This window comes from Ambystoma mexicanum, chromosome 3q, assembly GCF_040938575.1.
Source record: "Ambystoma mexicanum isolate Mex_15411 chromosome 3q, UKY_AmexF1_1, whole genome shotgun sequence".
Classification (NCBI taxonomy): Eukaryota; Metazoa; Chordata; class Amphibia; order Caudata; family Ambystomatidae; genus Ambystoma; species Ambystoma mexicanum.
In genome coordinates this window covers 1,037,447,672-1,037,736,029 of record NC_090926.1, presented here as the reverse complement: position 1 = coordinate 1,037,736,029, position 288,358 = coordinate 1,037,447,672, and the positions used below count along the sequence as shown (strand labels likewise).

Here is a 288,358-nt window from a genome sequence, read left to right as displayed (position 1 = left end):
GACTGACAGTTTTTTATTTAGTTTATCCTCATAGATTGTTAAGTCTAGAAAGTTAATGGTACAATCATTCGATTCAACCGTGAATTGGAGACGTCTGTCTTGGCTGTTAAGCCATTCGATGAATTTGGATATATCTTCCATGTTCTTCCCCCTCCATACAATGAGGACATCATCGATGTACCTTTTCCAGAGAGTTATATTCTTCTTGTATGGATTCCGTCAGCCATAGGTTTTAGTTTCTTCCAGCATCTCCACATACAGTTTAGCTACACTAGGTGCTACTGTTGTGCCCATCGCGTTGCCGTGGATCTGTTTATAAAACGTATACAGAAATCTGAAATAGTTTTCTGTCAATGTAATTTCCACACACCACAGAATAAATGAATTAGGAGTGTTGTTAGGGGTCCGTTTCTCGTGTAGAACTTCTTCTAGCATCAGAAGAGCTCTGTCTTGCGGTATCATGGTGTAAAGAGACACAATATCCAAACTGATCAGGGTATCTTTTATAGAGTCAAACTTCATCCCTTCTACCAATTTGATAACTGCAGTGTTGAAACGTGACTCTTGTTTACAAATCCACCCCTTTTCTAGTGCCTTCTCCACTTTTAATTTGATGGTATTTTGTAGTCTTGTCATGGGGGTCTGTGTCCAATTTGACATAACACATTTCGTCTTCCAATTCTCTTACACATTCAGCAATGTATTTGTCGCTGTTCATGACTACAATCCCTCCACCTTTATCAGCCTTCCGTATCGCAATGTTTTTGTTGTTTGCTAGACCTTGAATTGCTTTTCTCTCCAAATTAGCAATGTTCTGAAACTGTTTCTTGTGAATATTTTCCATTGCCTCAAGAACAGCCAAAACTCTTTGTTCAAACACTACTGCTCCTGCATTATGACTGTGAGTCGGTGGTGTGAACTCAGAGGGAGGTCTTAATCACGATTCAGTAGTTGTAGAATGGAACTCTGCATCTTGAAAGAATTGGCGTAGATGTATTTTTCGCATAAATTGTTTGAATTCAAACTGGAATTTGAAATTGTCATGTTTATTGGGGTGACAAAAGCTAGCCCTTTATTGAGTATCTTCCCTTGTACGAGGACAGATTATGGGTAGGAAGATTGACTATGAGGTTTGATGGCTCCTCTTGCTCCTTGGTTCTAGTTCCCATGTTCTTTGGTCCTGTTCTAAAAAAGACCTTTCATCTTGTCCTCTTCTGCCTCTTCCTTTTTGTCCCCTTGGTCTTTGGCTATCGGGCCTCTTGGATTCCTTCCTCTGAACCTGTTTGATTGGTCATGAAATCTTACATCATCTCCTGAGCTGTCATCTGATGAGCTATAGGAAGTGTTTCCAAACCTCACCCGTTTTCGCGACTGAATCTCTTGGAATATTTCACCCTCTTGGTACTTAAAATCTTCTTTTGAGTAAAGGAATGCTTTCTCATGATTGAAATTCATGCAGACCAAACTGCTTTGGAAATACTGCACTATACAGCACGAAGCAGCTCTGACAGTGTGCCTCGGTCCTGACCTGTATTATCTCTTAATGTTCGAGTACTAAGCGCCTTTACACAGATCTGTCAATACATTTCAATATTGACCAGCAGCATTCCATGCTATTCCTGATCCTGAACTGGGACCACTGGGACCACACAGCGCTCTGACAATGCACCTTAATCTTTACTTGCAGCATCTCTTGCTCTTCAAGACCCACACGCTGCTCTGTAAATGGAGCATTCCTTGCTGTACCAGAACTGGGACCAACACACAGCTCTGCCAATGTACCTCTATATTTTGACCTACCCCATTCACAGCAATGCCATCAGGGACACATAAACAACAGCAAATGCACCCCAACCACAACATGCTTTGATTTCTGGGTGTCTCTACTTACATCAATGCGTGTGTGGCTATGGAAAGGAGACGGCAGTTTCGTCTCACCAACTGAGCAAACAGCTGACGTTCGCAGTGTGTTAAGGAGGAGAAATGCACAGCTGGGCCGGAGGGCAGACTTCGTCAATTATCGGAATGTGCGACTGCACGTGATCTCCGGGAACCCTGCCAAGCCTGCAACAGAGAACTGAAACCGGTCCTTTTGAACAGCTTGAAGAAAGGAAACTCGGAGAGAGGCGCAGTTCGCCCTCCCCCAGATCCCAGCGAAAGGGGCCTAATTATTGGATTGCAGCCGACATAGACACAGTGAACGAGAGCAGCCAAGAACGTGCCCAGAAGGCGAGGATGCTCTCGAAAACACCCGTCTTTGAGAGCAATCACGACTGCAGGAGTGCCCAGGATGAGTGGTTCTCTCAAAAAGAAGTGCATGGAAGCTTGCAAGCAGGCGTGGGTGCTTTCACGAAGTGCCCAGTGCACAAGAGCTATCACGAATTCAAGAATGCGCAGAAGATGTGGGTATTTTCACATAGTGCTCAGTGTACGAGAAGAGCCATGGCTGCGACAGTGTTAAGAATGTGGGGGTGCTCTAAAAAAAAGAAGTCAGTGTATGAGAACTACCAAAAGGTAAACGTACCCAGAATGTATGGGAGCTATCAACAAGAGCATGGTGTAGGACAGCTCCCAACAAGTGAGCGAGGCTCATCATTTCACCAAAATGCCAGGGATAACTGAAGTGACGCCCCACGACCCTTGACCTCCAATGACATCACAGGAAGTGATGTCATTTGACCCCTCCACGAAGTGACATCACAGGAAGCAACGGAACACAACCTTTCACCCCTTAACAAAATAGGAAGTGGCATCACATAGCATTATTTCTAAGTACATTAAGAAAAAAATGGTTATATCACTGTAATGTGATATATATTTCATACAAGAATGAATCATCATATGTATTGATAATATCAGTGTCTATAGGCCCATATTACCAAATTACTGTGAAGCCAAGCAGACGTCCAAGGCCAAATGATAATGAGGTGTTATTATATAGCACTTACACTTAAGCACTTTACATAGAACAAATATGCATACAATATCACCCAGCCTGTGTTGGTACTCATTTATCGAACTCAGAAGGATGAAAGGCTGAGTTGGCCTTGCTGGGATTCAAACCTGCTACCTGCAGATCACACATACATTGCAGCAGCAAGCTCAACCCACTGAGCTATTTTACCGGCTATAGCTATCTTACCAGCTATAGTAAAATGAGCAATTACATGTCTGAATGTTCTCAAAGTCAGAAAGCAAATTACACTCTGTAGTGGATACCATTAAATTGTTTATCTGAGATTTAACAGCAGGCCAGTTCATCTGCAGGTCTGGTGTAAAGTTGGCCACATGTCAAGCCTGCATGGATCTACTTTTCAGGCTTCAGAGGTTGGCACAATACATACCATTGGGAGGGTTCATAACTGTGTATTAAAGAATTTAGAGCAGTGCAGGGAAAGCAGCGCACTCACATGGCATACCATACTCTGGGCACTCGTAACCTCATTCATGCAAACAAACATCCTGAACAGCATGCCAGGGAGATAGGAAAGATAGACGCATTACAACAAAGCATTCATTGTGCAACAATTAAATCAAAGGACATTTTATGTGCTATGGTCAAACATTTCTACACTGTACACATGCTGTTAGGGTCAAGAATTTTGTCATGTGACCGAGGACACCGAGATGGAATTTCTTGTGATTATTGTAACAGAGACAACGGCACACAAAAAATGCTAAAATGCTAGGTTATTCCTATTCTTTCTTATTCATGGTCACTGCTCAAAGTGTTTTACTTGTGGAACCCCCTGTTTCTTTGAAGAGGCCTGAACAAGAAATTCAGCCACTCCAGAAACAAAGAACCACATGGCGCTGGGACACAGCCCAGGAGCTTCCATAAAAAATAAAATACAAAACATTAAAAAAATATCTTTTTTAGGGGTAGCAAGGAAGACCACAGGGGTAGCAAGAGATAACTCAGGGGTCACAGCTGCAACCCCTGGCGACCCCAAACTGACATCCCTGAAGGGAGCGTGCCCGGAAAGTGTGAGTGCTCTAACAAAAAGTGCTCAGTGTATGCAAGCAACCCAAAAGGTGTGGGTGCTCTAAAAAATAGCTCAATGCATGGGATACCATGAGTGCAAGATTGCCCAGAAGGTGTGATGCTCTCATAAAGAGCCCAGTGTATAAGATGTACAAAGAAGTTGTTGGGAAGGGGGCAGCCCTGTCCCACCCTCTTAAGCGCTTTAGAATGAGGCGAGATGCATTTGAAGCACTATGATGGGCCAGGGCGATGGGGGATGGTGAAAGAACCACCTCCCAATACAAAGGACACTACTTCAATACAAGGCATAAAATAAGCAGTGTCGCATAGAAATTTGCTATGCAATTCTGTCAGTTTGCTAATCAAATGGACACTTGTGTAGCAAAGATAGCTATTTAAGTTGCCCTCTTCAATGAAAGCACACCTCACCCTGCACTTCCTCTCTTGCCCTCTGTGCTCTCTTCCTCCTCTTTTCTCTGTTCACTTCAAGTCCTAATGGAGATAAAGTGCAGCAGTAATCATCTCCTCCACTCTTAGGAGTGCTAGGCAAGAATTAATTTTTCTGTTTCATATAATTGCAAACCAGAAATAATCGGGATGCTACTTTTATAAGCTTTTTATATGCTGTCTGTCAAAGACCAGTATGTGTCAACTTTATATATTTTTTAAAAGACAGTCAGGAAATTCCTTTCTGAAAATGTAGGTTGTTACATAATGCTTCATTGCATAATTTCCATGCTTTACAGTACAATGTAGGTTAGTGTATCTAAATTTCCTTGTGTCAACTATATTTCATTTTGTTGGAGAAGATGCATCATATTGACAAGTGAACACTTTTGAAAATGTACATGATCACATGATCAAATGCTTTGGATGGCAAACCTAGTTCTGTAACCTGCAGGTTGCATACATCTTGCAACTGGTGCTCAACCCATGAGCGGTTTTACACCAGTTACCCTGTGAGATGGCAGCAAACTAGAATATTCCACCTAGTTTGACCAGTTCTCTGCCTGCTACACCTACTTCTCTGCTTAGTCTCTTTCTTTCCTCTTACATAATGAATACACAAGGCTAACTAGATGTTTACGCAAAAAAATGATCAATAGTCCTGCCCAGACTGTACATCGACACATCTGCTGCAATACAACACACTGTAGTTATCCTCCAGAGCTCACTTTGCTCTATGAATACATTATATATTAGCACCTGCAGGAGCAAGCTGGCCAAAGTGTTTTCAGGGACTTTTTACTCCTTGACATGCTATATTATCACCCAGTTGCTTTATACCAGCTACTCTGAAATTGAGATGACCACAAATTACGATATTCCATCTAGTTTGCCCAGTTCTCCGCCTGCTACGCACTCCACTCTGCTAAGTCCCTTTCTTTCCTCTTATATAATGAATAACAAAGCGAACTAGATGCTTACGCAAAGTAGTAATCAATAGTTCCATCCAATATGTACATCTACAGATCTAGTCAATACCAAACACTGTAGTTAGCCTCCAGAGCTCGCTTTGCTTTATGATTATGACTGCATTATATATTCCCACCTGCAGGAGACAGCTGGCAAACTGTTCACAGAGCCTTTTTAACATATCTATTTATTTGTGTCCATTCATGCAGCTAACCTTTAACATTTTGTAGACACTCCGCTGTGGCTCACAAAGTCTTTTCGCCCACTCGCATAGTCGTTTACATTTTATGACAGGCCAAGCATTTACAAGAGATGTTTGAAACTTTTATGTAACATTTACTTTTTTTGCAGTAAATGTCAAACAAAAGTTTCACTGTGCATGGCTGGCCTATGGGTGGCATCTTTTTACCAAACAAAGCAGGTTTGTTGTCATCCATTGCTATGGGTCGAGTGAATTTGCAAGGCCTGACTCCTCTAACTAATGTCATATTTAAGGGGTATGCAAAACTGCTGTATTGTTGCTCATTTTGTGTCTTGGGTACAAATAACTTCGGATGACATTAACAATATTAGTACAAAATTGCTAATCAAATGGATCTCTTTGCTAATCAAAAAAATGTTCATTAGCAAACTCTGCTAATCAATTTTTGAAAACTAATTTATGCCTTGCAATATAATCAAATATAATCAACCCACATAGTGTAGCGCAGTGCGCGGGCAACATTGCTATTTTGCGTAGATATTAGTAATCATAGGTGGAAGGTAAGGCCTGTGCAGCGAATGCGGCATTGCATGCACTATGCCCAAATTGCGAGACAAGGGAAATCTCCATTCATTCCCGAGCTCCCATGAGCACAGCTCAAACCCCCAACCTCCACAACGCCTATTCATTGTTCTAACAGTGTTGCAAAGATGTGTTTTTTACTCAAGAAGAATGTTCCCTACAAGGCTGTGATTACAGACCGGCACCTGGTGTGCTTGTTATCTCACACTGGCCAAAGCATGACCCTGCCCATCCCCAGGTGACCACGAGTTATAGCCCATATAACTACCGAAACCTTAAGATCCCTGAATTCCATGGCACCAGGTGCCCTTTGACAACCAACCCCAAAGTAACAAGTCCTGAAATGTTCAAAGAGGACAGACAGGACACACCGTTGAGCGACAATCGTATGATTTGTATTGCGAGGTGCTGGGAGGGATACATTATAGTTCAAAATGAGGGTGGAGACCTTGGAGCCCGATAGCGCAGAAGGGACTGAGTGAAATATGTGTGTGAAGGTTAGAGTGCCCCAGAACCTCCTTTGGGCCCGTCTTAAGGCCTGCCAGATGCACAGTATAGCGATAAAGTAGCATTATGTTAGAAGTATAGTTAATTTGTTCTTTGACCTTTGACGTGAGAAGAAGATGATCACCGCAGCACCCACGTGATGGAAGACGGACGGACTGGGCTGGTGTTATGCTCACCTGGCTCCCACAGGGGCGTCGGTCAGACCCGGACGGCTGCGGTCTCCACCAACGTGATGCGTTGTGCAGATATGACTGACTGGACTGGCCCTCCTAATCTTGTCTGCTTGACCCGTAGAAGTATTCTCCTGCAAGTGGAGAGATGGATTTAGCCACCCGTGGATTCAAGTGATGGCACCCCCCACAGTCCTCCCCACTAATCACCTCCGAAGTGCCCTCTCAGCAATCTCACCTTATATTCTTGAAAGATGAGCTCTCCATCCTGCATAGATTGCAGGGGCGCGTTGATGCCAGTTACTTCACTGGTTTGAAGGCGTGGGAGAGTTCCGGAGAGTATTGACTCTGAGGTTCCTGGCGAGGACCAGTAAGAATCAAGTTCCTAGAGTTCAATATGTCCGATGTTCACTCTTGTCCCCTCTTCCTTCCTTGTCTTGCAGCTGAGTTTGTGAGAAGATGCTCTCGTGGTAGCTGGTGGCGCTCAGGTAAGAGTCTGTATTATCCGATGCTGTCCGGTAAATGTTGCACGTGTTTAACGTGTTGTTTTGCTTTCTCTTTGCAGGTGCGGCACATGAAGATGTGGAGAGTTATAGAATAATACCTCTGGTGGTAAATCACGTAAGTCTATCGTGATAAGAGTTATATTTGTTGGTTTTCTCGGCTCACCTTGTTGTTTTCTTTTGTCCCCCAGGTGCCGGAGTTCGGCGAAGAAATGATGGAGGCAGCGCCGAATCGAAAGATGCTGCGAGGACTGGTGAGTGTGACGCGGCACTGCAGCTGAAGATGTGACGCATACTGAAATGATGTTCTTTCCTGGTCCGGAGGCGAGATGGATCCGGAATCAGGTGAGGAATTTGAAAAGTTTGTTTTCTAACCTTTTCCTTTTCTTTCCTCTTTGTTTAGGAGCTCCAGATTCGAGGCGGGCGTGGCAGAAGACTGGATGCTGACTGTAGGCACGGTGAGCGTTACGCTGCTGGATGCAGAATAACGCGAAGTGTGTGCTGCTGTTCGGGCGTGGTTTAAATAGCCTCCAAAGTAGTTCCAGGTAAGAAGTTCCCCAGAACCATGGCCGAGTAAAAAATAGTCTCTGTAATAAAATAGTCCCATCCAGGCCTCACGTTGGCTTGGACTCACTTGCAGCATGGTCTGTATCAGGTAAGTAAAGTCTATGAGCCTGGCGCTTATGGCGCCAGGACTGATTTCTATGATGAGCCTGGCGCCTAAGGCGCCAGGACTGAACCCAAACAGCCCCCAGCCGGGGTTGTTGGGGTTTTAATAAGTATCTGGATGCCTGATCCCGGAGCTGATGGGCTTGGTCCTGATGCCCGGGGGTAGGCATAATGACAGCACTCCCCCCCCAAGGCCCCTCCTAAAGTTGTTCTTCCCCATGGCCCTGGTTTGTCTGGGAAGTCCCGATGGAATCTCTTCACCAACCGATGAGCATGAACGTGGTCACTAGGCTCCCATGACCTTTATTGTGGTCCGTAGCCCTTCCAATCGATTAAATAAAAAAGTTTTGATTTAACCATCTTGGATTCCAGGATATTTTTAACCTCGAATTCAGGTTCTCCATCTATCAAGATGGGGTCGGGTGGTTTGGTTAATCTTGTTCCTGGTTGAACTGGTTTTAAAAGTGAAACATGAAAGACAGGATGAATTTGCATATTAGAGGGTAATTCCAATTTGACAGCCACCGGGTTGATAATGGCCTTAATGGTGTAAGGTCCCAAATATCTAGGGTTAAAAGTCCCAGTTCCCTTCAGAGGTATGTGTTTTGTAGCCAGCCAAACTTGATCCCCAATCTGGTATTGTGGAGTTTCACTTCTATGTTGATCAGCATTTTCTTATATTTGTCTTTTGCTTGTTTCAAATGTTCTGTTGCCTCCTCAAAGGCTTGTGTAATAGTAGAGTGCAAATGACTAACTGCGGGCATTTCTAAGTGCTGAGGTGAATCTAGTTCTGAGGTTCGATGGTGATGTCCATATATGGTATAAAAGGGTCTTTGTCCGGTTCCTGAATGTACAGAGTTATTGTATGCATAATCGGAAATTCATGAGATATCTTTCCAATTACTTTCGGTCTGGTGTAGCATGCAATGTAGGTACTATTCAAGGGTCTGGTTGGTCCTCTCCGTCTGACCATTGGTCTGGGGATGGTGACTGGTTGATAACCTCATGTCGATTTTCACCAATTGACAACATTTCTTCCAAAAATGTGAAATGAATTAACTACCTCGGTCAGAGACCAATACGGAAGGAAATATATGTATTCGAACAATGTTTTCGAGGAACTCCTTTGCCAGAATTGATGCAAAAGGTAATCCCTTTAAAGGAATAAAGTGGGCCATCTTGGAAAAAAGATCCACAATAACTAGAATGGTGTTAAATCCATTACATGGAGGTAGATCTGTAATAAAGTCTAAAGATAAGGTGTGCCATGGTGTAGGTGGAATATCCAAAGGTTGTAAAAGGCCAGCTGGTTTTTTCTTCTGACTTTTGTTTTGGGCGCAAATGCCACAAGACATCACAAATGACTTTACGTCTTTTCGCCAGTTGGGCCACCAGAATTGTCTCTTAATTTTAGCTTCAGTTTTTGCGATACCTGGGTGCCCTTCCATCAGGGTGTCATGATAATTGGAGATGACTAGTTCTTGTAGTTCCTTATGTGGTAGAAATAGTCGCCCTTGATAATAAGGTAGGTCATTGATGACTGAGTAGTCCGGGCCTTTCTTTACCCAGTCCTGCAGGGCTGTTGGATCGAAGAGTTGTTGGATTTTTACATGAATATCCTCTATTGTCTGTAGAGTAGTTATGCCAAGAATTCTTTGTTCTGAAATTATAGGCACCGGTTCCGGGTTCGCATATGCTTCTCCCATCCCTATTCAGGATAAGGTATCTGCCTTGCCATTTTTACAGCCTGGTTGATAAGTGATCACGAAATCCAACTCGGCAAAGAACAATGCCCATCGAAGTTGGTGCGATGATTGGGCTTTGGCTATTTTTAAATACTGCAAGTTCTGGTGATCGGTGATTACAGTTATGGTATTCCTGGCACTGAGAAGATAATGGCGCCAAGCCTTGAAGGCGGATGTGATGGCTAATAACTCTTTATCGGTAACCGCATAGTTTAACTAGGTTGCCGAGAACTTTCTGGACCAAAATGCTACTGGGTGAAGTTGACCGGTTTCAGGATCCTTCTGGGACAGGACAGCTCACAGGGCTAAACTGGATGCATCAGTTTCAACTATGTATGGAAGTTCAGGGTGTGGATGCTTTAAGACAGGTGCAGATGTGAATTTCGCTTTCAGCTCTTGGAAGGCCTTTTCAGCCTCTTCGGTCCACAAGAAGCGTTTGTTTTTTCGCAAAAGTGCTGTGATGGGGTGTACAACATGTGAGAAATCCAGAATTAATCTGCGGCAGAAATTAGCAAATCCAAGCATGCTTTGTACCCCTTTAACTGAACTGGGTGATGGCCACTTGAGAATTGCGTCCACCTTTCGAGAGTCCATTCGGACTCCTTTTGGAGTCAGGATAAATCCAAGGAATTCAACTTCCGTAGCATGAAAAACACATTTTTCCAATTTTGCATATAACTTCTGCTAGCGTAGTTTCTCAAGGACTGCACGCACGTGCTTAACATGGTCTGATTCTGAGGAGGAGTACACTAGAATATCGTCTATGCATACGACAACACAGATGTTAATGAGTTCACAAAGGACATCGTTCATAAAATACTGGAAGGCTGCTGGTGCATTGCACAACCCAAAGGGCATCACCTGATATTCGAATAATCCGTACTTGGTGCGAAAGGCAGTCTTCCATTCGTCGCCTTTCTTTACACGTACCAGATGATAAGCCCCTCGGAGATCCAATTTAGTGTAAATGCAAGCATCCTTTACTTGGTCTAGTAATTCAGGGATCAGAGGCAATGGGTATCGGTTCTTCACCGTAATCTGATTTAATGCGCGGTAGTCTACGCACGTTCTGAGGTCACCTTCCTTTTTAGGCACGAAGAATAAAGCTGAGGATGCAGGGGACTTGGATGGACGAATGAAGCCATTAGCAAGGTATTGGTCCAAGTATTGTCGTAGGTGAAGGTTTTCGGGTTCCGTAAGGGCGTAGATCCTACTGCATGGAGGTTGTGCACTGGGTATGAGGTCGATTTGACAATCGTATGATCAGTGAGGTGGTAAGGTGTTTGCCTGTTCTTTTTGAAAAACATCCTGGAATTCTTGATATTCCTGAGGTAACTGCACGACTGGCTTAGCGACTGTGGCCAGGCCTTTGTTCAAGGTTTTTTCCGGGCAACAGGTGTGTGCACAATCCGGGAAGGTTATTCTCTTCTCTCGCCAATCAGTACTAGGATTATGTGTTTCCAACCAAGGTATCCCCAGTATTATTTGGAACTTTGGGGCTTTGATTAAATCAAACACAATAGTCTCTCGATGCCCATCTTGACCCAACAGTGTCATCTCTGTGGTGGAATGAGTTACAGGCCCAGAGGCAATTTCAGTTCAATCAACTGTGGTGATGACATCCGAAGAGGTTTTTTTGCAGAAAGGTAGATTCATCCTAGAAGCCAATTTGTGGTCCATATAGTTTCCTACGGCCCCGCAATCAATGTATGCCTTTACTGCGTGCATACGTGATGGCTGCCTTGGATCAATAAGGACCATTGGTATGATTAGGTGCGAGGTCTGAGTGTCCTTCTTCAAGCTCGGCAAGCGGACCTCTACGCTTGTCGGGCGTGGTCGTTTCCCGAATTAGGTTCTGTTTGATTTCTATCAGCAACTCTGACTACTTTCTTGGATGGTTTTATAGGGCAATCCCGTAGAAAATGTCCTGAGGCTCCACAGTATAGACACAATTGCATCTGCCGTCTCCTTTCTCTTTCCTTTTGAGTTAAGGGTCCCTTAACCCCCTCAATCTGCATAGGTTCTGCTGCATCTGTTCCTTTGGGGTGACGTTGGGTTTAATCAATACCCGATTCTCGAACTTAGCTCGGTCAGCCTTTCTATTCTGAAGTCGGTGGTCTAACTGGACCACTAAGTCTATATATTCTGCGCAATCCTGGGGTGGGTTCATAACTTGGGCCAAAACATCTTTAAGTTCTCCCCAAAGTCCACGATGAAATAGTGTAATTCGTTTTACCTCTGGCCATCCGGTTTCCACCACCAACCAATTAAAGGTTGCGATATAGGTTAACAGATTCTGGTTACCTTGTCGTAGGGATAAAAGTTTGTTATCCAGGGCCTGTCCCTGGGAATGTCTGGCGAATAGTCTTTCCATGCTCATTGGAAAACCCTGAAAGTCCCGAAGAAGAGGATCATCCTGATTGACTAGTGGAATCGACCAATCAGCTGCACTGCCACTCAAATATGATAATACAAAAGCTACTTTGGCTTGGTCATTTGGAAAAGCTCCAGGTCTGCATAAAAAGTGCAAGCAACATTGGTTCATAAACACGGCAAACCTTTTTGGGTCCCCAGCAAAGCGTTCAGGTGGAGCTAAAGGAATAGCCCCTGGTAAAACCACTTGCACCGGATTGCTCGATGAAACAGGAGTTGGATTCCCCCCGAGTCCTGGTAAAGGTATTTGCCCTGCTTGGTTTTGCAGCAGTTGCCTAGCCAGATCATCAGTGCGCTCCTTCGAGACAATCAGTTCTCTCCTGAGGGCATTAGCCTCTTGGCGAGCGGAGTGCACTTCCGCCCTAAGTTCCCCCAATAATTGGGCCAGTTGGTCGGTTTCTGAGGTTTCCATAACGCCCGGATGGGGATTTATAGAGAGTCTTCGCATTCTGTTACGCTCACCTGGCTCCCACAGGGGCGTTGGTTGGACCCGGACGGCTATGGTCTCCACCAACGTGATGCGTAGTGCAGAGATGACTGACTGAACTGGCCCTACTAATCTTGTCTGCTTGACCCGTAGAAGTAGTCTCCTGCAAGTGGAGGGATGGATTTAGCCACCCGTGGATTCAAGTGATGGCACCCCCCACAGTCCTCCCCACTAATCACCTCCGAAGTGCCCTCTCAGCAATCTCACCTTATATTCTTGAAAGATGAGCTCTCCATCCTGCATGGATTGCAGGGGCGCGTTGATGCCAGTTACTTCACTGGTTTGAAGGTGTGGGAGAGTTCCGGAGAGTATTGACTCTGAGGTTCCTGGCGAGGACCAGTAAGAATCAAGTTCCTAGAGTTCAATATGTCCGATGTTCACTCTTGTCCCCCCTTCCTTCCTTGTCTTGCAGCTGAGTTCGTGAGAAGATGCTCTCGTGGTAGCTGGTGGTGCTCAGGTAAGAGTCTGTACTACCCGACGCTGTCCGGTAAATGTTGCACATGTTTAACGTGTTGTTTTGCTCTCTCTTTGCAGGTGCGGCACATGAAGATGTGGAGAGTTATAGAATAATGCCTCTGGTGGTAAATCAGGTAAGTCTATGGTGATAAGAGTTATATTTGTTGGTTTTCTCGGCTCATCTTGTTGTTTTCTTTTGACCCCCAGGTGCCGGAGTTCGGCGAAGAAATGATGGAGGCAGCTCCGAATCGAAAGGTGCTGCGAGGACTGGTGAGTATGGCGCGGCGCTGCAGCTGGAGATGCAACGCGTAATGAAATGATGTTCTTTCCAGGTCAGGAGGCCAGATGGACCCGGAATCAGGTGAGGAATTCGAAAATAGTTTGTTTTCTAACCTTGTCCTTGTCTTTCCTCTTTGTTTTAGGAGCTCCAGATTCGAGGCGGGCGTGGCAGAAGACTGGATGCTGACTGCAGGCACGGTGAGCATTACGCTGCTGGATGCAGAATAACACGAAGCGTGTGCTGCTGTTCGGGCGTGGTTTAAATAGCCTCCAAAGTAGTTCCAGGTAAGAAGTTCCCCAGAACCACGCCCGAGTAAAAAATAGTCCCTGTAATAAAATAGTCCCATCCATGCCTCACGTTGGCTTGGACTCACGTGCAGCATGGTCTGCATCAGATAAGTAAAGTCTATGAGCCTGGCGCCTATGGCGCCAGGACTGATTTCTATGATGAGCCTGGCGCCTACCTAAGGCGCCAGGACTGACCCCAAACAGCCCCAGCCGGGGATGTTGGGTTTTTAATAAGTATCTGGATGCCTGCTCCCGGAGCTGATGGGCTTGGTCCTGATGCCCGGGGGTAGGCATCATGACAGCTGGAACCAATGACCTGGTATCTCTTATGGAGCAGGTATAGGCGTGTACCAAGAAGCCACGTAGATTTTTACCGTATGTATTGCATCATCTATGGCAAGGTTTTCCTTTATAAGATTCTGCTTGTACTCCTTTTTGGCAGAACGTTCTTAGCAGCAGAGTTCTTTGATGTTGCTCTCGTCTGTGTGTGAGATTAAAACGTATTATCCTTATAAGATTGACTTGGGCCTTTCTTCCCCAGCGGGTTGTATTCTCTCTGGTGTCAGCGTTCAGGGACTTGCCTTCAATTGGTGACCCTGCCGTGATCACAGCGCCACCCATATTTGCAGAGGCTTCCAGGCCGCTTCTCCAGAAGGAGCCATGCCCACCTACAGCGACCGGTCCCAAAAAGACACATGTTCCGAGTGGTTAACCAGGAGCCATTTTAAAGCTTTGAAGCGGGGCGCGGCTCCGAGGAGAGTGCGGAACTCCGAGGAACTCTGTGACGTAGGAGTGAGCATGCACATGTGAGTAGACTCTTGTAAGCGATAACAAGTAGGGGATTGATGCATGGGGAAGTGTGAGAGGTGTGAGCATGTAGAGAGCAAGGTTGTTGATGTGACGTGGGTGTGGTTTGTGTTATTTCATATTGGTGTTTGTGCTGGTGAGATAATATAAGGTAAGGCAAAGGTAAGACAAAGGGAAGGCAAAGGTAAGGCATGGAGCCCCTCCTCAGAAGGGGTGGGAAGGTGGTACCACGATCAACTATATTATTTAAAGGAGGAATACGGAAATAAAAGTAATGGTATAAGGTGTAGACCTGGAACAAGTATTGGTTGTTATTTTAGCTTGCTATTTTGGTGTATTGTATTTGTGTTTTATAGGAAAAAGAACAGGTCCTAGGAGGGGCAGTAATTGTGTGTGTCGCGGTGTGGTGTGACATTAGATGGTTTTGTGGAGTGGTGTGCGCAAGGAAGGGGGACAGAAAAGGGTGGGGGTTGATTTTCTTTTTTTGTCACAAGCAAGCAGCAGAGTGCACAGCGCGTCAGCAGGTCTTTGCAGGGAGAGTAAGAGATAGACATCACTAGCATGGGGGAGGAACACTAAAAGAGTATATGTACAAGGCCCTGCCCCTGTATTGTGACAGGGTGGACAAATACCATAAGCAGTGGATCACAGAGACAGGAGGATGGGGGCTGCCCTGCCCGTGGCCAGAGCAGGGCTCGCACAATAAGAGCGTCTTGGAACACATGTCCACATTGTTAGTAGGTAAGTATAAGGGGAAGCAGCTACAGAAGAGATAAGAAATCTTAGACCTCTGGTGCATGTTTGAAGATGCAGAAGACCAAGGGGACGAAGCTGAGGTAAGGATACATACAGATAGAAGGTGCCAGAGAAGGAGAGGGTGGGGCACACCAGTAACACCACAGGCTACCGCTCCCCTACCTCCATACATACACCCACCTGAAGTATCGGCATCCATACATTTCCGGTCAATGGAGTTCGAAGATAGGTTGGCAGGATTACTAACAGAATTTAACAGGATAAAGACATCGCCAAGAGCAGTGCGGGATGTAGGGTGTCGGGAGAAGTGTCGGGAGAATGGAGCTCAGGGGAGGAACTGCTCAGTATGAATTCTGAAGGAATAAGACATGTATGTGTTGAGAAGGAGAGAAACAAGCGTTGATTCTTGGACAGGAGAATAAGGCGTTGGGAAACAATGTGAGGGAGGAGGACAATGACATGTTTGACGAAGGTCAGGGTGAAGGAGAAGAAAGGGGTGAAGAGGCAGTTCAGAGTACCCCCCCAAGTAGAAGGTTCATGGTGGGGGGGCATGTTATGGAATAGGGCCGGCCGGATAGCGTTGGTAAAGACGAGAGGAGTAATGAAAAAGAGTTTGAGAGGTGGGGCGAAGATGCCCCTCATACATAAGGGGGCCGAGAGGACACATTATGTGCCCTGGCCCCAGATGGATAAAAACAATTTGATTAATGCTCTGCCACAGCTCACAGCAGGGGCGAGCAAGAGGATATATGAGTTTGAAATGCAAATAGGGGACATCAAGAGTTTGATGGTTGCTATATTTGAAGACCAGGCTGGGGAGGTGTGGGTGGAGCATCGTTTTACGGAATTAGAGCACAGGTATGGGACTCATTACAAAGGGCTTTCCCAGATACCCCTGATCTGCAGTCTCTGATGCAGTGTACTGTGGGCGGTTATGAGGACCCAGCTACATTTATTCTTAAATTGCAAGAACTTTGGAGAGCTGAAATGGGAGGGCCGTGAGTTCATTCAATAGCATTTTTCTATTTTATTGTGAAGCAGGACTTGCCAAAGGAAGTGCAGAAGGCGCTAGATAAGATTGTGGGTATTGAAGCAAAGTACAGAGTATAATAGTGCACTATTGTAAAAGGATCAAGGAGCAGGAAAGGGAAACAGCCCAAAGGCATCAGGCTGAGGAAAAGAAATTGGTAGAAAAGACATTGGCAAAGGCTGTTGTTTAGATGCCTGTGTCGACGCCAGTACAGGTGGAGAGGACAGAGAGCACCCGACAGGTCGTGAGCACCACTATTGCTGTGCTCTGGGCTGAAGGAAGACAAGGACAGTGGGGCGGTGGGCAACAGTATCCGGCCCACAGTGGCAACAGGGAGGACTGCAGCGAGGAAGAGGGAGGTTCTGAGGAGCAAGAGGGGGGGCTTTGGACCCAGAGGGGGTGCGTTTGGACCATCACAATGTTGGAATTGATTAAGGTGGGGGCAATTCGCAAGGGAATGCAGGAGCAGATCTGCAGTGGGGTAGAATTACGAGTCACAGCAGCAGGGCCAAGGGCCCCAAGGACTAGGGTATCCACAACTGGGTCAAGGATATGTAAGGAACTCATGGTGGCAACAGTATAGACAGACGCATGGGATCACAGTACAAGGGTGTTTATTGAACAATGTTTGCATGGTGGAAAAACGCCTAAACTAAACCTACAACTAAGATGCAAGCAAGTATCGACCATTAAAAAGAAATAAAGCAGTCCTAGTGGCGTTGTGTCAAAATAAAAATGGCCTATACTAAAGAACCTATTGCCAAAACTTACAACCACTACAAAAAGGGTATGGGGTGGTTTTCAAGAAAAGAAAGAAGTGTTGACAAATAATATGTCAGGATGCGGTAACTTGGGTCTCCCTTCCCCGTGTTTTAAGCACGGGGTAAGGTGGGACCTTGGAGCACAGCACACACTCGAGCTTCCCCAGCACGAGTCAACAGTTCTGTTCCAGTTTATCAGGGGCCTCGGTGGCCAAGTCTCGTTTCACTTGAAAGTCTCTTGCCTTAGAGGGCCTGATGTATTTAAACAACAAAACAAAAGTTTCTTCAACAAATGAAAGATTGTTTCCTGCTTTCACTTAGGGTGAGAATTCTCCACTCATGGGTCTCCCTCTTCCAGTTGCTGAACCATCTTTAATCTCAGCCTCCCTCCACCGGGTTCACTATTCCTTCCTTCACACATCTTAATGTCTTTTTAAACTGTTCCAGTGGCCATCCCTCGGCCGGGTTCACTTTTGTCAAAACACTGTTTCTTGGGACATTAGACTTGCCCCCTTCAAAGGCTCACATCACTCTTGCCAACCTCACATTCACAAATGTTTGCGGGATTCACTTCCCTTGCCTTCTCACAGTTCTTAGGTGAAAGGCTTTGGACTGTACAGGGATTTTGCTTGACCTCCTGTATGACCATGTTGACCTAGTTTGGCAGCTCTACTACGGCCTTCTGGTCTCTGTAGTAACACTCAGATGGGGATCGACCAGAGTTTCTCAGAGCAGCACCCACATGGTGCCGGTCCCCCTCTGCAACTGGTCTCCCCTTTGTAATATCACAGTTCTTTAAGTTTCTCTTTGCCACTTTGCGACTTTCATTCACTACAGCCCAGTTCTTATCGGCTCTCCCCTCAACTCACCGGCTGTGATGAACCGCTTGGATGTCTTCTTTACTGCAGTCAAGGCCGGTACCATGGACGCAGGAGTTTCCCTCGCTCTGGCTTATCGGCGTCTATATGCTCCGTGTACCGTTGACATCTGCTGCAGCACACTTGAGCTATTGTCCTTGGTCTTACGATTCACTCTGTGGAGATTTTCTTGGGTCTGTGTTGAAAAGGGCAAGGTCGTGTCCCTCCTGGTCAGCCTCTCGATATTCGCTGCCTTTCTCCTCCTTTTTAACTAAGGTCTGGATAGCTGGTTCGTTGTGCGGTCTGCCTTTCTCATACTGTGCTCTCTTGCTCCACCTTTATCCCTGTGGGGAAGGGAAAGTGCAGTCAGAAGTGTGTGTTTCTGGTCAATTGCCTAACTTTGCCTGACCCTTGTATTGGGACATGTCAGGTAAATGGCTCTGGTGTTAGTCCGTTCTCTGGTGTGTCGTGCAAAAGTGTTTGTGTCGGAAAAGAGGTGTGGGGGCAGTGGTTTTGAATGTCGTACGTGGTAGGATGGGGAAAAAGGTGTTGAAAAAAGGGGGATACCACGTCTCAACCGTCAGTGTCCCACTTCCACTCTCCTAGGACCCCCCATCCAGGTGATCCTCCCAACCGCAGGAACTGGATCAAATAGCGATGGCCGTGTCCTGGCCACCTGGATGACAGATCCCCGGGGACTAGTTAGGGAGACACCTTCAGGTTTCTCACAGATATCAGAACCAAGGGTATCCGCAGGGGCAACACCAAATATATAATCAGCAGCCTCAAGCAGCTGACATGCAAGTGCAGCATCTGCCACAGCAGCAGCAGGGATGTGCTGCCCCGGTGAGCAATGTACTGAGTGGTGCTACAGCTCCTTTTGGTGGAGCAGCAGTGATGGGGAGTAACCCCTTCTCGTTCCTTGGAATGAACACGTATCCTGATTAGGACAGCCCACAGAGAGCACATGTGTGTCCGTCTGGTCAACGACCATCCACCCTGAAGAGGAATCTCTGGTGGGGGCGGAGATAGGAAAGAAACTGTTCATATTTATGGTGGACTCACGTACTAAACCATGTATCATGAAGGGAAACGTTCCCTTCTCAGGAAAATATCTTGACTCGCTGGGATTCTCTGGGGCTATTTCCAAGGTCCCATACACTGAGGAGCTGGACGTAAAGGTGGGAGGGAAGGTAGTACGGGTGCCCTTACTATATTCCAAAAGTTCCCCTGTTAATTTCCTGGGCAGGGACCTGCTCAGCGAAAGAAACATGAGAATATCATTTACAGATTGCGGTATAGTTTGCGCCACACCTTGGATGTGCGATATAAGAGAGATGTTGATAATACACACAATGACAAGGGAGGTGGTGGTCCACGGGACTACCGTGGACCCAGACATGTTCATTTACGGTATTACTGTGCTCAGATTGCTAAACAGTATTGGCGAGTGCCCACAGATTTAATCTTTCATCCAGCTGTGTCACCTGAGGTGGTGGCGGGAAGGATATTGTCGCTGGATTTACAGGGATTATTGGTCTCTGACAAGAGGGTTGTGAGTGGCGCACAGTGCTCTGTATAGATCTAACAGTACAGCTAAAGGAAGTGACGGATGTTGAGTTGTTTGACAACAATGACAAAAATGGGGAGATAATATTAGAGATTTGTATCCCCTGTGACATAATGATAATATCAAAGGGTAAAGTGCCCCTGATGGCAGTACTAACCTCACCTCTATTTCTTGACGAAGACTTACAACACGTGCCTTCACAGTTGTGGACTACAAATCCACATGATGTAGGACTACTGAAAGACGTGACCCCTGTGCGTATAACACTGAAACCAGGTGCGGTGCTGCCCAGGCTAAAACAATATCCATTATCAAGGGAGGCGGAGGAGGGTATTAGAAAAACAATACAGGCCCCACTGGACCAGGAGATCATTGTACCATCAACATCTACGTGTAACACAGCGATATACCCTGTCAAGAAATCAACAGGGGTCAATTGGTGAATGATCCAGGACTTACGCCCCCACAATGATGTGGTACAGAAAGAATTTCCAGTCCCGAATCAACCTCCCCAGAGTAGCCACATACTTCACTGTAGTGAACTTGAAAAATGAATTCTCGATTCCACTCCATCCTGAGTCGAGGTACTTCACGGCATCTACACAGGGTCAGATGCGGTTTGAACATACTAGGTTACCTTAGGGGTACTGTGAGAGCCCGAGCATATTTAACAGAATACTGCACGCTGATTTAGGGAATATTCAGATGCCCAGCACAATTATTCAGTACCTAGACGATCTGTTAGTGTGCAGTGACAGTGACCAGCACTGCCAAAGGGATTCTATTGCAGTGTTACAATTGCTGGCCTAAAGGGGTAAATAGTTGGCCAGGCTAAGTTGCAATAATGCCAACAGGGGAGTCTCTCTCTCGGACAGTTCATATCAGCAAATGGTAAAAGGATACTACCAGATAGGGCAGCGTCAGTACGCGCCACCCCCAGAACCGCCTCAGTTAAAGAAATGCAGAGGTTTCTGGGCCTATGTCAACTACTGTAGGGCATGGATCTTAAATTACGCTGCATACACAGGACCGCTTCCGCAGGCCCTTAGCGTAGGACAAAAAGCTAAAGATCATAAGTTACAGTGGACTGCGGCTATGATCAAACAGTTCAATGAACTGAGGAAGTCATTAGTTCAACGTCCGTACTAGCCACCCCAGACTATACAAAGGAATTGCACTTGTTCTCACATTCAGATGGCCAGCTCATGACCCCAGTGTTGATGCAGAAAAGCACCATGGGCCATAAGCCATTGGCCTATTACAGTGGCACCCTGGATTCAGTGTTGCAGTGGCCGTTCGCATGCAAACAAGCTTTAGCAGCTGCTGCATTTGCAATAGAAAATAGCTCTACTATTGTGATGGGGTGCTCAGTCACATTGTATGTGGAACATTCTGAATTTGCCATCCTAGAAAGGTCAAAGTCCACCCTGACTACGCAGAGATCTTCGGTGTACAAGATTATTATTTCAAAGCCCCACAGTCATGTGGTTAGATGTAAAAGAGTGAATCCGGCTACCTTTTAACAGTTATGCCCACTGCGGAAGATCTGACAATACATGACTGCGCAACATACGAGGGGGAGGAGGATGATGATATCCCCAAAGCAAAGGATTGCGCATTGACTCTGGGTGAGGTACTCTTTGTTGATGGATCATGCATAATTGATAAGGAGAATGGGAAAAGACATACAGAGGCAGCAGTCGTACGACTTGCGGAAGGGGAATATGAGACAGTGGTCTTGAAAAGATTGCCTATCTACTATTCTGCACAGGTGGCATAACTCGTAGCGTTTATCGATGCATTGAGAGCGTCTAAAGGGTGCCATGTCACAATATATTGAGACTCAGCATACGTCACAAAAACTGTGCACACTGGTCTATCCCGCTGGAAGAGGAGGGGGTTTAGGAGGGCTGATTGATCTCCAGTGCAGCATGCGGCGCTGCTAGAAATATAAATAGAAGCATTATCCCAGCCATCTGTTGTGGCAGTCATCAAGTGTGCCGCCCACACCAATGGAACAGGTGAAATATCGATGGGGAACGCAGCCGTTAACGTGGCAGCCAGAATGGCGGTGCATCTGCCAAACAAAACACCTACTGAGTATGTTGTGACTGCCCCACCAGCAAGCGAACATCCAGCACCTTACACAGCATTGCCCATCTCCCAGTTCAGTTACAAGGAAGGGCACTTGAAAGGGAGAAAGAGTTGTGGTTACAGAGAGGTTGCAAGCAATCCAGACAGATCTGTTTTAGAGACAAGAGAGCTCTGGGAAGACAGTAGTGCCCTGGGAGATCCTCACAGTAGCCTTTGAACAGTTACATTACCTATCCCACAGTTCAAAGCAGCAGATATCAGCAGATATACAGGAAGATTGGTTTATACCAAATATTCAGGAGAGTATCACAGAAATGGTCATACATTGTACCACATGTCAAAGTTTCAGTACATGGATGACACTACAGATGTTACAGGGCACCTTGCCCTGCCCTACTGGGCCGTTCCATGAACTAAATGTAGATTACACCGCTCACCCATTTCAGCGTAATGGCTCTAAGTATCGCATAGTAGTGGTTTGCCCTTTCTCAAGGTGGGTGGAGGTGGGGCTGTGCACACATTCGGATGCCAAATGTGCTGCTAGATTTTTGGTACGTGAGGATTTCCCTTGGTGGGGTGTGTGCGAGGTTTTAAGGTCAGAGAATGACATTTTTTACAATGCACTTTCCAGCACGTCACGGTACTAATCGGCATTAAGCAGTGGATTTGTTCAATTTACCACCCACAGGGGAACAGCGTTGTGGAGAGGATCCATGGGCTCCTCAAAAGTAAATTGCCCAAACTGTGTAACACGTGGAAGAAGAACTGGGTGCACTGTTTGCCCCTGGCCCTCTTCAGTTTATGCACACAGCCCAGCAAACACCACCATTTGTCACCTCACGAAGTGGTCACTGGTCGACATATGCACACCCCCACATCCCCTGTAAGAAGAGCTTCAGACGCACATAGGGCAGCAGCGGTGTTAGGCGATTATTTCAAAGATTATTTGACCACACTAACTAGGGCAATTAAATGTGTCTCCCGACTGATTGCACCTCCCAGGATTGAGACGATAGAGACACCAGATGTAGCAACCACGATGGTGACATGACCACACAACCACTGCTGACTGGTGATTTTGTATACGTTTGTAGTTTTGTGCGCATGTGGAACAACCCTCGGTTCTACGGGCCCTACAAGGTGATGTGTTGCACTCCCCTTGCAGTGAAAGTAAAGGGCTTGCGCTATTGGGTCCACCTCTCTGAGGCCCGCAGGGCACCTCCAGATAGTACATTGGCACATCAATTATCTTAAAAGGAGGGGTAGCAATACCTGTATTGCATTGCTAGTGAGGGACTGTTTGTGATGACACCTGTTGCGGTACCTCCGCGCCCCGTTGAATTAGAAGGATTTGTCCTTGAGAGTTAAGGTGACGTTAGAGATCTTGCGTCGCACCAGGTTTAGCTACTACGGAGACTTAGAGCTCCTCCACTCCGTATGTGACAATATGTATTGGTTGTGTTGAGCTATACCTTCGTAGTGCGCCGAAAAATAATGGAATAGGCAAGTAGTTATGATCAGAGTTATAAATTCCTTTTATTTTTGTGATATTAGAGCCTTTGTGGATGACACGTGTTTCGGCAGAGCTGCCTGTTTCAAATCCAGGCTTGTTAAATGAAAAGGAAATGGAAAGAAAAGGAAAGGGGTAATATCGTAAGGGAATTGAAAACACACAAAAAGAAAAATTCTGTATGTATAGGTATAATCATCAAGCTGAAATATATTATATGCAGAGATATCTAAGGTGCAAAAGTGTAACAGATTTCTGAATTTGTTAGAAAAACACTGTCTTTACAGGTGGTATAATCACCCATTTCACCATTTATAAAATAAAAGAAGAAAATGACAAAGGAAAAATTGGGGTGAGCGGTGAGTCTTGTGCTGAATTATGCATAAAGTTCAGAGCGAAAAAAGAGGGAGTTTAGAATCAGATAATGACAGTGGGAGACAGAAGTCTACCCCTAAATATGAGAGGAATGATCAGGTTGAGGAAAAAATATATAAACATGCACATGGCAGCTAGTTAGTGAAAATGCGGGCACTTTTTCTTACCTATATGGTTAGCTCATAGGTCACTGCATAATGCATGAAGAAGCTGATGTTCACAGGGATGAATCCCTCCTAAATGTGAAACATATGAAAAAGTTGTTGGAATAGGTTCCAGGGTTGTGTTTAGTAACTGGTTTAAACGAGTGTTAGAGTTTAAATAGAAAAAACCCCACTATGTAAGCGCGAGCACGCAGTAAATACTATGAGAAAAGCTGTGTCAGTCATATAACATGTTTCAACAGTATAATTCATATCTAACTGGTAATTCGTAAAAGCAACCAGTGTTAATATATATTGTAGCGGTTTTAGAATAATGGCCAGACCTCATGGTTAAATCATTAATAGTTAAGAGAGACTGGCTAGTTGGCTGGAAAGTGATAAGGTTTCACTTTTAAACGTGAAAATGCAAAAACGAAAATGCATGGTTTTAGTCCACGTGCGTTTCGGTAAAGCACACGTGTGTGGTTTATGAATAGCATCAAGTCTTTAAAGAAGCCCCCGTGCTCAGCACGCACAGCAAGCAGGGTCTTATCTGGACAAAGAAGTCCTCCGTATATTCGGGTGTCCTGTGTTTACCGCATTGGGTGCAGTGAATAAAAGTGAAAAGTCCTATGTCTGTTACCATTACTGGCGGCCATAGTTTGGGAATGAAAAGCGTGTTTTGGTTGTGCATAGTGGTGGGTGTCCCATTCTATGATGGGGTTTCCGCATGTTTAAATTGGAAACACATACTAATACGAGTTTTGAGTATGGGGTTAGGCACAAATTATAAGGAATCATGCAGAAAACACCATAAACAGTTACACACTACGTTTCCCATAATACCCTATTTTCGTTTTGATCAGCCACGAATTCGCCTCATCATGCTATATCCAAATAATTGTACTCGCATTTAAATTCGTGTTCTTTATTTATTTCTTAACACCTATACAGGTAACTACAGCACATCATTCCTTATAATTTGTGCCTAACCCCATACTCAAAACTCGTATTAGTATGTGATTGAGGATATCCGTCATCCCGAGTTTACCAACTCATGGTATTCCGACATGAGTGGTGTGGTAAGAAACGCTGTGAATGAAAGCTGTGATGTGTGTTCACTCATTCCGCACACGTCAGGGGCTCCCAAGGTGTTAGTATCGTAAGCAGTCCCAATTAGAGAGGCACAATGCCTAGTTCATCTTGCGCTATGCAGAATAAAAGGAACGTTCCAGGCACATAGTGTGCAACTGCAAAGGGTGGGTACCGGTTCTTGTACAGTGCAGCAGCAATTCAAAAAACATTGTGTGTGGAGCTGCCCTATATGATGATGAAAGGGCGTAAACATATCAATAACAACTGGCAGGACACCACACTACCTTGCTTGGTGGAAGGACTGGTAACATACAGCAAAGAAAGGATAGCACGGGTGGACAATGTCTGTGCTTAAATCTGGACAGAGCATATCACAAAGCTGAAGTAGATTGCAACAATGGAAAAGCCGGTACAAGCAAGGCTACAGTCTTTGTTGGCTGGAACAAACATTGCAATAAGACTCTCCTGATCACAGACATGAAGAAGGGACAGCAGCAATGATGGATTATTACTGGGTCTGCGGCCAACAAGCTTCCTTGCACCTCCCACCCTCATAGAGGGGCTGTTGTTCACTGGCCACATTGCACTCAGCGCTATTAGTATTAATCCCAGAAGAACACCTGAACGGGGGAACCCGAGGGGTCAACTAGTCTCCCCACTGCCTTCCGAGGGGTCAACTAGTCTCCCCACATTCGAAAAAAGAAGATAAGGGTACTGTTGCCCACACAAGATCTCCATATCCTTCCAGGAAAAGGACTGTTCCAACAACTAAAGAGGACAAGAAGATCAAATTGCATATCCAAAGTCAGTTCCGTATTGCTTGCTGAAATACCAGAAGAATACAGGCTCTTCAGCTCAGCAGAATCAATTTTTGCATCTTTACTTTTTCCGGGAGTGCAGGCCGCAGCGAATGCCAATGGTTGCAGATCGTGAGATGGGAGCTGGTCCAGCTCGCAAACGATACAGAGAACGGGTTCACTGTGATCAAGGTTGAGTTGCGTGCATTGAGACTTATGACGATACAAAATCGATACGTGTTGTACATGTTAACAGAAATGGAAGGAGGGGTTTGCAACAAATTTGGCGATTCCTGGTGCACATTCGTGCCTGCAGAGGATGCATAGAATGCATCATTATCACACATCATTGCAGCTGTCCATGGCCTGGGTGTTCACATGAAGGAGGAGGGAGGAGTACAGGAGAGTGACTGGTTTACTTTGGCATTCAGTTGGGCCCCGTCGTGACTCAGAGGGATCATGAAGATTTTGATGCCCATTATTATGTTCATCCTTGTTATTTTCTGCACCGGACAGCTGGGCCTTCGATGTTGTGCAAATGTGGCACCTAATAACGCAAGAATGATGTTATCAATTGGGGTTTCAAAAGCACCTTGTGAGACAAAAGATATTGAAGTACAGACTGATATCCCACAAAGTGGTCCTAAGTATGAAATGCTCCCATCTTGTATGGAGATAAGTTGACCATCTGTACCACACTATCATTTCTCCAGCCTCTGACACAGAGACTTACACAGAGGTTTGGGTGGACCTGGCAGGGGATGGGATTAGTGCATCTATATGACTTGTTCACCTGAGGAATATGCATGTAGAGGAAAGAGTTTGTGGTCAGTATGCAGGGCGTGGGTACCGATAAAGGGAACGCAGCCATACGTGGAAACAGAAAGGAGACAGCAGGAGCTGAGGGGTATTAAAGAGTTTGTTACTGTAGAAGTAATGAAAGGGGGGAATGTTGGGAAGGGGACAGCCCCGTCCCACCCCCCTATGTGCCTTAGAGTGAGGTGAGATGCATTTGAAGCACTATGATGGGCCAGAGTGGAGAGGGGATGGTGAAAGGACCACCTCCTAATACAAAGGACTCCACTTCAATATAATCAAAAATAATCAAGCCACATAGTGTAGCGCAGGGCACGAGCAACATTGCTATTTTGTGTAGATATTAGTAAACATAGGTAGAACGTAAGGCCTGCGCGGCAAATGCAAAATTGCAAGACACGGGAAATCTCCAGCCATGCCCGAGCTCCCATGCAGATAGCCCACACCCCCAACCGCCACAACACCTATTCATTCTTCTAACAGTGTTGCAAAGTAGTATTTTATACAAAAGAGGAATGTGCCCTACAAGGCCGTGATCACAGACCAGTTCCTGGTGTGCATGTTATCTCACACTGGCCAAAGCATGACCCGGCCCATCCCCAGGCGACCACGAGTTATAGCCCATATAACTGACTAAACCTTAAGATCCCAGAATTCCATGGCACCAGGTGCCCTTTGAACCCCCAACCCCAAAGTAACAAGTCCTGAAATGTTCAAAGAGGACAGACAGGGCACATCGTTGAGCGACATTGTATGATTTATATTGCGAATTGCTCGGGGGGATACATTATAGTTCAAAACGAGGGTGGAGACCTTGGAGCCGGATGGCACGGAAGGGAGTGAGTGAAATGTGTGTGTGAAGGTTAGAGTGGACCAGAACCTCCTTTGTAGCCGTCTTAAGCCATCTTAAGGCCTGCCAGGAGCACAGTATATTGATAAAGTAGCATTATGTTAGGAGTGTAGTTAATTTGTTCTTTTTAATTTAATTTTTTTAAATGTATTTTTTTTTATAGTAATTCAACTTTTACAAACATTAATTTAACATATTCAAATACATTCGCATAATTAAAACAATGGGCATCATTACGGGTTGGGCGGTCCGGAAATAACAGTGGCGGTAAACCCGCCGCCACTGTTAATTCCCGACCGCCCGATCTCGAGTCCTGCAGGCGTGAGGTGGTGTTCCCGCCAGGTCTGACCTGGCGGGTTTAACACCGCCCGCCTGCAGGCAGACGTGGAAACACCAGCCCCATCACAAAATGGTGCCGGTGTTTCCACTTCCCCATTCCCATTGAGTCTGATAGGACTCAATGGGAATGGGACTCAATGGGAATGGGGATTTACCGAATTCCACCTCCGGAATTCCCGGGACACCGGGGTCGTAATGCCCCGGTAATTCCGGGAATCACGGAGGTGGAATGGTAAGACGAGTCCGGCGGTAACCGAGCCGGAAAAACCGGCATGTTACCGCCGGACTCATAATGAGGCCCAATGATCACCCAATGCAAGTACAAATACAAAAAATACATTCAAACGTATGCAATCATTACAGACCCGTATCATAGTAGCAGTGCAGTAGCTCATCTACTTCCATATTATCCTTAACCACAAAATTCATATCAATTAATCTTAAGAACATAAATAATTATAAAAACTGTAAGAACCAGTTTACATATTAAAATCTCCCATATCTCTCCACATGCCAGCCTCGAAAGACCACCCAGCCTGTCAAGCAACTGATATCTAATATAATTTATCATTATAGTTGTATATTCGGCATGATTTTCATAATCAGTTTCCACAATCTGAACAGTGCAAGATGTACCTTACCATTTGAAGTATTCAAACTGTATGTCCAGAATGGATCTGACTTAATAGCCACAGTATCATGTACAAAGCACCCAATAATAGCAATTATAGAGGGTGCCAACCCTACACATTCGGTAAGCAAATGTCTGGCAGATTCCAGCGTACTATTACTTTTACATATCCGACATGTGCGCTCATTACGGGCAATATTATAAATTTGCCCAAGGTTCATCAGATTCAGCAATTGGTTTGTTCTAAGCTTCAGCAGAAACATTATCAGGACAGGGCTTGGACAGCATATAATATGTCTTTGCGCCTTAAGATATATATATGCACAACCTTCGACACTTCAGCGTGGGACCGAAGCCTATACAAGTGGTCATAGGACGCAGTCCAATCCGATAGGCATCTTCTTTTTAAATATATGCTTTAAAGTTTCAAAACCGGTACCACGCTTAAAGTTCGGGTTCCAAGCCATTTTCCCCACACAATTTACAACCCATGTGTCAATGTCCCTGTTTCCACTTTTCTGCATACCATCCGTCGTAGTTGCCAACAATCTGAGTAATTCACATTGCGGCAGGGTATTCTTTCTCAAATAAAGTACCCCCTGACTCATTATAGCCAGACCCTTAAGTGAAGTCAAGCCCAACTCAAGTCTGAGGTATTCCGTAGGCATTGACCTTGGCAGGCCGAGGACTGTTTTCCAGAAGTATCCCTCTTTTCTGTCCAGCCATACCAGATCTGACATAGCAAGGGCATCCAATCCATAAAGTACCATTGGGCTAAAACATTGTTTATACAACATAATAATGCCCTCTAATGAATAACCCGCAGTCTGTGTGGAAAATGTGCACATTAAATTTACTAATTGCTTCGCTTTGAGTCTCTTTGTTTTCTTAATATTAAAATAAGCTCTCGAGGGGCTCATCTCTAGCCCCAAATAGGGGGTATTTAGCGACTCTCTTGATAACTCCCAAACTAGTAGCAAACACTGGACATTTAATCGATTTTCGCTCCCACAATCATTAACTTGTTTTTTTCCAGATTTATAGTCAGATCATTGACATCTTGTATTCCCTTAATTCCACTGAAAGTAAGGTTAAATAACACAAGATCATCTGCATATAACATGCATGGCATCAAGCGGGCCCCTATTTTAGGAAAACACCCCATAGATTGGGTAAATATCAGTGGTAGGTCCGCCGTATAAATGCAGTAAATCAGGGGCGCAAGTGTGCACCCCTGTTTGACCCCTGCACTAGTAAGTACGGGTGCAGATAGTCCACCAGTACTATCCATTCTCACCCGTACCAATGTCTTGTGGTGTAAACCTTTTAACACACTGAGTAACCATCTGGGACATCCCCAACGCTTCATCTTGGCCCACAGTTTTTGTCAAGAGACCCCATCAAAGGCTGCTCTAAAGTCCACAAATATGGACTAAAGGCCCCCCCAAACCCCCACGACAGAAACTTCACTATACAGGGTATCCATTACTATACTATTATGGACAGTACTGCAGTCAGGTCTAAACCCAGTTTGTGCAAAACTCAATATACCCGAGTCGTCTACCCATTTATGTAGGACATCCAGCACAAATATCCCAAAGATTTTTCCTGTGGTATCGAACAAGGAAAGGAGCCTATAATTCGCAGCTAAAGTCTGCTCACCTTTTTCTAATCAGGCACCACAATGCCTGTTGCCATGATCTGGGGATACTCTGTGAAGAGCAGACTTGTTCATAAAGAATATTTAATATTTTTGCCCAAATAGTAGGATTCATTTTAAGAACCGTATTGGCAAGGCCATTAGGGCTGGACGCCCTCAAATTATTTAGTTTCAAGATCTTTGTCTCGAGTATATCCTCACTAATATTCAAGTGCCACCCATTCAAACAGAAGACAGGTGGGGACGTAGGATTACTCACTTAATTTGTTCTTCGACGTGACAAGAAGATGATCACTGCAGCACCCACGTGATGGAAGACAGACGAACTGGGCTCGAACCAATGACCTGGCATCTCTTATTGAGCAGGCGGATCATGTGAAGGCGCACACCAACCAGCCGCGCAGGTTTTTACAGTATGTATTGCGTCATCGATGACAATGTTTTCCTTTATACGATTCTGCTGTACTACTTTTCGGTAGAACGTTCTTAGCAGCAGAGTTCTTTGCTGTTGCTCTCATCTGCGTGTGAGATTAAAATGTGTTATCCGTACAAGATCGACTTGGGCCTTTCTTCCCTAGTGGGTTGTATTCTCTCTGGTGTGAGCATTCAGGTACTTGCATTCAAAAGCGGGAAGGCTGCAGAAAGTGTGAGTGCTCTCAAAAAGATCAGAGTGTATGACAGCTACCAAGAAGTGAGCAGGCCCAGAAGGTGGGGTGCTTTAAAAAAAAGCTCAGTTTTTGAGAGCAACTATGAATGTGAAAATGCCTTGAAGGTGTGGGTGCTCTCAGAAAGAGCACAGTCTATGAAAGCTACCAAGAAAGCTAGAGTGCCCAGAAGTTGTGGGTGCTCTCAACCGTATCAGCCCATTACAGCATGGCCGAAAATACCAAAGCCCCAAATGCTGAATTTAAAATGCCACATTGTGCTGCATATATATAGGGTAATAATAAATGTGGGGAGGGTATGGGGCGGGCTGCAGGGGGTTTCAGCCCACATATATATGCAGCAAAATAGGTTTTAAAAGAAAACAAGGAAACTGCCATTTTTGGCTCACGTAATCCCTCTCAACAAGAGCTCAGTGCATGAGAGCTACCAAGAATGTGGGAGTGCCCAGAAGTTGTGGGTGCTCTAAAAAAAGAGCCCATTGCATGAAAGCTAACAAGAAAGCTCGAGCGCCCAGAATGTGTGGGTGCTCCCCACAAGAGAGCTCAGTTTATGGGGACTACCAACAATGTGAGAGTGCCCAGATGGTGTTCACAACATTTCCCTCATACCCAGAATGACAAAGCTTAACATCTACCCCAGCTGCAGTCTAAATTCACACCTGGGGCTGTGGCAGGTTTTGAGGCAGAGAACAGTGCTTTACCCGACGCAAAACACTGGAGTAAGTTGGATCATAACCAAGGGTTGTGAGGTTGCCATCAGCCACGTTTAGACACTGTGGTTGTTAAGCAAGCGTTCAAGCTCTATAAGAATATGGGGACATTGCGTTTAATAAATGAAGTATAACGAGACATTTGAGAACAAAGAGAACAAGAAACTGAGAACATATAGATTTTATTCGAGAACAGTGATTACAAAAACCAGAAAACAAATAAGATGTTACTGGAAAGGATATAGTAAAATAATTGAAGACCAGATCTAACTAATTGAAATATTCTATGCACACCTTTGGATGCAGAGAAAACAAATAATAGATAGTTATTCTAAGGCCCTGAAGAAGCTTACATATTGTGCCTAATATTGCAGCACAATAATGTGAAACACAGGTTGCCCACTACCATTTTTTGGAATTTCCAAATAAGCTTTTCTTTGGATATATTAGGATTGCTACTAAAGGATGCTACAAATCGTTGGGAGGTGTGGCGGGGTGGCCCACCCCAAATAACCATGCAGACTCTGGTAGTAAGTCCAAGGATGTTTATTGGACTTTACAAATAGCTTGGGCCAAAATATCTCTGGTAGTTCTATGGGCTGAGTGAGTTCTTGGGGAATTGGCGCTAGGGCAGTCCCACTCTCTCTCACCTACCTCGGTCGTTACCCTTCTCACTTACCCAGGAGCCCTGAACTGGTGTTAGCATTATAGATCAGTGCAACCTGTTGTCTTCGCTCTTTTTGTGACTAAGTATGACTTTCCTAAGACGTGGACTAACTATCTTACTTGGATCTTCTAGCTTTCCGTGACCTATCCAGCTTAGTAGTCTTAGGGAGTTAGGAAAGGTGCCTTCTTTCAACCAGTGTCACTCTTCTCTCACGTCCACTCATTCTTGACCCTTCACTTATATTAGTGTCTACAGATGTTATCCTCCCGCTGTACTACAGTCCCTCCGATCTCTCACTCTGCCTTTTCAACATGTACCCTTTGATCTGACTTCTTCTCTTACTGCCAAACTCCTTAACTCTTCACTATCGCTACCTCCACTTTTACCTTCTGCTTTTGTCTCCCTCCTACTCTACCTCCTCACCTCTTGCTATTCTGCTGTTGTAAACTCTGTCTCTCTCTATGCTGATAGTTACTCCTTTTCACCCACTCAGTGTCGCTCTTACTATTATGTTTCTGCTATTTCCACTCCATACTTAACCCTCGCTATCACCCTCTACTACCTACTACCACTCAACTGCTTCTCCTACTCACTAACGCTTTCTACTGCCTACTCCACTTTCAATATTATCTTTAACCCCCAATATCCCTACTACTACTTACGCCCTCTCCCTCACACGCTATTCTGCTACTCCCACTATCACCATCTTCACTCCCAACTAATACTATCTCCACCACTACTACTACCACTCCCAACTACTACTACCTCCATCACTACTACCACTATCATTCTCTTTTCTCACCTACTCCACCTCTATTCCAAACACTCCACAGACACCCTCCTTATAAAAGGCTCTGCACTCCTTTTGCTCTCACCTCCTCTGGTCTCTCAGACGTCCTCCTCCACCTTCTATTCTCACCCAACTAACCCACCATCAAGCACTCACACACACCTACTTAAATACCCTACCCCCTTCTAGGATTGGCCAACATACCTTCGGAAATCACCTTCCAGCATTCATGGGGTGTGATTGGGGATGGCCATGGGAGGGTTTAAGAGGGCTTCTAAGCCCCGCCCCTTTCCTACATGAACCCTGATGGGGTCCAGGGACGTTGGATATGGAAGGCCTTCATGAGGCCTTTTAATATAATCATTATATTCCTGGTGGGCTAGGGGAGTAAGACCTTGAGAGGCCTTGGTTTATAAAAAATATAATGTCCCTGGTAGGTTAGTGGTGTCCGGAGGCTTTTGTTTAATAATTAGAAAGTCCCTGGTGGTTTAGTGGAGGCACAAGTCAGTGTGGGCTCCAGCAGATAATGTCTGCCAGAGCTGCGCCTGTTTTGTAGTTGTCAAGGCCCCCCACGGTGCCGCGTACACCCTTTTCGCATCATGCAGCCAGTGTTGCCATGTTTGCTGGTCCTTGTGGCATTGGTCCTGTAGCTGGCGTCCTGTTACTCCGGCGCTGGGCTGCGGGCAGTGCTGCCGGTCTTTCTGATCATGTTGCACCCTCGAGGCCACCATCGGGCACCGTGGTCTGCTTGGGATGGGCTATCTCCCACTGACAGGGCCACTACACTGGCCCTGTCACATACTCCCACCCTTGCTTTGCAGCTGGTTTCTGGGATCGCCTGTCCCTGCTTTTGATCTACCTTGCTAGGTTTGGGACTTTTGGAAAATGTTTTGCTTAGTAAAGCTAGGGACCCTTGGTGTTGGAGCAATGTAGCTCTTTGGATTCCTTTAAGGATCTCTAATAGTTCCTATATGGATGTTTTCTTAGTTCTGGAAGGGGTGCTCTCATATTGGCAATTCCCAGTCTCTTCCTCGGTTACCATCACTCTTCCTGGTGGGTTCTGAATTGCTGGAACTATGGATTTTCTCAGGCACTGATTAGATATGTGTCCTCTGCTTCCAGAAGTATAACAATTAGTAATCCGATTTACCTGCAGTATTCAAGTTTTAGTGCCTTGATTGGAAAACCTTTGATGGCATAAAACCTTCATCCAGGTGTCAAAACCTGGACATTTTCGTCCAATTATCAGATCTTCCGGGAGGTTGGGATTCACAAAAACCTTGGTTTCCCACAAGGTTTCCCCAAATTGGATGGGTACTTACGTTGAGACATATGACACCCAGTCTACATGGACGCAAAAGGTGGCTTCAGGATTACCACCAAACTGTCCTTTTGCTGGTAAAACCTCAGTGCTGCCAGAGTCTAAGAAGGCCCAGATGGTCTTCCCCTGCACTTTCACCTGCATCCAGAATACATCTTCCAGGAAGGTGTTTTGGAAATGTCTCCAAATGCAACTTTCCCTCTATATTTGTGGACCCGCAAACCTTTTGCTTTTGTTTCAGCATCCTGACCTGACTTTTGCCAGGGGAGCACAGCCCTCAGCTGCGCTCCACTGGGCTTTTGCTCATTGTTACGGGGAAACTGACACATCCTTCAAGCTGTCAGCATTGAGAAACTTTGTTTCTCTTAGTTTTACAACATTGTTGCTACTTTTGGTAACTTTTTATCATTCGCAAAGTACCTTACAGTACAGCGCAATGGGCCACTTGTGTTTTCGCGCCCTAGACATCAACTAAGAAACTTTTGGCGACTGGACAATGTGCATAGTAGTGGACTGGTGGAAACAGAATTTTTTGTTGTGTATTTTAACAGCTTTTTACCGAGCCATACCGCTTACCGTGTTTGGCTCATGACTGTGGCTAGTGTCCATCATGGCCGTGCAATGGCCATTTTGTCCGTTGGCCTTCTCCCTGGTCTTTGTGACCCAGGGCTTCCTTACTTGGCCATGCAGTTGCCCGCAAAAGACGCTTCTTTCAAGGGCTACTGTAGGTCACTTGTTTGGGTACCCAATAAGTGGGTTGGGACTGTCTGGTCCCAATCCACACTACTGGTGCAAGGATGTCTGATGTGCACAAGGGCATGAGAGCTGCAGTGGTCCCAGATTGGATGAGTGGGGCAGATCTTCTCATTGGCTGGCTGAGTACGAGCACTCGCCAGACTTGTGTATATGAGGAGGGGTCGTGAATGCAGATGAGCACATCAGCAACAGATCTGAATTAGCCTGTAGACGGAGCCAAGTATCCAGAAGAGCTGAGCAGATCCAAGGACTATCCAGAACCACGTAGAAGAAGGTGGGCAACCTGAGCCTGCTGCTGACCCGGTAGAGCCCTGCTTTGCACTCGATCTCAGAAAATCTATCAAGATGCTTTGGACATTTTGTAGTGGTGGTAACAATCACGCTCGAAGCCTCCTGATTGCCCTGCAAAAGAGCTTGTTTGGAAGTGCTCCTGGGCCATCCAGTGGACTACCCAGCTCGAACCATGGTATCCGTGCAGGGGACCTGTCATATCGAATTGTGCCTCGAAACCTTGTAGAATCCTAGCTTGCACTGAGAAGCACCTTTTCACTGAATATCATCATTCAAGCTGCTTTGGGCTGCGAGAGAGAAGGTTGCATCAGATCACACGACTTGGGTGCCCCTGCGTCACTGTGCGACAGTGGCGGTTGCTGAAGGCATTTTTCTTGCGCTCCTTCTTGAGACATGGTGCCCCTGCATCACGGTGCGACATTGGCGTTTGCTGAAGGAAGTTTTTTTGCACTCCTTCTTGAGCCATGAGACCAGCCGCATCAGTGCTTTCTTTCTTCTTCAACTGGGACGAGAGATACTGCTCCTGTTGTAAACATGACCTGCATCTGCAGTCGCAGCACATAACATAACATAACAGGCGTATTTACTGTGGGCGGGAAATCAAACCTCTGATGACACTCTCCAGACCTGCCCAGTTTGACCCAAACTGAACAAAGGGTGGCAAGTACTGAAACCACTTACCAGTGGCCCCTTCTTCATCCATTGCATTTTACGAACAGAGGATCCCTTGTGGTCCTCTCTTTGGCTTCGGTAGCCCCTGCTTCCTAAAGTCCTCAGAACGTTTGGAATAGTTTTATTTATCGCAGCAGGTCCTCCCCTGGCTCTTGGAACCTGTTTTCACCCTTCAGAATCCTGTCCCTAACTTGCCAGCTCCTTAGAAACTGTACTTTGTGCCTTTATGCACGACCGAGTGCTTTTACGCGCACATCGAAAATTGAGCATAAGGCTCCAATCATCATACGGCTGGACTTTTAAAGTTAGGGTTGTCCATCTCTGAAGTTTGGCTATGTTATAAAGATTGCCTGCCCTTTTGCCTTACAGGTATTGGCAGAGTTTAACCATTTAACGCCATGACACCAGTGACTATATATATGTGACAAAGTGTGTTGTTTGAGTGGTGTTTTTTACTGTTGCTTTACATTATTCACTTGTGTTTATTTTCGTATACTACTGTCTCAGAGTAATTCTTGGTGTCTTACTGTGTGTGCTCATCAAAGACCTCAGATCACCCCCACTACTCGTGAGACTTAACCTTCACTGTGCTCCAAGCTACAGTGAATTGGTCTTACTATCTTCCCAGAAGTGTTCCCTGTTTCACTAACAAGGCTGGTCCCCTAAACCTCTGTTCATCAGAGCAGAGTCTAGAAATCCATTCTAACAAATTGGTGTACAGCGGTGGGATAAGAACTGAGGTACTTTGGTGTTGCACCCTGGTGTAGTACCTGGATTACAGTTACACAGTAACACAGTGACTTTTGTTAGCTAGTAACTGTAAACCACCTGCTAAACGTATAACACAGAATTAGTCACTGCTATTGCTTTAGGTGAAGGTTGTGTGCTGAGAGATGTAATCTCTACCTCTTGCACAAAAACTGAATTGATCCAAATAATTGTAGATTATGTTTGTGCAGAAGGTGCTGGGGCTGCTCCCAGTAACAGTCATTATATGTCTGTTTCTGCCATCCTAGAGGGAGAGAGAGGATGAGGAGGAGGATGCCCAATCCAATGTGTCATCTGTTTTCTCTGAGGATGAGGTTGTGTTAGAACTCAAGAGACAGAAGCTTAGGCTGAGAGAAAAGGAACTTGAGTTTAACATGGCTAATCTAGATATGGAAAAGGTGGAGAAACAGAAAGATAGGCGACATCCATAAGCGTCAAGCTGCCAACATCTCCTTAAGAGGGTTTGGGAATGGTTCTGGTCCCTCCTCACATCCTAGATTTCATAAAGATTTGCTCAGTGTGTATGATGACAGAAATCGACTGGCTGACTGCGTTTGAGTATGCTTGTGAAGTGCAAGAAGTAGTAGAAGCTGATACGATTGCCTGGTTGCTAAGTAGACTGCCTCACTCTGGCTGCATTGCCATTGTGGTAATGCCAAAGACTGAGAGAAAAGATGCAAAACTGAAGCAAACCCTTCTCTTGAAGTTTGGGAAGACTCCTGACCAATACTTGAAAAGATTCAGGGAGTACAAGAAAGGAGAAGGTAGTACTTTGGTCGAATATGTTACTGAACCTTTGAAAAGCTTGACTGGTTGGGGAGAAGGTTATACGGTCACCTCCTTTGTAGGCACGATCCGTTCGGCTATGCTGGAACACATTTTTGCCTCATGTTCCCCTGAGCTTAAGCATCATTTGGCTGATTCTAAGGAGGTAGATCCTAAAAAGTCGGCCACTGCAGCAGCTTTATGGGTATCCCACAGGGTGTCCCATAAGGACAAGCCCATTTCTGGGAAGCAGGAAGAGGGAAGAAGCAAAAAGAGAAAGAGGTTGGGTCATCTGAAAAACCTTCCTCCCAACATGGCCATAAAAAGTTTAAGAAGGGAAAGGCACGTGAGCATGTTCAGGGCAGTTGGACTAATCATCCCAAGCACAACTCTGTGTTATTCTAAGCCACCCTATGTACCAAGACCCAGTGGATCTTGTGTGGCTTGTGGAGCAAATGACCATGTGAAGAGGTAAGGACAAAACCTTGGGAGTCCACTCTGTGAATCTGCCCTTCTTCCATGATGGGGCGGACTTACTCATAGAGGCATCCTTCTCTTATGATTCCTTACCCTCTGGGATAGGATCAGAAATAGTTTTGATTTCCCTGGGATCCTGGGAACTTAGGCTAGCTGAGGCATATGCCTCTATCCCTGATAACACATAGCATTACTTTAAGGATAGTGTCATTGTAAATGGTATAGAAACCTTTGCCATTCGGGGAACAGGGGTCAGCAGAACTGCCTTGGATTCCACTTTGTTAAACCCAGAGGAGCTAGCCAGAGCTCCTCTGGTGCCCACTAAGTTGGCTGATGGGCCCCCACTCAAGTTCCCAGTTATGCCTGTATCTCTAGCTGTGAATGGTGGAGTAGTTAGGATACCTATAAAGGTTTTGAGGCAAGTCCCTGGGAGTGTTCTGCTGGAAAATTATTTCAGAGACGTAGGTATTGTGGGAGATGCAGCAAAATTACCCTGTACTAGGTCTCAGCTCAAGGCTGCCCTGGAAAAGTTCAGGGCTGAGCTAAAGCCAAAGGGGAACACCAGGGCTAAAGGAGCAAAGAAACAAAAAAGAGGAAAAGAGAATATTTCCCCCAACTCACCTACCACTGAGGTGGATGCAGTTGGCCAAGTCCCTCAACCTGACGAGGAAGAGGGGCTTCATGAAATTCTCAACCCCCATGACCACCCTGAACTGCAAAGCATGCTTGCTGAAGGTGGTCCTGACCGGGCTGAGTTTAGTAAGGGCCAACATGAGTGCCCATCTTTGGCAGGCCTCAGGAGACAGCCCCGTTTCCAGCTTGACGATGAACCTCCTGGAAAACACAGAATGTATTGGAAAGGTGGGCTCCTGTATAGGGAGCCCACAGAGTCCTTTGAAGGAGACCATCGGAGGTTGGTGGCCCCCCTTCAAGAGAGACCCTTCCTCCTGCAGTTGGCACATAAGGTCCCCCTTGCATGTCATAATGGCATCAAGAAGACTAAGGAGAGGTTAGCCATGCACTTCTACTGGCTCATGATGGAGGTCCAGATATAAAGCCACTGCAGGAGTTGTGCTGCTTGCCAGATATCTGGGAAAAGTGATGAAGTAATTCAGGCTCTATTGGTACCACTATATGTAGTGGGTGTACCATTTGTGAGGGTAGGGATTGACATTATTGGTCACCTTGATCCTCCAACATCCTCTGGCAGCAGGTGTATTCTGGTGTTAGTTGCCCCTGCCACCAGATATCCTAAAGCCATCCCACTTAAGAAATTAACTGCCAGGCCCGCTGCTAAAGCCTTACTTGGCATGTTCAACAGGGTTGGCTTCCTTAAGGAGGCTGCGTCTGACAGAGGCAGCAACCTTATGTCCAAATACATGCAAGCCATGTTGAAGGAGTGTGGGGTCGCCTATAGGTTTTCATCAGATTATCATCCACAGACAAATGGCTTTGTTGCGAGATTCAACAGGACTCTCAAAAGCATGATTGGAGCTCTTGAGGAGTGCGAGAGGAGAAAGTGGGATCTCCTTTTACCAAGCTTACTCTTTGCCCATAGAGCCGTCGCTCAGCAATGTGTTGGATATAGTCCCTTTGAGCTTGTCTTTGGTCACCTTGTCAGGGGACCACTGGCTATAATTAAGGAAGGATGAAGCTCCCTGCTCCTCTTGTCACTACAAATGGGGTGGACTATGTGCTGGGTTTGAGTAAGAGGATGACCTTACTGATGGCCCAGGCCAGTGACAAGTTGAAGTTTGGTCAGGCATTGGTCAAACATTTGTATGGCCAGAAAGCTTCACTTCTGCATTTTTCTCCAGGCCAGTAAGTGCTAATCGTGAATCCCATCATTCCTAGCGCCCTCCAGTATAAATGGTCAGGCCCTTACAAAGTTGTGGAGCAGCTTGGTGAGGTAAACATTTCTTGGAGCATGGGAGGTCTGGTCAAGCCCCTAAAGTGTTCCATGTAAATAGGCTGAAGGCATTCATCCATAGGATTGAAATGGCTGCTCTTCTCTTGCCATCAGACAGAGAGGAAGAATAATCTGAACCCTCCCTGATCTGTTCCAAGGCAGTCTTTCAAATGGCTCCATTGAGTGTATAACAATTGGCTCCTCAACTGTCTCCTCAGGAGCAAGGTGAGGTGAGGACTTTGCTGATGCAATTCTCCCCCTTGTTTTCACTTACTCCAGGTTTGACAAACAGGACATTAACACCGGAGATAGTCGGCCTACCAAATGTAGGAGCTATAGGTGGTGAGATAAAGTCAGATCACACATCAAGTCTGAGGTCAACAAGATGTTGGATCTAGTGGTAATTGAACCCTCCAGTAGTCCATGGTCCAGTACTGTGGTTCTGGTGCCAAAGGCAGGTATCTCTGAGTTGAGGTTCTGTGTATATCACAGGGCTCTAAATGCTGTCCTGTCACCAAGACAGATGCTCACCCCCTACCAAGATCATATGTGTTTGTAGACAAGCTGGGTACTTCCAAGTATCTCAGCACTTTTGATTTCACTGCAGGGTATTGGCAAATATCCCTGACAGAAGATGCCAAGGAGAAGACAGCATTCTCAACCACAGAAGGGCTTTATCAGTTCAGGATAATGCCATTTGGATTAAAGAATGCACCTGCCACTTTTCAGAGGTTGGTCAACCATGTTCTGAATGGTTACAAAGGATTGTGGGAGCCCCGCTACTGAGAACGGACATGGGTTAAATACCCTGTTCTATGGAACTTCTTCCACTCAGGAGGGTCTACAGCCATGTTTTAGCTCACTGCACCCTTCACGGAGGATAAATACCCATTTGCATATCAGTCTTTGTCGCACCCACAAGGGCAGTCCAGCACCAAAATGCTAGGCAAATCTCCTCTGAACAAGAGTACCATCAGCAACCTCATACACTTGTTTCAGCCTAGTTGGGCCTCATCAGTTAGGTGAAGCTGAGCCACTCTAAGAGACAGTGAGCAAGCGGTCCACATCTGATTACCCTGGGTTACTGAGGATGAAACCCCAAGATTTACAAAGTTACAAAGGAGTGTGGGAGCCCCTCTACTGAGAATGTACATGGGTTAAAGGAATGGTTCGCCCAAACATTTTTCTTTCAAAAATAGATAGGCAATATAAAAAAAAAACGATTGCCATTTTTTTTTTCGAAGTCCCTATGTAGAATTTGGAGCAATTCAAGCTCAAAAATTGAAAAAGCAAGCACATGGGCGCATCCATTTTGTGAAATGGATGGCCGCCTGTGCTGGCGGCTTTTGCTTTTCCGGCACTAATGAAGGAAAAGCCAGCCAGCTGTAGTAAACAAAAGCTACCACTGGGTGGCTTTTCCTTCATTCCTTCATTGGTGCCGGGACTCGGAGGACGCGGACCGGGGACTACAGGCAGAAAAGCTGCAGCTGCATCTCGGTAAGTGCTATTTTTTTTTTTTTTAAATAAGCACTAGCAGCATTTTTTTTCTACGTTTTTCGCAGCTTTAAAAACGTTGTATTTATGTTTGCGGTAGCTTTTGAAGCGACCGCAAACATAAATACAACGTTATTGTGTTTGAAAACGCTGCGGTTTTTCTTTCTAAGTTTCTCAGGCTCTTCTGAGCCTGAGAAACTTAGAAAGAAAAACCGCAGCGTTTTCAAACACAACCGCATTGTGTTTCTGCCTAAATCTGATTTCCCATTTGGGGCTCTAGGGCTCCCCGTGGGAGAAAGCAGATTTAGGCAGAAACACTGCAGCATGTAAACACAACTGTGTTGTGTTTCTGCATGCCTTTGCTTTCACTTTGGGTCTCCGGTGCTCCCATGGGGGAGCACCGGAGACCCAAAGTGATAGCCACGGCAGGCAGAAACACAACGCGGTTGTGTTTGAAACGCTGCGGTTTTTCTTTCGGAGTTTCTCAGGCTCCTCCGATCCGGAGGAGCCTGAGAAACTTAGACTCCCTGTGCCAGGCCCCTGTCCTCGGGCCCCTGACTATCAGAAATCTTTTATTGTGCAGACAGATGCCTCTGGCACTGGGAAAGGTGCAGTTCTACCACAGGTAGATAAAAAAGGCAGGGAACTCCCTATTGGTTTCATCAGTAGCCAGCTTAAGGACAGAGAGTTCAGGTGTTCCACTGTGTAAAAAGAATGGTTTTTCCATCGTGTAGGAAGCTGAGGCCCTACGTCTATGAGACCCACTTCACTGTGCAGACTGACCATAGGCCCTTAAAGTGGCAGATGAACATGAAGGGGGAGAATCCTAACTTGCTCAGGTGGTCCCTTAGCCTCCAAGGCTTTGACTTTGCTATTGAGCACAGGCCAGGCGTCCAACATAGCAATGCTGATAGGTTGTCCACAATGCTTAACCAACCTGAACATGAGACTCATCCAGGGGTGGATTAGTTACCCCTGTCCTTAGTCTGGGAAGGGCGAGTGTTAGGTAACATTTCTCTAAAGGCAACTTTCCCTCTATATTTGTGGACTCCCCAAACTGTTTGCTTTTGTTTCAGCATCCTGACTTGTCTTTTGCTAGTGGAGCACAGCCTTTAGCTGAGCTCCCCTGGGCTTTCCCTCATTGTTACAGGGAGACTGACACGTCCTTCAGACTGTCAGTACTGAGAAATGTTGCTTCTCTTAGTCTTTCGACTTTGTAGCCACTTTTGGTAACATTTTATCATTGCGCAAAGTACCTTACGGTACAGCGCAATGGTGTCCTTGTGTTTTCGGGCCCTAGACATCCACTAAGGACTTTTTGGTGACTGGACAATGAGCCTAGGAGTGGACTGGTGGCAGCAGAATCTTTTTTGTGTATTTTAGTCACTTTTTACGGAGCCATTCCGTGTTTGGCTCATGATTGTGGCTAGGGTCCATCATGGCCTTGCCACAAGGTCTTTTGTCTACTCCTTTGGCCATTTTTTCCGTTGGCCTTCTCCCTGATCTTTGTGACCTGGGGCTTTCTTAATTGGGCATGCAGTTGCTCATGAAAGCCGCTTCTTTCACGAGCTACGGCAGTTCAGGTGTGTGGGTACCCAGTAAGTGGGTTGGGACGCCGGCTGCAAGCACTTGCTGGACTTGTGGATATAAGGAGGGGTCCAGAATGCAGACAAGCAGATCAGCAATAGGTCCAAATCCACCTGTAGACGGAGCCATGTATCCAGAAGAGCCGAGCAGATCAAAGGACTATCCAGAACCACGCAGAAAAAGGTTTGCACACTGAGCCTGCTGTTGTCCCAGTAGAGCCCTGCTTCACGCTCGATCTCAGAAGACCTGCAAAGGTGCTTCAAACCTTTGGAGTAATGGCAATAATCACTCTCGCTGTCTTCTGGTTGCCCTGCAAAAGAGCTTGTTCAGAAGTCTTTCTGGGCCATCCAGTGGACTGTGCAGCTCGAACTTTGGCATTCGTGCAGGAGCTTCGTCGCATCAAGCTTTGCTTTGAAACGTGCGTAAATCCTAGCTTGCACTGCAAAGTACCTTTTCACTGAATGTTGTCATCCCAGCTGCTTTGAGCTGCTACAGAGAAGGTTGCGCCAGATCACGAGACTTGGGTGCCCCTGTGTCACTGTGTGACCGTGGCGGTCACTGAAGGGGGTTTTCCAGCTTTCCTTCTTGTGCCCTGAGACCAGCTGCATCAGTGCTTTCTTAGTTCTTCAACCGAGACAAGAGATACAGTTATTGTTGTAAAACAGACCCACATTGCCTATGCACTTTAAAGCTGAGGTGAGGGTGGGAACCTCTGATGACCCTCTCCAGACCTGCCAAGTTTGGACCAAAACCAAGCTAAGGGCGGTGAGTACTGAAACCACTTACCAGTGGCCCCTTGTTCATCCATTCCATTTCACGCACAGAGGATTCGTTGGGGACCTCTCTTTGGCCTGGGTAGCCCCTGCGTCTTAAAGGCCTCAGAAAGCAGACAATAGCTTTGTTCATTGATCCTCCCCTGACTCTTGGAACCTGGTTTCACCCTTCAGAATCCTGCACCTAACTTTACCAGCTCCTTAGACACTGTACTTTGTGACTTTGCGCCTGACCTTCATGGATCATTGAGCACAAGGCTCCATTCATCGTAGGGCTGCGCTTATAAAGTTAGGGCTGTCCATCTCTGAGGTTTGTCCATGCTATAAAGAATGCCTGCCCCTATCCCTTACAGGTATTGGTGGAGTTTGACACTTTACAGCATTGACACCAGTGACTGTATATTTTTGACAAAGTGTGTTGTTTGAGTTGTGTTTTTACTGTTGCGTTACATTATTAATTTGTCTTTATTCTTGGGCCTAATAAATTGTATATTTTTGTATACTAATGTGTAGTCTTATAGGTTTTCCTGAAGGATTTTGGTTTGGGGATGTATCCTTGAGGCTCAGGTCCAAGTTGTGGGATGTATTAACACACTTATGCTCTGCCCTGCGGCATCACTGTGTCCTGGTGGTGCCAGAAATATCAAAATGGCCGCAAAACCCTTGTGTGCGCCAAAACCTATGAAAGTTGCACTCTACAAAGCACAAAAAGTTGGCTGCCAAATCTACAAAGCATGTTGTCAGTGGTGAAATTGCAATATCCTGAAAAGCTGAAATTGGCATCAAAACATCCATAGCAAATGTTTGCCTGCCAGTGAAATCTGACAAAATCTGTTCACAGTACCCATGGCCGCCTGTATGACAGCTGTCAGAAACCTGCATGAATTTTAAACTTGTACCACGGAAATCTAATGTTTGAAAACTAAGTGACCTGTTGTTGAGAGTAACCTAGGTTGTACCTATTTAAATCCCATGGTGTAGAATCTGAAATAAGTGTTGTAGCTGCTTGTTTGGAAATTACAAGTTTATTTTAAACCAAGAAAAAAATGCAACAGAATGACATTTGAATTGAATTTAAGCCTGACTCAAAGCCAAACCAGTATAACACCTTCCCCCACAAAGGCTAGGCCTCTCTCTCCACCAGGAATCACACCCAGGTGATGATTAAGGGGTGGGAGGAGAATTTGGGCTGCTGTGGGAAGGGGACAATGGACTTCCTCCAACTCAAGGAGATGCTAATTTGGAAGGATCGTAAATGGCCTCTGTCAGAAGGAAATGGGAGGAGACTGCTTCTGAACTCCAAACAGACAGGAGGAGGCGGAGACAGACAACCATTTGTGGATTCACAAGGACAAAAGCACATTTTTAAAAAGATTGATAATTTACTGTGTAAAATTGTGAAAAATATGTAATCCCCAGACTTGTGAATCTAAATTTTGGCTGCACATTTTAACAGGCGCCAGCACTCTGTGCTATGTTCTGGGAAGTAACAGTGGAAATTATGGTTTTACACCAAATGTATTTATGTCAAAAGTATGAAACTTCACACGCTTATGCCCATATACAATGCGCACATTTGTGGAAATTTGCTCCGAAATTGGACCATGTGTTCCGGACAAAAAGGGCAAAATTATGTCAAAAGCAGACCCAAGATCCTACAGCGACGGGGCTTGGAAGAGTATCTGCTCCACAAAATATGTAATCTATATATGTTATTGTTATAGGGGTTGCACATTTGTAAATATGTATTGTACCAAAGTAGATTTTATGTTCAAGGGGCCAAGGGGAGGATTCTCTGACTCATAAACTCACATCATCATGCTGACACCCGGTTTTCTCCTCCAATCAAGGGAGAGAGGAGACTCTGGCCAATCGCCTACTTAGGGGGCACGTTTAGATAAGCCAGCATACACACCCCTTTATCACAAGCATTAATAGAGACAGCTGAGGACTTAGAAAAACAGACAGATACACCAACTAACCGTTTGCTGGCGGAGCACCTTGAAGCAGAACTACCCACCTTACTTGCTCCAGACTCCAGAAACTTGGCAAGCAGAAAGGCCTATTCTATAGCTGAACCATTCTCAGCTAGGCCTTAAATTCCAGAACTAGAATCCCACCACCAAAGGGGAACATCAAAGAAACAGCCGGGCTGTGCTGTAACTGATTTCCTGCTAAAAGAATTATTACCAGAATCAAAAGATCCAATCCAGTTTTGCCGTGCTGTGACCAGATAGCTGTGACCAGAGCCATTGCAGACCCAGTCCAGTCCGGTGTGCCCAGCACCCTATCCAGTCCGGTGTGCCCAGCAGAATCCCTGACCTTGACAGACCAGAATCCCTGACGGTTCTGTTCAAAACCTATATAGTGAGTATCAATAGTATAGAACTGTGTCACTAGCATATGTACTATCCATAGTCAATCCCGATCTAAATCCATCCTATCTTGTCTTCAAAACCTGATATTGTTAGGAGTATTTTGAATTGTCAGAACTTTCTTGCGTTAAGTCTCTCATTTGTATTTAAATTCATACATCATTAGGGTTGTGAACAAATAATTTGAATCCCAGAAAGAAATTGATTTTCCACCACATGAAGGGTCCCTGGCCAGGATTGATGGAGATTCATGTGAGGCATTCTCTTTTTCTATAGTCATAATCTAGTGTAAAGAAATCCTGTTTGTCTTTTTAAAGTGCATTCCCATTTTCCATTTTTGTGCCTATTTGAGAAAAAACGAGCTCCACTAAACGTCCATAACTTCTTCAGTTTTTATGCTAGAAACAAAATTTAAAATCCCTATGGTTTTCCCGCAATCGCGATTCCCGCGCACGGAAAAGTTTGCCACAAATTTTGCTGTAGGGAATTTCTGTCACGTGTAAAACAGCTTTTGATTGCACCCGACCTCAGTGTTAAGATTTCACATTGCTTATTAATATCAAATCATTGCTAGTGTTTGTCTGCAACTATCTAAAGCAGCTCCCATTAGAATTTAAACAATTTAGCAATTTAAACCTTATTTAGTGTTTTACCCAATCCATTCTCTAGATAGCTTTAAAACCATTTTGACAGCTGGCCAATCAATTCTGTTTCTCTCTTGTGTTGCGGGGGGGAAATTGGGATTGACATTTTGTTTGAATTCTGCATTCCTGAACACCTGCTCTCTCTCCTTCTATCTCTTTACATTGCATATTGGGGGGTTGAGGGGTGTGCAGGGGGAAATAGTAACCACATTGCTATATGATTTGAACACACACACAAAAGTATTATTGCTGTGCTGAATTATTTTTCTCACTATTACTCCTTGTGATTAAAGAGATTGCTTAGTGTTACATCACTTCATTGGTGATCATTGTGTGATTGTATTGTGAATACATAAATAAATATTTTAACTTTGCAAACCAGCCTGATTCCTGGTTCAGTGTGACTGGGGGTGGGGGGGGTTCCAAGAGAGGGGCGTGATATGAGTGGTACATCACTCAGAATAAAAGAACTTTTAGACACAAAAGAATAAGGATTTCAGTTGTGCATTACACGCTAGGCGTTGACTTAGGTGAAGTGCCGGATTGAAATCACTTACAGATTGGGGGCTCGTCACGAGATCTCTGAATTAGACATACCACTTGTGATAGTCTAACACAGCGTGCTAACTGACGGGGTACATAAACCCTGTTGGGCTACCACACTGTGCTATGCTGTAAAAACACCCTTCTATAGAAACACTCTAAGGAGTTGGGCCTGTTTTGCAAAAATAAAATAACTTCTGTAAGTCAGAAGGAAATTAATATTTCCCGAATGGCGACCCCAGTAGAAATTAATATGGCAAAAAAACCACCTACTGCACAAATTATTTGTCAGGGGTGAATGGGTTGAGCAGGATGAGAATGTTTGGCTGCAGGAAATCAAAAAACAAGCCACTGCCACAGAATTAGATATATGGCAGATCAGGGTCCATTACACATGGCACTTAGTGAATTGTACATGGCCCCTAGGGCAAAAGAAGAGCAATGTAAAATTGCCAAAATAGCAGCATACCTGTACCTACACATTGGAGAAAAACAGGAAAAATATGCCGAAAAACCTAGATCTGGCAAAAAGGCCAGTACAATCACTAGAAAATTGGACTCTGCAGAGCAAAGGCTACAGAAGAGCCAATAATCAGAGAATGAAACCAGACAGTACCTGATAAAAGTAAAAGGAGATCTGGCTATCCTGCAGCAAGAGAGGGTAGAACAAGACACCAAATTACTGACGCTGCAAAAAGAGTGTCATGAAAGGTTGTATTCTCTGCAACAGAGCCAACAAAAGCTGGAGTAGCAATTACATTTTAATAGTCTGCGCAGAGCAGGTAGTCACCCTGCAAACCCGGCTAGACCAAGTAAGAGAACAAAATAATAAATTAATTCTTAAAGACCTTGAATCTCAAACGGAATTTGATGAAGAGCGCCAGAAAGCTAGGGTTTGCTGGGAGAAGGAAACACCCGAGCATAACCTCAGGAACCCTAGTACCAGAGGCCTTCATCTCTTCAGTTCCATGGACTCTGCCAACCCCATGTCCATTGGCTCACATGAGCCAAGGGCCGCGGGGTTGCTAGACTTCAACCCAAAGAGAAATATGGGGCTCATAGGTCAGCGCCTCCCAGAAATGGATGGGCGGGCATCTATGTATGGGTTCCCAAGTGCTACGGCCATCTTCTCTGATCAGGGAGACTCCAATGAGGGGAGGATCAGAGAAATTGATCCTCAGAAATATAACTTACCCCGAGATCAGACGGTAACATTTAGTGGGGTGCTCCATGAGAGCAGGCCCACTAAGGGCATACTGAAAACCTCTCCCCAGCTAGAACAGTGGGGTGGGGGGTACAGAGCCAATCCTGGGAACAAGGAAGAATCAGAAGACTCTTCTGAGCGCCACAGGACCCAAGAAGCTAGGCCCCCACATTCTGCCAGCCATTCCCAAGCTCGCAGAATCCGGGAGAGCCTAGAAGACCAGACAGCCTCCTCTGGTAGCAGTGCCTCTGAGTCAGAGGATGAGTGGACCAGGGTGACCCGAACTAAAAAATCCAACAAAGTCAAGATGGCCTTGCTCAAGGATCCCTTGAAACAAATAAAAGCCATTAGGAGCGTCATCACACCCTATCACAAGAATGCAAAATATTCGGTTTGGGAGCACCCTGAGGTATTTGAACAAATGATGAAAACTTTCCATTTGAAGGACAGCCAAAGCTGTATTTAATATGTAAAGTGGACATTTTTCTCCCGAGTACTCCAGCTTCTTTGCGGGGCTGGAGGATCAGAATCATTCCAGATGGTCCAGCTATAGGGCGGCCAACCAGAAACATGTTTCCATTCACAGGAATCCTCAGGAGGCTCACAAGGCAGCCTATAACTTACAATGTGGGGAAGACCAGGCCCCACAAGAATTTGTACAGGAGTTAAAACGTGCCTTTGCGCAGACCACTAGAAGGGTGCGCACTGACAGTAAAGAATTTGTAAACACCTTTCATGCTCTCCCTAAGTATATTATGACCCAGCTAGTGAGGGACTTTCATGACAAAAGATCCCTAGACTCGGTCATTGAACAGGCAACGCGCATCTATGAGATGCAGAAGCCGTTGGAAAATAAAAATAGTAACAAAAGCCCCAAAACAACCAACACCCCTGCCGCTGGTAAAGGGGCGGAGGTGAAGGTTGCCCCCATTTTAGATCTGTAGATGGAGGGGCCTAAAAACCTTCCCGTACAGAATCCAAACAACCCCAAACCCAGCAGGCCCTCAGGCCAATAACAAACAGGGAGCCAGGGAAGCAACCCCACAAATGGGACCCCTAACTCCCCTGACTACATCAGCCCACGCTACAAGGGTAATAGACCCATACTGGGTTATGTGTGGACTCCTCCAGCCCAAGGGGGGGGGGTCCAACCAGACAGCAGGAAATCCAGGGAACGTCCCTCCTCACTTTCCCCAGGAGGGCAGTAATCCCCCAAATACCGGACAAAATTTCTTTCCTAGGTACCTGCCGAATTTCAACCCCCAAAACAACCCATCCTTCTTTCCCCACTTTCCTGAGCCCACACAGCCCAATCCAGGAGAGGGGAGGCCAAGGGTGGAGGGGTACCCAAACTTCCCTAACCCAGGGTATTTTGTGAGAAGGGATAGTTACCCTTCCCGGGATCAACCCAGGGGAGACATGAGGACCCCGTACCAGCCAGAGCGGGTGTCACAACTAGAGCGCCAGGTCCAAAACATGGCACAGTATCTGGGTCGCATGCTGAGGGCTCAACAGAACCCTCAGATGAGCCTGGTGGCTCAAAATGCCTCAAATCCAGGATCTGGTGCTCCAGAGCAATGACGGGGGAAGAACCCTGACAACCCACCGGTTCCCAGGGAGGAGGCACAAGGGGTGTAAAGACTTGGAGGAAGCTTCCTTCCCCACTTGTGAAAAGCCCCTGAAAACCCAGAACTGGAACCAAAATCTCCTGCCCCTGAAAGTCTGCAACCCAAGGAGCAGAGGGGGGGTAGGAGAAATAAAGGGCCCAAAAAGACCCATTTTGAGGAGGAGAGGGATCCTCAGAGGATCCTGGGAAAAGGATCTTCTTCAGGGATGGGGGGAACTCCTCCCAAAGAAAAATGGGTCCCAAAGGATCCAAACCCAGACTGGGTAGATGTGGGGACCGAGTTGAATCTGCCCAAAATCAGTATTCAGAGGGACCAGCACGAAAATCCCCTGGTTCAAACCCATCCTGGTGACTGCCTCCAAAAAGGGGGAGGCAGTCTGGAATCAGAACCAGGGGAACCCAAAACTTCCCCCATATCTAGCTGTCACCTTTTTTTTACAGATTCCCAAGACTCCAAACAGAATCCTGCCCAAATCACCTCTTTGTCAGTGTCCAAAGCAAAGAAACTAACCCTCCAGCTGGCCAAAAATGTGCATTATCTCTGCCCCCTTGAGGAAAAGGAGTGAAGATTCTATGCCCCGGTCCAAATAAAGGGGCAATGTACAATTTTGGCACTAGTGGACATTGGATCCCAAGCTACCCTTCTGTCAAAAAGGGCCTTTGATCAACTGAATTCGGGAAGGGGGGAGAAATACCAAATCCCTCTCACCCCTCTTCCTGGACAACTTCAAAACTTTGCGGGAAGGAAATTCCCGTCGAGTGGACTGTGGATTTGGACATTAAAACTGGGCGACACAAGGTGAAGCAGCCTGTCATAGTGGTGACTCCAGAGGGCACACCTTGTTTACTAGGGAATAACATCCTGCGTAGATTGTCACCCCTCATAGATTGTGTAAACAAGGTCCTCTGGACCCAGACTAGCCGACCAATAAAATTGAAACAGGGGGTCAAACATGTTAGTTTAAACGGCACATGCCACATGGTTGAACAAAAACCTGACCAAATAGAATTTCACTTCCAGAATAATCAAATCCTAGATGTGACAGTAATTGCAGTAGGACAACAAACCGGTGATGGGGAGTCCTCTCTATTTCTGAAAATCAACCTTCCTTCCAGTTTATGGTGGCATTCCACACTGGAAGGAAACACTCTGAAATTCTTTACAAATTCACAATCAGAAAATCCCACTCCTCTAGTCCAGAAAGATGAGAAATCGGCTCAAAGCTCAGCTGATATTCAGAAAATTGGAGAGCAGTTGTTCATCTGTATTCAGTTAAATGAAGGGAAGGACTCTGTTCTCGCCGGAGTGTGTGTGAACAACAGTAAGAGCTTCATCAGCGAGGCCATGTTCCGCAAACTCCCAAAAGATCCAGCCATTCCCACATTTAAACTGATAGACAAATGGGAAATGGACCTGGAAACACCCAATTCCAAACAGCTCCTGCCTAGCAGGTGTATGCTCAAAATGTTCATAGGTAACAAGAGCATTGTCCATAATTGTTGGGTCGTGCAAGATGTCCCTGCTGCATTTTATTTAGGCAGTGACATTCTCAATCGCTTTGCCATTAGTTTGGACCTAATAAACTTCAAAGCTTGGTCCCAATTAGCGGGTAATCCCATGGACTTTGATGACCCAGAGAAAGCATTTAGGTCAGCTCAACTGCTGCCTTATGGAGTTGAAATCCAGAGGAAGTCACCATCCCAGAACGGACCCGACAATTCTCACTGAAAGTAAAAATTAAAAGAGGACAGAAACTGAAAAACCCTGACGCCTATATTCATCTCAATACTCATTTCCAACAGCAAGGGTTGGGGGTAAACCCAACACCACTAGTCAACTTAGAACACAACACCATTCCAATAGAGGTGGATAACAGTGATCTAAAGAGTATCACTCTGGGCGCAGGCACCATTATTGGAATGGCGGTTGATGACCAACATTTTTCCATAGATTCAGGTAATGAACCGCTAGGACCAATCCCCATGTATCGTTTTGACAGTGATAGCGACGATGACATACCATCAGACAGGATCTTCACCCGGCATGGGGGGAATTTCCTGGTGTACTCTTCCTGCCCTTATGGTAAGGAAGATGTGACCTGTGACTTCAGGACGGATGAGGTGATTTTCCAAGTCCACGAGGACTGCCTTTCCCACCTGAAGCCACCAGTCCAAATCAGCACTCTGACCATGGACTTCTCCACCCAGCTGGAGGAGGCCGCTGAGATAGCAAAACTGGAAGTCTTTCCGGGCTTCAGGCAGATGGTTGAAGAGAGAGTCAACCTAGCTGATGCCTGTGAGGCTCTGGAGCAAAAGCAAAAAATGTAAACAAGTTTTCTTAGATTTTCAAGATCTCTTTGCGGTGGACTCATATGACTGTGGTCGCACCGACATCCACACAACAACAATTCCCACGGACCCTGGCATGACTCCAGTGTTTGTGAAGCAATATCGCATGCCTCTCGCATCAATGGAGTCACTTACTGAAATAATTAACAACCTTGAGTACCGTGGGATAATTTGTCCAGTCCACAGCACCTTCAATAATCCAGTGCTGGGGATTTTGAAACCAAACGGCCAGTGGAGACTCTGTGCTGACCTAAGGGAGCTCAACAAACGGGTCCATACTTCCCGATGGCCTCTTCCCTGCATAGACCAAGGGCTGGCCCAGATCCAGGGGTCAAAGGTATTCACTGCCATTGACCTGACCAATGGGTATTGGACTGTACCTGTCAGTAGGGAGGACCAATACAAGCTGGCCTTTACCTTCGGGTGCAGCAGTACACTTGGACCCAGACTCCCTTCGGATACATCAACTCCGGCAATGAATTAAAAAATGTTCTACACAAGGCCATGCCCGACCTGGGTGAAAGGGGTAACCTGGCCTATGTAGATGATGTCCTAGTCAAATGCTCAACTGTGGAGGAACACATAGGGGAGATCAGTTATGTTCTGACACAGTTGAGGGCTGCTGGAGCAAAACTCTCCTTTCAAAAGGTACAGTGGTGCAGAACCCGTGTCCATTTCTTGGGGCATGAGATTACTCCTCAGGGTCTCTGTCCCCAGGAAAAGAAAGTCGAAGCACTCCAGAAAACAAAAGACCCCACAACTCTGCGGGAACTAAGGAGCCTCCTTGGACTAACTAATTACAGCAGAAAGTTCATTGAGGATTACGCAGAGATCACAAGACCCCTGATCCATCTTTTGAAGGGGGGGGTCAAGTGGGAGTGGGGTCCAGAACAAGCCCAGGCAGTAATACAACTCAAAAGAAGCCTCTCACAAGCGCCTTGCCTAGCTTACCCTGTCAAGAACAAGGAGTTCTTCTTGGAGACAGGGTTCTCAAATACATGCTTGACTGCAGTATAATATCAAAAGTATGACAAGGTCAATAAATCAATCGCCTATGCGAGTAAAACTTTATCCTCTGTGGAGGAAAAATTCAACGATTGTGAGAAGGCACTCCTGGCAACGGTGTGGGCATTGAAGAATTACCGCCCGTTTATCCAGCGGGAACACATCATAGTGGAGACTCCACACCAACCTTTGCAATATCTTCAAAGTGACAGAATCCGGGCCGGAAATGTGAGTAATTCCCGAATTACTTCCTGGATTCTGTCAATGCAAGGCTTTCATGTGGAGGCCAAAACAAGAAGAGTACCCTTGCGCAAGGTCTGGCTGACTTGCATGATTGCGCCAGAGAAAAATGTCTTGAGGACAAAAGTCTTAAAATCAAGGACAACATGGAGGCATACCTTAATTCCCCACACAAAGTCTATGAAGAAGACCAGTGTGAGGGAATGCCCACTGTCTATGTGGATGGATGCTCCTACCATGTTGACAACAACGGGGAAAAAGAACTTGGCCGGCGTAGGGAATGCATGGGTGAATGATGCCCCAGAAACCTCCGCTGGGTACAAAATCGGTCCCCGAAGTAGTCAAGTGGCAGAGTTGATGGCTGTGCACCAGGCCATCCTCACTGCTGTCCAACACCAACTCTACGAACTGGTCATAATCAAAGATTCGGATTATGTACGGAACGGGTTCATGGAGCACCTGGTTAATTGAAAAATCAGAGGCATGCGGTGTGCTAATAATAAACCATTGAAACCTGGAAAAGTAATCCAAAATATTGATGATCTGGTCACCTCGAATGGGATGACCATCTACTGGAAAAAGATCAAGGGTCATTCTAAAGTAGAGGGGCCAGACAAAACTGGGAATGACCTAGCTAATCAGCTGGCCAAACCCGCAGCCATCCAAAGGGATCTACTTAGTCCCTGTTGGGGGAAATCGAGGTCACCGCTATCACTAGGTTCCAGACAAATGCTCACAATGAACTCTCAACTGCACAATGGAGTAAGTAGACCCCAGATGCTGATTTGATTACAGCTCAAAAAGGGGATCCAATAATTGGTAAGTTTTATCAACACATTGAGGACCTGAGAACTTTCCCCTGACGGAGGCTGATTACATAGGGAAAGAGAACCTCAGAGTGTTGATGAAATGTCCAAAATTGTTCCGAATCCAAGACGGTTTGTTGGTAAGGAGATCCATAGATGGCAATGACCAGTGGGTGGTCCCAACCTCATTCCGAAGCCTGATGCTAAGTCATGCCCTTGATGCGGCCACAGCTGGTCATCAGGGGTTTCATACGACACTAGAAATCTTGCGAGAGGTTGCATACTGGCCACACATGGGGCAGGACCTCGACCAATACTTGAAGGGGTGTCTTGTGTGTGCACAATTTCAGCCGACATCACTCACACACTGTGCTCCCCTCCAAAAGAGGGGGATGACACTGCCTTGGTCAGATTTACAAGTCGATTTTATCGGGCCCGTGATTCGCTCCTCTAGGAGGAACAAGTACATGTTGACCGTGACATGCTTGTTCACTAAATGGGTGGAATGTCTCCCGGCCCCAAATTGTAAGGCAGAAACAGCAGCTGCCCTGATGATCAACCACATTTTCTCGCGATTTGGACTACCCCAAAGGATTGATTCAGATCGAGGGAGCCACTTCACTAGCGAAGTGATGACAAAGATGTGGGAGATACTTGGGGTCAAAAGGAAACTACACATTGCCTACTGGCTAGCCTCTAGTGGTGGAGTTGAGAGATACAACAAGACAATTGTGAGCATATTAAAAAAGTTTGTGTCAGACTCTGGGCCAAGTTGGGACATTCGACTACCTCTTCTCCTGATGGCCATCAGATCTAACCCCTTCTTCTGCAACGAAACTGTCACCATTTGAGCTGATGACTGGATGAAGGATGGTGCTTCCCCAGCATCTGCTCTACAGAACCCAAGAGCAGACCTTGATAAATGCCTCCACAACTCATGAGTATGTTGAGAATCTGAGAAAACACCTTCAACATGCTTTTGCCTATGCTCAGTGGAATCTAGAAAGGTCTGCAGACAGTATGAAGACCCACTATGACCTTAAGACAACTAGAAAAGAATATCAAGTAGGAGACCAGGTCTATTGTACAATGTCCAAAGGAACCAGGCCAAACAGTGAAAATGTCTTCCTAGCTGGCAGGGCCCTTTTGAAATTGTAGACAGAACATCACCAGTCGCCTACAGAATCTGTATCCCCAAAAGAAGTTTGGCAGAAGGGGAAGATAAGTGGGTCCACATCAACCAGCTGAAGTGTTGCCATCCTAGGCATACTCTGCGGCAACTAGAGGAGTCATCTGGAGACCCAGAGGGGGACATTCAGGATCCCTAGAAAATTCCAACTGTAAAACCATTCCACCTGTTAAAATCAGTAATAATTACAGGCGGGAAAGATTGTCAAATGTATGCATGTGCCCAACTACATGAATAGTGGGGGGGAAATGTCTGTAACCTTGCTTTGTTCTGTCATCATAGTACCAAAACCATGGATTCTAAGCACCAAGGAGGACCACTCGAAGACCGGAAGGAAAGACCCAAGGGGCCCGGAGTATTGCTCCATACTCCCATCCGGAACCGCCGAGGAGAACCTGTCGATCCAGCACTGATGGGAGAAGCAGACAAATGTTTCCACTTGGACCAAAAAGAAAGAATGATATCCCAATCTCCCGACTTCCCCTTGACGGGCGGTCAAATTCAAGTCGTGAGTGGGGGCTTTGTGGGATGTATTAACTCACTTTTCCTCTGCCCTGCGGCATCACTGTGTCCTGGTGGTGACAGAAATATCAAAATTGCGCTCTACAAAGCACAACAAGATGGCTGCCAAATCTACAAAGCATGTTGTTAGTGGTGGAACGGAGAACTCACTCCTGAAACATTTAACTGGGCTGCCCAACAAGTAAAAATGGAGCCCAGAAGGAAAAGCAGTGCTTTGCTGAAAGAAATCCAAAATCTTGCATTTAAATCCTTTTTCTTGGTTGCTGAAACTGCAGAATGCCGGTACAAAACACCCACAAACATCCAATATTCTTGCTGGGTGTCACAATTCACAGAGTCAAGAAATCATTATGAAATTGCAATATCCTGAAAAGCTGAAATTGTCATCAAAACATCCATAGCAAATGTTTGCCTGCCAGTGAAATCTGCCAAAATCTGGGCGCAGTACCCACGGCCGCCTGTATGACAGCTGTCAGAAACCTGCATGAATTTTAAACTTGTACCACTGAAATCTAATGTCTGAAAACTAAGTGACCCGTTGTTGAGAGTAACCTAGGTTGTAACTATTTCAATCCCATGGTGTAGAATCTGAAATAAGTGTTATAGCTTCTTGTTTGGAAATTACAAGTTTATTTTAAACCAAGAAAAAAATGCAACAGAATAACATTGGAATTTAAGCCAGACTCAAAGCCAAACCAGTATAACAACTTCCCCCACAAAGGCTACGCCTCTCTCTCCACCAGGAACTCACACCCAGGTGATGATTAAGGGGTGGGAGGAGAATTTGGGCTGCTGTGGAAAGGAGACAATGGACTTCCTCCAACTCAAGGAGATACTAATTTGGAAGGATCGTAAATGGCCTCTGCCAGAAGGAAATGGGGAGGAGACTGCTTCTGAACTCCAAACAGACAGGAGGAGGCGGAGACAGACAACCATTTGTTGATTCACAAGGACAAAAAGCACATTTTTAAACAGATTGATAATTTACTGTGTAAAATTGTGAAAAATATGTAATCCCCAGACTTGTGAATCTAATTTTGGGCTGCACATTTTAACAGGCGCCAGAACTCTGTGCTATGTTCTGGGAACTAACAGTGGAAATTATGGTTTTACACCAAATGTATTTCTGTCAAAAGTATGAAACTTCACACGCTTATGCCCATATACAATGCGCACATTTGTGGACATTTGCTCTGAAATTGGACCATGTGTTCCAGACAAAAAGGGTGAAATTATGTCAAAAGCAGACCCAAGATCCTACAGCGACGGGGCTTGGAAGAGTATCTGCTCCACAAAATATGTAATCTATATATGTTATTGTTATAGGGGTTGCACATTTGTAAATATGTATTGTACTAAAGTAGATTTTATGTTCAAGGGGCCAAGGGGAGGATACTCTGACTCATAAACTCACATCATCATGGTGACACCTGGTTTTCTCCTCCAATCAAGGAAGAGAGGAGACTCTGGCCAATCGCCTACCTAGGGGGCGCGCTTAGAATAAGCCAGCATATACACCCCTTTATCACAAGCATAAATAGAGACAGCTGAGGACTTAGAAAAACAGACAGATTCACCCACTAACTGATTGCTGGCGGAGCACCCTGAAGCAGAACTACCCACCTTACTTGCTCCAGACTCCAGAAACTTGGCAAGCAGAAAGGCCCATTCTATAGCTGAACCGTTCTCAGCTAGGCCTTAAATTCCAGAACTAGAATCCCACTACCAAAGGGGAACATCAAAGAAACAGCCGGCCTGTGCTGTAACTGCTTTCCTGCTAAAAGAAATATTACCAGAATCAAAAGATCCAATCCAGTTGTGCCGTGCTGTGACCAGATAGCTGTGACCAGAGCCACTGCAGACCCAGTCCAGTTCGGTGTGCCCAGCATCCTGTCCAGTCCGGTGTGCCCAGCAGAATCCCTGATCTTGATGGTCCAGAATCCCTGACGGTTCTGTTCAAAACCTATGTAGTGAGTATCCATAGTATAGCACTGTGTCACTAGCATTTGTACTATCCATAGTCAATCCCTATCTAAATCCATCCTATCTTGTCTTCAAAACCTGATATTGTTAGGAGTATTTTGAATTGTCAGAACTGTCTTGCGTTAAGTCTCTCATTTGTATTTAAATTCATAAATCTTTAGGGTTGTGAACAAATAATTTGAATCCCAGAAAGAAATTGATTATCGACCACATGAAGTGTCCCTGGCCAGGATTGATGGAGATTCATGTGTGGCATTCTCTTTTTCTATAGTCATAATCTAGTGTAAAGAAATCCTGTTTGTCTTTTTAAAGTGCACTCCCATTTTCCATTTTTGTGCCTATTTGAGAAAAAACGACCTCCACTAAAACCCCCATAACTTCTTCAGTTTTTAGAAACAAAATGTAAACTTCTGCTTGTAGCTAACATCCCCAGCTCTCCATAGAACCAAAAACCGTATTCCAAATCCATATAGTTTTCCTGCAATCGCGATTCCCGCACACAGAAAAGTTTGCCGCAAATTTTGCTTTAGGGAATTTCTGTCACGTGTAAAACAGCTTTTGATTGCACCCAACCTCAGTTTTAAGATTTCACATTGCTTATTACTATCAAATCATTGCTAGTGTTTGTCTGCAACTATTTAAAGTGGCTCCCATTAGAATCTAAATAATTTTAGCAATTTAAACCTTATTTAGTGTTTTACCCAATCCATTCTCTAGATAACTTTAAAAACATTTTGACAGCTCGCCAATCAATTCTGTTTCTCTCTTGTGTTGCTGGGGGGAAGTTGGGATTGACATTTTGTTTGAATTCTGCATTCCTGAATACCTGCTCTCTCTCCTTCTATCTCTTTACATTGCATATTGGGGGGCTGAGGGGTGTGCAGGGGAAAATAGTAACCGCATTGCTATTTGTTTTGAACACACACACAAAAGTATTATTGCTGTGCTGAATTATTTTGCTCACTATTACTCCTTGTGATTAAAGAGATTGCTTAGTGTTACATCACCCCATTGGTGATCATTGTGTACCCATTAAACATAGTGTGATTATATTGTGAATACATACATAAATAGTTTAACTTTGCAAGCCTGCCTGATTTCTGGTTCAGTGTGACCAGTGGGGTTCCAAGAGAGGGGCGTGATATGAGTGGTACATCATTCAGAATAAAATAACTTTTAGACCCAAAAGAATATGAATTTCAGTTACACGCTAGGCATTGACTTAGGTGACGTGCCGGATGGAAATCACTTACAAAGTATGTCGTGGCCAACCCAATTTCCTCCATAGATTTGTCAGCACTCTGCAGTATAAAGTTTTCTGGCCATTATTAAAGCAGGGCGGCCCAAAATTGGGCTATTTTTTCTGACCAGGGACCTTCCGCTTTTTCTTCATCTGAAAAAAGGGTTGGGTCTCAAGGCTTGGGATTGCTGGCTTGCTTCTGGTGTCATTTCCAGGGAATTGTCATATTTAAGAGGTTCTTGAATCGGTTGGGTCTTGTGATTTTTGTCGGATGGCTTCTCAGTGTCGTGATGATCTTCCCCACTAGATCCATTCCTCAACTAATCACTTGTTCTCTGGGGATCAGGATTTAACTTGGGTAAGTTCTGATCCTGCTGCTTGGCAGCATCAAGTTGTAGCTCCTACTCATTATCTCTCGCTGAGATGGTCATTGGTATTGGAGATAATGCAAGACAGTCTTTCCTTCTTTCTTCCCATAGTAGGGTATCTCCTGCTCCAGTTTGATTTGCAACATCCGGTTTCTCCAAGTACATTTGGCTACTAGTGTTCAGATCCAACTGGAATTCTCCGGATATGGACCTTGGATTCAAGGGCTTAGATCTAGCCAAAGATCCCTCATCTTTTCCGGACAAGGTGCCCTTGCAGTCATTTTGGTAGTAGTCCCTCGGTCTTCCCAGGTTTAGGTGTGGCGCACTTTCCTAATATATGCCAAGCTGGTTCGGAGACAGACTTCAGAATTTGTTCACTTCAGCTCCCCATAGGCTCAGTTCAGTCTTCTCAACAGTGTCCAAATAGAAATACTTCCCCTGCTCGCAGATGAAGATGTACTGGGGACAGATTAACTAAGAGGGCTTGGATGTTGGCTCGATATTGCACATGACTGAGCACTGTCAGAAGGTCATAATGAGATTTCCGCTGGGACTGATAAGCCAAGCAAAATATCCTGCAGAGTCCAGAGGTATGTTGCAAGTCTGTATCGATCAGGGCCTTCTTCTTAACAGGAATATAATGCTTGTAGGCACTTCGGACCTCGCAGGAATTCTCCCAAGGTGACCTTCGAGTTGGTACATGGGCACAGGTGGCCAATTCGGGTTCTTGGTAATAGGTGGTCAAATGTGCGTTCCTGGGGATATAGCTTCTCTGTCTGGGTTGTCTTCCTTTGATGGATGTAATTGAGCCCTGTTTCAGGATCTGGCCAATCACACTTCTGACACCACATGTGATGGGGCAGACCACCACACATAACCACGCTGACTCTGGTAGTAAGTACAAGGGTGTTTATTGGGACGTTACAAATAGTTTGGACCAAGGTTTCTCAGGTAGTTCTCAGGGCTGAGTGGTTTCTTGGGGCACTGGTGCTAAGGCCATCCCTCTTTCTCACCTACCCAGTCTGTTATCCTCTTCCCTAACCCAGGTGTCCTTAATGGGTGTAAGTACTATCGATTGGTGCCACCTGTGTTCTTTGCTCTTTTAGGGACTAAGTATGACTTCCCTAAGACGTGGGCTAAGCATCCCCCTTAGGGTCTTCTAGCTTTCCCTGACCTATCCCGCTTAGTAGTCTTAGGGCATTAGGGTGCTGCTGGTCTTCTTTGTCTTGTTGAAGGCCAGCATCTGCGCAGGTATGGTGGGTAGGGGAGGGGGTTGGCCCACACCCGAGCACTCTGGTCTGGTTAGGGTGGTCTCCCTGGCTTCCTCCCCCTGACAGAGCCACAACACTGGCCCTGTCACAAAGGATATATAGATTCACATCTGTATTCAGGCAGGCGTGATTGCATTGCTTTTTAAAACTTGAATCCCATTCGACTAGTTATTAAATTACCTATGTACACACCCAATCCAACAAGTGTACTGTATTCTTTGTGATAGTAATCATAATAGTTGACACACTAAATTGGGCACCAACTGTCATAATTGCCATCATGCCCTGCATGCCAGAGCCTAACCTCCACCCCAGTGATAGTCTAAATGCCCATCAGGGTTTGTCCACTAGGTTTTGCAGCATAGAAGAGTGCTGTACCCAATGCAGGTGTCTGGAGAAAGCTATATCTTTTTTTTTTTATAGTATAATGGTAAAACAAAGTTCACCTTTATCAAAATTTAAAAAAAGATCATACACAGCAATTAAAATCATGTTAAAACAAAACAATGAACACAATCAAAATATTGAACAGCATATGTTAAAAGGTTAAGAGTGAGCATCAAACCATCATTACACAATGTTACATTTCCATTATAAAAATAGAACCAAGAAACAAGAAAAAGACAAAGAAACAGATGAGGAAGGTCATCATATATCATCAAGGATTGGGAAAACGCTCCTCCATCCTTAATGCTTTTAAAAAGGGAACAACAGCAATTACAGTTGAGGTTGAGTGACCAGATAAAGAAGTGTCCCAAATCACTTCAGTGGCCCCAAACGTGGAAGCCTGAGACCATTTTTTTTAGATATTTCAATCTCAGCTCAGATTCAGCTGGACATGCAACAAATACTTTCTACAAAGTTTTGCAAACAGCCACATTCTCACAGAAGCGTCAACCCATGAGGGTCCCCTCCAACAGACCCATTCAAACCATCATTTGTTTAGTTGGAATCAAATTCCAGCAAAATCTCAGAAATGCACTTCGCAGCCATTTGGCAGGATGTAAAGCCAAGAACTTGGATAGGCAAACCAATTTCATGTGGTCAAAGTTCAGGAGGGAGAGCGACAGGAATGCATGCATTTTTTTCATAGTTGAAATCCAGTCCAGCTCATATAAGCATTTTTGTACTCTCTGGGGATTATCACACAATTCGGTTATAGAGCAGTTCACATCTCTTAAGACAGTACAACCATGATCATATATCCCGTTCACCCACATACTCATCCTCCCCTCAAGTATAGACGTCAGGTCCACATACAGGGAATCCCCCATGAGACAGAGAATTTTCCTCACCAGTGAAAGACATTTCCAATTAGCACAGGCCTGTAGTGATGTTATACCCAGCTCATACCAGATAGTATCCATTGGGACCACATTGGGGACCCTCAGGACTCAACGCCAGAACAAGGTTTCAAGACGGGGCAGGAGATCCATTAATGATAACAGATAGATGTCCATTCCTTACAAAATTTTAGGGATGAACTTCCCTTCATAATATTTGAGGGCAGACTTCAAGGTGTATTTACTATAACGGCTGTCCACCCTCACAAGTTGGTTTGTTAATAGCAGGGTATGGTTTCTCATCCAGTCTATCAGCTTTGTTCAACTAGGTGTAGCCTGAATATGAAATCCCAGGTAGACCAACTACAACTAGTGAAAACTCATAAGATTCTGCCCAATGCGCCATTTGAAGTTGACATTACCCCTCCCCTTGGAGCAACACAAGATCTTAGTTTTAGTAGTATTGATTTTAAGGGAGGGTTTCCCTGTGTAAACTGCAAATGTCAATAACCGCTGCATTCCTACTGGTGTACAATCAAAGATGAAGAAATCATTTGCGTAGGATAACCAATGCGGCCTGAACTGATCAATCGCTGGACTAACATATACAGCAGGTCTCATAGTCACCCACGTCCGACAGATAGAGGTTAAAAAGGCAGGGAGCCAAAACACAACCCTGCCTGACTTCCCTACCTGTCGGTATGAGGTGAGAAAGCCCACCCACACAATTCAGCAGTACCTGTATCTCTGAGTTGGCGTAAAGGCCAACCAAGAGTCATAGCAGTCCCTCTGGAATTCCCCACCATTGGAGCTTATTCCACAAAAGTTGGCGATCAACTGCATCGAATATTGCAATTAGGTGTATGGAGGATATATACACTGTTTTATATTTACCATTCCAGGCAAGATGCTGGATTACTTTGATGATGGAGCCATTCGAAGTGGTGCCAAGGTTTCTATGGAATCCAGTCTTCCACTTTGTCAATCTACCAGCAGCAACTGTCCACTCCTCCAGATCCAGAAGAGCTATAGGTCGATAGTTCAGTAGGTTCCTTTTCACAACCTTCTTAAATATGGGCACTATATGGGCCCTGGACCATGAGATTGGAACTTGGTCTAAGCTCACCACATTTTTAAACAGTGTACTCAGCACTAAAGCCCAGAGATATGGGTTAAGTTTGAATAAGTAATTTGATAGCTTATTGGAGCCAGAGACCTGCAAGGGGGTGATCTTTTTTATTACCTCAAATATAATCTCCGGTTCAAAAGCTGCAAGCTACATCCTTTCCCCTGCAGTAAATATTGTAAAGGGGATGCTTCCATTAGGCTGGGAATACAGTTAGGAAAAGCAGAGAAAGCAGCTGTTCTCCGAAACTGCGTTTATCTGTTTTTCAACCGATCTACTGAGCTCATTAATCACCAAAATGAATATGAGTTCTTATTCCGTAGGATCCTCAATAAAGCCTCTCAGTCTGTCTGGCCTATCCTACCCATGCTGCTATGCAGCCAGTTCCTATACGTTTGGCGTAAGCGCCTACGCAGACCAGCAACTGTATCCGGGGAAAGATCCAACCTATACTTTGATAACCTCAGATCTATCCTGAGCTCTCTTTTCTTGGCCGCCACCACCTTGTCATAGGCATGCACATGGTTCTTAAGACTCTTAGACCGCGCACCCCTACCCTGAGTCATCTGGGACAAGAGCAGATTAGTCATGAATTCCTCAAAGTTAGATGGACACACTGCCCATAACTTCCATCCACCCGTTGAGGCCTTCAGCACTTCAGCCACAGACTCGTTAACCCTCTTCACAAGGGCATCATTCCAAGATAGGCGAGTGCCAGATGGGCTGGTAACCAGAGTTCTACTCTACCATACAATCCCACGAGTACCCCGAGTTGAACCTGGCCACCAGCCTAGCATGATCGCTCAATGAGGTTTGTGAAACAATGAGTGTAACACACTTATCGAAAAGACAATCAGTGAAAAAAATATAATCAATGGTTGAGTGTGATGAGCCATTGGAGCAGGTAAAATGATGTGGGACACCCCACCATTGAGATCCCGCAAACCGAGTCCACTCATACTTCTCAGCCATTGCACACCGCTAAGTGTCTTTGGGTGAACTCTACACCTGCCCATGGTACCCCCGAAATCCTCCTAAATTATGCAATCGGAATTCAGGTCACCAACCAAAATTACTTGTCCCTCCACATATAGGCTACACCAATCATTGATGAGACATGTGGGGTGGTCCAGAAAGATGCATAGATCCAACACTTTCTCGTGCCAGTAAACGTTAACTATCCCAACTAACTCCATGTGTGTCTGTTAAATGCTATAAAACTCATTAACAGTCTGGACCACCCTAAGTCTGTCATTAAAGTGGACCAGGGTGAGCAGACCCACATATGGTTGGCCACGCTCCCCCTTCGTGGCTGACTGGGTACTCACTACACACCCATCCGGAATAGGAGGGGACTGTAACCAAGTTTCTTGGAGACAAACAACCCATTGAGCCTTGAATTCCCACCCACCACTTGATTGTTAATAAGTTCAGTGTGACCCTGTGTGTTCCATGACAAAATAGAAAAGGGGTCCGTCATCCTAATACTAACTGGCACGACAACTGATGGTTAATGCTTCATATTTCTAAGTAACCAGGACCAGCCATTTGAGGCTTCAGAAGCCTTCATTTTAGTTTTTAATACATGAACATCCATCTCCAGTTGTTCCTTTAAACCTGAGGGCTTGGTGACGCCCTCTACTGGGTGGGCGAGCCTCCACAAATTCTGTCACACACATTCTAATTGATTCTCTTTCGTACCGCACAAGGTCGACGACGAACTTCGAGTTGAAATAAACCACAGATCGATCAGTGCTGTGTCTCACAGGAAAGTGCACCCTCTTAATGTCAAATGTTGAAATACCTTTCAGATTGGGAAGCTCTGATAGCAAGCGTAAAATATATGTGTGCTTTAAGCTAACAGCCATATTCTCAGGGATGACACTTTCAAATAGGATACCAATACCCTTGTTCATATCTGTCACAGGGCTCATAACTTTTTTCCTGGTATCCTTAAGGGTGCTCGCAGCAACCAAACCAACCGGGCCACGCTCCCCCCCTCACCCATTATTCAACCAACTTTGGATCAACTGCTGACACTGCAAAATACTCCTATCTCCACAACACCCCACTTGAGCTTCCCTGAAAGTGTCAAAGTTTAGAGGTTGGAAGTTCCGAGTACCTTGGGGTAGTAAAGTCTGAATCGGGGGGTCAGCTGCTTCACACTTTCAGGGGCCATCACCCCTACTCTAGTTGAGGCCTCACTGGTCTCTGATAAATATGGGACGGTTGGACCTCCACCAGCAGGCGGTGTCACGGATACGGACTGGGCTACTAGTTTGGAGAGCCCCAGATCATTGTCCATGTCAAGCTGAGGAAACAGAGGCTTGAGAATTTAAGTCCACTGCTGTGTGCTTCCTTGATTTCTTCTTTAGGGCCCCTTCCATTTCCACACTTTCCTTCAAGAGAGCTTTGAGGGACCTTTGATGCCTGAGGGCCCAGGGAGGTGTCAGAGGATAAGTTAAGTACTTTAGAGACACCCCCGCCCGATGTGACACAAATATTTCTGACAAGCCACGGGTGCTTGGGTAGCCAACTGCAGGTTCATAGTTTCACAGTTGGGCCGTACCTTATGAGTAGAGGCCCTGCCAGCTTTCCACAATAGGACACTTTCCTCTGGTTGATCCACTTTCTGATTTGTCACCTTCTCACCCCGGGAGGCCACTTTAGTCCCCCTGGATTCAGGCCCATTAATTGCCATAACTACATTATGCTCTACTACGCCTTCTGGCGCACAAAATTGTTTGTTGATATTGATCATACTTTGAGTGAACAGAAACTCCTTCACTGTGGAATGCAATTTTATTTTATCAAACTTAAACAAAAGAGATTCCAACAAGAGTACTGCGTTGGATTTAGTTTCTAATTTTAGACTCTCAGACAGAAACCAAAACGCACAATACCTGGTTAATCTCCGCTAAGGAGTCGGTCCAAGGGGTGATTTCTCATTTTGCCTTATGAAGGGGACATCAGAATTATACTCAGAAGCTGAAGGGGGAGGAGCACCAATTGATGAGAGAGAATAATCAAAGTCTGGCACATACCTCTTGCCAAAATCAGGAGGCAAGTCTAGATAACTAGAACTCGCAGTACTTCCAATTGAAATAGATGGTGCGGAAAAAGTAATTCTGGGCACAGGTGACAACTTGACCGTTAATGCCTGTGAACTTGGATTAGAATGTCACAGGGTGATTTTATTAACTTTTGGTTGGAAAAAAGGCGGTGATCAATCCTTGAGGGCTAATTTTAGTATCCCTCTGTCCTCCAACATCAACCGTCAAAGGCAATAGCATTTTATTTGACAGCCCCCATCAGACCGGGAGGAGCCAACAGGCTTCCCTGGAACTGTAACCACACCCTCCAGTGTGGACAGCGGTAACGGCATGTTAGCTGCAGCCAAAATCTCCTTGTCCGATATGAGCGTGTAGTTCTCAAGCGGACATCATCAATTTACCACCCCTCTGACTGTACATGTGGGGTGTGGGGGCTAAACTTCTTCAGACCCAGACCCGTGGCAGTTATGAGAGTAGTTATTTCACAATAGTGTCCAGAGTAAACAGTGTGTAACTACTACGGCACTCACCCACTCCACTTGATTAGCCAGCCGCAAATTGCGGAAACGGTAAAGGAAGCCCAAGCTCCCCAAGTCCTCACAGCCCGCACTGACTGCACGGACTGCCACTCGCATGCCATTCCGCCCCACTATGCGGAAAATAGGAGATTTTGTACGTCGGCTCCTCCTCCACCAAAAAGCCACTGGGAATAGACGGCACACCAGGGAGCTTGCTGCACTTGCATGCCACTCCGCTGTATCTCTGCACTTAGTATAAGAGAAACCATTACCACTAAAGAACTGGACAGCAATATTGGGGCTCATTACGAGGTTGGTGGTAACCCCGTAATACTGTTTCCGCCGCCTGATATCCCGGTGCCACTGGGACATTACAAGTCATGGCGGCCGGGATAACAGGCTGTGGAAAACGTTAGTCCCCATCCCTGTGGAGTCTGATAGGACTCCATGGGAATTGTGACTTAGAAGCGCTGGCAATGTTGCTAACGGTGCCGGTGTTTCCGTGACAACTCGGCAGGTCAGACCAGTTCAGAAAGGGTGCCAGTACGTTGCTACTGGCACCCTTAATTCTGGGCCAGCAGACTTATAATGAGGCCCATTGTTGAGGGTCTGCCACTAGAGTATCTAGGAAACAATAGTTATTACCCTTGTGTGTGATAAACATTCTGTTATCAACATTACCCCTACAGATTTATTAGTCTAACAACAAATATTTGTACTTGCAGTACAGAGTCTATAATACCAATACATAGAAACACATTAATGATTCTCCCACTCTCTTGTTTGGCATGTATCCTTATTTAGTCTCTTGTAGAGATATTATAGGAGTGTTAAAATGAATATAGTCAAACAACATGCAATTCCCAATATTAGCAATAAAGTGATTGACTAGATACCTAGCACCCTACTCTTGTAAAATGTCAAATTTACCTACAACCAATCAACATTGTATGTGTTGCCATTGTGGCACAGTAAACATAAAATCATACGCACAATCATGGTGCTGTGTGTATTGGCTAACAGAGAAAAGGGTGGAACAAATGATCTGAAGGGGAGGTTCTTATATTGTGTAAACCAGTTGTTCAAGGCAGCAAGGGTCCTACATCTCAGTAGCAGCTGCAGGCAGGCCAGATCATTCCACACTCAGATGGGGACAGCACTTGGAGAACAAAGCTGTTACCAAAAGATTTACCTGCCCGAGTAAGAGAGCAAGCAGCAAATTTAATAATGGCTAGGCCATGACCGTAGTCTTACTTGGTGGCCCTAAAAATTACTTTGCCGATTTGTCCAAATTCTGATTTTTAATGTTTGCTTCAAACATTTTGAAGGAACACTAAATTATAGAGTTGAACTGCTTTGGAAAAAAGGACCAAACAAACTTTCATGTGCCTTCTTCACACTGGGAAAATAAACCGCTCATGGGGCTAAAACGTAGCACTCCGTGAAAAAAAATAGAATTTTGAGAATATTTTGGCAGCTGAATCAAGCGATTTTTGCCTTTTTTTTGCAGCATATATTTTTATTTTCCATGGTTACACTTGACGAGGAAAAACATAAACTCGAGTTAAGGTTTAGGTGAGGTTAGTCTTGTAAAACTTTAATAGTAGCATAGCAGAAGATGACACAGGAATGTACACATACCATGACAGCCACAAACAAATGTACCAATCACATGCACCCCATCCTACTGTGTCTTAGCTTATATATATTTCCTAACACGTTGGAGTCCATGTGCATGACATCGAATTTAAGAATTTATGATTTTATATATGAAGGTTCTCTGGTTCTCGAATTATCTTCATGGTGTCTCCACATACAAGTAATGATTTTAAAACCCCTCCAGATATTCTCTAGCCCCTCGAATCAGTGCAAATGTGTGTGTTTTTTAATTGAATGTATAACCTTTGTTGTGATTCTATTTGAAGTTGAGTCAGCCTGTGCTGGACAGTACATTTGGCAACATGAGCAAGGTTTTGTAAACAAAGCTTAGTGCAATGGCTAATAAGCAAATTAACATATTCACGTTTCTGCATGCCAGAGCGGAATTGCATTTTTCAAGCAAGCCTACAAGTTTTTCAAGATGGATTCCTGTAATTCACCAAGGCCAGTGCAAGACTATATGGCCTAGTCTAGGAGTAGTACGGTAATTTCACAATTGCTCTATTTTTATTGATTACCAAAGCATTGCTTTCTACCGTTCGTATGCTTCTTAATTTTGACTTACATTTTTCTCCCCTTTCAGACCCATATTACTCTTATCACATCTAACCTTCTGGGCAAACACCTCAAATATACATAAATCTCCACCCAGTATTTCTCCTGAAGTTTTCATCAAAACAGCCTCTCCTTATCATTCAATGCATTTTTGTTTTTCTTTGCCAAGCTGTTCAATAAACATTTAACCATCAGGAATAGGCAATACAAATCCACAGAAATTCAATAAATAACTATATCCTATGTAATATGGAGGCTCTCAGTTAGCCAATTGAACTTGCCAACCAGAACCAGAAAGACCATCCAGTGTAAGAATTTTCTTGGTGTGTTATGGCCACAGTCTTTGAAATGTGAGTTGTAATGTCGATGATGTCACCACCATAGTGTGGGGTAGATGTACAACATTCTGATTCCGTGAAAGCACAGATACCTCCTCTAGAGGCCAATATGATATGTAGGGCCATTCGATTTTGCAATACCATAATATGAATAGCTGATTGTTCATGTGTAATCCGTGAAAGGAACAGAATAGTCTTATTGGCTACTCTCTCCAATAATAGGAAAACCACAAGATTTTATCGCTGTTCAATGTGACGCCTTCTCCAGGCATTGTGTATACCATGCTACCAATGAACATTTCCTAACCAGGTTCCCTCTTTCTTCTTGGTAGAATGTAAATTGGATGTGTATCTAATGTTGGGTAGTATATACAGCATACAACAACTTCCACTCTAATCTATGGGTAACCATTTGTAAGCATTTATCCCAGAGATGAAATACGTAACCTTGCCAGAATTGACAAATGTAAATCCTTTATGAAAGGAAAAGGTAACATTGTTTATAATCACACTAGTACTGGTTGATATGTAATATCTGCATCGGCTCATACCTATGAATATAAAACCGTTATTAGTGTAGCAGAGGAGGCCTGCAGCAGGACAAGATAGATGTATTGCATCAGGGTTTTTCAGGAGCTAGTCTGGGGAGGGAGAATTTAGAGGAGCTGAAAATTCCAGCTGAAAATAATGACCAGAACAGTGCTTGTGACCTTTTGTTCAGGAAACCAGACCATGGTGGCTGCAAATGTCACCCCAATTAAAATGAACAGGAGATGCAGGAAATCCTGAAGCTAAATCATGGAAGAAGTAAGCACAGACCCAGCAATCAGATACATTCTGAATGCAGGCGTACTGCCATGATGCATGCAAGAAAGCATTTTTACTTTCAGCTCATAGATGTGCATCAGGACATTGTGATTCGTGGCAGTAGATATTAAAGATGGTGACTCTTATTCAGTGATTTTGCAATCAGAAATAAAACAGTGAAATCCCCAGTTTTAGTTTGGGCTATTAGGTGGCGCTGAAAGCACTAGCTTTAAATCGAAACTATTGTCATTAACATAAGAGCTTCAAATATGAGCTTTGAATGAGGGTCTGTAATGCTTTTCCAATGGACATATATTTGAGGAGGGATACACAGTTGTAATCCCTCACATTCCCTGCCCCTAGCCAATGTAATCCCTATGGTTAATCACACCCATTCCTGCCCATCTCAGAACTCTTTGAATTTTTTTTTAGCTCTTTCATGGAGACAGCCATCTTGGATGACTGTCTCTAAGGAAGCTCTCTGGAAACAAGGCAAAACAAGGCAAAACTAGCGGCCATCTTTGAATGGGAAAGATGCCATGCATCTTCCAAATAAAATGATATATTGTTTAAAATAGCTAAAGGAGACATGCTCCTGTATGCTTCTGTATCTACCTCTTTATTATTACATTAATTGTGCTACATTCGAATATAAAAAGCATCAATAACTCGTCAGACTTTTTAAAAAACAGTTTATGAAAACAATACTACTTTTTTAAAAAGCGCAAGCTCCACCTGCCTGTACGCAGATCTACATTGAAAGATCGTATTCCGAAAAGCTTGAGTTACAAAATAGCAGAGCCGACTTGCTCGCAACTTGGGCTTTTTTCAGAATTTCTCTATTTGTCCCCCACTGTACATTTAATGTATGCGAGGGACACCCCTGTAACGCCCGTAGCCCATAACGCTGAACTAAGGGAGCAGGGGATACCCTGCTCCCCCTGTTTGGCATTATTGGCTACAATTATTTTGACGAAGCCGAAAGAGCAATAAAGACGCATTTATTTTCGGGCTTTTCATCCGAAACACATGTGCGCGGGTGCCAATGGCTGTGTCTGCAGTGCTCTCTCGAGCGACGAGTCATAGTTGCTTAGCAACCATATCTCATCTGATATCCGTGTAGAACCGGCAACCAACAGGTTGGTTCAGTGCTCACCATCCCTTCCTGTCTCTCTGTGGCTTCTGCCACCAAATGTATCTTCATGTGGGCTCGGGAGGTATTCTGGCTCTAACAGTGTTGTTCTGATTCTGTATGGTCGATCTCAGCAGCTCCAGGATGTGGGGCATGCAATGCTATTGGAGTATTTTCTGGTTGTGTAAACTCTTATTGCATTGATAACAGAGGCTGCTGTTGTGAATTATTGATTGGTGCAGTGCATTTCAACACTTCTGTGATAGTTTTGCTTTACGGCACGTACGTGTCTTTTTCTGTTTCATCTGGCTTATTTCCAAATGCTCTGCCAAACAAAAGGTGCATTAAAACAGTTTGGATTAAAACAATCCGCTTCCCATCATTTCCGAGTGCTGTATATATTGGTTTCAAAGCAAAAAGAAAACAATAGGAAAGGTTTTTTTCTGGTCAAATTACGGAATTTCAACTACACAACACTGCCTTGAACATGTGTGTGTAGCATTTTCTGAGAGGCAGAAGGGAGGGCTCCGCTCAATGGATCTGAGGGGAAGTTTCTGCCATCTGATCAGCGCCACTCACAAATCTGCTGCCACAGCACTAAGGGGCAAGGAAATGTGCATGTCATCAGTACAATCATGAAATCTGCAAGTACATTCCAGGGTCCTGTGTCTCGCCCACCCTGTACAATATTTTCACCAAGCCCCTTTTCGATCATCTGGATCATCTCGGTATCACCTACACCAACTATGCAGATGATACCCAGATCCTCCTCCCACTTTCAGGGGATTATGACAAGGATTTGGCCTTGGTGAACAGAGTGTACATCATCATCCAGGCATGGAGGGCCACGCATGGTCTATTACCGAATGATGATAAAACAGAACTCATCATTTTGGGCACCCCCACAAACCTAAAAAAACTAGGACCTGACTACTCCTCATTCTTAATTGACAGCAACCGCATTAAGGTAGAAAAGGAGGTAAAAACATTTGGTTTTTATCTCGACTCAACTCTCTCCTTTGCCAAACAGGTCAATTCACTAGCGTCCACCATGGCATACACGTGTAAACTTATCAGAACCGGTAAGCCATTTCTCTCTAACAGCAGCTGCACCATCCTGGCCAGAGCCCTCATCCTGTCCCTCCTGGACTACTGCAACGCCCTTTACATAGGCTCTACCAAATCCATTGTCAGAAGAATCCAAATGTTACAAAATAATGCCCTTAGAGCGGCATTAGGCATTTCCAGGAGAGATCACATTTCCGAGAGCAGTCGTCAGGACAACTGGCTCAAGACTAATGACAAAATCCTTCTAAAAACCCTGTCGCTCACCCATAAATCTCTCAAAGCTGCCCCAATCTACCTTGCTGAGAGATTCCATAAACAGACTTCCCTGAGACCATCCACATCAGTAAACAGGGATCGCTTGTCCATCCCTAGATTTAAACTATCCACGATTGGAGGCAACAGTTTCCCTGTGAAAGCGGCCAAATTATGGAACTCTTTGCCTTCTTCACTGAGATTAGACCAATCTTACCAAAACTTTAGAACTAACATCATCCTGTGGCTGAAATCCAATGACCACTAAACTGTACAAAATTGAACCCGCAAGGCATAAAATAAGCGGTATCGCATCGCAATTTGCAATACGATACTGCTGTTTTGCTGTGTATTTACACAATCATGTCGCACTAACTGCGAGATGATTTCCACAGATACAGCTAATAAAAAAAAATTGGCTAATAAAAAAAAAGATTGTGCCTTTAGTCTGCCTCTGTGCACAGCGTGCACTGCAGGCGAGGCAGAAGCACCCAGGCTGGGCTAAAAACATTGTATCAATGTTATTAGCCCAGCCCGGATGCGGCGTCATTACATCGTGAGAGGAGGATCTCAGCCCTCCTCTCACACTCTGCTTCCGATAAATAGGTAAGGTCGAGAGGTGCTAGGAGAGGTTTGGGTGGGGGAGCCGGGCCCTTTTGAGGCAAATCTTTTCGGTGCTGCTGGGCCTGGGTGTAGGTTGCTGACAATAATATTTCTCCCGCCTGTTTGGGCGGGAGAAATATAATTCTCAGCCACTTGCTAACACCTAGCACCCGCAGTAATTACATTATGTTTATAAAATGGCAATGGTAGCAACTGCTAGTTGGCCACCAGTTCGGAGTACACAGCAACTCTCTTCACTGGCTGTACTTGCACAGGCACTGAGCATGCACCAGCAGGGGCCATCAAGATGCAGGGGCAAATTAAGCACATGCCTACTAGGCAAGCCAGCAGGGCCTAGTATTCTACAATGGGTGCAACCACTACAGCAGGGGTCTGCAACCTGGGGCTATCCACATGTTTCAGACTACAACTCCAATGATCACTCAGCATTGATAATGCAAGTTAGGATGGATGGGTGTTGCAGTCCAAAACATCTTGAGAGCCAAAGGTTGCAGACCCCTGCTTTATAGCTTCCATTTAAGGCCACTGGTCAGACATGATCATGTTTTCTCCAGCCCAAGTCTCCTGCGGGCGGAGACTGAGATCTAGTGACACTTGCAGAGGCATAGGTGAAGGGCTCGCCAACATTGGGGGGCTTGGTGCTGAGAGATGACTTTGCACATTAGTGAGCTTTTTCGTACACGCTGTAACTGTTGTGAAATGGATAAAGCAGTCGAGAATGAAAATCTATTGTGAACAAGAAGTCTGCGCCACAAGTGAGCCTTAGTATGTTGGTGTAACCTTTGCCTAATACACAACCCATCAAACAGCACAATATGGAAAGATGTTCAAATGTCGAAAATGTATAATTCTGAATGGTAATTTAGCACCAAATTCAATGACCTAACTTCACAGAAGGCATAAATTATACAGAGCTAGTAAGCGACGTTTGCCACTGCTCTGTAGCAGCAGCCCAGGCAGTACATATTTATTGCAAGTTGAACACTGAATGATATGGTGACTGATAGCCCCCTTGGTCTGAGAGGCAGAAGCTGTGTGATGGCGTTACATTCTGCCACTTGCCTTCACTGCTGGTTACCCAAGGGTTGTCCCGGCAAGAGAGCAGGACAGAGTCAAGTAGCTGTCAGGTGAAGTCAGTGGATTGGTCTGAGCCCAATCAAAGTAATCACCTACTAGTCCACTGTACAGACAGACTAATGTGTTGCATGCTTTATCCTGGAGCTTGCCTTAGAGCCACATTAATTACTTGCCACTGTAAAAAGCAGTAGAATATGTCACTGAAACCTGTAGTGAGGTAGGACTGCTTACAAAGCAGTAGCCTACTGCCTAAATCTGTATGGCTGGCAAGCATGTCACTCTACACCCAGCACCCACAGTAAGCAGCATCAGACTTGGGTGAAGAAGTGTGCCCCCCTCACCCCTCACTGCTGATGGTGGAAACGGTGGGGCAGGGTCAGACTGAGGCATACAATTGTCTCAGGCACCAACGAAAAGTGCTCCAAAGTTGCAAATCAATGGGAATTAATTCCTGTGATGCTGTTTGAATAACCCAAGGGGGTCGTTTCTGATCAAATGTGATGCAAATTGTACAACAATATTCAGCAACAGTCCAGTAACTCATCAAACTGGCCCACATTGGCAAAAAAGGTGGCCCACTTATACCCAAAAAATGGGCCCACACAAGCATTTTGCGTTTTTGGCTAAGCCATGGGCCTATTGCCCTATAGGCCAGTCCGAGCAGCCTGCAGTGGTGCATGGAGGTTAGCTGCCAAATGTATCACGAGACAGGCAGCCAGGGCCAGCAGGAAGCTTTACACTGGCCACATCTTTAATGTGAGCACTGCAAAGCGCCTATTAAAAGCCCCAGAACAAAAATTGTGACTTTTTTTGCTGTGTTTTGCGGACTGGAAACATGGGGGCAGTTGCTGGACCCCCTTCCCCCAGAGGCTCGAGGCCTCTTGTTTGTAAAGGCGAAAGGCCCCAACGCTGTCCCCGATTGATGGGCTAGGTGTTAGCAGGTGGCTGCGCTGGCATTTGTACGGGTGGGAGAAATATAATTTTCACTCCATAGCGGGTGCTGAGGGGCCATGTCGATTCTCGAGGTACCCCCAGAGTGAGTGTGCATTGTTGTGGGTAGGTAATGAGTTGCTTTTTGCTTATCTTGTAGGAATTGGTCTGCAGTGTAGAGGAAGATTAGGCAGAGAGGACCTTCCCACTAACAACGGGCATGAGAGGTAAGCAAAGCCTAGCCCAACTTTTTGTTCTAAAAATATCTTTTTAATGTAAACTATTCAAAGGCCTTCTGTAAGCAGGATCATTTTTGGTGCAGGTGGCCGCGCTGGAAATTAATTTTTTCCTGCTCGTTTGGGTGGGAGAAATATCAATACCAGCCACTTGCTTGCACTCAGCCCCGCACTGAAAGCACTGCCGGTGCTGGCAGAAAGCCTTCTAAATATTCTTTCAATCACAATTTAAAGAATATTAGAATGCTTTCTGAGCAGGATGTGTTAAAATTGCAGGGCTGTGTGCATTTGGTGGGCAAAATGTTTGTCCCAGAGCCCTTTGCAAGCACGCAGCTCTGCATTGATAAAGCCTGAAGGCTAAATGTGTTCTTTCCTGTCAGCAGCAACTACGTCTTGCAATAATAGATTTGTGATCATCATGTTAGCACTTGAATCAGAATAGTGCTTGGAAGCAAGAGGAGACAGAAGACCATTTAGCATTAAAGCTGTCAAGAGTCACACAATGTGTAAATAAGTTAGATACCTTAAACACCACATTTGCACAGAAAGTGACGCAAAGCTAGCTAGTTCTTTTTAAAGCGAAGTTCATCCATGTGATCAAACATGGTTTTGCATTCTGAGATGTGTAGTCTTCGGTTTGGGTGGTACAAATACTCCAAGGAGGTACTTTGCAAATAAACTAGACCAGTGTGGCTCTTGTTTAACCCAAAACTAATGTGTACTAATTAGAGTTTGGAGGTTTGTGGCAGGTAAGTTAAATTGCTGGCAATTCTGGCTTCGCTGCTTAACCAAAGCATGTGATCCTGTGCAAATCATTTGACCCACCAAGTGCTGGCAAGAACAGAAATTTGAATTTTCTCCATAGGCAATGTCAGTGGCCTCAGCCCTACAGATAAGGGGTATATCAGCCCCTTTTCCTCCCTTGAAAAAGGCAAATACACCCAACAAAAATATGTGCCCCTGCTTTCACCCACACAGTCCCATGTAGATTATGTTTGGATCAGTAGTACCACAGGAAGAAACTAGGGTTATATATGTAACTTGATATCATAAAATAAAAAATGCACATGCTCACACTATTAAGTCTTTAATTGATGTCTTGTTAACAATATGAAGGACACAGCACTGTGCTGCAACACTGACTGCATGACCCAGCTACACATCCTTGAACTGAAAAATGTTTTTAGAGCTTTATTTGTTTGGCCATTCATGCAGCAAACCTTTACATTTTACAGACATTGCACTGATGTTATACTTCAGAGATACATAGAAATCATTTCTGTATTCTTGCAAATTCTATATCTTGGGGTACAACTAATTCTGGTGACATTAATATTAGTACAAAATTGCTAATCAAATAAATTCATTCGCTATTTTTTTTTTAATTTTTTTTTTTTATTTAATTGTATGACAATTTTTACAAAAAAGAGAACAGAAAGCCATTTCTGGACTCCTGTCTACAAACTTCCATAAGACAAATCCATGATTTGGCTTTAGCTTCCTGAGTCCCTGCATACAGAGCAAAGAAACCTTCAGTTGGTTCACAGTTAGGCATTTTCAGTAACTTCTTCCAGAAGCAGTTTTCTTCTACTATAATTTCAGAGATTTGAGAAACAAAGCCACTCCTATGACACATTGTTTATTGTTCCCATTAGTCAACAGTGACCAGAGATTTTCCAAGTCTAGGGTTGAGTAGTGCTTCAACGGGTCCATGAGAAACCAAGACTTTTCCGTTACCAAACTGGAACACTCCATTATCAAGTGCTTTGTACTTTCTGTGTTTTCCTTTGAATTGCAGAAGCGGCATATGTTCGATGTCACTTGTTTACGAATTGCGAGGATCTCATTGGTTTTCAGTTGGTTTAGTTTAAATCTTAAGAACATTTGTTGTAACCGAACGTTGTTTAGTCGGAGATTATTTTCTGACATACAGGCTACCAAGTTATCAAGTTGGTGTTGAAGGCCTATGGTCGTCAAATCCATCAGGATGATGTCATCGGCATACAGTAGACGATCGATCTTCTCACCTCCCAGTGACGGTGGGAAATGCCTTACCATGTGGATTGATTCCATGTAATCTGCAATATAGGAGTTATATAAAGAAGGAGCCAAAGGGCAGCCTTGTTTAACTCCTCGTGTTGTCCTGATCTCCTCAGATAGACGTCCGTCTGCACTGAGGCGAACTCGTATGGAGGTATCTTGATGTAGAGCCTTTATGGGGTTTAAGATTGAGTCTGGACAACCTTTTGCTTCTAGTTTCGCCCAGAGGTGCTGCCTGTTGACCTGGTCAACGGCTTGGACCAGGTCAATGAAGACAACGTAGATCGGAAGGCCACCTTGTAGAACTTTTGCCTTCAGTGCGCTCATGAGCAAGATGTTGGTGGTTGTCCCTGAGTTTCTAATAAAACCATTCTAAAGGGGTCCATTGCATTGGTGGAACGAGACCAGTTTTGAAAAGCATCCAGTACAAGAGACGAAAACATTTTACCCATGACATCTAATAGGGCAATAGGCCTGTACTGATTTGGATCATCAGTTGCGCCTCTTTTAAAGATAGGTACAATGTTTGCCTTTTGCCAGGTCGGTGGAATTTCCTTAGTCCGATTACAGTTTGAGAAAAGCTTGCTCATGATATTGGCCCAAAACTCAGGATGTTTTTTATGTTCCAAATTGCTGATACCATCAGGACCGGGAGCCCTTGAGTTATTCAATTTCTTGAGTTTGTTTAGGATTGAATCTTTGTCATCAGGGATGGTCCACGGGGTATTAATTTTGTGGTATTCTCTACTAGGAGATTTTATTTTATTCTCATCCGTGATTGGTGCAAATAGTTTTGAAAAGTGATCAATCCAGCGGGCCTCACCCACATTGTTCTGGATGTTGTCATTGATGTTACTGTGTGTACCCTTAATCAGGTTCCAGAATTCCTTTGGCTTATTTCCACAGATGGCAGACAACATTTGTTGTGAGTCATTCAGGTATAGTTTATGACGATAGTGCAAGAGCCAGCTTCTGTAATCGCGCACTGCCTTTGACCAAATTGCCAGATTCTCGGAAGATGGCACCTTTTGATACAGTTTCTTTAGCCTTCTATGCTCCTTCCTTTTCTCTACCAGATCTTTGCTATAAGAATGTGGATGATCTTTCTTTGAAGTAGATGTTTTTGCTGTAGTCATGAGGAATCTGGTTAATAAGGGTGTATAGCCAAGGTCGATCCCGTTCTTTCTTGCATTTGCTGTGGTCTTAATTCGGGATCGTGTCAGTTGGGTTTCTAGTTCAAGCAACCCTTTTTCAGAGATCTTAACTCGTTTGCCCCTCTCCGCTGTCTCACGTGACAGAGGGCACAAGAACATTTGAGATCTGGACGCCCAGCCTTCTATGATTAGGAGGTTGTGATCGTTAAAGATTGTAGGTCTGATTGCGAAGGAATGGATCTCCAGCAAGATGTCTCTTGAGACAAATATATGATCTATTGTCCCTTTTTGATCACCTCTTTGCCATGACGGGATCGGCAGGTTTGCTTTGGAATGCTGCCAGTGAAGATTATACATGTCCCTATCAGACATTATCTTTTCAAGAAATGTCCCTCTATCCCATGCTAGGGATTTTTGATTTTGCAGTTTTGAACGGTTTCCAATCCCTTCACATATGGCATTGAGGTCACCATTTATAATCGTACTGTAATCGTTCCTTTTTTGCTGGGCTTCATCCAGGACATTTTGAAGATCATTTGTGAAGTCTTCATTCGTTGTTGTCTCAGGGTTCCAATATATATTTATTAAGTGAACTGTGCTTTCTTTTTGGTCAGTAGAGAAGAGTTTTCTTGTAAGTATTGAGGCCTGGATCCAGTCCGGTGTCGGGAGGATTTCAGAAATGTCCACACCCGATCCGGCTCTGACCGCTGTGATAAGACCAGCTGAAGGACGTCCTGTTAGACCTTTCTTAGCACTCGTAAATATTATTTCAAACCCATCCAGCTGGGGTTTGGTGGTCAACCAGGTCTCCTGCAGGCACAGAACATCAAAGTTGCCCAGGTTGACATCGGTTTCCTTGGTAAAATGGGCAAAGCCACTCATATTCCAGCAGCCCAATTTTAGCAGTTTTAGCGGGGATGTTTGCTTCTCGGTGACCTTTTCCTGGAATATCTGTAGCTGGATCTTCTTTTCCGGGACTCGTTGCTAATGCTTTTTCCTTGAATTGGAGTCGGCTTTAGGCCAGGTCCAAGGTTCAACTTGGTTTGCCCCTGGTGTTCCCTGGCTGCTTCGACCTTGGTCATTTCGAGAGGTTTGCTGGGGCCTTTTGCTCCGGGTATCAATCTGTTCCCGCCTGCGTTCGGACAGGAGATTTTCCCCAGATCCTTCTCTTTCCCCCTGATTGGGGCTGTGGGTTCCTGATTTGCTTGTTAATTGAGCGGACTGCGAAGGACGAGCGTGAGACATCCTGCTAATCTAGCGGATGCGATTGTCCTTGGTCGTCTTCAGGGTGTCCTTTTGTTTACTTATTTCACTTTCAGTTCTTTTAACTGAGTCTTCTTGTTTGTTAGAGCGTCTGATTTCCGATAGTTCGAAAACCCACTGACAACAGTTTGTCAGATTATCTCATTAGATGAAGCTTGATAATTTCGGAATTTAGATGTATGTAGGAGTAGTCAGTTCTGCCCGACGTAGTTGGCTCCACCATCCAGAGATCCTTATTTTGGATATTCTTCAGGCTTGGAATTTGGGTTAAGATTTTGATGATATTAGTTCTGTTCATGATCAGGCCGTCCTGCTTTGACTTGATATTTTTCAGCCTTAGCGTATAGTCACTCACAATTTGCTTTGATTCCGTTTTCCGATCATGATCTGGGTCCGATCTGCTCTTTTCCTTTTGCTTCTTGTTCACCTGAGAGATATATTGCAAATATGAATCTGAGGCCTTTTTTCCTGTTTCGTTGCTAGGCTTTCCAGTCTTTTTCTGATCATCGTTTTCATCCCGTGTCCGAGAGTGGACTGATGTATGGGAATATTTATTCCTTTTCCATATGTTTGTACTTACTCTGCGCACCCTATCAGGTCTTTTTTCCTCAGGGGCCCTGGACCTTGGTTTTGTGGTGTCCACGGACTCTACTTTTTAAAGTCTTTGGGGATGCTCGGGGGACTTTGACCGCGAAACAGAGAGTTCGTAAATTTGTACTTTGTTTGGTGGTTCATTTTTAGGGGAGTCTGTAATCCCTTTGTTAGCCTTTCTCTTTGATGGTTTTTTTTGGGTTATTTTCAAACCCAATCTCATCCACTGTCAGAATACTCCAGTCTGACTGCTCCTCAACAACAAGGACAGGGACAGTTTCCTTTATGCAGTGGTTTCGTTTTTCGGACGCACGATTCTGGTACGAGCTGGCTAACTTCTTAGGTTTGGCACGGGGGCCTTCTCTCTTGGCAGCAGCCTTGGGCTGCCTCATCTGGATTTGCGAGCCCAATATAGCTTGTAACATGTTGTTGTCCCTCTCGGGGTTTCGATTTACTATCGACTTTTGCTGGGTAAATATGCCATATGTAAAGTTCTTAGGATTTGTGTCAAGGCCTTTATTAGTTCTTCGCGCACCTTCTGCAGTCTTTATATAGGAAAAGGGATTTGGTGCTTGTTTTTCGACAGCTTCTATAACCATAGTTTGAGTGGACACTGGATGTTCATCTTCCTCCTCTAGTATGGCAATGATGGCGTCTAAAGTCTCAGCTCCTTGTTTGCATATTGGAATATCAAGGTCTCTGTCCTGTTGAGATGACGGTCCAGTTATCTCATGTATAGTGGAAGACAAAGCTGCCGGTGGAGCATTAGTGTGTTGCAATCGTCGGTTTGAGCGGTCGTCCACAGATGGCTGAAATTCAGGCAGATGGTAGCAACAGCCGGATTCGGCCGGCCTTTTCCTCCCGGCTCTTTTGACACCTTCAGATCCTTGGGACCCCATAATGTAGCCTTCAAGGTACTGTAATTTTGACTGCATGGAGGCCAGCATGGATACCTGGTCACGGAGCGTGTCATTACTGCTCTCATAGAGCTTGGTAAACGGTGTCATTCCAATCATTACTGTGGACATTATGGTTGTTAAGTCCAGCTTCTGTTGATCAGGGTTTTGCGGAGGGGACTGTTGAGATCCGCTAAGTCTCCGCATAGGTATTGAAGTGTATTTTTGTAAATTTATTGTCGCTGTCTTTCTGAGAGTTGTTTTGATCAGGTTCCTTTGTCCACGCAGAAATTCTTGTTGTTGGAGATTGAACCAAGACTGCCTGCAGCCCAGGGCTCTCCACGATCCTCGGCTCTTCATTTCGTGAATCTGGGGCATGGTGTCAGGTACTGTCAGGTTGGAGCGACATTCTTTTACATACAGTATCATATACTCATTTACATTGGGTCAGGGGAGACACATATTTAGTATAGAAAGGTTTTGGGAAGTTATTATGGGTTATATTTTTAAACAGCCAATTTTGCCCTTACCCTTCATTGCAGTCTATGGAAAATGCCCCAAGCCAAGATGGAGGTTCTCAGTCTAAATTCTAATTGGCTGGAGATTGTTTATAGGGAGGACAGTGAACATTCTAAACTGCCTTTCATCATCTTTGCCCAGCTGAGAGGTTGTGTGCTTTGCAGCTCCTGCTTAACTTGTTCAAGGGTGTCAAGTTTCAAGCGGTCGAGCGGCATCTTTGAAAATATAACAGGAGTCGTGTATGGAGTTTGGTGGAGACACAGGACAGGAGTGAGAAATTTCCAATTTTCTGAGAAAAGAAGTTTTCAAGTCTCAATCACAAGATAAGTGACTTTCCATGTTTTGATGAACTTTGTAAAAAGGTTATATTAATTTAAAAGGATTGAAATCGCAAATCTGTATCTAAAACTGAAGCGCGTACGTTTGTTTTCTTTCCTACGTATCATTTCAAACTAGCGTGTGATTTTTTTCCCGTTACTTTGAGCCTGCGCGTGTGACTCTGCGCGTGCTAGTGAAGCGCGAGCGTGAACTTTGGACTTGCGTTTTCTGTTCATATACGCGAGGGTTTTTTCTACATGAGTTCGCGTGTGTGTTATATTATGCGTTTCGTATCTGCGCGTGCGCAAGAACAAATCTATGTGGTGCTTTCGCGCGAGCTCACAGAAGTGTCACGTGATAAAATAAAAGCGCGTGTGCTTTTTCCCGCGATTTGGTTTTTGCGCGTATGCATATTTTTTCGTGAGTTGGACTTCAGCGCGAGTGAGTTTTACTCGCGTCTTGGACTTTACAGCGTGTGCGTCTTAACCGCGAATTGGATTTTCAGCGCGTGTGCGTATTTCCCGCGACTTGGATTAAAGCGCGTGTGTTTTATCCCGCGGTTTGGATTTTCAGCGTGTATGCGTTTTACCCGCGGTTTGGATTTAGCGCGTGTGCTGGATTTTCCACGTGAAGATTTTATCGCAAGTTTAAAATTCGTTCCTGAGTAAAAGACACTCTAAAAAGAAAATATAAAAACAAATACAAAAACTTAAAAGAACTTCCTTAAACTTATTTGAAGAACTTTAGACCTTGTTCAAGAATCTTGAGAAGACGAACTACAAAGTTAAATATTACATTCATGGACCTGCTGAGAAGGCTGAATGATCTTTAAGATTCTGGTCAAAGAGGAAGGAAGTCTTGTCTGCTTATCACTTCTCTGGGCATACTGAAGAGAAGTACCAGGTATGGTTTTTGACTATTTTGGTTAAGGATATAGAGTTTAAGGTTAGTATAGTAACCCATTGAGTAATGAGGTGTATTACATGTTTATGTTTTAACTACAGGTGAAGAACCAGCGAGTTGATAGCTTCCAGCCTGGTGTTTGTTTATTTGTCCCTTCCCCCTTTCCCCTGGAAGTGAGGTAAACTGAGCGGTTATATATATTATCAGCTCAGAGTGCCACATTTTGGGTGGATTGTCGGGGGTACAGCAGCTTCCGCAGACACCAGGATCTCAGCCTGACACATGGTAGCTGTGTTCAGGAGAAATTTCTTGCAGACTAGGACTTGACTTTTGTTTCGGGCACCACTCTTCAGTATTCTCAATTTCAGTTCTTGTATCGCCAGGGAATTTTTCTTGGTTACTTTTTTCCCTAGTCCCTTCCTGAGGATCTACATTTTCATCCATCAGTGTGGGTTTGTTGGAGTAATGCCATCTGAGTGGCGGTACAACAGCTGCCGGGGTCACGGGTAAAGTGGTTTCTAAAGGTTCCGAGATTGTGGTGACTTCCTCTACGGGGCATATCATTGGAGAATCAACATTGGAGAAACGTTGGAGAATCAACCTCTGCATCGACCAGGGTCTCTAGGATTAACCAATCTGATAGCTCCTGCTGAGGATTTAGACGGATCTCTGTCTTTTTCCTGAAGAAGTCATTTAGAGCTGTCACTGTAAAGGGCTTGGTTGGTCCAATCTTTGGGCCCATTTTCTTGCTTGGGGGGACCTTGAGTCTTGAGGTCACTCTTCTTCTCACCTTGTTGTGGTTGTAACGGTGAGTTTTCGTGGTCGTCGTTGGGAGTAGTTTATGTTGCTCCTCATTTTGGACTTCTTCTTTTTCTTTTTTTTTTTGGTAAAATTACCATTTGCATACAAGCAACTGCAAGGTTTTCGGGATTTTCACTAGAAGTGCCAGGTTCCTTAGCAGATTTGATTTCATCATTGTTGTTGCAGAGAGCAGGATCATGTACAGCTGGATTTTGATGGCATCTTTTACAATTCTGTAGCTCTCCGTTATTTCTGTTGACTCCGGTTAGTGTTGTATGAACCTCCTCTGTGCAGCCCTCCCGGTCTTCTAATGTTAGAACACGGTGCACTTGAACAGCACAAACAGTTTCCACTGGGCCCTTCATTGGATGTATCATTTCATCCTGGTCAGTTCTCACAGGGCTTATGTGCTGAGGTGCTTTATCTTCGGTAGTGATAGTCGACTGGGGGCATAACACAGTGGAGCTTTCGTCCCGATCAGAGTTTTCATCCAGCTTCTCTGGGATCAGTGTGCATACGGCTACATTCAAGTGGCTTGTCCGTTTGCGTATCGTCTGAGGCCCCTCTCCTGAGGGGGGGGATACACACAGACTGGGAAATCGAACCGGCCACCTCAGCGAGAGTCGTTGGCAAGATCTCTGCTTGCAGGGATTCGCTCTGCGTGCCATGCTGAGATCATTTCCAGCCTCAGAGATGAATTTCCCGCGGCTGTAGGTATTCATTGACAACCTTGCATTTTTTGGTTGGAAGTCTGTAGCGAGCTCGGGCGGGTCCGATGAAATAGTCTGTTTCGGCACCCGCTTAGCCACCGATGGCTTTTCTCCCCGCCTCTTAGTGTTTGTTTTTCGCGCTAGGGTTTCTTTCAACGGTCTGAGCACCCATCGGGGGACTTCGGCCTCGGAGTTAGCGAGCGAGCAGGTGAGGCGGGGAGGGGAGGATGGGGGGAGTGGGGAAAAAGGGCAAGGCGAGGTTGCAGGAAGAAGGGATTGGGATGGGAAAGAGGAAAGCAAGGGAGGAAGGGGTAAGGAGGGTAAAGAGACAGGAACAGGGAGACACTTTACAGCACCTACATCTTCCGGAAAGGGGGAGGGAAGGAATGCCATACCTGCATCCGCTTCGGGGCCGCTCGACGGAGGCGGTGATTGCTGCGGTTTTTCTCTTGCGGTTTGTCCCACAGAGGAAGAGCCCATCCTGTCGGTCTCGTCTATGCGAGGCTGTAAATCCGTATTAACCATTTGTCCTCAAAGACCGTGGTCACACCACGGTCTGCCACAGTCTGCAACTTCACTCCGCGGCCGCTCCGCAGCTGGAGTGGGTATTTGAAGAGCCAGGTGCAGATCAGGTGAGCTGGGAAAACGATGTCCACTGAAAAAAGACTCGGGGTCTGCCACAGTCTGCAACTTCACCGAGCAGCTCACTCCGCGGCCGCTCCGCAGCTGGAGTGGCTATTTGAAGAGTCAGGTGCAGTTCAGGTGAGCTGGGAAAACGATGTCCACTGAAAAAAGACTCGGGGTCTGCCATAGACTGCAACTTCACTCAGCAGCTCGCTCCGCGGCTGGAGTGGCTATTTGAAGAGTCAGGTGCAGTTCAGGTGAGCTGGGAAAACGATGTCCACTGAAAAAAGACTCGGGGTCTGCCACAGTCTGCAACTTCACCGAGCAGCTCACTCCGCGGCCGCTCCGCAGCTGGAGTGGCTATTTGAAGAGTCAGGTGCAGTTCAGGTGAGCTGGGAAAACGATGTCCACTGAAAAAAGACTCGGGGTCTGCCATAGACTGCAACTTCACTCAGCAGCTCGCTCCGCGGCTGGAGTGGCTATTTGAAGAGTCAGGTGCAGTTCAGGTGAGCTGGGAAAATGATGTCCACTGAAAAGACTCGGGGTCTGCCACAGTCTGCAACTTCACTCAGCAGCTCACTCTGCGGGGAGGGGAGGATTTTAATTAGCAAAATCTGCTAATCAATATTTGAAAACTAATTTATGCCTTGGAACCCTGTACAGCAACTAGCAATGACATTCTGTTACCGGTAACCAACAACATTTTATGCCTTTTTATGTAATACATCTTTTCCTCGAGTCTCACTTCTGGCTACCCCCATGGTGGTAACCATATCTCTTCACACACTGCCTGTAATATTTGTAAATATCCTTGCTTATCCTGTATTATCTGCAAACACTTGTATATACCTTTTCTGTAAGTTATCTGTAACACTTGTATATGCCTTTCTGTAAGTAATGCTTTGTAAATAAGGTATCTTATACCTCAATTCTTGTAACTAAGCTTCGCATATCCTTGTAACTGCTGCGGCCTGATACCCCTGAGTCTGATGCACATTATAAATAATCAAACAAACAAACAAACAGCAGCAAGGACGAGAGAAGCATGGCATGGGAAACCATGAGTGACAAATAATACCCTGGTGGTGTCTGCTTGGTCGTCTGCCAAGAGGAGCGCCACAGTCGTACCATGCAAACTAATCATTCTGTGACATGGCTCTGCTCTTTATAAGGTTCCCAGATGACCTCATTTCACTGAGGACACCCTATTCCATTCACAGGCTTGTTTTTACTTGAGTCGATTTTATTATTTCGAAATGACCCAAGACTACAATTCCCAGAAAGCAATTCACTGAGAAATGAAGGCGGAGGGCATGTTGGGCATGCTGACATGCACTTATATGGTAAATGTATGTCTGAGACAACCCACGCATGGAAAAATACTTGTTTTAGGACCTGCTGTGCGGATGTTCACATGACATCAGCCCTGAGGTGTGTGGACAGTTATCCTTTTTTCAAGCTTTTCAAGATCCTTGCTCAGTGATACTGCCCCAGAAAACCAACCAGCCATACCTGGCCTCTGGGTCTATGTGGTGAGGTCTCACATTCTGGTCTTTTCCAGCCAGGATCCTGACATGGTTTTTCTTTTCACTTCAGAGTGGCCAATGACAGGATCCCATGTGGCTCATATGAAGTTTTGTCTGCATTATGATTAATGTGGTCGTGAGCTCTGTTAGGGGGGTCATGATGATGAAAGTGAGCGAGTGGGTGCAATTTCTGCTTCTTGCAGATTGAATCTGTGGATTGTCATGGTAATAACACTTGGAGCGCAAGTTTCCACACAGTCTTTTGCAGGTTTAAGGCTCTGCAGTTGTTTGCTCTTTGACATTCAGATTTCACCACAAGATGGCAGGTGCCAGGGAGTAAAACCTCAGTGAGATGTCATGCACACAGAGTCTCTAGTAACCACTATGACTACCTTGTGATAACTGTCTCTCTTCTGGGTTTGGCATTTCCATTACATGTGAGGGAGTACAGCTACCATCATGCAAAGTGCTAAACATGAGTGGATGAGGTATTCACACCTTGCACAGGTTCGTGAAAGTGCTGTGTAGTGAAGTGCTGAATGCCTGACAAGCCTTCATTAAAGTGCCTGCAGCAACACTCCAGCTAACACCCTCCCCCCGAGTAGGGCGTACCCACGAGATGGTGGACAGGTGCACAATGGGTACCTTCGCTTATGGCAGCACAGCGGAAACACACACTGGCTTACCCCTGCCACCAGGTCCCTTAACAGTCAATGCAAGGCACATGTCCGAGTAACAATCCAATGGTTCCTGGTTTTCGGTGGTGCTTCCACCAACCAAAACTGTTGCATAAGAGTACAGTTAAGGAGAATTGGCATACAAGAAGTGAGACAATTTATAGGTGTGTTTGGTTATTTGCCCACGCCGTGACTGCCCAAGGCCATGCTAATACCTTTGGCCATTCCCACCCAGTTCCTGCCACTCCTCTCCTAAAACACCTCTTCATGAGACCTCTTTGAACTTGCTTTAATCAAGCCTCACGTGCCTGCCAGTATTTTTTCAAAGCAGTCGTCCAGAGTTAATGACTCAATTGGAGCTGTAAACAGGCTGCTGGTGTAAAAAAAAATATCTGAACCCGGTCTGCCTTCAGCCACTCGATTTAAAACTGTAGAAGAGCAGCCAAATGCCGCTGCAGGAAGTCCTGCCCCCTACTTCCTGTATGCTGGAAGCCTGAAATTGTGCCATGCTTGACACCAGCAGTTGTGACCATTCTGTGGCGAATCTTCGCGAAAAGATACCCACTGAGAAAACTATATCTGATGCATCCTCAAAGAGACAACAATCTAATGGAGGAGTGCCCTGAAGGAATATGAAAATGAAAGAAAGAGGAGCTGGTGACATCACAAGAAGTGAGCATGACGCACTGAGAAGATAGGCTGAAGAAGATACATGGGCCTTATAGAAACTGGCGACGGAATAAGAAGATACATGGGCCTTATAGAAACTGGCGACGGAATAAAGAATCAAGTGAACGTTCATATGCAAAAAGAAGATTGCATGTATGAAGAGCACTGCAGAAAATGCAAGTCGTTTAATAACTGTACAGATGCAGGAATGCAAGTAGACGTAGACTAAGTGATCATAGAAGCTCGCAATATGTAGTGATTAGACTGCAGGCAGAGCCACCATTCCATAGAAACTGGACATCGGTGTCATAAATTAGTAAGCTCAGGCCCACAGAAAAAGAACGATCGAGAGCTGTGTCACAGCAAAGAATTCGCTGAATTTGCGGACTTGATTGGTGAAGCTGTCTGGACTGGTATCGAAGTTGAAGCAAGTCAAGGCCGGTTTTCTATTCTTGAAAGCAGCGAATGTGAGATGCTGAATCATCCCATGTTAATTTGCAAAGGAAGAATGCCAAGCGTGCCAAGTTTTATTCATTTAAGACAACTAAAAGCAGTAAAATGGTCTGAATTGTGTTCTCTTGTCACATAAGCCAAGGATGGAAATAGAGCTGGGCATGCAGATCCAGACTATGATAGCGCATGCTCACACTCCCTTATATTCCCAGAGGCAAGGATACTCTGCAAGGCCAAGATCAAAGACAATCTTCATGGCAGAAGGCATGGACGATGAGAAATGTTGGGGTAATTGGGTGAGGAAGTAAAGTCATGTCCACCTCCTGGCACCTGGGGGTATGGGCTTACATGCTGCTAGTGAGCCAAATGTTCCGGACTGCCACGAGCATGCCAACCAATTGTAGAGGGCCGTATAACAAAGGGGCTTATAGTTTGAGAGCCAACGATATACCATGTACTAAATAATGATGAAGAACACTTGCACTAGGGTTGGGCATAAGTTGTCCACCTGATAGTAGATGTCCAATCACAACCCAACCCCTTAGTATACTAAGATGTTCCCCTTGAGCGTATTACAACCCCTGTAGGTTTCTCTTATTTACCATGTAGTATGACATCATGTATGACACATTTGTAGCATATAAGTATACTTTTTTATGAAATGCATTGAGAGCTTGTGCGACATCCGTTGACGTCTGGTGTAATTCCCTGTTTTAGACAATTGATAATAAAACAGAAAACCTTTGCTCCTGAGTTGGTTCTGTTACTTAGTGTAAGAGTTACTCTGCTTCCCATCCACTGCATGACACGCTACCCAAATAGTCTTATGTTCACGCGGTAGCAGAGAATGGTTCAAAAATCCAAACAGGTTCAGCTCCAGTATTTCGGACGAACGGACATCCTCGACCAACTAGCTAGAAGATTGCAGGGTTTCCTGTGGAGAGCAGCTGAACAGAAAACTTGCAAGTAGAATCAAGATGGTGGGCAGGTCCCTCTGATGAAATCCCTGGGAATGGCATATTAAGGGGACAGGCTTGTGATACATTTTGGGTAACGGGAAGTATTGTGTAGAGCTAGAGAGAGCACTTAGATGCCTGGCTCAAGGGAGCTTCTGAAGGAGACATTTCAAACTCCAGTCGGAATAGAGCAAAAAATATATAACGTGCAAACAGGTTTGCATAAGGTGATAACTCAAACCCTGTACAAGCTATACGTAAAGGCAAGAAGAAAGAGTGATCACGGTGTGTTTTTATTTTTTGTGTAAAGTCGACTAGTCTGTATACACACCGGAGCGTTGCTGAGAGGGCATGAGTCCTCTCCACCAGGATTGCAGCTACAAATGCAGAAGGAGATTGCAGCAGATACATTTGTGAGCCCAGTGGGTGCTTAAGTCCTCATCCCACCTTTGCCCGACATTGCTCCAAACTGTGCATCTGCACAGAGCACATACTTGTTTGCATTCCTATGCCCAACGCGCATTCTGAAATATACACAATTAACGTTTAAATCCACTTTTCGTAACGTACGTAGCAACTATCAGCCTCCATTGGAAAATGGTTGCTTCATTCACAGCACCTCGCTAAGAGGCACCTTATTGTTTTCGCCGACCCTGCTGATTGGCCAGCTTCGCATACTACAGCCAATCGTGTTGGCCGGTAGGCCGAAGCAAGCCCACTTTCCGAAGGCCTGTTCTCAAGGCCCTGTCTGTGCCTGTCTGGGGCCTCCGGAGCCTGGCACGATGTCCCATTCACGGAGAACTACATATGTACTTTCTCTAGCCTCACCTACCCATCTCAGACACTCAAATGTTGATATGTACACCAATTGATACTAGTGGGCCATAAACAGAAATAGCCCCACCGCTGACGTTGTCCACCAAGTACTCCAGCAGTCACGCACAATTATAAACTGTTACCGCCCAACCTGTACACAGACTACCAAGGGTACCACAAATCTGTGCCAAGTGCGCAACCGTAATTGACTTTACCTTAACCTGGCCGTAAACTCCCTTACAGCATCAATAATCATTACCAGCACATGAACATATCCTCTCATTGCTCGTATAAATATTCCAATCTCGTTATACAGCTCACCTCTCTTCCTTGCCATAGACTTCCTACGGCCTAATCATTGACACCTCTAATTGCTTAAAAAGGTTTCCTTATGCTGTTTGCCAAAGACTTCACAAAAGTTTTTTTATAACTGATTTCCTTCACCCGAGCTAGCGCACAGCCTAACCATTGGCACCTCTAATTGCTTTAAAGTGTTTCCTTCTGCCATGTTTGCTATAGACTTCACTAAAAGTATTTTATAACTGATTGCCTGCACCTGAGCTAGCGCACAAGATCACTGGCACTTCTAATTGCCTGAGAGGGCATTCCAATACTGCTTGCCACTTCCTTGACATTGACATAGGGATGGGCTTCTCAAAATGTCTTTTAAAGGTCTTTCTGCACCTGAGCTAGCACATTTCCAAACCACTGGCACTTCCAATTGTCTGAAGCATTTGCCAACGCCACTTCTGACAGTATGCGCTGTACTACTACCTCATCACAAGATGTGCCTAACTGTCCCAACTGCTAACAATAGCACGGGACATACCATACGTGCCTTACCATACTAATTTCATCCTAGTACTGTTACCTAGCTCTTCTCTTTGCTCGAGCCCTTACTCTAGTCACACCAATACCCCTAGGCTCACCACACCATGTGCACGTACATACCTTCAATCTACGTTGCTTGCTCTTAGATCTTGCTATCTAACTATTTTCTGATACTGTTTGCCTTGACTGCTACATGCAAGGTCCATTCTGAGAGGTACTTTATACAGCTGGCTGTATACAACACCGCTCACATGGCCAACAAACATAGCATCACACTAACCATGTCCTCCATACTACCACCTTCCCACACCATAACCCCCACCAAATTCTTACCAACTTTGCAGCCTAGCATAACCAAACCTAAGACTAAATTAGGGATTTCAGAGAACAGCCTTTGCTCGCTCACTCCGCTCCTGGACCCAGCTCTACGGCGCTCAGCCTACACCCAACCAACCTTGCCCTACTAACATAAGAAACATTAGACTTGGATCTAGACTAAAGAATGTCCATGTGCCATTTACCAACCACAGAACAGGTTCCAGTACTAAGACCGTGCCTAACCAGAGGAAAAATGATAATCCAGACTACTGTAATGACATCAGCAACGTGACACCACCCGGCAACATGCCTCTACCTATAGTAATCTCAAATGCTAACAACCCACTAGTCAAGGGCGCGCTCATAAACGCAAGATCCCTACTAGCACATGCGCTAGACATTGCCGACCTCAGAAACGAATGATCTTGACTTCTCAGCAATATCAGAAACTTGGCTTCACACTGCAGCTGGACCTTCACTTATCTTAGCCAGTCCTGAAAACAACACCATCCTTAGATAAGACGGAGAAGGCTCCAGAGGCGGCAGCGTTGCCTTTATTGCCAAATCACAGGTCGGTCTAATGACTATTCCTAACAAACCATTCCCCTCAGGAGAACTCCTGTATCAAATTACCCCTCAAAGCCTCTCATACAATAACGTTTCACCTCATATATAGATCCCCAGGCCCAATATCTTAATTTGATGAAGACATCACTCAACTCCTTACTGTGAACACCAAACCAGGCTCACAAGTTATCTCAATGGGAGATTTGAATCTAGGCCTCAATGACCTGAATGATACCGCCTTAGCTTTGGCTAACACAATTACAGAACTAGGCTTCTCACTTTGCAGTACCATAACAACGCATAACAAAGGGAGAACCTTGGACTGGATTGCCGACCTTACCTGAGACACCAAGATCTTATCCAACATACCCTGTGCCTGGTCTGACCACCACATTATATCTTTCATCATCCATGATTGCCCACGACCCATCGCTAGAACCTCACTTGCACCGCCAGCCCTCACTAGAAGTAACCACAATATCACACTAGAGAAACGATTACCTTTACTACAACCTATACCAAGCACTCAAATCATACTAACATAGACACTTCTTCGCTAGTGGAATTGTAGAACCACAATCTACGCCTAGTTATCGACAAAGTAGCGCCCTTAAAGATGAGCAAAACCACATGCTCACCTAAACACCTGATTTACACCCTGCCTCAAAACCTTACGCAACGAAAGAAGTGCCGAGCAAATTGGACAAATCACCCCTCTGATTTGAGCAAAGAACAATTTATCAACATTTCTAAAAGTTATGAAACCGCCATTCTCCAGACAAAAAGCGATACTTAAAATAACAGAATCACGCAGGCTAATTCTGGAACAAAAGAATTATTCATCATCCTTAGGGAACTAGAATCCCCCCAAACCTCCACCAGAAACTTGCATTAAAGACGAGACCTGGTGTACTAACATACAAAAAGCATTGCTTGATAAAATCTCTCTTCTACAAACAAAATTGGAGAAAAATAAAACAGCCTAACAGCCACCATACTAATCGCAGAGCCTCAGGTTTCTCCATCGAATTCTTGCAAATTATTTGAGTTCACCAATGTCACCAACAGCGAAGTAGAGGGAATTATATCCAGCTTCAAACCTTCAATATGTCAAGGGGACATCTGCCCGGCAACAATCATCAAAGAGGCAGTAAAGGATTTAGCACCTTTCATCAGTACCCTAATAAATGCATTGTTCGAAACAAGTATGGTCCCAACCAACTTGAAAGATGCCTGGGTCCTCCCACTATTGAAAAAATCCAGCCTAGATCCTAGCAACCCATCCAACTACAGACCTATAACTACAGTAGCGTTCCTACTGAAAACTTTAAACTGGGCTGCATAGCTACAAATTCAGGAACAGCTTGAATCTAACAATCTCCTCGGCCAGCATCAATCAGGCTTTAGAACAGGCCACAGCACTGAATCAGCCTTGATACACTTAAAAACACAAAAGGACAATCTTAAAGATAAAGGTAATTTAGCCCTCCTCTTATTACTGGACCTATCTGCAGCCTTTGAATTAGTCAACCAAAAAGTCCTCTGCAAACATCTGTCATCGGCAGCCCACTTCTCTGCCAGAGCTACCACTTGGATACAATCTTTTTTGGACAATAGAACCATGAGGGTATTTGCACTAACTGCATTGCCCCAACCAGCCCCTGTCACTTGAGGAGGTCCACAGGGCTCCTGCGTCTCACCCACACTATATCACATTTTTACAAAGCCCCTTTTCAACACGCTTGACAATTTGGGTGTCACCTACACTAACTATGCAGATGACACCCAAATCCTCATCCCTATGACACTGACACAAAAATGCTCAATGAAATGTACCTTATTATTCAAGCATGGATGGCCATACAATGGACTTAATGACGATAAGACAGAGTTACTCCTTATTGGCTCCCAGACCAGACTGAACAAACTAGACAGCCAGTTCAAATCCTTCAATATAGATGGCGTAGACATCAAAGCCTTCAATGATGTGGAAACTCACCCTCATCAGACAAACCAATGCCCCAGTATCTGCTACGGCCTACACATGCAAACGAATTAACGCCTGCAGACCGGTCCTAACTACAGAAAGTTACACAACACTAGCGAGAGCCCTTACACTTACCAAGCTGGATGACTAACGCTCTGTACCTAGGAACCAACAAACGCAATGTGAAAAAACTACAGATTCTACAAAAGAACAGCCCTCAATATCCCGCGAACCCATCATATATCAGCAGGAAGACGTAATGCCCACTGGCTGCCAGTCCAAGACAGAATCGCATTCAAAAGCTTAGCACTGACTCATAAATGTCTTTTTTACATAGCCTCTAAATACCTTGCTTGCAAATTCACAAGAAATCAATCTGACCGACCCACACGGTCCTTTCACACACACTGCCTCAAAGGCCCTAGATTTAAGCTACAAACAGCAGGGGCAACAGCTTTTCTGTAATAGCTCTTAAACTATGGCACTTCATGCCCTTAGCGCTGAGAGCAGAACTGTCCTTCTGGAGCTTTAGGAAAAATGTAAAAACCTGGCACTTTGCACAGGTAAGGCCGTAAAAGCCTCACGTTCCATGAATAACGCTGTTAGTGTCTGTAATTTCATTATGTCGCTTTGCCTGTAATAATGGTTAATGCACTGAATTGTAATTGTCTGACATATAATCTTTAATGTGACCTATGCAATGCGCACAGATACCTTAGGGTTAGGTGTGCTTAACAAATGGACAAATAAATAAATAAAATAATAAATAAATTAAATGAATATTGTGTATTGAGTAAAGGTGTCTAAAAGGTGATAAAAGTTGTGAAATAATTGAGAGGAAGTTAAGGAGCTATAGTGCTATCTAGTGGTTGGTACCAATCCAGAGGTAGACAGAGTTAAAATAGAGACAAGAGAAAGAAAAGAATTAGAAGGGAGGAGAGAAAACAAAAGGGAATTAGATGAAGAATTAGAACGAAGGAGTAGGCAGCGGGATCTTGATATTAGTCTCATTCGTAAGGAACCAGTAGGGCCAAGCCCAGCAATACGATGGGACAGAACAGAAGAGCTCCTTCTGATAAAGGAAGCAACGTCAGGGGCATCTAGAATAGTATAAGAAGAAGAAAACTTTGATATAGGAAGCATCAGATATAGGACTATCAAGAATTGAAGGGAGGTAGCAACTATGGAAGTCAAGGGAAAGGGGATACATCCCCGGCATTTCAATCACAAAGTGAAGAAGAAAATCTGTTCAGTCTTGAGCATAGAGCCTTGTCCTTAAGCAGACTGAACTTAGACCAGGGTGAAGTGGAGGGTAATCACACTTCTTAGGGACAAGATATGTCACACGAAGAAAGAGAATCCTTCCTTGGGGGAGAAGGAGGAAGTGCATGTCCCCCCCAAAGCAAGCCTGCAGATAGACAAGGAAGTAAGATGGTCGGATTTGGAATTACCCAAGGATAGGACGCCAGATTCCATGCCATACCCAGAGCGTCCCAGAGGACGATCACTTAGTGAGAAGGGAGAGTCACCGCCATATGAGAGTAGGTTGAGATCGCTACCAGCAAGGAGACTCATCAGGGACGATTGTCCCTGCCGTGGATAGGCTGACAATGGGAGCTGTTTGTGGGTTAGGGTTTACGCAGTTTCCCTTATTGGAAAAAAGGGGGAGCGAGGCCACTTTATATTCCATGGCCACAGATGGGCAAGGACAATTTAAGGTGCAAGCTCCCGAGCTGGACTTCAGGTGCTGGGAAATGGATATACGAGTTAGAAAAAATGACAGGAGGAAACACATTGGCCATAGGGGACATTTAGGGTCTCCTGGCAGCTATTCTTGGAGAAGGAACTGATGACATTGGAGAAGAGCGGAGTATTCAAGTGTGACAGCACAAAACATAGCGCATAACGGAGCACCGTTTAATAATTGCAGAGCAGATGTGTGGAGGGCTCTCAGGGTAAAATATCCTGATACATCAGATATGGGTGCAATTATGACACGTAACATGGAAGATGAAGACCCTATTGCTTACATTCAGGTTATTCAAGAGCAATGGCAACTTAAAACTCGGGAGCCGTGGGGAAAAAACTGGCATTATTTTACCACATTTTATGTCATAGTACAGAGGCAGATGAAGAAACAAGTGGGAATGGAAGCGAAACCATGGGCTGAGAAACAGCTGACAATAGTGCATCACTATTGGTTGCTGCATGAGAAAAATAAAAAGAAAGAGGAGGCTAGGAAATTGAGGAAGCCAAGTTAGTTCAGAAGAAATTGTCAAAATATGCCATAGAAGGGGCGGTATTGACGAGTGGAGAAGGATTGGGAATGCAGCAAGCGGCAGGTGCATCACATGTGAGTAATCAGTGCCCGATGGACCAAGTTGGTCATGGGTTCACGCCACAAGGTAGAGGTATGGGCTATAGAGGAGGAAGTGGATTCCAAATCAATCAAGGTGGGTTTCAGAGTGCACCGAATGAGAATCAGAATACCCAGGGAGGATTTAACCAAGGGAGACTTGCTAGAAGAGCACCCCAAGTATGTTGGACTTGCAGGATGACAGGGCAAATTGCACGCGTATATGGGAGCCAAGGGAATGTACAGAATGGACAATTCACAAGGGGGTGGGGGACAGCTTATCCTCCACCATATAGCACACAAACTAGGGAAGGGTTTATCCAAGATCAGACAGTGTATAAGACACAAGCGCAGCAAGTGCAACAGACACAGCAACCAGAGCAAGTGCAAATGAATCCACTGCAAGGGCAGTTGCAAGAGGTCCCCATGCAAACACAGCAGTATGCATACACAGGACAAGTACTGACACCCTGAATAGGAGCGGTCACTGTGGTGAGAGAAAATCCTTTCACAGGAACAGGGATGTGTCTGTACCCACAATAGGACAGCTCACAGGGTGACTTGATGTGTTCAGTACTATCTGTGTGTCATGATGCATACCCCTGGGCATCCAGACCACGTCCATCAGCCCCGGGAGCAGGCATCATGTCGCCTTGAGAAAACCCAGCAACACCTGCTAGGGGCTGTCTGGGTTCAGTCCTGGCACCTGTGGAGCCAGACTCATATGGGACATCAGTCCTGGCCCCATAGGCGCCAGGCTCCTAGGTGCACATTTACCTGAAGCAGACCATGCTGCAAGAAGATCCAAGCTCATGTGAGGCCTGGAAGGGACTACTTTACCTTAGGGAATATTTTGTTACTCGGGTGTGGTCGGGGAGGAATACCTACCTGGGACTACTTTGGAGGCTATTTAACCTACGCCCGAAGAGCAGCACACACTTCGCGTTATTCTGCATCCAGCAGCGTAACCCTCACCGTGCCAGCAGCAGCATCCAGCCTTCAGCCACGCCCGCCTCGAACCTGGAGCACCTAGAAAGAAGGAAAGAAGCAAAGGTTAGAACAAGAGTATTACCTGATTTCTTACCTGATTCCGGATTCATCGCATCTTCAAACCAGAGGAAAGACTTTGTTTTAAACGCGTCGCATCGCCAGCAGCAGCGCCACGTCAAACTCACCGTTCCACGCAGCATCTCTTCGATCCGGCGCGGTCTCCATCTTTACATCGCCGAATCCAGCCACCTAAGGGGGACAAGAAACAACAAGGTGAGCAGAGAGAACAGACGGAGACAATCTCTTTAGCCACCATATGCTTACCTGATTTTACCGCCGGAGGTATAATTCATCAGCACGCCACATCATCTTATGCCGCACCTGTAAGATAAGGAGAAAGCAGCAAGTTTAACCTTTGGCATTATTTACCGGACAGTGTTGGGTAACACAGACTTTTACCGGAGCGCTTTCAGCTGTCAATCTTCTTATTGGGTCAAAGCTGCAAGATAAAAGAGGAATTGGAGAGGATTTAATTCCAGACATTTTGAACTCTTATGAACTATATACTTACGGCTCTTCGCCAGGATCTTTTGGAGTCAGGAATTGTCTACAACTCTTCCAATACCTTCAAGCCAGTGAAGTAACTGGTCATCAACGCGCCCCTGCGTGCTTCGCAGGATGGAGGGCTCATCCTTCAAGAATATAAGGTGAGATTTCTGAGAGGGCGCTTCAGAGGTGATTAGTGGGGAGGACAGTGGGGGTGCTATCACTTGAATCCACAAGTGGCTAAATCCATCTCTCCACTTGTAGGAGAATATTTCTACAGGCCAAGCAGACAAGATTAGGAGGGCAGATCCAGTCAGTCATCGCTGCACTATGCATCACGTGGGTGGAGGCCGCAGCAGTCCGGGTACGACCGATGCCCCTGTGGGAGCCAGGTGAGCGTACACTGACACCAGACCCCCAAGAGGAACCAAAAGTTGATGGGACGATAGGAGGCAAATCTTTTTCTCTTTTAGTAGACACTGGGGCTACTCGTTCATGTATTCGAGAGGGAAAATATCCAGTGTCGGGAATTGCCATGAATGCTCAAGGGTTCTCTGGAGCTATGAGTAGAGTTCCTTTTACTGATGAATTACCAGTCTCTATAGGAGAGTGTGACATGTCTGTTCCGTTGTTGTATTCAAGGCAGACACCAGTTAACATTTTGGGAAGAGATTTGATGACGAAACGTAACATGACGATTTGATTCACTGATCAAGGGATAGTGTGTTCCACTCCAGGAAATCACTATTTAAACTTGGGCAAATGTATACTGCCATTCACAGGGCAAGTGCTTCTGCGATGCGTTCCAGTAGAGCCAGAGGTTTTCCTATATGGGCTGAGCATTCTACTGACATGGCTACCTGGCTTATTGGGAAAAATTGTGAGAATACCTGACGAGTTCTTATTTAGACCACAGATACCCATGGACGAAGAGCGGGGACTGACTATCCCTATAGAATTGGAAGCAGCCATAGTTCGAAGGGAAGTGGCGATGCTTGAGGGAATGGACGATGAGGGTAGACCATGGAGAACAGTGATAGCGCTCAAATAAGGGTACAGATTGACTGACATAACTGATGATGACATGTTTAGGGAAGACCAAACAGATGATGAAGTAGTGTTCTTTATGAGCATCACATACTGGAGAAGAGGGAAGTCCCGCAGCGAATGGCAATAATGCAGCAGTGTCCAGCATTCTTTAAGGAAGACTTGGAGAAAGTGCCCAGCGTCCTTTGGACCACAGGCCCTTATGACGTAGGGTTGTTAAAGAGGATAGGGTAAGTCAAAATAAAGCTGAAGCCAGGAGCAATTCTACCTCGAGCAAGACAATACCCCATGTCTCGAGAGGCTGATGAGGGTATATTTCAGCACTGATGAAACAGGGCATTCTAGTGACATCAGAATCATTGTGCAATACCGCGGTGTACCCGATCAAAAAAATCGAAAGGAGAGTCCTGGAGATGTATACAAGATATGAGACCGATTAACCATATTGTAGAGGCAGAGTTTCCTTTAGTTCCTAATCCGGCAACGATAGTATGTAGTATCACAGTGGAAGCTCCCAATTTCATGGTGATCAATTTAAAGAATGTGTTTTTCACGATCCGTTACAAAACTTGACTGAAACATACTCGTTTGCCCCAGGTGTACTGTGAGTCTCTATTGATTTTTCTTTTTTAAATCAAACTTTATTGGCATTTTGCCAGTCCCCTTGCACTGCAACAGTTAAATCACCCCATCCCCCATGCAACAAAGTTTAATCAGAAACTCAACACAAAAGGTGGCACATCCAGTGCTATCAGGTATCCCATGGGTACGCTCATACGCAAATCGGGACAAACCCCTCATCTCTTTCAAGTATATAACATCCCCCTGCACGTTGGTCTGGCAGTTCAGAAACCTCAGTTTCCCTTTATGAGGGGAAATTCCTCCTTCTCCCTTTACGTCACTTCCTACTCCCTTCCCCCTTTGATTTCACCGCCCATACTTCTCAAAGTAAGGGAGCCATTGGCCCTCAATGTCGGACCTGGACTCGTCCAGTAGGTGGGTGAGGTATTCCATATCATATATGGCTCGAATCTTTAGAACCCATTCTTTTTCCCCCGGCATCCTTGGGTTTTTCCACAGCTGAGCTAGGCAACATCTCGCTGCTACCATCACCAAACAGCCCCACCACACGTGGCACTTTCAGCAACACGGGTCATATGCTTCGCTCATTCGGGCAATCATCATTGGGGGGTAGTGTCATCTGTGTAATAGCTTCAAGGCCTGGTGCCTATACTGTAACGAGGCTGTGGAGCGTTGGGCCTTCCTACACATCTGGGCCCATAGGGGATCAACAATCTCTCTGTCCAGATCTCGTACCCATTTGACCCTTGCTGGAGCAGGGTCTCTCGGGATTGCTAGAGAATCTCCTATAAAGCCCCACTTTCTGTCCTTTGGATCCCCTCTGAGTGATCAAGAATTCCTCAAAGCTTGTCAATTCCCTCCTCAGGTTGACACCCCACCGGCCCTCCATCAATACCACCTTCAATTGCAAGAGGCGGAAGGGTGACAATTTACGAAGTCCCAGTGCTTCCTCTAGTCTATTCAAAGACATTAAGGTGCCCCCCCTCCCAAATACAACTTAAAGGGGACGGCCACGTAGTGAGCCATCTATTGTCCACACCTTCCCTCTATAAGGACCACAGTACCTCCAAAATTGGGAGGTATTGACTCTGTTTGGGATACGGCTCTAGGGACCCACAACCATTCATCCAACATGACCGGGGCGAATACCCCATTGTCCATCACTACCTACTATTTCCCCGAGAGTGGGTCAAAATGATCCACTAAGATTCGGAGCTGGGTTGCCTTGTAGTGCATCACCAGGTCAGGGAATACCACTCCTCCCTCCTCCTTTGGCAGTATCAGTGTCCTGTAGGCTATCCTGTGCTCGGCCCCCGCCCAGAAAAAATGCAACATTGCTGCCTTTATTTCAGAGAAAAACGATTCCGGTATTACTACACGTAGCATCTGAACCAAGAACAGGAATTTGGGGAGAACCACCATCTTTAGGCAATTTAGTTACGCCATCCAGGACATTCCTGAACCCAGCCATCTCTCCCTGATGAATGAAATTACTGGGAAAGAGTTCATCATATCGCTGGCTCAACTGAACCCCTAGATACTGGAAGTCATCCTTCCGCACCCTGAAGGGGAACCCCCAGATGTATTCCCTTTCCTCCTCGGCCAAGCCTCCCACCTCCCACCATGTATGCCACTGATTTGCCCAGATTGATCTTAAATCCTGAGAGCTTCCCGTAATGTTCCAAACTATCCAGCAGTGGGGGAACCGAGAGGGACGGCTGGCCATGTAAAGCAGGGCGTTATCTGCAAAGAGGCTAATCTTACATTCCACCTCCACTACCCTTACTCCTCTAATCTCCATATTGTTCCTGACCAAAGCGGCCCACGGTTCCATCACCAACACATATACCAGCTGGGCGAGGGGACATCCCCGGCACGTGCCCCGATGCAGGTGGAAGGTCTGTAATTCAATGTCATTAACCACCACCTTAGCCGTCGGTGCGGAGTATAGGACTGCCATTCACCCCCTCCACATAGGGCCCATCCCCAGGGTCACGAATACCTCTCCCATGAAGACCCAACTCACCCGGTTAAACACCTTTTCGGCATTGAGGGCCAGCATGAGTACCCCTTCCTTCCTTGGCATTGGTGCATTTAGGACGTGGAGTGTCTTTCGCATATTATCTGGCCCTTGCCTGTTAACACAAAGCCTGCTTGGTCTGGGTGATTCAGTCGGGGAAGGTGAGACTCCAAGCGCCTCGACAACATTCTGGCGAAGATCTTGGCATCCACATTAAGTAGGGAGATCGGTCTATATGAAGTGCAGTTGGTTTGGTCCTTACCTGGTGTCTGAAATAATGGCTATTAAAGCTTGGAGGAATGTCGGCAGTATTGTGTCCCCTCCCACTATGGAGTTAAAGAGTTTGGCCAAAGGCGCCGCTAGTGAGGCTTGATATTGCTTATAAAAGTCTGCCGTGAATCTGTCATCCCCCAGGGCCTTCCTGGTCTTCAATTTTTGGATGGCCCCTACCACTTCTTCCAGAGTTATCTCTTCCTCCAAGGCCTCCCTATCAGCCTCTATGAGCCTGGGGAGGTTCCCTTCGGCTAAATACTGCCGGCCTCCTCCAAAGCCCCCTCCTCCAGCCTGGCATACAAATCACTATAAAAATCAGCAAAGCAGGCTGTAATGTCCTTCCCTTCCCTTACCTCCCGTCTCCCCGTGTCTAGGAGCCCCTCTATCCTCCTTTCCGCCCTGTAACCCCTCGCCATATTAGCCAGGTGAATTGCATTTTCTTTACAACTTTCCATATCAAAAGTGTATGGATTTCCTGCCTCTTGTCTCTCATTTCGGTTAAGAGCCCTTCCTTGTCTGCGTTTCTTAGGGTTAGCTGCGATGGCAGCATTTTCAGTTCCTCCCGCAGCTTACCTTCCATTAGCTCCCTCTCCCTCTTCCTACGAGATCCTTCTGCGATGCGCAAGCCCCTAAAAGGTAGCCTTGGCCGCTTCCCAGACCAACGCCATCCGCGTCTTTCCGTGATCATTAGTTTCAAAGTAGGCCTGTATCTCCCTCCCAAGCAACTCCTTAAACACTCGGTCCCTCAGCAAGGGGTCATTGCAGCGCCATCTAAAGCCCCTAGGGGGTTCATGGAGCCTCCAGTTTGCCACTACCAAACTCGTGGTACGACCATGTGATCACCTCAACCCTGGGCGATCCAACCTCTATCTTCCGCTCTCTCGAAACAAACAAGAGGTCAATCCTCTTATAAGTCTGGTGTGGGGGAGAGAAGAATGCATAGCTCCCCAGCCCCGCCCTGTGGTCCTGCCAGACGTCTACCCAGAGGTGGTCTTGGAAGAGATCCCGCAAAGCAAGGTTGTCTTTGGACACATTCTTAGTGCCCACCCCCTTCGCTGACCACCAATCCAGCTTGGGGTCCATTACCAGGTTAAAATCTCCCCCCAGGCCCTCCGCCCAGCCATCCATCATTCTAAACACCCGATGTATAAACCCCACCTGTCCCACATTCGGAGCATACAAGGTAGCCAGGGTGATCCTCGCTCCCTCGTGCAGACCTTTGACACCCTGAAATCGTCCCCCAAACCCTCTCTTCACCTGGACCTCCATTAGTCGAAAAGATTTGCCTAACAGTATGCCCACTCCTTCCTTCTTGGAAGTCTTTTGTGAGTTCCAGAAGTTCTCCCAATCTCCTTGACCCTTGTCGATAGTGAGTTTCTTGTAAAAAGAGGATTGGCAGTTTCTGTTTGTGGAACATATTGCTAGTCAGGGACCTCTTATTTTGGGAGTTCAATCACTTCACGTTCAGCGTACCAACCGACACTTAAGCCATAACCTCTCCTTATCCTGAATATCCCCATTGGGTCCTGCGAGGTGCGAGACCTTTGTTTCACATAGGTTCCATTGAACGGGTATCCCCCTCATGAGCCTCCCCTTCCAACCCCCCCCATCCCTCTCCCTTCCTTACCACCCACCCACCCCCATCTAAGCCGTCCGGCCCTACATTCCGTCCTGTTGGGACAACTTGCCGAACCGCCAGGGATTCCTCCCCTGCCTCGGGCTCCCCATCAAGCAGAAGGACCCCTCTCCTCCTCCGCAAATTACCCCGGGAAGGCATGTCCCCCTGATCTGTAATAAGCCCAGGAACCCCAAAATCAACACACCCAACTCCCAGACACCTCCTCTAACAGGCAAACGCCAACCACCCACACCTCCCCTTCCAATCTTCATATATCAATGACCAACAAACAAAACAGCTGACCACACTTCCTGTGGTCGTAGATGAACAACCCCTGGAGCAATTCCACTCCCGTAGGACCCCCTCAGGGGTGCCCAGGGAAGCCCCAGGAGGAAGTCTTTTGTAGGAGGAACATCTTCCTTTTTCATGTGACATCATTCCTCAGTGGGGGGGTGTTGAGTTTCTGTTACTTCTGGACTCCCTTCGCCTTGCACTTTCCCCGCGCCGACTTCAGGTCTCGAGGTCCCCAATTAGGGTCCATTCCCTGCCTGCTACACTCTGCAGTGGGTCCATCCCGATGGCCGACCAATTCTTCCATAACTCGCTTTATCTCCTCCTCTGCCATCAGGTGGTATTGCTCTCCTTCCCACTCGAACACAAGGGCAAAGGGTAGCCCCATCAGTACCTCACCCCTTCTCCTGCAGCCACCTTGTGAGAGCCCCACATTTCTTTCACCTCAGTAGCATGTAGGCAGAGAGGTCCTGAAAGATCACCACCCTTGAGTCGCCATATTCCAACTCCTTCATGCGTTCCGCTCTTTCTAGGATCCTCATTTTGTCTCTGTAGTAATGCATGCGTGCCAGGACCATGCGTGGGCATCGGGCTCCACCTCCAGCTCAGAGTACCTTATCAATGATAACCGACTCTTCTTCCCCTGCGCCCAGCACTATTCTTATTTCTTGTATTTTTCGTTCCAGGTCCACTGGCGATTCACCCTCCGCCTCTCGCAGCCAAAGTAATCTCAGACTGTTCCGTCCCTCCTGGTTCTCAATGTCATCCACTTTGAGCCATATCTCCTCCTCACATCTCTTCATCTCCATGAAGAGCACCTCCAGTTGCATCTCAAGGAGGCCGGTGGATGCTTGATTGGCCTCAAACCAGTCCATCCTGTCTTCCAGGGAAACCATCTTGGCCGAGAGGCCCACCAGTTTTGCTCCCATGTCCATTCTCATCCCTCTGATCTCCTCCAGGATGGTCTGTATATCGCTCTTGATTGATCCCAGTTCGGCTGAGGCCTGAACAGAACCCCTATCCCCTCCTGCCTCTGCCATGGCCCCTTTGTTCTGATATTGAAACGCGATAAGGCCCCCTTCCAGCTCATAGGGCCCTCCAATCGCCTCTCCGTTACCCCTGAAGGATGACCAGGGGTAGTTATGCAAGGCCGCTTCCCACTGCAGGTATCACTTTGTGTAGGCGGAGCTCCTCGCTATCCAACCGCTCAGGAGGTCTCAACCACACCAACTCTCCAACCTCCTCCATGATGGCCTGGGGTGATCCACCCTCGGTCGGGCAGAGATGTCAATCAGTTACGATACCCCCGAGGTCCGTGGCAGAGGGCTTTCTAGTGTTGTCAAGGGCACAGGCGGGATCTGCAGGCCAACCTCGTTATCAATGTTAGCACTCAGTTCACATGTGAGGAGGCCTAGTATTCATGCTCTCGGGGAGCGTTACTGTAATACTATGCTCCACCAGGCCCTCTGGGCAATAGGTTCCCAATGGAGTGAGTCTTTCTCCCAGGTCCTTCGTGAAGTGAAGCCCCCCCCCCCCCAGGTGACTCAGTGCAGTGTATACCATGCGATGGACAGGGCCATCAGACCAGCCGGGCCCCAAGTAGTGCCAAAACACAAACCCCTCCAGTCTGATTGCAGCACAGGGGGCCAGTCGGGGCTGGGCCTTTCCGGCATATGTAGATCAGGTTGACGCTCTTTGTGAGGGTGGCCCCTAGCAAAAGTCCCCCTCCCTGACCCATGCTGGGGGTGACAATACTACTTGTCTGTGGGCCGTACTAATTGAAAGCCACTGAGGAACGAAAACCAGGGCGCACCCTGCAGATGTTACTTCCACTGGGGTCTCAGGCCCAGTCCACAGGCCATCAACCCTCACTCAATGGCCTTCGTAGAGAGGCCACACCTCACGTCCGTGGGATTCACTCATCTCTGCCTCCTCCCTGCTGTCAGTGTCCCCTGTTACCATGCTATCCTGGGGGCTCAGGGGTACGTGAGACACCTCGCCGTCCACTTGCCTGGGTCTCTCCTTTCTCCGCTGCCTTCCTCACATCGGGCGGCTCCGAGCACCACCAGCCTCACCTCACCGTGGTGCCCAACAGATCCTCTGGGTGGCCCAGAGCACTGCTGCAGCTATGTGGTCTCCCGGAGCCTTCCACTCCCAGGTTCCCAGCTCTGAGGATCGTGCCTGCAAGCGTCTCTCTTCTGGGACAGGCGTTTCCAGCGCATCCATCATCAGGCTCCTTCCATTCCCGGGCCCCGGATACTGCCCCTCTGGGGCTCTCCAAGCCCCCGCTCCTCCATCACCACTGCTCCCTGGATGACGGGTGAACCTATTTAGGTCCTCCGGTGGTGCCAAGCTGTGAAGTGGCCCGTGGGGGCTGTCGGCATGTGAACCTCTACGTCTACCTCGGGAGGCTGAGAGTCATGCTCCTCCAGACGGGTGCTTCTGCAATACGCAGACAAGTGGTTCGCTTCACGTCGGATCTCCCTCTTCCACCTGTTTCTGTCATGGGGTGGGGGGTCAGGGCTCTCCTCTCCTCATTCTCAGTCAGCAGAGGGAGGTCCGTGTCACCCACCTTTGGGCTCCAGATTACCCCTCTGATGTCGGATGACTCGCTCGTCGCCACACGGGGCCGCTGAATACCGCTGCTGCTTGGAGGTTCTCCCAAGATGTATGATGTGGAAGTTCTCCTGGGCCAGCACAGGTTCTGCACGGGTCTGCTGCGATGTTGGCGCTGCTTTTCACAATATCACCGCCACTTGTCCAAGGCTGGGGACAGAGCACTAAGCTCAGGCAGCCATCTTGCCTGTGCCCCCTGGTGGCCTCTCCATCAATCTTTCTTGCAGATGGACATAGGCAATATTGATCTTAAGAGTTCGGCGATTCAGTACGTGATGACATTTTAATTTGTAGCACCACGGAAGATGAGTGCAGACAAGACTCGATTGAACTGATGACTATCCTAGCAGACAAGGGATACAAGGTAGACAAGGAGAAACTGCAGTATAGTCAAGAAGAGGTGTTATATATAGGCAGTTGATTTCACATGAGGGAAAGAAGGCGACACCTGAAAGGGCTGAGGCGTTTATGAAAACCGCAAAGCCAAATACAGTGAAGCAAATGCAACTGTTTCTGGGATTATGCAACTATGTTAGGGACTGGGTGATTGATTACAGTTCATACACGAGACCTCTTTTGCAAGCTTTAAAGAAAGCACAAGTGGATAAGGTGAAAATAGAGTGGACGGAGGAAATGTTTGAGGAATTGAAAAAAGCAATATGTACGGACCATGTTTTAGGAATTGCCAATGAGGCTGAGGAATTTTATTTATTTTCACACACAAATGTGACAGTTATGACAGTGGTACTTACAAAAAGGACTACATTGGGGTACAAGCCTCTAGCGTACTATAGTGGGATACTGGACCCAGTTATGAAAGGACACTTTCCTTGCAAACCGTCATTGGCAGCCACCGCGTTCGCAATTGAGAAGTCTTCAAGTATTGTGATGGGCTGCTCTATGACTCTTTTTGTGGAGCATACTTTGTTCGCCATTTTAGAGAAACCCAAAGGTACAATTGACATCCCAAAGAGCTTCCGCATATGAAGTAATAATTTCAAACCCAGCGATTAAAATGGTCAGATGTAAAATAGTGAACCCTGCCATGTTTAAAGCAGAGCCAATAGCAGAAGGCGATCAAGTGCCTGACTGTGCTAATTATGTTGAATATTATGATGATATACCCCCGGTGAAGGAAAATGCTTTGTCGGGAGGGGAAATCCTCTTTATTGACGGTTCTTCAAAAATGTATCAAAGTAGTGGGGAAAGGCATTCTGGCGCAGCCGTAGTGAGGCATAGATTGAATGGGGAATTTGAAGTTGTAGCAAGTTCAAGGATACCGTCTCACTTTTCAGCACAAGCACCCGAATTGGTAGCGCTTGGTGTCGCACTCGAGAAACACGATAGCCAGGAAGTGATGGTGTACAGTGACTCCACCGTTTGCGACTTCAACCATACACACAGGGCGAGCATGTTGGAAAAGGAGGAGCTATCTCTGTGCGGATGGCACTCCATTGCAGCACATATCCTTATTGGACAGGCTTATTAAGGCACTACAACTGCGCACTTAACGACCGCCATAGCGGTCGCTAAGTGCGCAGCTCACACTAAACAAACAGATTTTATCTCTTGCACGGACAAAGCCGCAGACGTAGAAGCCAAGAGCGTTGTATATTCACCATATATTTCGAGTTGTGATACTCCGAGGAGAAGGTTGTCACAGCTATGTTAATGCAAGATTGGTTTAATAAATTACAGATGACCCAATTAATGGAAATTCAACACACCACAGGAAGAGCAGGAGTTATGGAAACGAAGGCGGGGTTCTTTATCCCCCACAGAAGTATTATGGCGACAGGACAGCCCTGTAAAGCCGATGATGCCAGTAGCATTACTAAAGGTAGCGCTTAAACAGCTGCATTACTCCACGCATGTAACGAGAGAGTCTTGCTGCAACGATTGCAGAAGACTGGTTCATTCCAAATCTATTAGAGCATGTTGCATTCTACATAGTGAATTCTATTATGTATCAAAGGTTCACTGCTGAGCATACACTGAAAAAGTATAGAGGGCTAATACCTCATCCGAATGCTGCAGGTGTGTAATCTGAAAGTGGTGGTGCGCCTCTTCTCTAGGTGGATCGCGGCCGGTCCATGCACACACCCTGATGCCACTTGCGTCAGGGTGTGGACTGGCATAGATTAGGTTTGAACCCTGATGGTGCCACCACTGATGGCCGAAAGTTAATAGGAAGATGGTCCACATCTCCTCCCCCACCCTCAGGTATGGCACTGGCTTAAATTGGTGTAATAATGATGGTGGTAAGGAGAGGGACACAAACTGCACTACAGGCCTTTACCACGAAGATGGACAAGGATCACAAAAACTACAAGCTGATTTTAGAACATTAAGTCAAAGTCATTTATATGGTGACTTTATCCCATTAGTATGGCCTCAACGTGCCCTCGGAGGACCGGAGTCCAATGTATGGGAAATAGTCCGAAAGAATACAATGCATGTGCGCAATAGGCCAAGATAGTGAGATGGTGGACTGCCCGTGTCCCAGAAAGCTACCCATGATGGTCAAGCATGTGAATGGATGCTGGGAGATGGTCGGGAGAGTGCTCGAGTGCAAGAGGCTCATTATGTGTCCAGCTAGACCGAATTTCTGTTGTAGCTCATAGCTGCATTCTGATGGCAGAGATTGGACGGATTCAAAACAGAAATAGAAATGAAAACGTTTTCCGTACACTGAGGCTGAAATATTTCTTCTGCTATTCCAGTGAAAGGATCCCTCAAAGTAGGAACATATCAGGCCTTAAACTCCCGGCTTACTTCACCCCCATTTCAATGATGGCATCTTCCGAAATACTAAATAACTTATGAGAACAAAATATTGCGAGAGATGAAATATCTATTTTAAACTAAAAACCATCAACCAGATAACCTTACTCAGACTGAACGGACTGGACCCCTCCTTTAGGATGAAACCAGCTGATAAAGGTGGGGGTATCGTTCTATGGGATACCACAGCTTACAATACTGAAGTGACAACTTGGTAATATTAGATTTTATAAGAAACTTGCTGGGAATCCTACTGCGGCATTGTCGGAGGAAATATCCAGCCTGATGGACCATGCTTTAGACCAAAGGTGGATTAATGAGAAAGAACTAGCATTCCTAACAAAACCTAACCCCATGACTCCAGCGTTTGATGTACTAATAAAAATGCATTAAAAAATGCAAACACCGCCCGATGGACCTATAGCCTCGGCCATTGGATAACTTCTTGAGCCCTTATCCATTTATGCAAATACATTCTTAAGACCTTTTGTCTTTAAGATGCAGTCATATATACAAGATACGACCTTGATTATTAAAATTCTATAACAGTTACATATTGGACCGTATAACATCTTTGTCACATTGATGTTGAATCTTTATATACCAACATACCTCAAACCACATGCATTGAAATAATGCATCAATATCTGGAAAAGAGGGAAGACCGAACTGTCCCATCGGACTTTATTGCAGAATGCATAAGACTGGCGCTCACTTTTCCTATGTAATAACATCTACTATCAGCAACTACACGGAACAAGTATGGGGGCGACCTTCGCACGAACCTAGCCAGTCTGTTTATGGACAACTTTGAAGCTCATTCCATATATGCAGATACTAATCCTTTTCAGACACAGATAACATTGTGACATCACTATATAGATGATGTCTTAATGTTATGGAATGGCAATAACGAATCATCGACCTCTTTCCTTATTTGGCTCAATCTTCAAATGCCATCTATTCAATTCACTATGTCTTCTGATAAAGACAGAATACCATTTTTGGACTTGGAGATATTTAGGTTACCTGATAACACACTTGGTAGCACGCTATACAAAAAGCCTACTGATAAAAACACTTTTCTGCTCTATAGCAGGTTTCACCCACACAGCTTACGTGAAAACCTCCCTTTTGGGCAGTTTTTACGGATACGTCATAATTGTAGCCATGTGGATGATTATAAACTTAACAGTAGAGAACTCAGCCAAAAACTAAAAAATCGCGGGCACCCACCCAACATCATCAGAAGATCCATGAAACATGCCTGTAATGTCAGTCGAGAAACATGCTTATCTAAACAGAAGAAAATTCAGGAAGAAAAGATAACATGTATTACATCTTTTTCACCCATAAGTAATGATCTTAGAAGAGTCATACTAAAACACTGGAAGATAACTCAGATGACTTTAAACTAAATACCCCGAGATTCGCATACAAAAGAATGCCTAATCTTAGGGATAAACTAGTACACGTATCCAGTCAAAAAAGATCAACAACCCAATCAAAACACCTTGTGGCAGCTTCCGCCAATATGTAGACATTTCCAATGTGGCCACTGCTCAGTCTGTCATTTGACTAGTAACATCAAACAAATTGACCTGAATGGGCGTCTCTGGCAATTAAGAACTTTTACCAACTGCCTGACCAAATGGGTGGTTTACAGTATTAAATGCCCTCGAGGACTTTTATATATCGGCAAGACCAAAAGACCCATTAAACAATGTATATGCAAACACCGGTCATGAAATGAGATCACAGATAAACCTTTGTTGGCACATTTTAAAGAAGCCAAACATACACACAATTACATCTATTGGTTTGTCCTTCAAACTATGAGAGTCCACCCTTGTGGTGGCGATAGAGATCTAGCGCTTAAAAAGCTAGAAAAGAAATGGATTTATGACCTAGACACGGTAAAATCAGGGTTCAATGTGTCCATTGAGTGGCATTTATTTATCCATTAGGGGGGCTTAAAAGGTTACATAGATTTCTTTTGTAGGATCTAGACACTGCCTGCAGCACTCTAGAAAGAATTCGGGACAAGTCACAGATTTTGACTATCCCGATGTGTTCTATGGAGGAATATGGCAGGAGATGCCTCTTACTATTATATGTGTCTCTCCACAAGTTTTCTTCTGTAAGATCAAGTAATGGCTCATAGGATTATAAAGAACAAGCCATCCAAGTATGGTGGGTTGTTTCCATACTAACAACGACACGCTGTGCGTGTCATCACATGATTGTCTATATTGAGAAAGATATGAAAACACAGTCTTTCCTGCAGTAGCTACAGACTGCATGTAACACTTTTGAAAGAATCAGGAGGTTTTGACAATCTCGATGCGCCTTATAGCGACAAATGTATTAAAACAACAAAAATTAACTCAAATGTCTTCTGCACGTCCTTTGCATATATACTGTTTTTCTTCAGGCATTTTCTCTCATATGACCAAGCAATTGCCTATATAAAGACATCAACATCAGAGGAAACACTGAGTGCTAGTCACTCAAAGATGACGGGCCGGGTTTTATATTAATAACAAAATGCCGCGCATGCAGTCACATGATGGTTTTAGCCAAAAAATAGAAACAAAAGATGCCGCAAATGGCATCAGCCGATCCGCATCGTCATTCTGTGAGGTTCGAACTCGAAGAGACCGTTCTTCTACTTAGTAAGTTGAGAACAGCTGTGTAAACCTGTAGCATTAGCATTCTGCATGTTAAATTGAAGCTGCGAATTAAAAAAATACTTTTTGTCTTTTTTCTCTGATTATTAGATATTCTGACGACATTACGCAGCACACCCGATTTGTGACTCCCGACACATTGTGCAGGTAAAATTCTCTAATTCACAGTATAGACAATGCAGAGGGCAAATCCGTGTTTTAAGATGTTGTAAGTTTAGCGACCATGAAATCAAGTAGTCGTCGTAAAATGGAGATCAGTATTTTTAATTTATCTTCATTAGACAAACATTATGGCAATTTGTGTTTGTCTTTTTGGTTTATAGTGATAGAATTATTCAAATGTTGTGAAATAAGTGGTGTGCCGAATTGATAAATGAAGAATACCACGCCACAAACTTTGTGAAGTAAAAATAAGGTTAGTGGAAAAAATCCCCCCTGGAGCACATTTTTAAAAACAGAAATCATTGCACCAGAGTTTGGTACACAGGGTCTTGTGCACAAAGCCAAGTACGAACTCGTCTTGACACCCATTGTATAAAGCGTCCTGAAGATGGGTCTTGAAGACACATGTTCTTTAAAATCTAGAAACACGATTTAGTGTTGACGCCCCATGTGAAAATGTACACATGGATTGAATTTAAGTGGTCACTTGTGTTACTAACATCTCAAAAGACTGAAACAACAGTGAATCATTAATACTGTGTGTATGATGTATTCACACATTATTCGTTTCCTTCAAAACACGATGGAACTACATCTCATGCAATCGGTTTTTACTGTTTTTTTTTTAACTGATGTGATTATGTATATTAATTAAAATATGTGTTTCTATTCAGATCTGGTTTATGGTTATATATATGTTTGTTGACAACCTTATGTGCTACTAGGGTTGTGATTTATCTACTGCCTTGCGTGTTTGGAAGCAGGGTATCTAGTTGTGGAAACTCCTCTTTAGGTCTGTTGAGATTGGACACATAATAAGCCTCTTGCACTCAAGCACTCTCCTGAACAACCAGTCTCTCTTTTTCTTGAATCTATGGCAGATCTTGGTTTTAGCCAACAGGTTGCCGACTCCACACACCAGCTGGGAAACACTATTGATCTTGTTTTCGCCCACATGATTCTTTTGTCTGCTGCCCCTCCTTTTCCTGTTATGTGGTCCGACTACTATGTTGTACCTTTCTCTATTCCACTCTTGAAGCCTATTCTCCCTGCTCGTTGACAGGATATTATGAAAAGTAGCTGGCACTGTGTCCAATGGTCAGATCTTGCGGCTTGCATTGCCTCTCATTGTGATGACATTATTCCTTGTTCTTTGGCGACCTTGTCATCAGTCTTTAGCAGTGTCACTGACTCCATTGCCCCTTTTGAACTTTGTAAAAAGAAAAACTGCCCTTCTGAGCCCTGGTTTTGTGACGAACTGACATCGCATAAATTAATGTGCAGGCAGGCTGAAAGGAAGTGGAGCGTCGGCTACTGTGTTGCAAATAAAATGAATTTCAGCAAAGCCACTGCCACTTACCAGAAGGATAGCCTTCTTGTCAAACAGTCTTTTTTCAGTACTAAGTACGAGGCTCAAATCAACATAAAGCACTATTTGACTTGGTACACTGTCTGTCCTCTCCTGCTAAGGGCAATTCTGGGATCTTGCCCTCTCAGGTATTTTGCAAATCTCTGTCCGAGTTCTTTTTCAATAACATCTTTTCCATTTGTCATAAAATCGCTACTGCCTGTTCTCACCATTCGCTCACTACTCATCCCCATTTGGACTACGTCGACTGCACACTGGTCCGCTTTTACTGATCACGATGTTCTTGCTGCTATTCATAAACTGAAATCTGCTTCACCTCTTGATCCTATTCCTCTTTCTCTACTCAAGGAGATCTCAGCTGAGATCATAGCATGGATTACGATGGCAAGGAACAAGTTACTTACCTGTAACTGTTGTTCTCCAGCATGGGTCTGGCATGGATTCACATGCTCATGAATATTCCTCCTTGTCAGGCTGGGAATCCTCAGTAAAGAAAAAATCAGTTTCAGTTTCGTTTCTGAACTGTTTTTCTACTAGTAACCAATCACTGGTCTATGGGTCATACTGCCCCCAGCCAATGACTGCCCTCTACCCAAGACCCTCCTCTGGCAGCCATCTTCAGATTTGGTAGCACGTAAACTGGCAGTAGGACCAAGAGAAGAGCTGCAGAGGGGTAGGAGGGAGGGTCACATGTGAATCCAAGAATACATAGCAGTACACACATTCACAACCACGGGAGGTGGCAAGGCTCAACATTAATCATTTCACAACTCAACATTAAGCATATCTTACCTCCTCCCCAGGCCCACCTTCAGGCGAACAGGTTGTGCAGCACTGCCTGCCCAACTCTGGACTCCTCTCTGGAATCCTGGTCGATGCAGTAGAATCTCGTGAAGGTGTGCGTCGACCTCTACGTAGCAGCCCTGCAGATGTCCAGCTCTCGGACAGCCGGGCAAGGGTTGGTTTGCCAAACAGTGACAGTGCATGATGCAGCCGGAGAGCCATCTGGAAATGGAAGCCTTCGAGAGGGCCTTTCCTTGGTTTACAGGTTCAAAGTTCACAAACGGCTGTGAGGTCTTCCGAAGACTCTTCGTGTGGTCCACGTAGAAATTCAGCGCTCAAGCCACATCCAGCGAGTGCAAAGTCCTCTCAGCCGGCGACGAAGGCGACGGGAAGAAAACAGGTAACACCAAAGGCTCAGTGAGGTGGAAGTCTGACGGCACCTTGGGCATGAAGGAGGGGTGCGTCCTCAGCACTACCCTCGTCTCGTGGAATGTCAGGTATGGAGGTTTACACGAGAGGGCCTGGATCTCTCCCACTCGTCGTGCGGAGGTGATGGCCATAAGAAAGGCGGTCTTCCATGACAGGAACTTCAACGGTGCCGAATGCAGAGGCTCGAATGGCGGCCCCATGAGCCTGGTCAGCACCATGTTGAGCTCCCACGCCGGGGCCGGAGCCTTCACCGGCGGGAACAATTGGAACAGTCCTTTCATGAACTCCTTCACCAGGCAATGAGACCATAGGGATGACCGCCCCAGAGTTCTGGTGTAGCGGGAGATAGCCGCCAGATGGAGGCATGTGCCAGCCCCGCCTTGGCCAGCAATAGCAAGTACGGCAGCACCTGAGGGAACGTAAACCGCAGAGGGTTAATCTTCTGTGCACGGCACCAGACAGAGAACCTCTTCCGTTTGTGTCCATAGCACTTGAGTATCGAGGACGCCTTGGCCTTTGCAAGCACGTCCTTGCAGTCCGCCAGGATATCGTATCCTCCAATCTCTAGTGCTGCAGGAGCCAGGTCTGCAGGTTCAGAGACCCTGGGTCGTGGTGGAGGATGGCGCCTGCTTCCCTGGCGAGAAGATCCGCGTCCGTCGGCAGTTTGACTGGGGGAGACGCTGACATGTCCAGAAGGTCCGGGAACCAAATCTGCCTCGGCCACGCAGGTGCGACGAGGATCATCCTGCACCAGGACCATCTGAGTTGACTGATGAGTCGCAGCAGCAACGGCGGGAACGCATACAGGAACAGGCCATCCCAGGGGAATGAGAAGGCATCGCCCATGCTCCCTGCCTGAGGAAACCTGCTGGTGAACCTCCGGCACTTGGCGTTCATCGCCGTTGCGAATAGGTCGATCTGGGGAATGCCCCATCGTCGGAATAGGAGATCCACTTGATCCTGTCGCAGCTCCCACTCGTGGCACGAGCGCAGCTCCCTGCTGAGTGAGTCGGTGATGGTGTTCTTGATTCCTGCCAGATGGAAGGGTACCAGAAACATCCCTTGGGCGACGGCCCAGTGCCACAGACCCTGTGCTTCCTTGGATAGGGCTGGGGATCTGGTGCCCCATGCTTCCGGATGTAGAACATTGTGGTGGTGTTGTCAGTGAAGACCCTTACCACCTTGCCCTTGAGGGACAGAAGGAACGACCTGAGGGCCCAGAACACGGCTCGGAGCTCCAGGACATTGATGTGTAGTGACCTCTCCTCCGGGAGCCAAAGGCATCTTGCGTGGAGATCTCCGGTGTGCGCTCCCCATCCCTCCAGGGAGGCATCCGCCGTCACCATTTCCTGATGTGCTGGGATCTGGAAGTCCGTGCCTGCCGCCAGATGCGTGTGGGTGCCCCACCACCGGATCGCTTGGCGGAAAGTCTCATTGAGTGAGATCCTGTCTTCGAAGCTGCCCGCTGCCTGCATCCAGCGGGCGTCGAGGAACTCCTGCAGAGGTTGCATCCACATCCTGCATAAGCGCACGAGGTAGATGCACAAGGACATTATGACGAGTAGGGACTTGATGGACATCACCCTGGCCATGTCCATGGTCAACAGCCGTTGTACCTTGCCCAGGATGGCCTTCGTCCTATCCTCTGATGGCAAAGCCAATCGTGCCACTGTGTCGAGCCTGGCTCCCAGGAACAGGGCACATTGCAACGGTACTAAGTGGGATTTCGCGAAGTTGATCGAGAATCTCAGATCCATGAGCAGTTGGACGGTCTTCGCTGTGTGGTCGACGGCGAATTCTCTTGACTTTGCTCGAATGAGCCAATCGTCCAGGTATGGGTAGATGTGGATCCCCTGCAGGCGCAGTCGCGCCGCCACTGGTGCTAGTCACCTGGTGAACACTCTGGGCTCTGACTTCAATCCGAAGGGAAGGGACTTTAACTGATAGGGTCGCCCTTGGACCACAAATCGCAGGAATTTTCGATGTCCTTTTAGAATGGGGATGTGGAAGTAGACATCCTCCAAGTCCAATGACGATAGGAAGTTGCCTTGCTCCAGCTGTCCCAGCACGTGCTGGAAGGTGACCATCCAGAACTTCTGGGACTTGATCTACCTGTTTAGACGACGAAGGTCCAGAATGGGTCGCCAATCGCCGGTCTTCTTCCGGACAAGGAAGTATCGCGAGTACACTCTGGAGCCTTTTTGGGACGAGTTTGATAGCTCCCTTTCTTAGTATCGCCCGTACCTCCAGCAACAGTTGAGGGACGTGGTTTTCCTTCCTGGCCACGGGTGGAATATGGGGACACCTCTTTTGAAATTCCAGGGTGTGCCCGCAGGCCAGGGCATCCAGCACCAAATGGTCGGTGGAGATGGACTCCCACACGCTGACGAATTTTGCCAGCAGACCTCCCACCGGGGTGCTCAGGTGGCGGCCCGACACCACGGCCGGTTCAATCCTGTTTTGTCGCGGCCTTGCCGCTTTGGCCTCCTTGGTGACGACAACGGGATCCTGTCTTGCCGCGTCCTCTGTAGGCCTCCTGCGACGAGGAGCGGGCCGCTTGGCGGTACGACGAGGAACCGTCGTCCCATGGCGTCCAGCTTCTTCCCCTCGCCGTCCGGCGAGGATGTTGAAGTTGAAGCCGTCGCCCCCGCCGCTTTCTTCTTGGCCGCCGTGGAGACCACTGAATCTGGGGAAGGCTGTGCCCCAAGGCACATGGGGGCAGAGTCCGGGACCCGGTACTTCTTCTCGTACCGGTCTCTCTTAGCAGGAGCTCAATAATTCTATTTACATATGGTCACCATAGCTGCAGTGTGTATCAATAGCAAATTAGCATGACTCCTCCGATTGTTCTTTGGCAGGTGGGACATGGAGTGGCTCGCCACAAACTATAGAATAGCTCCCATTTGGAAAATTGCGGTACTTGCACAATTCCTCTTTCTGAGTGGATTGTTGAAGGCTTAAACAACAAAGCATGTGCGCACACATTTGTTGGTATCTTGTATAGCACTTTGCAATGCCTTTAAGCCCCTTCACACCGGCTTCTGGAAAGAGGGAGGGCACAGTTGAAGCATAAATCTTGGGGTGACTGAAAGGAAACAGAACAAGACAGCAGATTAGACCTTAGTGAGGGCGCCCAGTGAGAAAGGAACCTACACAGTTTTCTCTCCCCCCTGCCCAGCCAGTGGCCATAGACGAGCCCTCCATGTTCCATTACTCTTCTGCTTATGGATAGGTTTAAATGGAAGCTCGGGTCTGTAGTGAGTGAGAGAGCATGCGCTGGGGGTACTGCTAGCGCACACCCCTTAGCTCCCTTTGCAAATAAGGCTTATTTTATTTTTAGGAGTTGTAGCTGGGAACACATGTAGCGTCCCAAAAGCAAAAGGAATGGGTACAGGAATCTGATCTTTCACGGCTTTGGAAACATTTACATCAGTGGAGTGCAAAAAGAATGGGGGGGTAGGCGGGTATGGTGAAGTGCAACAGAAAATAAGTGCAAAGGAATCGGCGGGGAACGTGCAGGCGCAAACATAATGTAGTAAATGCCACGTGGCTGGTCAAATAAGCCTACAAAAAGGCCAGTAGCTAGCATTAGCCAGCAAGTACATGGTTGAACCAGGAAGTCCTTTTTGCAGGTTCCTAGCTCAAAATCGGAAGGGTTTCAGCTTTTTGTAGAACTGAAGCCATTCTCCACTGATCTGTTGGTATTAAGGAGATCATCCCAAAAAGAGGCAGGGCAGCTGCATCAAAGGTTCTACTGGCCAGGACGCGGCCACCAGGGCCCTGGATTCAGCAGATCGCAGGAGTTCAGTGGGGAAGCATTTCTTCACCTTTCCAGTACCATAACATTTAATCTGAGGTAGGCAAGGCTGTGCTCCAATAGGCATAGAACTCTGAAGCAGATGTGTGCTCTGACAGAGCCAATGCAGGGAGAGTGATGCAGGCAGGATGTGATCTCATGTTTTCAAGCCAAGGATTAGCATGCTGTTTTTGTTATAGTCTCGAGTTTTCTTAGGGAAGCCCAATAGTTACAATAATTAAGGTCTGGGAGCTCTATAGATGGCACTTGAATTTCGCGCATCATGTTCAAGAGATAGGTGTGCCCAAGGACTTTGAAGATGAAAATTGAATTTCTTAGCGATTTCTTAGATCTGCAGGGAGAAAGCAAAAGTCTGCCAATGATTACACTCAAATTCTTTGAATGGATGGAAAGAGTAGGCGTACTCCCTGCGAAGGTTTCCAACCACAAAACAAGAAGTGGGGGGGAAAACAGATGTTCTGAACAGGAGCTTCTCAAGTCTTCAAAACATTTAGGCACAGGCTATTGTCAATCATCCGGTCCTGTATATAGAGCAAACAATTCGGGATAGTATGCAGGGCAGTGTGTGGTATGATTAGCTCAGCTAAAGACAGATATTAAAAAGCCACACCGAACAAAATGAGCCTTGTGAAACTCCACACTTCCAAATTAGAAGTCTGGAGAAAGAGGAGCCTTACTCGAAGCTCTATCTGACAGGAACAGGAGATCCACTTTAAGACAATGCCAAATGATGTTTATAGACCGTTAAGTAGAGTGCCATGGTGAACAGAGTTGAAAGCCCCAACAGCTAAAGGAAAATGTGAATAGTATTGAAGTTGCATCCAAGGACATCAGGATCTTGTCTCTCAAAGAGCAATGCAGATTCTGTTCTTCTGGATGGCATAAAGCCAGATTGGTGGGGATGTAAGCGACTATAGGTCGTTCTGTAATTAAGCAACCGTTGTGTAGCTTTGTTTTCAATAATTCTGCCAACAAAGAAGGCGATGGAAGTACAGCGGGAGTTCATCAGGATACTGGGCTCATCTGCTTGTTTGAGAAGCAGTGAGATGAGAGTTTTCTTTCAGGAGTGAGGAAAGATGCCCGTTTCCATAGAACTGTTATCCCAGGGCAGCTGGAGCCGGGATGAAAACACAGTCTTTGATGGTGTTGGCAAGATAGGGTACAACCAGGTCAGATGAGACCGTCATTCTTGTACCCAAGGCACAAGGTCAGTTTGAGAGAACGGTGTGAGGGTTGGAAAGGAAGCATCTGTTTTAACTTCAGGAACAGGAGGAGCAGGTGATCTGGCGAGGTCAAAGATGCACAGTTTGGTGGCTTCAATCTTCTCAACAAAGAAAAAGATTCTACCAGGGCTTGAGAAGTTGTCAGGCAAAAAGCACGATGCAATGAGAATCAGAGTTTCATACATATCCGAAATAGATCAGAAATGGGTTTGAAGACAGGTCTAGAAGGTCGTGGCGAAGAGTTCAATATTGCCCTATCAGGCTGTGGCAACGGACACGTTGTGGCTCTTTCTCAGCCCTACTAAGCTAGACCAGAGGCTGTTCTGGTGACTGCACAGGATCAAGTGATTATATTGCCAAATATTCACTGCACATATTTTAGTGCAGAATGTTCAACAGTAAAAAAACACAACAAAATGTTAAAAAAGGGTCACTTTGGGGATATTCAAGTAAAAGGTGCGGGTTTAGTTATGGGTTAACGAAGCAGCTTTGGGACCAAAAATGCAGTCTAAATAACAGTGAAATGATGGGTGGTAAAAACAGAGAAGATACTGCACCATAGAACATCCATTGGGACATGGTATGTCCCCATTTGATAAGGTTAGGAGAATGGGAAAGAGTAGGGTGCACAATTCTGCCCGCTTTGTTCCTGAATTAAGCCCTAGCTGTGCAGAAAAAGAAAATTACTTAGCCTCACACTTGGAAGAGGAGAACAGTATGTGGTGCATGTGGCGTCTCAAGTACACATATATTGTTCAAGTACCGCTCATTTTGATGATTCGACCAACAGTTTACATACAATTGTCCACTAAATAGGACCGTTTTCTCCCAAAGTCAACTTTCAGTCCATTGAATTTCATGAATGGTGAAGCCATTCACGCGGACTATGTTACCTTTGACACTACCCAACAGTGGGTCTCTGGATTAACAAATACACCACATCCATCTTGGCCGACTCAACTTTATCCCCTTTTCTTTGATCATAGTTGTGTTCAGCTCCTCCCTCCAACCCCTCATCATTTTTATCTATCCGCTTCTGGCACACACTATTTTTTTTTATGACTTTGATCTCTTACTTGAATATCTGCCAACTAAAGGATCAACCATAACAATGGCAGACTAAGGCTCATCGTTTTCAGTGGGATCCCTCCCACTCCAACCACTCTTTGGCACCCTTCACAAACAGTCAACCCACATTTGTGACAACACACTCAACCTCTTCTTGCCCTTCTCTCTCCAGTCCTCACTCACCTCTATTGACCTTCTTCACCTTGACTGTATTTATTTCCCTTGTCCACGCTGCACCCTCTGCCCTTCCCTGGTGACCAAGCGCAAATTCAGATCTCGTCCTATGGTTCCCGAATCAAGTTGGGTCCTATCACCAGGCGTGCTCTCCAACCATTGCAAATTCCAATGATGAGAAATTTCAAGACATCAACCTAGCATTTGTTGCTCTCTTTGAGCACCACTATCTTGCTTGCTCCTCTCTCTCGCTTCCACAACTGCAGACATGGCTCTCCCAGATCATTGAACTTCTTAGAACTAATATGCACCTACATCTACATTGCTGGCATAAAACCCAGTCTCATACCCTCTCTGCCTCCCAAAAGGGAATCTCTCGACAAACTCCTAGACTCTTTCTACTACACAACCTCATCTCTCGGCCAGTAAACTATCCGGGACTCTCCAGTCCATGCATCTCCCCCCCCTCCCCCCCAAACTCAGCCAATTTCCATTTCATTCACACTCTGCTGAGGACTTTGAATACTGCTGCTCTACAAAAGGTCTAAAATATAGGCGATTACCTCATTGCCCTCCTTCCAAACTCCCACATTTTCATTCTTTCTGAGTTTTCCCCTGCTGCTCTGGTGAAAAAGGAATCCATTGTCTGGTCTGCCAACCCTCCTTGTGCTCCTGTAGACCCCTTCAAACCACAGACTAAAAGGGCACTTTCCTTATCTGCACCTGGCTCTCCCCTTCTTTAACCCCTACCTGCATTCAGGTATTTATTTACCTGCCACATTTTACACAGTTTTAAAAAAAACCAAAGCGGACACAACAATGCTGCCAACAATCTACCATGCTCTCTGCTCAATCTATTAAACATTCTAGAGTATATGGTGTTCAACCACATCACCAATTTCCTGGAAACACATCCCTGCCCCCCACAGTATATGTCTTGCAGCAGAGTTGTTACTTCATGAAAATAGAGCCCATCGATGCAGTCATCTTCCTCTCCATTACCCACAATCTAGTCACATGCCCTTTGTTCTCTAACCGGCCTTTGAACTAGTCACATCCCCTTTGTTCTCTAACCGGCCTTTGAAAAACTTTGACCACTGATCTCTCCTCCTGATGCTCTCGAACTCAAATCGAATACCATGTCCTTGCCTCAAACCTATCTAGTTGCTCCTTTTCCACTTGCTGGAACATCCTCTGCAACCCATCAACCATTTGGAATGCGCCTCAACCCTGTTCTCGGTCCTACCCTATTCACTCTACATACCTCACCACTTAGGAAGCTCATTTCCTCCTTTGGGATGTCATGTCATTACTTTGCTGATGACACACAAATCTCTTTTTACTTCCTTCTCCTTTTCCCATGAAACTTTCTTCCTGCATCACTAACTGCCGTAAAATACTGGAAAGAGGTTTGCTACTCAATGCCTACCCCCTCCAAAACTATGGGGATCCATCTCCTTCCTTCCAAGACCTGATCCCCTCTCCCCCCGTCCCCTGCCTCACTGTCTGGATCCCCATGGCCCAAACTTGGAGGTTCCCCTTGACAGCACACTGAAACTTCAACAGTGTATTACCTCTACCACTACAGCTGGCAGGTTTAACCTTCACAACATCTGCAAAATCTGATTCTTTCTTACCTTTAATTCTGGTAAAAAGTCTTCAATCTTCTTCTCAGCAGGTGAAGCTATTGAGAGAGCTTTCTCATGGGATGGGAGGATAGCTCAGGGGCAACAGGTGTGTCTTGGAAGCAAGACAACGCAGATTCAAATCCCGGGCTCGCGACTGGTCATCTGGGATTAAGCGCATTATAAAAAAATAATTCTAATCAACAATCTATTTCTTTAGTCCATCTGGCAGGGTACATCATTTTGCAACCTGCGCCATCTTCAAGCCCCTCAAATCCTCACCTACCTGTATGCACCGCTTCAAGGCAGGGTGGTTGTTGATGCGATTGTTTTCTCCCTAAATTCCTTATTCTTTTCTACAAATCAAGCCATTGACTACCCCTCCCCCCCTACTCCTGGTTAACTCCATCTCATTGCTTTCCCACTGGCACTCTTGAGATATCAAATCCTACCCAATCTCTTTGCTCCTGTCCTGCATTCTTACCTCAGAACTTTGCTCCCTCTGCCTTCTCACTCAATCCCCTCCAATGGAACTCCCAAACATCTGATAGTAAGCCCATCCCTACTATGACTTCAAAACTGCTCTGAAAGGAACTGCTTTCCTCTGCAGGAAGTACACGGCCTGTCTGGTGGCTATCATCTCATCCCTGGCCTTTCACTTGTACATCCTTGATCCTCCATCCTGCCTTTTCACTTGTACATTATTGCAAACACTGTGAATGATAATCTTGTACTGTATACGTACAACACCTCAAGTTGTGATCGTATATGCAGCTTTGTAACCATATGCTAGTGCTATCTATCTTTCTGTAATAGTGCCAGTCTATGGCACCTGGTTATTTCATTTGTCACTAATTATTTACCAATGTAAGGCCTGCAGCCATAGGACTGACCAGTCAGCCATGTGCTTTCAAGTAGAGTGCTCAACTCCCTTATTAAATACAATGATAGAGAATCTGAACAGAAACAGTATAGGTACACACCTACCACTCAATTCAAAATATACATGACAGCACACTGACTACCAGGTTACTGCCTTCATCATTTTATTGTCCAGACATCATCACTGTTTACATGCCAAACACCTAAAATGGAGGCAAGAAGGAGAATCCACGAAGTTCCTGCCATGAAGGATATGGCAACAACGATCCCAAGGTAACACTGGGGAGGATATGGGGGGGGCATGAATTGGGGTAACTTCAAAGCATGCCAGGAGAACTGAATAGGTACGTTAGCACCACTATTGTAGTAGAAAATACACATAGCTATCCCAACCGCCCCAGCTTGTGGGATATTCTCCAGGGTATGGATCCCCTCCTATGATATACACCAGTGTTCTTAGACCGGCTCTCTCGTTATGTGCCACACCCACTGTCCCTCAACCCTCTCCGGCTCCATCTCACTTCGGTCTTTCACATGTAATAAGAGCCCCGGCTCCTACACTAATATTACAGCTAATGAGGAGCAGTGTGTAACATATCCAACACCTGACATGTGTCCAAGCAGTGTCACCCCTCCACCCCATCTCACAATGAACTTTCATTGCTACACTGGTATACAGATGTACTTTATTAAGTGAAATACACCAGAGGGGTGAGGGGGCTGACCCACTCACCAAATTGGTGGGACAGTCCTAGATCCGAGTCACCTATGATGGCATTCCGGTCCTAAACCCCCATTAGGGTTCGACTATCAGAATGCAGTGATCATTTGATGAGAGTTGGGGATCTAGTCCCATTCTGAATGATAGTCAGCAGACATCTACTGTATATATTTATCATAAGCTGGAAGCGGCCAAGAACACTAGGGGAACCATACAACATGGAAGGGTGAGGTGCAGTGTCACCCACACACCTGTTCTATTGCACTCAGAAACTAGGTACCAGCTGCCAGCAGGACCCCAAGATGCTGTGGGATTCTGCACTGCACTAAATGATTCTGCATGGTACCAAAGGGCCAGTGAACTCGAACAAGGTGCATTTCAAGGATCCATAGACCTCTTCCAGATCTCCCATCATACATATGGATTTCAGACTTTTTCTGAACTGTGATGCGTTGAACTTTTCATAATCACAAAAGCCCATTTATCCTCTATAGTGAAAAAGATTTCTAGTATAACATGCACATTCAGGGCTACTAACCCAAAATGTGATAAAATGTTTGGCAAATATTTTGGAGTCATTTGGCAGGTTCTGCCTACACCTCCTTCCAAGTTACAATAATCGGTAGCAGCATATGGAAAAACACAAGTACTTGTGTAAAGGTCGGAAGATGAGAGATGCCAGTGGGACTACGAGTGTGACTATCGTAGCAGATACCCATCTGTAAACTTACCATGGAGGACATCCTTCAACTCACATGGGTCAGAGCAGCAACGGTCGTGATAGCAGTAGCAGCACAGGCTTTCCAAGGCACTGGGATTCTGCATTGCTCCCTTCACTTCCAACCCCAAAGTAAATCATTACTAAGAACTGTCACATAGCATTACATTCAGCAGCGTCCCATTTAAAATCATGAACCCAGGAAGTGACGGCCCGTTCAATACCAGGTTCATTGTACATTCATTTCATTAATAAGATTACATTTTGTGTTAAATAAATTCAATGCCTTCATATTTGACGTCCCCAATCTTGGTCTCTGGGAGCAGAAAGCGTCCGTCCAGGGTGAAGGCCATGATATAGGTTGCCACTTTTCCAGCGTCCTCCTCTGATTTCAGTGCCACAATGATCTGGTCTCCTGTGTCTGGGATGAACTTAAAAGAGGAGAAGCCATGGCTGGGCACAACTTCACCAATGTGGCTGACACTGATGTCCCCAAAGTCCTGGGGGGCACATAACATAAGGTTGGTGCCACGGCGCTCATCATCTTTCTCATTGTAGCGCTCCTGGCTGGCACGGCGTGGCAGGAAGAACCAGCGCTTCAGATTGTCACTCCACGCCGCAGACTCATGGATCAAGTAACCTAGACAAGAAGGAAAAATGGAAGGATCAAAATAAGGAATCCATCTCTAAACAGGTTTATTCAGGGGAAGGTGTCAGGGATATAGTTGTAACCTGTACAATACATGTTCTAATCATGGGATGGAGTCCACTGCTCTCAATAAATGGGTGGCATCAGAACTGAGACGCGCCTGCGCAGGAGAAGTGCAAACAGGACAGGGGGATGGGGTCTTGCAACCATCAGGATGAGAGATTGAAACTGGAGACTGAAGAGTCAGGACTGGGAACCAACTACAACCATGTGACTGCCCCACAACAGATGCTTCAGCTCCTTCAGATGGTGCCAGTGAAAGTCATCAGGAAAGGAGGTGTTATTAGGAACAGGAATCCACTCGGCCAGGCCAGCAGAGGCACTAGAAATTGGGACAGATATAATCAGGTGTGGGGGTAGGTCTGGAGATCTAGCTGAAACACAGGCAGCAGTGAGGACAAGGGATACAGCAGTAAAAAAGGAAGTCACAGACTGGAGATCTAGCCTACTAGCTCTAACCAAAGTGTATCCATGAGGAACGAGTCAGGACAGGGGATCTGGCACTGACCAAGGAGGGCAGAGCGAAGTCTGGGGATTCAGATCGGACTGGGCATGTGTTCATGCTGAACAACATTCTTTTGTGGAGGTGTTCGGTCTTGGATAGGAAGTGGGTTGGGAAGTCTGCTCGCACCATTAGGCATTAGTTACTAAGGGAGTTGAAGGGCGACGTTGGATGACTGCAGTGGAAACCATGATTATCTTTCAGAGGACTAGAACGCTGCCCAACTATACCACATTGCCCCCTCTCCGGAGCTTGAATCATAACTCTCCTTGGAATTTAAAATATTGCATTCTTCATATTCAGGGGTACCCTCCACCATAACATTACTCAGGGTTATTATTATAGATTCCCAACTAGCGCGAATTGAGCCGTTTAAGGTAGTAAATATCAATAGTGAGATGTACTGTGCAATCAATGTAGATTTCAAACCTCATGCAGTAGGATTTTCCACATCACACTTGGTGTAGTTGCAACACCATAAATCTTGTCATTAGTACAGGCTCTGGAGGGGAAATTGTTGGTTAACATTAGGATGAAGGTCTTCTACTCAAAGGAATAGGAGCACTCAAGCTGAAGAATGCGGTGCATTATTAGATGGAAAAGTACTTTTAGTGAACAATTCCAGGCCAGGATCAGCCATATTACAGCAGTGGCAGATGAAATAAGATGTCTCATTGTCATTATTAAGAAGTATCACTGGTGAGGGTGTGAAGGGAGGGTAGAAATGAAGGTTATAGCCCATGGTCAAATCTGTTGCTTCATCGGTTTAATGCGTCATATTACTAAGTTTATAGATTTTTAATAGGCTTTCAGTGTTGCCTAGAAAAGGTTTCAGTGTCTGATGTCCTTTGAGTTTCCCTCTGGTTCATTAATTAGGTTAATCATGACTCTATGAAGAAACTCTGCCACCCTTACGATGACAGCCTCGTGTGCATGGCTGAGGAGATCAGTCAATGTGGGTTTATGTTTCAGGCCGAGTAGCAAACGATTAGGACAAATAACAAATGATTTGCAGATTCATTGTTAATTTAGTCGTGGTTCGAATTTTCAACTTATTCGTTGAGGCTGTGCAAATGGTTGAGGTTTGTGGCACATGGTAGCAGACAGTGCACCCTAAATTCTCTGCAGGACCTTGCAGCAGGTAAATAACACAGAATGCAGAGAAATTGACAGAGGTTTTATGGCCTTTTGGCCACTCTGGCTCTTACAGCAAAACAACAACAAAAAAAAACATTACTAGGTGGGTCCAACTGAAAACCAGTGCAACTAGAAGCTTGTAATATGACCCAAAAGGGGTACTGTGGAAATGTCAGCAAGATCCTATAAAAACAAAGTCATAAACAATGGTGATCTGGTTAACTGGCAGCCATCAGTGAATGAAGTCCTTGATCCGGCCCCGATTAAGCAATGTACCCTTCTCAAGTCTCTTCAACGTTCAATAATGGGGAATCCAGCAATCATAATCAAGCCAGGCTCAGCCAGCACAGGCTCATAGGTTCAGCGATTCATTGTTGCAAGGAATTAATTCAACATATCGTGAGGGCTTCAATATAGAATTCCATGCTGCCCCGCTTGGATCACCATCGTATTGAACATGCTCAGGACAATACAAACAATCAAATCTTCATTATATGTTCACTCCCTTTTGAAGTCCTTTCTTTATTCTATGCATGCTGCATGTAGTCCAGAGGTCTGCAATCTTTGGGTCTCCAGATGTGTTGGACTACAAGTCCCATCAACTCCAGGCAACAAAGTCAATGGTGTGAGATGGAGAGTAGTAGCCCAAATGATTCTGAAGCTCCAATACACTACACAATACTGAAAATCGTTGTCTCTTAGCGGTCTTGTTTAGGCGCACATTTCAGTGGCAAAACCACACGCTCCATCTCACTATGCTTTGCTACAGAGAGCTGGTAACCTTCCTACAGTCTAAGTAGTTCACACAACCAACCACAATATACATGTAGAGGTTCTGCACACAGGCTGCAATATAACCACAATCTGCTACTCTCATCATAGGTCCGTAAAATGCCACATAGCTCTTCGCCATAACCATAAGCGCCTCCTTCCGTAACTGTGCAATTCTTCTGTGCTAGCAGCCCTCCATCAGGTCCTCCTGTGATTCAACAAGGACTTAGTCGAAGTCAATGTTGCTGTTGTGGCTTTGCAGGGAGGAGGAGGGGTCAACTCAGACTTTACAATGCCTGGCTCATGGCGAGACTCTATAATACTCAGGCAGAAAGTTGGTAGCGTGGCATGAGCACACTTAACTGGGGCAACAGGGTGTCAGTAACATGCATAGTTTGAAGGGGCTTGACACAGCATTGCTACAACAAGGACCCAGAACTGACCATCATCTGAGAGAAGAGGTTAGCAGAGGAACATAGACCAGATCCAGAGATTAAAGACCAAGGAGCGACATTTCTCACCATATACCTTGCTCCAGAGGATTTGCCTACATTGGTGGAAAGTGCTTCCTTTTCTTCAGTACATTGTGTGTGCTCCAAAACCCTTTGCAGAAACTTGAACAACGCAAGGTCCCTGTACCTTGAAGCACTTTCCGAAGAGACTCATCCCTCCATCCCAATAAACAACACTCACGAGGTGGGTGGTTAATCCAACTATGTTCTCAAAGCACTGATGAATGCGACTCTGCATGACATGGCTGCAGAATGACGCTGGAAAAGTATATGATACCCTCCTAGAATATTTAGGGGGGAAAATGAACATATCTTCAGGGTTATTCATGTACTCTTTGCTTCAGTTTTAGGAGCACTAATGATAGCACAAATAATATTGTGCATGTTAAGGCACCTTAGTACCACATACTTTAAAGGTAAACAACAATTTGTATCTTCCTCTGACGGTCCGTTTCTGCAACTTTCTTCCTGGAACATTCTGAAGACTATGAACATTAAATCCTACCAGCATTTCATATCAATCAAGAGGCCAAGGAACCAGCAAGCACAAATTGGTGGTGTTTTGAGCTTCTGAAAGTGTTCCTGCATTTCCACCTCTGAACAACAGCCAACTTGTGTGTCTGGAAAGGTGCTCTAAATGTGTACCACAATTTATTGTTATACAGAGATTTTCTAACACTCTTCAATTTAAAGGAGTTACTGGGGTAATTTTGGAATAAATGTGGTGTTCCAACACCAGAGCAGGTGGCACAAGGTTAACAACTACAATAGCTCTTACTTTACTTGTGACCCAAGTCGGTGCCTCCTTAGTAGACCATGTCGCCTCCTCCTGATCCTACTCACTAGACCAGGTACCTTCCCTTCTAGGCCAGGCCTCCACTTTCTCCTCACTAAGCCAGTGCCACACCCTTTTCGCTACCTTTATCATGTGGTCCTGTGTCAGTGTACTTTTTGAAACAATGACACCTGCTCTGATGTCCTGTTTTGAGTATCAACCACTTCAACAGCAGAAGAAATGAAGGGATGAATACTCCCTGCCTTTTTATGCCTCTGCCACATGCAATCATTGTTTGGGACACTCACAAGGAGGTATGATCTTAAAGGCTGTCAGCAGCACACAGAAGCTAACCTAGTGTTGCGATTCTAGCAGACGCAACCAAAGTAGTGTAGTTGGGAGTACAGCAGTTTGGATTGGAATCTCCCAAAAAGGCACAGTCCCGGTGGTAGAATGCAGAACATTGCGGTTAGATACTCACCAGGAGCCGTGATTCCTGCCGCAGTGCGCAGAGCATTGTAATTGGACACCCAGCTCTCATGGTGCACGTCACCCTTGAATCCGACTATCTTCACCCATTGAGGGTACTGGTTAACCACCTCCCCAGTGGTGGTCGTCCATTCCTTCCCCAGGCCCCCTACATACAGATGTTCATCCTTCACAGCCAGCCACTCTGCCTTAAAACCTGCAACAAGACACACAATGGATTAAAACAGGCTGCAATGGGTCCTTCATGTCAACCTCTGATCTCAGATCCTCCCTTATGCCAAGGTCCATTCTCAGCCATCCTTATTCTATCACCTCCAATTTCAGCAACCCTTACTTTATCCACTGAATGGGGGGTGATACTTTACAGGACATCCCTGGGAGCAGTATTTTGAGGAGTGGGTCTAACCACAAATACAATGAGGAGAAGTTGAATCTGAAAAACCAATTGAGGCACAATAAGGGAATGCTATTAAAAAGGGAAGACGTGAAAACATCCATCAAATGAGGGTTTCTAACAGCCACAGGATATAGCAAAACTAAGTATATGTGTCGCAAGAAGAATTGGGCGCATTTTTAGAGCCTTGAAAACAACTAGTGGTCAAAACACATGTCAGCTGAGCACATTTATTGTTAAAAGGAATGTCAATACAACATGAAGACTGAAAGTAAAATGTTGACACTATATTATGACAAGCACAAAAATCTTTGGGAGGCAATCAAAACACACCACCATGCATTTTCATCCATCATTATCCCCTGGTTTGAACCAAGTCATATCACCACCATCCCGCACAGAGCCCCTTTGGTTTTGTCACTCAACCAATCTTCTCAATTTCAGTCTCACCAATCATAGGTCCTCCAATTTTATCTGTTCCACTTAGCTACTCAGATTCTCCTCTATTAGCAACCGCATATCACTCTATCTCCCATTCATAGCAAACTTCAAATCACTTCCCCACTCATACCTTCATTTTCTCTTCCTCCTACTTTCAAACCTCATATCATTGCCTACACTCACAGCCTTCATGATTCCATAGCTTAAGCCCAGCTCCTAAAGTCCCCCAAACACTTTAAAACTGCCTAATGCTATCACCACCCTTCCCCCTTATGGCTCGGACCCCTTACAACTCTCAGCCCCCAACTTGTAACCCTCCACTCACAGACACCCATGTCAAGGAGACTAGAGCTGCAACAGGCTAGCAAGACGATGGGGACTTGGGTATGTTTTTGTGAATGTCGTGGGGTAGGAGGTGGGGTAACCCAGGCCCTTCCCGCAAATTATTTATAGAAAGAAGCAGAAGGTATCCAGCGCTATTAAGTTGTCCAATGCCAGACAGGTGTGCCATCCTGTCATGTTTTATATTATGGGATTCGTATGTCTTCATTTAGAATAGGAAAAGCACAACTATAAGTACCAAAACGTAAAGAAAGAAATTAACGAGAGAGTTTGAACCAAGTCGACTACAATCTCAAGGCAAGCACAAGTGGACCTCTGCCTGCTCGCCCACAAAAAAAACCTAATATGTATAAACCAAATCTTGCATGGCAGAGGGGGGGGGGTGAGGGTGGCATCTGCAGGGGGGGGGCGGGGGGGTGAGGGTGGCATCTGCAAGACCTGCTCATGGAGGCCTTGTCAATGTTGGCAGACCCACCAGGTCATGCGAAGGTATAATGCCGGCAAGCCAAGTCTTGCTACTTTGGTATTTGTGTGAGATTTTATAAGTGCAACGTTCACCTGCAGGCATCCTTTTAGCACTAGTACGGAAGGGAGAAAAGTAGCCAGCAGACCAAGATTTAAGAACATATTCCAAGCACATTTATTTATTTAATTTGTAACACGCTGGGACACCACCCAAAGAAGGCACTGAAGCGCAGAGACAAGACGGACAACAACACAGTCAGACAAATATAAGAAACATTTCAGTCAACCAGGCCAAAATTTCCAGGGGGGAGTGAATAAGCGAGAGGGCTAAGTTTATTCGAATAGCAGGGTCTTCAGCCTGCCCCTAAAGATGGAAATTGCCCCACACAGTCCAAGATCTAGTAGAAGTGCATTGGAAGTCCAAAGCCGGGGAGCGGCCACTGAGAAACAGCCATTCAGCACAAGGGAGAGCTTTGCAGCTGGGGTTTCCACCAGACCTGTGTTGTTGGTGCGTAGTGCTCGCTTAGCTGGTAACCACCTAATCCTTTTGGCTAGATATGCTGGAACTATTCCATAAAGACAAGACATACGGAATGCACAGTGTTCTGAATTGGATTTGCTCCTGTATTGGCAGCCAATGAAGTGATCTTCTGGCTCCAGACACAAGCTCTATTCTGCAAATGCCAGTCACTGCCCTGGATGCATTGTTCTGGACTACCGGTCGCCGATTAATCTCTGTTTTTCCAATGCCCTGAAGAAAAGTGGCACAGTAGTCCAGACGTGAGCCAATGATTGCACGGGCCAGTGTTTCGCCGTCTGCCTTGTCAAGACATGGGCTTGCCTGTACAAGTAACTTGACATAGTAGGAGGCACGTGATACAAGGCTACTGACGTGTGCCTTCCTAGCAAGCTCCGAATCCAATATCAAACCCAATGTTTTAACTTTGGGGCGTGTTGATAGGAGGCAGTCGGAGATTTGAAAAGAGGCATACGTAGGATCCAGTTTACGTAGTTTGGAGGCTGTGCCTACCTGCATAATCTCCGTTTTCCCATTGTTAAGAGTTGTTAGTAGTCATCGACTGGTGGTTGCGATTGTAACTGTGAATCAAGCTCATGGCTGCCAGAAAGGGGAAAGAGACACCGAGTGTCATCCGCATAGTTTCATACCCGACACCTTCCGCATCCAGGCAGCTTAAAAGAAGCAGATGATGTTAAAATGCTTTGGGGACAGATAGGAGCCTGGGGGCACGCCAAACTCCAGGACATATACTTCTGCCATGAAGTCTTCAAAGAAGAAGTCTCTTGCCATACGCTAAGAGAGAAAATAGGACCCAACTAGCTGCCTCATTAGAAAAACAGGCAGTGTCTTGTAGCCTAGTGGTTAGAACTGTATGATCGACAAGATCAAACGCTGCAGTGCGATCTAGTAGCATCAGAAGTGATGCTTTGGCGTTATCCATATGTTGCATAATTGATGTTTTCCGCTCAAGGGGAGTAGTTTCAGTGCTGTGATTATTTCGGAAACCAGATTGGTTGGAGCCTAAGATGTGATTAAGCTCCAGGAACTTTTGAATTTTTTGATGTGCCACTTTGTCAAGGATTTTCAAGAGAAAGGGCGAGTTAGTAATTGGGCGATAGTTGCTTGGGATCCAGTGAGGTTTTTAATGGAGTAGTGAAATCCAGGCCTGTTTAAGTGAGCTTGGGACAATATTCTCCCTAAGTGAGAGATTGACAAATTTTGTAGGCGTCAATATCTCTGCATGTGATTTAACGATGGTGGCTGGACAGATATCACCCTTGCAAATTGTTGGTTTAATTTCTGGGGATGCTTGTGGTCTCGTGCAGAAGGGATGTGACCAAGCAGTTCAGGCTGGACTGCCCCTAGTGGGGTGCGACCAAGCTAATTTGCATATGGGTTTCCCCCTTTTGTAATGGCTTGGCAGGCGAAGAACGATGGTCTGGAGGGTTGCCAAAGCAATGCCAGAGGTTAAGATTCATTCTAAGCCTTCCAGCCAACACCTCTTTTGTTTTGCACAGTCCACGCACTTTAGAAAACTAAGATGATCGGACTCATCCTGCACAAAGTTCAGGATAGAGGTCCAACATTTAGCTGCCAGCACTGCGAAAGATGCTCCACCTTTTCTTGATTTTTTAACCTAGGGACAATCAAGAAGAAGCCTGATGAAGAAATGAGAGATCTTCTTGGATAGTATCTTTGAAGTCCGGTGCCAAGAGGGAAAGGTATAGTATTTATTATATGTGGCTTTATGTATCAAGAATATGGACTTAAACATAACTGCTTCCTAAACTAAGAGCCAATGCAGGGACCTCTCCATCCAGCAGAAAGGGAAATTATCAAATTTACGAATCACAGCCGTCTGCATTCTTTGCAGATGTAGCACTGGTCTGGACTGCAAACAGAGATAAACATTGCTGGCGAAATCCAGGCTGACATACATGAATGCATTAACTGCCAGAAAGGAATGGTAGAACACAGTAACAAATCTCACTGTGATCAGCTGTGAATTGAAACGCGAAGCTTTTTGCATATGGTGAGCAGGGATAAGAACTAGGCTTGGGTGCAGGCCACTAGGTTACAGTCACTGACTTTTTAAGTTAACACGATTATTTGTCTGTTTCTTCTTAAACAAATATCTAAGGCAGGTTAAATCTCCACTCACTCGTGGACACCAGAAGTGCAGGGGGACCAAGGATTTAGGCCAGATAAAATGTGTACTGGACCGAAGCGAGGAAGTGGCACACTTGCTCCTTGTGTATATAGATTATAAACATGGTAGGAGCAAACTGAGACGAGCCGTATAGCTGGCTAACGAAATCTACCTTCTGTAGCAGATGGAGAAACTCCACTAAAAGACGCTACAACATCACCAGGCTGGAAACAAGGTACTGCAAGCGGGGGCGGGGAGGGTGCAAAAACTAGGAAACTGGCCATTTCCTAATACGCACGCAAATCACCAACACAGAAAAGACTGCCCCCACCAAACAAACACTTCAGAAAGGACCTGTAGTCCCTATTCCTCAAAGCAATTCTTGCCAATAGCTGATCTCTGCACTCAACCATAATTCTCCCCCTCTTTAGCTCCTTGCACCCCCAACCTATTCTGCTCCTCCGCTACCATGGAGCACCCGATTGCAACCCCCGGGGCGAGGTTCACTATGTCCAGTGCTGTATTGTGCTGTTTCCAGCTAAGTTTGCACTTTAGATAACCCAGTCATACGTGAGGTTTCGATTGTCCTCCAATGATCCCTCAAGGGTTTATCCGCTGGGAAGATTCATAATTTTTTTTTCAAAACTTTATTTATACATTTAGAACTTTACAGAAGCAATAGAACATAATACAATACCGCAAATGCACAAGGTGATACTTATTCACCCATAATTTCCTAAATAAATCTTTAAGAAGTGACAGAGGGGAACTGAATACAGGGAGTAAGGTGACAGAAGGTAAAGGAAAGAAATAAAATGAAAAAAACAAAAACAAAGCAAAATAAGAAACCTCGAACACAATCAAATATTTTAAGCGTAGAGATCATTAAATGCACCCCACATCCTCCCATATTTATCAAGCTGATCTTTTGCTTTAAAAGATATTTTCTCCCTCTTGGACAAAAGGGACAAACTCTGCAGCCAGTCATCAATGTTAGGAGAGGTATCACTTTTCCAAAATTTCAAAATCTGCTTCTTGCCTTAAATATTCATATCAGGTTGTGAGGAAGGTCACCTGGAAGATCCACAAAAGACAACTAACCAACACCACAGTCTGCTAAACTGTAGATGGCTCGTCAGATTTGTGTCCCACCGTGGCAACTCCCCCATTGATCCTGGGGGGGAATTAATTATGATGAAATCACTTGGTCTGAAACCTAGACGGTGAAGGCAGTGCTGCTAAATGCAGATTCATTCAGATGTGCAATTTTATGCCCTGCAGCCTCCCCACATCCCCACTGAAAATGCTAGCAATAATGAAGGATTGTCGTTTTTCGAGACTTTTGCTATTAACTGAGGCGTTTTACATGGTTTTTAGCATTTTGCAATTTAAAAAATTATTGCGCATGGGCATAACGGTGATATTGTTACCACTGTGACAATGGTTAATAATAACGAAGACTCTGAATCGAACGATTAAATGGCTAAGAACTGAATGGGTCACTTGTGTCCGAGGGCCTCCTTAGTCCCCAATAGCTCCAGTTATCTGCAGCAGGTGCTCTTATCACAGTATTTTTGGCGGATCTGTGATTCAACGTTTCGAATGTACAGTTGCAAAAGCCAGAGGAGATTTGTTTTAGTTCACATTACTTTGCATACTGGTACTTGCCTTCCATTAAGGATGATAGTGAAAACAAAGCTATAATTAAACCTTATTTGCTGAACATAAAGGATTATACATTTTTCAGTGTGGTTTATAATGCGACTTGTATACCTCCCAAGTAATAGTAATAAAAAAGACATTTCGCGCTTTAAATGTATGCATCAGCATATTTTATTATTGATATGGGAAGTTATGTGGTCAAGTGTGTAAAGTGCAGGCAGGGCTCAAGTGCCATGGCCATGCCGAGAGCGTGTGATCCATGGCAAATTGCTGCAGCTCATTGTGCCATATCTGCCAACGATGAGACGCCAGGTTTTGTGTTGAAGGGGCTGGAGATGGAAGTAGCCAGGTATGGGTTTCACGTTGTAGGAATTAGGGAGGCAGGTGCCAGGTAGGAGTTTTGTGGTGTTTGGTATGGGAACGCCAGACACCCTGTATGACTATTTTGCCAGCTGGGCGTGTGGCTGTCTCTTAAGGCTAAAACAGACCACTTGGCTCAACCCTACCCTTTAATTATCTGGGTACCCCCGCCCAGATCTGGAAAAGCAATTTGTGCCTTACATGGAACAACTCCAACCCTCTGCTGGTCTCACTGGTGAGTAGACAGCAGTAGTGTTCCATTGCTGCAGGTCACAATGCGCATATAGCAATGGACGCTAAGTCACACCAGAAATAAGAACATTTTGCGTCCACCACTGCACTATGGACAGAACCGCCTCATGGAGTAAACACGAACAATCTGCGCCATTTTCTGCTGCCGTTTTCTTGAATTGCCCATTGAATTGTACAACTTCCTGCTCAACGCGCCCCGTTCATCAGCGTGTAGGTCGGAATAACGGACTTCAAAAGTGCAGAGCAGACAAAGTAAAAAGGCCAGACGCTGCGAAAGTGCCAGAATGAGGAAACCTGAGGCGCGCGTGCAAAGGCGCTGCCAAACCAGGCCACCACAAGAAGATGGGGAAACCGTCTCTGGACAGCAAGCAACACATCCGGAGAAACAGCTCTCAGAGAATGCACAACTCCCCCCCCCCCCCCAAAAAAAAACCGAGCAGCCTGCAAAGTAATACAATGGGGTGTAAAAGCTTTTCAAACTTCACTTACAATAGCGCTCTATTTCTATTAGTACAATCTAAACACACTTACAAACCGAATAATATATAACATGATAACACATCCAACATTACATATATACAGTTTATAAGTTCATTGCCTACCATATATATTAAAATATATATCTTCCATCCAGTTATAAATTCAGAAAGGGTTGAAAGTGGTATCCATAATACAATTCATGCCCTTGTGGTCATCCTCTTGAATCTTGTTCCACAATTTAATAATTGCAAGAATTAGTGCCAAAGTATTGCCCTTAAGGCATCGTACGCTGAAATAGGGTTCTGAACTCAATTCTATAGAGAAATGTAATGAGATTCCGGAAATATGCCTCCACCACAAGCTTATCGCAGGCTCGTTTCTATTGGGTCAGTGAATAGGCATTTGCGGCAGGTATCCCATGCATTTCCATCTAAAGGCGTAGGAAGGACATGTCATCAAGTACCTCTGTGGTTTATTACGTCCATAAGTTACCGTTGTGGATGTTTAAGTTTACCAACAGCCAGTAAATACATCTTGCATATAATCTCAAGGCCTCACCTCATTGATCATTACCCTACTTAAAGGTGCATAAAGGGGACTGTGCTTACAGTGCCTATGCATTTCTGTAAATGACCAAGTATCCTTCTAGTGATAGGGCATAGTGCAGTTTCCGACTGTGCGCTAATAGCTGACTGAAGGGTAGATCATCCAACGCCCCTTTCTTCAACCCCAAATTGGTGATAATAGGCTTGGAAAGTTTCCCAGCACTATCCAGTCGGAACAGTAGTATTGGAGTAAAACAGTTGCACCAGTTTAAGTACACCTATTGGAATTTTCCAGTTAATTCATTTGGTCCAAAGGAACATTCTGTCCACATTATCAAAAGCAAGGCTGTAATCGTCAAAAGTAACGTATAAAGGGGGCATTACCCTCCACGGAGGCCTCAATGAGAGCTTTAATAAAATAAGATTGTGGCTGGTAGAACAGTTTTTCTTGAAACCCGTCTGTAATATATTCAGTAGTTTATTATCCACTACCCATTTATAAAAGGCTCTCAAGAACAATAGAGGCAAGAATCTTGCACGGTACAATAATAGCTCTATGCGAGTTGAGGAGTCTCCGATGGGGTCGCACATGTGTTCTGCTTTTTCCGCGCCCTCGAGCTTCTTTCCCCTCTTAAACCCACTGGTCATCTTTACAATGTCCACCAGATGGCAGCAAAATCATTGCAACTCATAGTACTACCACCACAATACGTCATGAATTCACAGAGGGGAGCATGGTGTGTTGATATGGGAAGCTACCTGCTCCAGATGCATCGATGCTCTGCATTCACACAAAATACAAATCAAAAATTCTACGGACGACCTATTCCATGGCTCACTGAAAACGAAGTCATCACTTTTTACTAAAGTCAAATATAAAAATACAGTCTCGCATATTTTATCTCAAAAGAAAAGAAGAAATATATGGCTACAGTTGTAACGTACACGACCTGCCATCGCATGATGCAACAGACGTGAAGTAGTTGATTCAATAAATACCCCAGCCTTTTCTGAGGCGTGGTCAGCCGCCACAAGTACATTGCGGACCAGTGCCATTATTCTGGCACGGCCTCCGCTAGTCCAAGGCCCAACTACTGGTGAAGAAGGGGAGTCCATGGGCGGAGGACAGGGGGAACAAATCCCCCCCCCCCCCACACAATTTTAAGTGGGGGGGTGTAATGTCATTTATCACCCCCCAGAATATGTGTTTGGTGTGTTGTGCAGGAATCTGTTTTTGAAGTGGGGGGGGGGGGGCTGCTTACTATGCAAGATGCCCTCGCCCCCGTGCCCCCCAAAGCATGGGGGCAATACCCTGGGGGCAGATGGGTGATCATCTGCCCCAGGGAAGGGGGGCAAACAAAAAAAAATGATAATTTTTTCAAACTTAGGTTTGGGTGGGGTGGATGCGGGTGGGACCACAAGCCACCAGGCGTTTTTGCAAGGGGGGTGGCCCTCTCCCGCCCCACCCTAAGTGAATGGGGGACACCTTATGTAGCCCTCCCTGGTGGAAGATTTCTGCCCCTAAGAAGGGGTACATGAGAGGCCCCCATCCATTTGGGGTGGGGGGAGGCCACTCCAAATATTGTCAGAGCTACCCTCCAAGCCTGGGGCAGTACTTTTGCCCCCCCCCGGGGGCAGATGGCCACACACATGTGCCCATCTTCCCCTAGGAAAGGGGCAAAACAAAAGTAAAACAAATTATAACTTGTTTTGGGTGGGTGTGGGGGGCCACTGAACCACCATGGATGTTTTTAGTGGAAACGGGGGTGCCCACAGGCGTCTTATTTTCGGAAATGCATGGGGTTCTCCGTTTTCCTTGGTGGCTTCGACACCCTAGGCCCAAATCTGTAGGTTGTCAACATGAGCAAAATTTGCTTTGCCGAAAGGCTAGGGGTTATCAGTAGGTTAGCCTTTTCCCTTTTCGTCAAGGTAAGTGCATCCACACATGTGAGGTACTGTTTTGTGCCCACTCCGAGGAAGAAGTGTGAAAAACCCACAAGGGCACTGTGCCCTGCTCTTTCTGTGTGTGTCTTCCCTACAGGGCGACAGATGCTGACCCAGACATGGGTAAGTCTCAGGTGGCAAGCCTGTACCCTAGTTGATGTGGCAAAGGATTCCAGACTTCTGAGGCTGATAACATTAGTAGCATTGAGTTACATGCCACCTGACAGGTATGTGTGATAAAGTTGCAAAGCAGAGCTGTTAGTGAGCTAAAGCAGGAGGCAAGGTCTGCACACCCTCAAAGGGTACGTACAACCAAAAGAAATAGGCCCCTCCCCTGATCATGGCTGTAGGGGGCCAGGGTCCAAACCAGGGCAAGAATGCCCTCCAATCATCCATGCCCATGAGTAGGGTACCCCTCGTGCTCCAGGAACCCTCTTGAGCAACCGCTGTGCTTTCCAGGTGATACTAACATTATTTAAAGCCAGACGTCTAAAAGGTAATCGCTTAGTTGCAGCTGGAAATTATCTCCTGGCGTGATCAAAATGTCTTAACCAAGTGTGACATCATCCCCTTCATTTATAAGCAATATGTGTGTTCTCGCATTTCTTCATCCACTGAATTACTGTTAGAAACAAAGGAAAGAGTTGTGTCTCTTGTGTAGGCATTAGGATGGCAGTTGCCAGCCTCTGGCATAATATGCCCATGTTCTTCCAATATTGGCTAGCTGTTGCCCTCTTATGGCCAGATAGAACCATCATGGCAGTGACTGGCAAATGCCTTTCCCCCGCAGACAGAAAAGCGGAAATAAGAGGTCATTTCAAGACATGGAACAAATAGAAGTTAAGACAGACTGCAGGTGCCATTGCTGTGTTAGGGAGAATATGTTGAGTGTTCAAGCAAGGAGGTATGTATTAAGCAAGCAAGCAGTGAGACAAGGGAGAGGCAAAGAAAGGCCAGAGGGGCTCTTTGAATAATCTAACAGGTCAGAGGACCCATGCTCTGCCGTCCTAGTAACATATGAGAGAATTAAATAGATCAGGCTTTGCAGCAAATGTTAAACAAGAAAGGAACAGAGTCCAGCTCTGCATTCAGAATAACAAAGGCAAAGAAAGGCTAGGCTCTGAAGCCAGCATGAGATGGAATAAGAGAGACCACACATTGTGAGATGCTGGCACGGCCCTCACACGGGCGCTAGAGGGGCAGTCCACATAGCAGACTGCCCCTCTGGCCACCCACCTGGGTCCACATACACCCCACCTACTAGGCATCGCCCGGGTCCGACACATCTGGCCGCAGACCAGGGGAGTGCTTATAAGGGGGTGGGCTTGCGAACGCTCATCCTCCTTGTTTGCTGTATCGCCCCCCCCCCCACTCCCCGCGGAGGACAGTCAAAGCAGCAACATCACACACCTGGTCCCTCTACTCCCATAACAGGGCTTACTCAGAGGTACAAATAAGATTTCCTCTTTCTTTGAAACCACCATCTTTCCATTCCAAGAGACACACACGTCTACGTGCCCCACACAAAAGAAGTACAAATGGCTGCAACTCATTTAGCAGGAGCCCACTTACAGGTGATCTGCCTCTTAACGAGCTGGAGTCCTAGCTGTGGCCCACTGGAAGTAATTGTTATTTCCTCTCTCTTACCATGAGCTAATAGTCAGATGAAAAATCCAGAAATGCAACATACAAAGACGCGTTCTTTGCTGCTGCATCCTTTAATTTTCTTGTTTTCTTTTCTTCTTTTCTCTTGTTTTATACAGTGATATTTGTAATTTAATACGTACTGCTAGTTTAATTCTAATTTTGTGAAAAGTCGAGTTCTTTGACTAAAACACAATAAATAAAGCAAAGCCCCCAAGATGTCCCCCCCAAGATGTCCCCCCAAGATGTCCCCCCAAGATGTCCCCCCCCAGATTTTATGTGTCTCCTACGCCCTGAAGGCGAGCAGCGTTCCACCACTCTACCTGCCAGTCGCTTGCGAGGTCATGCGCCCACGCAGTGCACACATGATGGCACCTGCTGATACGGGCAGGCTCTCTCCACCCAAAGTGCCTAAGGTACGAGCAACACCTCTACGAGGGTTCACTACCGTGCCCCATCTTCCTCACCCGAGTAAGGAACATTATCCGCACTTGGGTGCTTCCTGGGAAATGTCAGTGCCCCGCCCAACAGTGACCAGAATCAGTACTGGGAATTGACAAAATGTACTGGGGGGGGGGCGGGAATGGATGTCGGTGGATTGTCAATGGTGTGGGTGGGGCTGGGGGACAGAGCTAAATTTTTGAATCATATGCGTGACCTGAATATAGGATGCTGGCTGCTTTGCATAAAAATAAAGTGCATTTTGGCAACATAAGAATGACCACCAATTTCTTAAATAGCATACTTGATATGGTGCTCATTTCCTCTGTCAGAAAAGTCACCCCGACAGTAAAATGCGCACAAAGCATATCACTGCTCAGCTGCAGCCAGGGGCAGTGAGCTGCCTCGACGTGGGGTGGATTGGGCCTCATGTCTACAAAGAACAGGCGCACCAGCAAGACAGTCTTTGCCAGCCCTGCACTCAAACTTGTGCCAGCCCAATTCCTCCCCTGACCAGAATCCAACCACTAAAATGATGAACAGCGAAAGCCAAGGATCAGGTGGACATTTGGAGCGGTCAATATACTGACTTCGTAGCACCTGCCCTACACTTGCTACAGATCCATTTGGCCTGAGCCACTACATATGGAGCCAGTGTCAGACAATCTGTTTCACAGAGTGATAGTACGGCACACATACTGCAAGAGTGTCGTTCACCACGTGCAGGTCGAGGAGAGAGGGTGATACCTTAGAGGGGGAGGATAATGAGGCCATCTCTTTGCCCACATCGCCATTTCCACAGAAGAGCCCAGGGACACGAGAGAAAAGGGATCATGCAAATACTTTCCAACCATTCCACACATGTCTGGACCCCGAGTTTGAGGTGTGCAGACCCACTAACTCACTGGGAGTAAAGTAGATGCAGTGGTGTGAATGGATGGATAAGATTTTTGCTGTGGTGGGCGTGGCTGTTGATAGTGCAAAGCGATCGATGCTACTACTCTATGGAGGAATTGAAGTTCACAAGTGGTTAAAACCATACCATAGGGGAATGGATCTTGCGCTGATATGGGGGCTGCACGGACTATAACGACTTCTCCCCAATGGTGAACGTCAATAATGAACGTTTTCAGATGAGACAAGCTCCGCAAACCCTGACAAATCATTGGATGCTTCTTATTGTTATACCAACCAAGCAACCAAGACAATGAAGGAAGGTCTCCACTGCCTACTCAACACAATGAACCTCACACATCACACGAAAGCAGCAACTCATAAGAAAGGGAATATGCTCAAATTCATCATCACTGCACTTCCCACCCTCCATCACAGCTCTCCTATTCCGCTCGACTAGCCGGACCATCTGGCAATCCGCTTTGAAATCAGTCACACCACAGCTCCCAAGCAAACCCACTGCATGCCGATCCTTCAAGAACTTTTCAGTCGAGGCTCTCACAAAAGACCTCACCAAACTCCACCTCACATGGGCTAACGAGCCTCTGACGAGACCAGGACTACCACTCACTTCTCCAAGAACTCAACACCACCCCCACAAACAATATGAACCGCCATGCCCCAGTGAAATGGTGCCCCCTCACGCCTAAACCTTCAGCACCCTGGTACACTGAAGAACTCAACCTCAACAAATGAACCATCCGAAAACAAGAAAAGAATCGGGGACAATCCTTTAGCGAATCCGAACTCGCCCTACTTAAGGAACTGCTAGCTACATGCAGACAATTGATCAACACTGCCTCATATGTTGTCCGTCTTATCATAAAGCAAAATACTTAATTCAGTACATTAAATGTTTGCATCACACACGTTACGCTGCCTTTGCAGGGGCCCTCAACTCTCTCGAGTCTTGCAAGATCCAGCTGTGTTCTTATCACCTTGTTGCCATTTTACTCTGGGGTCTACTACATTGGCACTTTGCTGGCAAAGAGAATTTAACAGATTTTTGAGAGGTGGAAATATTGTTAACATTAAAACCATACTCCTTTTATGCTAAGTTTTTATGTAATTATTTATCTAATGTCAGTTTAGTGTGCTAGGTAATTTGCCTACTTTTCAAGGTGTTTGTAAAAGTATTATTTATGCTTATGAAACACACCTGATCGTACATTTTTAAGAACTAAAGCAGTCATTTCATATGCAAATTAGTACTGTCGCCCAATATCTTTCTTTTCATTGACTACTAAAGCGTTAATAAATCAGGTTGGGGAGTCCTAACTCGTTGAGGAGTCCTAATCCGAGAGCAATTTTTGGACACTACGGAGGTTGAGCCCCAGACCACTTGAAGCCACGATTGTCCCATCATGTGCCCACATATTTATCCTCTATATGGTAACTGACGGGCCTTATAGTAGTCGATGTGGGTTCAGATTGGTGGCGATTTTGTTTTTGAAGCTTCACCAAGCATTTGTAAATACGGTTTATTGAACTTGCGTAGTGCTTAACATTTCAAACAAATATCTACTTCATCCACCTTGAGTTTGCATTTTATTTGCAAAATGTTCAGCAGACCACTTTACAATAGAAAAATGCAATCCAAATGCCATCAAAACTTGTAAATACTTTTTGTAACCAATGTTCTTAAGTACAACCAAATTGCAACAACCATTGTAATAACTCTAGTAAGCCATAAGTATTCCTGTAATCTACGCCGTGATACCTCAGGGTCTGGGCGTATTATCAAATGCAATAAATAAATAGGGTAAACTTCAGTGGCTCGATAATCTGCAGTGGCGTCACACATGTAGCAGCGAGGGTCTCGCAAGGGCAGGACGTCACTCATCGTGCTTTGGTCCTGCAGGGGATGCAATTGGAATGCATGACAGTATCCCTGGGGTGTCGGAACTGCCCTCCAACCAGGAAGCTACGCAGCAGCTATAAAAACCACATGAACGAGTTCTCAGGACGCTCCAGGTTTAATGGATGACTTTAAAAATATGAGCGCCAAGAAGATTACAAGCAAGATGAAAAGAATTGTAGAGAAAATGCTACTTTTGAACAGCGATTTAACTGAGATGCATGCGTCACAATGGAAGTTCTGGAATGCCTGAAAGATGATACCGTTTTTTCTCATGTGGCATGTGTCCAAAAATCACTTCTTTTCGTTGCTCTGCCTTTCAAGCTAATGCTGTTTCTATCGATTCCTCTTAGTCTCTTTCCATGTTACTTCACATTTTTTCCTTTTCACATAGCTTTTCCTTTTATTTCCTCATTACACTCCTTTCCTCTCTGATCCTCCATCTTGCTGCAACCTCTTATTTCATTATTGTTTCTACATTCATCGCTGCATCGGTTTCTGTATCATTCTCTTTTGCACTCTCTTTACTGCAACAACATGTTTAACTTTGCTGCCACCACCTTTTCTTTGATGCCACCAAGGTTAAACTTAGGCGCTAATGTCTAAATTAGATACAAACTAGAACTTTGTTTCTAGAAATGCTTTAAATGTCAACCATAGGTTTTCTAATGTCTCTTTCATACAAATTCCCAAACACACAGAGTGAATGCCAACTAAGTATATTTGTGCGGCACCAGTTTGCTTGGGGAGCCAAAAGTAGCTCCTGGTAGCTGTTGGCGCCATGCTAACCATGCTCTTCAAGGTCATACTCAGGAGCCTCCAGATTATTTAGATTCTGCTAGGAGCACCCGATGACTAGGTTGTAGCATTCCCACCCCAGTTGACTTAATTGGTGTGCGATCATGGTCATCAGACTGTTGTCTCAGGTGTAGACATATTGCTCTGGGTTTTGGAGTTAAACCTTTGAGGTGTGTTATTTGATGTGGAAAAGAGGCGGGTTTCAATGTGAAATTTCAGAACCATTTTTGAAGTCCACCTTTCCTTCAAACTTTGAGGTCAAAACCTTGTAAAGGTTAGAGGCAACCTGAGGCATATGACATCGATGGGGCTTCCCTTTGTTTCTTCTCCTTCTAAGTGACTTTTCCAGAGCGAGTAACTGACAGTGTATGTGGCAATCTGCATCTGTCTTACTTGGTTAGTGTGGCCTCTCCACAAACAAGTTACACTTCCCAATAGATTCATATCAATAGGAGTTGAAGTCATCTCTGTCTCTTTAGGCGCCTGTCCATGTGTAAGTCAACGCAGAAGCAGCGCTGGGTTTATAAATTCAGACTACGGGGTACATCAGCTTTACAACAACTACTGTACTGGTGATGTGGCAGACAATGGTGGACTGTTGATCGTGTGTATCAAGAATTTCCAGATTCAAGTAAAACTTGAATGGAGTGTTCTTCATTGTCAAAAAATCTGAAAACCTATGGGAGTCCAAAATATAATAAATGAAATTTTAACAGATTCTGAAGCCTTCGTGCTTAGCTTATTTGAATTCTCTTTCAAAGCCTTTCTCTCAGATTTGCAACATTTTGGCTCCGCATCAAGACGTGAGAGCTGACCAACCTTCCTTTCCATGATGGACTCCTTCACTTGGGAAGTTAAAAAGTCAGTTAAATAAAGAAGAAAGGTGAGAGGAAGCAAATGGTGATCTAACGGTTTTAAATCTTCGCACATCATCGATTAAATCTACCTTTTCAGCTAAAAAGTTGATCAATCGCTTGTCATGAATTCTACGGAACCATATGTCACACTAAATGCCTTTTTCTATTGATAAGGTCTCAGAAATTCAGCTAAACGTCACAACTCAAAGCAAAGGGAGCATATATTTTTTTCTGAATTTCTTTATTTAGTATTTCGTTTGTATTTAGTTTGTAGCAAATATTTTACACACCAATTAAAAGAAATAGAAAAGATACAGAGAATCCTAAAACGTACATATAATAATACACACTTACCATAATATTATCATTAAGTCAAGTTTATAAAAAATAAAAATGTAAGTTAATCAGACCTACAAATACTCCAAAAGAACAATTATTGTCTTAAATGATAGACATTTCCCCCCAAAATAACATGGATCCTTATTAGGCACTGAACCAAAGCTATTATTAACGACACCTGGTGACCACTTAAAAGCCTATGCCAAAAAAGCCTTGAGACTAAGAGATACACTACAATGTGCATATTTACCCATAAATAAGCTTCTTACAGCAAAGGTGCCACTTCAGTTTAACATAAGATGTTTTAAGGTTTTGAGCGCAGAAGCATTGTCTGCAGTTCAGATCGTAAAGTGCAATATTCCGAATGGACCCCCGCTCTCACGGGTACCCAATAAATTAAATCTAAAATGCTTAAAAATATAACATCTTGGACTAGGGAATGTACAAAGATATTTGGGCATAGATTACATTGCACAATGCATTTTCTCATACTCCTTAAGCAATTTGCATAGTCTCTTGATCTGCATGCACTCCTTAATAGCATACCAGCTTTACTTTTGAGCTTGTCAGGATTTGCAAAGAACCTCTTTATACCAATCGGATACACTTAATTCACAATCTTTCATGCATTCATTTAATACGGCTAACAGACTAGAAATCTTTAAATTCAAAATCTACAAATAAGGAGTGGATTGGAGGATCTAAAATCTTTGAGTACCAGTTTGGCTTATTTCAAGATATAGAACCTGCAAAACTGAACATGCAATTCATATTGACTCAGTACCAATCGTAAAGAACCAGGAAAACCCAGCAATTTCTTCCACAGAGTTGCTTATCAAATTTCCCGTTTACAATATACAATTCCAGGCCATACAATAGGCAAGGTAACACTTTACCCACATAAAACTGTAATAACGGTAGCATGGAAACTTCACAGAACCTAACCAATATCCTATGCATTTGGGCCAAACAGGGCATCAGCTTTGGGATAATTGTGATTTCCATATCCACTACACTGCTTTTCGCACAGACATTCATTATAACACAAATATAGTAAGGAAGCAACTTCTGCTAGCCTTGCCCCATTTATTGACCAATTAAACTGTTTGGATTTTGCCCTACGACCAGGTATTGTCATAAATGATTTCGCACAATTTAATTTTAAATTGTTCTCACTTAAATATAGCTGTAAACTACAAAAGACGTAAGAGGCTAATTTGAGCCCTGTCAAACAGAATAGGTTGTCTGCGAAATAGGCAGTTGATGCGTAGATGTCCCGGTTTAGGCATTTAAGAATTTGCCAAGGTCAGATGATCCAACAAATCTGAAATTAAGGTAGAAATTAAAAAGTGCCGGGACAACGACACAGCCTTGTCCAAGCACAACAAAAGTCTCCAGGTGGGTGTTATGAGGAACCAGGACTGAGACACGGAGGACTCATGTTTGTTGCTACAAACTTTAATAAAAAATAAAAGGGTTTGAAAATACCACACTATCCCTAATCTAGCAGGCATTTCCCTACCTCAATCAAAACTAAGGGTCTGTCCTGTGTCAAGATGTCCAAAGTGCAAACATCCTGTGTCTGTAATCCTATTGTAGCCCTCTCATCTAAACGGAACTCTAATGTGTGAAAGATAATGTATTTGGCTTTCGTTCAAATTCAACCAAAAGATCCAAATCCAAGGTAAATGTTCCTACTGGACAATGTTCACAATTCCCAGGGAGGATGCTGATCCACCGGTTTCTCTCCACAAAACAAAGTTCACAAAATGAGCATCCAAGTTCTTTACAGCGCAAGAGGCTAACTTCCTCCTTGTGGTAGTTACTATTCACTTCACCAACTTGGCTTGACCTGGTGTACTCTCCTGCCAGGACTCTCTTAGCCAATTCACAACTCAACGGGTATGAGGTTTCCTTAGAATTCTTCACATATACTGGGCGTTGCCTGGTGTGCTCCCCTGCCAGGACCTCCTCACACAGTTCATTCAACTCACAATCCCAAGGGCATAGATCTTCCTTAGAATTCTTCTCATATTGGTCTTTGCCTGGTATACTTTTCTGCCAGGACTTTCTTATACAATTCATTCAGTTCACAATCCCAAGTGCATGGGTCTTCCTTCGGATTCATTTTCATACACCTTCTTGATGCAATTTAGGGAGCAGGTCCCAGACTCGCAGAATACCTTGTATACTCCTGTGCCAGGTTTCTCTCACATATTCAAACACTTTCAAAATCTGCGGGTATAGGTTTTCCCCAAAGGTTTCTCTTTTACTGGTGTATTTGCATCTCCCCAAATACAGGGCTCCTGAAACATAGTTCATGGTGTGAGCCGTAGGAAACTTGCTCCGGTTTCAGTTAGGGACCAAGAATAGCTTCTTCAGTTCCAACCTGGTGCACCAACCTGCCTTTCTGGGCTCACCGGTTCTTGGAGGGCTCCTTGGGGTTCTCCGACCTCACTCAGGTTCGGACGACCAGAGGCTGTCTGCATGTTGCTCCAGCATCTCATGCCGGTGCAAAGCTCCTTCTCGCCTGTGGTTTCGACGTCTCTCGCCATCTCCAATCTTTCCCCAGCTCGGGAAGTTTGGTTCTGCAGCTGAAGGCGTTTGCTGTGCTGCTCCGTCTTCCCTTGCCGGTGTGAAGCTTATCTGCTTCCCGTCCCGTTTCTGCTTCTCTCTCGCCAATGGGAAAGTGTCTCCGCTCGAGAGGCTCCCTCCTCTGTGCTGCTTCTTCACAACGCTCGCCAGCATCTGGATTCTCTCGAGTCGCCTTGGCTTCTCCGGCAACACTTAGCCAGTTGGATCCCTCTGGGTTTCTCGCTGGCTCCATTTTTAAACTCCTGCACTACTGAAGGCCGTTGTTTCGAACCAATCCGATTACCCCAGCAGCTAGACCGCTCCCTTTGGTTCAACTGAGCAATCTTCATTCTGGTTGCTCTCTTCCTCATGTCAGTCTTTGTTACAGCTGTAACTACATCAGGATCAATTAGCAGCGCTGTCCCCTGGCCACATGAGGAAAGGCTTTCCCTCGGAAAGGAGTGACGACATCAGATTCATCACAGTGACCATAAATCTTACATGAATTGTTGTCTCCATATGTAGCCGGACTATCATAGTTAAGAGGCCCCTGGGTATCCCCCACCAAGTATATAGCTTGTTTCACAGTCTTGTTCGATTGACAGTCGAAAGCAAAAGACAGGTCCACAGAATCCATATAAAGGTTATACCCTGGAATATTTTCCAGAGCTTGTTTTAAGAGAAAGTTTACAAACAGGCCATTCCACACTGGAACGTATGGATATATATCACTGTTGCTTATGAGTTTTCTAATTTTTAGTTTGATATCCACCCCCGAATATGCCCCTCGAATGCTGTTTGAAAGATGCCTTACTTGCAACAGCAGCAAGACATTTTCAGCATCAATCGCCAACATCTTTGCTAATTTCATGAATAAATGAATAAGCATCTTGATAAACATGTTGTCCAGAGATCTTTAGAAAAAAACTCAGTGTTTACCCTGTCCCTAAACCAATCACTGTCCTCTGGGTCATGCTGCCCTCATCCAATGACAGTCCTCTCCCTAGGACCGTCCTCAGGCAGCCATCTTCCATGACCAAGAAGTGCCACCAGAGGGAGGGTTTGCATGTGAATCCATGCCAGACCCATGCTGGAAAACAAAAGTAACAGGCAAGTAACGTAAACCTTCTCCAGCTTGGGGTCTGGCATGGATTCACATGCTCATGAATAACGAATACATAGCAGTACAACATTACACAACCACGGGAGGTGGCAAGACTCAACAGAAGCAACAACCCTCACCTCTGGAACAGACTAGCCTGAGGCTAACAGGTTGCATATCACTGCTTGGCCGACTCTGGACTCCTCCCTGGAATCCCTGTCGATGCAGTATAACTTTGTGAAGGGGTGAGTGGACCGCCACGTAGCAGCCCTGCAGATGTCCAGCAGGGTCACCCCAGACAGGAACAATGCCGTCGTCGCAGCAATGGCTCTGGTGGAGTGGGCTCTCGGACGGCCAGGCAGCCAACCGATGACAATGCATAATGCAGCCGCAGAGCCACCTTGAAATGGAAGCCTCGGAGGGTGACCGATCGACAGTGGTAGGCACCCTTGTTAATTCTAGGTTGAACTACTGCAATGGGCTCCTGGTAGGTTTCCACAAATATCTGTTGCAGCGCCTTGCGGTTGCCCAAAACTCACCAGTTCGTCTAATTTTCTGGGTACCCCGGAAAAGGTCAGTCTCAAGAGTTCTGTAGAAATCTTCATTGCTTGCCGGTCCACCAACGGATTCAGTTTAAGCTATTGGGCGTTGTTTTTAGATGTATGCGTGGTCTAGCACCACCATACTTAATCTAAAAAAATCAAGACATACAATCCCACATGATCACTACGGTCTATGAATCAAGACCTCCTTGTAATCCCCCCCGCCCCATCTAAATCGGTTTGTTGGAGGGGGACAGAAGGTTTTCAGTGGCAGGTCCCCGGGCCTGGAACTCTCTTCCACTTTACCTACGGAAAAGGTCATCCTTGGCTGTGTTTAGGAAAAGCTTAAAACGTACCCATTTGTGTAAGCTGAGAAGCTGCCACATTGTATTCTTTCACACTGAATAGTAAAACCTGTGCCTAGCTGCAACTTGCTGCTTGGTTCCTTTTGGATATGCGCTTTATATATTTTAAATCAAATCAAGGCCTTCCCATGGTTCACAGGACCAAAGTTCACGAACAGTTGTGAAGTCTTCCGAAACCTCCTCATGCGTGTCACATAGAACTTCAGGGCACGAGCAACGTCCAGCGAGTGCTAGGGCCTCTCCGCCGGCGACAAAGGTTTTGCAAAAAAAAAAAACAAAAAAAAAAAACAAAAAAAAAACACAGGTAACACCAAAGGCTTGTTGAGGTGGAATTCTGACGGAACCTTCCATATGAAAGAGGGGTGCGTACGCAGCACTACCCTCGATTCGTGGAAAGATAGGTACGGTTGCTTACAGGATAGGGCCTGGATCTCACCTACATGTCTGGCGGAGGTGATTGCCAGATGGAAAGCCGTCTATGCTGATGCATAGGCTCGAAGGGAGCTTGCATGAGCCTCGTCAGAACCATGTCGAGTTCCCACGCATGGGCAGGAGCCTTCACCAGCGGGAAGGATCGGAAAAGTCCTTTGAGAAACTCCTTGACTAGTCAGTGGGACCAAAGTGAAGATCTTCCTGGGGACCTAGTGTAGCGGGAGATAGCCGCCAGCTGCATCTTGATGGAGGCGTGTGTCAGCCCCACCTTTGCCAAGGATAGCAAGTATGGAAGGATCTGTGGGGCTGTGACCCTCAAAGGGGTATTATTCTGCGATTGGCACTACATAGCAAAACGCTTCTACTTATGGCTGTAGCACTTCAATGTCAACAATGCCCTGGCCTTGGCGAGGACATCCATGCAGACCGCTGGTAACTCAACCTCCAAACTCAAAGGCTGCAGGAGCCAAGCCCTCAGGTTCAGCGATCCTGGGTTGTGATGAAGGATTGCCTTTCTCCCCCTTGTGAGAAGATCTAGAACCACCGGCAACTTGACGGGAGGCAATGCCGACAGGCTGAGAAGGTCTGTATACCAAATCTGCCTTGGCCCCACCAGGGCAATGACTCATCTTGCATTGACACTGTCCGAGTGTGTTGATGACCCATAGCAAGAGGAAATTGAGGAAATGCGTACAGAAACAGCCCTTCCCACAGGAAGGAGAACGCGTCCCCCAGGCTCTCGGCTGGTGGAATCTGTATGCAAACTTCTGACGTTTGGAGTTCGCCGCCGTTGCAAACAGATCGATCTGGGGTCGGCCCCATCTGACGAACAGGCGGTCCACCTGATCCTGACGAAGCTCCCACTTGTCACAGGTGCACAGTTCCCTGCTGAGGGAGTCTGTGATGGTGTTCTTGACTCCTGCCAAATGGAGAGGAACATCCCCTGTCCGACGGCCCAGTGCCACAAGTTCTGCGCTTCCTTGGAGAGCGCTGTGGATCGTGCCCTTCTGTTTCCTGATATAGAACATGGTGGTGGTATTGTCTGTGAAGATCCTCACCACCTTGCCTTTTAGAGACAGTACGAACGACTTGAGGGCCCAGAACACTGCTCGTAGCTCCAGGATGTTGATATGCAAATCCTTCTCCGGCAGCCACAGGCCTCTGGCGGGCAGACGTCCAGTGTGCGCTCCCCAACCCTCTAGTGAGGCGTCCGTGGTTACAGTCTCTTGGTATGGAGGGTTTTGAAATCCTGTACCTTGGGCGATGTTGGAGCGGACACCCCACCACTATTGTCCGTTGGAACTCTTCGTTGAGAGGGACCTTTTCCGTGAAGCTTACGGACACCTGTATCCAGCGGGCGTCCAGGAAATCCTGTAGGGGTCGCATCTGCAACCTGCAGAGGCAGACAAGGTAGATGCAGGACGACATTATGCCCAGTAACGACTTGATGGCCCGCACCCATGGCCGTCTTCATCGATGATAGGAACCAGCACGATACGATCACCCCTTTTTCGCAAACGTGGCTCGTACCTCGTCCAGAAGCTGAGGGATGGGCTGCTCCCGACGGTGAACCAGAGGGACCCACAGACACCTGTGTTGGAACTCCAGGATGTATCCTTGGGTGAGAGAGTCCAGCACCTATCTGTCGGTGGTGCTCTTTCTCCACTCGCTGAAGAGCCTAGTCAGCTGGCCTCCCACCGGGGTGCACGAGTGAGGGCCCGACCTCCTGGTCGGTTCTGGCTTGCTTTGGCGCTGGTATCATGCCATGTGGGCAACAGTGACGCTGACCACCGCTACCGTAGGCCTGGGAACGGCCTCTGTAGGCTTCCATTTGCGTTGAGGATCTGGATGGCTGGCTGTATGACGTAGAAGACCTGCTCGACTTTCCCCTGGGGGAGCAAAAAGATTAGCGCCAGGCCATCTCTGTATCCGTCTTGAGGCCTGGAGGGAATCATCAAATGCCTTCCCAAACAATTTTCCCTGTCAAAGGGCATGTCGAGCACCTTTGCATGGACCTCCTGATGGAAATTAGTAGCTTTCATCCAACCCTGTCGATTAAGACGGACACCGTTCCCATTTGCCGGAACCCTGTGTTGGCAACGTCCAATGCCACTTCCCCTTCCTGGAAGAGAGCGAGAGTTTCCATGTTCTTATCGTCGGGGAGGAACTCCAGGATCGGTCCTAGCTTGTACCAAAATTCCCTGTCGTACCTGGCCAGGATCGCCAGTGTGTTGGCCGCCTTGATAGTGGATGCAACGGTGTAAATCACCTTCTTTCCCATGGCGTCCATTCTTTTCCCCTTGCTGTCCGGAGGGACCGAAGACGACACGGACAGGTTAGCCGACCTTTTCCTCGTAGCTGCCGACACCACCGATTGTTGCGATCTCAAGTACAGAGTCCTGCACCCTATATTTCTTTTCAAGCCTAGCTCGGTTGGCTGGAGCTGTGCAAGGGTTCTTCCTGAGGGCCAGGCCCTCCTCCCAAACATCGTCCAAAAAAGGCACCGTCATGATAGTCTTCCTCTTGGCCTTGTGCCTTTGATACAAGAAACCCCCCTTCTTGGTTTCCTCGGGCATCAGCTCGAATAGCTCAGAGGCCCCAGCAATCATGGAGTGGAATGATCCCATTTTATCCAGTGGGGACACCGTATGTGGTGCATCCAAATGTGGTGATTCACCCTCCGCTGCGACGATGTCTTAGTCATCATCCATTGCTGTGGCCGTATCCATTCCCATACCAGTGTCTGCATCTGCTGGGGGAGAAGTGGTCCAACGCTGTGGAGGAAGTTGAAATGGGCTCGTCCGATGATGCTTACTGTTCTTCAATGGAGGCAGATCGGGGACCTGGGGGACCACAGGTACCGGGGCTTGAGGCAGTCTCATCTGGATCTCTGACACCAAGGTGTGTAGAGTCCACAGAATATCCAAGGAAATGTCCCTCAGCAAAGATCTCAGAACAGGAAAACTAGGCCCTGTGCTGTCGTTGCCACCGTCTTCCTCGTCAACGTCCTCATGGACTGTATGCAAAGACTCCTGATCGTCGTCTGTGGACGAGACCTCCACGGTTTGGGCGGCGGCCTGGGAGGGCTGTTTGGGGGCCTCTTGCCCCCTCCCCACTTTTCCCTCATTAGGGTCTTGAACCAGGCCTGGACCAGTTTCTCCCTGTCTGGCGTGCCTGTAGACTTTGCCAAAGTCACTGCAATGGTGTCACGCCTTGGGGTCAGGGCCACTTTCAGAGCTATGGTAGCTACCCTCATAGGATCAGCGCCCGTAGCTGCTGTGGTAGTAGTAGTCGACTGAGTCGCCAACGAGGTCTTTGCCTGTGCCGGTTGAGCCTGCTTGTGCTGCATAGCTTTCTTCTCCTCCGTCCGTGGCTCTTCAGATTTCTCCCACAGTTTAGCTGGGGTAGATGACTTCCTCTTTGAAGAGGAGCTTGAAGGTATGCTTGCAATGGAGGTGGAAGGTGAAGCTGATCGCGCCTTATTGGGACCCATTTCTGCGACAAACCCCGTGGACTCAGACTTGCGGCTCTTGGCCTGATCTTGGGCCCCAACCGATGGGGTGCACTCAAAAGGTCTTAGAAGACTGCTCGGTCCTGGACGAGCCATGACCCTGCTCGGAGCACGGGTCAGAGGCCTTGTTCATGTTAAGCCATGCCACCAGTCTACTATGTTTGTCCTGTGTCGTTTTCTTGGAGAAACCAAGGCATATCTCGCACTCTACTTCCTTGTGGTAAGGGTACAGACAGTAGAGGCATTGCAGGTTCTTGTTCTCCGCAAACACGTTCCGTAGCCTGCATTTGGTACAGGGCATGAAGAGGGACCTTCGGTCCTTCGCCGTCATGGTTGGAGGGCGTGAAGTAGGCCCAAGATGGCGTTGTAGAATCTTCCATGGATCTTTGACCTTGAGGGACACGTAACTTCACTGACAACGGATCCCCGCTGTTGGCAGATGAAGAAAAGAGCACACAGGCTTCTTTGAAACTAAAATTGAACTTTTTTCAGTCGAAAACATGTACAAACAGCCCCGAAAGCAAACTCAAGGACTCCCAACACTGAAGCGTGCGGTAAAAATCTGAAGATGGGTGCCAGAAGAGGGGCTTAGGGAGAGGACGGTCATTGGATGGGGGCAGAATGACCCAGAGGACAGTGATTGGTTTAGAGGAGACAGGGAAGATTCATGAGCATGTGAATCCATGCCAGACCCCATGCTGGAGAATGTAAACCGTAGCAGCCTCATTACGCGTTATGCGGTAAGTGGTCAATTTGAATTCCTCGGGGCCATTTTTGGGTGCCGACTTTCTGCCCAACTGAGGCCTTAGGGCTTTACTTAATGTATGCAAAATAGCTTTCCTTTCTGCGCTATGTACATATGCCGCTGAGATCAATAACTAAGGAAATGGTACTCATGAAGAGCAGCAGTTGGGCATAAAGTAACCGAATCACTACTGACGTCCACAAAGACGAGGCAATTTCAAAATCCAGCCACTAGATGGCAGGTTTTGCAAAGCAAATGATTTTCATAACAATCATGCTAAAAATGTGTTTATTATTCTCAATAATGTCCACACTTGCGGAATGGCTGTTGCCCACTAGCATAAACAAACACCTGTCAATTAACCGACAAGAATCGTCTGCTCAGACGAACGCGATGCTCCAGTGAGAGCGCCCACTGGGTACGATGTTGTGTCTCAAGCCCCTCCTGGGCCCGTGCAGAGACCACGCGTGCAATGATTACTACTGCAGCTCCGGCTATCCGTGTTGGATTAAAGTGTGCGCTGGCGCTGCGCACCGTGTGGTGGGCCCCATAAAAACCTAGCGATGAGGATGGGATCCGGCCCCCGCCGATCCCCAAGGAGTAGGGGCCCGACCGGCTTGCTCCTGCAGAAGCTTGAACTGCGCAAGGGACGCTGCGGTTCCCTGCCATGAAGTGGGCCAACGGCATTAAGGAAGCCCTGGCGCGCCACACAAAGAAGGCCAGAGTGGTGGTCACAACAAGGGGTGCGGCCTCCCCAGAGCCACGCCACAAACAGGAGCTGCCGGCATTCCTGGCACACATGACCATTCTTGCCAGCTGGACCTCGCCTATCCTTGTGGCCCACTACGGGCCAGGAGCGGGTCCGGCGCAGTGCAGTCCCACTACCCATTCCTTGCGACACAAACTCCCGACTGGAGCGGAAAGGAAGCAGCGCGGCCCGGCTCCCTGCCGCTGTGGATAACAATGGGAAAACCTCCCGCCTTAGGGGAGAAAGGAGCATGGGCGGCTCAGCCTCTGCCACGTTCACTGAATAAGTACTCCCACCTGGGGAAGTTTGAAGGGGCCGTGGCCCCTAGACTGCAACCTGCCCCACCCTTCCCCACAAGAAGTGCTCCTGGCTGCGGGTGAAGGGAAGCAGTGAGGCCTTGGCCGGTGCCGCATCAATTGAAGTAAGTGCCCGCCTGGGGCAAAGAAGGTGGCCCGCCTCCGGCACATACTGGCCCCCTGCCCACGATCGACGCTCTGGACTGCATCCTTTCCCCGAGGAAAACACTGGCGAAGGTGTAAAGCGTTTTGCCTGCACACTGCTGCTTAAACACGACTCAACAATCTACTGTCTGGCCGGTCTCGGTTATGGTCGTTTGATTTGGCCACCTGACGTGACTTTCATTAGATTGGGGTCTCTTGGTGGGTGGTTGTCCAGCCTTTGCCATCTGCATTTTGGGCAGCAGTACCTTCAGTTGCTCAACGCTGGACCATCTTTTCTGCCTGAACTTGTCTCTGTTCGAGTGGCTAATTTCTTTTGTGCGTCCTTTTGCGCTGTGAGCCTTGCCCTGCCTACACCATCTGAAGATCTGAAGTGTTTACCATTATCCTTCTTTTTAGTTTTCGTTTTAATCTCATATTGTCTTGAAATTACTTTCTTGCTAGATACGTTCTGGTCGACAGTATTTCTGATTCATCTGTACATTTGTTTTTTATGGTTCTTCTTTCGTCTTTTTCCCTTTCTATTCTGTTCTATAACTTGTCAACATAATTTTGATTTTATCAGTTCATGTATATGTAAATAAACAAAATAAAACAAACAAACTAAACAATATTCAGCCTGTCAATTAAGTACAGAAGGGGAGGGGAAAGACCACAAGCAAATCAAGCTTGGCGCCACTGCAAAAATATCAAAAAGGTGGAGGTAGGAAAGTGGAGTGGAACATCGGGGGAAATAGTAGTGTAGTGGGGTAGAAGTGTAGAAGGTAAAATGGGCATGTGTGACGAAAAGACTGTAGGGTTTACCGAGACCTTGTACTAACCAGGGAATGCAGACGCCTGGGCTATGGGGGAGGTCACCTAAGGGAATTGCGAGAGCAAGGGACTGCCTTGTAGCCACATTTCCCCCAAGACCCTAGTTGGCCCTGTACCCAGAGATCCTATCGGCCAACCTGACTAAAACAAACACTGTTGAATTGGACCCCACATTTCAGAGTGGGTCTTCAAGGTGACGCAGCATCACACAGGAGGCTGAATCTAGGAAGGTGACTATGCATCAACAGGAAACACCAAGGAGGGGCCTTCTCCTCAGTCCTAGCAATAAACCTAAGACTCAAGCGACAGCGTTTTGGCTGGCCACGTATTTTGAAAATTCTAAAAAACGGGCCTGTTAATCAGGCCAAGATATGGGAAATTACACATGTGCTTGGCCCAAGGCTGGATCGAACCGGTTGGTCTCTACCACCCGCCACCCACAATCGGCAGGGGATGCCAAGATCTTTTCTCGTGCAAAGGTACAGGATGGTGTGGTAGGTCAGAAGGAGGAGGCAGACCAGTTTTTGGTATTTTTAAAGATTTTTTTATTCAAATAATAAATGGCAAAAGCCTCACTATCCCTAATCTGTGGGTATTCCCTACCTAACCAACCTAACTAAGGTGCTTGTCTCTTGTGAAGTCCAGAAGTACACAGTCTGTCCTCTGTCCAAATCCAAGCTACTCTGTCCCCATCATTAATATAAAACAACAAAAGGCCAGGATAATGATTCGCTTCTCCTTGTTAGGCTTTATTCAGCTTTAATATACCATCCCGAGGTGCTCATTTATCTATCACAAAGTAACTGCCTCAGTTATTGTAGGGGAGTTTTCCCTATTTTCTCCTTTGGTCAAGTTTTCGTCTTCAGCTTCGTTAGTCTTGAAAATCTGGGAAAAATGGCTCTTTAGTGTGGCTATCCGGCTTTCTTTTCCTCATTCAACTAGACAGTCTTAGTCCCTCTTGATATGGTTCTTGTGTTCTGTATTTCTACAGCTTTTCACTTCTTTTTACATAAGACAGTCGACACCATAAAACCCCTTTTCGGATATTGTAGACCCAATAGTGCTTCTTTTGTTCAGTTCTATTTTCACTGAGACAAGTGAAATGGGTTTCACAGTATTTCTTAATTTATGACCACTTCATGGGATGAGTAGGTTTTGCCCCCTCGAGTCTTTATTACTCTTTTTCACCTTAGACCAGTCACTGGGACGAGTAGGCTGGGTCCCAGTGTCTTTATCACACTTCTTAACTGTAGACCACTCATTTGGATGAATAGGCTGAGTACCAGAGTCTATGTCCCTCTTCTTAACTGTGGGCCAATCACAGAGACGAGTAGGCAGAGTCTCAGAGTCTTTATTACTCTGGGATAAGTAGCATCACATGATTCGTTATTTCCGTGTCCCCTCCCGGGTCTCTTGCCGTCTCCATTACCTTTTTCTCTGCGGTTTGGATTCACTGGGCCTGTTCGCAGATTAGGTACTTCACGTTCCATCAGGATTGCTCGGTTTCTCATTCCTTTGATTTACACTCTTCTCTGCAGTACCAGGGCTCCAGCAGTCTCAGCGTTGTTGTCGGACACAACGGTTCACTCCTTCAGGGTCAAGCCACCGGTCTTGCCAGTTCTTCTTAGGGGCTTTCTTCCCCTCTGCTCGTCAGCATCTGCTTTCCTTCCTGCGTCTGGCCAATCACCTTTTGTGGCATCCTCTTGCGGGAAGATCTCTCAGGTCCCAGTCATGGCTTGACTGGTTTGTAGCTCCCGGGCTTCCCTGCGTCATCTCTTGAGATGTCCTTCTTCCCTTTTTATTCTTAGTGGCTGGGTCCTCACCAGTGTAGGACCGTAGTCCCTCCTCTCTGTTTGTCGAAGACTCGTTATTCTGGATTCAATCTTCTTCCTCCTGCTATTATTGGCCCCAGACATGGAGTTATCATTATTACCCCTTCACCACTCTTCTTCTTCATAGTATTTGAGATGTATTGTTCTTAAAGTGAAATCTGGAGTTTTCCCTCTCCGTAACAAACAGTGGTCTGGTTCGTTATTCCAGTCTTCTGAAAGGGAAGGCCTTTAGGGAGTCCTTGTCCCTCGGCAGGGTATGAGGGGGGAGCGGAAGGGGGGCGGGGAATCTTTGTGTGAAAACAAACCTCAGCCTTATCGCCACCCCAAGGAGATTATTGCATAGCGGGCTCACCTCCCTAGCCTCACAGTGAAGGGCTACCCCCTGGAAGAAGTGACTGATTCTTGCGATTCGTCACTTTGGCCATGGAAAACTAGAACATGCCTGTATGTCTACTTGATTGCGACCTCACATAAATTGCTGAAGAGTGCGATAAACATTGCATCCGTTGAGTGACTGTTGCACTTCAGATGCTACACCTTACCTATAACTTAGGATTGACCTCCTCCTCCTCATTTCCAGAACTATGGTCCACCTAACAGGACTGACATGTACCCAATACTATCAGAATACACACTGCCCCCCCCCCCGCCCCATATCCATTCCCTGCTTTCCCATTCTCTCATCTTCGTCTCGCCCATTTTCTTTCCTCCAGCAGACTAAGGTCAGGATACCCCTGGCGGGGACATAGTATACACAAAGCCCTGGACAAGCCTGGGTGCGCCAAAACTACTATAGTGGTGATTTGGTGCAGTACAACATCATATTAACATAACATCTCTATTTCTACACCATAAAGGGATACCTTACACATTCCTCCTTGATTGACATGCCGTGTTGCTCCTCCACAGCTGCATCGTCCTGTACAGATACCAGACTTCTGCATCCTGAGTATTGCCTCTAGATGTAATGCAACTCTGCATACAGTGCTTCTTGATGCATCGTCTCTTCATATATGTGACTCCATTTATTTATCTGACATTTGTTAGGCGCTTATACAATAAGCAAAAACCCTGTCAAAGCACCAACAGGGCAACAAGGTGGGGAAAGGGGAAGGTAGACAATGAATTAAAACAAGATAAGTAACTGAATTAATATTACAAACAAATACTGAGAATAAAAGGAGGGGGAGACAAACATACTATGCCTTGTGAGTGTTCAGAACGGGCAAGTGCAGAGGGGGGACAGGGATAGGTGCTATGGTGTTCATGGAGCAGTGCTCAGGGTGAAGTGCTAAGAAGAGAAAAATGGGTGAGTAAGTGCAGTAAATAGACAGCGGCTGGGATGAGATATGTGGGGGGAGTCAGGACACTGAGGATACATAAGGGCCCTGCACATCTGTCACACTATTGTATGATTAGCAGTAGCAGGGAAGAGAGGAGAAGAAGGAAGAGGTAAAGAGAAAGTTCTTGAGACTGTTTCGGAACTTAAGGAGGTCCTGCTCAAGACGTAGAGGGAGAGAGAGTCTATTCCACAGGAGGAAGCCCGCCGAGGAAAGTGATCGACCACCAGCTCTATGTTTAGCAAACCGCTTCACACGCAGGGAGTTGGTGCCAGTGGAACGCAGGCGTCTAGAAGGGGAATATTTGGTCAGGAAGAGTTGAAGGTAGAGTGGCCCCCGGCCCCAGATGGCATTGTGGATGATACAGAGGGATTTCAATGTAATCCTTGGTGAGACCGGGGGCCAGTGAAGGCTTTGTAGGGCAGGAGAGATGCGGTCCCTGGGCTTGAGGCCAAGGATAAGTCTTGCTGCCCTATTCTGGGTAAGCTGGAGGAGTCACAGGGTGGTCGAAGGAAGATTAAGGAAGAGGCTGTTGCAATAGTCTGGCCTGGAGAGAACCAGAACACGGGTAACAGAGTCTTTGGGAGAAGGCGAGGAAGAAAGAGCTGAAAGTGGGACTTCTTGACAGTGTCTTGAATATGAGGGACAAAGGAAAAAGAGGAGTTGAAGATGACTTCAAGATTCCTGGCTTCAGAGGAGGGGGTGAGGGGAGTTCCATGAAGGAAGGCTAGAGTGAATGGAAGAAGTAGGGTGTAGGGGTACCAATAGGGAGAAACTCTGTTTTGCTGCCATTGAGGCAGAGGTCATTAGCAGTGCGCCAGGCCTGGATGCAAGAGAGGCAGTCAGGGATGAAGGAGGGTGCAAGGGCATAAGTAGGAAGTTTGAAGAAGAGTTGTGTGTCATCAGCGTAGCACTGGAAGTTGGGGGAGAAGGAGGAAATGAGGTGTGCCTGCAGAGAAAGGTATATGTTAAAGAGCCAGGGCGAATGAATGGAGCCCTGGGGGACGCCACAGGTGGAGGAGGAAGTAGGGGAGGAGAAGGGGCCCAAAATGGTTTTGAAGGAACAGTTAGTTAGGAAGGAGGAAAGCCAGTTCAGTGCCCGCTCTGAGATTCCAAGGGTATCAATGAGCCTTTTCATGAGGATGGAATGGTTCACTGTGTCAAATGCAGTAGAGAGATCAAGAAGGACAGCAGTTGGAATCAAGGGATGCAAGCAGTTCTTGACGAGTGTTCAGAATAGCAGTTTCCGTTCCTCAGGATGCTCGGAATCCAGACTGGTGGTCATGTAGACCGCCAACAAGTACGTTATGAGAGTTGAGTTGGGGGAGGGCCAACCTCGAATAGTTTCCCCAGGTAGGGGGCGATGGAAATGGGGTGGTAGTTGGCTGGGCAGGAAGGGTCGGCAGGGTTTCTTTTAAGGAAGGGGGGCACACAAGGGAGTGCTTGAGGGAAGAAAGAAAAGAATCAGTAGCAAAGGAGTGGTTGCAGAGGTCAGCAAGAGCAGGGGCGAGAGAGGAGATGGTGTCCTTGAAGAGCTCGGGGCAACCTGTTTGGAAGAGACCTTAATGGAGTTGACAACTCTGGTGATTTCAAGTGAGACGGGAGCAAAGGAGAAGGGAGGAAGGTGAGTGGTTGAGGGGAGACAGAGGGGGGAGGGATTGATTAGGGGAGTGCATGTTTGGTATGTCCTTGGTTTCGGAAGTGAAGTGAGAGGCGAATGCATTGCAAAGGGACTGGGAAGCACTAGGGGCAAAAGATACTGCAGCCGGGTCGGCAAGTTCCCTGCAGATTTTGAAGAGTTCAGCCGTGTTGTTGGATGCGTTGGACACTTGTGTCTGAATGCGGGCACTTTTTTTGGCACGGATGGAGTCTCTGTAGTGGCTCTGGATCAGGCGGCAGGCCAGTTTGCCAGAGGGTGAGCCTGAACAGTGCCACTTCCGTCCAGCACTTATGTTTTTGGTCTGCAAGTTCTGAGTCGTATTGCGCTTAGAGGCAGGCTTCAGGCGGATCCTCATGACTGGGGCAAGGATGTGAAAAGTGTTGGTAATGGACAGATTGAGGTTGCAAAGGGCAGAGTCAGTGGAAGAGTGTGTTGGGTGGGTAAGGGGGAAGAGAAGGCAGCAACTGACACTTGTTTCATCGGACGGAAGTTCATGAACGAGTTTGGCAGAGCATTATGAGGAGTTGACACAGGGCCATAGGGACCCAGATGAATGGTGAGGAGACAGTGGTCAGACCAGGAGAGAGGGGTGACCAGGGGAGGAGAGTGAGGTTAGAGTGGATGATGGCGTCTAGCGTGTGTCCAGCAGAGTGGGTAGGGCTAAAGGTAAAAATGGAGAGGGATAGGGAGGAGCAGAGATCAGTGAAGAGAGTGGTTGCTGTGCAAGGGGAGTCTAGTTGGAAGTTGACATCACCTAGTAGAAGCAGGTTGGAGGTGGTAGAGAGTAGGGAGGAACAGAAGTCCGCCCACTCGGAGAGGAACAGAGAAGAAGTTCCTGGGGGCCGGTAGCTGGTAGCAATGGTCAAGGTGGTGGAAGGAGAGAAGACCAATTTGCATACTAGAATCTCAAAGGACAAGTAGGGTTGAGTGGGTAGGAAGAAGGAATCCACTCTGGGAAGATAAAGGCAACCCCACTGCCAGCACAGTGGGGTTGAAGTGATCTTAAAGCCAACAGGTAGGAGTGAGTCAAAGGAGGACTGAGCTGGCATTGAACAAAGTTTCAGTGAGTGCAAGTATGTCCAGGTCGGTGTCTTCAAGGAGAAGGCCGATGTCAGCAACGTGTTTGATGGCTGAGCGTGAGTTGTGGGTCGCCAGTTGGAGACGATTGCTGCCTTTGAAGGTTTTTTGAGGCAGAGTGTAGGGGCAAGGGACTTACGTCAGAAGAGGTGGGGGAGAGGCAGGGGAAAGAAGGAAATTGATGAGAGATGGCAGGACCCTGTCAAAGAGAAGGAGGGTGTCCAAGGTTCACCAAGGACATTGAGGTAGACATTGATGCAGCAGTGAGATGTGAAGAAGCCTGTAAGGACTTCCCACGTGCTGCCGCCGTTAATGGATGTACCGCCTTTAATGGATCTGGAAGATTAGGGGGTTGGAGGGGACTGGCAGTGAGGTGAGAAGTCAAGAGATGGGACAGAGAAGAGGATGTCGGTGAAGATTTCTCTTGAGGATGCACTGACATAGGTATCTGCAATTGGGAGGCCAGGGTTTGCAGCAAGGATGTCTTTCTTATGCATTTTCCGTCCAGATTTTGCGAGAGAAGGAGGATAGGTGATGGTGTAGCAGTTGGAAAAGAATGGGGAGATGGAGAGTGCCATCTTGGAGCGACAGGAGGAAATGAGAGAAGAGAGAAAGCGAGGTGGAGGACGTGGGTGTGTATGCTGCAATGCACAGTTCTGAACCAAGTACACAGTTGGCCAAAGTGGGTGTTGAGAGTACAAAAACAATGCTGGATGAAGGCACACCTAAAGTCGATTTTTACACTAACAGACAAATACAATGCTGGATGACACAGGAATTACAGCACAACAATACAAGGATGGGGTCAGTGGAAGCATAGCTCATGGAGTGAAAGTAGAGTGAAGGTTTCACAATAGTACAGGAGAAACTGCAATGCGAATGACTGGAGAAGCAGAGGGAGCGAGTCAAGTAAAGATGAAACATCCACCAAGCAACAGTTAGTACTGATGTGATGGCAAAAAGGGGAGGTGGGGGGGGGGTCACAGTTCTATGTGCGTGGATGGAGTATCCGACATGTTGGGAGCATCTTTCGCTGTAGATGTAAAAGATTAGGGCCCCGGAAGCCTGGCCAGGCACGGACAGCGCCTTAGAAGTGGTCCTTTGGCCTATGGGGAACCGGCAGGCTTTAGCCGGCCCCCTCTGCAAAAAGAATGTTGGAAGCACAAATAGCATGCAGGGAGGCAGGCGAAAGTTTACTCAGGAAGAGCCTACTGAGTATAAGACAATGCAGCAGCCATCTTGGAAATGCCTTGTGGTGCCAACTGCACAAGGGCACACAGGCTTCAGGATATAGTGCCCCCCCTAAACCACAGTGCAGACCTGCCCCCCCAGAGTGCTGGGAGACAGTGAGAATGACTGCAGATATGGCCTTAAGCGATCGCCAGAAAAATAAATTCATTGCATGTACTCCTCGCTAATCATCCCCAGTTATATGTTCCACCTTACACTGCATACGTCAGCTAGCCACATGTACAGATCAGATAACACATTCTAGTACTCCCTTCCCTCTACACCACTCAAACTCGACACCTCTCACACAAGCTTCTCGCGCAGTTCTTCAGCAACCCCCAACCCATCTTCGCTCGCGAAGTAAACCTGTTCAGCAGAGAAACCAAGTGGGTCACCTACAATCCCAAGTGGGATGCCTTCCAGAAGACAGATTGACATAGCCGAAATTCTGCTATACTCGATTACTTTACATTACATTGGCAATGCAGGCTGGTCCTGTGCTCATGCATTCAGCATTCACAAAACCCGAGACTATTTTACAAAATTATACCATACCCAACAAAGTGCATGGAAGTAAAAGGGTGGCACACTTGCTCCGGGGCACAGATTTACCTGCTGAAAGAAGGATAGGAGCCCCCAAATAATTGCGCAAACATTTTCTTTGGAACAGTATCTCCATGTGTGGGGAATTCTATCCATGAAGGTGTCCTCAAGCGGGATAATTATTCCAAGAAAATACTGTTTAAAATCAAGACAATTTCTAGCCCTCATAATTATGAGATGTTGTGCCAAAAATCAAGCCAAATACAGAAAATAGACGCCATTACCCACCTTTCCCAACTGTGCCATCTCCATCCATCAGAATGACCCAGGGCACGGCCTTGTCACCATCTATGTGGTAAACCACACCGGTGCGGTCATCCACAGAATACAGCTTTCCGTTGAAGACCACCAGCTCCGATAGCTCCATGCCACGGCCCTTCTCAGCCAGGTGAGTCTCTAAGATGCTGGGCTCCAAGTCCCATTCCACAGTGACATGATCGCCGCTGTCGGACAGCGTCAAGAATCCCTTCTTCATGTAGCTGAACCAGGTACTGCTGTGTTTTGTGCTGCGGGATTCTTTGTCCAAGTCAGCAATAAGACCAATGCGGTAGCGCACCCCGTCAGGAGTCTTGGCCACAGGAGTGAGTGGGTAGGTATCATTGTACTGCTCACCAGAGCCTCTGCTCAGTCTCCAGTTGTGGGCATTAAGTGGGCCCGGCCGTGTTGTAGTGGTCCGGTGGTGACAAAACAGCAGCAGTGCCATGGCGGCGATTGTCAGGGATAGCACAATGGCCTTCCATCGCGGTCGGAAGCGGGGGTCTGCTCCCTTGGTCATGGATGCTAAAACAGGGAGACCACCCACACTAATCCGCAGGGGGGTCATAGGCTCGTTACATCCCAACCCTTCATAGGACTTCATATGGCATCAGCGTGCACAGCCAGGAAAGACCTGCAAACAGAGACATAGATCAGCTATTTAACATGCACGGAGGTTGAGTACATTTATATAGCAGAGTTCTAGGCATTAAATCAATTAATCTTTTGTAACATGCTAATTACCGGAGACCAGTCGTGGGACCAGGAATCAAACTTGTGTTGCTCAGCTTTGAGCTGCTTCCAAGACAAATGTGTTGACCCTGAGCTAGCCTCCCAGCCAAACCAAAAATGATCAAAAGGGCTATGGAGACAGACCAGCCACCAAACGTGGGTAGAAACAACAACTATTGCATCCATAGACAATGGCTACACACATACCCAAACTCCCTCTCAAGACAAAGAGAAAGAACACAATTACTGAACACGAAAAGAGACATATCAGGTATGAAACAGAGCAAGTTAAGTCCAAAAGAGGTTAGACATAGAAAGTCATTTGGCCACCAGAAACGCGGTAAAGCAGGGATGTGCCATTTGACATACAGTCAGATTAGACACCAAACAGAAAGAAAGATCTCCACTTAACACCATACATCGATTTAGAGCAAGACGTTTCCTTCATGAACTTTTTCACCCCACATTGTGGGTTGAAAACAGGGTGTCTAACATACGTTGATGAATGCTTCTCCATAAAACATGTTTTAAAGAGTTAACTCTTCTGATCACAGAGGAGCAAGTGAGATTTACCAGGTAATGGGCGCTATGGAATAGATAGAAATGGGTAACATTAGATAAAGAACGTGCGACTGCCACACCTACGCACAGTTGCAGGATAATCCCGACCTGCACAAGCAATATAACAGGAAAGGTAAAGTAGGAAGTGTGCGCTGTCACCGATTCCAAAAATTTAAATGAACCAATCAACAATCGAAATTAGATGCCCTTATTGGGCGACTTGTTTAATTGTAAACATATGGGTCTTATTAGTTGCCCATATCAAAACCATAAATCAAAGCAACCATTAACACAAATGAAAAAGATCCAAGTGAACTGAATGTACTGTTTGTGTTAAATAGGCCCAGCCTTGAAAAGGACCTAAGAGGTTCGAAACACGTGTCGGCTGGCTTCTGAATGGGCTATTTTTAGGGCAACAAATAAGACGCTCATTTATGTTAATGGTTGCTTTGACTTGGACAATTAATAAAACCTATCTGTTTACAATAGTATAAGGTGTAAATGGTTTTGATATGGGCAACTAAAAAGTGAGTAGAGGAGAGGGATGCCCTGGACACCATTTTTGACATTAAAATTATGGACAGTAGATCAGATCACTTTCAGTTAGGCAAACTTGACAACATCTCTCGTTGCCTGATCTCTCTTGGCTCTCCCCACTTTGAATGCCCTCTCGGTGTTCACGTTGGCATGCATTTTCATCTTCGCCTGCAGCAGAACCTTGATATGATCAAGTTCAGTCTGTCTGTAACAAACCTCCGACATAAAACATTAAATCAAATGTAAGGGCTCCCATGAGATAAATGAACTAACACCCAAGTCGGAGTGCCGAAGATGAAGTAGTGGGTATTTGAAGAGTGTAACAGTTAATCAAACCACGAGGGCACACTGTAACATCTTTATTATTGCGATTAGAACATGCTTGGGCCATGCAGCAAACGAGCTACAAGAAACATTCCTTTGTGACCAATATCCTAGTTCAAATAACGGTTAGTGTTTGGTGGGTGCCATAGGCAGGAGACAGAGCGGGGGTATGCGAAGCATGTGATATAAGGAGCGAGTAAGGAGTCAAGCCATGCTAGGTGGAATGGATCTTGTAGTTTGGAATGGTAGATTCGGGTACACGGTTGTACCATAAAGGCTTCTTTCTGCACCACGATTACATGCAAGCCTTCCATGCAACAGTGACTCCAATCATTATGTAGGAAAGGCCCCCAGTCTTCTGGAACTTTGCTTATGGAGCGGTACAGCCCGTCCTGGCTGATCAGCTGTCGACACTATGCTAACAGGAGCAGCCTCCTTGTCATCTGGGCTTTATAAAAACTTCGGCTCAGCGATAAGTCGGGGGTTATAGACCAATGTGCTCACAAGTAAAGCAGGTCAAAGTGTGAGTGATTACAACGCGCGATTTAGGATGATGCTGCATCTTGCAGGCCGCCTTAAAAACCAAGCGAGGGTTATCCCATGTTATGACCTTCACCCGTACATCTGCCTACTGAGTAGACACTGCGCAAACACACATTCACCTCATGTGCAGACTAGGTGTGGTTAGCCTTAACCTCGTGTTGTGCAGTCTCTTATGTCACAGTCCTCAATTTTATGCAATGTTTTCTGCTGTTATAGAACATTCTCACATATAAAATGGACTACGAAGATCGCACATTTCAGCCCGTTACCAGGAACGCTGTCGGTGGGGGTAGTGAAAAACACTTCGGGATTAAAAGCCTGAGCACTCAAAACGCTTACTCAAAGCACACATTTGAGCTGCAACTTGAGAATATTCAGGTTTCCTAACTTGCTGTTTTGGAATGCTGTAACAGACTCCAAAGAGCACCCGAATACCAAATGGCAGCACATGACCATGTAAAAAATAAAAACTCATAACGCCTATCGAGGGGGCACAGTTTTGTGCTGCATCTTCAGAACGTTTAGTTTTGCCAACTTATGCTTTTTAGTTTGGACTATTAGGTGGCGCTAAGGTGCCACCTATAAGGCAAAGCTATTGCATTAAAGTACAGCTAGGGGTAGATGGCATGTGGGGGGGGGGGCACAACGTTTGTAGGTGTTTCATTATTTACCCACCCATTGACTACCCGTGCCAATGGCCATGCTAATCTCTATGGTTATTACCACCCACCTCTGGCCCATCTGTGCCCAAATCACATCCTACGGGGATCTCTTTGAGCTAGCTCATCAAGACGTAACATCAACCTTTTCAGAGCAGTCTTCAGACGCCTGAGTCAGAATGAGGGCCATGATTGGCAAGAATGGAAGAATGGTCATCAAGGCCACACAAAGTCCCTCAGAGGCTCTCAGCAGTCATTGTACCCCAACGTGCAGGAGGAGCATCTTACAATGAGAGAGACAATTCCATAGACCGTTATGCTTCTCTTCAAAGAAAAGTCCTATACACACAATTATGGAAAACCAATTGCAAGGCGGTGCATGTATGCAGGTTTAGGAATGACATTCATTAAGAGAAACAATACACTTAGAAACAACTGGATGCCAAATTGTCAAGGTCTCGTTTGGTTGTCCATCGTTATTGAATGGGACAGACTACGATGTTGTGTAGTGTGGGAAATCAACGCAGCACCCTCCAGTAGTGTGTGACCCTGGTGCGGTTGTCCCAACTCCCCACACCATATTGGCATTATTGTTTGTTTGTTTGCTTATTAGTTATAATGCGCATCATATCCGGGGGTAACAGGGCGCAGCAGTTACAAGTATATGCGAAGCTTGGTTACACAGAATTATACAGGTAAAAATTATATACAGAAAAGGCACATTTAGAAACATGGTGTACAGTAGTAGAATATATATAAACACAGGGAGGTATATACAAAATAGGGTCTGGAAGAGGGCTAATTACAAGCTGTTGATGTCATAACAGTAAGCAAATAGTTAGGATTGCTGGTTGTTGGATTTTAGCCATACAATGGTGTTGGCTCTAAACTTGTGGTAAGTTTGATCTATTCTTAGGCTGGGAGGCAATGTGTTCCATAATTTGGATGTTTTCACCGGGAAGCCGTTACCTCCAATTGTGGACCGTTTGAAGCTAGGTATGACAAGACGATCTTTATTCCTTGTGAAACTCTCAGCCAGATAGATGGGTGCAACATTGTTAAGAGATTTGTATGTCAGCGATAGAGTTTTTAGGAGGACTTTGTCGTGGGTTGGGAGCCAGTTATTCTTTCGACTGGTCTCGAAAATATGGTCTCTTCTGGAAATGCCTAGGGCCGCTCTAAGGGCATTATTTTGTAGAATTTGGATTCTTTTAATGGTGGCTTTGGGTGATTTTAGGTAGAGGGCATTACAGCAGTCCAGGCGTGAAAGGATGAGGGCTCTGGCTAGAGTGATGCAACTGCTTTCAGAGAGGAATGGCTTGCCAGTGCGTATCAGTTTTGCACGTGTAGGCTCTGGAAGATGCTAAGGAGTTGACCTGTTTAGAGAATGAGAGGTGAGAGTCGAGGTAGAACAGAGTGTTTTTACCTCGTGCTTTACTTTTATGATATTGCCATCAATTGTAATGATGAGTATTTGGGACCTAATTTTTTTTAAGTTGGGCTGGGTGCCCAGGATGAGGAGTTCAGTTTTATCATCATTCAGGCATAGACTGTGTGTGGCCATCCATGCCTGGATGATAATATACACTCTATTCACCAAGGCCAAATCCTTTTCATAATCCCCAGAAAGCGGGAGGAGGATCTGGGTATCATCTGCATAGTTAGTGTAGGTGATACCGAGATGATCCAGATCATCAAAGAGGGGCTTAGTGAAAATGTCGTAGAGTGTAGGCGAGACACGTGATCCCTGGGGCACAAGGCAGGTAATTGGTATGGGGTCTGCTGCAGCTAGCGGCGAGAAGACCCTCATTGTTCTGCCACTTAAAAAGGATCTGATCCAGGTAACGGCTTCATCAGAGGAGTGTGCTGCTGTGTTTAGATAGTTGCAGAGGATTGTTTGGTCGACTAGATCGAAGGCAGCTGAGAGATCTAGGAGGAGGAGTAGTAGTAGTGCTGATTTCCCACAGTCTTTGAGCTCGTCGATTTGGGTCTTCAAATCAATGAGGGCAGTTCCTGTGCCATGCTGGGGACGGAAACCGGATTGTCTAGCTCCTAACAGATGATGTTGTTCCAGGTGTTTTTAAATTTGAGTGCATGCTACCTTATCCAAGATTTTTAGAAGGCACAGTAGTAATGGGTCTATAATTGGTGGGTGTAGATGGATCGAGGGTAGTTTTTATTTATTTATTTATTTTTTAAGAGTGGGAGTACCCATGATTGTTTGAGGTTAGTGGGAATAATGCCCGTAGTGAAGGATGCATTAATGAGTTTGGTGATGAATGGAGATAGTTCACGGGCAGCATCCTTGATAAGCTGCCCAGGGCATAGGTCTCCCTGACAGTTTGATGGTTCAAGGGACAGAATAATTCTTTCCACTTCAAGGATGGAGACCTTGGTCAAGTTGAATCGCGTAGATTCGTCTCTGCTAGTCTTATCAGTAGTACTGGAGGCAAGGGGATCATTTAAGCCAATTCTTTTGCATGAAATTTTATTTTGTAGAGTGGCTATTTTATTGGCTAGGGCGAATTGGATATCCTCACACCATTTTTTATCTTTCATGCATGTGTCGGGTGGTGCTATTGGAGTCTCTATTTCTTTAAGAATGTTGAACAGTTCCTTTATGTTAGATTTGGCATTGGATATGCGTGTGTCAAAGGATGTTCGTTTTGCTAGGCAGAATTTTGTAGAGGGAGGACAGTTTAGTAAGTTTGAATTTATTGGATTCAGAGGGATGTTTTATCCATGTAGCCTCGCAGTTTCTTTTTTGTTGTCTTAAATTTTTTAAGAAAGGTGTAAACCAATTATTCAGATAAGTTTTCTGCTTACTTGGTCTTAGTTTCGCAGGAGCAATCTGATCCAAGGAAGCGGTCATGATTTTATTATATTCTTCAACCAATCTCGCAGGGTCAGTGTTGTCATGGAGAGAATTGAGAGTGGGGAGTAGTATCGGGATGAGCCTATCCACTGTAATGCTCTTTTTATTTCTGGTTAGTGTGGGTGGAGCCCTGAGGGCCGTAGTCGGTGGAGGTTTAATGGTGGAGAGCAAGAAGGACACAAAGTGATGGTCCGTCCAGGCTAAATGAGAGATGGAGAGGATATTGACCTGGCAGTTGTGGTCTGCCACCCAGTCAAGAATTCTGCCTTTCTCATGGGTGGCAGTGTGGCTTTTTTGGGTAAATTCAAGTTCTGACAGGGTGTTAGCTGTGGTTGTGGCAAGCTGGTCTGATTGGTCATTGAAGCCCATAGAAGAAGTACTTGTGAGGAGCTTTTAAGGTTATTGGTTAGGATAGAGTTAATGTCATCCACGAAGGTTCCAGGAGGGCTGGCGGGCGGTATATCAAATGGATGTTTAAGGTTTGGGCATTGGTTAGAGGAACTTTGAGAGTGATTCGCACGGCTGGAGGTCAATCTGGGTAGCAAGTCTCATGGCGAGACCGCATTTGTGGATAAAAACGATACCACCTCCCCTACTATTAGGTCTGTCATGTCTCAAGATGGAAAACCCATCGGGAACTGCTAGCATGATCATAGGGCCTGCAGCAGGGTGTAACCATGTTTCAGTAATGGCAAGAAAGTATGGATCCTCTTTCAGGATCAGATCGGCTACTTCTATAGCATGTGCTACCAGCGATCTGGAGTTTAAGGCGCCTCATAGAGGTCGGTATGGTAGGCAGGGGGGCAAGTAGGGTTTTAGGTTTTCTCTACTTTGCTGAAATTTGTTTTAGTAGGCTTGGAGCCACAGTGGGGGACAAAGGGCATGCTAGGGGTCCTAGAATCAGGGGATATGTTTAGTGACCTAGTGAGAGGCTCGTATATTTTGGCTAGTCTCGCTCTGAGGCGTACATTTCTGTCCGTGGTTGGGCATGGCTTGCATGGGAGGTAGTTTAGGGCATCTGCCATGTCATGGAGAGACGCGGTAGACGGATTAAGTGGGGTTGTAGATGTCACGGATGGCAGTGTCCTGTTGGCAGGAGTGGTAAGTGCCATGATGTAGAACGTGGTGCTCAGAGCAAGGATTATCGTGTAGAGAGTCTGGTTGGTAACTAATGGGGGCATGCTGATGCTAATGCAGTGAAGGATTGGTAGTTTGCCTAAGGCTAGGTACCATAGAGGTATGTTAGACAGCAGAGGCGTAATAGGCTGACTGCATGTTCAAAATCAAAGGCTCTCCTAGATTCAAAGTAAAATATACCGGCTATATGTTACTAGGCAGACTAGGATGTAATGTGCAAATAGGGATATACAGTTCAGTAACAATAGTTCACCTGGATTCGGAATTTGCCATGTATGCTAATGTGTGGTGTGCAGATGCTATATGCAATATCAGTGTCAGCGGTTCACCCCGGATCAATTCACTATCAATGTTGCATTCATATGCATAATCTCAGTGTAGGCTGACATGCAATGTGCATGCGGGAGTATGCAGATTCAGTGGCAGTAGTTCACAGAGTCAATTCAATATCAGAGGGTTCACCTAGAGTCAGTTCACTATAAATGGTACACCTAGATTCAAAATTTGCAGTTCATGCTAAAAGCACATGGATACGAAATATACAGTGCAGGCTAAAGAGCAATGTAAATAGGGCAGTATACAGTGTGCACAATCAATGTAATACCTAGATTCGAAGTTTGCAGTCGAGGCTGAAAGGCAGTATATATGCGGCATTATGCAATGTGCGCAATCGAAGGGGCACCTAGATTCGAGATATACCGTGCAGGCTATGGATGTAGATACGGCAGTAAGCATTAAGCAAAATTAATGGAGCACCTAGGTCCAAAATATACAGTGCAGGCTTAGAGAGCAATGTAAATAAGGCAGTATACATGGGGTGCACAATCAGTGGAACACCTAAGCACAGGAATATGCAGTACAGGCTAGAGAGCAATGAGTGTGCAGAGGTAAACAGGTTCGATGGCGAGAGGTAGGATTGGATTTGAGAAACCAGAATTGCAGTATGGTCAGAAGTACAGAGTGACAACGGGCATATGCTCATTTCAGCAGTTAAAGGTTTGTTTAGTTTGAAGAATTGCGGTCTCTGCTGGGTATCATGTATGTAGCTACATGTTAATTTTGCCTGGAGCGGAATGCAAGACTGTGCGTAGAGGTTGTTAGTGCAGGTAATATATTATGCAAATGTCTTTCCGGGAGAGTGCAGATCAGCGTAGATATACCTGGGAGTTGTACCTGGGAGACAGAAGCGGCAATAGTGGCCATAGTCGAGTGGCAGGGCGATAGTTTAAGCATATCCTGGCAATGCGTGGGCCAGTGGGTCTATGATACGTTGGTTGCGACACGTGGGGGGAAGGCGCATCAGAGATAGAGTTAGCATAGGCAATAGGTGAGGTGCTCTTACTGGACGCTATATCATACCTGGTGAATGAGTCCGCCGATCGATCCACAGCTGCCAAAAGAGAGGCAGGGTTTCTGGCCGATGGCCGGAAAGGCAAGGACAGGCTGGGACAGGGAATAGGCCTTTGTGCAGGCCTTGGTGCTGAGGCCAGCTAAACCTCCCGGCTTGGGATAGGCTGGTGATATGGGCAGGTGAGCCAATCAGGCAATGCGACAGCCCAGGGTGGCTGTTAGACGAATTAGGTCGGCTGTTAAAGTCGGGCGGCCATCTTGGAATGGCGTCCGCAATGCAACAAAGTATCCAACTGATTCAAAAGGCAGCAAAAATGCAGGATGGCGAACGTTGTAGAGCACAAGGAGAATACTTGCTGTAAATTGAGCAAAGCGCATTAAAGTGGTGCTTTTGTGTAGAATTGCGGCAAGATCTTGGCGAGTGAGGATGAGCCCAAGGACTTACCTCTCTGTGTTTAGGGGCTCCTGCTCCCTCGGTGCCGAAGGACAGTGCGAACACTGACAGGAGAATTGAAGCGTTGGTTAAGCTGTCGAAGGAACATCTGAGACATCCAAGGTATGGCAAGCAAGAAACTGACATTACCATTCATTGTCCAAAATGCAATTATTTTGAGAAGAGAAAATGTGCACAATGTCACGTGTGGTATCTCAAATACTCAAAGAACTGTTACATGACATTGTAAACAAGAGAAGATGATATGTGCTTTTATTTTTCAGAGAAATTGGAACATATAAACAGATAACCAAATATTTCAAAGCAGAAAATGCAAAGAAGACAAAATGTACAAATATTCAAAGTAGAGAGGAAAATGCAAGAAAACACATCTTTGAATTTGTTTGTCACTCCTTTTAAAATTTCATAGTGGTGCGAGTATTCACGTTCAACATGGTGAAAAGATGTCCATGTACGAGTATTCCAATATACAAAGTAAGTATAGGAAAGTGCAAGAAACAGATCTTAAATTAGTTCATCACATTGTTAATTTCAAAGAGGTGTGACTATTTACATTCAACAAGGTATAAAGAGGTCCATGTAAGGGTCTGCCTACGTGGCCGTACTAATCTTGATTTTACAATAGTGTTCCTTCTTGTAGGTTGGGCACATTGGCACGTTTCGGCGGGCGAACTGTTTGGCATAAAGTTAACGCCTTCCTCAGGGCAATGAAAACAACCCCTATGGGGAAGCAGACAAAATTTGATTAAAAAAAGTGTGTTTGAGTATGAGATACTTAAAATGATTAAAAGAACATCTGCCCAAAATATTTGAACTCCGTGGGTGATGACTTACCCCGAAAAACAGTTGGGGTGGGAGAGAAGAGTAGATAGCCTCTGGGCAGCGGGCACCCAGGACTGGAGAAAAAGTCTGTCAAACTCAATTGATGATTTCTGCCAAGTTGAGGAATGAAATTAATTCAAAAGATACTGCGATAGCCAAGAAGTGTGACTGTTCAAATGAAATAGGCAGGTGATACTTTTTTTGGAGTTAGGAACACATGACCATGGCTGATGGTTTTCCTGTGGGAGGCCAGCACTTCAGAGCGAGCATGCAGTCCTGCATAAAATAACATATGTGTTGCTTGGCGTCAGTGTAAGTAATAGTACAAGGTCTGTCTAAATGAGCAAACTCGAAAAGTGTAGAATTGTTCCAAAAAGGCCACAGGACCTAGTCCCTTTTCTATTTTAATAGCGGTGGTGTTGGCAGTGATTAGAGCATCATACCCAGGAAAGACCGATTTTCATTGGTCAATCCGTCTTTCCCGGGTGCAAATGTTTTTTCTTCCGACCCATACACAATAATCGAAGACATTTATTTTTCATATCTACTTCCTTGTGTGATGAATCCTTGGGAGTCATCAGTGATACCCACCAAAGCTCTCACCCCATGTGGCCAGGGGACGGCAGCTGCTGCCTGATCCTGACCCTGGGGGTGGTATTATAAGGGAGGATCATATGGGAGGAGACAGTTGTCGGGGAAAGGTGGTGACCCCATCAGGAGAAATGCAGTATTCTTCACCCCATAATGAAGAAGAATTCATCATTCCTGAAGTTTGGATGGCTTGTTGTCACTTTAAAAATCCCTCTCATTGTAAAATCCCAAAACCTCTTCCTGCAAACAATCTGAACAGAAAAACACTCCTACCTCATATACACATTTAACATCTCTTGTCTTTGATATTTTGGTTTTAAACACAAATCTAAAACACTGTAACTTTGTAAGAGCTAAAATTACTATGGCCTCCAACTATTATAATACCTCAAAAAATGAGACAAGGATGAGGAAGGAGTTAATATGGATTAAAAGAGACACCAAGCTAAACATGAAGACTAGTTGTTACAATGGAAGTCAGCTGCGTGGGATATTTAAATATGGTGTACACCTTCCATTGAGAAGTGAAGACTGAGAAGAAAGATGCAGAGCGGGTGAAGCAGGAAGCTGTACCGAAAGCAGACGCCCCGAAACGAACTGTGCCGAGTGAGCAACTACTTGTGAGTACAATTTACCATGAGAGGTGTGAGACTGGGAGAAGCACAGCCGATGCCATGGAGCTGCAAAGCTGCTGGGAGTGCAATCTTGACAAACAGCTGCAGTTCTGTCGGCGGGTGAACTGAATGAGAGTCTGCAAAGGAGGAGAAGCTTTCCTAGAGTGAAAACTCCACTACAGCAACGTGCCATGGGTCGGAAATGCCAAACACTGGCGAGTCTACTCATAGGAGTTAGGGACTCGTGTGCCGACAGGATAAGAAACAATTGAAAAGTTATTTTGAATGCAAACCAAGAAAGACCGAATTTACACAAATCCTCATAAGAGAAGTCAATATGGGGAAAGTTGGAGTAAATGTTATCACAAGCAGATTGACATCTTGTATATGGAGACTTGTACAGATTTTGCCTTTCAACTTCTTCATTAATGTTCCTTTGTGGAAAATTGTAACAAGTATTGCGACAAGCCAATGAATGATAATGAAGAAGTTGACAGACGGAACTTGAACAAGTCTCCATATAGGAGATGTCTACATGGGGGAAGTTGGAACAAGTAGTATATAAAGCCAATACAATCTAAACAGTGAAGGAGTACAACTGTGTTATACTGAAAGAACATTTTAAGAGGTCTTGGTGAAAGAAACATCAGACAGTGGGCCTTTTGGAGAAAGATACCTGGCAGGAGAGTATACCAAGGGATCTACAAAACCTAGAAGGGGATTTCTGGCAGGGGAGTACACCAGGTAATCCATTTTAAGTATATGAATGGAAAAGACATTGTGAAAAGGTACTCAACATGAGAGTATACCAGGATATCTAAAGAAGTTACTGAAGGATTTCTGGCAGGGCCTTAAATAAGACCATGCCAACGCCGAAAATGTGATCTAAAGAGAATGACATTTAAAATGTAAATTAAACAAGTACCGTGTGAGAAAATACTGAGAACTGATTCTAAACAAATCCTTTCAGTTTTCCTTCTCCCCAGCCCACGCTACGATAGCACCAATTTTGAAGTATAAGCGTGAGAGACACACGTATCAAGGCACGTCTTTCGTACTTGCAAAATAACTACAAAAACAAATATTGAAGTGACAAAGAAAAAGTGAGTGCCCTTTTAAGCAAGCCAATGTTATAACTTATACATATAATTTCGTGTAGTGCAAGAATTTAAGAGTGATATTGGATGTGAAAGTGTATTTATATAAATGAGGTCACACAGAACAAAAATGCTTTATGTATTATCTTTCGTTTTTACTCATATATGTTGATGTTATAAAAAGCTTTCCCTCCTGAAGAACTGTCTGAAATGTTTAAAAGACAGTGAAACATGTGTTGAGGGTTTCAATTAAGGTGTATACAAAGAAAAGAAGATACAGCTTTGAAAAACAAAAATAAATAAAAAATATTGATCCATACAGAAATTCAGAGTTCCTCTCTTCATTTGAGCATTATAAAGAAAATAGATTAGGGTGCCAAAACAGGTTCTCATCTTTTCTAACAAAGAAAAAACTATTGACAGTATACCAAGAGGTCAGCCTTAAGAAAGTTTTGTGTCAAAGAGACATTTCTAATATTCTTAATGAATCATTGTTTGAAAAAGACACTTTTTGCCATTCTTAGAAAAGTGGTGTGTGAAAAAGAAAGTGGTGTGTGAAAGACATTTTCTGTTGCTATTAAGGAACCTTTGTTTGAAAAGGACACTTCGCTATCCTACATGAGGAAGGGGAAGGGGAAGGGAGCCACCTCTTGGATCCAAGTATTGTTTTGTTGGCTTTTCATATTTGATTTTATACACTTTTTACTGAATCTAAAAACAGAGACATTTACATTACACCTTTGGTTGTTAATTTTTAGTGCAAGGGTTGTGTCAGATATGTTTTGGACAAAAGAATAGATTGGATAATTTGGATGACGAGACACAAACTGATCTTTAGTTTTAGTTTCCTAGGCAGGCAAGCTCTTTAGGCTAGGGACAGAAAAGCCTTTATCCAACCCCTTTATTTTAATAAAGATGTGCAATGTTGAAAACATTACAACATTTGTGTCTGCCTCCCATTTCGGACCCCTCACACCCGTTAAGAGTCAGTAGTCGGCACTCAGATAAAGGGACATTTGTATATCGGACCATGCAGAGGTTTATATTGATATGATATGGCATTTATAACGCGCCTATACACAAGAGTTTCTAGGCATCAATTGCTCAGAGTAAGGTAACTGTTAGTTGGTGACTAAAGCCCTCTTCATTGCTAGACAAGCAAATTAAATGCTTATGAGAGGGAATTGGCCCTATATTGAAGCGAATGAGTGATCAGTCGATGGCATAAATGTCTTTTGGGATTGCTTAAAGGTGGGTATATGGGACACAAGTATTGGCTTCTTGATTAAGCATAGACATCAGAAGCATGTACCCCAATTAATATTGTAAATTAAACTGAACTGAGTGGAGTTGGCACATAAAATTGACTCCTCGTAGGGAGGGCTGAAGGTGGTGAGGATGATGAGAAATAACTCAATTTCAACGAAAGTAGGTTTTCTTGACACGCCAAGCATTTTCAACATATGCGGAACTAGTGGCCAAGCTCCTTACCCAATCGGAGAGAAGACTAAAAGATGGTATTGTGGAGGAGGATGGGATGGTGCTCACCAAATTAGGGAGATTAGTGAAGCTTTCCATAGTTTCTTTAGGAGCTTTATTCGACCGGCACACATGTGGGTGTCAATACGTTAGGTATGCTTTTTAAATGTGTCAAGTATAAGACAAGAGAACTTGTCGGTAGAAGAAGCAGTTGTATCTCAAGAGGAACTGAAATGGGAAGTTTGAAGAATGAATGCCAAATCGTGTCATGGTCCCGATGGCACCCCAATCGTATTACACCAAAGAATGTGTGGCGTATTTAAGCTGTTATTCAAGCCAGGCAGAGATCACACAGCTTGTGTAAACTATCACTATTTCACCGTTAAATTCCTGGGGAAAGTGTTCAATATAGGATTTTACAAACCCAAACCAAGTGGCATTCATGAGAGGGTGTCATGACCATGATAGTATGTGGTAGCTTATTAACATGATCAATGTGAATAAAAAGAAAAGATGCTCAGAGTGCAGTTGTGGGGACTGATGCTGAGAAAGTGATCGTGTCAACTGGTCCTATTTAACAGATGTGCTAAAAAATTTAACTTTGGTCCAAACTAACTTACACTTTTTGGGGCTGTACATTGACAACCTAATGCCAGAATATTAATCAAAGATGTGATCCCTGAAGATTGTATGGTTGAGAAGGGCACCAGACAGATATGCCCTCTGTCCCTCTTCTTTTTTAATTTAGCCGTAGGACTGCTGGCCGGGGCTATACATAGACAGTTTCCCTCCCTTATCATGGAGTTGTATCCAAAGTATTTCTCTATGCTGAAGACCTACTGGCCCTTATGTACAACCTGTTCGGTGCATACCTTGCTCTCACAATTGGACACATTTTGCTAAATATCAGATTTTTCGGTGAGCAGAGCAAAAGCGGAAGTCTTCCCTATACATCCATCGTATAATGTGCATCAATGTTCAGAGGCTTGGATGTGTAGTTGATTAACAAAAGGTTTTATATATCTGGGCACTACTAAAATGCACAATCCCAAAGGTACTGTTGAAACACAATGTGAAGGATATGATTGATAAATGCTGACGGATATTGGGAGATGGAAGAACCTCAAGTCAACAACTTGGGCTAAAATACATAGCATTAAGATGACATTACTTCCCTGGTTTTATACATCTTCAGTAAAATGTAGAAAAATTCCACACCCATTAACAGTGATGGGGCAGAATTCAAATGAAAAATACTCTTTGGTGTAGGAGGAAAAATCTCCCTTGCAGAACTTAAGGATTCCATGGAGAGTACAACCAAGCCTGTTGAGTATGCGCCTTAAACCCTCAACAGGACTGGCTGGGTGGCCATTGAGCCATTTCCTACGTCCAAGCAGGAGCACTCATGTTCAGGGAAAGAAGCACAACCAACTACAAAGTGTCCTCTAACAACGGTTCAGGTGATGGTTAAGTCAATTTGAAATGGGCAACTGAGACTTTGAAGAGGGGTTTTACTTTATATGGAGGCATGCCTCCTGGCTAACCAGGAATTTAAATAGGATTTAGACCACTGCGTTGGAAAACATGGACTGAATCAGGTATCTGGTGAATTAGGGAGGTTTTGCCTGATGGTGGTAAATGTGTTTTTTTTTTAACTTTGATTTTAAATACAGACTCAAGGAAAGGGAGTCTGGCATATGGGAAGCTTACAGCACCGTTTACAGAACTGAGAGAAACATTGCTCGTTAAGTTCCAGGACGTGCCACTACTCCCGATACAATTCCAATTACATGCTTGATCAGCTTCATCAAAACATTAGTCGAACACTAGCTCTACTATGCCTCAAACTTTACAGGAAGCAGTGTGAGGATGAATTGAGAATGATGGTGAGTGAGGGTATATGTTTGGTGGCTTATACAAACAATGAAGATTGAGGTTGAGCTCAGGTTAATCTAGCAAAAATGCGTATTTAGACTGTACTGATCGCCATCAAGGATGCACAGTCGTTGTGGGCTGATGATGGTACTAGCTGAGTATGCAGGGCGGCTTGTAGGTCTATGACCTACATGTTTAGTGAGCGTGGTAAGATTGGGGAGATATATGGGCTCAAATGGAGCGTACTGTTGAATCTGAACTCCCGAGGACCCCTCTCATGAACCTTGTGGGGTTGTGTCCGCAAGACCTGTCTCTCCATATGGGGCCAATCAATGACTATTCAGGGGTCTGATCAGTGAAAAAAGGCAGATACCTAAGGTATGGAAATTTGAGCGAAGGCCATCCTGTGCTACAGGGCCTTATCTCTGCATCTGCTAAAGATATGGTTGCCTAGCAAAGAAAGGGCTGTGAGGGGGGATACATGGCTATTCAGAAAGCTTCCGGTGATGTATATATCTGAAAGAGACTAATTCAGTTCATGCTCTCCTTTTCTCCAATATTCTCCATCCTCAGCTTTTTCTACTTCTCCACTTTACAAAATAATCTCTATATCGCTTAGGTTCCTCCCTTGACTGTTCCCACTGTTTAGTGTGGGTCTGTAGTCTATTTAATAGTCCCTTTGCCTGCCATAATGCAGGGTTAAAGGTCCAACAGGTTCTGATGTGCGACAATAAAATGGATAGATGTAGACATACACTATTGTAGGGCACATGCTTGCTAGCTTTGAACACTTCCGGCTGAGAATAATTTGTGATAAATTTAATCTTGTACATTGTTGTAAAACGAATCCCGTTTGGTTTGTTCTTTAGTGAGGCTGTGTTTAAACTAATGCCATATGAAGTGACAATTCAGAAGGGCACCTTACGCATACATAATAGCTCTGACACATAGAATAATCCACAACTAAGGATTAGTCAGTCATTTTATAGAATACAGTAACAACTCAGGTTCTTCTGCTACTTCATTATTATAGTAATGCAAACGTGTTCTTTCATATATGTGAATAGAACCTTTAGTTTTACATCAAAAACACATGCAATTACATTAGATCAGTTTCTGGTGTCATGGAATAGAATTGAGTATACTAGACAAGACATCTTGATAACAGAGTAACATGTGGTTTATTCCTTCGACATTTAAGTGCACAGGCAGCCCCACTAACGTCACGTGAAATATGAAATTAAAATCCATAAGGGTGCCTTGCTTGTACAGTAAAATAGCCCTGAGAAATTAAATGCCACACAACATGCGATTAGTGTGAACACTGCTCACGCAAGGTAAGGGTTAAGAATTTCTGGAAGCCGACAATTTTCCAAAAGTAGATATGGAAGCAGAGGAGGAAGACCATAATGCTTATGAACATGCAATGTCATGGGGAGTATTTAGGCTATACAAGAAATTCAGTGATGAAAAGATACACAATTTATTCTAAGAGAGAAGAGGAACAGAAGGCCGTCAGAGAATATGGGGAAGCATTGGATGAGAAGAAAACTAAATGTGAAGTGGAGACCGTTAATGGATACTTCCGCAATCAAATTAGAATGCAGTATGTAAAGTGCAGGAATGCTTGTGGACTAGTATACAATAATTTGGAAGCAAACATATAGACAACTTGAAGTGTCAAGTAGTTATAGAAGCGTATAAAAGTGGAATACAAACGAAATACAAAATGTGCATGAGCAATCGAGAAAAGTACCTTAGCGAAAGGCAGGAAGAGGGATGCAGATCTGATCAACTATTCTTTGTAGGGCCATCTTTTTTGTACAATACCACAATTAAAATGGTGATGGTAGTTCCCAGTGTGGAAACCATGGCCATTTAATCAATTTAAAAGGCTGGAGTGCATGGGAAAAAGAGTAAATCGAGTTTTTTTGCAAAGATCTGTAGAAGTCGGGAAAAAGTGTCATTAAATGATTAACAGTGAGGGGGTGACACAGGGTGTGTGTATATACAGCACAAAGACAAGTGCATAAGAAGCATTTGAGTTCTGTGGAGTTCGAATATCTGGATATAAACCATGTGTCCTGTAACTGAAGATGGAGTATGAGAGGGCAGTGTTTTAGGTTAGAAGGATAGGAGGAGGCTAGGAGAAAGGCAAACACATGTAGACAGCTAAACAGTACAAATCCCTTCTGAAAGAAGATACCCCCCTTAATCAGAATGTGTGTGGGTAGTAAGCGGTGGGAGAAGATAACTGTTCATATGCCCAACAACAAAGAGCCAAAGGGAATTGGGGTGGGAAAAAGAAGGGACACTATGTGGTGAAGCAGGGAATGACAATTACAGGCTGACCACCAGAGAATGTGTTGAAATCATTTCTGGATCCTTGGTGCCCAACACAAGGTCCACATGTTGAAAGAAGGTGTAGAGAAAAGAGAAACGGGCATGCGTCACAGAATTCGGTGGAAGATTCCCTTTTGGGAAAGGGGCCAGACCAAGGACATATACACGTAGGAAGCGTCCTGTTAGTTAGTACCAGTTTCATATTGAAGGAATGGTATAAGAAATCCTAAAAAGCTTGGTTGTTGACCCAGCCATAATGGATTTCCCCAATTGCACTTATGAACAAACACAGCGGCACTCTAAAGTTGTCCAATACTCCCAGAGTACAGACTAATAAGCAATTAGAAAATTCTACATGAGATGTAGCAATTCCAGACAAGGCTACAGAGAGTATGTTCCAGTTTTTGAGAACGCTTTTTCGATTGGCAAGCGTATTATTGGCATTTCTACAAACAATATACAATCTTAGCAGAAACCAAGAGAAAATTATTGTTACTGGTAAGCAACCTGGAAGATAAAAATATTCTCTATGTGGTGTTGGATGAAATAGAAATAAGTGTCTTTCTCCTGAAGGAAGAGAAACACACATTTTCAGAACATGACTATAAATATGAATAGCATGCTATTTCTGTAGAACAACCTGTGTCCAAACGAACTTTGTATGGTGGTGTTGGTGCTTCCTTACACGCCCTGACCAAAGAGCAACTATTATCTTTTCCTGGTCGTGCAGAATTGGATTGGAAATCAATGCATTTTGTGAGGGAAATAGGACTGCTTACAAATATTTTCGAAGAAGGAAATTGTGACAGCGTCTAATGAAAGAACTTCTTCTATGCTGGAATATAGGGATGAGAAAGTGGTATCTAAAACTTGAATTCAGAGTCACACCACACCTAACGCAGCAGTGATTTTTGTGATACCCTGGGTAGAGGGTCGGCTATACTCTTCGGAAGTGTTGTGAGCGAACACAGAATCAGTCCAAACAATAGTGCAGTAGTACAAAAATAAAAAAAACGTCCAATCAAGATTCTATAAAACTAGGCGACTAACTAAAATCAAACACACTAATCAAAAACACCATAACTCACCTCTGTAAGAGAAGAAAAACACATACTTTCAAAAGGGGGCACTGTAGGTCTGAAAACAGGCGTGCAAAGGCAATATTTTCAGCAGAAAAATGAATGAAGTACAGAGGTCGAAGTGGGCGGGAGCGGTCGGGAGCGGTGCTCCCATACTTTTTATTTTTAAATTTCACTGCTCCTATACTTTTATTTAAAAAATAATCTGCTCTGGAATGGTTTTGTTTCAAAATAAAAGTGTAGGAACAAGTTGAAGCTTGCACTGCACTGCGCATTCCCATGCATAGTAGGTGTGTTTACTTGGGGGTTTGGGTTGTGTGTGGGAGGGGGCACAGGGGTGGTGTTTGTGGGGAGCGAGGCAGACCAACAGGGAACATAGTTCCACTACTTATTTTCGTACACTTCGACCACTGATGAAGTAGGTCCTTCAAAGTTAGTGTGTGGTCTTCAAATGTAACTAGGACACTTTAAGGCAGGCCAAGGGGATAGAACCACTTCAAGTATGTTTTAGTCTTGTTCTTGGGTCTCAGTGTCGTGACAGGCCTCTGGTAGATCAAAACAGTGTCAAGACAGGGAGGCGGTTGCTTCCAGCAGGTCGAGTCACCGTTCGAGACAGGCCATCGATGGCTTCCGCTGGGTTGATTGGGCCTTGAGGCAGATCGAAGATGGATCTAAAACCGATGACTGTAAAGGCAGCTTCAGGTGGTTGCATGGCTCAAAAAGCGACTCAACCATTTCTATTTTTGTCAAATGTGTAATTTTGTTATTAAAAGTTGCTATATTTTCTCATTTTGAGTTTTCCTCCCTTTTCCTGATAGGGATATTTCCTCCCTTTTTTATCATTAATTGAATAAATAAAAACATTGTTTTTCATAAATGTATCTCACTAGACACGCCTTCTTTATATCTTTGATTTTTAGACACAAGGCACCTTTGCAGTTTAACAGAAAACTGACGCTGGCCATGAGTGGCACTTCCTTCATGTTTGAGACCCTCCCAATGAGCGAGACTTGAGGGCGACGAGGTGTCTACCAATCAATAAAGACATGTTGGGGGTACCATGTGTTGGGATGCACGTTCAGCTTCCATCCCCACCCAAACGATTCAGGATCAGGATCAGGAAAATCTATTAGCGCACAAGACCGTGAATGCACGCGGCTTCCAGGGTGTGTGGGGTAGAAATCGCAAGTGGGAATGATAAATTTAGTTTTTTAGTAATTATAGAAGCGTAGATAGGCCGAGGTATAGGGCACGGGTGATATTGTGGCACAGTAGTGAAAATATAGTGTATAACAATGATGATGACGATGATGTAGACACTGGGCCTGGGAGCGAGAAACACTGAAGCACTGCCATATTGGAGGCGAGGTCTAGCAATTTGCATTCCCTGCTGGAAGTATAGCAGCATTGTACGATGAAGAGCTCAAATCACCTCCCATTTCCCAGCCTCAGCAGTGGAGCTGAGAATAGTGGCATTCACGCAAAACAGGTAAAAGTGGAATTTTTTTCAAGCTAGATGCCAGTGAAACCAGAATGGAATGTGAATGGCTGAGGAAGGGTAGAGCTTCACCCGTCCAGAAGGACAAACTCATGGGAGCCAGGGTAGAGCACTAGCGCACCCCAGAATAACGTCTCTCTCTCATTTGAACTGCCAGACAGCTGTAAAACAGAGTACTTTAATCTATCAAAATTCGAGAGAGAAAGAAAATATATATATCTCTCTGGGATGGGCATCTGATAAGGGGGAGCGAGAAGTGAAACTTCTCGCGATTTGTAATACGAGGAGCAAGGGGTGATGCCAACAAATCTAGTCCAGAACCGGGAAGGCATGCTGGGGCCACCATATTAGAGGGCATGAGTAGATGAGGATGTGATCAAAATGTAGTCCTAGACACCCCTCTGCAAGTACGAACACAGCCCATTGACCTGTCCTCTGGGAAGGTACCCACTCGGGAGTCTGCAGCAACACTTTAGCTCACTGTACCTTTCACAGATGGGAAATAACTATTTGCATTTCAGTCTTTGTCCCGCCCGCATGGGCAGTCCAGCACCAAAACGCTATGGCAATTTCCTTCTGAACAAGAGTACCAACAGCAACCCCATTCTCGTGTTTCAGCCTTGTTGGGCATTATCATTAAGGTGGAGCCCAGTGAGCAAGGGGTCCACGTCTGGATGATCCTGGGAAATTTAGGGTGACTAGACCTAAGGCCCTTGAAATAATTAAAATGGAGTCATAGGCGCCCCTCTGCGGGAACAAACACGGCTAAATGACCTGTGCTTTGGGAAGGTACCCACCCGAGAGTCCGCAAACACACTTAAGCTTACTGTACCTTTCACATATGGGAAATAACCATTTGCATATCAGTCTTTGTCCCGCCCACATAGGCAGTCCAGCACCGAAATGCTATCGCACTGAAATCTTGTTCCCGTATGGGAACATGACTGATGTGCAAATGGGAATTTCCCATCTGTGAAAGGTACAGTAAGCTTAAGTGTGGCTGCGGACTCTCGAGTGGGTACTATCCCAAAGAACAGGTCATTTAACCATGTCCGTTCTTACAGAGGGACACCTATGGACTAATTTCTGATAGATTAGGATGTGGCCAATTGGTTAAGGGACTATAGGGGACTGGTAGTATGCAAATAGGTGATAGACCATGAGGGTGGGGGTTAATACACGAGTGACACTATCCCTTAAAAACCATGTGTCTGCTTTGAACTAACAGAGCTCTGTATCAGTTTGGTGCTACTGGACCTTCTGTCACCTTTGTCCATTTTGTATTCAAAATAAATCTGGTTTTCCTTGCACAGAAGGTGCACCGAGCCTTTTTCCTTAGAGGAGTGTTTTTTATTGTCTGGCCTTACACGTGTTAAGACTAGGGGTACAGCAGGTTTGGTTCATAGAGAGAGTATTGGGAAGTCTCCATGATGCATTGCACATTACTCTTCGCCACGTGCATTTTTCTCAGCCTGTTTTTCATGCAACAGGCCTCTCCTGCTCTAACCAAGGTGCCCTTACTGCCCGACACAGTTCCTCAACTTTTTCCCCTCTAAGCTCTTAAGATGGTTGAGATACTTGCGATCTCCACTCCTCCCCTCTACTTTCACCATCACCCACTTCAATTGCACAAATAGGGGAGAACCCCTGCAACTCTTCCCCAGCCCACCCACCCCTAAGCATGTGCTTAATCACCTGTGTCCATGTCTACTTCACTCATCCTGACCCCATCTGCACTCACTGCATCTTCCTCTTCAAAGCACCCCTATCACACAGTCACAACTTCCCACACTGAATGTCAACATGTAAAAGACGGGATGTGCAACAAAACTGCCACGTGCTCTCAGTAAAATTGGTGATACAGGAAATGGCCTGCAGGGAAGTGGGAGGGTGGATCCAAAAAGGTATGGTACAGTTTGCTGGGTGGCATAGGATGGGTGCGAGTATTTTGCAGAGAAAGGTGGAATTGACACCTGGCCAAGATCCCTGCTCATTTAGGGGAGGTTTTATAACTTAAATGATCTGCACTTAGATGTGTTGATCCTTTCGTGTGCACATTGAGTATAGAGGAAGGATTTGGGTAGGTCGGCGAGGTTAGACTCCAAATAAGCCCTTTTATATAATACTGCATAGGGATCGCTCATTTGCCAAGTTATTGAAAGACCTCAACACTTACGGCTGATGGGAGTGTGCGAAGCAGAGACATTCAAGGACTCTCAGCCTTAAAGAAAAGGCCTACTCGTAGAGTTTCGGGAATGTCCCCACTCGTTCCACCTTGAAGGAAGTGCATAAACCTGAGAATGCCAGACTATGATTTGAGAAATATGGCAGCTTGAAGCTGAGAATTCCCAACACTCTCTGCTTTGAAGGAAAGGCCAGACAAAAGAGTGCAAAGCTCAAGAAAAAAGAAGCTGCAGGAGGCTGGCGCGCTGAATTCTCACCCGCCCGCGCTGTGAAAAATAAAATGGCATAAAACAGAGAAATATCCCGACAATGAGGCGCGAAGTATGGTCCGGTTTGAAGAGCATGGGGGTGAGAAGTCGGAACTATGAGCCCTAGAGGAAAGGCAATTTGAAAGAGTGATGCCGAGACTTCAGGAGTGTAATGTCTTTTCATGGCCATCCTGTTAATTTATGATCAAGCAAGAATTGATTGCTACCACCGTTTGACTGGCACACATTAGCTGCGGCCTTGGCTCAAGTTGAAGTGGGACTTTACTGCTTGTTTTTTCAAGTTCGGAATAAAATAGTTTTTTTGTTAGTAATACATTAATTCCTTTTCACAATCAGGGAATTTTCCATGTTGACTAACAATATATTTGAATACCAGCTTTTTTTTTGCAATGCATTATTTTCTTTGACGTGCTTCCGTACTAGGCATTAGTATTAGGCTCTTCATTGCACCGCGGCCTGTTCACCCCATGACACAGCTGTATTTTTACTCCCAAATATTTGATGCTGGGGGTATTTGCTCGCTATTAAGGCGTAAAAGAGGCTGGTACATTACTTATTTATTTTACTTATTGTTATTTATTCTGTTCTCTACTCTGTTTCGCACTTTCACCTTCTCCCTCATTCCATGCACTTTCCCCCTTCCCCTTCCCCTGCACTTGCGCGTTCTCAATGTCACTGGGCCTAGTAAGATTGTTGTTTTTGTTCTCCCTTGTTCCCCTCCCTTTGCTTGGTCGCGCTCTGAAACACTTGTGTATGAGCGCGATATAAATAAAATATCATTTCGTTTCATTACATGGGTTATCTGTAGGGCTGGTCTCTCTCATCTCTCGAGCCAAACCTGTTGGCATTGTGTGCGTAGCCAAACTCTCTGCAGACTGTGATAGGTATTAGATTGGAGGAAATGTACTTTCTGCTTTGCCCGTGCCCTGATCATCAACTAGGAAGCCTTGGGGTAGGTCATATCTTGTTTAACTCTTCTGTACAAAGCGACATTTCTTCACGGCCATTCCATGTGGCACCATGCTTTTTGTGCAGTTTCATGCTTTGTTCTTGGCTTTTATACAGACCTATTCTCAGAATAAATGTTCTTTCCAGGTGTGGCTAGCTGCATCCCTTGGATTGCTATTGAAGATACATATTAGAGGGTTGCTTCATAAAACAACAAGAGCGCATCATGGTGAAAGCACTTTAGATTCCGGAGGTGGTGGTACTTCTTTTTAATGGCTGATTTTGTTTTTTTTGTTTAATGCCGCTTGATACTTTGGTGTGCGGTCTGGCTTTTGTGCTGCATTACATTGTGTTCATTTTTGGTCGTGTTCATTATTAGAACTATAGTCTAGGGTAGTTTAAGGGTGCTGCCATGATGAATTAGGAGCGGTGTTGAGAAACCTTCACAATGCTCCCAAAACATCATGGCTGACATTATAACAAGCACTGACCAAGCCAGTTGGTTTGATTTTGCAAATGTACAAGTTAAGATTTGTTTTGTAAAGCCCCCACAGGACAAAACACATTCTTCCTTTGCCAGATCAGACCTATTGGCTTTACCAATGCTCACTTTAAACAAGGGGGCAACATTTGAAAATGTGCATTCTATTGTAGGATATAAACTCAGAGGCAAGATCATGTATTCCCCTCTATACAAAATGTTATAATGAAGAGGCAAGAGAAAGCTGGTTAACGAGCAGAACCTGGGGTCCTGCAGTAGGTTAGGAACAAGTGGAGTAAGAGTGATTGGATGCTCCAAGCCCCTTTACTATCTTACTGTGTGTCTACATATCTATATATTAAATGCATAAAAGATGTGGGAGAAAACAGAGTTCACCAACAGCAGGAAGACCTAGGCATACTATGTGGACCCTTGTCCATTGCTGCTCTTCGGTGCCTTTTTCTAACCATTGCTCAGGCTTATAGAGCATAATATGGCCCACCGAGAGCCAAGATTTGTGAACCAAGTAGATCCCATGGTGTTGCAGTGGACTTGGGCAGATAACATGAGTGTAGGGGTCTTATCTGCCTTTCATGTCCCTTTGCATAAAACAATTTTGAGATCAAAGACTGCTTCTGGCAGCTCTGAAGCCATACTGGTGGTTGTGGGTACAACCAACAGATTCAGCATGCAGATTAAGCCGGGACATGGCCAGCTTTTCCAGAAGTTTGCTCAGGAAAGGAGTGATAAGCTTGGGCAATAGTTGGAAAGGAAGTGTCGGCTGAGGGCTTCTTGGTGTAAAAGGGAGTGCTTAAGGGGGAGGGGAAAGTTCCAGTGGCAAAGGAGTGATAAGGGTCGACAATGTTGCAGCTGAAATGTGAAATGTTGCACTAAATGGGCCTGGTGCTCATTATCTGCGCTCACTATAATATATAGCATTATGGATTGAGCATAGTCGAGAACAAAGACGCCTTTAGGTCTACAGTGTTGAAGCAGGCACTCCAATAGTTTACAAATCCATCACACAGACCAACACAAGGCCATTAGAGTTAGAAAACAAAAATATAATTTCAAAACAAGCTCGAAAATGCTAGGAGCAACTTAGCTTCTTCTCGTAGCCTAGAGGAGCCTGGTTTAACACAAAAGGGCATCCAGGAGATACTTTTGATTCCCGATGTCACCTGGTGCCATACAAATATAGCTATGTGACATTACCTTTGTGTGTATGGGAATGTGTACACCTGGTGCCATACAAATATAGCTATGTGACATTACCTTTGTGTGTATGGGAATGTGTACACCTGGTGCCATACAAATATAGCTATGTGACATTACCTTTGTGTGTATGGGAATATGTATAAAGGAGCACTAGGACGTATCAAGAAGATATGTAAAGCATAATTTATCATACATAATGGACGCACTCTTTTACATCTGAAGGGGGGGGGGGGGAGTTAAATTTGCTGCATGCTATTTAATAACTCCTTGTTGGCCAAAGGTAGAGCGTGCCGACTCACTGGGTGACGTCTATGTAGCCAAATTAATTTTACCCTGGCCTTCTGGTGGACCCTTTACCACAAAATAACCTACCCCTCCCATACCACATAAAAAGAAAGGGCATTTCGTGAGGCAAGGAAATGATGTCACACACAGGAGAGGGCTACCATCCTGAGCTTCTACACACATGGTTCTCCAAGGTTGCTCCAGGGGATATCTTCACACGTGCTTAGGTAGAGCACAGAGGGGCAAAATGTGTGAGATATGTGCCCAAACTCTGTTTTTACCTAAGGCTTACCCCTAATCCTCACAGGGGCAAGGGAACTCCTGGCCAAAAGTTACCCCTGAGTAACACTCCTAGTAGACATTAGAACCATCCTTTGCATGCAACAGTTAAGCTCTACCCCTACCCCTGGGAACTTCCATCTTGTGCAAGGCTTGGGCTCCTGCAATCATCAATTCCAGCCCCTGCTTGACATGAACCCAGGAGCTACCTCCAAGCGCTCAGCTTCCATTTCCAGCCATGCTAGAACCCTGGCCTCACAGCGAGTGCTCTCAGATAGGCAGACCCAATCCCAATATATAAAAACAAACATTTTATTGGGGATATAAAAATAACTAATTTATTTGTTTCATTACAACTGTACAACAATAAGGGGCATTTGTTTTCCTTATGACCAACCAGCAAAAATACAGTTTATCATTAACATAACTGTCTTTTCAATTCTATACTTTCATTTGTTCAGATTTCATTTGTTATCTAAAAGTGATGAAGAACAAATTTATGTTGTTTCCCATTAAGTGTTCTCATTCTGTTAATGAATCTATACCAAATACTTTGTATGTACTATTTATATTACTGATTTTATATGTCTTTACATGTTAGACCTCACCATGTATGTTATTTTTATTTGTTTTTCTTGACATAAAAGTTTTTTTACTTTGCACTTTCTAGAATGTTTACGTCTCATTTGTGAAGGAATGACTTTGACTTCTAACCGCATATAATATGTACAAATGACACTAGCTATTTAGGGTTTGGACCAGAAAAATAATTCTAATTCACTTATACCTTATATGGGCCAACCTTTTGATGCACCAGGACCTTGCTTTGTTGTAACACTCAGATAGGCTGGGCCTACTCGCATGACTGCCCTTCGCCCATGCAGCGCTCCAGGCGAGTGGGACTGCCAAGTCTGCCTACTTTTCAGTCTGTCTCATCTCAGGCATCAGGACATTCGGGTCTCAATAAAAGTGTGACCTTCCGTGCTCAGTACCTCCACAGTGGCTGGGTGGAGCTGATGTTCGGATGTCCCACCAGGGCCAACCATTGCTGTGGTCCTGGAAATGCAGCCTTCCCCACTGCATCAGTGGAACACTCCTCCGCTGCCTGCCACCACTCTGGCAACAGTAGCACTGATCTGGGCGTCCCCTACGGAGGCCCTGCCTACCTTAGCAGTGACACTATGCCTCCTCACACCCCCACCTGTTGCTCCTGGCATCCCTGCCCTCTCCTCTGCAGGGATTCATGCCCTCTCATCACATTGATACCAGCCCAGCATCAGCCCTCTGCCTCTTAGGCAGCCACAGCTGGCTCTTTGCCGTCCATTCCCATCTGGCCCATGGGCGGGCGATCTACTGAACTGCCCTCAAGTGTTCTTATGCTTTTGGCCCTAGAGGACGTGGGCATATCTTTTCTTTGCTTGCGGCATGAGCCGCTTCACTTGCCAAAGATGCCATGCACTAATCTTTGCCTGGTAAGTGTATTTGCCAAGGATGTTTCTCACACTTGGCTTAGGGCTTACTCCGGCACAGGCCGTGGGGGGGGGGGGCGGGAGGTTTTTGTTCTCTGCTCTTCTTTCTTCCTTTCCAACCACCTCACTTCTTTTCTTCACCAATAGTCTTGGCTGATGCAGTCCTTTGCTCCCAGGCCACTTCTAGAGTTGTCATCTATTGTCCAAGCAAACCAACATTTTGAGCGGTCCCCATCAAGGGATGTGGCTCATGGTACTGCCCAATAAACAAATATAGTAAAGGACAAGCACACTTTTAAATAAACAGCATTTCAGAAATTCAATGTCTGCATTTTAATTTTTGTGCCCTCCAGGTTTAACCCCAACCTAGGTGGTCCCCGACTGGGCCAGGAGATGAGTCGTTTTTTAGGGGCCAGCGAAAAAGGCAGCTGCCTGGGGCTCAGAGAGGAGGGCGAGGGGCACTAGTCAATCAGTCCCCTTCATAAGGTAGAGAACGACTGCTTTGTTCCCCCTCTGTGCCACTTCTGCTGGTCAGGTGTACCCAAGCATCCCTCTTCCTAGTCGTTACCGCTCACAGACAACGAGAGACATATGCATTGCATATGTGTGGCTGGAGAATATACATCTTGCAGGGGTCAGGTCCTAAACATTAAAGTGGGGGAGGAGGGGGAGAACTCATCAACAAACGCAATGGAATGCGACATCACCAGAAATTAGCATATCAAGGTGAAATATGCACATTTCATTAAATTGGCTTTGCATAACCACCTAAATTGCACAGGACGAATGGAATTTGCCTCTCATAAACTCACACACAAAACCAAGAGAGGATATTTTCCTCTAATAGTGTTTTTGAAAACGTTAAAAATGTGTGCATGTTTTAAACTCCAAGAACCAATAAAAATATTTTCCTTGGGACTTGCAGTACCTAAATGGGACAGGTTACCTTTAGTTGTTTGTTATTTGTCATCAGGTTGTATAGTGCAGAGGTGAAGTGTCTACAAACCTGACGACTGGCATTTGATCTCAGAGGTCATATTTAATTCATAAATTCAAAAAGGACATTCAATGTTTTTCATTTTAGCTGGGCGGAACCTGTGAATAAATTGGGTGGACTCCGCCCCCCCCAACCCCCGCGTGTACCTTCGATTTGGGCCTTGATCTTGAAGCACTTTACAATGTACGATTCAAAGCCGAATCTCCCGGCTGCAAAGCAGTCACTTCCGCTTTATGTCACTGCTTGTTTGTTTATTTTATTTGTATAGCGCTCCAGACCCAGGGGTAAATGGGCACTCAAGAATATGGTTACAGGCACAGGTGAATACATTTGATATTAGTACAGCATTTATACAATTTACAAGAATACAGTTAATGCAGATAGCAAGTAGACAGTAAGATGTGTCGTTAGACATATAAGTAGGTACATCGGGATGCAGGAGCTGTAGGGGCTTGTATCAAAGATACAGTATGGTGGTGTGTGAGTGCTGGTATGTGTGTGATGTGTCACAGGGGACCTAACGTGGTGCTAGTCTTTGTTTAGTAGCCAGGAGATGACCCGAGTTCTGAAAAGTAGAAAGGTGGGGATGGATTTGATGTTCAGTGGAAGTGTATTCTAGAGTTGGGCGGCTAGAACCGGGAAACTAGTTCCACCTGCTCTTTTTAGGGTATATTTAGGCACCACCAGGCATAGTGTGTTGGTGGATCTGGTAGCAGGTTTTAGGGTGAATTTATTGGTTAGATAAGGCGGCGCAAGGTGATTTAGGGCTTTGTAAGTGAGGCAGATCGTTTTTAAATCAATCTTTTGTTGCATGGAGAGCCAGTTACATGATTTTCTAGTGGCGGAGATATGTTCTCTCTTAGGAATATTAAGAGCAGCTTGGAGTGCGTTGTTTTGGAGGACCTGCAATTTGTTGATTACAGATTTGTTTGCGCCTGCATATAAGCCGTTGCAGTAGTTCAGTTTAGACTGTATAAGCGCTCTAGCTAATGTGAGACAACTGTTAGTGGATAGCAGAGGTCTACAGGCTCTGATCAGCTTACCTGTGTAAGCAGTGGCTGAGGCGGTCATGTTGATTTGTTTGGAGAGGTTAGTGTTGGTGTCTAAATAGAAACCAGGGGTTTTTACACTTTTCGTGATAGGAATAGTGTTTCCATCAATAGTGAAGCTGGTGTAGTCGGGGCTAAGCATCAGGATGGTATTAGGGGATCCGACAAGGACCAGTTCAGTCTTATCATTCAGGTAGAGGTCATGTGTGGCCATCCATGCCTGAATGATGGAGAAGACTTTGTTGATCCGGCTGATGTCCGAATTGTAGTTACCGGATAGTGTTAGGAGTATCTGGTTGTCATCTGCATAGTTGGTGTAGGTGACGCCCAGATGGTCCAGCTTGTCGAATACAGGCTTTGTAAATATTTTATACAAAGTAGGTGAAACACAAGAACCTTGTGGGACACCACAGGTAATGGGAATCGGGTCGGCCGCTGCTAGCGGTGTGAAGACACGCATGGTCCTGTTAGCGAGGAAGGATTGGATCCATGTGACCGCAGAGTGGGAGAAAAGTGCTGCCGCTGACAGGTGGTTGCATATGATTTTATGGTCAGCCAAGTCAAAGGCGGCGTCTAGGAGAAAAAGGATGGCAGCCCTGCCTTTGTCTTTAAGTTAGTCGATCTGGCTTTTGAGATCAACAAGGGCCGTTTCTGTTCCATGTTGAGGACGAAAGCCAGACTGGCAAATTCCTAGTAATTGGTTTGTCTCAAGGTAATTTTGAATTTGTACATAGGCCACTCAGTCAAGGATTTTTAATAAGAACGGGACGGTGGTGATGGGTCTATAGTTTGTAGGTATCGACGGGTCAAGTGTTTGGTTTTTTTACAGTGGAAGAACCCATGATTGTTTCAAATTCCTTGGGACTGCGTTACTAGTGAAACACAAGTTTATTCATTTGGTAATGAAAGGGGATAGATCCCTTGCTGCGTCTTTTATAATCTGCGCGGGGCAGCTGTCTCCCTTACAGTTCGAGGGTTTCAAGGAGGCTATAATTTTTGTACTTCAGGTATAGTGACCTTTTTGAATGTGAAGCCTGAACTGATAGCTGTGGGTGATAGTGAGGTAGGACTGGCGGTTGGGACAAAGGCAAAACACGCTTGTTTTCAATTTTGGTGTGGACCCCCGTGATTTTGTTGGCACGGGCATTCTGGATGCCTATGCACCAGGGTTTATCCTTAGTAGAGGTATCTGTAGGAGGATTAGGACTTTCTAATTCCTTTAAGATGTTAAATAGTTCTCTCGTGCTAGAGCCTGCCTGAGTTATCCTGGTGTTGAATGATTCCTTTTTGGCACATATAATCTAATTTTTGTAAAGAGTGGTAATATTAGTAAGATTAGTTCTGTTTTCTAATGAGGGAACTGTTTTCCACAGTGTTTCAGATTTACTTTTTTGTTGTCTAAGTAGTTTGAGCTCCGGGGTGTACCAAGAGTTCAGGTGAGCTTATGGTTTCCCTTTGCGCATTTTCAGTGGGGCAATGTCGTCCATAGCTTTGGACATGGATTCGTTGTAGGTGTTGACCAACAGGTTGAAGTCCGGTTCACGTCAGCTGTAGCTGGTAGTGCGTTCAGAGTGGGGCCTACTACCAAGTTACTAGGTTGTTAATATTGATATTTAACGAGAGGAGGTGGTGATCCGTCCATACATTAGGTAGGGCATCCTCAAGGGTAATGTTGCAATTAAGGGCAGCTACCCAGTCGAGAGTCCTGCCCTTCGAGTGAGTGGGTTGGGAGCAGAGTTGTAAGAGGCCATGTTCAGTTAATGCAGTAGCCAGGGAGGTAGCTGGAGTGTCGTGGAGGTCATTAAACCCACGATTGAAGTCCCCAAGGATGATCATTTGAGCTGAGGGTTTAGAACATTCGGCTACTAGGGATGTGATATCTTCTTCAATGAACCAGGCGGACCTGGTTGCCTGTATATTAGATGCATTGTGATTGTGCTCTTAGGGGATGTTTGCAGTTTGACTGAGATGTTCACATGATTTTAGCGGAGAAGAGGTAGCTAGTCTTATGTTGAGTGATGATTTAAAGATGATAGCTACACCACCTCCTCGAGCGTTAGGTCTATCGGCTCGGAGGATATCATAATTATCCGGATAGCTAAGGTAAGAGCTGGACCCGCAGCGTCGTGCAGCCAGGTTTCAGTCACAGCAAGGAAGTCCAGGTTATTGGTCAAGATAATGTCGGCAGTCTCTATGGAATGGGCGACTAGAGATCTAAAGTTTAGAAGTGCTCCTTTTAGCGGGGGTCGGTTGGAGTTGTTAGAAACTACAATCCGGTTGTTGGTCTTGTTGGGCGGTTTAGCTGGATGGTTAATATTCTTATGGAGGATTCTGGCGCCAAGTCTGTTACGCTCGGTCAGGTCGAGAGTGGTGGTTAGTATGTCTGATTGGACATCCCTCTTTTTAGGTAGGGAACGACTGATGCTTGGTCTAATTCACATCAGACAGCGGGTAATGGTTGACCTGCACGGTCCCCTTACTGCCCCTCCAAAATGCAATTAGCAACTTTTGACATACTAAATACCTTACATTTTGCAAGACGCGTCCCGCCATGTACACATTGTGACCAACAGCCACCCACAAGGGGTGAGAGGGAGCTGTGCACACATTAAGGGCACACAATCTGCTTGTCCATGGCACTGTATGGTTTTCAGAAACTGCACTGGCTAGAGGTTACAACCAACATTTGCTGCTCTTTTCATATCCCTTTCATTTCATTGAAAAAAGGTCTTGCATAACGTTTAAACAAACTACAGTATCGTCACTATTTGTTATAATGCCTTTAAAGAAAGATCCTATTACGTTTTGTTAATTTTTCCATTGAGATAGACTTTTGTTAACTGGACAAAACTAAATAAATACTTAATCTATTTTCTCAAATAATACTTAATCTATTTTCTCAATGCACCTCATTGTTTGCCAGTATATGCTGTGGCTATCTTCAAAACTATTCAACGTTGATAAAAAGTAAGTATAGCTGGATCTGTGACTCAGTGGACTTATGAACCCACTACAGGGGCCTCTGTTTGACCTCATGGTCACAGGTTAAAATCCTGACAGGTCACTCAGCCCTTCATCCTTCCAATATCGATACTATTACTACCATTAAGTTTGGTAGTAACAATTTACATCGGTTATTCAGTCTATAGTGACAAGATGCCCCTCTGTGAGTGAACGTGCCCTCTATAAATACACCCGTTATGTTCATCTGTTTTTTTATTAACAGGCGACAATATTCCTTTGATCTTAGCACAATGTTTTCAACCTGCCAGGTAAACAATACATGACGGCAATAGGAGGTCCCCTAATAGCTACCTTGCACAGCAAAAAGCAGCAATGCCATAGCACCTTCTTTTCTTGAACGGCAAAACCTAATAAGCATCATACTCCAGTCGAGTGAACCAACTCAACTGGCTTGAAATACAATCTTACAGCAAGGAAACATCAAACACAAATTCACCTTTGACACAGTAAAGTTCCACTTTAAATCATAAACAAACCTGTGACTTCATCAACGCTTGGCGCCCACCCTCGTAGTCTGGCAAAAATTGCCAGCTTTCAACCTTGTATCCATTTAATTTCATCTATAAATTGGGAGCTTAGAAGAAGCCACAAACAAAGCCAAAGTTGATTGCAGCAAGGCGGACATTGCGTGGCGAGAATGGCAAGAACTAGCTTAACAGGCAGTGAGTCGATTTCAGATAATCACAGGGCCGGATGTTTCACAAGGCTGGATGTTGCAGGTTGCCTCACAGGGAGTAACAATGTAGCACTTCCTTAAGAACATGCCAACAGATAAGTGGCCTCCCCTCACTTTTACTCCCTAAGAACTAGCAAATACTCTCTCCCTCAAAAATAGGGGGTAAAACATTCCAAACAAAATAAAGAAACAGATGAGGATGTTTCCTGCTTCCACTCACATAACTACACGGATATTTTTGGATCAGTGGTCATAGCACAGAAGTAGCACACAAAGTGCCTTAACATTATTACTGCCTGATCTGAAGAGGACATTTAGGGTAAAATGGATCTTTTAATGTGCATGAATTGAAAGTGGAAACAATATGGATTACAAAGACTTCTCCAGAGTCGCAACATATCTTTTCTTGCTTAAAAATACCCCAATTGGGGAGGCGTGGCCTGGAGCGCTGACTATGCAGTCGCTTCCTTGATGGCCTCCGTGGGACGGCCGCTGCAGCTCAGCTTCCTTAGGCTCCCATGCAGCGTTTTTCGAACTTAATTAGGTGAGGGGGTGTGAGAAGGTTCGGAGCCCCGCCGGCGTGCTGCTGGGACCCAGAATCGCCAAGATGAAGTTAATCGGGCTCTCCTTATTCCGCGGCCCCTCCGCCGCGTAATCCAAGATGGCGGACGGGACCCAGCGACAACAACCGAGACGTGGCCTCGCCATCGGAGCTCCTCCTGTGGACCCCTGAGTCGATCTGGACCCAAGAGCCTCCCGCCTCACATGACCGGAGGGACCCGAGCCACACACGCCTGTGCTCCAGCTGATACTCCCGGCGGCGCTCTGGGGAACGCTCTGGGAGACGCGCGGACGGCGGAGGGCGAGGTAGGTGCCCCGGGCCTCCTCTGTTTTGGCCCGTCTCCCCGGACATCCCCAGGGGGATAAAACCCTGCAGCCACCCCAACCGCGCCGGCGGCGCGCCACGACACGCAGCTGCGGTCTCTCTGCTCTCGCCCTCTGCTGTATCCCTCCGCCTCCACTCCAGAAGAGGGGGCTGGAGCCGGAGAGTCCTCGGGGGTGCACCGCAGAACAACCCTATCTTCAATTGTGAGGAGGCTGCAACACCTTATTGCCCCCGGACACTGCACCTCTGCGGGAGTGGACCCACTGGCTCGTGGTTCCGGTCAGCGGCGCCATGTTCTGCTGCCCTCTTTATTGAGCAATCCGCCCTGAAATAGACCCTCTACTGCCACCACTACCACCAAGAGTCTTGCTAACACCCGTGGCGATCTGGGTCCTCACCCTCCACCCCAAAAGACTACACTGGACTGGTGTGCTCCAGTATCTAAGTTGCTCCCTCTCATCTCCCCGTTTGCTTCCTGGGGCGCCCCGGCCCACATTCACCCTCCCCTTGTCCGACTTGGTACCAGCGAGACCGGGACAACACTGCAATCCTCTTCCTCTTCACTCGCACTGAAATCACCTACGCTAACCAGAGTCCAACCAAGACATCGGAACCCTCATCCCAACCCTCTGAGAGGCCTCAAGCTACCCTCAAACCATCGCCACCATTGCGACTGAGCTACCTGCAGCCGTTGACCCACTCTTGTCAGACCACACTATGTCTAGGCAACCGAAATCCACCAAGTCCTCAGACATAGCAACAATGCTAATGTCAATCGACAAAATGGACACTCCCTCCATCTCACGAGAATCCCTGGACAACAAGGGACCTCTAGCGACCAAGGAGGATATCCGTGAATTCATGGCTGACATTAAAACCGAATTTCGATCATGTATGTCTGAGCTTACCGCCAAGTTGGAGAATACTGATAAAAGGGTTTCGGAGATGGAACAGAGAGTGGGAGAGATTGAAGATCACGCCCAGGACCACGCCTCCTCCCTGACTGAGGTCCAGCGTTCCGTTGGGCTTCTGCAGGACAAGTACGAAATCCTGGAATATAAGCAGGAGAACATGGAGAACAGAGCCCGGCGCAACAACCTCCGCATTCGGGGGGTTCCCATGTCAGTCCCAGACCAAGGGCTGGCCGAATATGTAGGCCTTTTCTTTCAATCTCTCCTCCCCGATCTGGAGGACTCACTACTGCTACTGGATCGCACTCACAGGCTAAACCCCCGTCGTGGGGTGGAGTCAGACGGCCCACCTGATGTCATCACCAGGGTGCATTTCTTTACGACAAAGGAAGCCATATCGGCAATAAGTCGCTCCGAGAACGAAATCACCTTCCAGGGGACTCCCCTTCAGATCTATCAAGACCTATCTCCGTTGACCCTTCAGAAAAGGCGAGCCCTTCGCCTACTAACCACGTTCCTCCAAGCCCAAACAATTCGCTACAGATGGCTCTTTCCCACAGCTTTGCAATTCTCCTATAAGGGTACCATACGTAGGATCAATCACCTGGACGACGCTAAAAGTATATTGCATCCGGACTCCGCTAACACCTCGTCCCCACAGGCCACTGAAGCGGCGGCTGACTCTGACCCCATAGCCTCCCCTAGGTCCAAACAAAACACATGGTCGAAGGTTCCGAAATTTCGGAGGAGGAAATGACCCAGAGCGACCCCATGAGGGACTCTTCTGCGCCCTGAGACCCGGCTTAGCGAACCCGGCGCTGTGGAGCCGACCGCCACTTTTGGAAACATGGATGAACTCCATCCCCGATGCAGCGGGCCTCCCCCCACGGCCCATGCCCAGCTCCAAGGTACATTCCACCTATGAGTCCTTGGAGCATTTCACTCAGACTATTCATACCTTTAGCCATGTTGGATATTCTCCGTTATACGGCCCCGTTGGCCAGGGGAGGGCCTGGCCCCATAATAGGTCCCCCGCCCCCAGTTAAATCTTGGACTTCCCGTTGGCGGTCCGTGCAAAAACCCCAAAAGCAGGATAACAGATGGTCACATCTCCCACGACATAATGGCTGATTCTTTAGTAGCTCCCCCCCCTTCCACAAGTCTCATCAGCGACCCCAGCTCCCGCCCCGGAACAGCAAACCTGGAAGTTTGTCTCTCTAAATGTCAAGGGACTGAACTCACCGGCTAAACGCAAATCAATTCTACAAAAACTCCAGAATGATACTACCGCTGTGGCCATACTACAGGAAACTCACCTGCTCCCGGCAGACTTCAGCCGCCTACACTCTCGCGACTTTCCAAAGCAACTCTTCGCGTCTGGAAGCTCCAAGCGGGGTCGTACGGCAATCCTGTTCCGGAGGGGGCTGAATCCCCAGATACTGGACTCCATAAGCTGCCCGGAGGGACGCTACATAGCAGTGAAATGCCTGCTACCGGGACAGCTGTTCTCCTTGGTCTCCGTGTACGCGCCGAACTCTGGCCAAGCACCCTTCTATGATTCGCTAACCACAACTCTCTCTCCCTTTCTGGAGGGCCAGATAGTGATCGGTGGGGACTTTAATGGGGTCCCAGACCCCGTAAAAGACAAATCGCATCCACCCTCCGCCGGGGACTTCACCACGGCCCTAGCCCTCTTGCGATTATTTAGAACTCTAGGGGTGGTGGACTCATGGAGGGTACTCCACCCGTCTGAAAAAGACTTCTCCTTCTATTCTTATGTTCACCGGACATTTTCCAGGATAGATCTTCTGATATCTCCGCAGATCTTCGCTTTCACTGAGGAGGTGACTATAGGCTACAGAATCTTATCCGACCACGCCCCGGTAACCTTGGAAATCCGAGTCCAGGGACCTCCTGATCCCCAGCGGCGTAGATGGACTCTATATGATCCCATCCTTAATGAGATGCCACTCAGAGACGCAATCGCAACCACGATCAACAACTTCTTTAAGGAAAACCCTAGCGGAGATACCTCTTTAGCCAACAACTAGGATGCAATGAAGGCAGTGGTGCGGGGAGAACTGATTGCCAAAGGGGTAGCCTATCATAGGCATAAACAAATTCGTCAGGGCCTTGAAGAGGAACTTGACAGGGCGGAGAGGATCCATAAGGAGAAGGGCTGGACCCCTAAAACGCAGCGAGCTCTCCGAATAGCAAAAAAGAAAATTGAAGCCCACTACGCTGAATATACCGCCCATCAAATGACGAAGGCTAAACAGTTCTATTATGCCAAAAATAATAAAGCAAACAAACTACTGGTGGCTAAACTTGCCAAGACAAGAAGGAATAACACAATCGTGGGCCTTCGGGATCAGCAGGGCAAGACTCAGTACTCGGATCTCGACAAGCTTCAAATCGCATCGACCCACCTGACCCAGGTAATGACCGCCCCGGCCCGAGACGTCAAAGAACAGAGGGAATACCTGCAAAGGGCGGCGCTCCCCCGACTGGAAAACGCAGCTCGGGACTCGTTGGAAGCCCCAATCACCGACGAGGAAGTCGATGAGGCGATAAAATCCCTTAAATCTCGAGCCCCAGGCCCAGACGGCTATACGACGAAGTTTTATAAAGTTTTCAAACCCCAACTCCTGCCACCTCTGGTACAGCTGTTTAATTCATTCAGGACCACGGGCACTATAACCCCGTCGATGCAAGAATCAATCACAGTTTTGCTGCCCAAACCTGGCGGTGACCCGAAGAATCCTGCGTCCTACAGACCGATTGCTCTGCTCAATATAGATGCCAACATATACTCCAAAATCTTAGCAACCCGCCTGTCCGGGATTCTGCCAGAGATAATCGACGCCGACCAGAGTGGCTTCATCACACACCGCTCTACCGCCGATAACATTCGTAGAGCTCTGAACCTGGTGGAACTTGCCTCCCGAGACTCCCGAGAGCTGGTGCTTCTGGCCCTGGATGCAGTTAAGGCCTTTGACAAGGTGGACTGGAACTTCATGAGGCTTACTCTCGAGGCCTTTGGCTTTGGTCCAGAGTTCTGCGCCATGACTTTGGCTAACTATACAGCGCCCAAGACCCTTCTCAGAGTCAATGGCATCCTCTCCCCCCCTATCGACTTGACCTGTGGAACCAGACAGGGCTGTCCGTTATCGCCACTGCTCTTCGCACTAATCATGGAACCATTCGCCCAACGGATCAGGCGAAACCCGGCGATTAAGGGCTTCCAATCGAATACAATACACCATAAACTGGCCCTCTACGCAGACGACGTCCTACTAACCATCACAGAACCTCGTACTTCCCTCCCTCAGGCCCTAGCTGAGATAGAGAGCTATGGAAAGGTCACAGGCTTTGCCATCAACTTCCGGAAGTCAGCTGCCATGGGGGTAGGCCTGTCCCGGGAGGTCCGGGAGGCTCTGGCCCCATTATGTCCGATACAATGGACGACTAAGAGCATCAGTTATTTGGGTGTCCAGATCCCAGCTGACCCTGGGGAAGTCTATCGAGCAAACTTTCTCCCACTGTTCACGGACCTCGAGGCAGACTTAAAGCGGTGGGCGGCACAAGAGATCTCACTGATGGGCCGCATCACGGCCTGTAAAATGAACTTGCTACCAAGGCTCCTATATGCCTGCTCTTCGCTTCCAGTACCAATCCCGGCACCTGCCCTTCAGAATCTACAAAAGAAAATGTCACGGTTTATTTGGAAAGGGAGGAAGCCCAGAATCCCTAGGACCACGATGCTGGGCAATGCTAGACTGGGTGGCCTCGGAGTTCCAGATCTACAAAAATATCAGATGGCAGCCCAACTCGCCTGCATCCGATCATGGCAGATACTTACCAACCGCCCGAGATGGGTGGACCTCGAACAGGCGCAACTACCGCTCCCGCTACGTTTTCTCCCACATATCAATCCCTCCGAGCGCCGACATTGGTAGAACCTCCTGATGACCACCAAACACACTATTGCTGTCTGGGATAAAGCGCTGAAACAAAAGAAAACCCCAGTGGGACTCAGCCCTTCCTCCCCGGTGTTCCTGAACCCAGCTTTCTCCCCTGGCTGGTCCACCCGGAACTTCAGATCCTGGATTGCGGGAGGCCTGGAGACCCTGGGGCAACTATTCGAAGGGGGACAACCCTGCACCTTTGGGCGTTGTAAAGAACTCTTCCAACTTCAGGAACAGGATAGATTCACGTACATTCAGCTGCGCCACTGGTGCTCCCATCCACAGACCCGCCAAGCTGCCACCCGCCCTCCCACGGCTATTGAACTGACCCTAAATGACCTCCCAACCAGGGGGAGAATATCCACTCTATACAAACGCCTCCAAAATGACTTCCTAACCTCTAAAACCCGGTACATGGCCCAATGGGAGGCGGACCTAGGCCACCCAATCGAGGACCAGCTATGGGTTGACATTTGGTCGCCGGCCCACACTTCTTCATCTTGCATTACGAACAGAGAAGGCGCCTACAAAATCCTTCTTCGCTGGTATTATCCTCCCCTAAGACTACACCATATGAACCCCACACTTAACCCGAACTGTTGGAGGCAATGCGGCCAAGTAGGGTCTTTCTTTCATATGTGGTGGTCCTGCCCGAGGGCCCAGACCTTTTGGAAACAATGCCTAGCAACAATCGCAGACATCACTCAGGTACGACTTCCCCTGGAGCCCGAACCCATCCTCCTGGGAGCCTCGGTCCCCGGGATCTACCCGAGATCTGGCCCTATGGCCAAACTACTATCCCAATGCCTACTGGCAGGCAGAAATGTAATAGCTTGCACTTGGAAAACCGCAGAAGGACCACTAATGCCTTTTTGGTGGACTAAAATATGGGACATCTTAATCACGGAGAAGGTGACGGCTGCCGGGGCAGGCCGCCTACATCGCTTCGAGAACATCTGGGGCCCGATCCTAGACTTTGATCAGAATTATCCAGCCCGGACATACAAGCCCCAATTAGCCAGGAGAACTTTACGGGACGATAATTCACAGCTGGGACAGGTAGAGGAACATTAAGACCCGGGGGAGGGGAGGGAAGAGCAACCAACTGTATTGCTTTTGTACCATATGTCGTGATTGATCAAGTTTTGTATCATTTTATCCTGTCTGTTTAAAATAAATATTTAAAAAAAAAAAAAAAATACCCCAATTGGGATGGGAAATACTTTTTTACTGCCAAAAATATTTTGCTCCTAACAACAAAAAAAGGAGTGAAACACTCGCACTTCAAAATCTTATCTGGAGGCCTGCTAACGGTTATTGTCGCTTTAGCAAAGACTCAGTATTGCAACATGCCGTGGTACTCCTAAGGCTGCATCCTCTGTACAAAGCCTCTCACCAGCTCTTAGACGGCAGATTGCCATTTAATGCCGAGTCAGTAGTCTCGTCTCTGTGCATGGATAAACTGTTGCTGGGTTTGTGCTGCCTCTCTGCCAACTCCTTCCATGATACATTCTCATTACTTGGGTCCTTTCTCCACCGCCAGCCCAACGCCTCATCCTAGATCTTTTGCCTTGCAGGAACAATGGGGTGTAAGTAGGCTTATGTGTCTACTGTAACTCTTGCCCAACACGTGCCATTTGAGCATGCCTCCTCTAAACAGGATTTGTGCCTGCATTGAGCAGCCTTCCTGCTTTAACCTATCTGCTACAGAGTTCTTCCTCTTGTTATGTGGACATACAAGACATTACCCACACATTCCAGTCTGTTTTCCTACATCGAAAAAGACACTTAGGTTTTGTAGTGGGAGATTGCTATAGTGGGAAACATATTTGAAAGAGAGATTACCTAAATGAGAAACTGTTGTAAGATCAACCCTCAAAAACAGGAGTGCTTTAAGTGTTGAGGCAGTAATTTGAAAATGTATGAGGAGATAGCCAAGTGGTATCCTGGAAGTGGTCTAGAAAGGAAACATGATGTAGAATCTGCACAGAGGGCTGCTATGCAGAGGTAAAACCTGCCAGAAAAATGTTATTTGGGACCAGTCCAGTATCTGCAGGGGACATGAATGTATAGGCTCAGTAAGAGCCACCATGAACAAAGTCTGAACCGACTGCTTTGGAGGGAAGGAATCAAAGATTTTTTTCAGAAACTGCAAGACAGTAGGAAATGTAAACTACAACCACATCCCAGTGGTTCTGCAGAACGCAAGAGACTGTCTAAATAAGCATTATTGGTGCTTATATTAAGACCACCAATAGCCAATATCCTTCAGAATCTAAAGTGCCATCTCCACAGCCCTCTGGTCCAGGAGATTGATATGTGGACATCTCACGGAGGTTCCTTCCAGTGGTCACTGACTGAAAGGACGGACAGAGGGGCATCATGTCCAAAAAGAGGCCCTACACAGCAGTCATGTGTGCCCCAGGCTGACAGAGCCCCCAGAGAAGATCGGACTTCGGGCATCCATGAGAAGATTACTAAAGAGACAGATTTCAAATGGAGGAGACTAGGAGTTTGAATGTATCCCTGGCATTCAAAAGATGCACAAGGCCGTAAGGCCTAAGAAGCAAAGAAACGATCTAGCCAGCAGGAGAGAGTTTTCCTTGGGCAAAGGCAAAGCATTACAAGTTTAGAAATCTCTCAGGTGGTGATAAGTGTCAGTGATTGGAAGTATCCGAGGCATTTCCTTGCGCTTGACTTTGCTGAATAATGGCCGACCTTCACTAAGAGCCACTTCACCTCCTTCCCAACTAGAACTGGAAGACGACTGACCTTCAGGGAAATTTACAGAAGGGAACCCCGCTTGGAAAAATAAAATAATAATGTTTTTAAAAACTCTCCACAGTGACTGGTGGATGTAGTCCTAGGCAGGATGGAAATGGCCGGAACCCACAGGAGATCAATACATAGAGAGCAGGTTATGGTCTTGGCAGAGAGCCCAGAGTAGCAGGGTAGGCCAGGAGGTTGGAGATTAAAGACCCAAGAACAGCAGTGGCTGGAGACAAGAGGACCCAGGGGAAACTGCAGTAGACAAACAATGGAGGACCCAGGGAACAGGTGGAGGAAAAAGACTGGAGATCATGGGTACGAAGCTAACAAGGAAGATGATCAGCCAGAATGGTGCAGGAAACTGGAAGAACAACAAGGGAATGTCAGGACCAGGGATTACCCGATGTTGCGATGCACCGAACGTTGGGAGATGTGTCCTTTCGAAGAGGCAGCGAAGGGCTGCTGCCAGAAGCGGAAACGGAGGGACGAACTATGTGGGCGCCATGTTGGAAGGGGCGCTGTGGCCAATAATGGCCGCCATGTAGGTTATGGCAAAGCTTCCAGCGTTGTCACAGCTACCAATAGGGACTGCAGCTAGCATGCCACATGATAGGAAGGCTTCTCAGTCCAAGCGTCTAGGATCCCCTTCTATAATCTGAAACGTTCCAAATTATCTGAATTGTTTCAGGGATACATGTGGGACTCGGGAAAGGCAAGGGTGAACCTCAAATTAGAGGGTGTGCTCCTCTTCCCGATATGCAGAGCCACCACTTCTGATGATTTGCCTTTCATTAGCAAGGCGCTAAGATAAAGAAAGACACAAAGGCTCTCGCTCTACTCTGAAGCTGCCACATTTAGAACATTTCAAGTAAAAAAGGTAATTGAACCCCCTACAATAAATACATACATTGCTTGTGGGTAACAGGAAGTAGTATGTGTATATGCACATCCTGAATGTCAGGAACCAACATCTAATCCACAAAAGCGCTTTGAGGATTTGAGCAAAGATTGCCATCTTGAACCTTTCCTTTTTCAAGTACTTGTTAATGTCTACAGTCCCCTTTCTCGGGGACAAGGGAAGTACCTTGAATAACAGACTTTTGCCAGCGTTTGAGATGGAACAGGCTCAATGGTGTCATTGCACAGCAGTATTGTAATACACGTAGTTCAAACTGTGGTCCTCATTGGATTGCAGAGTGGGAGGAGGCTGGATTGGCCAAGGGCAGTTCTAAAATGGGAGGCAGAACAAGAGAAAACTATATTCAGGACGACTGTTTCTTATCAATATGCTTTCATTGAGGGAATACAACATGTACATGTTGCTCCCTACAGTAGAAGAAAATCCACTTCATTAAAAGGGTTTGAGGTACAAGGCAAAGAAGCACCCCTTGAGGGATGTCCATGCATTGGACTGCTGCTTGTGTTGCTGCCAAACAGAGGGGAAAGATTGGTTTGACGGTGAGAAGGCTCTGAATAGAGAAACCACTAGGTCAATGTTACATTATGTCTCTTCTTCCTTTATTTTCAATGTACAGAAGGAAGAGGTGTCCTGTCCTGCCCGATTGCCTGTCGTTAAAGGAAACTGCCTTGCTGCTGCATGTCCCCATAGGGAATGCTCCCGAGTGTGCTGCCTCCAGAGTTCCTGGAGTGTCAGTTGGTGAGTGTCAGCTTTCTACCCCATGGGGTGGATGCCCGTGGCCTGTGCTCTTTGCCATAGCGTCTGAACTCTAGAATTTCTCAAAGGGCCATTAGCTTGGGTGCCGCAAAAGTTAAAGGGGCTAATGGGGTTGGGGTCACGTACTCAATTTGTGGCCACCGTGCCACACCGTGATTAATAGCTTAGATTGTTGAATTGCGTGCACAGAGTGAGGCCTACATACGATGAGTGGTTGTCAAACTGTTTAAACCGGTATAATGAGTTGCTTAATAGTCTTCAGACCAATGTAACGACCACTTATTATACTGCACTGTTCTCCCACATGCAATTATTACCGCGGCACAGCAACCGCACACTCTGTTGCTTCCCTCGGGTGGCTAACGTGCAGGGCTCCAATTTATAAATAGGGGATGCCAACCATGCAAGTGGAAAATAGGGTTGTAGGCACACCACATAATAACTGCCTAGGACAGAAGTATCATCATGCAGTAGCACAAAGGGTTATACTGTATCTGCAGAGGCTCGGCCGGGGGGAGAGTGGGAGCGAGTGCATTGACCATCATTGACAGTCAAAGACACGGGGGAAACAGCTGTATAATACAAGCAGTTAGGTTAGTGGTCTGGTGGGAGTGAGGGGGGTGGAACAATCGTGAGATACATACCTTGTGCTCCGTTGTATAATGAATTGATCATTGACATGCAGGCCGGATAAGTGTGTCAGAATGTTGGAACCTTCAAGATATCCTGCTGTGCACAGCGGGCAGGTTTGTTGGGTTGTGAGTTGAAGAGTAGAACTGAACAGAGTATCACCTGCATATGCATTCAAATGCATTAAACTCTAGGCAGAAGGTTGGTCACTGGGTTGAGTTAAAAGTTAAGTAAATAACAGTACAAGGGTAGAACCCTGTAGGTAGACTACTCCGTAGGGCAGTAGGTCTGATTGAGCAGACTGGAATGTGGTTAGTGGGTTTGTGTTGAATGGCGGTTTGTGTTTATGGCAGAGTGGCGATGCTCGCCTTGGAACAGGGCGCCACCGAGCAACATAGGCTGCAGCCTACTTGGCAGGCATTTGCAAGCATTTGGAGCAACCTCCCATACACTGTTAAGAGACCGCTGGGTAGTTAAATCTGCACAACGATGCGTAGCTCATGGATTGTGCAAATTCGGGAGGGGGGCCGGCTAATAACGTGTAAAGTGATTTAATGTGTCATGACCTATATGAATATATTTTCTTTTGTTTTCAAGGTGGCAACGTTCATGGGGCAGCTAAAGAAAATTCACAATGGGCGCACGTAGCCTCCAAGTTCAAGCCGTTTAATGCAAATAGGATTGGCATGCACTGGTAGCAACGAGAGGAAAAACGGGGTGCAAGGCCATACATATTCTTTGCATACTTCGAAGGGAGGAGCCAAACATGCTCCATGTACAACATACATAATTAACAACGCAACAGAGGGTAATTAAATTCCAGGGAGCTATTTACGTGATTTACAAACACTAGGACACCCATATGAATGACTGTACACCGATTATTTCTGAAATAAGAAACTACAATACAAGCAAATGGTTGGCACGGGGGGGGGGGGTCCATTGTCAGCACCAGTATATTGTTCCACATTTGGGGTGTTCAGTGGCTCAGATAAGGTTTGGGAGCAATAGAAAAAGAATGTTAGAAAGAACAAATGAATAGAAATGGAATGGGGAAAGTTCATGAAATGGAAAAAGCAAATAAAGAAGAAAAGAAAAAACAAAGTAAACATAGAAATGGCCATGGGTAGAGAGGGAATGTTTATGGATGGACGGGTGCACCAGGCAGGGTCCTGGACACTGACGGAGGAGGTTAGGTGCTTAAGAAGCCACACCCAGCGTAGAATAATCCTAAGGTGTGGTGGAGAAACGTATCACCTGTAAGATAACGCCTGGCTTGATGCTTAAAATAAAGCTTGCTGTGGCATTTGTGACTTCCACCTTTGAAAATTGGTCCTGCCTCTTTATTTCGTGGAATCTTCAGGAGGGAGGATTTTGAACGAGAGGGGGGGTGTAAGGGGAGATACCAGTAGCACGCATACAGTTCCTGGTGAGAAACCAGTACACGATTGCTTGCCCTGCTGTGCCTGGAATACCCTCTCTTCACTGCGAGAAGTGGCCCCCGTTGAATATCAATCACTGGCGCAACAGGGGCCCCCGCAGCCCCCGCGGTGCGGGGGGGCCCGCGCTGTGGGGGGCCCCACCAGCACATGGCTTGGAGGGGGCCCCAGTAAAAAAAAAAATTCTAAAAAAAAAAGTTTCTTTTGAAATTCACTCTGCATTCATAAAGAACATTTCTGTAACAGAAATAATTTCTTTATGAAGGCAGAGTGACTACAAAAAGAAACGTTCTTTTTGAAGTCTGAGGGCCCCCGTAACCCATGACATGGAAGACCCTAGGCTGGAGGCCTCCATGTCATGGGGTGGGGGGGGGGGGAACCCTATGCCTTCAAAAAGAAATTGTTTGTTTTTGAAGCCACTCAGCCATCATAAAGAAATTATTTTGATTATGGTTCGGTCCTTAACTGAAATAATTTCTTATTGAAGTTATAGTGACTTAAAAAAGAAACAATGGGGCTCATTCTGACCATGCCGGTCCGGAAACAACGGTGCAGGTAAGCTTACAGGCACTGTTGTTTCCGGACCGGCATATTACAGGTCTGCCTGGTGGGGCTGCCGTGCCCGACAGGTCTGACCCTGCCAGGCACAGCAGCCACGGTAGACAGACCTGTCACGGAAGCACCGGCACCGTTAACAATGGTGCAGGTGCTTCTGTGTCCCCATTCCCGTGGAGTCTGGGGTTTAACGAAATTACCGGCACCGGATTTCCCAGCCGCCGGACTTGAAATAGCACGGTGGCACCGGGAAGTCAGGCCATAGTAATTTTTTATGGGTCTGGCGGCAACCCGCCGGTAGCACCGGCACGGTTACCGCTGGACCCGTAATGAGCCCCAATTTCTTTTTTAAGTAATAGGGCCCCCCCTCAACTCCATGAGGTGTGCGTGTACGAGTCTATGGTGAAAGGGTGCACACTTAAATGTATGGGTGGCTGTGGGTGTGTGCCTGCATGGTGAAAGGGTGCACACATAAATGTATAGGTGGCTACCTGTGTGAGTGTATGGTGAAAGGGTGCACACTTAAATGTGTGGATGACTGGGTGTGTATAAGGTGAATGGTGTGTGTGCTTGTGTAAAGGGGCACAAGAAAACCTTCATTTCGGGGGGGCTAACCCTTCAAATGTTGGGAGAGGCGCTAACTTCACATGCGGTAGGGAGGGGGAAACTTATTTGTGTGGGCGCATCCAAATTATTTACGCATTTTAATGAGACTATTCTAGTGCAGATTCAATGTTACAAGCAGTTAACTCTCTCCTATAAGTCTCCTGTTCCCTTTCTACCCTTCCAATCACTCCCCTGGCATGCAAGTACTAAACCCACATCATGATTTCAATCGCCTAAACAATGTGGAATTTGAATGCAGGTACTAACAGTGAAATGCTTTACGTTGGTAATTGCTGGGTTCTTGTTAACAGCAAAAACCAGGTGCCGTTTAAAATCTGTGTCCTGTTCGGTCTGGCAACTGCTCTAAAGGTTAGCCAAGTTGAGTCAATATAGACCAAAATGTCAGGGGGGTAGTGCTGAAGCCCAGTCAACTCAATGGTGTTGCGCTACTACTTGCGTTTAATGCCTTGCTTACTCCTAGCCCTATTCTTCCTCGTCCCAGTACTTATATACGAGGCAGTACGTGTGTTTGAGGCACTCTGCCTCATACAAAAGTACTGGGAAGAGGTAGCGGTACATGGAGGTAATGCCTGATTTAGCTACCTGTAATCTTCATCACTCCTAGTCCCACTGTTCCTCATCCCAGTACTTACCTATGAGGCAAGGAGCCTCATACGAAAGCTCTGGGACAAGGAAGAGGGACGCAGAGGTAATTCTGGGCCAAGGAGCTGATTGTGGAGGTTGGGGTGGTGGGTGGGAGGGAGAGTGGATGTGTGGGTGGGCAGGATTGTGTGATAAATCATAATGGTTGTCCATGTCCAGGCTAAGCAGGCATGATATGTGGTATTAGTGGCTAGAGAGGCATTTTGATTTAGCCAGTCTAGTCATTCCTCAGTTTGGTATGACTTTCTTTTAACTGGACATTTCTGATAAAGTAGTCCTGCTAACTTTAATTACCTGGCTAGATTGGCATTTGGGTGCTGCCAGTCTAGCCATTTCTTACTGCGGCATTGTATATTTTTCTGGGCATCTGTGATAAAATGATATGATGTGATTCAAGTCATTTATAATGCGTCTGTACACAAGTGTACACAAGGGAGGGATGATAGAGGGAGGACAAGACACACAATCTCACTAGGCCTTGTGTCATTGTGAGAATGAGAAGTGCAAGGGAAAAGGGAGCAGGGAAGTGCAAGTGAGAGGGGAGGGGAAAACAGGGCAGCAATGCTCTCAGTAAGTGCAGCCAGGGCAGAGCAGCTATTGGTTGTGCAAGGAGAACAATGGACTGCAGGGTTACAGTTACAGCCCCTAAGTGCATGGTAGGCCCGGAGGCAGTGCAAGGGTGACCAATCAAGAAAGAGCCTGGACTCGGAGAGACTCTGAGGGTAGCCAAGCAGCCAGTCAGTACAGCAGACAGGTAGGTCAGGTAGGTCAGCAGGGGGGGGAGAGAGAGAGCGAAAGCAGCAGAGAAGAGGAAAGCTTTTAGCTGCTTCCGAAACTTCAGGTTGTCCACCTCAAGTTTGAGAGGGGCAGGAAGGCCATTCCAGTTGGAGGCACCAGCAAAGGAGAGAGGTCTACCCCCACTCTCTGCCTGGAGAAATGTCTAAGCCTTAGAGTTGGAGGTAGCTGAGTGAAGGGTTAGAGAAAGAAGGTATTTTGGAAGAGAGCATTGGATTTAGTGTTGGCACTGGCCCCAGAAAGCCTTGTGGGCAATGCAAAGGTTCTTGAACTTGATCCTTGCAGCCAGTGGAGAGATTTCAGGGCTGAGAAATACAATCCCAGGGCTTGAGGCCAAGGCTAAGGCTAAGTCTTGCAGTCCTGTTCTGGATTATTTGCAGATGACGGAGACTAGAGGAAGACAGATTGAGAAAGTGGCTGTTGCAGTAGTCCAGCTTAGAGACACTGAGCTTCTGGTGGAGAGTGAGAAAGGGAAGAGTCCCTTTGAGGAGGAGCAGCTGGTAGTGGGACTTCTTGGTGATGTCCGAGATGTTAGGAGAGAAAGAGTGTGGCGTTGAAGAGAGCCCAAGGTGGTCTGCTATAGTGAGAGAGGAAACACAGTGGCAAGGGTCCCAATGAGAAGGATCTCTGTCTTACTGGCATTAAGGCAGAGATTGTTGGAGGCACACCAATCCTGAATCGTGGATAGACAGTCAGGAATGAGCAAGAGAGGAGAGGAGGATGAGGGGAGCCTGAAGGAAAGCCGAGTCCTCCGCACAACACTGAAAGTTAGAGGATAAGGTAGAGATCAGGGAGGCCAAAGTGGCCAAGTAGAGGTTGAAAAACCAGCGTGAGAGGATAGAGCCCTGGGGAATGCCACAGGTAGAGAGAGGTGGCGGAGAGAATGGGACCACGATCGACCTGGGAGCGGAGTGGCGGTCCAAGTGGAAGTAGGTCAGTCACTCTAGGGTCTGATCTGTGAAGCCCAGGTTCTCACAGAGTCGATTGATCAGGATGGCGATGTTGACCCTGTCGAAAGCAGAGGAAAGATGAAGGATGAGAATAGAAGGAATGCTGGAATCAAGGTTAGAGAGCAGCACAGGTGTTAAGGAGAGCAGTTTCCATGCCTCTGGCAGCTCTGAAGCCAGACTGATGGTCATGGAGACAAACAACAGATTCAGTGTGGAGAGTAAGCTGGGAGATGGCAAGCTTTTCCAAGAGTTTGCTCAGGAAAGGTGGAGATTGAGCGATAGTTTTCCAGCAGGTAGGATCAGCAGACTGCTTCTTGAGGAGTGGGTGCACAAGGGAGTGCTCAAAGGGAGAGGGGAACATTGCAGTGGCGAAAGAGTGATTACAGAAATCGGCCAAGGCTGGAGCGAGGGTGTCAATATGGGCTTTGATGGTTCTGGAGGAGCAGCGGAGCACCTGTTTGGATGACACTTTCATAGATCGGACTTGTCTAGAAACCTCGTCAGGTGTTGTCAGAGAGAAAGAGGAAAAAGGAGGAGGAGAGAAGAGATGGCCAAAATGGGCCGAGAGAGGAAGAGGACATAGTGGACAGGATGTCCTGAGATTTAGCAGAGAAATGAGAGGCCAGAGCTGTACAGAGGGCATGGGAGGGAACAGAAGAGGTATAGACCACAACAGGATGGACCAGTTCCTTGCAGATTTTAGAGTTTGGCCGTGTTGTTCGAGGCCATGGAGACACATGCTTTATTGTGTGCTCTCTTCTTGATGAGTGTTATTGCTTTGACTGGCATTTTGCTGAAAACAGTCTAGGTATGTCTAAATGTGGCCTGGCATTCTGTACTATAATGTTATTACGTGTTTACACTGGTCTACATTGTGCAGCCAGTTGGAAGCATTAAATGTTCCTATGCACTGTTGGTGACTTGCATGTATTGGATTGTGTTACCCTACAAAACAATTGCAAACACTCTGGCTTTATAGCCAATTTATCTCAGAAAGCGTGCTGTATATTGCATTAAAACACATATTTATATCTTTTTCCTAGTGCAGTGTGCGGCATACCCCTTCAGCAGCACGTTCATGCGTATTGTGCAAGCGTGACAGTCTAGGCCGGCCCAGAGTGTGGCGCAACCCGTGATTTGTTGCCGAGTTGGGGGGCCCCCTCAGCACGGCTCACAGGGGGGCCCCCACATTTTGTGTTACGCCACTGATATCAATACAGAAGACGTAACAGTACTAACCTCTGGGCTTCACTTTTCAATTATTCTTAGTTTCTGGGGGAGCAGGGAAACGGTAGATGTATAGCGAGAGTTACCCAGGCCGGAGTGGCCAAATTCCTGCAGAGAAAGGCTATCCATTTTAAGGTAAGGCACGAAATGGTGGTGGACAGGGGGGGGCATTCGGTAATCACTCTGGACCCCCTTTTTCATTTAATAGTCATTCAGCCCCACCTACATGTTGCAGCTGCGGTTGCTGTTGCGATTCCCTGGACGGACTTCCTGATGAGACCACCATCGAATGCCTCCTACCTTAGTCCACTCACTCGGCTGTGACGAGCCCCGGTCCTCGCCGTTCTCTGGGGCTCCTCTGGCGGGCTGGGAGGGCACGCAGCCTTCTGCCCCTCCTCTGCTGCCTTCTTAAAGAGAGTGAGAGCGTCCTAGCCGCAGCCCGCGGCTGTCAAACAGGTCTAAACCCCAGCACCTGAGAGGCGGAGTGGGAGGAGGCACCCAATGGGAACCGGATCGACGCCTCAGCAGGTCCAGTCACAGGGCCCACGCCGGGGCCTCAGCAGGAACAGGAACAGGATGGGCGCCGAGAGAGGCGTCAGCACAAGACGGACGGCCAGGCCTTGGCCGGCACACGTCGCTCAGGTGAGCCACTCATCTTTCAGCAGACCACGCCTTCCTTGCAGGCACACCTGCAGGAACCCACTGCGAGATCTAGGTCAAGGAAGGGGAGCGCCTCGATACACACACTGCATCATCGGTGAACAATGAAAGGGCAGAACAAACCAGGCAAATACAGGCCATGACCTAGCAGAACACTGCATAAATACGCCAAGAACAGTAACCCATAGTCACCGGTCTGGCCCGGCTCCCATGCAGACTGTCTAGCTCACACCTTGGAATGTATTTGCACGCAAAGAATGGCCGATTCGGTGGCCCAGCCACAGCCCCTTCATGAACGATGTTGGGGGCGTCTTTGTCAAATGGATTGCGCTCGTGTGTGTCGGAGGAGGAGGCAGAGGCTATACAGGCGGGCAGCGCGTGTGCTGTGCGCTAAACCATGTTAAGCATATCGGACAGCTTGCTCCAGGAATCCAGGAAGGCCACTAAATCGCGCACAGAAATCGAGAGCATTCTCAGAAGGGCTGGTTCAGAGCAACAAAAAGACGTATACACACAACAAACGTCTCTTTAAACATATCAGACCTCCCAATGCGAGGGCGAGATTCTCATCAAACATGCCGCACGTACACCAAGCGTTGTGGGTTACCTTCTGTACCGAGAGGTACCATGGGTAACGGGTTATTGATATTTACACCGCACTCGCTCCAATTTGCATTGTCTCTGATGGACATAAATGAGCGCGGGCCGTATTTCTTACGTCCATGCACTCAACATGGCGCATCAGTCACTAACACTAAGGTGATAAGAGTTATAGCCAATTAACTCTAATGGGGAATGGGGGGCGCTTGTAGGCCAGTTTACCCTCTCATTGTTTTTCCCCATCTTCGCTCTACCTTCGATGAACCCCCGATGCCCGATAGTGGCAACACGGGGTGGGCTACTCCAAGCCCCCTGCCCGCCATAGGTCCAACCATGCCTGCTCCGTGGTGGTGCTGGTAAAGAAGTAATTCGGTATATATGTGCTGCACGCAGGCTCATTGTCTGCAATCTTTGCTGGCTGCCTGGCTATTGGCTAAAGGACAACAATAGGTCGAGATTACATGGACACTTCTGAGAAAGGGAGAACAAGTGGACTTACCCAGACCAAATGTCTACAGAGCCCCTTTGTGTAAGTGGCACAATCTACTCAAACTATCAGTACATCGCAATCAGTACATGGGCCTAGAAACTGCTCACACTGTCCATCCACGTGGTCAGGCAGCTCAAAGCTTCACACAATATCTGTTCCAAACTACAGGCCCAAGCTTGCTCACACAGCCTCTCACAGTGCCAACCAACGGCCCCAAGCGTCCCCACAGTGTACGACCACGGGCCCCAAGCCCCCGTCACCCACGCCCCTGCCCCCCACACTGCCCATCTATGGGTCGGACAGTGCCGGTCCATGGGGCCCATCCTGCTCACTGTCTGACCATGGATGCCTGTTCTCGGAACCCAAGCGTCTGATAGTGCCAGCCCATAGGCCCAACTTCTCATGCTACCAGTCAATGGGTCTAGTTCCTAAACTGCCTGTTTAGGAGTCCAAGCTCCTCACACTGCCCGATCATGGGTTCCAAAGCTGCTCTTGCCTCCTGAAGATGGGCCCCATCCTCCTCACACTGCCCATCCTTGTATCCCAGCTTCTCACAACACCCATCCAAAAACTCGATCTGTTCAGATTCCCGGTCCCTGTAGCCAGAGCTCCCCACAACGCAGGTTCATAGATCCAAACTTCCTCACACTGCCCCCCTCCCTGGGTCCAAAGCTGTAGCATCGCATGCTCCTGACGCCGTCTGTCCCCTGGCCCTGGCTGCTCACACTGCCGGTCTATTGGACCCCAAAGTCCTAACCCTGTCCATATACCTCTGTAACTTGCAGTCTCCCCACGTGCCCCAAAGATCCACACGCTATCTGCTAGTGTCTCACAGTGTTTGTCAGTGTGCCCCAAGGCCATCACCCGGTCCCTTCAGATGCAGTGAGGGCTGGCACCTACATCCAAGTATACATGCTGTTATACTGAACAAGAGAATGCATTCTGGGATTTGCAGTTGTGGTTGAATTTACACAGTGTGATGGTAACGGGACATCGCATGGGCGTGCGCAAGAGAACATATACTGCTTGAAGCACACTGAATGCTCGTGCCAACATTTTATTATCATGGTCTATATTTAAAGCGCAAACCTATCTCTGGAGCAGCCAAGCACTGTACAGGACATACAACACGGAATTTCAGAAATCAAGTAAACTTAGCAATAACTATCACAGGGCAATACAATATATGGATGTAAAGGTCATAGAGCAAAACATTGATAGTGAGATTTTAAGAAGTCATTAAATAAAGAATATCGGTGGCGTCTTTAGGGAAGAGGCCAGAGGGTGGCCGCGCACCCTTTCATAATGTCTGGCCTGCTCTCAGCAATGAGAAGGAGGAAGCCCAATGCAGAGCCCGTGCAGCACACAGACACTGTGAAAAGCACCTACTCTTGAGGAGTTCCCTTCTTGTACACTCGGATCCACTGAAATGTGTGTACCGTACAGTTCATGTCAGCTGCAGTATGACATCTCCTTTAACACGCATTTTGGCTTTCTACAATGTGCTATATCTGCAAGAAACAGCTGGAGAATATGGGCCGTCTATGTAGGACAGGCAGACTGGAGGCCCCATGCCACCTTTTCTACAGTCAACTTCATTGTCTTAGGTTTGTGCGGCCTATCATTTTGTGCATGCCAAACTACTGCACGTTTTGAGGTGGCTGTGACCTAGATTTCAGTTTTTAGCTATAAAAAATATTACATCTTTTTGGTTATGTTTAGCACTTCATGCCGATTGTCTCGTTTCTAAGTGATGGAACAAAAGGTGTTCCTATTACCAAATCTAATGGTACTCCATGCATCGACCTCAGAAGGAAGTAGTGCTGACTCGACCCTGCCGAGGTTTGGACTTAGACAGTGCAGGCTGGCACATGTCAGAGTTGAGTGTTTAACTCCCTGAGCTACCAATCCATACTGTTCTTTGATCAACTGTACAGTTAAAAAAAAAGAATATTTATTACATTTATCAACTATGGTAATTATGTCACCTGCCCAATATTTGATGTGGATGTTAAAGTAGAATTTGAAGAGGCACTGAGTGAGTGGCTGAACCATAATGTTATTTCTATTGACACTTCTAGAGTAGCCTTAACTCTTTTGTAAAGTACTAGCTGTTCCCAGCATAGCATACTCTGTTCTAGCATATCTTAAAGGTCAATATCGGTCGGTAATTCATAGGGTCACTTCTGTTCCCCTTCTTAAATATCTGAATTACCACTGATCACTTCCAAGACGGTAGCATAGGTCCCTGTGACTGATTAATGGTTGTTAAGAGGGATTTCTGAACTCTGACCTGGAGGGGCAGAGGTTCAGAAGGCCAACCTAGTTTCTTGGAACAGGGTAACAGCTGGACAAGCCAGACCAATCAGGGTAGCTATGGCAAGCGGTCAAGACTAAGTCTCAAGAGGGATGAGGGTGACTGAAAGACCCCAATGAGCACACAAAGCAAGGACACTTACAAATTACGCCAGACAGGTGTTATATTAAAAATATAGACACATTTATTACAAGGCCTTTGTAACAGACCATAGCAAAGAATCACAGCAACACTAGATTAAACCAATACATCATAAGCAACACAAATATATATATATATATATATATATATATACACACACACACACACACACACACACACACACACACACAAGACCACTGGGGTTGATATATATATATATATATATATATACACACACACACACACACACACACAAGACCACTGGGGTTGAAGGGGTTAACAGCACGAAATATGTAGACCACCTAGATGGGGAGGAAAACGGGCAGTGCAAGTAATCTTTAGACCCAGTTCCACATCAAGAATACACCTAAGAGGCAGTCCAAGCCCTACGAAGAGAGGAGCCTTATGCTCAATAGTACATGCACGCGCTTGTGCCAATGGACAAAATAGGGTCTCTTAAAGGGTCTCTAGCAGCTCAGGAAGGTGGATAAGGCGATGAAGAACAAGTTCCCACTATTCAAGCAGGAACTCCACTTGAGGGCAGAGGCAGTTTGAGAGTGCGGGATGGAGTCGCTATTTCCCAATAGCTGTGGAAAGGAAAGGGGCCCTAAGGGGCCACTTTGTGCATAAAAACGGGCTCCTCCGCTAGGGGCCACCGGTTGGGGTAAGGACTACTCACCGGTCCCCGACGCAGGCAGACCCAAACTTCACCAGTACAGTCCACTTCGCTGGCAGGATCGCATGCGACAATCAGGACGTCTCGACACCATGTAGTTCCCAAGATACAGCGAGGATTCCCAAAAGGGACAGTGGCGATTTCACCGCTCCGGGTGGAGGAATCAGCCCAATTCCACTGCAGCAGGCTTCAGGGGCAAGAGGGTCACAAATGCAGCGAACTTGCACAGGTCGTTGCCACAGCAGGGCAACACGGTAACTGCTTTTACTCCGGTCCGGGCACACTCGTCTCAGTTCAGACCTGGGAAATCCCAAAGTGTATGAAATTCGGTGTGAGGGTGCCGTGGACACAGAGCTAGCAGTATGCCAAGTTTCGAGGGCCTCCTCGAAACAGCGGCGGTAACAGAGTAAACGTCCCGTGTAAGCTGGTCAGCCCACTGGTTGGCCCAGCGACACTTCCGAAGAGGCTTACTTGCAGGGTTTGATGAAGGTGCCGAGAATAGTTGATCGGGTTCCACGGGATGACAGCGGGCTCAGGGTGCCAAACCTTCCAGCGGGTCACCAGCGGTTCCTCGACTCGGCTTCTTGTTGCAGGATACTTGGCTCCTTATGCCTTTTTCGGTGTGAACTAAGGAGATCGACATGGTAGTGGTGTTTTCAGCCTCCTCTTATCCAAAGTTCCCTTTGCACCAAAACGGAGGACCCAATGGGAGATCTGCTCACAAACACTCACCCCATACGTGGACCAATCACGGACCACTGTGGTTTTAGGCATTCAGGTTACTCCAGACTCTCTGGCACCTATGATGTGTATTGGGAACAGACATCCCAGCCCACATCCTGGAGGCACACACACAAGGCATGCAAAAGCCTGCGAAAGCATTGGTTTTCCTGGGAAAGCGCATGACCAAATAAGGACTGACCCGGGTCGACTCGACCTGGGGAAGGCGAAGGGGCAAGATGACCAAAGGACAGGACAAAGAACCTCGTGGCATGGCCATTTTGGAGCCAGGCCACCTATTCGTGCCAAACGCGGTGGACACGGTTAACATGGCAAGAAAGGGTTAAAAATATAAGAAAACGATAGCTGCCACCAGTCCTGTCCTTGACACATCTGCACAGTTCATAAAAAGTCCAGAGAGAGTTTCTAGGGCCTTTGGAAATGACTAGAGACCCAAGTGTGCTGTAGGGTAAGTTACATTGCACACTTGTTACATGTTGCACAAAAGCTGCAACATGACGAAAGGACTAAGGGAAACAAAGTCTCCCAGTACTGACTGTCTTCAGGGCGTGTCAGTTTCCCTATAAAAAGTGAGCGAAAACCCAGAGGAGTGCAGCTGAAGGCTGTGCTTCTCTGGCAAAGTCAGTCAATGGTGTTAAAACAGCAGCAAAAAGTTTGGGGGTTGACACATGGAGGGAAAATTGCATACAATTATGCAATCTTTCCCAACAATGGTCATTGAAAAGGCTAAACGAACATTGCCTTCTGGGTCATGGCATCAATTTTAGAGCCGATTTCAGGAAGTGGGATTTGATGTTAGACTGCTGAATGATGATGCTTTGCTCAAAGCCACATAATGTGATCGTTTATCATATACCCGATGTATTCAATCAGTTCCACCGTTTGATAGATATGTATAGAAAGCCTTAGGGAGAGAGAGATACAATTCAATATGAATCTCCATATGTATTATAATAACAGCAGTGAGACATTCAAAACAGACCACAATAACCAAGTATACACAATACTGTTCAACGTGTCGAGCATGATTCACAGACCCTCCATCTCAGTGATTTTTGTGCAAAATGCCAGAAAAATTGCCGTTTTGTGCAAAAACAATCTTTTTTAAAAAAAATATTTTTTTTGACATTTTCTTTTAAAGTAATCTGCAGAAATTACTGTTTGAAAAAAAATACTCAGGGTGCCAGGTTCTCAACGGTTATTTATTATTATTTTTTTAAACACAAGAAATGAAATGCGCTAACACATCTCATCACTTGCGCCCCAAAAAAGTGCAGCCCAATCCACAAGGGACACACGAATGGGCACATTTTATGATGGGCTTTTTCACCTCCTTGGTCAAATAAAGTGGCGTTTCTGTCAAGTTAAAAGCGCATCCCTCATTTCCAAGCAAGATGCACTTTTAAATGTGCAGAAATTGTAGGCAACCCTACGCGCACGGTATGTGGGTCTTTCCTGACCCTGTCATGCATTTCTTTTAAGGTATGAACCGCTGCTGGGTCGCTTGCATTCTGTTCCTCAAACAGGATAAAAATGCATTTTTTGGGTCTCATTTTACAGTGGCAGGCACCTGGAGGGCCTGTCTCTGTGAAAGGCGCTGGGAGCTTGCAGAACACTGTCGGGAGAGCAATTCTATTCAAAGTACTGCCAATTTTGATGACAAAAATCGATCGAATGTTACAATTTGACCTATTTCGTCCAGTACTATTCGATTGATTTTTATAAATACTGAACATGTGTTGCGGGGGTGTCACCCGCGCCCCATGTTCAGTATTTTTGTTCTAGGGTGGTTGCAGAAGTGTTTTCCCCTTTTTCCTCAAAATTGGAGGTTGGGACAGAAAAAAAAGAAAATAACGAAAAAAGGGACCCTGCGGAGTCGGATCCGACTCACGTTAGAGGGACAGATCGTGCATCGCAGGGTTGCAGGGGAAGCGGCAGCAACCAAGCAGTTAAGTACGAGAGGGGGTGGGGTGTTGGTGATAGGTACATTTTGGGTTGGTTGGCTGAAGTGCAAGTCAATTTGCAGCGAAATTGACTACGGTCAATTCCACCGCAAATAATTACACTTCGGTCAAACAACCCACACCACTATTCAAGGCAGCTGGCCAGCGCACAATTTGCGCTACAGCTCAAGCCTGTGGAAATGTGCCGATCACCTTTGAGAATAAGGTGACCTGCTCATTTCCAAAAATGGATCATCTAAAAATAGCATATCCTCCGTTCTTTTTTTAAATGCCCCATTTTTTGAGGAACTGGGTCAAAATCTACATTTAAAAAAAATTAAAAAATGGTTACACTATGAGAGAGTGGGAGAGTGATGGGTGAGATGTGAAGTGATAGGCAAGAAAGCAGAGGGAGAGCAGTGAGTCAGAGGAGGAAGCGCTGCACAAGAGAGCAGAGTAAGCAGTGATGTGGTGTCCCAGAAACCTGAGAGCGAGCAGAGGTACAGAAAGTAGAGAGAGCATGTGGTCAGTGAGCCAGAAAGCAGAGAGGAAGCGTTTGGCCAGAAAGAGGCAGTGAGCTGCAGATTGGGAAAAAGGATGAGGGAAGAGTGCGACAGAATGGGAGAAAGGATGCAAGATGCAGAAGCAGCACAAAAGAATGAAGGACTGTATATTGCGGGAGGAATTGTAGAGTGTAAGATGTGAGTTGGGAGTACGATTTGGAGGTTGGCAGGGGCTGGGCAGTGCAAATTGTGACTTGACAGTGTGACATAGCACGTGAGTATTGGTATGACAGAGTGAGAGGTTAAGGAATGCAAGTTGTGATGGAGAGTTGGTGAAATGTGTGTTGGTGAGAGAGGTGCGTGGGTGTTTGGGGGATTAGAGAACATAGAAGGGAAATATTTTCTGCATTACAACTGATAATGTTCAATTAAGTTAATACTATTAAATAGGCATGAACATTAAACCAGAAAGGAAGCCAAATCAAACACTGTTCTGCCAAGCCAGAGACATCTGGGACTCTTCCTATTAAATGAATAGGAAAGATACATAATAATGATACCCTGGCTCTCTTGTAGCCTTGCACTCTGCCTATTTCCTGCAATATGGCAATTTTACACCCTCCAGTTAATACAAAATGTCCGGCAAAAATGCGGCAATAAAGAAAGGTTTGTGCCGCAAAATTTGCCATTTCATGCCGCTTAAACCTGGAAGGTCTGGATTCAGTATGATACATGGCAAACCTGTGTGGTATATCATTTTATCAACTCGCCCCGCTCCAAGTCCTTTTAAATGTCACAGATCACATTGCCCACCCTTTTCTCACTTTACACTTCCTTTCTGCTCCCTTCCTTCCCACATTCGATGACCTGCCTCTACACTTATACAACACATGCATCACATCCCATGGCTGGCAAAGAGAATGGGTAGTGGAATGTAATTGTAATTTCAATACAATTTTCAATCAACGGGGAAAAGATCCTGATGAAAATATTCCACGACATACCAAACGACTAACCAAGAGAGAGCCGTAATAGGACCCAAAAGACCGAATAGATAGCAAGACGAAGACAAACACCAGGACGACTCATCAATAGCACCCTGACCCTAAACCATAGCCATTCCCAACAGACCTAGTCACGGGAGATTGCAAAGGAATAGGGAACTCCGTACCATTCGCTCCAAACCAGAGGGTGAGAAACAGAAATAAGCACTCGCTTTACACAATGCTCATCAAGATACAGCGGGAAGCACAATGCGCCATCACAAACAAACTACAACCAAACAATAGCTCTTAAGGAAGTCACCCCACGGAAAACTGAAGAACTAATTGAAAGATAGTTATGATAGGAGGAAAACGACTGAATACACAGGCTGACCAAGACGGAAGCACTAGGACACCTCATCAACAGCACACTGACTCTGAACCATTCGAAGCTCCAACAGACCACTGTTATATTAGATAGCAAGAGAATAGATAGTACCAACCTCCGTTCCACACCCGAAGGAAAGGTTCAAACATACCCATCACTCCACACAATACTCACTAGGATACAGCTGGATCCGCACAGCACCATCACACACCACAGCGAGACGGCCTATAAGGAACCAGCAACAACCTCACCCACAGGGATGCAGCTCAAACGGTACCAGAAGAATCAGAATCAGGATACAGACCCCACTAACCCAACCTTCAAATCTCTGCATACTCAACCCACATAAAACACACACAACCATTTCTCTCACAGCAATCCGCACTCACTTTACCACATAAACAGCACCAACAGCACACGCAGTCTCGACCGATCCGATACTTGCACCAAAGCCCAGCACTCAGTGTATACAGAGCTGAAGCCGCCAGCAGCACACCACCTCTCCGATTCTCCTACTCCCCTGAACCCGACTAACCCTACCCGCCCTCCTCCCCGTTTACAGATCTGCCAGAGCTCCTAGGGACCAATTCCGTTGGTGACGGTGTGCTTTATACGTACCTTTAATATTACATAACAAAGGCATTGGCATGGAATTATGATTGATCCATCTAGACGAGTGGTCTTCACACTTGTGTACCAAACCCCCTGCACCTCTTTGTGGAAATGTTTTCAAGTCGGGCCCCCTATTCATCCAGTGCATTGAGGTCATTGGAAGCATAAAAATGTTACCTACTATGGGTGGGGTTTACACAGTATAACTCAACAGCAGACTCCCTTGCATCTTCACTTTTTAAAATTCCTCGTCACTGCCTCCTTTTCTATTAATCCCTTCTGCATCACACTTCATCCTTCTACATTCTCTCCGATCCTTAACTCTCTGCTGTTTTCCCTTCTTTCTTACTGCACCTGTTCAGTCTCGGGTCTTCCTCTCTGGTCTTGACTGCCATTCTCTTGTTCTGTTTGTTTAGCACTTGTAATATCCCTTTCCTTCCGATCACCCTCAAATGAAGTCTCTTATTGCTCCTCCTTACACACTTCCCACTCCTCATTCTAAATCCCCCTTCAACCCTCCCATTCTGTTGTTCCTCTTCCTCCAGGCATGTCTCTTATTTCTCTAGCCCTGCACCCATTTGATCTGTTGGCTCTCTAAATCTGTCTCTTGGATTCATATCATTCTTGATGTGTGTCTTCTCGTTCTCTCCCTACTGTGATTTCCGTTCCCTCTCTCGCTTTCCTACCAATCCTCTCTTCTCTCCCTTGGTGTCTCTCTTAGATTATCTCCTATTCTGCTTGTATATTTTCCTGTTCTATCCCTTCTCTTACTGTTCTATATTATGGTCATTTCCACATTCTCTCATCTTTCAATCTTCTGCCCTGTCACCCCCTTTAGTCCTCTCAATTCTCTCTCCCACCTTCCTCCTCTTTAACACAGTCTCTCCCCTCTCAAGTCTGTAAGGTTTCCTTTCCAATCTGGCACTTTGTCTCCCTCCTGACTCCTGTTCTGTGTCCTGCCCTTTCCCCTTCAATTCTGACAAACTCCCATTCCTAATCTGTCTAAACCTTGCCCTCCTATGTCTGTCTCCTCTTTTGTCTTATGTGCTCATCAAAACCTCAAAAGGATCCAAAACACAGGAGGAAAGCCCCCCACAACCGTGCACGGCTTGACTGCCAATTAGACCATGCCAACACTAACACATTAGATTGCATTAGTATCACACCATGCACCTTGCTATGGGTCAACACATTGGAACAGGTAGGACACACACTCTCTCTCTCTCTCTCTCTTATCAAATGCATTTTGCACTAACACCTTTTTGCTTCAGTGCCACCTTAACCTCCAGCCCTCCCTCCCGCTTGAACTCACAGTACCTTGCAAGCTGGCACCTAACTCAGTCTTGTGCCAGACAGTCATCATACAATTTTTAATATCCTGGTGATGGCGTCCTTGGATAACAGCCCGATTATCACTGCACCAGATGCCATTATCTGCCACCAGTGATTAACATCTGGTTGCACACTTACAAGCTTTGGCCTCTCTCTTACGAACGGCAATGGGACGCTTTAGCAGTTTCACACATGCGCAGCAGTACGAACACTACCCCCCCCCCCATGCGCATGCACACGAGCCATTGCATACAGCTCGAGGAATCTCCATTACCCGGAGTACGCACACACTGAAAAGACAACCTTACGTTGTAAGTGAACCCCACAAGAGATTCTACGGCGCAGCCCGATCATCCGAACTACACATGAATCTCCTCCCTAGACTCATGAGGTACGTGTAACTACACCCGCATGTGCCGATTCAAGTGCCCAATACGAAGGGCATAGAAGAGCGCGCTATCACCTAAGAGCTAGCCTTACCAGTTATACCCAGCAGCCACCACCTGTCTAACATGGCTGCTTTACGCCCGCAGGGTACAGCAGAATCCATAGTCCTAGATGGAAACGGAGACTAGCTCCACTAAGTGCCAGCCAACCGAAGAGCCATACAAGAAACAACCAGGTACTTCGATTTCTTTTACAACTTTTTTTGTAGTACCTACAGGCATCCATTTCTTGGACTCGACAGCGAGGAAAGTATAAACATGTCTTTTCTGTCTCTGCTCTTTCCCCTTCCAGAGTACCACAGGCATACTCTTCCACCAAGGCTTCACTGGACCAACACAAGATAAACTATGAGCTACCACCTACACCGAATCCTGGGAGCCTTTTAGAGAAACACTAATAAGGTCAGTGGAATACTGGCGTGCACCTATGAGAATTGACAAGGGGGGTCCTGGGAGTCCCTCTGCCAGACATTAGTCCCGGTTTCAAGAGACTTACCCAGAGTCTTTAGCTCACTATCTTTCACAGAGAAGAAATATCCCAAACATATCAGTCTTTGTCCTGCCCTGGGGCAGACCAGCACCGAAATGCTAGGCAATTCTCCTCTGAAAAAGAGTACCAACAGCATCCCCAGACACGTGTTTCGGTCTGGTTGGACCTCATCAGTAGGGAGGAGCTGTGCCTCTCTAAGAATAGTGAGCAGGGGTCCACGTCTGAATTCCCCTTGTAAGTTAGGGTGAGAGACTTACCTCCGATAGTGACTCTTTCGAAAGACTCTGGGTACGTCTCTCAAAACTGGGACTAATGTCTGGCAGAGGGACTCCCAGGACCCCCCTTGTCAATTTGCATATTTAAGTAACTTTGGGTCTCACCCTGGAATCCAGACGTGGACTAATTTAGATCATTTATATGTTCCTCCTATAGGGAGACCTATTCTATGTCTCAGAAGAAGGCTTTTCCACTCAACAGCTGAAACGTCACTGGACGCAGCACCCTGTGTGTTTAGCAGTCCCCACCAACAGCTCTTTTGGATCCAACCCCTGACGTAGACATATGGTTAGGTCACCCTTCTATCTGGCATCTCTGAGAAGTTCAGAGAAAGAAGTCTGCTACTGAGCCTAATAAGCTAAGCTACGACTAGGCCTTTTTTTTTGTATGTGATGATGTAATGTTGCACTACAATGATAACCAGATATGTGAAATTTGAACATGTATGGTAATCTTTTTGTTTATATGTTGACATACTAACCTATGTGTTGTTTGTTTTATGATATATGTGCAATGACAAAAGGAAAAAGTAAAATAGAAAAAATGTTAAACAGAAAAATGACAAAAAAAAAAAGGGAACAAAAAAGGTACATTCACAAGCTAAATAATAAATGCTTTGTGGACTTGATTAAGCACAGTGTCACTTCATGATGTGAAAAGTAGGCAGAGATATCCTGCTCAAGACCGATGTGAAAATCAAAACATTTGCAAGAATTAATGTGAATACGCAAATATGAGTGGCAGGACGCCCCCTTTGTTTAAAAAGAAAATCCTCTTTTTTCTGTGCCTCCTATTCTGTCCCTTCCTCCTTTCCTGTTTCTGTCGACCCTCTACGTTATTTCGCTGAACGAAATTTCATTGTGGGACTTTTCATCGTCGGCCCTTTCATCGCCAACATTTTTATTTATTTATTATTTATGGGGGGGCTGCACCCCTCCAACCCCCCTTTCTTAAATAATCATACCCGAACAAACACCCCCCCTAAAAAAAAAAATACAAAAAAAATAAAACAAAAAAATGTTGGCGATGAAATGTCCCACGTTGAAAAATACTTCTGCGAAATGCGTGTATACCCATCCATGAAAGTAGCTCCATGCTGAAAGGCATAATGCAAAAGGCATTGCTTGTCACAAGACATCTAAAGCGGCTTTGTTGTGGCAAGTTCTAGCTTTGCCTTCTGCCTTTCAATCAGGTGCACCTTTCATGAAGTGAGCACAGCATGGAAAGGTCTATGCTGTGTTTACTTCTTGAAAGTTGCTCCTTACTGAAAGGCATAATGAAAAGGCAGTGCTTGTCACAAGACATCCAACGCTCCTTGGAGCACCATTGGCCTGCATCAAAACTGCGTTTTGCCGCTGCAAAATGATGGCTACACCATCTTGCCAAACACCTATTGGGCGAGTTGGAACAGGGAGCACACCAAGACAGGTGCCAGTGTGTGTTCTGGTGTGCACCAAAATAAGCGAATTGGAAAGCAGCGCTGCTCTGCTGCTTGCTAAAAAGCTCCCATTGAAAAGGGAATATTTTACATGAAAAAGGATGCTGCCCTGACGCTATGTTCATCTGTTCATCATCACGCTACTTTTATCAGTGAGACTCTGCCATGCCCATCAATATTCACATTGTGCTCCAGTAGAAGAGAGCAGTATCCCCGAATGACAGGCTGTTGTTCAGAACTGGGAAATCAAAAGAAGCTTTACTTTCAGCCGTGTGGGTAAACGCTTGACTTTTGGGCTAAAATGTCAAAAATCAATGCTTCAAAGAGGCCCTGGCTCTCTGGGCCTATGTCATTTACAGTGGATCTGTGTTTTAAACAAATTGCAGAACGATGTGGGAAATTCAGATCAAACCTTTTGAAAGGAACATGCCAGCAGGCCTCACACCGTGTTTAAATGTACTTTTGCAAATAAGAAAAATACCTGTTTTAAAAGTGTATGTTGGATAAGGCCCTGTCCTTGCATAGCAATGTAAAGGGGATTTTGCTGCTGGGAAACATTTATGGGATGTTTTATTTAACAGGCTTGCTTCTGACATTTGCCATTCTAACATTTGATTTAGTATCACTAATTTTCCTTTTACACCTCCCTTTACACTTTTTGTATACTGAAAGAGATCATTTATAATTTGACTCAGACTGACTAGGACTCTTCTTTTTTATTTAATGGTCAAGATTACTCCCATCTTAGCTACAGGGCCTAAAGGGAGAGGGGGGGGGTTACCAACCCCCTGAAACTACCAATAAAGGTGTTGAGACTTGTACCCTTGTGTTGTTGTCTTACTCATGGTACCATGTCTGTCTCACAGAGTGCATCCCCTCTTGAAACTGTCTGTCCTCTGCATTCCTTTACAACAAGGGTTGTTTTTTTGTAGTGTGCTAGAACTATCGTGATAATAATAAAGTAAATATTTGTATACAACTTTGGCTGAACAGTCAATAATTCTATTTTCGCTGTGTTTTAACTAACCAACAATCTACAACCTTGCAGAGATAAGCCTGCTGTTCCGTCCATGTTACCAAAATTGGACAAGGAGGTTTATAATTGACTTGTGTTTCCAATCTGTTTGGATCCCTTCTAGTGTACTAGAGGTATGGGGCTTATTGGTGGTTTAGAAACCAATATACATCCCTGGACCACTGGTGCCCCGGAGGTTGATTTGTCACAGTAAGCCTAAAGAGGCCTGTAGTAATGACCTATTATCACAGAAAAAGTATTATGCAACAACATTTTAGCCTACTTGTCTTTAAAAAAAAAAACCTTCTTAATCGGTTTTGTGGCCTAAATCAATTGTGGCACATGAAGCAAAACGTCTGGTATGTTTTGTCTAATAGGTTAACAGTGAGCTGTTTATAAATTAATCCAAAATGTGTTCAACTGTAAGTAAAACATTTCCCATCTGACTTCATTGTGAATTCTGAACAATATGTAGGGTAAGGCAGGGACCCTCACCAGGAATGGAACTTGCCCAGAGGTAAGAGTTTTAAATTATTACCACTAATGAGAGGCATATTTTTATCACAGTGGCCAATAGTGCCACGATTTGCAAAATATTTACATTAATTAAATGCAGAAGTGAGGTGATTAGTGATCGATGTGGGTGGGGGCGGGGGCATTCACAAATACTTTATTTGGATATGCCATTGATTCAAACAAACAGTCAGGGCTTTCTTAAAAAAAAAAATGTGTACCTGCATAACCATCTGGTCATTGCCAATATACTATAAAAATTAAGCAAATCAGTGGCAAGAAACTTAATGTTTTGAGATACAAGTGCAAGTGCCCTTCCTCCCCTGTACTGTTAATTGCAATTCAGTCTATATTGTTTGGGTTTTAACACTACAGACCAAACATTGAACAATCAAGCTACCCAGAGGTATACCCTACGAAGAAAGAAATCAATTTTTGGATTATATTTCTATTACTCACCCATCCTACCTGCTCTCTTGCATTCTCATCCATGCCAGATCTGTTCCTCAAAACAAAACACCTAATTTTTGACTTAATCTCCTCCGAAAAGCCCAGACAACCTCTTTATCACTGAAACCTGGTTCAGCAACTACTTCAGACCCATCAAACATGAGGCATTCCCCCAACCCCCCCCCCCCCCCCCCCCCCCCCCCCCCCCCCCCCCGGGACCCTCCTGGCTATTCCCGGATCATGCACAAAAAAATCCAGCAGAGCTGGGGGATAGTCATCCTCCACAAATGACACCCCACAGTCTTCCACTCTGAAAAACAACCCTGCAACACGGACAACGAATCACTACTAGTGAAAATCCAACTCACTCCCCCTATCACCCACAGCTACCTGCTCCTTTACAGACCGCCAGGCTGCAACAGACATTCCGTAGACTCGCTTAGGGACTCTTTAGCAGCCATTTGGACATCCCAACCCTCCCTTGCCATGCTAGAGGTTTTCAACATCTGGTTTGATGTCCCCTCTGGCCCTATGACCTGTCCACTCATTGACAACTTGGAAGCCCTCAACATGATCAAACTGATATCAAACCCCACTCGCATAGCAGGAGGCACCTGTGGCGCTTTTTTCAGCTCTAACAACTTGATCTCCACTATGTTCCCCCTTCCGCTAATTTGGACTGATCACTCTGCCATCTACTCTAACAACCGCCATCCCCTCCCCCCACCAGCCGCAGCCCTTCCTGCCGTGTACCTCAAACCCCTGACCTGACTGAATCCCTTCTAACCTCCCTCCCAAACCTCACTCTCAAAGGAGGACCAACCTATATTCAGCGTTTTGACTGATGGATCTCTAATGCCCTCATCCCTCTCTACCCGACCAGATCAGTTTCTCGCAGACTAGGCCCTACTCCCAAGTGGTTCGCTCCCTCCTTCTAACCCCTCAAAACCATCAAGTACCACCTGTAGCGCACATGGCGGACCAAACCAACGCCCCCAAAACAGAGCCATCTATGCCAGACAGATCAGGCCCTACAGAACACAAATTAGAAAAGTCCAAGGATCTTTCTATGGAAACCGAATAGACAACTCCCACAACTCTACCAGGGACAATTCAAGGCTCCACTCTGCTCTACCTCCCATCCCCCACACTCTGCGATGTCCTGTCAGATCACTTTTACAACCTAACTATTGAAAGACACCACACCATCGGCACCAAATTAGCAACATTCACGACCCACTTAGCTCCTCTTTCTCCTGACTTTGCCTCCCTCAGCCTACACACCCCCCTCTCCTCTCTTCCTTCTCTGCCATTTCTCACCTAGAATTCCTAAAACTACTATCCAGTAGCCGCCCCACCAGATCCCCTGGAAACCCCTGCCCCCTTTTCTCCTAAATATGCTATCCTCAACCTGTGCAGGCAGCATTGCTAGATAATTAGCCTTTCTCTGACATCAGGCATCTTCCCTGCAGCTTTCAAAACCTCTTGCGTCCAGCCCCTACTTAGAATGCCCTCGCTCTACCCCCTCCTTCCATCCAACTACTGCCCAACCTCAAACACCTGCTTCATAACCAAACTCTTCGGCCGCACGGCATACACCCAGCTCTGCCTCTCAGCAGTATCAAAATTGCATACTAGACCCTGATCAGTCCAGATTCAGACACCTCCGAGGAAGGGCATCTTCCCTCATCTCCGTCTGGGATGACATGAAAAGAACGACAGACTCAGAAGGCTGTGCCGCACTCATTCTCTTCGATCTTTTTGGATGCCTTTGACACTAAACTACTGCATACTCGAGGACAGACTCTACTATCTAGACATCAGGGACTCCGCTCTAAGATGGATTGGCGCCTTCCACGCCAACCGCTCACAAATCACACTCTTCCCACTCTTCTCTCTACCCCCACCCAGTCTCCAAGAGTGCTATGCAAATGATTCTCAGCTCATTTTCAGGCTACCCGCACCCACCTCTTTTCCCTCTCTCATCTCTAACTATTTGTCCGCCATCCAGGAGTGGTGTGCCACCAATGATCTCTGCCTTAATGCCAGCAACACCGAGATTCTCCTCATCGGCACCCTCACTCCCTCCTTTCCCGTCTCTCTCTGGCCAAACTCTCTTGGCCCTCTTCCTGCTCCCAACTTTGAGGCTAAAAACCTCGGGACATCTTCGACTCCACACTCTTCTTCTCTCCTTAAATCTGACGTCTCCAAGAAGTCACACTACCAGCTGCACCTTCTCAGAAGTATTCTTTCTTTCCTCTCCTTCCCCCAGAAGCTCACTGTCTCCAGAGCTCTGGTTCTCTCTAGGCTGGACTACTGCAACAGCCTCTTTCTAAATCTGCCAGCTTCCACTCTCCGCAACTCATCCACAGCAGCACTGCGAGACTCGTCCTTGGCCTCAAGCCCAGGGATCGTATCTCTTCAGGACTGAAATCTCTTCATTGGCTCCCAGTGGCTGCGAGGACCCTCTGCATTGTCCACAAGGCCTCCTGGGGCCTCAATACCATCAACTGTCTCTTCCTAAATAGCTTCCTTCTCAAGCTCTTTACTCATCTTGCTTCAACTCCCTCAGGGTCAGTCGCTTCTCCAAGCAATGTGTTGGTGGTAGATCTCCTTCTTCTGCAGGGGCCTTCCTCTAGAACAGCCTCCCTGAAACTTGAGGAGAATCATCTACGGTTACGGAAGCACCTCAAAACCCTTATCTTTGCTTCTGCTTTTTCTCCTCCTCTCCCCAGCGGACTTCCTGGCTGAAACTGCACTGGTTACCTGGCCACCTTCTGATCTCGAGCCCAGGTTGCCTCCTCCGTCAGCCGCACACCTGCACTGCCTTCCTGGCAACCCCAGCACTTGGGGACTGCTTCTGTATCCCCTACAGACCCACTACCAGCACTTGACAACCGATGTCTGCACTTGCCACCTGCTGGCCGTACTTTTATTATTGCTTATTTATTCTACTATCCCTTACACTGCACTGTCCACTCTCCCTTGCCCCCCGCACTTTCCCACGTCCCATTCACTTGCGCAATCTGAATGACACCTGGCCTAGTAGGATTGTTGCCTGTCTTCCCTCTATTCCCCCTCCCTTGCCTCGTCGCACCTTGAGGTGCGCTATAAATGCCATATCAGATCATGGGTCCCATAGGGGGCCTCCCTGTCCCCTATCCTCTTCAACCTCTACCTAAGCCCTCTACCTGCACTCATCAGCTCATATGATCTAACATGCTACAACTACGCCGACAACACTCAGATCATTTTGAAGATTGCCAAAACCCCGGACTCCTCGCTTCCTGCCTCTCAGAAATTGAACGCTGGACTAACCACCTACTCCTTAATCCTGGTAAAACTGAATTTCTGATCTGTGGCAAACATCACTCTTCCCCCAACCCACCTCGTCGACCCACAGCATTGAGCTCAGTAAACTACCAGGGATGCACCTTGGACCGAGATCTAGCACTCTCTCACCACAGCAACACTGTACATCTGCATCCTCAGAAAAATCTTCCCTCATCTTTCCTAACCCCACAGGGTCTCAGCAATCCTGGTTATCATTATTTCCTGCTTAGTCTCCACCCATTCCCTCTATCTGGTCGCCCCTCCCTATCAGCTAAGAAAGCTCCAACAGATCAAAAATTCCACAGCTAGGCTCCTTGTTGCCCTTTCAACCAGAAGCCCCGAATTCCTTCAACACAAACTTACACACTACAAAACTCCTTGTGATCCCCCCCCCCTTACATACAGTGGGTGTATCCTCATTCTCTGTCCAAGTACCCACCATTTGTAAATCCCTTCCACTCAGCATCTGCCACGAAGAGGATCACCTCACCTTCAGGAATGCCCTAAAAACCTGGCCCTTCTCTCCAGCAACCAGACAAACCTTCCCCACTTCATGCTTGCCTTCATGTCACCTAGATCACGAATCTGTTTTGTGCCTGCCCAGTATATACTCTAACACAACGTAAAGTATAATCTCGGAGCAGACCGGACGGACCGATTCCATGGGCACAACGGAGCAAAATGCCAACTGATGCCCAGGGTACATGGTACGTAGTCACGCACCACTTCGGTGGAAGCTAGCAGCAGACACGGCTGCCCACCCACACGCATTCACATCTATACACCAGACTAAAACACTATACACAACATCTCTGCCATCAGAATGCAGCCATGTCCCACAACAAAAAAAAAAAATCAGTCGAGCTGGACACAACAAGTCTCTTGCACTCGCACCCATTCCCTCTATCTGGTCATCTGGTCATAAATCACAATCCACAACGATGCCCACATTCCAACTAAACCACAACCACAGATACCCAAAATCACATGATCATAACTAGAACCGAAATCAAATTCTCAAAACCTGCTCTTCAGCCATATCTTCATCACAACAATAATCACTTCATATCCACACAACAACTCCATCTACATAAAAACCTCATGCCATCCATATCAGAATCACATCACAATGACATCAAAAGCTTAGACACCACAATCACATCATAGGAACGTCATCCACAGCCACATCATCATACCATTCACATCACCGCTAGCTGCATCCAACTTATGCCTACAATTTTATCAGTGACTGAAGTATATTTAGGTCCAAATATCAGAGAGAACATCAAGCAGACAATCCATCAGAAGTGATAGGGGCCAAGTTCCAAGCCAAAATAGGCCTCAGATCCCTCACACCTTCCACAATTCAAGCCCAGCTAGGTCCCACTAGAAAGAAAGTCTCAAAAGTGCAGAGCTTCGATCCTGCATAGGATTTTGACACATGGCCCTTCAATACCACCATTCCAGTAGTTCTACAATCTTGAAATGCTCTATTTGTCTCAAAAGCTTACTTAGATGATGCCTATATGAGAAGCACACGAGCACTGGAGAAGCATTTGCATAGGTATTGATAGCCATTTACCTGGGGCTGCCACACTAGTACTGCCTGGATATAAGATGGCAACATCTGGAAAATGGGGTGACAATCGAGGCTATTAAGGTCTGGCAAATGCCTGCCAAACACCAAGACACAAACCAGACGGTTGGCTTTGCCAGTGCTTGTTTTTAATATGTATTCAGGACAAGGAACAGATGCGAGACACAGAATGCTTATAAATCAAGTGGCTTTAGGCAAACCTGGTTAGTACATATTTATAACACCAATAGCTCAAGCAATAATTAAGTCATTAACTCAGAAGACAGCTGAGAAATAAAAACAGGTAGGCCTTTTAGAGCACAAAGTCTGATGTTACTGCATGACAGAGATCGCATGCAAATCAAAGGAGGGTGGGCTTTAGGTAGGGAGGGGCAGGTAGTGGGTGGAAATGGCAATAGGGATTATCCTCAACATGGGCAGTTAATGGACGGGTAAATAACCAAACAATGTCCACAAGCTACGATATGATATGGCATTTGTAACGCGCCTATACACAAGTGTTTCAAGGCTCGACGAGGCAGGGAGGGGGGAACAAGGGGAAGACAGACAACGATCCTACTAGGCCAGGTGACATTCAGACCGCGCAAATGCAGGGGTAGAGGAAGGGAAAAATGCAAGGGGGGGGTGCAGTACAAAGTAAGTAGAATAAAATAAATAAATAGTGCCAGCTGGCGGCAAGGTAAGTGCAGACAAGTGCTGGGAAGGGGGGGCTGTAGAGATACAGAGACAGTCCCGCAGTGCATGGGTTGCCAGGGAGGCAGTGGCAAGTGGAGAGTGGCTGGGCCCCGGACCGAGGTCGGTGAGAGTGGCCCAGTTGTAGATTCAGTGCAGTTTCAATGAAGAATTTAGCAGGGGAGAGAGAGAGAGAGAAAGCAGAAGCAAAGAGGAAGGTTTTGAGGTGCTTCCGGAACTGGAGATGGTTCTCCTCAAGCTGTGTGTCCTTCCTCACATCCCATCTCCCACCTATCTGTACTCCAACGCAATATGAACTATTCAGTGGCACTTTGTCCATGGACTGTATTAGGATGCAAGTAGTGCAAGATAAAGTCAACTGGAGCACAGCATCAAGGCAAACCTACTTCACTGAATTTTTTCGCAAATTCTAGGATTCTGCCTGCGATGTACTTTCTCTGCAGCATCTCAGCTGACTGCTGCCAGGTTGCCCACTATGCTCTGCAGAATTTTAGAGTTTAAGTTCTAGGTAGCATATGCAGCATGAACAATGTGCCTCCCATATGAATAATGGTGCGGTGCATGGTCCTAGCAACAGCTCTCAAGCCGTGTGATGCTGTGTAGACTGCCCTATCTAGTCCCAGTACCCAACTGAGGAAAAAAGGGGCATTCACCAAGTCATACATCCATATGTCCACCCATTCGGCAATATTCTGTCACACATAAAGCTATATTCATCAGCTATCCAACCACATATAACCACTAATCCAACCATATTCACCTACTCACACATTCATACAACCGTATTACCGCAACTCATCCATCCACCCATGCATTCATTTTGGCACCCTTTCTCCCAACCATATTCACCCACCCAGCCAATCATGAATTCACTCCCTCCCCCACCATTTATATTGACCAAATCACCCAGTCACATTCACCCGCTCATCCATATTTATTTGCTCATTCACCCAGCCAAAAAATAGCACCCCTTAGCAGTTGTAGCTGAGCCTATATAATGGAGACCTGTCAAAGCTTTGTTAAGGAGGGTTTTTTTTTACATGTCAATGCAGATTAAACTTTTTTTCTTTTTTAACTTTATTTATAGTGCTTGACATAACAGAAGAAAAAGAAAACAGCACTGACAGGAAATGTACATTACATTTTGGTTGTTAATATGAACTCTGCAGTGATTGAACCATAGTTCGTCATGAGCAATCACTTGGGCACATGTGGACCAACAGAAAAACAAAAAGGGATATAGGGAAAGGGGGTGGTGAGCTCTCAATCACATCTGATTTTGTTTGAGTTTATAACAAATAGTTATGGAAGGGGGCCATATATCTATAGGTTCGCAGTTCACAGGTTGCAGTGTGGACCATCGCTCCTCCATGTCGGATGCCAACGTAACAGCTTGCAGCCACTGCGCCACAGATGGGCAGGTGCAGCACTTGCAGCCACTGCGCCACAGATGGGCAGGTGGGGCGCAACCACATTACCAGCACACATCGGATTGCTAATATCATACATAGGACTCGCCAGTCTGTGAAAGCTGCGTTGTAGTAGTTCAAATTGATGGAACAAACAGTTGGACGGGATAGGTTCTATAGTGCAACTGAATATCTCTGACATGACAACACAAATCGCATTCCAGTATTCTCCCTGACTTGGGCAGCTCCAAAGCATGTGGAAATATCCTGCCCCATCTGTGTGGCATCTGGGGCACAGGGCTGAGTGAGTGCGAAAAAGAGATGTAGCCTTGCCCGCGGTGTAGTGGAATCTATGTAGTACTTTAAACTGTATTAGCCGAAATCTGGAGTTGAGGGATAATGCACGGGTCCGTAGGCACATGGATTCCCAGATGTCTTCAGTAATGTTTATGTCCAAGCACCTATCCCAGGCTCCCAGAGTCTCACCAGGGTTTTGCTGCTGCGGTCTTGCAGCAGATCATACAATCTGGCCACCCCTCCCCATGTAGATGGTCCTCTCATCATAGTATCTAACAGTGTCTCATTGGGTGGCTGCACTGGATCTCTGCCCATGGTTTTTTAGTAGCTTGGCGGAGCACAGCGTATTGTAGCCAACACAAGGGTTGTCTGCGTACAGACCCTGGCAAGTGTTGAAATGCAATAAAGGATTCCATGTTATACATATCACCTACAGCTACGTATACATCTGATGCCCATTGTCGCGCAGATATTTTGCTTATTCTGGGGAGTGGCGAGTAAAAATTCCACAATGGCAGACCCCTATGATATGGATGAGGGAACATTTTCCATATCTTGCCCCAAGCCAGTGCTGTCGTGACAACTGGATCGTTGACTTCAGGGTCCTTCCATTGCGGTGGAAGTATCAACGAGCCAACATTGCGAGGGCCAGTCACATGTCGTTCAATTTTGAGGTGTGGGTGCTGCAAGTCCTTGTCAAAACAGTAAGTTGCATAGTGTACCTGAGCGGAAACCCAGACTGTTTCAAAGTCTGGGGTGGCAAGGCCCCTCTGGGCACAGGGTCTTCCATTTTAGCCATACTGTGCCTGCATGCCACAGAAAATCATTAATTGCCACTTTTAGTAAATCATTGAATATTGCTCCTGGCCTCAGCGGTATTTTTAGAAAATAGTATAGTCGTTTTGGGAGCATGATAATTTTGTATGACATGCAACCCGCTGTTGTGAGTGGGAGTTTCGCCCCGACATGTAACTTGGCCATTAGTTGGGGTAAATAAACACCATCATTGCAGGTATAAAGGGGGAGGGAAATCTTGTGTCGTGTCACAATAACCCCCCCCAAGTATTTAATATCGTGTGGGGACCAGGTAAAACCCATGAGATCTGGCGCTGCGGTAGTTGCGTCAGTAAGTGGGAATAGTTCAATGTGGTACAGTTGACGCGTAGCCCAGACAGGAGAGGACATCTGGCATAATTGGCACCAGGTGTCTCACGGGATCACGTATGAATAACAGCGCGTCATCTGCGTACAATTAGATCATCTCTGGTTCGCCCGTAATGCTGACCCCTTTCTGTGCGTGCCTGCAGCAAATCGCGTCTGCTAATGGCTCCATCCCTATGGCGAATAGTAGGGGCGACAGCGGGCAACCTCGTTGTGGCCTACTGTGTATGTCAATGGGGGTCGAAAGAACTCGACTCTGGCAGTGAGCAACGTATATACCAGCTGTACCCACAATATGAACCCAGGCCCAAAGCTACAATGTTCTAATACCACCCACATAAATTGCCAGGACACTGAGTCAAAGGCGTTTTGTACATCCAGGGCTGCGGCAACCGCCTGTGCCTCCGGGTCAATCTACGCCAGGATATTAAAGAGGCGTTTCAGGTTGAGTGCCGTGGATCTGCCTGGGACAAAACCGGATTGCTCTGGGTGAATAATATGTCCCATATAAGGGGATAATCGTAATGCTAGTACCCTAGCAAATATTTTCAGAGTTTATGAGGGAAAGTGGACGATGGGAGCAACGTTGCTCAGGAGGTTTGCCTGGTTTAAGTAAAACTGACCACTGCTGCGCATAGTCTGGTAGTCTGGGGCAGAGGGGGGAAAGGGGAAGTATCCTAAAGCACAGGTTTCTGTCCATAGGGCGATTAATTTAGGGATGAGGCGGACTTGAAGTGCTTAAAAAACTCCACTGTGGGGCCCTCTGGGCCGGATGGAAGGGTGTCAATGGCTCGGGATAGCTCCTCAGGGGTTGTGGGGTGGTCAAGGTTTTCCCTGGCTTCTTCAGACAGTACTGGTGTGGTATGAACCAACGTCCCAGACGTGTCTTGTACAAATGGGATATGGTGATTACCCCTTGCTTGTCGCACCATCCTAGCCAGCAACTTGCCAGGGCGGTCGCCCTCCCCATTCTTTCTCGCCAGGTCTGGGTTATCCAGGAATTTCAATTCCCTATCTGCATGTGCCCAGAACCCAGAACCCATCAAGTTTTAATGTCTCCCAAAACAGTTCTGCTGGGTTGAGACGCATATGACTGCTCTAGCTGGCGCAGGTTGGCTTCACTGCTGTGAATGTCCCTTTGTATTGCTTTGAGTAGCCCTGATTCCATTGCTAGGGCTATGCCGCATATGTACACCTTGAAAGCTTCCCAGAGGGTTGTCAACAGTGCTAGTGTTTGTATCAAAGTATTTGTCAACTTGCCTCTCCATTTCAGCCACAAACACAGGGTGTAGTAGTGATTGTGGCTTAAATCTCCACTTGTTTCTTGTTTTCAGTGCTTCCCCTAGCAACAGTCTCAGTGTAACCAGGTAGTGGTCAGAGAATGTTCTGGGCAATATGTTTGTTTCACTAAGGTGACTCACAAGTGTGTCAGTAACCACCACATATCTATTCGGGAATTGGAGTCCTGCACCATGGAGTAGTAAGAATATTGACGTGATGTTGGATTAAGTACCCTCCAGGCGTCCACCACCCCCATTTCACACAGGCCTCTCTGTAACACACGGGCAGCTTTGGTCAGTCCATTAAAGTGTTAAAGTCTCCTCCCCACAGAATGGGCACTAAGGGGTATAGTGCCAACAGGTCTATTACTTCTGTGTAGAATTTGGGGTTGTCAATATTGGGCCCATACACATTTAACAGAATTATTTCCTGGCCCAACAGTACCCCACATAATAACACGTAGCGCCCCAGTGGGTCCAAGTATGCTTTTATGTGGGTATAAGGTATGGACTTATAGATAAGGGGCATGACCCCTCTGCATTGTCAGGGGTATTGACCCACGTTTGAGTCATTAAGCTGCAACAGTTGGTGCTGTGGGCTTAGAAAATCCAAGATGGCCGAAACGCACACGTTGCGCCAGAATCCAGGAGAACCGTGCAGTTTTGCGCACACCAAAATGGTCGCCTAACCTGCCACCCACCAGTGCGAGCGTGATGGACCGGAAGCGCCATGGGTAAAAGGTGGTGCCCAAGGAAAAACAGCAGGGCCGGTTAGCTCAAAAGCGCTTTTAAACCACCTTTGTTTCTCTGAAATGCAAGCTAAAAATGCCTATTTTAAACATTGCAAGATATTCAAAAATCTCAATGAGCACCAGCAGACATTTGGCAGAATGTAGTCTTGTGTGCATACAAAATCTGGAAAGATGAAGAGCCCTAAACAATGTTTATAACAAAACTGGCTGCGCTGTGGATGTCAGCAGCCTAAGTTAAATTGGACTGAAAGACACTAAAATCTAAATGTTTTAAATAAATGAGTGACCTACTGTTGAGTGTCACATAGTTTGCAACTGTTAAATGTCATAGTTTTGAACTTAGAATCAGCGTTCTAGCTGCATGTGTAAAAATTGTAAGTTTGTTTTGAATGAAGAAAAACTGGGAACAAAAGTGACATTTGGCTGAAGCCTGGCTTGAAGAGAGTGAATTCTGCCCGGCAACTACACCAGACAGGAGTTGAAACTTGCTCAGCCACTCTTCCCAGGCCTGGCTGCATTCTGCTGCCCCCACCAAAAGGAGATGACACCTCCCTGATTGAATCAGGGGAGGAGCACCTAGGACTGGAGGGAAACAGAACACTGAGCCTTCCTTGGCTCAGGCAAATGTTAAATTAGGGGGGGGGTCATAAATGGCTTCCTCTTGAGAGAAACTGGGAGGGGCAGTGCCTCTGTGAGTAACTTGAGTAGGAGGAAGTGGACAAGCCAGCAATACCACCATGTGCTTTGGGAAACCACACCCCTCTGGGCAAGAGCATAATTTTAAAAAGATGGATAATTCATAGTACGGACTTGTCAAAATTATATAATTAATATCATTATTCTTGTGATTTTTCTGTGCACATTTTAAGAGGTGTTAGGACTCTGTACCATGTTCTGAGGCAAAACCCCAAGAATTATGGAGATTGCAGACACGGGCTTCACGCTAGAAAAATGAAAATTTACTGGAAAATGTGTAGAAAGGCGGTGTACATCTGTGTCATGTTTGGTAAAAATCCAATATTGGAAAACCAACCAAAAAGCGCAAAATGTTGTCATTTCTTAATCCAAGCTCTTAGAAACATCAGAGTTGGAACAGAGACTACCTTATGTGATATCTGATATGTACATGTAATGTCAACGACGTGTGTATCTGGGAAACCTGTTAGTTATGCAAAATTCATTTTCTAAGTAAAGGCAAATGGGCATTTCTTTAATAGACTGTAAGACTGACTCACTCTGACTCACTGCTCCCTTCTCCCTTCTCAAATCAGGTCAAAGAGAAATCCTTGACCTATCAAATCGTGAGTGGGTTGGGCATAGAAAGTTAGCATCCACACCCATTTTCAAAAGACATAAAAAGAGCCACTGGAAGCCAGACAGGGACATTCATTTTCCATTTCTGCGGAGCATTTTGACGGACGACTTCACATTCAGACTCCAGAGATCCAGACTGACTCCAGAACTTTGAACCAAGAAGGCCTACTGCAAGCAAAAGTATTCTCAGCAGGCCTCAAAATCATTTGCAAATTATTCAAACAGCCGGGCTGAGCTTTTTGATTCTGGCCTAGAACCCTGTGCCAGACCCAGAAAGCGGCGCTATATCCAGAATCCACTTGATCCAGACCAGCAGAACCAGAGATCCGTGCAGTGCCGAGTGCTAGACCAGACCGCTGTATCCAGAACCGCAGACCAGACCGCTGTGAGCAGAACCAGTGCCCGATTGACCCGCTGAGCAGAGAGAACTGCAGCTAAACCTATTGACCAGATCCGTGACGAGGCCATTCCGTTTACATTTATAGTGTGAGTATCTCACCAGAACTGTGCAGAACCAATCTCTTAGTTTAAAATGATCTAATTCAAACTATTTTAACCTATTGAGAACTGCATCATAGGAATCGTGTGTTCATTCTGTCATTTCAAAGCTGCAAAACCGTCATCGGTCATTCTGAGCTTGACTTTTATTTTGAGAATCTACCTTCACAAAATCGTCCTCATCTCTTGAACCGTTAGTGATAGAAGCGAGATTTAACTTTTGTTTTAAAGCTGGAATTCGAATTCTAAGCTTTCCAACAAGCTCTGAAGGTCGCTTATGTGAACAGCTAGGCAAGAATGTCGTCGGACAGGTGTTTTATTAGGGTGTTGAGGTATTCATGGGGTAGTGTTCATATGTGAACAGCTATGTCGAATTTGTCAGGGGTATAGCTGTGTTCCAGTTGAGTGATGGTGTATAGTAGAGAGTAGGCGTAATGATGTGATATGATAGGATGGCTCATCTTATTGACACATGGACACACAGTGACAATGGGCTGGGCTAACGTTGACAGGAGGGGGAATACGGAAAATAGTAACAGCATTGGGATAAGAAAGCAGAGTGCACTGTAATACACGGGCACACATGATGACGAGAGGGTTGGGTAGTACATTGGGATAGATAGCAACATTACGGGAACAGGATGGCAGGGAGCTCTGTGACGCACAGCAATAAGGGGCGGGTTTACAGCGATAGGGGGGGCACATAGGGAAATACAATAACCGCATGGGGATCAAGAAAGCAGGGTACACAGAGACACATGTACGACGGGAACTAGAGGGTAGGATAATTCCATTCCATCTATTCAATTGATTCATCTAATCAATTCCTCCATCCATTTCTTCATTCGTTCATTCCGTTGACCCGTCTGTTCGCTCGATGCATCAATTTCTTCATCCATTCATTCCATCTATCTGATGCCATTTCATCTATCAATTCAACATACATACATTCCATCCATCAAATCCATATACATACATTCCGTTCATTCTACGTTCATCTATTCCACATGCGTCCATCCATAATAATCATGTTATCCATCCCATTTTTCTATCTCATCCATATTATCCATTTCATCCCTACTAGCGATTCCATCCATTTCCTGTATTCTATCCATTGTGTCCGTTCCATCCATTTCATCCCTTCAATCCATCCTATCTTTTGTGTCCATTCCTTGCCGTCCATCCCATCCATCATATCCATTGCGTCCATTCCATCCATCCTATCCATTGCGTCTATTCCATTCCATCCATCCATCCATCCATCCTATCCATTGCGTCCATCCTATCCATTGCGTCCATTCTATTCCGTCCATTCCATTGCGGCCTTTCCATCTATTCTATCCATTGTGTCTGTTCTATCCATTGCATCCATTCCATCCATTTCCTCCATTGCGTCCATTCCATTCCATCTATCCCATCCATTCTATCCATTGTGTCCATTCCATTCCATTCCAATTATTCCATCCATTCCGCTTGCTTCTATCTAGATGCGACTCAGGCTAACCAATCCCATCTAGGTGTGGCACACGCTAATAATCAGGATTCCAGCTAAATGTGGTACACACTAACATTCACAATTCCATTTAAGTGTGGCACATGCTATCTTTCACAATTCCATCTAAGTGTGGCGCTTGCTAACATTTCCCAATTTATCTAGATGCGACTCATACTATCTTTCACAATTACATCTAAGTGTGGCACTTTCTGATATTCATAATCCTATTTAGATGTGACTCTGGCCAACACTCCCAATCCCATCTAGGTGTGGCATATGCTAATAATCACAATTCCAGCTAAATGTGGTACATGCTAATATTCATAATACTATCTAAGTGTGACACACGCTGACAATCACAATTTCATCTAAGTATGGCACTTGCTGACATTCAACATCATATGATAATGATGCGTTATTTATATAGCGCCTTAATCCAAAGCGCTTTACAAAGCACATATTTTACATACAATATGACCCAACCGAAATTGGTACTCATTTATCGACCTCGGAAGGATGAAAGGCTATGTTGGCCTTGCCGGGATTCGAACCTGCGACCTGCAGATCACGCCGGATCAGAGCAGCAAGCGCTCAACCCACTGAGCCATTTTACCGGCTAATATCTTAGATGCGACGCAGGCTAATGTTCATGATCCCATCTCAGTTAGGCGCATGCTAACATTCACAATTCAATCTAGGTGTAGTACCTGTTAATCACTATACCAGCTAAATGTGGTACATGCTAACATTCAGAATTCTATCTAAGTGTGGCAAATGCTGATATTCACAATTCCCTCCAAGTGTGGCATTTTCTAAAATTCACAATTCCATCTGAGTCTGGTACAAGCTGATAATGACAGTTCTACCTGAATGCGACTCAGGCTAATTAATGTTTCACGATTCCATCCAAGTGTGGCACTTGCTAACGTTCACAATTATTGTGATGTCGTTCAATATACCATTGGAGTCACAGCGTTTTTATCGTATTACCCAGCCCTCGCATGTTCCAGCTCATAAAATATAACTACTCAGCTCCCTTTGGGTCAGTTTGTTATATAGTCACTGAGTTCCATTGCAGGATATATTAAATATTTCAGCAGAATCTCTGCCCAATAACTTTGCATGCCATCAGTAGAAACACACGTCAAGCACATTTTGCATAACTATCCCATAACTTCCATCCCCAACCCCCATTCCTCTCCCAATCAGAGGAGTGAACTTCCCATACCGAACAACCCAACATTTGCAACTTTGCATGGGGGACTGTTAGCTGACTACATCCCAGCATCAGCACAGCTAAGCATTACGTCTTCAGTACAGATTACGGGTGCATACTTTCCAAGTGTACAGTAACCAAGGTGGAAGATAGTAACATACTCTGCAGAGGTGGCGAAGTGCCACCACACAGGCATCCACTGCTTTCATCAGCATCTCAATTTGGATCCGTAAGCAAAAATATTGGGGGGGACAAGAGCATATTGACTGGGGTCACCCAGGGAAGTGTTTGTCTATATACCTCATGGCCTCCTCGGGCATGGTGAAGAAGTCCACTTTATTGCCATGTTCAATTCTCAGTTTGGCCGGGTAGAGCATAGCGTACTTCACGTTGAGGTCGCAGAGCCTTTTATTCGTCGCCATGAAGGATTTGCGTTCTTGTTGCACCAATATCAAAAAGTCTGAATATAGGTGGATCCGATTGGAGCCCAGCAGCAGTTCGCCCTTGGCTCTTCCGGCTTGCAGGGGCGTGTTTCTGTCCCGGTAGTTTAGCAGCCGGGTTATTATTCAATGAGATGGGGCTATGGGTTTGGGCTTAGGAGCAAGTGTGCGATGGGCCCATTCTATTGCAAGTTGTGGTGACAGTTTAGGGGCATCCAGCAATGACATTAGGGTTCCCTGCAAATATTCTTCCATTGTCGACCTCCAGCTATCCGATTATTTGCAGGTTATTGCGTCATGATATGGGTTCAAGGTCATTTTTCTTTTTGCCAATGGATAACACTTGTTTCAAGAGTGAGGCGATGTCTGCTCTTAGGGATATGACCTCATCTTCCGTAGTGCCAACACTAGTCTCCAATTACACGATACGCGCATCGGATTTCTCCATTCGTGATTTAATTGAGCCGATTGTGCTGCTCATGTCTTCTCATTTGGTGGGTATGGCAGTGAACCTGTCCCGCATGTACTCCATCATATGGTGAAGTTCACTGGGTTTGTGTTGTTCAGTCACACCACCAGTCTCCTCACCGGCGCCATCCGCCCCACTCCGGCACTTTAGGCACAGGCTTGGCGAACATGTTAATTGAGCTCTGTTTTTTCACAGCTACTTTAGTCACTGTATATTTGCTGGTCTGAGGCAGGAGCACAGTGTGCTAGTAGTAGGGGAGTGAGGGGGTCGGGGGGGGAAGAGGCCTGCAACGTAACTGCTGTAATATTTAGATAGGTATCTTGTAAGCTTTGCAGAGGTTCTGTAGCATGTAGTTGCTGTGCACCGAAGTGAGGTTTGGTCACTGCCACAGGGGTCTGCCAGACGAGTTTAGTGACGTGTGCAGAAGGAGAGGGTGCTGTTATTCACTTGAAGACTGCCTTATTGTTACCCACAAGCCTATCGTGATGTGAAGTAGTTGGTATGTGGAGGCAGCGTAGCGCAGTGTGCACCGAGGGACAAGGAGTGGTTGTGTCACTATGGAGTCAAGCAGTTCACTAGTTGGTGTGAGACAGTTGCCATGGCTGGGAAGCCAGGGCAGCGGCAACTCTTTTCAGCCGCGGCCCTCCAAGGTTGGTTTTCTAAGCAGCAGTGTAGAGGCTAGCAATCCCGCGGCTTTTGGGTCACCATCGCTGGTGGGCCGGCACCCCCCCCGCACTCCTATCACAGCACGTCCCATGCAAGATAGCTTTGGGCGGCGTGTCCCCAGTCAGTCATGCCAGGCAACAGATTTCCCCACTCACATTTGCCGCTGGTACAATCAGTGCCGACAATGATCTTACTGAACGCAGCGCAACACCGGAGGGGCTGCCAGTTTCGGGAGTAGCAGGGGGAGCAGTCCGGAAGGAGCATCCATGTGGGGGTTGCCGGGAGGTAGCGCCACCAGTATCCGGTTGCCTTGCAAAGATTGTTGTGCGGTGCCTTTACACACAGTGGTTGTATGCTGCAGGAAGAGGGCGGGGCGCGCGGGTCAGTCGCCTCATGCCGTCAGTCCCTATGAGTGTCGAGGGTCACAGAGGCGCTGTGCGAGGATCAATCGGGGTCAGGCTCGGCTATTAGCCATGTAGATGTACCTCGGGCTGGGAAGCTCTTATTTATTCTGTATCACACCCTGGAAAGCAGGATATTCGGCACGATGTAATGCCGGGCTGCAGATCTCCTCACTCAGACGGCCATCTTCATCAAAGGAAATGAGAATCAAATCTAAATTTACACCCGAACTGATACCAGAAAATCTAATAGATGCCTTCTACAAATCAGTGACTAAGGACTTGAATGAGGAATTCGATGCAAAAAACAAGAGGAAGAATATTGACAATCTGTTGCAAACAGAAAGAAAAGCACTTCAAGATTTACAGCAAGATCCTAATTTGACCATCAAGGCAGCTGATAAAGGTGGAAAAATAGTAATAATGAACCGGGAAGATTACATAACAATGGCTTGCAATCATCTAACAACACCCCAATGCTATATAAAATTACTATCAAATCCAAAAGTGGAAATCGTCAAGGAACTTAGAGAAGCAATCCCAGACTGGCACCGTAAGGGACTGCAGACAGATGAGGAGAAACAGGCACTGGAAATTAAACATCCTATATTACCAACAATATATTTTCTACCAAAAGTCCACAAAACCTTTGACCTTATTCCGGAAGGGAGACCTATTTTGAGTGGAATAGGCTGGGCCACTGTCAATATGGCAGAGTACATTGATCACATTCTCAGACCCAGAGTCAATGCAACCAAATCATTTCTCAAAGACACAACAGCAATTATTAACAAACTAATAGAAGTGGAATGGCAACCAGAATACATCTTGGCCACATGGGACGTCACAGCATTATATACATCAATCAAATATGAGACAGCTTTAGAGGCTATAGACTACACTTTTTCCCAGGACACAGCATCCAATTACCAATCCACACAGATGCTTAAAGAAATGCTGCTTCCAACATTGAAAAATAAGGTCTTTCTTTTTAACAAGGAATTCTACAGGCAAACCCGTGGCGTAGCTATGGGTGTGAAATATGCCCCAGCCTTGGCAAATCTTACAATGGCCATGTATGAAGACAAACATATATATATTCAGATGGAGATTATGAAGACAGAGTTGTTCTATGGAAACAATACATAGATGATGTTTTTCTCATCTGGAAGGGAACCGACAACCAACTCCAAGCATTTAGACAAAGAGCCAATCAGAATTCTTTCGGAATACAATTTACTGGCACCTCCAGCACATCAGAGGTCAATTTTGTGATAGAGGAATACCAAGTGATGACTAAAACTTATAGGAAAGCAACAGAGGCAAACTCGACCCTGTTCTCAACAAGTTGTCACTACAATTCAGTAATCAAAAACATCCCTAAAGGGGAGTTCATTCGAGCTCGAAGGAACTGTTTTATAGGAAAGCAACAGAGGCAAACTCGACCCTGTTCTCGACAAGTTGTCACTACAATTCAGTAATCAAAAACATCCCTAAAGGGGAGTTCATTTGAGCTCGAAGGAACTGTTTGGCAAAAGCAACCTTTGATGAAGAATGCAAATTGCTCTCAAATCGCTTTTTAGCCCGGGGATATGCTAGAAAAACTATTATAAAAGCACGAGAATAAGCAAACAAAATAAACAGAGAAAACACACTTATGAGCAGCAAACAAACCAGTGGGCAGCCTGAATGAATAAGATTTATTACAACATATTGTGCCAACAATGCTACGTTGCGAAAAATGTTGAAAAAGAATTGGGACCTTTTGAAACTAGATCCTCATATTAAAGATTTTATTGAAGACAGACCAACAGTGACATTTACAAGAGCAAAAACTTTGAAGAATATTCTGAGTCCGTCAATGTTACCAGAACTAAAACATGTAGAAAATAGCTCATGGCTACCACAGCTACCTATAGGATTCAAGAAATGCGGCTCATGTTCTATGTGTCAATATGCAAGGGACAATACAGAAGTGTTTGAAGACTCATTTGGCACTAAACATACCATTACGGACATCATTAACTGTAAAACAACATTTGTAATTTATGCAATAATCTGCCAGTGCAAAAAAATGTATATTGGAAGTACTATTCGAGAGATGCGAATAAGAATCAGGGAACATATCTCAAGCATTGGAAGTCAAAATGCCAACCTATCGCTGGCATCCCACTGGCAACAGAATCACCAACTAAGCAGTAAACAAGACATCCGATTCTTGGGCCTAAAAAAAGTGAGTCTAGGACCCAGAGGAGTAAACCAAGAATTGAAACTGAGACAAGAAGAATCAAAACTAATTTGCCGATTTCGGACAGTAGAACGAGGACTTAACTTGGACAACGAAATGTCTTCTTTCTTATGTAATTAGAACATGTTCCAATGCCCATAAAGGAACCATGGGGAACACTGATAATAGTGTGAATTATGTGTTTGTAATCATCTTGCAGCGCTTTAAAGTTCGCATCTACCTCTCTTTTTTAAATTCACAAGTACAATTAGAGAGCTTTCCCCGGATTATTGAAAAAGAACAGCTATGATCCCGAAAAATTCAAGTTAAAATTGGTTTTGACACCATATCGGTTTTTTGTAAATATGAGAACTACAATTCAAGTTGGACTATTAGTATGTATTTTGAGGCCCCCTCTTTTTTCATTAATGAGTTCGAAAAATTAGGAACATAAAATTAGGAGAACAAAGTTCACACAATTCCTACAAAATAAATACTTATTTTACTTATAGTTTGTGCTCTTAATATGCACCATAATTCGTACTATACTGTAAACATGAATGTAATGTAGTTTAGTACACTAATTAGAACGAATTTCGGCAGGTACAAAACAATTGGGGATGAATCAATGTAGTTAATCAATATTAAGTAGTATTTGCCCAAAAGATGGTGTCCATAATGGAAAGCGAGAAGGGACCAACACGGTCGTCCGGGTAACAGTAACCACAACAATATAGCCCTCCATTTTGGATCTGCTTACGAACGCGGACAGTTTTGTACGGGGCAGACAAAATGATCAATAGAGCTAAGGTATGCGAAACACCACGTCTGAGCCGCAGCCCATATGGCACTTTTAACTATTACACTGCAGGCGGCATACTATTCTGAAGAACGTGATGGGAAAGCGCATCCGTGTTTATTTAATGTTTCCCTCGAACTAGCCTGATGTCCGATGTGTAGACTGATTAACCTAGCAGAGCTCACGGGCACACTGCAACAATATCAACTAACGAAATGACAAGACTTTCCATAGAATATATAGCGGAAGGCATTTAACCGTAAACTATCATGTGCATCATACATGCGCTTTTGAAAACACAAAAATCACAGCATTGCATTAATAACAGTAACTTAAACATTAGCTAAAGTAATTAAGAGCAAAATAACAGAATGTAACCTAATTCAGAATAACTAAATCACCAGACAGCAGATAAAGATGTATGGAATCTTATTACCACAAGTTTATTTGACAGGCAGGGATTGATCCCATGACTGAAAGGCGACGTTCCAAATTTACAAAACACTACCATTGGGTAAGAACGTTTTTATAAACACTTCAATATATATGACATGAATCAATAGAACATTATAATCATTATACTCCTTTTGTTGATTTCTCTCCCACCTTTTCATCTGTATTTTTCAACATGTGGTATGTTTTCATCCTAACCAATCCTTCCCTATCCCCCTCCTTGTTTTCTGTGTTCATATGCAATCTACTTATCAAAATGGTGATATAATTGTGTTTGATTGTTATTATGTGTCAATGATGATGCTTTAACATTCAGCACTTATTTGAAAAAGGCGGCTGAGTCCGTTGAAACACGTGTTTAAAAAGGAACGCGGACAGTTTCGTACGGTGCAGACAAAATGCTCAATAGAGGCAGGGATTGATCCCATGACATATTTAAACATGCTGAAAGGCGGCGTTCCAAATTTACAAAACACTACCATTGGCCCCGATTTGAAAAAGGCAGCTGAGTCAGTTGAAACACGTGTTATCGTAAAAGGGCACCTGTTCACATAAATATAGTACTTTATAATCATAATCCTACTGAGTGGAGATCTTATTTGTTTTTAAACTGTGGCGCATGAATACAAGAGGTGTAACTTTAACCATACTATTCTTTCTTTGAAAACAGAGTAGAGGAGCCAATATTTCTCCTTAGTTACCCTACACATGCGACAAATCTATTGCTTTAATGAGGGCGCTGAGGTCTAATCCCATAAGTGTCCACTGAAAAGGTTCCTCAATCAAATGTACCCCTTCTGAAGAAGGCTTATTAAAACTGACTGTTAAATGAATTGATGGTTGTTTGATCAAGAGACCTTGAGTGTGGGTGTTTGTTTGGATGCTTGTCACTGTGAATCTCTGTGTGGCTCCCCTGCTGCTCACATTGACTACACAGGTGCAAGTATCAACTCTGCACAGGTGAGGCCCTGCACAAGACCCTCCTGGGTTCCTTATTTATTTTTATTTTTTTAAAGATTGAGAGGCCCGGTGTACCTCCTAGTACCGGCGCCGACGTGGTTCTTTCTCCCCGTTCCCCCCTCCCTCCTCCCAGACAGCCCCGGCCCTTGGTTGGCCTAGAAGCTGTGTGTACAACGGCCTAGAGCCCTCACTCGCCGTGCAGACGCCATTCCATCAGGCGCTGCACATGTGAGTGAGGCCCTGCACAAGACCCTCCTGGGTTGCTTATTTATTTATTTTTTAAAGATTGAGAGCCCCGGTGTACCTGCTGGTACCGGCGTCCACGTGGTTCTTTCTCCCCGTTCCCCTTTCGCTTCCCATTCCTCCCCTCCTGCCTCCCAGACCACCCCTCACCTCGATTGGCTCACTCTACACTATTAAAGCCATCTCCCCAGGGCAGCCCTCTACCCGGCAGCCCCTGCGGCGAAGGGCCCAAAGGCCAAGGGCGGCTCCAACAGAGGCGGCTCCACAAAGTGTCTGCAGGTGTCCGCAGGGGAAGCCAAGGAAGGCAGCAGACACCAACAAAACTGAGTGGGCATGGGTGGGGTGTAGAGCAATTACTCTACTCCAGAAAGCCCCTGTCACTCTACCTTTCCTTCCATAGCGTAGACTGCCATACACTTTAATAATACATACTTAGGAAGACGTGTGACCACTGTAAATGGATTGTAAATGTTGCCTTGTGATGCATATGCTAGTGCCACACATGTAGGGAACTGAACTTTAGCTTGCGTCGCATCTAGATAGAAATTTGACTGTTAGCATGTGCCACACTCGTTTGGAATTCTGTAGCTTGCGTCGCATCTTGATAGAAATGTGATTCTTAACATGCACAAAACTTAGAATTCTAAACCATGGCTTGCGTCGCATCTAGATGGAAGTGTGACTGTTAGCATGTGCCTCACTCAGGATTCTTAACTTTGGCTTGCGTTGCATCAGATAGAAATGCAAATGTCAACAAGTACCGCACCTAGATGGAATCCCATAAATGCAATGGACAGCAATGCCAACTAACCAACCAACAATTCCATCCCTCTGCATACACCTCTCAAACTCTAACCAAACACAAACACAAGCCTAAAACGCAGCAATCCGCACAAACTTCACAACAATGCAACAACAAAACAAACCACACAGACTTGCAGAACAGCACACGACTACGGACCATAAAACACCACAAGCCCAGCCAACGGACCCAGCGGGCTGAGGCTGCCAACAGCACATCACTGCTCTCTTACACGTTTCCAGCTTACTCCAACTAACCCACCCCCTCTACTCCCCTTTTTCAGAGCCGCCAGAGCGCCAGGGGACCACTTCGGTACCGTGCACGAACATTAACATATTTGCAAATGTCATTTATTTGTGAAAGGTTGTGAATTCTGAATTTAACGAACTGATTTCTGTTAGATATTCAAGTATTCATTGATTGTGTAACAAGATTGAGATGAAACGGTTATATGAATGTTTTAATTTTGTTAGAGAATGTTTTCCTCCTATGTTATTTTAAGTAGTGCTTATTGCAGATAGCGAAAGGTGTGAGATTAAAGCCAAACGCTAAATACATTATTTTATTTTTTTTAGCAAAAAAGTGCCATGCGTCAAAGAATTGGCTATTCAAATACATGGTAATTAATTAAAACAATGACCTTTTTGAATATGGTTTGTTTAACTAAATTGCACAGGGTTGCCGTAACAAATATCCAGCTCTGGCTTTACGTGAACAAAAGTGCATTCTGGGACATGTAGTCTCGGATACCTTCAACTGAAGCAAATAGACAAACAAACCAGAATAGGGCGCTTTAAAAAAAGATAGATCTGTGCGCCATCCATAGTTGTGTAATACAACACTTGACCAGCTAGATAAGGCACTCTCCCAGGAAGCTTTTCAGCAGGAAGCGCAATTACTTCAGAGAAAACGATCCACCCGCACCCAAACCCTCTGCTGAAGTCCATTGAAATCAAACGTATACAGCAGAAACACTTGGACACACCGCAATTATGGTTAAAGACACGCACCTGGACTTATGTGTTAGTTTCTCCTACGGAGCCGTAAACAATCATTAAGCGGTTTACAGATTTTATAATGATGAACGGAGGTTCAGACCCTCTAGTTCCCATCAGAGAAAAGGACCCTAGCAACGCTCCGCCTCCTCCTCGTCACGTGAGTTCCACGTTACGCTCTGGCCACGTACATCGCTGTTTCTTAAGCTAACTCTTGAGGATCGGTCTGCTCTGCCTCCTTCTGTACCTCGTGATGATTACTCGAGCGGGAAGCGGTCCTACCTCAGTGGCTAAAGGGCCCCTGCATTCCTTTCAGATTGATTACAGGGCGGGTGATGTAGGTGTTTCTGTGCCAATGTGCAATAAACCAGTTTACGTTCTGGCACTTGGACTATTTTCTTAGACGGGGTGGGGGGCAGATGACGATGTGTCTATTCAGCGTTTTGGGAGGGAGGTATTCGAATTGTGGAAATTGGAAGATTGTTGCATTTCTCCTGTTAAGAGGGCAGATTTGGTATTTGTGGTTCTGTGCAAAAGGCACTTGTCATACATGCCAATCCTCCCAATTAAGGCGCGAGAGTCCCGATTTTCAATTACAAATAGTACTAATTTTTACTTTCTCCCATAGCTCTCAACCATTTATGTTGCAAGGGTGGGTGAAATCACCCGATTTTGTTTTTGGCGGCTGAGACGTCCATTGGAATGAATGGGCGTGCAGGAGGCTTGGCGGGTGAGTCAGCCCTTTACAAGGGGGTTGACACCCGCCAAAAGCGTGTGAGTTGAGAGCTATGTTCTCCAACCTAAAATAATTTCAACACCAATGCAATCCTATGGGAGAATTAATTTCTCCCGCATTCTGTAACGGAATCTCCCACTCAGGTGCTTCCGAATGTTGGCATGTATGACTTATGGTCCTGTGTAGAGGCACAATTTGTCTACAGCTCTTAACCTTTCGAATCCAAGGGGGGGTGAAAACTTTGTTTTGAGCCGGTGGGCGTTAATTGAAGGTAATGAACAGATAATGAGCTTAGCGGGTGAGTGAACACTGTCATACATGCCAACATTCCGACGTACCTGGGAGGGAGATTTCATAAAAGAAATCGGGAGACAACAATTTTCCCATAGGAACGCATTGGGAAAATAATTATTTTAGGCGGGAGAACATGCAAAATAGCAATATTTTTCACTGTAAAATCGTGTGTCTCTCTCCTAAATCGGGAGGGTTGGCATGTATGCACTGTTCCTGGCAGGCATACTTGCCAACCCTACCGATTTAGGCGGTAGGCTACGGCTTTTTAAGCCCTCCTACCGATTTCGGTGTTTAATCCTACTACTAATTAAGGTCTCACTGTCTGTCATGTTTCTTTATGGCTACCCAGGCGCTGGTGTCTCAAAGTGAGATCAGACACAGCTAGTAGCTTAAACTGCAGATAAGAAAGAGTTAAAGCTGTCATTTCATCTGGGTAGACTACGCCGACCACGCGTCTAGAAACACCCCTGAGACTTGTGCAAAAAAGGCAAACTTTCAGGAGCAACAGACAGCGCTCCCCACTGAAATTCAAAGTAATCCTGTTCCTGCTACTGAGCCGAGTGAGCAGCCACAGGATGCGCCTGGGCTGAGGCTGTAATCGTGCAACACTGAGGAAGCACCTCGGCCCCTGGAAAAAGCAAGGATGCCTGGACGCGTGCTTGGGAAGCCCAAATGAGACAGCCGAACCCTTGATTAGAGGCAACCAAAAGTGCAACAGAGAAGCTCGCAACGGTGCGGCTGCCGACATAAAACTTCTGCCTCTGTTTAAAGTGTTTTGTATTCTGAAAGTTGTTGTGGCAAACGCGACTTTAAATAAAGCTGTGGAGTGGACTGGAACTGCTGAAATCAGTTGTACTAGACCCCAGAGGTGCACAGTCATGTGCGGACTGCAGTGCTCTGCAAGTTGTACACTTTACAGTCCAGGGTGACTGGCGAGCCCCTTCCTGCACCTTAACACTGTGAACAAGAAAGCAAACATAGCTGGCATAGACAGGTAGTACAGCAAGCAAGGTTCACTCCCCTTCGCTTTACCTGACCCCTTCTCTCTCCTTTCTTTACCTCTCTGTTTCCACTCCCTCTTTCTTTACCTTCGACCTGCCTCTTCTCTTTTCTTGCCCCCTCTCACCATTGTTTCATCCCCCGTCCCTCCCTCCGGCAGCGTCTGTTTAGCATGCCTCTTATTTGCAAACCAAAACAGTAGTAACATGATTCAAGCAAACTGGGGGGCGCGCCCTGTCATAAAAACACACAACTGTCACTTTGTCAGTACGGTTCGGTTGAGATTTTACAATTTTTTAAAAGCGCCTTAGTTTAGCCTGATTTCCTAGCCAGTATATTAACGATATGATATTATGTGGCTCGTTTAACAGTGCGTGCCTGTACATACTGTTTCTAGGCGCGACAAGACAAGGGAGGGAAGACAGAGGGAACAAAACAATACAATCTTAAAAGGCCTTGTGTCATTCAGATCGTGCAATTGCGGGGGGAGGAGGAAGGGGAGAGTGCAAGAACCGGTAAGTGCCTGGGGGGGGAGGGTGTTATTACTCCTCGATACATGTGTGGGGGAGCATTATCTAGCTACACTTATTGTAAAGTGTTAGCTAAAAATGTAGATCTCAGGGACAGTGCATAACCAAATAAATACATGTATAATGCCATTTATTTAGGAGTTTTCCATAGTGCTGTACGTCATCTTGCAATCGTTTCTGGGTGCTGAGCGTGGTAAAAAAATCATAAAAAGCATAGGAAAGCAAATCAGTTATGCTGCTGGAACAGCACCGTTTCGACAGCTGTGTTACCACGAGCTTCCTGAAGTAGAAGGTTGGGCTGAGCCTCCATATTTTGATCATTTTAATGGCCATGGGGGATCAAATTTGGAAAAAGCACAGCCTCTCAACATGCACATCATGGTCCCAGGTGTTGGGCACGGCATTAACAGTCCATTAATATTAGGTGCGGAATATCCACTTGCTCGTCTTTCATGATGATGCTCAGAGTGGATGTGTGCCATTAATGTGTTTAAACAGACTTAAAACAGCTCATATGCTGGTCCTGTTTGAGCGCTGTGGTGCTGCCAGCTCAGGTAATACTATACTAGATTGTGGTTAACATAACAGGAATTGTCCTCTACCAGAGCAACTTTCCTGGCCATTTGCAGAGCACAGTACCTTAGATATCTTTTGGTTACTCTGGCCAGGGGGCCAGCTTGCACGTGCTCTGGGCCTTTGTTTTAATTAATCACGCCGCTTCAGGTAATAATGGGACAGAATGACTTTCTGCAGACTGCCTCTGCTTACCCGGATTGCACCATTCATTAATACGGGCCGGGGCCAGGATATTTACCGGCTCGTCCTGTCTGGCTCCGGTGCTGGCCGGCATGCTCAGCACAGCATGCCAGTTAAGTTCTTCTGCCCGGGCTGCCTGGCTCATGCAGGTCACAGTCAAAGACCAATTTTGGGAATGCAAGTGTGTAGTACCATGAAGGAGAGACACCTCGGAAGGCACTGCTTTAGGTCTGTTTGGGAAGGCACATGTTGACTTTGCTCGCTGTACAGTGAAGAAGGAAAAGTTTTAGGACATTTCCTTGGTAAATGGTTGCCACCTGATCGTCCACGTCCGACTGCATGTTGAAGAAATGTATAATCCCCTGTATGTAGTCCATCCGGGTTATGGACTAAAGGATAGAGCAATATATTTGTTTCTATATTAATTCTGTTCTAGGGATTGCCTTACAAGCTGCATTTGCAGAAGCCCGTGCGGCCATCACTTCCCCTGGGGCATAGAAGTGTTATCACTTTGTTGACTTTTCACACCGATTTCCTCCACTGTAGGCACTTGGTGGCACAGAAGGGTTTACAACTTTTCTGTGTGTATTTCCTGTTTCAGCTCCCTGGCCATCTCGTGATAACCATTATGTTGAACTTTCCTGTGATCTCTTCAAGGCCATATGTCACTTAGACCATTTCCTGTGATGTCATAAGGTCAAGTTAACGTGACATAATTTCCTGTGATGTCATTATGCTAATGACTATTTTTGAAACTTTGAGATTCCCTACAGATTTTTGGTCACAAAATGTTGGCATGTATGTGGCAGGTGACACCTGCCAAAAGCGTGTGTTGAGAGGTGTGTGGCAGAGGGGGTTTTGTGAATTTGTCATGTGCAGCAGAGGGGTCAGATCTCTTGTTCACAGAGTGTGAAGTTTGTTGTACTACATATGGGGCTTTGACCTGTGCATTGGGTCTGTGAAGATTTGTCCTGTGCAGAGAGGTGTGTGGGGTTACCCTTCACAGGGGTGGTTATTTGTGGATTTGTACGGTGCAGCAGAAGGGTGGAGTGTTGCTTGACCTAGACAGGGCTAAAGGTTTAAGTATTTGTCCTTTGCAGAGGGACTTGTTTGTTTGCAGATAGCAGATTTCTTGTGATGCTACGCAGTGAGGGAAATTTGCATTAAACTTGGGTCACATTTTGGGATTGAATCATGTGCTTAGTGCTTTCCATGTGGCTATGAAACAGTTTGTGGCTTAAACTGTATACGTAGGTTTATTTTGTGCGGCAGGAGGGCAAAGGTGTTTATAGAGGACGGTTGGGTGGTGCTTGCAAGGGAATCGCCCAAATGCCTTTTAATAAAGGAACATATAAAAAACATTTAAATGACCTGCTATGATACAGACCAAGCCTTTCCTCATTATGGGATCTCATCTATATGTAATGACTGTGCATCTCTCTCGCAACACCTTTTACTTATAATGTTCCATGGCATGTATCAACTTATCTACTATTCAACTTCTCCTTCTTCTCGACCTATCCTAATTTCTCTCATGTCCATCCTTCTGCATAACATCATTCTAAATTCTACACTTTGCCATCTGCCGTTTTTACCAAGACTGGTATGGTATCTGACCACCAACATCTTTCCTGTGGCCTTGGTAGCTTTTTCCTAACCCACAACCCTACTGGCACGAGTGGGGCACTCTGAACGCCTACTCTTGTCGTGAATGTCCTTGTTTCTCCTTTGCTTGAACCTAATGTTATGATCTTTGAGCAGGGTTCAATCCCTGATAAGTGGATTGCACACTTCTGTAGCATTTTTCATGATGGGCACGCAATGGAGGTTCCCTCCCGGGTAACGGGAAGAGGTGGTGAAATAGTATTCTCCAGGGAGGAAATTGAGACCAGTGTAAAGGCGCTGTCGGCAGGGAAGGCAGCCGTGCCGGATGGCCTGCTGTTGGACTATCTAAACTGGAGCCATGTTTGGTGCTCCAACATCTTGGTATAACATCTGAATGTAATTTCCAGTTCTGGTGTTACTCCATTCTCCTGGCACAAGGCAATAATTGTGTCGATTTTCAAAGAAGGGCTCCACTTTCGATCCCCACTACATCTCCCTATCTCCCTGCTGGATATTTCTAGCAATATGTTTAATAAACGTCTTAAAAAGAATGGACGAGTGGGTGACTACTAATGCCCTACCGCACAATCAAGCAGGGTTTACGGGTGGTTTCTCAACTATTATTGCTTAATCCTGAACATGCACGTTGAGAAGTATTGTGCATTGAGGGGGGGCTGGTTTTATATGGACTTCTTGCGTCCGGACAAGCCCTACGACTCAGTCAAAGGGGAGATCCTGTGGCAGAAATTACACAATATATGAAGGTGCCACCAGACGTTCTGTATCTGATTTTGAGCCATTTGAACACTGTCGCAGCATTTCGGGTAAGCCCAACGGGGGCATTTACGAAGCAATTCCCCACAAATCAAGGGGTTAAACAGGACTGCTCTTTGGGGCTGCTTTTATTTATTTTATTTCTTGCTCATTTTAATCCTCTATTTTTGGGACTAAAGGTAAGCCCCGCATTTGTGGAGAAGATGCCCTTTGCATCACTGCTATACGTGGATGACACTGCTCTTATTGACCAACACCTGCAGGGTTACAGTGCAGCCTTGAGTAAGCTGCCAATTGTTTCAAGCGTGAAAACCTAAAACTAAATATAAAAAACCCAAATAATGTTTTTTGGTAAAGGCAGGATGAAGTCTTAACTACTCCTGGTTACTAAATGGGGAAAAACATCGAGGTGGTGGGTTCTTTTTGAGACGTAGGTTTAGTTTTTGAAAGCAGTGGAAAGTGGGGTAGACTCATGGAGGTGACTTGTGTGAAAGCAAAGACTAGGTTGGGTGTTTTAGTAAGTTTTTATCATAAGTATGGAGGGTCCGGCAAATGTTTAAGGGTGTATAAGTGCAAGGTGGGGAGTGTGCTATTGCATGGCAGTGAACTGTGGGGGCACCTAAAGTTTGACAAAATGGAGGTCATTCAAAATGGAATTTTAAAGAGACTGACTGGCCTCCAAATTGTGCTCTATTTAGAACTGGCGATCCCTAAGTTTGTAACACAGGCTAAAAACAGGTTTGGATGCTTTTTTTCTGAAGTTATTTCGGGCCGAACTCAACAACCATTATATGCATTACATCTCTGAGGACTGGTAAAATCCCCCTCTTGCCCACAGTTCAGATGGTTCTATGAGGGTTTTAAATTCCTGAGGAAATGTGATGTTTCTTTGAGTGCATTGCAATGTGCAGGGCTGCCGGCGTTGAAATCCACCCTTACAAGGCGCGAACTCTAAGACGACCTGGCAGAGTACCTGAGAGGAGTTGTTCCCTGAGCTTGTTCCCCTCTGAGGAGCAGCATTGTAGGTGGGTGAGGGGGGAAAGGGAGGGTGGGGCTTGAGCGTAATCCCTTCTCCTGACTGTTGGTGCCTGATTGTAATGGCTTGTCTAAATATGCTCCGACTGAGGGGGCAGACTCATCGGACAAAGGTTGACCAGGATAAACTTTGCTCCTGTGGACCTGCTGTTAATGAGGATCTGTGCCACTTTTTGCTGTTTTGTAAGTGGTACCTGGGTTTACGGAGGGCTTGTTTGAGGCCCTTTGGTGTGAATAGCATTTGGAATTGTATGGGGGCTCTACATTTTATATTGAATTGCACTAACTTGAATTTTATTTTAAATGTTTGTAATTATGTGAGACTGGTTCTGTCCCGGCAGACGGTTCACCTGCATATTCTTCCTCCTTGTGGTTGGAGGGAGTCTGGTTGGGCCTGGCTGGGGAGGTGAGGGGCTGGTTAAAGTCTTTTTATATCTGTATCGGGAACGGGAAATTTGTTTACATTTTTGTGGATGTTGAGAAATCTGAGCTAATAAAGTGACTGACGTATGATCAATCACCTTGATGCATTCTTATGGAACTAGCGTTTGTTAGCCACGCTGGAATCAATGTTTTCTCCCCCTGCTAAATTGGGATAGCAGCCATTCTAGGCAAGGTGCAATGGCTGTTGGCACTAAAGATCACCACAGTGAGGAACAACAAGTCACTGCTCAGCATGATGTCCTGTATCTACCTGGTCCGACTCTGCAGGTTGCGGATGCGACCGCTCCAGGAATTCCTAGACTCCCGTTGGATCCAGGTGTCCAGAATCTTCAAGGACTGGTTCGCGCTCGTCGAGGAGTTCTGTTGAGCGATAACCACAGACATCCAGAGCCCTCCATACCAGGAGACGGTTACGACGAACACTTCCCTGGAGGGATGGGGAGCACACACCGGATGTCTCCACGCTAGAGGAGTGTGGCTGCCGGAGGAGAAGACGCTACACCTCAACGTCCTAGAACTACGGGCTGTGTTTGGGGCCCTCAAGTCATTTCTTCCATCCCTCAAGGGCACAGTAGTAAGGGTCTTAATGGACAATACCACCACAATGTTTTACATCCGGAAGCAGGGGGGCACCAGACACCCTGCACTCTCCAGAGAGGTGCAGGAGTTGTGGCACTAGGCTGTCGCCCTGAGGATGTTACTCCTTCCATTCCACCTAGAGGGAATTAAAAACACTGTTGCCGACTCCCTCAGCAGGGAGCTGCGCTCTTGCTACGAGTGGAAGCTTTGGCAGGATCAAGTGGACAACCTCTTCCTCAGGTGGGGCAGACCCCAGATCGATCTGTTTGCGACGACCACCAAGTTCCGGAGGTTCGCCAACAGGTTCCCCCAGCCGGGGAGCATGAGGGAAAAATTCTCCTTCCCTTGGAAAGGCCTGTTCCTGAAAGCGTTCCCTCTGTTACCGCTGCTACTACGAGTCATCCGTCAACTCAGATGGTGCTGGTGCAGGATGATCCTCGTCGCGCCAGGATCACTGAACCTGAAGGCCTTGGTCCTGCAGCATTAGAGATCAGTGGTTACGAGCTGCCGCGGACTGCAGGGAGGTCTGTGCTAAGGCCAGGGCGTCTTCGACTCTTAAGTGTTAGGGACACAAATGGAAGTGTTTTGCGACTTAGTGCAAGTCGCAGAAGATTAACCCGCTGAGGTTCACAGCCCCCAAGTCCTTCCGCACTTGCTGTCTTTGGCTAAGTCGTGGCTGGCGCACTCCTCCATCAAGGTGGCGGCTATCACCTGCTACATCAGGTCTCTGGGGTGGTCTTCTCTGTCGCACCGTCTAGTGAAGTAGTTCATCAAAGGATTGTTCCATTAGTTCCTACCGGTGAATGCACCTGCCCTGGTGTGGGAACTCAACGTGGTGCTGATTAGGCTCATAGTGGCCCCATATGAGCCGATGCATCAAGCTCCGCTCAAGTTTCGGTCTTGGAATACAGCTTTCCTCGTGGCCATCACCTCTGCCAGGAGAGTAGGTGAGATCCTGTCCTGCAAGTGGCCTTACTTGACTTTCCACAAGATGAGGGTGGTGCTGTGGACGTACCCCTCTCCTTCATGCCCACGGTTCCGTCAGAATTTCATCTCAATGAGCCCTTGCTGTTACCTGTTTTTTTTCCGACACCTGCGTCGCCGGCTGAAAGGACTTTGCAATCGCTGGATGTGGCTCAAGTGCTGAAGTTTTATGTGGCCCGCACAAAGAGTTTCTGGAAAACATCTCAGCTTTTTGTGAACTTAGATCCTGTGAAGCATGGGAAAGCCCTGTCCAAGGCTTCCATCTCCAGATGGCTCTACGGCTGCATCACTCATTGTCACCGGTTGGCAAACAGAACGCTGCCTGGCTGACCGAGAGCTCATTAGACCAGAGTAATCGCTGCGACGACAGCGCTCATGTCTGGTGTGCCCCTGCTGGACATCTGCACAGCTACTACGTGGAGGTCTACGCACACCTGTATGTATGTACTGCTGTGTATTCTTTATTCATGAGCATGTGAATCCATGCCAGACCCCATGCTGGAGAAGGAACAAGTTACTTACCTGTAACTGTTGTTCTCCAGCATGAGTCTGGCATGGATTCACATGCAAACTCTCCCTCCTGCCCCTCTGCGGCTCTTCTTGGTCATACTGCCACTTTCCGTGCTACCAAATCTGAAGATGGCTGGCACAGGAGGGGCTTAGGGAGAGGGCAGTCATTGGCTGGGGGCAGTATGACCCAGAGCTCAGTGATTGGTTTATAGGAGAAAGACAGTTTATAAACGAAATTAAAACTGTTTGTTCTTTTACTGAAGATTCCCAGCCTGACGACGGGGAATATAAATGAGCATGTGAATCCATGCCAGACCCATGCTGGAGAACAACAGTTACAGGTAAGTAACTTGTGCCATCCTTGCGATTAGCAGACCATCAGAACATGCAAGAGATGAGGTGATGGGTAGCGGGCATACTGCGATTACAGGCTACCCAGGTGTCATGACGCCAACGCAGGACTTGTTGTTGAAGCTCCGGGATAGGTATCATCAAATGTTTTTCTGTAAAGACAAGCCCAGCGGTAACTCCATATTCTTGTCTGTCAAGGGTGTCTTACACGGACCCTCCAATGAAGGCTTCTTTAACCTTCTTAAGGAAGGATGGTGTAGTGTAGATAAATACTTTATCCTTCAAGAGAACTTCAGAAGGAATATCCTTGGATTCCAGGGTGGTATTGCAGCGAGATGGGGCCTCAGCAATAATGTTGTTGCTTCCCAGAATGTAAGTAACAGTGAGATCATACTGTGAGAAAGAATATGCCCCTCTACCCTTGCCACTGTTTCGACATTGTATTGTAGCAGGATTAATAAAGTGCAACAAGGGCTTGTGGGCGCGTGTGACATTCGAGTGGCTGAAGGACTCTCAGATTTCTGTGGTTCGTTCTGATTTCAAATTTGTGTGTGGCACCTAATAGGAGGTTTCTCCATTCGGTACAAGTGTTTCATGGCAAGCAGTTCTTTTTCAACCACTGAGTACTTTCTCTCGCTAGGAGACAGTCTTTGACATATGGGAAACTGGATGTTGGATACCGTGAAGGCCAGTTTAAAGTAGAACTGCTCCAATGACTCAGTCAGAGGCAGTACAAAAGGCTTGCTTGAGAGAAACAAAAGCATAATTGGCCTCTTTGTCTCGTTTGATGGCACCTCCTTTCTCTGGTAATCTGGTGATGGGCAACATTTTACATGAAATGTAGGGAATGAATCTACGCTAGAAGTTGGACAGTCCTAAAAACTGTTGTATGCCCTTCACGGATGATGGTGTGGGCCATTTTAGAACTGCATCGACCTTTCATGGATCCATACTCATGCCTATTCTTTGAAAGGATGAATCTAAGGTTAAGGGAATGACGTAGTCTCAAATTTACACTTTTTGGGTTTGATCATGAGATGGTTTTCCTGGAGTCTCTGTAAAACATCATGAAGGTGTCTATTGGAGTGGATGTGAGAGGTAGAATATTCTAAGATATTGTCCACGTATTGGATCATGGAAAGAAAAATAAATCAGAAAAGTGTGGATCATGAAGAGTTGGAAAACCGCAGGGGCGTTGAACAGGACAATAAAAGGGCTTCACTTGGTATTCACAATGCCCGAAAGGCATTTGAAACATGGTCTTCTATTCATCTCCCTGGTAGAAGATAGTAAGCCTTAGGTCTATCTTACTGAATAACCTGGCCCCTTGAACTGCTTCCAAGTTATCATTAATGAGCGGCATAGGGTACTTATCCTCGATTGTTATTCTCTATTGAGACCACGATAGTCCAGACAAGGTCTTCGTTCCTTAGTCTCTCTTTTGGGCACAAAGAAAAAGGGAAGACTGGCAAGTGACTTGGATTCCCTTATGTTGGCTATGGGAATATATTTCTCCAATTACGCCGATGATATGCAGATTGTTATTAGGCTTTCAGGCGAATACCCTGAAGATCTGGAGCATATAACCATATTTTCCCGCAAATCCAGAACTGGATGGCTATGAACTCCCTGGCCCTTAACAATGCCAAAACTGAGCTGCTTGTTTTGGGTACTCAGTAACGGCTCAAGAAAATGGACATACGGTATGAGAACATTTTGATTGACCAACACACAATTGAAGTCTCAAAGACTGTTAAGACACTGGGAGTCTTTTTTGACCCCCAACTGTCTTTCAATCGGCAGACCAGTTATTTAAAAACCTCTTGCTGTTTTTTCATGCAGCTTCTTTGGCAGATACGGACCTTTCTGTCCAAGAAAAATCTTGCCCTAATTGCAGCAGCTATTGTAAATTGCAAGCTGGATTAATGCAATAGTCTTTTAATTGGCACTTCTCAGGCAAATCTTAAGTACTTGCAGGTGGTCCAGAATAATGATGTGCGTGCTGTGAATGGTCGCAAAGGCAGCATGCACATTTCCGAAAGCCAGGCGCAGCTTGCACTGGCTGCCTATTCAACAAAGACTGCAGCAGAAGGGATTATCCACTGTGTTTAAGTGCCTTCGAGGTGATGCTACATCATATCTTATTGCAAGGCTCAAAAAGGAAAACATTGGACGTCTTTTACAATCTAACTGTAACACTTCTCTGATTCAGACCTTTTCCTCACGGAAGAAAATTGGTGGTGCCAGTCTCAATCTTTGGGCCCCTGCTCTTTGGAACTCCTTGCCCAACCATCTTGCCGAAAGCAGCAGTTCATTAACTGCTTTTAAGAAACATCTAAAAACATTCCTATTTGATGTAGGGCATGGGTACTCCTAAAACTGCCTTTGGACATTCATGCTTATATTGTCACCTGTTATCACATCTACTGATATTTCTATTGGCTTGTAGGATGACGCTGGTCCTCGATTCTGTTTATTTGAATTGCTGTTATGTTTTTTCATGTTTTCTTTTCTCTGGTGTGCGCCCTGAGTTAGTGGCGCAATACAAGAAACCAGATAGATAGATAGAAGGGTAAAGAGTATAGGTGGGGTGGGAGTGGTAGTGGTGGGGAAGTGGGAGTATGAGGGATCCCCACATTAAAAAGGTTCATCGAAGTAATTCTGTCTCAGTACATTACAATAGTGTGATTTCGTGGTGATAAACTATCTTGGAACCTGATGTGGCAAGGCAGACACCTTATCCCACCTGGCAGCACCTGATACAGCTCCTGTATTGGACAAGTATGTTATTGCTTTTCACCATTTTAATTATGTTTGTACCCCTTCTCTAATAGAGGAGTTCCATGCTTGGCCCCAAAACCAGGGAAAACGTTGGTAGCATTCAATGCCACTTTGATCATTGGCCTCCTCCTGTAGTTTCAAGAATGCCTCGTCATGCCCACTGTGTCACAAGTCTCTCCCCGTCTCAACTGTTTTTGTTGAGTACTTGCGACCTTCTGGGATTTCTTCTTTTTTACAGTCCGGGTTTTGTATAGACCCGAACGCTGATCTTCGGCATCCAGCGTGAGGATAGCGGTTCAGTTTCCAGGAGCGTTCAGAAAGTCCAGGGTAACACCAGGAAGCAAACAAGTTATGCTCGGAGGCACGGGGGACCGTGACTTGAGCGCAGAAGGTTTTCCAGGAGATTGGGGAGGGTAGGAATAGGACAGGGAATCAAGGAGCTGGGAACAAGGAATCAAGCGAGAGCCCCGATCGAACTCCGGCAAAGCACGTCCGACTACAGGTAGCGGTAGCGTTGAGACGCGCAGAGCCGTGGGGGCGGGTCTCGCTTGTAGGATGAGCAGCGTGGAATGCATAGACTGATCCGGAGCATTCCGTTCCAAGCGGCCATGTTGAAAGGAATACTGCATGCAATCCTCTGCGAGTCAGGGACCAGGAGGACCAGAAAGGACGTAGATGACGGTTCATGACAGTATGCCTCCTCTGAAAACCAGCTCCTCCGGGTTTGCCCGGATGGATCAGATGAAATCGTCGAACCAATCTGGGCGCATTCATGTTTGACACTGGTTCCCACGTACGCTCACTGGAAGGGTAACCTTTCCACTCAACCAGATATTGTAGTTGACCTCGTCGATATCTTGAGTCACAAATCCTGGAAACCTTGTATTCCAGTTGATCATTTACAATAACAGGGGTAGATCTAGGAGCTGTTCAGGATGACTGAATGTATGGATTTAGCAGAGAGGTGTGAAAGACTGGATGAATCCTTTTCCAAGATTCAGGTAACCGAAGTCGAAAGGCCACTGGGCTGATGATTTCTTGTATAGAAAAGGGACCGTATTATCTAGGAGCCAGTTTATTAGCGCGCAGGTGTCTAGGAAGGAGCTTCGAGGAAAACCAAACCTTATCTCCTACTGAATAGGGAGGTCCAGGTCTTCTCGTAGAGTCAGCATAACGTTGGACATCTTTTCGGGCACTTTCTAGGTTTTCTTTAACCTCCTTATGGACTGTGATGAGGTTTTCGATCCAGGAGTCTACTGCAGGTACTGGGGTAGGATGTGGGAGTACAGAGGGTAGGACAGATGGATGGAATCCTTGACTACAGAAGAAGGGACTGGTCTTGATAGCTGAGTGATCTGAATTGTTATAAGCGAACTCGGCCATAGGAGTGACCAATCGTCCTGAACTATGGTGGCGAAACAACGTAGGTATTGTTCGAGAGTCTGGTTGACATGGTCTGTGGCTCCATTGGTTTGTGGGTGGTAGCCAGAGGATAAGGCACGTTGGATTCCTAGAATACGACACACTTGCTTCCAAAACTGAGATATGTACTGGGGTCCTCGGTCTGAAATGATTTTGGAAGGCAGCCCATACAGTCGGAATATGTGTTCCAGGAAAATTCCAGCAAGATCTGATGAGGAAGGTAGTTTGGATAAGGGTGTAAAATGAGCCATATGAGTAAACAAGTCAATAGTGACCATGATTGTTGTGTTGCCTCTAGAGGGTGGTAATTCCACGATAAAGTCAGTGGCGATGAATTCCCAGGGTCTTGTTGGTATTGCTGGTTGGAGTAGGAGTCCGGCCGGCTTCTTATTATCATGTTTGTTCTGATTGCAAACGGCGCATGTTTGGACATGGATCCTAATGTCATCCTTCATCTTCGGCCACCAAAACTGTCTTTGTACTAAATGGAGAGTGTTGGTAATTCCACGATGTCCTGAATGTAAGGTATCATGACATAGCCTTGTGATTCTTTGTCTCAGTCCAGGAGTGGGAATAACTAGGCGATTGTCCTTGAATAAATATCCGTCCTTTGCTGTGAGATTCCATCTGTTATTTCTCTTGTGCTCCTCCCAGAGGTCCGAAAGTCGAGTTTGGCCTTGGATATTTTCCAGGAGGGTGAGTGCTTGGGCAACAAAGATTGTGTGGGGAAACATTTTTGGAAAGGCCCGATCCTCAGGTTTTTCATAGTCAGGACGTCTGGAAAGGGCATCATCAATTATATTCTGTGATCCAGGGACATGATGGATGTGGAACTCATACTGGGCAAAGAATAAGGCCCAACGGGCCTGACGACTGTTCCTACACTCCAAGGATTGTAGAACTTGAAGATTTCGATGGTCCATACGGACCTGGACTGGATGCCTAGCTCCCAGGAGTACATGTCACCACTCTGTAAAGGCTTGGCGGATGGCTAATAGCTCCTTTTCCAAGACGGAATAATGAGTCTCACTGGGAGTCAGAGTTTGTGAAAGGTAAGCAAAGGGGTGCTCCAAGTTGTCCTCAAATTCCTGTTTTAGGACTGCTCCTATGGCGTAGTTAGAGGCATCCGTCTCCACTATGAATGGCCGGTTAATGTCGGGTTGAGCTAGGATGGGGGCTTAAGTGAACTCTGTCTTTAATCGTTGGAATGCCTTGTCTTGGGCTGCGGACCAGAGAAATGGGGTATCTTTCTTCAAGAGAGAAATGATCGGTTGAACAATTTCAGAAAAGGACGGTATGAACTTTCGGTAAAAATTAGCAAGTCCCAGGAAGGAATGAATTTGTTTCACGAAGTGGGAGCCGGCCAAGATAGTATGGCCTTTACCTTTGAAGGATCCATTCCAATGCCTTCTGGACTAAGGACAAATCCTAGGTAATGAACAGAAGTGACGTGAAATAGGCATTTCTCGGGTTTAGCCAGGAGTTTGTTTTCACATAATCGTTGTAGGACAGCCTTGACATGCTCTTCATGCTTTAGAAGGTCCTTGGAGTAGATCAAGATATCATCCAGATAAACGATGACAAAGAGGAATAGCATATCCGAGAACACCCTATCCATGAAACGTTGAAAAACTGCTGGGGCATTAGCAAGTCCGAAGGGCATGACTAGGTGTTCAAAATGGCCAAAGGGGGTTCTAAAGGCTGTTTTCCATTCGTCACCTTCTTTTATACGAATGAGATGGTAAGCACCCCTTAGGTCTAATTTAGTAAAGATGACTGCACCTCTGACTGCTTCTAGGATATCCGAGATGAGGGGTAAGGGATAACGGTCCTTGAGAGTACACTGATTTAGACCACAGTAGTCCAAACATGGTCTGAGTTCCTTGGCATCTTTCTTTGGAACGAAGAACAATGAAGCGCCCGCTGGAGATTTGGACGGGCGTATGGTACCATTTTCCAGGTTAGTATCCAGGTATTCTCGGAGAGCCCTCTTTTCAGGTTCAGATAATATAAACATTCTGCCGAAAGGAATCACTGCAGCGGGCTCGGTATCGATGGCACAATCCTCTGGTCTGTGAGGAGGTAGAGCTTGAACTATAGCGGTCGAAAAGACATCAGAAAAGGCTTGGTAGGCTCTGGGAATCTGGATGATGTTAAAACGGTGACTGGGCTTTGTTGGTTCTCTTGAAAATCTTCAGAAGGCTTCGGTACGGTATCCAGGGAGAGGCAGTGAGCCATACAATATTCAGATCCAAGAAACAGTGAGCCGGCTGCCCAATTGATATAAGGATTGTGCCTTTGTAGCCAGGGCATTCCGAGTACCATCGGATAATGGGCTGATTTAATGAGGTCAAATTTGATCCTCGCTTGATGGTGATTAATAGAAAGTAGAATCTCTTTAGTCTGAAGGGTAAGTGGTCCTGAGGAAAGAGGCCTTCCATCAATGGCCTCTACTGGTTGCCTTGTTACTCGGCTTTCATGTGGAATGTTGTGAGCAGTGACCCAATCTTGATCTAGAAATATACCCATGGCTCCGCAGTCAACTAATGCCAGGATGGGCTAGGATTCTGTCTTGGAAGGTGATAGAAAGGCCTGAAGAACCACTAGGTTATTTTGTCCAGGAGAGTTCAAGAATGAAATTGATGTGGAGCAAACATCTCTCTTCCGACACTGTGCTCCATCTAGGATCGGGAGTTGGCGTTTCCCGAACGCCGTGGAGGAGCAATAAGGCATTCTCTCACCAGATGTTTATCGGAGGCGCACTACATGCACAGACCAGTATGGATCCGTCGCATCCTTTCTTGAGGGGTAATGGGTCCATGGAAGGCTCCTAGTTGCATAGGTTCGGGGTCCTGGGTAGAAGTAACAGTAGGCTCTGCTCTAGGAGCATGTTCTGTGCTGGTCTTTTGGAAACTCGCCTTAGACTTCTTTTTCTCTCCTCTTCTTTCTTGGATTCGGAAATCTATCTGTAAGGATAGGTCCATAAGAGTCTGGAAGGAACTTGGGCGGGCCACCCTTGCTAGCTCATCTTTTATTTCTTCGTTCAGCCCCCTTCGGAAGAGAGTAAAACTAGCTTCTGGAGACCAGTCTGTTCCCTTTACAAGTTGTTTGAAATGAGTAACATATGTGAGCATGTCCTGGGACCCTTGTTGAAACTCGAGTAGTCTCTCTTGAGCACTGTACACTTGTTCTGGACAATCAAACATTTCCTTAAGGGCTCTCACAAAACCATCATAGTCATCCAAGAGGGTATCGCCTGAATTGACCAGGGGGTTGCCCAAGTCAATGCATTTCCAGTGAGGTGTGAGATCATAAAACCCACCTTTGCTCTAGGAGTGGAGAAATAGTAGGGTTTGAAGGTGAAGTGAACTAGACACGAATCAAGGAAGGCACGGAGAGTCTTGGAAGAACCGTCATACTTGTCCACTATTCCTCCCAACAACACACTTTCTTTTGTCGCTGAATCATGTGATAGAACTAACTGCTTTAATACAGCGTTCTCTGCCTTGAGGTTCTGTACCTCTATTGTTAACTCCTGCATGCCTTGCATGAGGTCCTGAATGGCAGCTTCCATCTCTGTATCTGTATTGTTTTTAAGGCGTCTCAATCTGTCACAAGTCTCTCCCCGTCTCACCTGTTTTTGTTGAGTACTTGCGACCTTCTGGGATTTCTTCTTTTTTACGGTCCGGGATTTGTATAGACTCGAACGCTGATCTTTGGCTTCCAGCGTGAGGATAGCAGTTCAGTTTCCAGGAGCGTTCAGAAAGTCAAGGGTAACACCAGGAAGCAAACAAGTTACGCTCGCAGGCACGGAGGACCGTGACTTGAGCACAGAACGTTTTCCAGGAGATTGGAGAGGGTAGAAATAGGACAGGGAATCAAGGAGCTGGCAACAAGGAATCAAGCAAGAGCCCCGATCGAACTCCGGCAAAGCACGTCCGACTACAGGTAGCGGTAGCGTTGAGACACGCAGAGCCGCGGGGGCGTGTCTCTCTTGTAGGATGAGCAGCGTGGCACGCATAGACTGATCAGGAGGGTTCCGTTCCGAGCGGCCATGTTGGAAGAAATACTGCATGCAATCCTCTGCGAGTCAGGGACCAGGAGGACCAGAAAGGACATAGACGACGGTTCATGACACACTGATGCTGGGTGCCATAAACGTCCCTCAGTGAAGTCACAATTCTAAGATAACAGGCTATAATAGACATTACATGACGCTGGATCTATTATGATACTAATGTTGCTGGTCACATTTGGAAAGATATGTTGTTGATTACATACTTGTTTGATGTATATGTCTAGAGTATAAAAACTGTAAAGTAAGTTCAGTAGAGCTCCTACAGGTTATGGCCATTCTCTACAAACTGTGATACATGGTTTCCATGGATTTAATTTGTCACTTACCAGATGTCAGCGGTTTGGACAACATATGGGTCATCGATCATTTTCACTAAAATTTCATGGTTTATCCCTGGCATGGAATCCCACATACCTTTTTCACCATATATGTTGTGCTTTTGGACTACCCCCAGTCATTGTTTGGGATTAAGGTTCACAGTTCACATCCCACTTTTGATAGGCATAAACCATTTTAGTTGGTTTTGATGGCAGTTATTAATCTGCTTATCCGCAGACCGATGGACAGAAGTGACCAAATACTTAAAATCTGCGGCGCCTCTGTCGCGAACATCAGGACACCTGGGTTGCTCTTTTGGGCTTGGTGCAATTAGCCTATAATAATGTGATTTTCTTTTTTATGCCCTGTATTGACAATATTGCTCTGCATTACCCGTGGAGACCCCCAATTCCAAAGGATTGCCCGGTTCCAGATGATTGCATTTGGCATATTCAGTCCGTAGAGGCAGCGGTCAATTAGCATCTACAGCCTTCTTAGGAACATATGAAATGCTTAGCTGGATCCCACAGGTAAGCTGGTTTGTCCTACCGTTAGGTAATTGGATATATGGCTCTCAAAACAGCATCTTCACATACCCGGCACTCATAAGCTACTGGAGCATTTTGTTTGTCCCTGGCAGGCAGTTTATTAACCCTGTGGCTTTGAAACCGAAATGACCCCTAGCCTGGCAGGTACATCTTGTATTCCAATTATCCCTCCCCCCAAAAACTGCTCCTCGACTAACCCATCGTCTGGCCTCCGTTACAGAGTTGGGTTCCAAGGAATATAAGGTTCATATCATATTGGACTTGTGACGCTGACAAGGCAAAATGTGTTACTTAATAGACTGGAAGAGGTATGGGCTATATCCTTATAAAAAAAAACTGCTACGCATGTGCATGGTCCTTGTTTCATGCTCTTCATCCCGCTAGACCATGTGATCAGCAGGCATTTAAGAGTCTACTGCCACACATCTCTTCGTATGCTGCACAAATTCCCCATTCTCCTATGTGGCTTGGCGTTTCTCTTAATGCTTGTCGCATTACCATACCAGAAGGAACCACAATACTCCTACTCCTGGCATCCGATGACCACATTACAAACATGGATTACCAATGGCGCACAATGCCTGGCACAGAATCTCGTGAATCCAGAAATAACAATACGTACAACACATCTGTGGTGCTACTCTAAATTTGATTCTGGCATTTAGTGTTTTCATGAGCGTTGTGTTTCCTGCATGATTCCCCTTTTCAGGACTTGTCGGTTTTATGGCCATCTCCCTTAGTTATATCCTTGTGTCTCCTAGGTGAGGCCCTTTGAGGACAAATATGTGCACCGCTCCTTGTCCTTTTTCCATCATTCCTGTGTGAAGGCATCATGAAGTAAGACACAGTCAACAGATTCAATGTTAAAAACAAAATGGTTTATTAAATGAAATTTCAGGATGGTTGAAGGCCTGACCTGCCGTATGCTAACGTGGGATTTCCCTACCTGAACAAAACTAAGGATAGGCTGTATCAAAAAGTTACATTTAAAAGTCTTTCGTGTTCGAAACCTATCTTTGCCCACAACTAAAGCTAAACAATGTGTAGGGATGTCAACATAAAAGAGATGGTGATTAACACAAAGCTCTGAGCTTCTTCCAGCTTGTAGCTTCTCTCTCAGCTCCCTTCCCCAAGTTCACCCAAGTCTTGAGATTACCTTTCCCAGGTTCACACAGTTCCACAGCTCCTTGGGGTTCCCTTCCCCAAGTTCAAGACAACACAGTTTAAAAGAAAAGGGGTCTTGTGGTTCCGTACTCAAGACAAACTTGACATTCCTTCTGGATTACATTAACAGTTCATGTAAAATGCTCCTTCTTGGTTTGCTTCCCAGTGTCTTCACCATTGAGGGTTTCCTGGTCTAGGGCCCACGGTCCACCCATCACAGGTGGCGCAACCAGGAACCTAGGCTCTTCAACCCACAGAGGTTCTTCTATATTTGCGCCTGTGTGCAGATTCACATTCACTTAGATTCTCCTCGTCGGCCTCTTGGCTGTATGTGCAGGTTCACACTCTCTTGGCTTCTCCTGGTTAGCCCCTTGGCTTTGCCACAATCTGTGTCACAACTTCTGCCAGTGTTTGGCCTTGCCACATGGTAGTTATTCATAGAGTTCACTTTACTTTGCCAGTTCACTTTGTGGTTATCTTATTTATTCCCCACCTTTCCGTTAGGCTCTTTCTCATTTGCCCTCTTTTAAGTGGGCACTTTCTCATTTGCCTTTCATCACCTCGCAGCTTAACCCACAATATTTTCATTTAGTCTGGTATTCAATATTTGCCTTTTCAAATGTTCACCACTTGCTTAATATTATAAAATGTTCACTTTGTTATCGAGAACTATGCTCAATTACTTTCAGATCATTCAATATTCATAGTTTTTCTTATTTCAGTTAGTTTGGCAGTCCCAGAATACACGGCAGCATTAGCGGAGTGCTCCGGACAGAATGTTCCCTTAATTACACTCACCCGTTATGCGCAACCGCTCTCTGAAGCTTTGCTGGTTCTCCTTCTGCGATCCTCCTGGATCCACAAGCTTTGCCTGCATCGTGTTGGCCATCGAGAGCTTCCCTCCCTCCTTCTCTTGCCACTGCGGCTGTGGGCTTCAGGAGGAGTACAGCCTCCTGCTGTTGCTATTGTCAAACAGAGCTCAGCCGGAGATTTACACCCTCTCACAGCCCGCACCTGGCCTAGGTGTCTCTCTCCTCTCCAGACTCACATGGCTCCCAGTCCTGGCTCTGACTTGCTTCTCTCCAGCCTGTTTCGTCCCCTGCTCTCCCTGCTTGCACACAGGTCCCTCTTTATGGCGTGCAGTCTTACCTCTTATACTCCCTAGGAGTATGAACGGCCCACAGGTGAAATGAGGGGAGATGTCTTGCAATAGCCCATAAAGGCTGGTGGAGGGTTCGGTTGGTTTTCAGAAGGAAAAGCGGGATACCAGTCGCGCCTCTGTTTACCCCACTCTCAATCCCTAAGGACCCTCCACCCAGGTGATCATCCCTCGCTTCTCCACCCCAAGGTCAGGATCCAAAAACGATGGCCTTTCCCTGGCCACCTGAGAAGAGGATCCAGGGGGAGTAAGAGTGGGGTAACTCTCAGTGCGTCTTCTCAAGCTGTCAGGTGGTACACCTGGTCTATTGACTTTGGTATATTCTCACTCGCTCTATGGTTTGCAAGCTTTTTCTGTGTGTTGTGATCAGATGTGTTCACCCATCGGGGATGATTTGGACTTTGCATTAACCTGTTTCTCTTTTCTTTTCCACGGCCAGGGAGAGGGCCTCACAGCATTTCTCCATCCTTTTCGCCGGATCCTGCTGCATCACTTGTTGGAAACCTGAAACTCAGCCAATACTTTCATTACTTTGTTGTATGGTGTAATATTTTTATATGGTGTAATCTTTCACAAGACAAGTTGTCTTATTAGAATGCATTGGAAAACCTTTCATTTGAAATACAACAGCAAAACAAAGGAAAGAATTCAGTAATGTTATCCCAATTCTATTGAATCGTTGTGCCCTCTTATATAATATACTCAAAGTGAAAGTTAAATAAACATACCTAGTTTTTTATTTTAAAAAAATGTATGTCTTTAATACATTTAACATTTTAAGCCAACAATAACATAAAGTTCCACTTCTACATACATAAACCATCAGTATACATAAGATGATTAATGGATGTCTTCATCATATTTATACATGTTGTTTCACGCTTGAACAAACATCACAAAATACTGAATCTCAATATTCCTAATCCTGGATTGTATACAGTTATGTGTATTTACAATTTCCTGTACTTGAACACCCTACATGTTTCTGTCAACGGATTGCTAATTAGTTCTGGATATTCCTCAGGGGTGGGAACAATTGGTAGCCTGATAACATGATTCCAAACAGTTCTCTTGGAACAGATGTTTTGTAATCCTATTTCATAATCAATGTATACTTACATCACATGTTTCATTTTATGTAGAACCCTACGGGAAACAAAAAAGAGGGACACCTTTTCACTTTCAAAGCCATAATCCTTAAAGTTCATTATGAATTACTTCAAAATGCCACAAAATTCAGAAGAATGTAAATGTACCTGGAAAGTTTCCACACTTACGCCTCTTCTGCACTCCTCGTTTCCTATGCAAAACACATTAGATGTGTATCTTATTCAAAAGCCCTTGTGGCTTATATGTAAATAATCACAAAATAGGTGTTAAGATTGTTATAATCTCACCTACATGAATTGGTGTTATCATATCCCATAGAGGAGCAAACACTACCCTGATAGGATCAAGTATATTCAGCGCATATTACCTTCTGTCTGTATCTAAAGTATTCTTTCACCAACAAGAGGGAAACAAATCTCTCATGACCCACTTCAAATTGTGCATCATGTACACCGGTATTATCTGAAATATAATGACCCTGTATCAGTGGTCGAAGCGGGCGGGAGCGGTTGGGTTTTGTGCTCCTCTACTTTTCTTTTACTAAGTTTTCCTGTTCCTGTACTTGTAGTTTAAACGAAACCATTCTGCACTCAACTTTCCCTTAAACAGCAGGTGCATGTGTTTGCGGGTTTGTATTGTGCATGTGAGGGGAGTGGCAATGCGGTTGTGGGGAGCGGCGGCAGGCCTGTAGGGAACATAGTTCCACTACTCCTTTTCGTACGCTTCGCCCACTGCCCTGTAGTAGAGAACCTTCTCATAAGTGCAGAGTTCTTCAGGAATGAAGGACTTGTTCGTCTGATAATTAAATCCAGCACTTTTCCTACTTTACAATGATTGCCCAGAATGTAGCACAGTAACGCCAAATATTTCTGGCTTGTTCTGTTTGGTACATCAAAAATGGACACCACAATATAGCTTGGCGTAACATGACGCAATGAGGTAATTACATGGCGTTGCATTTCGCAAACACCAATCTCAATTAAAAATCTGTCTCAGAAACTGAATTCTGTATAATGAAATTATACAAATTGTGAGGAACCTGAGGGCATACTCACTTCTACTTCCCATGGATCCTCCTCTCGGGTGGCCAGGGAAAGACATCACTCTTGGATCCTGAACCTGGGGTTGGATATGCGAGGGATGATCACATGGGTTGAGAGACCTTGGGGATTGGGGAGAGGATGTCTTTTGGTGAGACATGGTATCCCCCTTTCCCTTGTCAGAATGAACCGTGCCCTCCCCCTGCCTTCGTAGGTTGTCAGTCTTTACCTCTTTCTAACACACAAAAGGTCCCACAACCATTTAACTTTAAGGCTGTGTAACGAGGTGGAGGCAACTGGGAATTATGCACACTTCCATTTATTCACACCACTTTGGTACAGCGACGAGGGAGAGGACTGTGGAGGAGTACCATTGCAGTAGCCAGGCATGTCCAGCCAATAGGTTTAACTATGGCCAGGCACTTAAAATAAAGGACTTGCACTTGCAACCATCTAACAGGCCACAGGTGCATAAAAAGGGAGACCGCCGGGCAAACGGAGAGAAACCCGCCTGGAGAGAGAAGGACGCGGCTGGCAGACATGGAGCAGGCTGGAGATGGGCCGGCGGGAAGACGCTGTGTGCAGCAGAACGGTGAAAGAGACACCGGGGCCCGAGCAGGCCGCGAGAGGGCCAAGACACCAATAGTTCCCCTTGCCGTGTGTCCACAGCCGGAGCTGTGGAACACAGTGATCTCCCAATCACCGCAGGGTGCTGCAGCAAAGTTCAAGGACGGCAAGCGCTGATAGAGCTCCCGAGAAACACAAGTGGTGCGAGCAAAAGATGCAAAGAAGATGCCCGAATGAGCAGCCGCATGCAGGTGACTGTAAGAAAGGGAACTCCAGGGGCTGGAAACAGGTATATGGAAATGCCGAACAAACTGAAAAGTATGATAATTGGTTTTGGAAATCAAATTGAGGGTTCTTGAATAACGAACAAGCTGCAAAGTGTTAACAATATTTGTAAAGAGTGCAACATGTACTATTGAATACTGACCTAAAAGAAATACATGATGAGCATATGAAAACACTACACGAGTGAAAAGCAGGTGATGAACACTTATGAATAATGTGAAAGCAAGCTGGTGGAAAGGGAGGAATCTCTTCATCCTCAGACCTGTTACTAGAATGGTTTCTTCATGGGCTGTATCAATGTTTGGTGTTAGACAGGTATTTGAGATTACTAGTCCCTATGGAGAAGGCCACTCTGTCATTAAAGGAGAAAAAAATGGTTGCAGTGAAAATTTCACGATTTTGCAGGGATGGCAGTGATGCAGTGCTGTAGGACAGGTTTGGAGCAATTTAAAGCAGATCTTTCCGTCGACAACCCAGAGTCATAATGATTCAGACATAATGGCAAAACCGTATTCCCAGCAGAGATCGTATTTTCTTCTCTTTTTGTCGATTGTTTGCTTTTTGGGGCCTTTAGCAAATTGCTGAAGCATTAGACTCTTAACCCTTGGGTAGTGTTTTGAGACCCCAAGTCCGATCGAAAAACGTGCTCCATGGAGTTGAGCTACTTACTGTGAAAAATTAATTCTCGTTTCAGAATAAGTCAAAGTTGCCAGCAGATCCAGGATTAAAATGTTTCGTGACTACAATGATATTTTTTCATCATTATTCTGTACAGGTTCTTGACACAGGATTTACTGGCTCGTCTGACTCATGCAGACATGCTACTCCTACCATGTAGAATTCTAGTGTACAGACACAAACAGATATACTACTCCACCGGTAGGAGACACATCCTGTTCAAGGCACAGCACCCAAATGGTGAACTGCAACCATTTTGCATTATTTTCTCAGTTAAATATCTTTGGTCTACATAGACACACTACTAGAAGGTATACTCCTGCTGCCTTGTAGGGAATCGAAACTTACAGAAAACTCTTCAGACTCTCATTTTGTTTTTTATCGAACATGTAAACTGGACATGTGCCTTGTTTGTAGCAGACAGTTCTTTCATTTCACTTTAATGCAGATCAAGGAGTTGTTTTGAATGACATGACTGTGACCACAGTTTGGCCAAGAACACTTGGTGCCTTTTTATGCATGGCAATCAACCATTTGAAGAAGATTCATTTAGAAAGCTCACAAAGTTTTCTCCACTTCATTTGAGAACCTATAGAAATGTCTGCTTCCTAATGAGCTTGTCGGGGCATTTGTTCTGGTTCACTTGGAAGCTCTGTGGAGTGTAGACCGCACGGAAAAGCTTCCTTGAGAAAGACTGTTCTTCACCAGAAGTACGGTGAGCTTTGGTACAATAGTAATTTGACCGCTTGACAATCCATACGGTTGCTGGTTTACGGGACATCCAGCATTTCAATATATATTTTTATACAGGCCATAAAGAAGGATATTATAAGGTAAATCTCTTTAATATATTTGGCAAGGTCACAGTGAACACCACACTCACTACACTGATGATGTCAAGAGGATGAGTGCCCTGCGAAATATAATCTACGTAACAAATTCAGGTGCAGTACAACTGCTCTGTATTATCTTCTCAACGTACACCATTTTCGTCAACTCCATATTCGATGTAGTGAAAGCTGCCAGATCAGCACGTTCAAATTGTTAGGTTGTATACTTCAATTACCCATTTGCTCCTGTCAGCTGTATCTACCAGCCATTCTTACGTTGGGCCTGATTCTTTCCGTGCCGACGACGCTGCCTGTTCAAGAGGACCCCCTTCTGACAGTCTGCACCGGGTCATGACCTACTCCGCCATGCAAACCTGTTTCAGGGTCATTGCCAGCGAGCCTATCCTTTAGCACTAGCTCTGGCCTTTACTCAGACCATGGGATTCTGACTCCATAGTGTCCTCCACAACCTCACTTTCGACCTTATCCCTGGAAAGCTTACTGCGGCCACTCCAAATTAAATACTTTCCCAGCACAAGACTGAGGCCAAGAATGTGACATGGCAATGTTTTAGGGGTATTGGACACATTACAATTAAGGTCCCTGAACGCTCCTATACAGACAGGCGTTTTTCCCCACAGTGCTAGGAAGAACTAAGATTTTGTTCCAAGGAGGATTTTGAAAGGATCCCAAAAACGTTGTGAAACTCTTCATACGGTAGCCTCTACTACCAAACGCGTGGAGACTAAACAAACTGCTATGTCAAATTAGTACATATGCATTAGTGCGCACCTTGCGGCTCAGTCAATGGCAATGATAGCCCAGGGTAAAGCCTTGACGGGTTCCTCTGCAGTGACGTAAACTACTAGTTCCTCCATGCAACTTTCTGCAACTAATGTTTGCAGGCCACTTGGTTCCGTGCATCAAAGCCACTGTAGGTCAATAGCCTCTTGCGCCGCGGGATGCTACTCGATATGTGCCCTTGAATCTCTCAGTGTTTCCATTCACCTCTGGTGAGGACTAAAGTAGCAATTGGCACGTTCCTATTTCACCCCTTGAGGAGAGGAGCCAGATGTTGCAGTCCCTTTGCTTTATGTGGGCACCATTCCCTGGACGCTAGTTCAAGATAAAATGCTGTGTTTAGTCGGGCAGTTCTAGAGAACCTCTTTCTTAGTGAATGAACACATTCATATCCCCTGTATGCTGTTGCTATGTAGTTTTGTTTTACTGGTGATTTATATCTTGTTTAATGCTGGTCTCCAGCTTTTAAATTCCAGACTGGGAACCAAACCAATGTTGCATGGCATTGTCTTTTGTTGCCCCCGAGCTATCCTCCCGGCCTCTCCGTTAGCATAGAGAAAAAGAAACAGGACATAGGAGTAATGAAATATTACTCACCACAGTGACTTCTGTATTTCTAGTCCATAGTCCTCTTTCCTCCATACAGCCCTTCTCTATCCCTGCTAAAAGGCTGCCCTCCTACTATTTGAAGTATGTGGAAAAGGACTGGTGGTTGGAGCTGTGGGTTCAGAGTGGCGATGACACATACTTGAGTGGCTGTGTGCGTGCCCAAACTGCTGTAAACTGTTGGCTATACAGATGGTACATCCAGTCCCCTTTCCAGAGGCAACACATATTATGGAAGAAAGATGACTTTGGACTCTGAGTATATTTGTCGCTACACTGCCTGTCTCTTTCTAATTTAAACCTTCAATAACGTGTGTGCTTCTCAGTCCTCTGTGGAAAGCGAAAGATGAACACTCATCAAGTGTGCATTGTGCATACGGCTGTGGAGAAAAAAACCACAACGCTGTTTGTCTTCACCCTTGCCTCCAATCCAGCAAAGGCTGATGTAGCCACGGAAGGGCACTGCCATTATCCATCGCAGTGGAGACGCTCATACAGTGTTCTGCGCATGCGCGGGTGCTAGGCCTTCTGTCTCCTTGACAGTGGAGAGGCTGTTCGTGAGTCGTGAGCCTTGCCATTTAAATGGATCAGCAGTGTGGAAGGCCGCTTCTCAACACTCCTGTGCATGTAGCTTGCTTTCTGCCTTATAGTATTCCTGGCCAGTCTCCTGCTCTTTCTGATTCGGGCTTTGGCACTCAGCTGTTTCTATCCTGCCTACTGGATGACCTTACTCTCTCTCTTTATAACTTTTCCCTGCCACCCCGGTACTGTTCTGTTGCCCTACCACCTGCCCATTCCCGGTTGGCCTGCCTACAATGCCTTCTGCTGACCACATACCCTGCATAACCTGTCGCCTCATCCATCTGACAGTCTTTACGGAACAACCATTAGTGGCAGTTACTCAGACCATCAAGCATCATCTCACTGGTACCTCTCTAGAGTGTCCGCACTGTTCCTGCACCACTTTAATAGAGTGAAGTGCGCTTCCCCTCAGACTTACAGGCCGATTCATGGAATAATTATCACGGCGCAAGTGGGCAAAAACGTGCGAATCGCAGTGGAATAGCGAAAATCGCAGTGCAAGTGCGAAAATCGCACGAAAAGCAGCGCACATCGATTCATGGAAGTCCGTACGCGAGAAAACCAGCGGATGTGCGATAAAAAAGTGCGCGGCGCACGTTGGCGCACAGGCCATCTAACAGCGTGCGCCAGGTCACAGCGAAAATCGCACAGGCCAGAGCGAAAATCGCACATAGCGCGGCGCACGCAACAAAAGTAGGCGGAACACGGGCGTAACACTCGGAATGGGGAACAACTTGCCAAAACGTGGGCGTCACGGGGGAAGTACAGGGCACAAGTGCGCGGAACGCCCACACGCTCGCCTACAACACGTATTCATGGAATAGAATAGGGCAAAAAAGCGCACGCTCAAACCAGCGCACAGGCACAAACACGACCGCCACAAGAAAGCAGGCGGTAGCGTCTCTGCGGCTGTAAGAAATGTGCGCCAAAAGGTGCGCCAACAAATAGCACCTATATACTGCCATGATGAATGTCCTATACTGTGGCCCTCCAGGACAAATGACGTGCAAAGGGGTACCCACAAACACGGACCCGCTGACAAAAAATACGTGTGCGTGTATACCGGGGTGCGCAGGAAGTGTCACACGCGATTTGGCCGGGTACATGGATTTCAGGGGTGCGCGGGAAGTTCCACACGCGAATGGGCCAGTGCGAGCAGGGTACGTGTATTACATGGGTGCGCGGGAAGTTCCACACGCGATTCCATCAGGGTACGTGTATTTCAGGGGTGCGCGGGAAGTTACACACGCGATAGTCCCAGTGCGAGCAGGGTACGTGTATTTCAGGGGTGCGCGGGAAGGACCACACGCGATTGGCCCAGTGCGAGCAGGGTACGTGTATTTCAGGGGTGCGCGGGAAGTTCCAAACGTGAATTCTGCAGGGTACGTGCATTTCAGGGGTGCGCGGGAAGTTCCACACGCGAATGGGCCAGTGCGAGCAGGGTACGTGTATTACATGGGTGCGCGGGAAGTTCCACACGCGATTCCATCAGGGTACGTGTATTTCAGGGGTGCGCGGGAAGTTACACACGCGATAGTCCCAGTGCGAGCAGGGTACGTGTATTTCAGGGGTGCGCGGGAAGTTCCACACGCGATTGGCCCAGTGCGAGCAGGGTACGTGTATTTCAGGGGTGCGCGGGAAGTTCCACACGCGAATTCTGCAGGGTACGTGCATTTCAAGGGTGCGTGGGAAGTGCCACACGCGATAGTCCCAGTGCGAGCAGGGTACGTGTATTTCAGGGGTTCGCGGGAAGTTCCACACGCGATTGGCCCAGTGCGAGCAGGGTACGTGTATTTCAGGGGTGCGCGGGAAGTTCCACACGCGAATGGGCCAGTGCGAGCAGGGTACGTGTATTACATGGGTGCGCGGGAAGTTCCACACGCGATTCCATCAGGGTACGTGTATTTCAGGGGTGCGCGGGAAGTTCCACACGCGATAGTCCCAGTGCGAGCAGGGTACGTGTATTTCAGGGGTGCGCGGGAAGGTCCACACGCGATTGGCCCAGTGCGAGCAGGGTACGTGTATTTCAGGGGTGCGCGGGAAGTTCCACACGCAAATTCTGCAGGGTACGTGCATTTCAGGGGTGCGCGGGAAGTTCCACACGCGAATTCTGCAGGGTACGTGCATTTCAGGCGTTCTGGGGAGTACTACACGTGAATTGGCCTAGTGGGTCCTCCCAGGTGTACGCTCCACAACCTCCACGGCCCCTGCAGGCAGCCCACACCACGGGGGACTACCCTGCACCCCTGCTCATGTCCCGCAGGCAGCCCATCCACCATGGGCATGCCCCCAGCCAACCCACATGTCACCTTGCACTACTGATCAACAATGCATGTCTCCCACCACCCCCACCCCCCAGCAGTGCAGGGGCAGCCTCCAAAAAGGCCCCCACTCATGTCTCCCACCACCCCCACCCCCCTGCCACCATGGGCAGCCTCCACCAGGCCCCCACTCATGTCTCCCACCACCCCCACCCCCCTGCCACCATGGGCAGCCTCCACCAGGCCCCCACTCATGTCTCCCACCACCCCCACCCCCCTGCCACCATGGGCAGCCTCTACCAGGCCCCCACTCATGTCTCCCACCACCCCCACCCCCCCAGCAGTGCAGGGGCAGCCTCCACCAGGCCCCCACTCATGTCTCCCACCACCCCCACCCCCCAGCCACCAGGGGCAGCCTCCAGCAGGCCCCCACTCATGTCTCCCACCACCCCCACCCCCCAGCCACCAGGGGCAGCCTCCACCAGGCCCCCACCCATGTCTCCCACCACCCCCACCCCCCAGCAGTGCAGGGGCAGCCTCCACCAGGCCCCCACTCATGTCTCCCACCACCCCCACCCCCCAGCAGTGCAAGGGCAGCCTCCAGCAGGCCCCCACTCATGTCTACCACCACCCCCACTCCCCAGCCACCAGGGCCAGCCTCCACCAGGCCCCCACTCATGTGTCCCACCACCCCCACCCCCCAGCCACCAGGGGCAGCCTCCACAAGGCCCCCACTCATGTGTCCCACCCCCCTGCCACCATGGCCAGCCTCCACCAGGCACCCGCTCATGTGTCCCACCACCCCCACCCCCCAGCCACCAGGGGCAGCCTCCACCAGGCACCCACTCATGTCTCCCACCACCCCCACCCCCCAGCAGTGCAGGGGCAGCCTCCAGCAGACCCCCACTCATGTGTCCCACCACCCCCACCCCCCTGCCACCATGGGCAGCCTCCACCAGGCCCCCACTCATGTGTCCCACCACCCCCACCCCCCAGCCACCAGGGGCAGCCTCCAGCAGGCCCCCACTCATGTCTCCCACCGCCCCCACCCCCCTGCCACCATGGGCAGCCTCCACCAGGCCCCCACTCATGTCTCCCACCACCCTCACCCCCCTGCCACCATGGGCAGCCTCCACCAGGCCCCCACTCATGTCTCCCACCACCTCCACCCCCCTGCCACCATGGCCAGCCTCCACCAGGCCCCCACTCATGTGTCCCACCACCCCCAGCCACCAGGGGCAGCCTCCACCAGGCCCCCACTCATGTGTCCCACCACCCCCACCCCCCTGCCACCATGGCCAGCCTCCACCAGGCCCCCACTCATGTCTCCCACCACCCCCACCCCCCAGCAGTGCAGGGGCAGCCTCCAGCAGGCCCCCACCCATGTCTCCCACCACCCCCACCCCCCAGCAGTGCAGGGGCAGCCTCCACCAGGCCCCCACTCATGTCTCCCACCACCCCCACCCCCCAGCCACCAGGGGCAGCCTCCAGCAGGCCCCCACTCATGTCTCCCACCACCCCCACCCCCCAGCAGTGCAGGGGCAGCCTCCAGCAGGCCCCCACTCATGTCTACCACCACCCCACCCCCCAGCCACCAGGGGCAGCCTCCACCAGGCCCCCACTCATGTGTCCCACCACCCCCACCCCCCAGCAGTGCAGGGGCAGCCTCCAGCAGGCCCCCACTCATGTCTCCCACCACCCCCACCCCCCAGCCACCAGGGGCAGCCTCCAGCAGGCCCCCACTCATGTCTCCCACCACCCCCCCCTCAGCAGTGCAGGGGCAGCCTCCACCAGGCCCCCACTCATGTCTCCCACCACCCCCACCCCCCAGCCACCAGGGGAAGCCTCCACCAGGCCCCCACCCATGTCTCCCACCACCCCCACCCCCCAGCAGTGCAGGGGCAGCCTCCAGCAGGCCCCCACCCATGTCTCCCACCACCCCCACCCCCCAGCAGTGCAGGGGCAGCCTCCACCAGGCCCCCACTCATGTCTCCCACCACCCCCACCCCCCAGCAGTGCAGGGGCAGCCTCCAGCAGGCCCCCACTCATGTCTACCACCACCCCCACCCCCCTGCCACCATGGTCAGCCTCCACCAGGCCCCCACTCATGTGTCCCACCACCCCCACCCCCCAGCCACCAGGGGCAGCCTCCACCAGGCCCCCACTCATGTCTCCCACCACCCCCAACCCCCAGCCACCATGGGCAGCCTCCACCAGGCCCCCACCCATGTCTCCCACCACCCCCACCCCCCAGCAGTGCAGGGGCAGCCTCCACCAAGCCCCCACCCATGTCTCCCACCACCCCCACCCCCCAGCAGTGCAGGGGCAGCCTCCACCAGGTGCTCACAATCCCCAATCATGTGCGTAATGGACAGCCTCCACATCCAAAAAGCCCTACCAAGTAACCCATTCACCCACATGGAAATGGAAATCACATGTTACAACCCCAATGTTCATGAAGCTAATGAACCCATGTCCGTCACACACAATGGTTGCAATATAATGGGAAAACACGCAACATGACATGCATGAAACCAATGAGATGATACCACACAGTGAAGTATGCTAACAAAATTGTATTAAAAAAAATTAAGAATGCAAAAGAAAGAAAACTAACTACAAAGTGAATGAGAACAAAAAACATGCACGTCCGTATTAAAAACTACCAAGGGTCCATGAGCCCAACTGAACAAAGGAAACCTACTAAAAAACCTACCTAAAAATCAACTATATACAAAAAGTGGAGCAGTGTCCGTTGACTCCAAATCATAATTCGAAAGAAAGGAAACCTAAAACTAAATAACTATATACAAAGGCGGCGGGCTAGTCCAGCGGCTCACTCCGTGGTGTCCCGGGCCAGGGCATCATCGAACTCCTGTTCGATGTCCCGGAGGCGGTCCAGTTCCATGGCCCCGAGGGTCCGCAGGGACGACGCTGTGTCCTCCTCCAACCCCCTGCGGATTGCCTCGAGGCACTCGGCCC

The 288,358-nt window shown here is 46.1% G+C and overlaps 1 protein-coding gene across 4 annotated transcripts; it reads right to left on the bottom strand.

Annotated features, from left to right (window-relative positions):
• Positions 1–123,593: 123,593 nt before the first annotated feature.
• CANT1 (calcium activated nucleotidase 1) lies at positions 123,594–255,811 on the bottom strand. Of its 4 annotated transcripts, XM_069655223.1 has the most exons (5): positions 255,565–255,687; positions 174,676–174,772; positions 165,486–166,146; positions 129,773–129,976; positions 123,594–125,525 (listed from the first exon to the last, which is right to left on the bottom strand). In XM_069655223.1, exons 3-5 carry the CDS (start codon positions 166,114–166,116, stop codon positions 125,155–125,157), a joined length of 1,206 nt encoding a protein of 401 aa, XP_069511324.1. In that variant the 5' UTR covers positions 166,117–166,146; positions 174,676–174,772; positions 255,565–255,687; the 3' UTR covers positions 123,594–125,154. The 4 variants fall into 4 exon arrangements, with proteins under 4 accessions (XP_069511324.1, XP_069511325.1, XP_069511322.1 ...); XM_069655224.1 differs by lacking the exon at positions 174,676–174,772 and having other exon boundaries at positions 255,565–255,811; XM_069655221.1 differs by lacking the exons at positions 174,676–174,772; positions 255,565–255,687 and adding an exon at positions 216,262–216,547.
• Between the last annotated feature and the right edge of the window lie 32,547 nt (positions 255,812–288,358).

What these genes read in the sequence shown, in the direction of transcription:
- CANT1 (XM_069655224.1), bottom strand. Translation starts at nt 166,116, where the DNA reads ATGAAGTCCTATGAAGGGTTGGGATGTAACGAGCCTATGACCCCCCTG. An exon ending in AGATGGCACAGTTGGGAAAG is followed by an intron (nt 129,977 to 165,485) that starts GTGGGTAATGGC and finishes GTCTTGTTGCAG; the next exon opens with GTTTTAAGGCAGAGTGGCTG. An exon ending in GGCAGGAATCACGGCTCCTG is followed by an intron (nt 125,526 to 129,772) that starts GTGAGTATCTAA and finishes CTTCTTGTCTAG; the next exon opens with GTTACTTGATCCATGAGTCT.